General features: G+C 47.2%; 5 protein-coding genes across 13 annotated transcripts; 4 read left to right on the top strand and 1 right to left on the bottom strand.

Annotated features, from left to right (window-relative positions):
* Positions 1 to 18,856: 18,856 nt before the first annotated feature.
* Positions 18,857 to 128,956, top strand: TOP6BL (TOP6B like initiator of meiotic double strand breaks). The gene is made up of 16 exons (XM_080815379.1): positions 18,857 to 19,010; positions 21,082 to 21,223; positions 27,741 to 27,794; positions 81,431 to 81,540; positions 88,676 to 88,759; positions 90,171 to 90,226; positions 90,870 to 90,941; positions 92,308 to 92,497; positions 101,139 to 101,295; positions 103,206 to 103,352; positions 107,389 to 107,510; positions 108,498 to 108,612; positions 110,547 to 110,638; positions 124,523 to 124,595; positions 128,522 to 128,694; positions 128,790 to 128,956. Exons 1-16 carry the CDS (start codon positions 18,981 to 18,983, stop codon positions 128,853 to 128,855), a joined length of 1,683 nt encoding a protein of 560 aa, XP_080671505.1. The 5' UTR covers positions 18,857 to 18,980; the 3' UTR covers positions 128,856 to 128,956.
* A 103-nt stretch (positions 128,957 to 129,059) lies between these two features.
* RCE1 (Ras converting CAAX endopeptidase 1) lies at positions 129,060 to 132,895 on the top strand. Of its 5 annotated transcripts, none has more exons than XM_080815377.1 (8): positions 129,060 to 129,266; positions 129,404 to 129,506; positions 129,607 to 129,686; positions 129,943 to 130,021; positions 130,541 to 130,708; positions 130,834 to 130,905; positions 131,175 to 131,237; positions 131,535 to 132,895. In XM_080815377.1, exons 3-8 carry the CDS (start codon positions 129,627 to 129,629, stop codon positions 131,768 to 131,770), a joined length of 678 nt encoding a protein of 225 aa, XP_080671503.1. In that variant the 5' UTR covers positions 129,060 to 129,266; positions 129,404 to 129,506; positions 129,607 to 129,626; the 3' UTR covers positions 131,771 to 132,895. The 5 variants fall into 5 exon arrangements, with proteins under 5 accessions (XP_080671503.1, XP_080671504.1, XP_080671502.1 ...); XM_080815378.1 differs by having other exon boundaries at positions 129,404 to 129,517; XM_080815376.1 differs by having other exon boundaries at positions 129,404 to 129,517; positions 130,860 to 130,905; positions 131,535 to 132,889.
* A 984-nt stretch (positions 132,896 to 133,879) lies between these two features.
* On the bottom strand, positions 133,880 to 229,476 carry PC (pyruvate carboxylase). Of its 5 annotated transcripts, none has more exons than XM_080817150.1 (22): positions 229,390 to 229,476; positions 224,649 to 224,686; positions 156,602 to 156,737; positions 156,262 to 156,446; positions 155,892 to 156,057; positions 155,635 to 155,780; positions 155,375 to 155,492; positions 154,960 to 155,111; positions 153,345 to 153,463; positions 150,937 to 151,099; positions 148,477 to 148,659; positions 138,503 to 138,647; positions 138,083 to 138,172; positions 137,774 to 137,995; positions 137,142 to 137,298; positions 136,421 to 136,661; positions 136,070 to 136,319; positions 135,623 to 135,867; positions 135,359 to 135,538; positions 135,033 to 135,281; positions 134,599 to 134,739; positions 133,880 to 134,515 (listed from the first exon to the last, which is right to left on the bottom strand). In XM_080817150.1, the coding sequence occupies exons 3-22, from the start codon at positions 156,735 to 156,737 to the stop codon at positions 134,267 to 134,269; spliced, it is 3,537 nt and encodes a 1,178-aa protein (XP_080673276.1). In that variant the 5' UTR covers positions 224,649 to 224,686; positions 229,390 to 229,476; the 3' UTR covers positions 133,880 to 134,266. The 5 variants fall into 5 exon arrangements, with proteins under 5 accessions (XP_080673276.1, XP_080673277.1, XP_080673278.1 ...); XM_080817151.1 differs by lacking the exon at positions 229,390 to 229,476 and adding an exon at positions 228,707 to 228,825; XM_080817152.1 differs by lacking the exon at positions 229,390 to 229,476 and adding an exon at positions 227,257 to 227,273.
* LRFN4 (leucine rich repeat and fibronectin type III domain containing 4) lies at positions 142,962 to 145,700 on the top strand. The gene is made up of 2 exons (XM_080817594.1): positions 142,962 to 144,325; positions 144,860 to 145,700. The coding sequence occupies exons 1-2, from the start codon at positions 142,977 to 142,979 to the stop codon at positions 145,419 to 145,421; spliced, it is 1,911 nt and encodes a 636-aa protein (XP_080673720.1). The 5' UTR covers positions 142,962 to 142,976; the 3' UTR covers positions 145,422 to 145,700.
* Positions 229,477 to 240,955: 11,479 nt separating the features above from the next.
* On the top strand, positions 240,956 to 241,912 carry LOC308350650 (uncharacterized protein C11orf86 homolog; the record flags this gene model as incomplete). The annotated part of the gene is made up of 2 exons (XM_080816156.1): positions 240,956 to 241,225; positions 241,814 to 241,912. 2 exons carry the CDS (start codon positions 240,956 to 240,958, stop codon positions 241,910 to 241,912), a joined length of 369 nt encoding a protein of 122 aa, XP_080672282.1.
* Positions 241,913 to 248,266: the final 6,354 nt, after the last annotated feature.

Genomic DNA, 248,266 nt, shown 5'->3' with positions numbered 1-248,266 from the left:
CATTTCTCATTTTCCTAGTACCTTTCAAACACAAAGACATTTTAACCCTTAGCACTACTTCCTAGGGTGAAGACTATGATATTGGCAGTCTCTGGTTCTGGGAGGGTGGACAGGAGGACCTTGTGTGTAGTTTGGGGGAAAGGAGAAGGGATAGGTGGTGAGTTGTGGGTGGGTAGGGAGGTGTGTTCCCTTGGGCACGCAAAAGCAGAACTTGGCTTCTGTCATTAACTGGTTCCGTGAAGTTGAACCTGAAGCTGACCCACAGGAAGCCAGGATTGTCTGCCCCTCCCCTTTCTCTCAAAGAGAAATCAGGCACAAGGATTTCCCTGGGAGTAGCATTAATGAGGTGTGAGGGAGCTAAGGTCTAAGGCTCCTAGACTGGGTTTTGCATTCCCTGTAATAGGGAAAAGAGCTTAATTTCCACTAGCTGGGACACCTTTCTCCTTTAAAATTCATCACTTCTCTTAATCCCCAACAGAGTCTTTGAATTTGCTCCGTAAATATTTATATAAAAATAAATTCTAGGGCAGAATTGAGTCACCCTGAGCAAAGAGTGCTGTGGGCAAGGTGTGACCTGAACTAGAGTCACCTAATGCTGGCAGGCACTGAACAGGGAAGGAGCCTAAGCCCCCGAACCGGTACCAACTCCATTTTTCTCAGTCATTCAGGTCCAGGCTTCCTTGTCAGTAGCCATGCTCACACTTAGCTCTGGGGTTGACATTTCCAGCACTCACATGCTCTCTACATAGACCTCCCCACAAAAAGTCCTACATACATACCATGCCCTCCAGCCTTCTGTTTCCATGACCCTTTTTCTTTTTATCAGGAGTCACAGAACCTACTAAAGCCAGTCCCCAGGCCTATGGCGGAGAAACTGTTTAAAAATAACTAATTTTGGGGTGCGTGGGTGGCTCAGTGGGTTAAGCCTCTGCCTCCAGCTCGGGTCATGATCTCAGGGTCCTGGGATCGAGTCCCACATCGGGCTCTCTGCTGGGCAGGGAGCCTGCTTCCTCCTCTCTCTCTCTCTCTGCCTGCCTCTCTGCCTGCTTGTGATCTCTCTCGGTCAAATAAATAAAATCTTTAAAAAAAAATAACTAATTTTGGTGGTGCTTGGCTAGCTCATTCAGAAGAGCATGTGACTCTTGATCTCGGGGTCATGAGTTCGAGCCCCACGTTGGGTATAGAGATTACTTAAACAAATAAAACCAAAAGTAAACAAAAACAAACAAACAAAAAAACACAACTGATTTTGGATTCCTTTAGGTGGGCCTGGCACTTTCCAGTTCTCTACAGACCCCACCAATCTCTTTCTCCTTCCCAGCCATGTCACATATTTTTTTAAAAAAGATTTTATTTATTTATTTGACAGACAGAGATCACAAGTAGGCAGAGAGACAGGCAGAAAGAGAGGGGGAAGCAGACTCCCTGCCGAGCAGAGAGCCTTATGTGGGGCTCGATCCCAGGGCCCTGGGATCATGACCTGAGCTGAAGGCAGAGGCTTTAAGCCACTGAGCCACCCAGGCACCCCCATATCACATATTTTTGTCACCTCTGGGGCCCTGAAGACATCGAGATTCTTAAATCTTCCTTTGTATCTTAGTACTCCACAAAGAAAAGACACTTAAAGAAGCAGACTGACTGACTCTGTCTCCAAACCACTGTGTGTCCTTGGGGCCCCATAAACCGCACAAAACTTAAACATGTATTACTCTGGCTTCCCTTTGGTGATCCAACCTGGTCCTCCCGTAGTGGGACCCAGGCATGGGATCCAGACCTCCCAGTGAGGTCTGGCTGTTAGAGCCTCTCCATGGAATCCTATAATTTTGGAGAGAAAGTATGGATTTGGAATCTCCCCTCCTCCCAAAGAAAAATTCAGCCACTTTAAATGCTCCTTTGGCCAAGTCAGATTTTGACACACATGCTTTGTGTCCTGAGTTCCCAGGGATGCCGTCAGATAGATAAGGAACCAAAATGGTGCTGGTGTCCTTCGACTGTGGATCTCTCTAGGGCCACATGTTGGGATTCCAAGGAGTTGGTTCCCATGGACTTGCATGTGAATGGTGCTCTCTGGTGTTGTTCAGTGCTGTGGCCTCTGAGGTTTGGTTGACAAGCATTTGCACTCTGCAGTCCCTGGCCTTTGGGACAATACTCTGTGTCCTCTGTCCCCTGCTGCCATCTCCAGATTCCTACAGTTCTCTATGGAGTTTCTTTACATAGATCCTGCTCTGAGTTCTTTCACTGAGTACATCATTCCTCACCTATGATCTGGGTCTCCATACTCACATCTGCTTAGCCTGCCTGTCCACCAGACTCATGACCCCTGTGTCTCCATACGCTGGAGAATCCTCAGCCTCATTCTCCCCATGGATTCCCAAACTCTGGCAACAGGACGGCACAGCAGCTAATCCAGATTACAGTTCCACTGGCACCTTATTCTTAGCCACTGACCTCGAGGCCAGGCCCAAGTAGCTTACATTGTTCACGCTAGAATAAAGCCAACTCCCACCAGCTGCAAGCCTGGGGGTCCTGCTGGATTCCCCACCGGCTGCTGCAGGATTCAGCCGCGGGCGGATCCTCAAGGGCAGCTGTCCCACTTCCCCTTCCCTCCTGTTTCAGCTGGCATGCGGGCTAGAAATCCTATCCCCTGGCTATAGCCTGCCTTGTACCCTAATTCCTCCTCTGGCCGCATACTGCTCCTGATTAAGTCTTTGCCTCCCTCAGAGACAGTTGATGGTTCCCTCCTCTGCGCTCCCACAGCACTTGGGAGAGCAGCTATTATTGCCCCCATCACATTGTATTACACTTGGTTGTTTATGAGCCTCTCTGCGTGCTCCATTTTTAACCCATGGAGGACAAGGGCTGTGTCTTACTCATGTTTGTCTTTTCCAAGCCCGGCACAAGAGGCATTCAGTAAAGAAATAGTGAATGACTCAACCATAACTCTTTTTTTTTCTTTCTTTTTCTTTCTCTCTTCTCTTTTTTTTTTTTTTTTTTTTTTTTTTGCCAGCCAATTCATGTCTTTCTTAGAGCTGGAGAAAGACACAAGGAAAGAATAAAAATGGGATTGGAGGAGACCCTCAGTTGAAGTACTCTCAGGGTTAAATTCTATAGTTCAGGATGAGGGATTCTCCAACTTGCATGAATTACAAGGACCTGGAGGCTATTAAAACACAGACCACTGGGCCCTGACTCCCTTGTCCCCCTCTCTCCTCCCCCCCCAACAAGGTTTCCGATTCAATAGATCTGGGGTGGGGCCCAGAACCCTGCTTTTCCTACTCGTTCCCAGAGGACACTAAAGTCCTGATTTGAGGGCACCATTGTCCAAAGATGAGGAGCGATAGAATTGGCTAGGGGAGCTATGAGGACTGAAGAGACACCAGGTTTCGGGGGTGAGGGTGATCCGAGGTTAACTTCTGGGTGGGTTCAGGCTCTATCCAATGCTAAACTCAAAATGTAATTTCTCTGAGAAACTCCAAGACCCGCAAAGAACCAGAAGTGTCAGGCAATGAGAGAGGAAATGAAGACGGAGTGAACTCTAGATCTAATGAGACAAATAGAGCTGATGCCCTGACACAGGTGAATCACAGATGTGCGGAAGAAGGACGAGATGGCTGGAGATGCTATGGGCGGTGGGGGGAGTAGAGTTGACCAAATGACAGCAGGGTGAGTAACAGATGAGAAGGAATGGGGACCTTGGCCAAGTAAAAATCTTAGACTCAAAGTCTGAGTGGACCGGCAGAGACATGAAAGGAAAAAGGGGTTGCAAATAAACTCAGGGCTCCTAGGAGGGCAAAAGAAAGACGCACTCAGGGCAATCAGAGACCCTTGCGGAGAAAAACACCCTAACCCATTTCCCTCAAGGCTGTATTCCTGGTGAAACGCAGGGACTCTCCTCCATGGAACTTAAGGACCGAGAAGAGTGGCACTGAATTTTTGTTTGATCTTCTCTGGAGTCCTCCACTCGGCAGAATTATTCAGACTAATTTTCACTCCCTTGCTATGCCCCTCCCCCAAGCCTGCACCGGCTGGGTTACATCAGTTTCTCCAAGGGACAAATCCAAGATCCATAATAACTTTTCCCTCTCTAAACCTTTCCTCTTCCGAATTGACCAAGAGGTTGGTCCAGCACCCGACGCATATTTGGAACTCACTCTGCCCCTTTCACCTTCAAGGAAAACTGGTTCGTGGATACCCTGCCCCTGCCTGCCTGAACCGACCGGCTCGCCAGCGCTGGAGCCGTGGCGGCTGGAGGGAGAGGAGGAGGGCGGCGGAGACAGCATGCAGCAGGTTAGGAAAGAGACAAGCCCGCGGCGCAGCCAAGCATGCGACGCCACGGGGTCAGTGGGGTGAAGTCGTCCCGCGCCAGAGTGGATAGTAAATGCCCACCGTGGTGCTGGAGTTGGAACACCCCAGCGCGGAGGCCTTGCCGGGTAGTCGTGTGCGGGGCCGACGCTAAGCCGTCCGGATGTCCCGGCCACGGAAACACCTTACGCCGCTCCTTCCCCACCGCCCGAAGGGGCTGCATGCTCCCGCTCGCAGCGTTCTGGTCTCCACGGCCAGCCAGGTCCCCTCTCACACACAGTCAGGAAGCATAAAGGGGCGCATGGAGCTAGCTACCAAAGAGGCTAGGAGGAGCCCCCTGGCTCCCGAGGGGAGCCCCCAGCAAGCTCCGGAGAGGGAGCCGGGCGCCCGCACACGCCGGGCACAGACGGCAGAGCGTGTCCGCAGCACCTGGATCAGCGCCGGCGGTCGGCGGAGGAGCCGCGGCCACCGGAACAGCCGGCGCTGTCACACGCGCTCGGAGCACAGCCGGCCCGAGCCCTCAACGCGTTTGTCAGCCGCAACTCTTGCAAGACTCTTCGCTCCGCTCCGGAAAGGCCCGCGTTCCCCACGCCTCGACCCTCACCCCCCGTACCTGGGTGGCTGGCACATGACTCTCCATCCTGTCCCCCGGACCGGGCGGGAGCGAGGGCCAGGCGCCGCATCCTCCCTCCCCGGCTCCCGCGGCCGGCCCCGAGCCCCGACCCCGACCCCAACCCCGCCGCCCGCACGCGGCCGCACAAAGCGCGCCGCCCCGCCGCCGGGACAAAGCGGGCCCGGGCGCCGGCACCTACCTCGGTGCGGAGCGCCGGCCGGCCGGGCGGGAGTGCGGCGGGCGGGGGCGCACCGGTCGTCGCCGCGCCCGCAGCCCCGCCGCGAGGGGCGGTTGCGGGCGGCGGCGGGTGGCCGGGCGGCGGCGGCGGGGCTCACGGCGAGCGGCGGCGGGCGCTGTCACGGGGCGCGAGCGGCGCGGGGGGCGCGCGGGGCCGGCGGCGGCGGGGCGCGTGGCGGCGCGCGGGCGCGAGCGGCGGGACTGCGGCGCCGCGGAAGGAGGACAATAGCCTCCCCCCTGCCGCAGGCCGCCGGCTCCCGCGGGAGGCCCGGGACCATCTGGAGCCGGCGGCCCCGCGGGGCTCGGGGCGGGGCCCGAATCACCCCCTCCCCGCCCGGCGCCATGGTAACCGCGGCCCCTCTCGGTTCTCGGCACAGCTCCCCGGCCCCGGGGTCGCTGACCTTCCCCGGGGCGACCACGGCGGCCGCTCTGCGGCCGGCTCCCGACCCCCGCCACCTTCCGTGCGGGTGCTCCCCATAATGCCGCCTTCCGGCCAACCCTGGGCCATCTGGGTACCCCCCCCCCAGCTGGCGTGGCTCGGGCTCCGCAGTTTGAGGACCCCCACCTTTGTCCCTACTCCTCCTTTCCTCCAAAACCTGTATCCCCGAGACACGCAATCCTTCCTTTCCCGGTACTCACCGCCCGGAAGGTTTCCCAAAATTCAGCCTCCGTTTTCCTTTTCAAATTCTCCTCTTTGGGCACCTCCAGTTCATCTCCCTTCAAGCAATCCTCTCCTCCATCCCCTCTCCCGAGCATCCTCCTTCAGGCAGGTAGGCCGGCTCTCTTCCCCAAAGCGTCTCCATGGTCTCCGTGGTGGAGATTCGCCTGCTCGCAGATCAGATTCTCGGAACAGTCATCCCCGCAGCTTCTCTCTGCTCCTTCTCAGCTCCTCTCATTTATCAACCAGGAGAATTCCGGCCTACTCACTGTCTTAAAAGGGAGTGGGGGTGGGGATGGACATTTCTAGGCCTGGCACAGCTGGGTTTCTCCTTGGTTTAGTAGCATCTGAGTGGTCGAAGGTCTTAGGTCGTTAAGCAAGGTGAACTACTATCTCTCTGCTTGAGAGAGAAAAGAAAAATGCTCAAATAATAATAAAGTTATAAAGTGCCAGCTGGGTATTAAAAGTGCATTATCTCATGTGACCCCCACCCCCACCCCCCACCAACTCCACACTCCAGCTCTAAGAGGTAGGTACTGTTCTTCCAGACTAGGAGACTAAACTCGGAGATGAACTAGTAATAATAGATTGGGTTTAGTACAGAGCAAGCAGAATTTAACCATTAGATTATTTTGTTCCTGAGGATGTGGGCCTGTTTCCACAGGGGAAATGCTTGAAATGGCCAAGTAAGGGCAACGTGAAGAATGGGCTTGCCATAAATTATTGGGTTTAAGGTTTTATTTATTTACGGATAATGGAGTTGTAGGATTTTGCTCCTTTCTGAAAAGGCGCACCTAGTGAAACAGATCTGTAAGCGACTGAAGTACTTTACAGTTATGATTTTGGCAAGGTGAAATTATTTGTTTTAAACTTATTTGAAAACATTTTCAAGGAAAAAAAAAGGCTTGCTACCAATCCTCTCTGGTTGTATTATCTCTCACCTACCTGGCCTTGGTTTTCCTAGACTATAAAATGGGTCAGGAGGCGTATCAGGGAGTTGTACTAAAAGATGACCCTGAAGCTCTCTTCTAGCTCTGATAGTCTGATTCCACCACTCAACTGGAACAGTGATTCCACCATCGAACTGAAACTGGGATGTGCCTCACCAGTAGCCACAATTAGGGCTATTTATTACCTTTTTTTCTTTTTAAAGATTTTTATGTATTTATTTGACAGAGAGAGTTCACAAGTAGGCAGAGAGGCAGGCAGATCGAGGGGGGGGGGAAGAGAATCCCCACCGAGCAGAGAGCCTGACGTGGGGCTTGATCCCAGGACCCTGAGATCATGACCTGAGCTGAAGGCAGAGGCTCAACCCACTGAGCCACCCAGGCGCCCCTATTACTTGTTTTTTAACAGTCACTGTAATCAAAGAAGTGAGGGCATAAGCTGCAACCGTTCCAAGGATACGAGAGAGTTCAGGGGGAAGGGGGCGATGAGGTGTGTTTTTGGTCATCAAGGAGACTTGGTCAGGGATATTAAAGCTGTTGGGATGAGAATCAGTTGATCTGCCAACGGAGCCAGGACACCTGCTATGCTGGTATGGGAACCAAGGGTCTCAAAAACAGCTATTGGATTGTGACCCAGAAGAAGACAAAGTTATCAGGTCTTATGGGCAACATACTAATAAGATCTTTTCTATAGTATTTCCAATTTTTAGCATTTCATAGTCCTTTGAAAAGCCTTGTAGAGTAAACATTATCATTCAGCAAACTGATGTTCAGATGCCTAAGTGAATGCCCAAGTTCAGAGTTAGTTCATGGTGGAGACGTCAGGTCTTCTGATCCCTAATACGTTCTTTCCCTTCTGCTAGAGAGAGTATAACAGAGCAGTTAAAGGCATCAATTTTGGAGTCAGACTCTTTGGGTTTAAAAGTGGTTTTGGCACCTACTTGCTATTGATCTCAAGCAAATTACTTAACCCCTCTGGGATTCAGTTTCCTTACCTGCAAAATGGTATCATAAGGTGGGGATCAGATGAATTATTGCAGGTAAACAAGAACAGCGCCTGGCACACAGTAAGCCCTCAACCAGCGTCAGCCGTTACTATTTTACCACGTTATCCTTTTACCATACTATTTCCCAGTTTGGGGAGGAAGCAGGCTCAAAAAAGCTAGTTTCAGTTGCTTTGGAAACTTGTTATTTTGCTCTGTAGGGCATCAGCATAGTCAATGATGAAGGAAAAAAAAGTCAGCTTCCTTTTTAGGTGAGTTGCAAAAGTGAATGGAATGAAATCGACCAACTGTGCTGAGCTTCTCTGAGAATCCAGATTTGCTACTTAAGTTACCGAGATTCATGGAAAGGTCTGGTAACACTTCCTGCCACCAAACAGACAGACCCTGGCTGAATGTTCATCTCTCATTCCTGTGCCGTGGAAGAGGTGTCTCTCCTGTATGGGACTGATTGTTCTGGCTTCTGCACGAAGTGCCATTCCCTCTTTCAGTCTCATGGCATCTAGTCATTCTGGTGAGTTCCCTCTCTTTGGGCTCCTTCCCATCAGCATGTGAACACGCTCAAGTTTTAACAACTGAGAGATCCTGAGCCGCCTCCAAGTCTTTCCCTTACTCTTCATGACCACGATCTTCTTGAGTGATTTGAATGCATTGGCTCCACTACCTTGCCTCCCCTTTAACCGAACATTCATTTTAAAACAATTTGGCTTGGGGCATCTGGGTGGCTCAGTGGGTTAAAGCCTCTGCCTTTGGCTCACATCATGATCTCAGGGTCCTGGAATCGAGCCCCGCATCGGGCTCTCTGCTCAGCAGGGAGCCTGCTTCCCCCTCTCTCTCTGCCTCTCTGCCTACTTGTGGTCTCTGTCTGTCAAATAAATAAATAAAATCTTCAAAAAAAAAACCACAACAATTTGGCTTAAGGGTGCTTGGGTGGCACAGTCGGTTGAAGGTCCAACTCTTGGTTTCCACTCAGGTCATGATCTCTGGATCCCGGAATCGAGCCCCGTTTCAGTCTCCACACTCCACAGAGTCTGCTTGAGATCCTCTCTCTCCCTCTACCCTTCCCTCTCATGTGCTCTGTCTCAAATAAATAAATAGACCTTAAATAGACAAACGAACAAAAACTGCCTAGTTTATGTGTCAGGCACTGTGCTGGGTTCTGGGGGATCTAATGATGAGTAACATGGACAGTCTCTATCTTCTTGGAGCTTATATTCTGGGAGGGTTGACAGACATTAATAAAATAACCCCTGAGATATATAATCACAAAGTATAATGAATGAAAGTTTCAGGATGCTAGGTGAGAGTCTAACAGAGAGTAATAATCTGGTTGGGGGGAATGTGAAGGGAGACCTCCCTCAGATCATTTGAGCTGAGATCTGAAATAAGAGAAGTGTTAACTAGGCTGAGAATGGGGAAAATAGTAATGGTGACTAACTCTAATTGGGGACGACATTTTTAATGCTTTATGCACGTAATTTCATTTCATTCTTGTAAAAACTCTGACAGGTAAGTATTAACCTCATTTCACAGAAGAAAAAACGGAAGCATAGAGAGATGAAGTGTCTTGCCCAGGGTCAGTTAGCCAGGCTGGGCTAAAGCTAGGATTTTTAACCCAGACGTCTGACACTTGAACCATGTCCTTAGCTACAGAGACACAGAGCATATGAATGCCAAACCCGAAGCAGCAAGATGTGTGGTCCGTGTAGTAAATGGAGAGAAGGACAGTGGGAGGGAAAACAAGGGCCAGAGGGAATGTGTGGTAGATCCGGGCTGGGAAAATCTGCAAGGGCTAGAACATGCAGGACTTTCCAGGTCATTTAAAGAATTTCGGTTTTCACCTTTGGAGCCTGGGGGAACTGTTGGAGGATTTGAAGCAAAGAAGTGAAGTGATCAACCATGTATTTTAAAAAGATGACTCCAGCTGCTGTGTGGGGAATGGAGGGGTGCGCCCGTTGACGTGAAAAACCAGTGAGGAGGCTACCACTGGGGTTTAGAGGAGAGAGAAGATGGTAGCTTGAACGTGAATGCTGGCAATGGAGATAGAGGAACACATAGGTAGGAAGAATCGACAAGAGGTGATGATGGCTTAGATACATGGTGGAGAGAGAGTTGTCATGGATAGATCGTGCAGCTGGAAGACTGGAGGTACCATTTACTGAGATGAAGCACACTGGGGGATGACCAGGTTTGGGTGGGGAGAGTGTAGTAGGTCTTGGAACCTGCTGGGTTTGAGATACCTTTGAACTAATCAAGTGGACATTCTTTTTTTTTTTTTTTTTTTTTTTGACAGACAGGGACCACAAGTAGGCAGAGAGGCAGACAGAGAGAGGGGGAAGCAGGCTCCCTGCTGAGCAGAGAGCCCGATGCGGGGCTCCGATCCCAGGACCCTGAGACCATGTCCCGAGCTGAGGCTTTAACCCAGTGAGCCACCCAGGCGCCCCCCCCCCGCCAAGTGGACATTTTAAGTAGTCAGTGGTAGCTGGGTGTGCAGCTCAAAGTGGGGCCCTGGGCTTATGATAAACATCTGGAAGACATCAGTGCAGGGCCAGATGGTGAGGGAAGGAGATGGATGGACACTGATGCAATTGGTTTAGTCCAACGCAGTATAACTTGTGTTCCTCTGCAGCTGCTTTCAACAAAGTCATCATTAGTCCTCTTGCTAAATCCAGTGTTAATTTCCAGTTACTGTTCCTCTTGGCAGTGGTTGACTTCAATTATGCCTGCTTCTTGAAATTTTCTTCCTTTGGTTTAGGGTTGCCACACTCCTGGATTTCCTTCAATTCCTGTGGTCCCTCCTTTGTTCCTTTTGTGAGTTCCTTTCTGCTTGTCACTTAATTGTGTTGTTGCCATTGGTGGTTGTGGTTCACTCTAGGCCCTTTCTCCATTCTGTGCATTCTTCCTGGGCCCCCTTATCTACCACTCTGCAGCCAGAGCATCTTTTTAATACAAAATTCTGACAGATTACTCCTCTGCTGAAACTCCTTCAGTGGCTTCCCAGTGCCTTCGGGATAAAGTCCAAAGTTCTTCTTTTTTTTTTTTTTAAGATTTTATTTATTTATTTGACAGCCAGAGATCACAAGTAGGCAGAGAGACAGGCAGAGAGAGGGAGGAAGCAGACTCCCTGCTGATCAGAGAGCCCGACGTGGGGCTCGATCCCAGGACCCTGGGATCAGGACCCTGGGATCATGACCCGAGCCGAAGGCAGAGGCTCCAACCCACTGAGCGCCCCAGAAGTTTCTCTTTAAATATCAAGAGACAGAATGTGACAAACCTAAAGCTTAGAATTTATGCCATTATCTGGTGAAATGGGAAGGACATGTGAGTTTCCCCTCTACACAGAAATACAATCCTTTTTGAGTCTAGAGCAGAATTGGAAAAGACTAGAAAAAGAGGGAAAGAGTTTAGATGCACCTTTAGGCTCTGTTTTCTGTGCTCATCACAAACAACAGTAGACAGAAGAGGCTTATGCTCCATTCCATTCTTAGAACTCTGAGAAGACAAAGCATTTCAAAGTACCCTGTGCTAACAGGGACAGCTGCCACAGGGTAGAAGTGGCATTGTCACCTGCATAGGTAAAGTAGGTCTGAGATAAATTGCATTTCCTTACTACCTATAGCCTAAACCTGAGTCTCCTTGGCTCCTTGACAGTTGGGGGGAAATTTGGAAAGTTCCTTGGTGTCCAGCCCCTGAGAGGGGTGTGAGGGTGAGCTGAGAGCCAGGTGCCCATTGAGGATTGGTTTGGAGTTGGGGGGGGCGCGAACCTCCCAGTTGAGGCTGAGGGCTGCATGACTCAAGCCAGGGGCCAGATGGAGACTCAGTAGTACCAGGAAGAGCTGAGATGGGAGCCACTGAGCTCCTCATGAAGCAGTCACTGTACCTTTCTAATCCACTCACCAGGGAACGCCGTAGTAGGTGCAGTGGCAATGGAGTCCAATGGCCAAAATCAAGTGAGGCAAGAGAAACAGAAGATGGCACTTGACCTTGATGCCCCTCCCTGATGTCAGCATGATATGTGAACCACCAACTAGAACACTGTGGGGAGAAGAAAAGAGAATCCTAAGAGACTGAGTTTAAAACTTGGAAAGATTGAGTTGTCTGGAATTGGCAAAGTTCATTATTTTTCTGCCATTAGTAGAAATAGGGGTTGAAGAGGTAGGTTAAGAAATACAGAGAATTGGGTGCCTGGGTGGCTCAGTCAGTTAAGTGTCTGCCTTCAGCTGAGATCATGATCCCAGGGTCCTGGGATGGAGGCCCGCATTGGGCTCTCTGCTCAGAGGGGAGTCTGTTTCTCCTCTACCCTTCCCCCTTGCTGTGATCTCTCTTTCTCTCACTCTTTCTTTCTCTCAAATAAATAAAATCTTAAAAAAAAAGAAAAAGAAATACAGAAAATTGCATATGTCTTCACCTGGGTCTATGACTTGAGGTTATAAACAAGCCTGGTGTAGAAAGTAAAGGTCAGAAAGGTGGACTTGTAAAGGAGAGTCCTGGTGCCTTACAAGGACTGACCTGATTTCCTGCAGACGACTAACGTGGACCAGGAAGCTTGTGTAACACCAGCTGGGGGCAAGATTTGTGAAGAATGATCATGTATTTGAAAGCAAAAGTCTGCAGATGAGTCAAGATAAAGTGTCAAGTCAAACCGGGTATTCTGATGCTGGGGTGCGTGGAGGAGGGGCACAGAGGACAGACTACTACCCGGAGCTCCCTTATATAGTGGAGAAAAGGTTCTAGGAGCCGTGAGGGGCACCTTCTGAGCTGAGCAACGTTGTGTGTGCCTGCTGTTGGTGACTAAACTGGAGACACCGGGACAGATTTGAGGACGTGGAAGTATTACATCCATTTGTCTTCGTCCAGTTTGAATTCAAACCATCATTTTATTTATGGATCATCCCTCCCCAACTATTTTTAACTTGCAACCCTAAATACAATTAAAAACTGGAACTAAAAGCACGTTCGAATGATTTCAGCCCGTCTAGGAGCAGACTGGGATCAGCCACGATGCCAGTACCTTTGACTTTACCTGTCAATAACGAACCACTTCTTTCTCCTAAGAAGCTTCTGCCACAAAGCCTTGAGAATACACAAATCCTTTGAAAAAGTGTCTGATCACACCCATCTGCCTGAAATAAATTTTGGCAGCATCTGCTTCATACTAACAGCTGAAGGGAAGTCTTTGGAGTTCTTTGATCAAATTGCACTGAGAAATGTGAGTTGTGTGGGAAACCTACAAAGAGTACATTTTTGGGTGCCAGAACCCGAAATGAGTAGACTTAGTGTACATCTTTGAAGCTGGAAACGTCTTAGGTCAATTTTCTGTATTGCAGCCTAATTGTGCGGCAAACAGCTAGGTAGGTACACAGCTAAGTAGCCAGTCATTTCAATTATTATTGGCATCTGAAACTTCCTGGTGGTTAAGACTCTGGAGTCTTATGGACTTGTTGGAATCTGGGTCCATCATTTTCTAATTCTGTGATCTTGGATAAGTTATGTAACTTCGCTAAGCCTCGGTTTCCTCATCTGTAAATAGGGGATAAGTTTAAAGGAATTGTGGTGATAAATTAACTAGTGTGTTTCGGGTGCACATTAGGGCTCAATAAATGTTAGCTATTGTTATTATCATTATTTTACTTGTTTTGTATGCATGCAAATCTCGCCTTAAGTAAAATGTCATGTATGAAAATCTAGATTTGCATAAAAGTTTAGTGGGGAAGATCTTTGCACTACAACAAAATTCTTCAGTCTATGAAAGAAGCAATAACAGGGTTTCTTTGAGACAGTCAGCTTCTCAGTGTGTCTAAAACAATTTGATTCACACACAACTAGATTTACACAATGCATTAGGAACATAGCTAGTGTACAAAGCACAGGACATGTGTAATACAATCATTCAGGCCAGGTCTGAACCATTGTGACAAGTTAACAATAACAATCCGGGGTATTTCCCTTCTGTCCTTTATTAAAAGGATTAGGTGACTGCTCTGTGATTTCAAAGAGCAGAGCTGGGACCAACGGGTGGAAGATAGAGTGGGGGAGTTTCAGTTCAATATAATGGAAAACTCCCTACCAAACCACTGCTGTCCAAAACTGGAATGGGCTGCTTCTTGAGGTGGCAAATTTCCCAACACAAGGTATTCAAGTAAAAGCAAGATATCAACTTGTCAGGACTGTTGGAATGACTATTACATAAAACAGGGAGGTGAATTAGGGCAGTGTTTCACAACCCTAAGCACACAAAATATATTGTGCAAACTAGATCAGTTCTCTACCTTGGATACCAAGGGTTGAGGAAGGAGGTAGAGGGAGGCTGTTCAGAGGAGGGTTGGGGATAAAGGAAATGAACTGGAAAAAAAAATATTGCTCCTCTGGTTGGGAAATACTAGATTAAATGACTTCTAAGATTTCCTCTAATTAAAGAGTGTAGGGACTCCTGCCTGGCTCAGTTGGCAGAATGTGCAACTCTTTTGATTTTGGGGTTATAAGTTTAGAGCCCCATGTTGGGTGGAGAGATTACTTAAGGATTAGAAAAAAAAATCTTAAGGTGAGCCTGGGTGGCTCAGTCGGTTAAGTGTCTGCCTTCGGCTCAGGTCATGATCCCAGGGTTGAGCCCCACATTGGGCTCCCTGCTCAGTGGGAAGCCTGCTTCTCCCTCTCCCACTCACCCTGTTTGTGTCCCCTCTTTCACTGTGTGTGTGTCTCTCTCAAATAAATGGATAAAATCTTTTTAAAAACTCTTAAAAAAGTAAGGATTCCAAGACTCCCAAATTGTTTCACAGATGTTATTTTAACTATATTCCTGGGATAATTTTCCTATTTTAGTTGAGGAAAACTAGAACACAACACTGGAAATGAGTGGTTAAATAGGAAAAGAATTCAGACATCCTCGCCCTTTTAGTCTTTTGATCCCACAGCCTCTTTTCAGCTGGCGAGAAGTGAAGTTGAAGAAACAGAAGATGATAGTGGCCTTAAAGCTAGAACGGAGGACATCAAGTCAGCTTCGGAGATGAAGGGAAAATCAGCCTCACCAAGGCTCTATATTACTAGCTTTAAAGACTCCATACACCGGCATGGCTGGTAAAGTCCTTAGAGCACTGGAACCAGACAAAGATGGAACCAAGACTAAACTCGTGGAGCCAGTTCCTCTTGAATGTGGCTTCTAGAAGAATCTTTTTTCCAGTTACTCTACTTGTCTTTCGAATAAACGTGATCCTCTGGCCTTTGATCCTCTGGATCAATAGATTTACTCAGCCATATGTGACCAGATCCCACTGCTCTTTCCATTCCTAAGGTCTCTATGCCACAAAAAATATCTGCCATCCAGTGGACATCAGCTAGCGGGACAAACCCAACCCTGCCTAGAGAGAAACTTAAAAGCCAATTAGAAAGCAGAACGAGCTGTGTGATATAGATTTTATTGGTTATCTAGGAAGAGTAGAAATTAGGCATTAACAGGGAAGGAATGAAATCTCCCGGGCTGGCCCGGGAACCTATTACTGATGGGTGAGGAATCAGACTCTGTGTACACAGGGGGACTGTCACCAGGAAAACCAGGAAGCTATCTGGTATCACAGTCATTCTAAAAGTAGAGGAAGGAAACATCGGGAAACGGGATGAGGAAAATAACACTCTAGCTATACAAACTCTAGTACTGTCTTGGGACAGAGTCGTTCCTTTCCCCATAAGTCTCAGAATAAGGAAGGACAAACAGTGTAGTCCAAGAATTGGCACAAAAGTCAGCACCACTATGGCTACCAGTGCCCACAACCTAACATACCTCTGCGAGAACATCCCTGTCTGACCCCGGATAGCAGAGGGAGGTGAGTAGAGAAGCTGCCCCAGATTCTGTGCTCCAGGTGGAGAAGGCCTCAAGAAGGTGAAGGGATGAGCTAATCTGAGCTTCCTGGCCCCATTTCCAAGGATGTGATTAGTGGAGAGGCACCTGGGACCTGCTCCATTTCAGGAAACCCGGTTATGGGAACCGGTGGGGGACAGACTTGGCTCAGGACCCGAGAGAAGCAGTTAACCCTTTCCTATTGCGTGTATGGGAAACAGCCTCTTTTAATAGTTTCCCAGGGGGAAATAGACTTCTCAAATGGATTTACTTTTGCATCAGCCTCATAAGGGGGACCGCAGGGATATTTTCCACTTAAGTTCCTATCGTCAATCTCTCCAGGGCCTCCTTAGAATGCTCTCAGGGAGCCTAAGCACAAGGTAGACCTAAGAGGTGTCTAGGAAAGATATCCACAGAGAGGGCGCATTCGAAAGGGAAAGACAGCTTGGCAGTTCCTAAAATGTCACTGTTCGTGGCAGCATTTCTTAGGATGTTCTTGGTTCCACTTAAATCCTTGGGCTTGGTTCAGAATCTTCAGATGGGGTCTCTTGTATCCAGACAGGGGATTTCTTCTCAGAATAAACAGGATGTTCAAATAAACAGACATGCTACACTATTTCAAATACTGAGATGGGCAGAGGAATACGAGCAGAATTAATACGGCACTAGTGTAAGGACTGGGGATAACCGGCCCCCTGAAGACACTGATACTAAGACCCTGAACACCATGGCTGAAAATGTCCAGAGCGGCTTCCAGAAGTTCCTTGGCTGACCTGGTTGACTAAGGTGACCTTAACCCTGGGCAGGTCACTTAATGTCTTTGGACCTCAAATTTTTTCATCTATTTAAGATAGTTGATTACCTCTATAGCCCCTTCTGACTCTGACATACTATTGCTCTGAGGATGGGGTCTGAGTAAAAACAATTTTAACAATGTGGAGCCCAATAGTGTATTAGTTACTAGACCCCCAGCAGGATGGGGGCACCCAGTGATGGCTTAGGGAAGGTTTGGGAGCTGTGGCTCATTCATACCTTAGTTTGCGGTAGAGAAGGGCATCTGAGTTCATTGGCTCCTTAGTTTTTGAATGGAGGGGCTGGATTTTCATGGTAATGTTAATGTTCCCATACTATAGAACTCTGAGACAGGCAATCATATTCAAGTGGGAGATGTACTGGGTAGCTGTAGGGGAGTGGAAAGAGGTGTTAAGAGATCTTGTTTGTTTCAGATTCTGGCCCTGTCATTTACGACTCACTGTCATACAAGCTCTTCTTGGAACCTCATCTTCATGTTTTACAAAACAAGGACAACACCTTCCATACAATGTTGGGAGGATTACTTAAGATAAGTAAGAAAAAGTGAAGACCACTTAGCACAGAGTAAACGCCCACCAAATGTTAAGACTGCATCAAATCTTGCCTAAAGGGGGCACCTGACTAACCCCATCAGTTGACTGTGGGGCTCTTGATCTCAGGGTCATGAGTTCAAGCCCCAAGTTGGGCATGGAGACTATGTTTAAAAAAAAAAAAAGCTTGCCTAACTGCGAGAGTTTATACTACGGAAGTCCTGATGGCAGGCCCTCATATCAAAGGTTCCTTTCCTCACTTCTGCCTACATCCAGTCTGGAAGGTGACTGTGTCCTTGGCCTTCTGTCAGGCCTCCTCTGATTCTAAGATAGTGCTGGGTGTTCCACTGCAGGTTCATCCCTGAGTTTCACTCCAAGGCCAAGGGCTGGAAGCCAGGAAAACCAACTCATCTGAAGTACTTCTACATTGGAAACTGTTCTCCACCCTTCCTTCCCAATGCCACTCTCAAGGTGGGGCAATTCCTGCTGAGCCAGACTCTTTAGGGGAAATGCTTTGAAAAGCCATCCTCAGAGCCTCGGTTCCTCACTGATCGATAGCGAACATAGTGAAGATAGTAAGTATCTCACAAGATACTTGTGAGAGTGAAAAAACTTGTGTAATGAGCCAGTGGTGTCAGACAACATGCAGTCATTCAGCAAATGTGAGCTCCCTTCTCCCTGGCAACTCCTTTGCCTAAAGGAACACTGGAGAGAGGAGAGTGAAAGGGAGAGGCAGGTTCCAATGATTCCCCGAATGCCAGCTCTCTTATCAAGTCTGAGATGGTTTTATGATGAATTTTCCCGAAATAAAAGCCACCTTTCTCCAGTAGGTCTACTGTGAGCCACTGAGATGGAGAGGGTGGTCAGTGGTGCTGAGCATGGACTGGCCAAGATTCAGGTCTCAGCAGACATGTTCTTTGGAGTGGCAGGAAGGCTGTATACTGGACGGGCATTCTGATAGCTCCCCCATCTGTTCTGCCCAATCCTGGCTTCTTGGAGCTGGGGTGGAAGAATTTCCCCTGAAGGACAGCAGCCAACACCCTGTCCCACCCTTCTCCTTGGGCAACTCTTTGCCACACAGGAATCTCTCTCACCTGTTTCTTTCAGCTGCCTGGGAGCCAGCTGCCAGATTATCAGTTTGGGCTCAAGCCCCGCTCACCTCATCCCTCCCTGAACCTGCCCAGAGTCCAGCAGCTGGTCTGGAGTAATACCATCCTTCCAGCCGGGAACACTCCGACAACCCCAGAGCTTGTCTTGTCAGCTGGAGCCCGAGAAAGCCAGCTGCTGCGGTTGGCATAGTTAGTGCAGAGCCAAACGTGGGGCAGGGCCTATTCCCCCCGCGGGGGCCCTTCCAGGTCGGGATTAGGCTGGGGACATGCGTGGGGCAGGTTGCCAGATAAAATACAGGACGCCCAGTTTTGAATTTCAGATGAGCGAATAATTTTTTAGTATACGTATGTCCCATATATTTCATGGGATAGATGTATGCTTAAAAAAAATTTTTTTTTTAAATCTTAAATTCAATTTTAATTAGCCATCCTGTATTTTTATTTGCTAAATCTGGGAACCAGAGATTGGCCTAGAGCACTCGGGACAGCCCCCGTAGGAGGAGAAGCCGCTCAGGAGCCAAGAACCGGCTTGGGGATCCCGCACCGGGCCCCACCAGCTTCTCCCGGCTAAGGGCTGCTCCTCCGCGGGACCGTGGGAAAGTCTCTTTCCGGAGGAAGGAGAGCCTTGGCCTGGCCTCATTCCCGCTCGCCTCGAGCTTCAGTCGGCGCCCGCGGGTTCTCCCCAGCTCGGCGGCCGGCCCTCCCGCTCGCCCACGGGCCCTCGCGGCTCCCAGCTCCTCCTCACCGCTCCTGGCAAGCCCCGGAGGTTCGCGGCCGGGGGCGGCGCGGCGCGAAGTGCGCAAGCGCGGGGGGCCGGTGGGCGGGGCGCGCGCGCGCGGGCGGGAAGAACGCCGAGCGGCCGGGCGTGGGCGCCCGCGGAGGTCGACGTCCCGGCTGGCAGCCGGCGGTGGGCGTTGCTGCTGCTGCTGCCCCCACGCCATGGAGGGCTCGGCCGTGGCAGTCTGCGAGGTGATGCCGGGGAGGGACAGAAAACAGAGGACACTCTGGGAAGGGTTTTGTGAGGGGTCCGCGAAGTCTGGGCGATGGGGTCTGGCGGTGCCTGACGTGGGAATGAGGTGCTTCGGTGGAAGCCCGCCGGCCCCACACGGGGCTGTGAGGAGCGAATGAGGGGGCCCCTGCGCAGGGAGGAACAGTCCCTCAGTTGGGGGGACGCCCCACCTGACAGCCCAGAAAACCGAGGCTGAAGTGTTGGCCAGGCGTTAGCGGACCGGGGTAGGGCGTGGAGACCATCCGGGCCCGCCCCCTCCCCGCCCGCCCCGGGCCGAGGGGGCGCGCACGAAGGTCGCGTGGGCAGCTCCGGGCGGAAGGCGGGAGCAGTGCGGGCGCAGTGGGAGTGAGCGAGAGTCGAGTGCAGCCGGCCGGTGGGCCACGGCGTGGGGCGCCTTCCTGGGTGGGGCCCCGAGCCGTCGGAGGGTGGATGGCCCCGGGGCAGAAGCCTCCCCGAGCTCCGACCACCCCGCGGGCCCGAGAACCTTCCCGCCCTGGGGGGTGGGGCGGAAGGCCCGGCGCCGCCACGCCACGTGGGTTCTCCCGGGGCGGCACCTTGCAGCCGCCACCTGATGCGATTCTTAGCCACTGGTCTTGAAAGGGGAACGAGGCAGAACAGAACCACAGCCCAGACGGGGCTGACCTGAAGGCACGCGAGAGTTCGCCCGGTCCTCTTGCCTCCTCCGTTGTGCTCAAAGGAAGTTGGGGGATTCGATTTTACAGACGGCAGACGCTAGGCTAGAACCGAGGGCTTCTGACTCCCAGGCCAGTGTTCTTTTCCCAACCGCGCTCTCGCGGTTGAAGACAGTGCGGGAAAATCTTAACAGAGGGGAGCACCCTGCGTCCGACGGTGTGTGAAGGAAGGGGTTAGATTACAGGAACGCCTGGAAACCATTTTTATAAACTCTGGTACACATTAGGATCTTCATTCCCCAGGTCTCTTACTGAGATCTGTTTGCATTTAAGAAATGGGGTAGTTGGGGCGTCTGGTGTTTCAGTCGTTGAGCGTCTGCCTTTGGCTCGGGTCTGATCCCAAGGATCGGCCCCGCTTCGGGGCTCCCTGCTGGGCGGGGCGGGGTGGGGGTGGGGGCCTGGTTCTCCCTCTCCCACTTCTCTTGCTTGTGTTCCCTCTCTTGCTGGGTCTCTCTGTCAAATAAATAAATAAAATCTTAAAAAGAAAGAAAGAAAGAAAAGGGGTAGTAATTTTCCCTGTGGTACCTGAGTGTGGAAGTGAGAGTGTACTTTCATAAGTGATAGAGTTAAATACAGTGTATTTTAAATTTGTCTCATCAAGATTGAATGTTTTGTCTAGACATCTTGGAAACCTTAAAATTTACATTGTGTGCAGTCTTCACTGCAGATGAACTTATTCGAAATAAAAGCTAATGTCTATTAACCACTTACTATTATATACGCAGAGCACCGTGTTAAGCACTTTGCTCTTACTTTGTTTACATTTCACAGCAGCCATACCTGGTAGTTTTGTCTTCATTTTGGTAAATGAGGAAGCTGAGGTAGAGTGGAGTTAAATAACTTGCCCAAGGTCACATGGCACATCAGGGATTCAGACCCAGGCATCTGCCTCCGAAGCCAGTGCTCTTAACTTGTATTCTGATCTTCAGAAATGATGATTTAATGAAAGGTAAAGATGATTCATAGCTGGATGCCAGTCTTATTCATAATCTTCATATTGGTTTTTACTTGGGGAGAAAAAAAAGAAACAGGAAAAACAAACTCCTACTTAATTTTTCCAAATTATTATTTCCAGATGAACTTACACTTTGAATAAAGCAATTTATTGTCTCCATTTCCTGTCTTGTTGGGCATTGTGTTAATTTCCTGTTTCCTTTCTTATGTCACTTTTCTAGTTATTTCTTCTGTGTAGACACAATGCTTTGTTCTGAACAAAATCTAAACCTGACATTTTGCAAGCAAGAATATTTTTTGGAAATTAAGATTGTTAACTGTATCACAAATTTGATATAACCTGGATTTCTAAAGATTTGTTTTCTTTGAATTGTGCCCTTTTCAGATTTTGAAATATTTAATAATTCACTGGAAGTGTGAAACAGCAGGAACATCAAAGGGAGCATTGCTAGAAGGACAGCTAGTGATTTCCATGGAAGCATTAAATTCTAGACACCAAGCAAATACTCTTCATTGTGTAACAACTAGTAAGTAGATGAAGAAATATTGATTTTCTGTCTTTGTTTTGATTTGTTATATTTAAAAAAATTTTTTTAAATGATTTTATTTATTTATTTGACAGAGAGAGAGATCACAAGCAGGCAGAGAGAGAGGAAGAGAGGCAGGCTCCCCGCTGAGCAGAGAGCCCGATGTGGGGCTCGATCCCAGGACCCTGGGATCATGACCTGAGCTGAAGGCAGAGGCTTTAACCCCCTGATTTGTTATATTTAACTTAAAATTTTAAGTTAGTCATAATCTTTTGCCACGTTATCACTTCAGGGTTATTCCATAGTTAAAAAAAATAATTATGTAACAGGTATCTGGTGATAGATTTACAAGTGTATTATACAGGAAAGGTGAGTACAATGACTCTTATCAGAAGACCATTTATTTTACTGGCTTAAGAATTCTTAGAAACTGTCTCCTTCTTGCTCTTGGTTTTAACCTCCTCTTTCATAGCAAAATTACATTACATTGAATTTTATCCTCTTTTACATGTCCAGCCTTTGGTAGTTGGAAGAGAGACTTCCAAAATAAAGAAAAAGGAGAAGAAATAAAATGATGAATGGTGCATACCTTAAAAATCCCAACTTGTAGTTAGTTTGAAAATAAACCTTTTCTATTTGGCTCTTTTTAAAAAATACATATTTTATTTATTTATTTGACAGACAGAGATCACAAGTAGGCAGAGAGGCAGGCAGAGAGAGAGAGAGGGAAGCAAGCTCCTTGCTGAGCATAGAGCCTAATGCAGGGCTCAATCCCAGGACCCTGAGAACATGACCGGAGCCGAAGGCAGAGGCTTAACCCACTGAGCCACCCAGGCGCCCCTTCCATTTGGCTCTTATCCCCTCATTATTTCTGCATATACTCTTGAGGGAAAGGTGATGCATTGAGTGTCCCTGGAACAACTAATTTTCTTCAGCTTTTGAAGCAATAACTTGTTTGGTTTTGTGTGTGAGTGTATCTAGGTTTACTGAAGGATATTTGGGGATGAAATTATCCTGTCAGCCTTAGGGGAGTCATCCTGAGTACCAGCTGAGACTGAATAGTACTTTAGACTCTACAAGACATTGTGTCACTGAACTGGAATGCCCTGATTTCTCTTTGGGTACTAGCAGTAAACATCCTTGAGAGAAATATGATAGGTTGGTTTGCTCTTACGGTGCATGAACTCCATTCTGACTGGACAGAGTTCCCACCATGCATAAGAGAGTTTTGGTTAGCTAGATAGCTACGGTGATGCTGGTCTGCATATGGTTGTGTTAATTTATGTATTGACTCTAATCCAATAAACTGGCCAAGGTAGCAGGGTTGATTTCACTCAAAGTGGAGGACTTGAGCCATAGTAGTAGCTTTTGGCAAAAAACCCAATTCCATAGGCATTTTGAGGTTCATGGACTTGTTCAGACCATGTGAAATATAGGGACCTTTCTTTTTTTTTTTTTTTTAAGATTTTATTTATTTGACAGAGATCACAAGTAGGCAGAGAGGCAGGCAGAGAGAGAGGAGGAAGCAGGCTCCCTCCTGAGCAGAGAGCCCGATGCACGGCTCGATCCCAGGACCCTGAGATCATGACCTGAGCCGAAGGCAGAGGCTTTAACCCACTGAGCCACCCAGGCGCCCCTATAGGGACCTTTCTATTGTCTTTATTGTCTCTCATCTTTATGTAATAATTTTCATAATTTTTTGGTAGAAGGAAGGGTGGTACACGTTTATCATAAAACATTCCAACATTACAGACACATATATTACGGAAAGGGAGACTTTCTAGTCATTTCATCCCTTGAGATAATTACTAATTAACATTCAATATGCATTCTACTAGATTTTTCTATGTGTAAATTCATAGCCTCTCACTAGGTAGAGAAAAAGCCAGACTGTGAATCTTCTGGGATGGAGGGGTAAGAGAGGTATTTCAGCATTTAGTCTTTATGTTCATTCAGGCCAGTTATTTTTAATACAACTTTGGTCCTCAACTCAAAAACCCATGCTTTGTCTTTATCAAAGGATAACCCTTTCTCCACCGCCTGCCAGGGTTAGGAAGGGTCAGTCCCTAGAATGCTAGTGGAGGAAAGCATCTAAAGACCTGACTACTTCTTAAACTCATTTTTTCAACTAACTCTCTTATTTTAGCTCCCATCCCACCTCTAATTCCAAAGGTTCCTGATTCTACCATTCCTGAACCTTTGGGGGATTTTGTTGCATCATTTGGGTTGTTTCTTGGCCTTTCTCTTTTTTGGATTATAATTCAGTTTCTAAGGTCCCCTGAATCCTATCCCACTTGTCCTTCTGCTTTTCAGTTTCTAGAATTTAAATATCATCATCTTTGTTTCTTCTCTGTCCTAGTCGGTTTATTCCTCTAAAAAAATACCCCTTCTGTTGTTTTATTGCAGTTTTAGGAGGTGGTAGAAATAATGGGTATGTTCAATCTGTCATCTTTTTAAAGATTTATTTATTTTAGAGGCAGGAGTTAGAGAGCTAGCTGGGGAAGGGCAGAGAGAGAGACTCTGAAGCAGGCTCTATGCCCAGCGTGGAGCCCCAAACAGGGCTCTATCTCATGACCGTGATCAGAATCATGACCTGAGCTGAAACCAAGAGTATGATGCCTGACCAACTGTGCCATTCAGGCGCCCCTTAGTCTTAGTCATCTTTGCTTGAAAGTATGAAGTGGTATATTTGGTGTGAAATCTCTGATGAGGAAAAACCAAGTATTAGTTTTCTAGGGCTGCTATTAAAAAGTACCACAAACATAAAATAAGTTTATTCCCTCACAGGTATGGAGGCCAAAAGTCCAAAATCAAGGTCTAAGTAGGGTTGGTTCCTTCTGGAGACTCTGAGTGAGGAATCTATTCCATGCCTCTCTCTTTTCCTCTGGTGATTGCCAGCAAGATCTTGGTGTTGGCTTGTAGGCGTATCACTTCAGTCTCTGCCTCTGCCTTCATGGGATAGTCTCCCTCTGTGTTTATCTGCGTCTATGTCTTCATGTAGCCTTCTTAAAAGGACACCAATTGGATTTAGGTCCACCGTAACCAGTATGACCTCATCTTAATTTGATTACATTTGTGAAGACCCTGTTTCAAATAAAGACATATTCACAAGTACTGGGGCTTAGTTCTTCAAAATCTCTTTCAGAGGCACAAAATTCAACTCACAACATGAGCAAATTTTATTGCTTGAATGACCCATCTATGAGAAACTGAGGAGATCACTATATTGTTTTTCTATCAGTAATTGCTGAAGTCTTTAACATATTATTTATTGCAGTGTTTTTCATAGTGTGCTACAGTATGTTTATATGAGCTATGAGGAAGGAGTTATGTATTCATATAAATTTGGGGAATGCTGATGAAAATCAAATGAGGGGTGCTGGGGTGTCTCAGTTAGTTGAGCAACCGACTCTTGATTTTGGCTCTGGTTGTGATCTCAGGGTTGTGAGAGTGAGCCCTACATTGGTCTCTGCACTGGGTGTGGAACCTGCTTAAGATTCTCTCTCCCTCTACTCCCCATCCTCCCCACTTGGTCTTGAAAAAAAACCCCATTAAATGAGTTTCATTATATCTTCTTAAAACTTTTGATATGCCACTGTAGACTATGAATCTTCAAAAATGAGCAATAGTATACAGTATTTCCCAAACATTTGACCTCATAGCTCTTTTTTTTTTTTTAAATCATTTTCTGTTCCTTAGAGGAAATTTTGGGGAATGCTACTGCTTTAAAAATGATGTTTTACAAATAAGTCTGTATTGTTATCTTTGTATTTGAAGGATAGCTCTTCATTACTTTAGTACAGAGACATTAGAAGGATAGCTGAAAATTGGGGGCTGGAAGGGGTGTGGAGCAGGCAGGATAATTGCTCTCTGAGTACATTCACTGAAAATGACCCATTTTCTTTTTTTTTTTTTTTTAAGATTTTATTTATTTATTTGTCAGAGAGAGAGAGAGAGAGAGAACGAGCGAGCACAGGCAGACAGAGTGGCAGAGGAAGAAGCAGGCTCCCTGCGGAGCAAGGAGCCCGATGTGGGACTCGATCCCAGGACGCTGGGATCATGACCTGAGCCGAAGGCAGCTGCTTAACCAACTGAGCCACCCAGGCGTCCCTCTTTTTCTTTTTTTTTTTTTAAAGATTTTTGTTTATTTATTTGACAGAAAGAGCACGCACACAAGTAGAGGGAGCAGCAGGGAGAGGGAAAAGCAGGCCTCCCACTGAGCAGGGAGCCCAATTCGGGACTTGATCCCAGGACCCTGGAATCATGACCTGAACTGAAGGCAGCCGCTTAACTGACTGAGCCACCCAGGTGCCCTGAAAGTGACCCATTTTCAACAATAGTTGATATGGTACTTGTTAAAATTAAAAAAGAATGTTTGAGGAGACAGTTTGACATATGCAATTGAGAAATATCATGGATGCACTGTGAGGTATATAGGTTGTATTTTTTTTTCTTATTAATGTTCAATTCCTCAGTAATCACTAGTGTAGGCCTGCCACCACCTGCCATCCCTGTCCCAGTGATCCACTCTCGAGTTAGAACCAGTGTGTGCCTGTGAGGAATGTTAAGAAAAAAGAGAATATTTTTTTAAAAAGATTTTACTTATTTATTTGACAGAGAGAGCACAAGCAGGGGGAGTGGCAGATGGAGACGGAGAGGCAGGGAGCCTGATGTGGAGCTCCATCCCAGGACCTCAGGATCATGACCTGAATTGAAGGCAGATGCTTAACTGATTGAGCCACCCAGGCACCCTGAGAAGATTTTTTTTTTAAAGATTTTATTTATTTGACAGAGATCACAAGTAGGCAGAGAGGCAGACAGAGAGAGAGGAAGGGAAGCAGGCTCCCCGCTGAGCAGAGAGCCCTATGCAGGACTCGATCCCAGGACGCTGGGATCATGACCTGAGCCGAAAGCAGAGGCTTTAACCCACTGAGCCACCCAGGCGCCCTGATTTTTTTTTTAAGATTTTATTCATTTATTTGACAGAGAGACATCACAAGTAGGCAGAGAGGCAGGCAGAGAGAGAGGGGGAAGCAGGCTCCTTCCTGAGCAGAGAGCCCGATGCGGGGCTTGATCCCAGGACCTCGAGATCATGACCTGAGCTGAAGGCAGAAGCTTAACCCACTGAACCACCCACACACCCTGCTGGAATGATTATTTTTTATTGACTATTTTGTGCTACGTGGGCTCAGGCCTTTTGAAATACCATTTGTCTAGAATCATTCAAAATCTGGAAATGTAAAGCCCTGTTCTTTTTTTCTATTTTAAAGATTTTATTTATTTATTTGACAGAGAGAGAGAGGAGATCAGAAGTAGACAGAGAGGCAGGCAGAGAGAGAGGAGGAAGCAGGCTCCCCACCAAGCAGAGTCCCTGATGCCGGACTCAATCCCAGGACCCTGAGATCATGACCTGAGCTGAAGACAGAGGCTTAATGCACTGAGCCACCCATGTGCCCTAAAGCCCTGTTCTAATAGAATTTCAGTAGAACTTTTTGTGATGACAGAAATGTTCTATATCTGTGCTGTTCAGCGCAGTAGCCATTAGCCACAGTTGGCTATAATGACCACTCAAAATATGGCTAGTGTGACAGACGAATCTTATTTTGCATTTGTTTTAATTTAGCTAAATTTAAGTTTAAATAGCTACATGTATCTAGTGGCTACTGTATTTGGACTGCACACATTTAGAGAACGATTGCCTCTCACTGTAGTTCAGTTCTTCTCAGCCTCTTTCCCCTGCCTGAAGAATACACATTTCTAGAGAGAGAGACACACATTTTTATTGGTTCCTATAGCAGCGATTCTTAGATTCTTAACTCTCTGGGGGAGAGATGTTCAATTTAGAAAAAGTCTCTAGATGGTTCTGAGGGCTTAGGTACCTGCTTCATTTTTCATCCTCTTCCCCTGAGGAATCATTGCTCTAGGGGCACCTGGCTGGCTCAGTCAGTTGAGCATGTGACTCTTGATCTCAGGGTTGTGAGTTTGAGCCCCACACTGAGGGGTAGAGTTTACTTAAAAAAATTTTTTTAAAAGATTGTTGGTTTAAATGTTCTGATGTTCGGAGTTAGAACTCTAGATATGAAGAATTCTTACCTGATAGTCTAATATTTTCTACTAGAGAATAAATTATTTAAAAGAAGGGCCAAAGTTTTTAATTGAATCTTATACTGGAATGTGGGTTATTGGCATGATATATTCTGATTACTAGCTACAGTTTGCAGTCTTCCTATCATCCTTTTCTCTCAGGAATAGTAATACCTAAAGAAGCAGTCTTGGTATTGGGTATAGGTGAAAAGACTTGCCATTTAGTTCTCATATCCAAAAAGTTATTCTGCTGCCAGAGAGTTATTATAGCCTCATAATGCTTCTTTGGTGTCTCCATTTTTAGTAAACCCATTACAGAGTGGTCACCTTTTTTATGTTCTGTATCTATAAACTGTTTTTAGGCTCCCATTAGGTTCTTTAGATAAATCTGCTTAATTGTTTGTGATATTTCTTTGTATTCTGTTTCTTACAGTTTCTTCTGCAGGAAGCATTTATGGTGGTTTGGTTCTCAAGAAGTTCCTAAAAGGTAAAGAAAGAATCACTCTACTTTCATGAGATTAAGTCTCTTCCTGGCAGTGAATTTGGTATTTTCTAAAACAGACAAACTGAAAGATAGTGTTGCCAGATTTAGCAAATAAAAATACAGGATGCCCACTTAAATTTTAATTTCAGATAAACAATGAGTAATTTTGTAGTGTAAGTATGTTCCATGCAGTATTTTGTCCTGTATTTTATCTGGCAATCCTACTGAAAGATGATGTATAAAATTGTATAGATACAGGAATGAACAAGATAACTAGGTCTCTATAGCTTCTCTGAATACTCTCTATACAACTTCAGGCAAAATTATCCCAGATACAAAATAAAATTTTTGGTAAAGTATTTGTTTCCATCTACCTCAAAGAAATAATGTGTGGAGAAGGCTTTACTATAAATTGTTTTGGCCAGTTTTATTTTTTTTATTTTATTTTTTAAAAGATTTTATTTATTTATTGACAGATCACAAGTAGGCAGAGAGGCAGGCAGAGAGAGAGAGGAGGAAGCAGGCTCCCCACTGAGCAGAGGGCCCGATGCAGGGCTTGATCCGAGCTGAAGGCAGAGGCTTTAACCAAAACTCTGCGGCACCTAGATGCCCCTTGGCCAGTTTTAATACTGTACTCCACATGCCAAAGTTGGTGTGACTTAGGAAGTTTTGGTGACCCTTGTTTTAGTTCTTCTTTCCTTTGACTTGAGAATAATCTAAAGCAAAAGGATATACATTTATTTTAAGGAGATCAAAATGATCTGAGAAATGTTTTGCTTTCATGTTTATCTTCTATAGTTGTGTGGTTTGTAAATTATCCAATGGGCCTTTTCCTAATGTGTGGTTAATTTACAAATTTTACAAAATTTTTTGTCTTGCAAGCTTACACCTTTTATTTAAAAAATTTTTTTAAAAATTAACATAATATAGGGGCGCCTGGGTGGCTCAGTCATTGGGCGTCTGCCTTCGGCTTGGGTCATGGTCCCAGGGTCCTGGGATTGAGCCCCGCATTGGGCTCCCTGCTCAGCAGGAAGCCCGCTTCTTCCTCTGTCACTCCCCCTGCTTGTGTTCCCTCTCTGCCTGTGTCTCTGTCTGTCAAATAAATAAATAAAATATTTTAAAAAATATATAATGTATTGTTTGTTTTAGGGATACAGGTGTGTGATTCATCAGTCTTACACACTTCACAGCACTCACCATGGCACACACCCTCCGCTGTGTCCATCACCCAGCTGTCCCATCCCTCCACCCCCCTTCCCTCCAGCAACCCTCAGTTTGTTTCCTGAGATTAAGAGTCTTTTATGGTTTGTCTCCTTCTCTGGTTTCGTATTGTTTCATTTTTCCCTCCCTTCCCCTATGATCCTCTGTCTTGTTTGTCAAATTCCTCATATCAGTGAGATCATATGATACTTGTTTTTCTCTGTGAGATGAGTTTTTCCACCTTGTCATTTTGTCTGGAGGAGAACAGATGAATGAGAGAACAAAATGCTAAAAGGGTAACAATGACCCCAGAAGAATATACACTAAACAAATCAGAAGAGACCTTCTAGAAAGTGGTCACTTTTCTGTTCATAGGATTGCTGCTCTTCTTTTCTTCGATCTCCTGTTAAGTTTGTAGGTGTTCAGAATGGTTGGATAACTATCTAGCTGTATTCCTGGGACCAGACAAAATTTAGGTCTCCTGCTCCTCCGCCATCTTGCTCCTCCCTACAAAATAATTTTTAAATTATTAAATTTAAATTTAAATTATCTCCAATTAAATTTGGAATATAAGTAGATTGTGGTGGGTTTTTTTTTAACTGTATATTTGTCATTACTTTAAGAAAATGTGCTGTGTGTTAAATAGGGAAACAATAAAATACAATAGAACAGTGTAATGTTATAAATGTTTATGAACTATGTTACCATTGGACTATTTATTTATTTTACCTTTGAACTTTAAAAAATGGCAGTGTTTCTTAGTGCTTTTTATTTATTTATTTATTTATTTATTTATTTTTAAAGATTTTATTTATTTATTTGATAGAGATTACAAGTAGGCAGAGAGGCAGGCAGAGAGAGAGGAGGAAGCAGGCTTTCCGCTGAGCAGAGAGCCCAATGCGGGGCTTGATCCCAGGACCCTGGGATCATGACCTGAGCCGAAGGCAGAGGTCCAACCCACTGAGCCACCCAGGCGCCCTCTTAGTGCTTTTTAAAAGGCAATCAATTAAAAACTTTATTTAGATCCACATTTCCAGTAACCCAATTACTGCATAAACCAAAGTACCTTCCTTTATCTTGGTCATATCAAAGAAAAAGAAGAAACTATTTTTGCAACTCCCAAGATGAGTGACTCTAAGGACATAAGCATATAGGAAATAATTTTCCCTTTTGGAACTTCTTTTTTGAAGTTATTTTAATTTTTTTAATTATCATTTTTTAAAGTTTTTATTTAAATTCCAGTTAACATACAGTGTAATATTAGTTTCAGGTGTACAATTCAGTGATTCAGCTCTTATATGTAACACTTAGTGCTCATTGCACTAAGTGCACTCTTTTTTTTTTTTTTTTTAGGATTTTATTTATCTATTTGAGATAGAGAGGGAGAGAGAGAGCATGAGTGGAGGGCAGAGGGAGAGGGAGAAGCAGGCTTCTCGATCCCATGGTCCCAGGGACCATGACCTGAGCCAAAGGCAGATGCTTAACCTCCTGAGCCACACAGGTGCCCCCAACCAAGTGTACTCCTTAATCCCCATCACCTATTTTACCTATCCCCCCACCCACCTCCCCTCTGGTAACCATCAGTTTGTTCTCTTCCTGTTCTCTTCAGTCTGTTTCTTGATTTGCCTCTCTTTCATTTTTCCCCTATGCTCATTTTTTTCCTTAAATTCTATATGAGTGAAATCATACGGTATTTCTCTGATTGATTTTGCTTAGCATAATATTCTCTAGTTCCATCCACATTGTTGCAGATGGCAAAATTTCATTCTTTTTTATGATTGAGTGATACTACTATACACACACACACACCATCTTTAGCCATTCATCAGTCAGTGGAGATTTGGGCTGTTTCTGTAATTTGGCTATTGTAGATAATGCTGCTATAAATATTGGGGTGCATGTATCCCTTTGAATTAGTATTTTTGTATCCTTTGGTAAATACCTAGTAGCCTGGTGGTTGGATCATAGGGTAGTTCTTTTTTTTTTTTTTTTTTTTTTTTAGTATTTATTTATTTGACAAAAATCACAAGCAGGCAGAGAGAGAGGGGCGAGCAGTCTCCTCACTGAGCAGAGAGCCTGATGTGGGGCTCGATCCCAGGACCCTGAGATCATGACCTGAGCTGAAGGCAGAGGCTTAACCCACTGAGCCCCACCCAGGTGCCCTGGATCATAGGGTAGTTCTATTATTAACTTTTTTTTTTTAAAGCAAATCTTTTTTTTTTTTTTAAGATTTTATTTATTTATTTGACAGACAGAGATCACAAGTAAGCAGAGAGGCAGGCAGAGAGAGGGGAGATAGCAGGCTCCCTGCTGAGCAGAGAGTCTGATGCGGGGCTCGATCCAGGACCCCGAGATCATGACCTGAGCTGAAAGCAGAGGCTTTAACCCACTGAGGCACCCAGGCGCCCCTATTATTAACTTTTTGAGGAACCTCCATACTGTTTTCCAGAGTGGCTATACCAGTTTGCTGAAGTAATTTTTAGTTTAAGCATGGGGATTTAATAGTGTTTGCTTGCTAAATTAAAGCTCAACAGGTATATTTCCCTTTACCTTTGATGTTGTCTTGGCTCTCTGAATCTGCTTTCTGGTAGTCTGTAATCTGGATTTTTTAAAAGATTTTTATTTATTCATCTGAAAGAGGGAAAGGGAGGAGCAAAGGGAGAGGGACAAGTGGACTCTTCGCTGAATGCAGAGCCCAACACAGGGCTAGATCCCACAACCCTGAGGTCATGACCTGAGCTGAAACCATGAGTCAGACACTTAACCAACTGAGCTACCTAGGTGCCCCTGTATCCTAGATTCTTAATGGACCTCAGCTTTTTGCTCTGTGATTCTAATCTTATTCCTTTCTTTTAAAATTTTTTTATTATTTATTTTTTAAAAAGATTTTATTTGAGAGAGAGAGGGCTTGTGTGTGAATGAGTGAGCACGAGCTGGGGTGAGAGGAGGGCCAGAGGGAAAGGGCCAAGCAGACAACATCAAGAAGGGATCCTGATGCGGGGCTCAATCCCAGGACCTTGGACCATGACCTGAGCCAAAGGCAGACATTTAACTGACTGAGCCACCCCGGTGCTCCCCCATCTTATTTTCTTCTTGGTGTGCACACATTTGAAAGCAGTAATTGTGGTGGGCAATAGCTCCATAACAAAAATTCTGTGAAAGCTTGAGTAGAATGTTCTCCTTGTGGTAATCATCATAATGATGATTCATTGATCATTAACTATACGCTTAGCTTTGTGCTTGACATGGAGGGGTTATAGAGATGATCAAGACAGATTTGGTGTCTTCCTTATGCATAGACCTAGATCTTTTAATCACTTAATTCTACTGCCTCCCAAAGCCTATGTGTGGAAGAAAGGGAGAATCAGCTTATTGTCCTGGAGAGTTTGCTCTGATTCTAAGACTTTGGGAAACCTGAGTCCAGCTTTAAGAATCGTGAGTTAACTGCCTCAAACCATCTAGCCTATTTATCAGTCTTCAGTCCTCTTCTTTTTTGAATTCTGCCATTTGGGTGATCAAGGAATGGAAAGATCATTCTTAATGCCACTGCTTTAGTTAATATGTGTGAAAATGCTTTGAAAGAAGTGCAAATCCATGTAAGTAACAGGGAGTATGTTGTTATTAGCACTAAGGAAGAGATAGGAATATTTCCTGAAACATAAGCCTATACTTAACACGCCTGTACAGTGGTCAGATTGTACCTAATACAATTTCTTCAATTAATATTTGTGAAAGTGCTTTGAAAAAAGTGAAAAACCTCTGTAGGTACAAGGGAATGGATTTATTATCACTGTTAATACTTGGAGAGAAGATTTTGAGTTGAATTAGGGTATGGAATAACCACCTGTTACAAAATTTTAATAGTTTGTGTCATGGTAACTTAGTTTTAATTCTTTTAAAAGCTCACAGCAATTTTATGCATATTTATTTATTTATTTTTATATCCTTGGTGATAAGGTATAGGTGGCTAACTTTTTGTACTATGTATCAAGTAGACAATAAAAAGTGAGTCATTTAATCATAGTTAATCACATTTAATAGCCAACTTCAGCCTGTCTACTTTCCAGGCTCATAATACTAACCTCCAGTCAATAATGCTATTTATTTTTACTAATTAGTAATAAAAATGACTCAGTGAAACTCACAAAGGAAATTGTTTAAGATTTAAATGCCTTAGCTCCCTGGTTTATGCACCATTAACTATGCCTTTATTACTATGGTTATTTATTTAGCATTCCTATAACATTATTAATGAATTGCTTTATTTTTTTAAAGAATTTATTTATTTATATGGTAGAGGGAGATCACAAGTAGGCAGAGAGGGCAGTGGGGGGGTGTGGGGGGGAAGCAGGCTCCCTGACGAGCAGAGAGCCTGATGTGGGGCTTGATCCCAGGACCCTGAGATCATGACCTGAGCCCAGGGCCCTGAGATCATGACCTGAGCTGAAGGCAGAGGCTTAACCCACTGAGCCACCCAGGTGCCCCATAATGAACTGCTTTAAATTGGTCCATTCACAAGTCTTTACACTGTTTAATTAGCTTCGTTAGAAAGTCTCTGATGGCTGATTCATTAACCATCAGATTTCCAGATGTTAAAAAAGTTACTTATCTATATAAAATTAACAGAACGCCTCTGAATTCACTTAACTATTTTGTTCTCTTCATTGCTTGGTTGTTGTCTCTCAGTGCCTAAAATAAGGTCCGATCTCTCTTTGGGGAACTGTGCTGTTGTAGAGCCATCCACCTTCAATTTTCTTTACCTTCGGTCTGTTCTATCAGGATTGTATAGGTATTTTTCACTGGATCTGGAATACTTCTGTTTGTATACAAACAGGCTCTTATTTTGGGGTGTTTTATTTATGTTGGAATGAGAAATAAGTAATCAAGATAATCTCTCCGTTTTACTTCCTCTGTAATGGTTTATGTTCTCTTTCTTGCTCACTTTCTTCTCTGCTTCCTAACTGTTCTTTCTTTTATCCAGAAAACCTTTAATTGAACATCCACCTTGCCACAGGAAGTCATAGGGAGAGGTAGCTCTGAAAATAAAATACAATGTGACTATCACATACTATACTGGAGTATAGTACTGTAATGGAGGTATGTAAATTCAAGGTGCTTCTTTGGTAACTTAGAGGATAATCCTTAAAGTTCAGTCGCCAATATACCTTTCTTCCATTCATTATTCTGTATTATTATTCTGTATTTACTTCAGATAGCTTTTCTACTTTTAAAGTTTTAATATCAATTCTATGCTGATGAGATTTATTTTTTTTCCTATCACTAATATGTTTTCAGCTTTGACTGTCAATTAAACTATTCCATTTGAAGTTTCCTTTGAAATATCTGTGCAACATATCTGAAATGGGTTTCATTTTCTTGCTACTAACTTGCTCTGTAATGTCTCCATTTCTTTCAATGATACTAACATTCATAATTTTCCAAGTTTATAAATTTTGAGGGCTTTTTGGCATCTTCTTTTTTCTTTTCTCCATTATCTAATCTTACTGAATTTTTGTTAGTTTTCCTTTTATTGTATAGAATTATTATTTATTCAATTACATATGAATTTAAATATTTCTTTAAGTTCCTACCTTGATGACTACCAGTTGCTTATTAGGATAACACCTCAGACCAGATGTTAGGTCTCTGTCAATTAGAATAACTTCTGTACTTTGAAGGATGATGTCCATTAATATAGACAAATTCTTAAGTGTTTAAAAATTCTCATTACTTCATATTGATATATGCACTATTATTCTGCATGATATGCTTATCCATATATATATAGAAATCCATTTTATATCCATTATATATCTACTTACCCATTTATGTAGAACCACTTCTATCATAAATATCTATTTAGCAAAACACAATGATTTTAGTTTATCCTTCTTGTCCAGTTCTACTTCCTATCATGTCCTACGCTAGTGAAGAAAAGTAAAAAAAAGAAAGGGTAGAAAAGAGTGATAAGATGAGGGAATATGAAAAATCCTGTGCTTATAGGTCCCTGTTTTGCTGTTTCTTTCATTCATATTATTTTGATTTCTTTTTTATTTTTTAATTACCTCCTCCTCATTCCCATGTTTATTGACATAATTTAACTCTTTTGTAAAATACAGCTTAACCAGTCATGTTCAAGTGTTTTTCCCAAGTCAGAAAATTTACAGCTTTTTTTTTTCTTTCAGAAAGAAAACTAGATAAGAATACTAATCCTTGAAAGTAGGGAAGATAGCTGTGCTATTGATGTATGATTATATGATTATGAGAGTCTAGTTTTTGCCTCTTCTCTGTAGTCTTCCCTTTTGCTGTCAGGGAGACTTTACAAAAAAGTTTAATTTAATTTTGTCCTCTTTGTTAATATGTTGTGAAAGGAAGTGGGAAGTCATGCTTTTTGTACATTAGAGAGATTGATGGGTCCAGGCTTGCTTATCACTGAGTGAGAAATTCATGATGGTGAACTCTTGGATGTCTGACCTAATACATATTTTTAAATCTGAAATTCTCATATTCAAAGATTAAATTCTATTTTAATTTTATATCTTACAAGATCAGCAAGTCTAAGACTCAGTACTCATCTAACACTTTTTCCCCAGGAGTTCATTTTGTAGACATGATCTCATTCATTCTCCAGAGGTAGGTCAGACTTACGTGTTATCATTTCTTTTTCTGAGATGAGGAAACTGAGCTTTACTCAGCCTCATATATTAAATTTAGAAGTAAGGGAAGAATTTGTGGGGTCATAGGTCATTGGTTACCCTGTGAGTCCACATTTAATCCTAAAACTTTTGGTACATCCAAAACAGTCTCTTGCTGCTAAATTTGCATAACATGTAGCAAGATTTTGTAAAGAGAAAATTGATTGGAGATCAAGAGAATTATTAAATTCTCTTATATAAAATTATATAAATTCTCATATATTAAAATAAATGAATTTGTTAGGATGCCTGACTAACTCAGTCTGTGGAACATGCAGCTCTTGATTTCAGAGTTGTGAGTTTGAGCCCCATGGTGGGTATAGAGATTACTTAAAAAATAAGATAAAATCTTTTAAAAAATGAATTTGTCTTCTTTTGCTTCCTTAATATTTCTTTTCTCTTTTCCCTGTTAAACATATCTTATCATACTTCACTATTGAGAATATATTCAAGATTTGATGTGAAGGGAAAGGAGATGGAAAAAACATGAACATTGACATGTTTCTTTTCCTTTTGAGGTAGGGTAGGTAGAGGAAGAAGAAAAGGAGAGCTCTTAACATCAGAGATTCTGGGAGTTGGCTCATCCTCTAGGCGAGTGGCTTTTATTCAGTGGTTAGTGGGAGCCAGCCCGCATTGTACCTGCTTTGGCTTAAAATCCTTGAACTGTTGTTACCCCTCATTGTGTAATCAACTGGGCACTTACTGCTCCAACTCTGGCCTCTTGGGTTATCATATCGCTTTTATCTCCATAGCAGACCATGTTAGCAGCCTATGGCAGTGAATTTGGCTGGTATGGGAAGAAGGGACATTTTGAGTATTATTTCCTGAGTAGACTTTATGGTTACCCACTTAGCACATTTAAAAAAGTCATATGACACTATATATAACAGTTAACTCAAAATGGATCAAAGACCTAGATATAAGAGCTAAAACTATAAAACTCTTAAACAAGAAAATATAGGTGTAAATCTTCATAGGATATTTAAAGCACAAGCAACCAAAGAAAAAAGTAGATAAATTGGATGTCAACAATATTAAAAACTTTTGTATTTCAAAGAGCACTATCAAGGGGGCCTGGGTGGCTCAGCCATTGAGGGTCTGCCTTCAGCTCAGGTCATGATCCCAGGGTCCTGGGATTGAGCTCCCTGCTCCGTGGGAGGCCTTATTCTCCCTCTCCCACACCCCCTGCTGTGTTCACTCTCTCCCTGTGTCTCTGTCAAATAAATAAAATCTTAGAAAAAGAGCACCATCGGGAAAGTGAAGAGATAATAATTACGCGATGTGATGGAAGTGTTAGCTCAGGCTAAGGCAGTAATCATTTTGGAACATTTAAGTATCAGATTTACAGGTTGTACACCTTAATCTTACACACTGTTATATAGTAATTGTACCTCAATAAAACTGAGAAAAAAATTTAAAAAAAGAGAGAAAAGACAACCTACAGAATGGGAGAAAATATTTTCAAATCAAGTATCTGATAGTAGTCTAATATCCAGAGTGCAAAAACAACTTTTACAACTCAACAATAAAGACAACTAATTTTAAAATAGGGGAAAGATCTGAATAGATGTTGTTATGAATTGAATGTTTGTGTCCTCCCAAAAGTCATATGTTGAAGCCCTAATCCCCAACGCAAGGATATTTGGAGATGAGGCCTTTGGGAGGTAATTAGGGTTAGATTAGGTCATGAAGATGGGACCTTTATGACGGGATTAGTGCTTTACTTTTTTTTTTTAAAAGATTTTATTTATTTATTTGGGAGAGAGAGAGAGCATGAGAGGGGAGAAGATCAGAGGGAGAAGCAGACTCCCCATGGAGCTGGGAGGCCGGCGTGGACTTGATCCCGGGACTCCGGGATCATGACCTGAGCTGAAGGCAGTCCCCAACCAACTGAGCCGCCCAGGCGCCCCTGGGATTAGTGCTTTTGTAAGAAGAGGAAGAAAGAGAAATATCTCTCCCAAGTGCACCTACCCAGGAAAAGCTATGTGAGGACACAATGAGAAGGCAACTGTCTGCAAGCCATGAAGCGTGCTCTCACTGGGAACTGAATTGCTGGCACCCTGACACTGGACTTCTCAGCCTTCAAATCCGTGTGAAGTAAATTTTCACTGTTTAAGCCTCCTAGTCTGTGATATTTTGTTACGGCAGCCTGAGCAGGTAGAGACAACATTTATCTATATAAATGGCCAATAAACCCAATGTTCAACATCTATTTAGGGAAATGCAAACCAAAACCATAATGAGGGGCGCCGGGGTGGCTCAGTCAGTTGAGCATCTGCCTTTGACTTGGGTCATGATCTAGGGATCCTGGGATTGAGCCTCCGCATCGGGTTCCCTGCTCAAGCGGGGAGCCTGCTTCTCCCTCTCTCTCTGCTCTTTCTCCCCACTCGTGTGTCTCTCTCTCAAATAAATAAATAAAATCTTTTTAAAAAGCCCATAATGTGATACTACTTGAAACCCTACTAGTATGACTGTAATTTTAAAAAAAGTAACAAGTATTGATAAACATATTAAGAAACTGGGACCCTCCTACTTTGCTGGTAGGAATGTAAAGTGGTGCAGGCACTTTGAAAAAACAGTTTGGAGGTTCCTCGAAAAGCTAAACATAGAGTTTTCTTTACTCAGCAATGTCCACACAAAATCTCATGCACTAATATTTATGGCAGCATTATTCATAATAGCCCCAAACTGAAAACAACACAGATGTCCGTTAATTAATGAGTGAGATGTGCTCTATTCACACAATGGAGTAGCATTCAGCCATTAAAAATAATGAAGTCTTGGTATATGTTACAACATGGGTGAAAATTGGAAATATGTTAAGTGAAAGAAGCTGGATACAAAAGGCCACACATTATATGATTTCATTTATATGAAATGTCTAAAGGAGAGTAGAGAGAGGAGGGAGGAATGAGGGGTTAATATTAATGGGTATGAGTTTTCTTCTTGGAGTAATGAAAATGTTCTGGAATTAGGTAGTGGTGATGGTTGTATAACCTTGTGAATGTACTAAAAGGCACTTAGAAAAGTGAAATATATGGTGTGAATTATATACCAGGTTTAAAATAAATACCCCCACCAGTGTTTATAGCAGTACTATCCATGGTAGCCAAAATATGGAAGCTCAAATATCCATTGGCTGATGAGTGGTTAAAGATATGATGTGTACACACACACACACACACACACACACACACACACACAGAGGAATATTCCTGAACCATCAGAAAGAATGCAGTCTTGGGGCACCTGAGTGGCTCGTGGGTTAAAGCCTCTGCCTTTGGCTCGGATCATGATCCTGGGGTCCTGGGATCGAGCCCCACGTCGGGCTCTCTGCTCAGCGGGGAGCCTGCTTCCTCCTCTCTGCCTGCCTCTCTGCCTACTTGTGATCTCTATCAAATAAATAAATAAATAATCTTAAAAAAAAAAAAGAAATAATGCAGTCTTGCAATTTGCAACATCATGGATGGAAATAGACTGTATTATGCCAAGTGAAATAAGTTAGAGAAAGACAAATACCATATGATTTCACTGTGGAATTTAAGAAACAAAACAGATGAACATAGGGGAAGGGAAGGAAAAATAAGATATTAACAGAAATGGAGGCAAACCATAAACTTTTTTTTAATTTTTAATTTTTTTATTAACATATAATGTATTATTTGCCCCAGGGGTACAGGTCTGTGAATCGCCAGGTTTACACACTTCACAGCACTCACCATAGCACATACCCTCCCTAATGTCCATAACCCAACCACCCTCTCCCTACCCCCCATCCCCAGCAACTGTCGGTTTGTTTTGTGAGATTAAGAGTCTCTTATGGTTTGTCTCCCTCCCGATCCCATCTTGTTTCATTTTTTCCTTCCCTACTTCCTAAGGCCCCCATGTTACCTCTCAAATTCTTCATATCAGGGAGATCATATGATAGTCGTCTTTCTCTGATTGATTGATTTCGCTCAGCATAATACCCTCCAGTTCCATCCACATCATTGCAAATGGCAAGATTTCATTTTTTGATGGCTGTGTAGTATTCCATCATATATATATAACACATCTTCTTTATCCATTCATCTGTTGATGGACATCTAGGTTCTTTCCATAGTTTAGTTATTGTGGACATTGGTGCTATAAACATTCGGGTGCACGTGCCCCTTTGGATCACTACATTTGTATCTTTAGGGTAAATACCCAGTAGTGCCTTTGCTGGATCGTAGGGTAGCTCTATTTTCAACTTTTTGGGGAACCTCCATGCTGTTTTCCAGAGTGGTTGCTCCAGCTTGCATTCTCAACAGTGTAGGAGGGTTCCCCTTTCTTTGCATCCTCGCCAGCATCTGTCGTTTCCTGACTTGTTAATTTTAGCCATTCTGAATGGTGTGAGGTGGTATCTCATTAAACCATAAGAAACTCTTAACTATAGGGAACAAAGGGTTGCTGGAGGGGAGGTGATATGTGGATGGGGGGTAAACGGGCGTTGAGCATTAAGGAGGGCACTTGTAATGAACACTGGGTGTTATATGTAAGTGATGAATCACTAAATTCTACCCCTGAAACTAATACTACACTATATGTTAACTAGCTTGAATGTAAATAAAATTTTAAAAGAAAAAAAAGTATTTATATGAAATTGACGTTTTTTGAACTCTCATCTTTCCCTTTTCTTCTCTCTCTATATTGACACTGCTTCTGGCCTCCCTACCCATGGTTAATTAACCACTTGGGCCGGTATAATCCCCTACTGCCTTGATTTTCTATATTTCCTTATGGCCTTCAAGCTTGAATAAACCCCTTCTGTTTGCTTTTCCCATTCTTATTTCCAAGCTGCCAAATGTTGCTAGTATAAATCATAACACTGGGCACACTACAAATTTAAGCAGAATTTTTAACTTTATAAGGGTTGTTCAATAATTATTCTTTTATTTATTCTTTTATCTATTATCATTTAATTCTGATACTGTGTGTTAAAACCGACTTGAATTCATCTAAACAAATTTACCATTGTTTTTACTGGGAAGATTGAGATTGTTCAAGTGGTATTTCTTTAAATTCTCTTTGTAACTTAAATTTGAAATACTAAGTTGTAATGAAAAGATCTGACTATTAGCTTCATGGGCTTAGACAAATCAGTCTTATGGCAACTACTTCATCTGCAATATTATCTTTTCAGAAGTTTGACTATATGTAGAACCTAATTTGTAATTGTTTTATTATAAAATGCTTTTATATTATAAGGAAGTGCTTTTGATAGAGTAGGTATAAGGTATTTATTTTTAAAATTCCTACAAAAAGTTCACAAACTTATCTAAATGTCTGTAGTTAGCATTAAGATATAGAATAAATATTGAGGTACCTGGATGGTGCAGTTGATTAAGCACCTGCCTTCAGTGAGAGATCATGATCCCAGGGTCCTGGGATAGAGCTCGGTGTCAGGCTCCTTGCTCAGTGGGGAGTCTCCTCCTCCCCTTCTCATGTTTCTCTCTTTCTCTCTCTCTCAAATAAATAAATAAAATCTTAAAAAAAAGATGTCAAGTAAATTTTGACTCTGACATTAACTACTCGGTGTGATTTTGATTATCTTGATCTTTTTGTACTTGGGATTCTGAGAATGTAAAATGTAGAGATTCACTGTGTAAAAAAAAAAGTCAAGATCCAGTTTTTTTTTTTTTTTAAGATTTTATTTATTTATTTGACAGAGAGAAAGCACAAGTAGGCAAAGGGAGAGAGATAGAGAGAAGCAGGCTCCCCGCTGAACAGAGAGCCCGATGCGGGGCTCCATCCCAGGACCCTGAGACCATGACCTGAGCCGAAGGCAGAGGCCTAACCCACTGAGCCTTTCAGGTGCCCCTCAAGATCCAGTTTTTAAATTCTGCTTTTCATCTCTATACCTTAGTTTTCTGATATATAAAGTGAAAAACGTCTCTTTCACAAGTAGCTTTAATTTTATAATGAGAAACCAATTTAAAAAAGTATAAAGCATCATGTAAATAAACATGAACAATATTCTATATTTCCAGAAGTATTTCTCATCCTATAAAAAAGGATAAATGTGCTATTTCTCTGGACTTTGGTCCCTTCATGTTGAACATATGTCACATCATTTTTGCTATTTAAATCTTTGCCTTTGTTATACTGACTTCTTTGCCCTATGTGCATATGTTACCAAGTCTTTTCCAGTCTTACAAAAGAAGGAACAAAGACAGCCAGTCCTCAATCCCACTGTTTTTCTCCTTTCTTCCATAAATTTAAGGGAGCAATCTCTATTCACTGCTCTTACCTATTCTTGTTCACTCAATTCCCTAGTCCCTTATAAATTAACACTTCACTTTAACCAAATATGTTTATTGTAGAACTGCAGGAAAATGTAGTAAAATGTAAAGAAAAAATAAAAATTGTAAGTCCACCATTCAAAGACAATAATTTTTTATTTTTATTTTATTTTTTTTTAAAGATTTTATTTATTTATTTGATAGACAGAGATCACAAGTAGGCAGAGAGGCAGGCAGAGAGAGAGAGGAGGAAGCAGGCTCGCTGCTGAGCAGAGAGCCTAATGCGGGGCTCGATCCCAGGACCCTGGGATCATGACCTGAGCCGAAGGCAGAGGCTTTAACCCACTGAGCCACCCAGGCACCCCCAAAGACAATAATTTTTAACATTTTGATGGTTTTTCTTCCAATCTTTTTTCTTTCTTTCTTTTTTTTTTTTTTAAAGATTTTATTTATTTATTCGACAGAGAGAGAGAGAGATCACAACAAGACAGAGAGGCAGGCAGAGAGAGAGGGAGAAGCAGGCCCCCCACCGAGCAGAGAGCCTGATGCGGGGCCTGATCCCAGGACCCCGAGACCATGACCCGAAGTGAAGGCAGAGGCCCAACCCACCGAGCCACCCAGGCTCCTTTTCCTTTTTCTTTTTAAGAGAGTGTGCATGCACGTGAGGAGGGGGGAGGTGCAGAGGGAGAGGGAGAGGAAGAGAGAGACTCTTAAGCAGGTTCCACACCCAGCATAGAGTCTGATGTGAGGCTCAAACTCAACAACCTTGAGATCATGACCTGAGCCGAAATCAAGAGTCAGATGCTCAACCAACCTAGCCACCCAGGCTTCCCTGCATTCTTCTTATAGTAATAATTACACAAAAGCCCAGATAGTATATCAAACATAAATAATGTGTTTTTTAAACAAAATTATAGTCAAACTATATATAGAGCTTTGTAACATACATTTTTTTCTATTCTTGACATTGTATTGTGAACATTTTATATTACTTTTAAAAATTGCTCAATATAGTGTCCTATTCTGAATTTTCATCATGTTTTGTGTATAGTTCGGTAGTCAAAAACTATTTGTTGCATGAATAGATAGCTTAAAAAGTAGAGAAATTTAGAAGAAGAGCATATGACTGTACAATTTAGTCATTCTGGTTAGCCATTTATTAGCTTTGTGGTGATGGACAAGTTATATAACCTCCTCATGTCTCGTTTTTCTCATTTGTAAAGTGAGAATAACGACACTTAGGGTTGTTAGGAAGATTAAAATTGAAAAAAATATTTAAAATATTTTAAAAGCACCTGGAATGTGGAAGGTGCTCAAGGCTTCTGTTTATGCCTTTGACCACTTCATCTCCCTTCTCTATATTGCCAGCCTAGATCTATGCCCTAAACTTCAGATATGTTCTCTGTACAGCAAACTGGTTAATCATTAAAAAAATATAAATTTATTATGTTATTCTCCTGCTAATACCCATTAATACTTTCCATTGCAACTGGGAAAAATCTATAACTTTTCATTATAAGCTATAAGATTGAATGATCATACTCATTTCTGCCTCTCCAAACCTTATCTCAAGCAATTCCTTTTTTTTTTTTTTTAAGATTTTTTTTTAAAGATTTTATTTATTTATTTAACAGACAGAGATCACAAGTAGGCAGAGAGGCAGGCAGAGAGAGGAAGGGAAGCAGGCTCCCCGCTGAGCGGAGAGCCCGATGCGGGGCTCGATCCCAGGACCCTGAGATCATGACCTGAGCCGAAGGCAGAGGCTTTAACCCACTGAGCCACCCAGGCGCCCCTTTTTTTTTAAGATTTATTTATTTATTTATTTGACAGAGAGAGAGAGAGAGAGAGCGCGCGCGAGCACTGGCACTCAAGAGCACATGCAAAGCAGGGGGAGCAGCAGGAAGAGGGAGAAGCAGACCCCCCACAGAGCCTGAAGCAGGGCTCCATCCCAGGACTCTGAGCCAAAGGCACATGCTTAACTGACTGAGCCACCCAGGCACCTCTTAACAATTCTTTTCTCAGTTCACTTGTTCTCCAGCCACATTGACCTCATTTCTGTTCCTTAACACACACCAAGCTCTTTCTCATCTCTGAGCCTTCCTACTTGTTCTCTTTACCAGTAATGTTCTTCCCCTAGTTTTTCATGTGACTGGTTGGTTCACTTCCTTTTATTTTCTCAGCTCAAATGTCACCTCCTCCAAGAAGCCTTCCCTGACTACCCTATTTAAAGTAGTTTATCTTGGGGCGCCTGGGTGGCTCAGTGGGTTAAGCCTCTGCCTTCGGCTCAGGTCATGATCTCAGGATCCTGGGATCGAGCCCCGCATTGGGCTCTCTGCTCAGCAGGGAGCCTGCTTCCCTCTCTCTCTCTGCCTGCCTCTCTGTCTACTTGTGATCTCTCTCTCTCTCTGTCAAATAAATAAATAAAATCTTTCAAAAAAAATAGTTTATCTTCCTGCTCTGCTTATTTCTTTCACTGCACCTGTTATATTCTGTGGGATTCTTGCAGGGTATGTTGTTTTGGTATTTATTACTTATTTATTGTTTTTTCAGTTGGAATGTGAACTCCATGAGGAGATGGGTATAGTCTACCTTAATCATCCCTGTGCTTCTAGAACCCAGTACAATGTTTGGCATATAGCATGTGTTGAATAAATATTGGTTGAGTCACTTTAACCTCTTTCTCTCTCTGCTTCTTTCTAATCAGTCTATATAGAGTTTTTAACTTTAGGGCACTGATCTAACTAAAATTTTGTTCAGTTTTTTGTTTATGGTATATATCTGGTAGGAAGGTGTATAACTTAAACAGATTTTAACAGTCTGTGACCTAAGGAAGATTAAGATGTCTAGTTAACTTTACCCCTTTCCTTAATTAATCGTCCTACTTGGGTCCTCTCACACAAACACCTATTGTTCCTCTATACTAGCATCTATTCCTTTTTTTTTCTCATTATCTTCTCATATAAGCTTTTTAAGAGTAGTCATCTGAATTTCCAGTGGTAACTCAAATTCAGCATGCCTAAAATTTAATTTTCTCCGCAAAGCCTGACCTTCCTCCAACTTTATTTCCTATTTCATTATCTAAGCAGTTATGCATCCTGGGGATTTGAGTATTTCTTTGCTTTTCCTTTCCTTATGTTCATCTCCAGTCAATCTCAAAATCTTGTTGATTTTACCTCCTAAATTTCTTTATTTTTTATTTTTTAAAAGATTTTATTTATTTATTTGACAGACAGAGATCAGGAGTAGGCAGAGAGGCAGGCAGAGAGAGAGGGGGAAGCAGCCCCCCCGCAGAGCAGAGAGCCAGATGCGGGGCTCGATCCGAGGACCCTGAGATTATGACCTGAGCCAAAGGCAGAGGCTTATTAACCCACTGAGCCACCCACGCGCCCCAACCTCCTAAATTTCTTGAATCTGCTTCTTTTTCTCTATCCCTACAATGTTCCTGATTCAGAATCTCATTATTCTTGCCTATAATAATTTCCTAATTGGTCTTCTTATCTCTAGTCTGGCCCCTCAAACTCATTTTCTTTGAAGTTGTCAGACTCCCAAGTCTACACTTTTAGCCACTACTTTATAATTGATTCTCTTGTTAAAATAATCTGTTAATGTATCTCTCTCCCTTACTAGACCATGAATTTCTTGAAGGTAAGGTTTTTGTCTTAATTCTCCATATTAGTGTTTAGCCCAGTGCTGGCCATATAGTGGGTACTCAGTAAATGTTTAAAAACGTCTAAAAAATGTTTAAAATATGAACTATTTGCTTAAATACATGAAACAGCAAAGGATAATATAATAATTATACTCATTATACAAAATGAGCAGGTGCTGAGATTGTGATACATTTTCCTCAAACTTTTAAAAAATGGTAACACGTTAGACATAAAGTCGAACTCTCCTGTGCCCTACATGTTTAAGTATACAGTTTGAAAAGTTTTGATATAACGTGTTTATTTGCCATCCATGTGTTTTCTTTGGTGAAGTGTATATTCATGTCTTTTACCTGTATTTTAATTGGGTTCTTTGTTTTCTTCTTACTGAATTTTGAAAGTTTAAAAAATATATTCTGGAACAACCAGATACATGGTTTGAATATATTTTCTCTGAGTCTTTGGCTTGTCCTTTGGTGCATTCAAGTGTCTTTAGAAGAGAAGTTCTTAATTTTTATGAAGTCAAATTTACCATTTTGTTTTTTGTGGATCATGCTTTTGGTGCCATAACTAAGGAAATGTCACCTAACTTAAAGTCACACGGGTTTTCTTCTCTACATTCTTCATTAAGTTTTGTAATTTGGGGTTTTACATTTAGGTCTATGACCTATTTTTGAGTTTTTTTTAAATATACAATGTGAAAATTAGATTAAAGTTTATTTATTTATTTATTTATTTATTTATTTATTTATTTTTTGCAGTATTGGTATTTTGATTGTTCCAGCATCATTGTAAAAGCCTATCCTTTCCTCTATTAAATCGCTTTTGCACCTTTGGTGAAAACTGACCATACCTATGTGGGTCTGTTTTTGGACTTTGAATTCTGTTACTTTGGTCTGTTTGTCTGTCTTGATTATTGTAGCTTTAAAATAGGTTTTTAAAAAATTTTTATTTAATTTTTTCAGTGTTCCAAGATTCATTGTTTATGCACCATACCCAGTGCTCCATGCAATACATGCCCTCCTTAATACCCACCACCAGGCTCACCTATCCCCGCACTCCCCTCCCCTCCAAAACCCTCAGTTTGTTTCTCAGAATCCACAGTCTCTCATGGTTCATCTCCCTCTCCTTTTTCCCCCAGTTCACTTCTCCTTTCCTTCTTCTAATGTCCTCTGTGTTTTTCCTTATGCTCCACAAGTAAGTGAAACCATATAATAATTGACTCTCTGCTTGACTTATTTCACTCAGCATAATCTCTTCCAGTCCTGTCCATGCTGATACAAAAGTTGGGTATTCATCCTTTCTGATGGAGGCATAGTACTCCATAGATGTGGTCCGTATATACTATGGAGTACTATGCCTCCATCAGAAAGAACAGGTGCCCTTTTTAATACTCATCCCCATCTAGTCCAGCCCCTACCCACCTCCTTCCATCAACATTTAGTTTGTTCCTTATAGTTGAGTCTATCTGTATTTTAGAATCTCCTTGTCAATATCTACTAAAGCCTGCTGGGATTTTAACTGAGATTGTGTTGCATCAATAGCTCAGTTTGGAGGAGAATTAACATCTAAGCAACATTCAGTGTTCTGATGCATGAATACAGTATATCTATCCATCTCTTAGGTCTTCTTTAATATCTCTTAGTGTTTTGTAGTTTTTGGTGTATAGATGTTGTAACTTTTTGGTTAGATTTAACACTAAATGTTTAAGATTTTTGATTCTGTTGTAAGTGATATTTTTGAATTTTTATCTTTTAGTTTTTCATTGCTAATATTTGAAATACAGTAGGTTAAAAATTGTCTCAGTCTTGCTAAACTGTCAGTTCTAGTACCTTTTTTGTAGATTCCATAGGATTTTCTACATTAAGGATCATAGCATTTAGAAAAGAGACACTTACTTCTTACTTTCCATTCTGGATACCTTTTATTTCTTTTCTTCCTGAGTTGAACTGGCTAGATCCTCTAAGTACAAAGTTGAATATATAGGCTGAGTTCAGACTTCCTCATCTTGTTCCTGACCTTAAAGGGAAATCAGTTTTCACCATTAAATGTGTAAGTTATCTATTTTTTCTTGAGTAAGTATAGGTAGTTTGTGTCTTTTAAGGAAGTTGTCCATTTTGTCTAAGTTGTTGAATTTATTAGCATAATACTTTTCCTAATATACCCTTATTATCTTTTCAAATTTTGTAGAATCTCTAGCAATATCACCTCTCTAACTCCTGGTATCGGTAATTTATAGTTGTTAATTCTCTCCTTCCCTCCTTCCCTCCCTTCTTCTCTAACTTTAATCTGTCTGGCAGGAATCAGGTTCTTGGGGCGCCTGGGTGGCTCAGTGGGTTAAAGCCTCTGCCTTCGGCTCGGGTCATGATCCCAAGTCCTGGGATCAAGCCCCGCATCAGCCTCTCTGCTCAGCAGGGAGCCTGCTTCCTCCTCTCTCTCTCTGCCTGCCTCTCTGCCTACTTGTGATCTGTTTGTCAAATAAATAAATAAAATCTTTAAAAAAAAATAATCGGGTTCTTTCTGTTGTATTCTATTTAATTGATTTTCATACTGATCTTTTATTCTTTTCTTTTTTCTGTTTGCTTTCTATCTCATTTGCTCTTCTGTTTCTAGTTTTTTATTTTTTAATTAATTTTTTAAAGATTTATTTATTTATTTGACAGAGAGAGATCACAAGTGGGCAGAGAGGCAGGCAGAGAGAGAGATGGAGAAGCAGGCTCCCCGCTGAGCAGAGAGCCTGATCCCAGGACCCTGGGATCATGAGCTGAGCAGAAGGCAGAGGCCTCAACCCACTGAGCCACCCAGGCGCCCCTGTTTCTAGTTTTTTAAAGTGGAAGATGCAATTATTGATTGACACCATTCTTTTCTGTGCTGAACCATGATATTCTTTAATATTGTTCTTTTGCTAGTTCTAAAGTTTCAAATTTGTATTTAATCATTAAATTATTATAATTAGTCTGCAGTTCATTTTTATTTGTGATACAAGTTAGGAATATAATTTAAATCTTTTGTTTTCCCCAATAATTTGTATTCCTATCCTATCATATACTAAGTTTCTGTATATGTCCTGTTTCTGGGTGCCCTAGTCTTTATGTCTGTTCCAGGACAAGAATTGTAGAGTCTTATTTCCTAATGCTTTAGAACAAATCTTGCTATGTCATAAGGCAAATCCCCCCTTCTTCTTGCTGTTTTTCAGAATTGTCTTTGGTCTTTAAAACTGATACTCTTGCCAATGAATTTTATAATTTAAGTTTTATGAAAAATCTTGTGATCTTGATTGTTATTTTACTGAATTCATAGGTTAATTTGATAGCTGTTAGTATTTTTATACTATTAAATGTTTCTATCTATGAGTTGATCTAGTTTGTCATTTATTTAGATCTTTTTAAAAATGTTACTTAATTTTTTTTAAGTTTTGTATTTTTTTTTAATAATCTCTACACTCAACATGGGGCTCGAACTTGTGACCCTTAGATCAAAAGTCACATGTTCCTCCAACTGAGTCATGTGTCCCCAATATGTTACTTAATTTTAATTGTCACAAATAGGAGGCAGGCACTATAATTACCAATGTAAGGTTTCTATAGGAAAATATGGGGCTTTCCCAAGAGCGCATGGCTAGTAAAGCCAAAGTTGGCCTGACTCCAGAGACCATTTTGCTTGATATTATTATTTGTTCAAAATATTTTCTCCCTGTGGGAGGTTTATACTTCTTGCCCCATTGATATAAAGCTGGGCCATATATCTTGCTTAGGCCAGTGAAATATGAGTGGAAGTGATATGGGCCACCTCCCAGGAGAAGCTTTAAGGGCCAATGTGTTTTGGTCTCAGCTCCTTTTCTTTTGCTTTTCTTCTGCTGCTAGGATGTCTGAGATGAAGATACTCCTTCAGTCTGATTCCTACTCTGAAGTGGCTCTTTTTTGCACTTACCTGGAGTTCTGGTTTCTTAATTCTCACAAAGGCAATTTGATATTGTTGTTAAGGAAGTATCTCCAAAGGGGAACAAGGGCCTGGGACTTCCTCTATTGACATTTTGCTGATGACACTTCTATTTACATCCTAGTTTATGTTAACACTGTAATTCTTCTCAACACTCTTCGACATATTTTGTTATATTTAACCCTAGTGTCATAATTTTTGTTGCCATTGTGAGAGGCATTCATTGTTTTTTCAACACATTGCTGAATTGAACTGTTAACAATTCTGGTAGTTTATCTGTAGATTCCCTTGGATTCTCTATATGGCAATCAAAGCATCTTTATATTATGACAATTTTGTCTTTTCCTTGTCTCATATAGCTTATTTCTTTTCCTTGTCATATTGCATTGTATAGAACAGTACTAGTACTTGTTAGAAGAGTAGGTTGATATTAGATATCTGTGTCTTGCCTTCTTTTAATGAGATTACTTAAAATTCCACCATTAAGCACATTTACTGTAGTTTTTTGGCACTTGCTCCTTGTCAGGTTAAGGAATTTCTCTTCTTAATTTGCTGATAGTGTTTATGAATGGATGTTGTATTTTCCAAAGTGCTTTTTTTGTATCTTTTGGGATTATGATATGGTGTTAAAATCTGCTATTTTGATGACTTACAGTGGTAAACCTTCTTATGAAACATCCTTGCAGTTCCATCACAGTTTTGTTGTTTTTTTTTTTTTTAAAGATTTTATTTATTCATTTGACAGACAGAGATCGCAAGTAGGCAGAGAGGCAGGCAGAGAGAGGAGAAAGCAGGCTCTCCATGGAGCGGAGAGCCCGATGCGGGGCTCGATCCCAGGACCCTGGGATCATGACCTGAGCCGAAGGCAGAGGCTTTAACCCACTGAGCCACCCAGGCGCCCCATCCATCACAGTTTTATCATGAAGTTTTATATATCCTGGATTTAGTTTTTACATCTGTATTCTCAGTGAGATCGGTTTCTATTGTCCTTGTCCTGTTTTGGTAGCAAGATCATTATATTAGCTTTGTAAAATGAGTTGGATAGGTTTATCCATTTTTGTTACGGAACTTTTTATATCTGTTCTTTGAAAAGAATTTGGTAAAACTAACCTGTAAAAAAAAAAGTCATCTGAACCTGGTATTTTGGGTGGAGGAAGGGAAGTGGAAAATATTTTTTATAACAAACTTGTTTTCTTTGATGTTGTATGGTTTAAATTTTCTGTTTCTCCCAGAGTCAATTCTGTAGGTACACACACACATGCACACACACACACACACACACACACACACACATTTATTTATTTAGGGTAAGGGAGGGGCAGAGGGAGATGAAGAGAGAGGATCTTATGTGCGGAGCCCAATGTGGGTCTTGATATCACAACCCTGAAATCATGACCTGAGCCAAAATCAAGAGTCAGGCACTTAACACACCGAGCCACTCAGGTGCCCTGAGATATAAATATATATATATCTTTATATATATATATGTATATCTTTAAAAAAATACACGAACACACACAAATTATTTCTTACTCCTTTTCAGTCATTCGTCCATTATATATTTATTGAGCAAACTGCTATGTGTTAAGCATTTCATTTTATTTTTCAATTTCATTGATACATTTTTATGATTTAAAAATATTTAGGGGCGCCTGGGTGGCTCAGTGGGTTAAAGCCTCCGCCTTCGGCTCAGGTCATGATCCCAGGGTCCTGGGATCGAGTCCCGCATCGGGCTCTCTGCTCAGCAGGGAGCTTGCTTCCTGCCCCCCCCGCCCCCCCCCGCCTGCCTCTCTGCCTACTTGTGATCTCTGTCAAATAAATAAATAAAAATCTTAAAAATAAATAAAAATATTTGTATTCTTATCTCTTTGGGATCTCTTATGTTATTTTTGTACCTTTTTCTTAGCGGTGGTAATCATAATACTAATAGCAAACATTTCATTTTATACATGAAAAGGTTAAGTAACTTGTTCAAAGTCATAAAGCTAGTAAGTGGTTGAGTGGGATATATGAACCTAGACAGACTGGCTGCAGACACTCTTGACCACTATTCAATAGTAATATGGTTTACTCTATAGTGTACTGTTTTGCTCCAGGTTTACCTATGATATTAGCTTTTTAGATAACCAACTCTCATTTATGCTCAATAAATGAACAGATACTAATTTCTCTCTTCCTTTGACAATTTTTTATTTTACTCTTATACCACAAGTTGAAGAAATCTATAGCCTGTATCACTTTTGGTGGTTGAGTTGTTGAGGTTGTGTGAAGAAGCAGGTGTACGTTTGGAAAAATGATCAAGTTTTTTCTCCCTTCATTCTCAGTTTACATCTTTTTGGTTTGGGAACCAGAAGTAGTATGAGGCTCAAGTGTATATTCCCTTGTTGGAGACTTGAGTGATCACATCTTTCCTTCCTGAATATGCAGCAGTGGCTACTAGTCTCTCTACTTTTTTTGAGGGAGTAAATGAGGATTTGACATAATATTTTTAAAAGGTTCTGATTCTCCATTAAAATGTTCTGCTTTCTATTTCTTTCTCTAAAGCATGTCTGGGGAATACCTGGATGGCTCAATTGGTTAAGCGTCTGCCTTCAGCTCAGGTCATGATCCCAGAGTCCTGGAATTGAGTTCTACATTGGGCTCCTTGCTCAGCAGGGAGCCTGCTACTCCCTCTGCCTGTCACTCTCCCTGCTTGTACTCTCTTTCTCTCTCTCTCTCTCTGACAAATAGATAAAATCTTAAAAAAAAAATGTCCAGGGTTGTTTTATAATGTGGAAATAATTAGCCAATTTAACTAATAACATCAAGCCACAGAGCCAACCAAAGAACTTTTCATCTTTTGGCTTAATTGGCTTCCTTCTTTAAAATGCTTGATATGGCTGCTTTATTTACTGGTACATTATTTGCAAGCATTATGATAAAGCTATGTTAAAGGACAGGAGTCAGACCAAGTGAGACCAAATAGTTACTGGTTTGCTGAGTCTCTTGAAAAAATAAAACAACATGCAGCCAGATCTTAACTTTTGCCCCCAACACATAAATTATTTTTAAAAGGAACTTTCTGTTAATAGAAGCAATATTACCCATTTTAGAATATTAGAAAACAGAGAAAAAGAAAACACTTCTGCATTATCAGTGTTGGCGTTTTATTGTATTCTCTGCAAACTCCCCCCTGATGTATTTTTAATGTAGTTGTAATCACAATATATATAGTTTTGTCCTATTAGTTTTTTAACTTAACATGTAAGTATTTTTTCATGTTATGACATAGTCCTCTAGTCCTTATTTTTAATGGGTAAATTGTCCATAAGATGTATCATTTTCATTTTGTATCATTAATCATTGTAATATTTTAATATTAATCATTTTCATCATTTTTAATTTAATCATTTTAATCATTTCATTTAACCATAATCATTTTAATATTTTTAGGCATTTAAGTTTAGTTTTTCCTTCCGTTATTACGAATAATGGTGTATTGCAATGATTAGGAACCCATAGGTGTGTCTTTGAGCAAGTTTTTGATCTTTTGAAAGAACCTAACTCATAAAGCTGTTTTGAGGGTTAAATGAGGTAATACACATAATGCATGTAGCATAGTGGTTGTTCTGAGTACATAGTTCTCAATAAATGCTAATGTAAATGTCACTGGGATGAATAGCTTAATGTATATAGCTTTTTACTTAATTGAGAAATTTAGGGCTAATTTCCCTAAAATAGAATTAACTTAAAGTCTGTGAACATTTTTTATGATTCCTGAAATTGGTTTTAAAAACATTGTGTCATGTAATGTAGCATTTCTAAGTGAAGATACCAACTTCCTATACTTTGCTAGCCTTGGGAATTTCAATTACTTAAAATATTTTAGCCAATTTACTAGTTAACGAAATGGTATATAATTTTAATTTGTGTTTGTTTGAACCTTTTTTTTTTTAAAGACTTTATTTATTTATTTGACGGACAGAGATCACAAGTAGGCAGGCAGGCAGAGCAGAGAGCCCAATGCTGGACTCGATCCCAGTACCCTGGGATCACGACCCGAGCCGAAAGCAGAGGCTTTAACCCACTGAGCCACCCAGGTTCCCTGTTTGAACCTTTTTATAAATGTTTCCTATCTGTATTTTCTTTTTTCCTGAACTTTCTCCATGTCTTTAGGGCTAAATTTCTAAAGTGAAATTTAGAATAAATTTGGCCATTAGCTGTATGCTATGATGTCAATATTTATGTTTCCCCAGACATCCATATGTTGGAATCTTAATGCTCAGTGTGCTGGTATTAGGAGATGGGACCTTTGGGATGCTTAGGTCATGTGGATGGAACCCTCACAAATGGGATTAGTACCCTTTTAACAGAGACTTCACAGACCTTTCTAGGTCCTTATGCCATGTGAGAATGCAGTGAGAAGTCTGGAACCTGAAAGAGGGCCCAGAACCCGACAAAGCTAGGACACTCATCGTAGACTTAACAGCCTCCAGAACTATGAGAAGTAAACATCTGTTGTTTATAAGCCACCCAGTTCTGTGGTATTTTGTTAGAGCATCCCAAATGGACTAAGATAGTGTGCAATTCATATTTTTAGGCTTGATACCATGATTTACAAATCATTGACATTCATTTCACTATTGTAATGCCATTTTGTTTTAAGATGCACAGTTGGCTATGGAATGATAGGTCTAATGTAATGATTTCCCAGATTGTATTTTCTTCTAATATTTACTGATACAAGAGTCTCACTGTGGAAGTACTTGAAGAGCTAGAATATTATTTTAAAATGTTCTTTAAACAAAAGCTATTTGTGTGATGATGTTCTTTTCCAAAAAGATTAAAATGATATTTATACTGTGTTACTTATGTTATTAAAATCAATTTTACTCTAAATAGGTATGTATAGTGATTAAAAACACAGGCTTTAAAGTCAGGTCAATGCTAAACCCTAACTTTTACATGAGATGTAACATTTGAAAACCAGTTTTCTCAGTTGTGAAAATGGGGATAATAAGGGAATTCCTATCTCATAGAATTAAATTAATTTAGTTAGGTAATATTATAAAGTGTAAGTACAGTGCCCAGTACATAGGAAATGCTTAAGTAAATATAACCTATTAACAATAATAATAATAATAATAATAATAATGATATTTGGTTTTACTTTGAGTAGTCAGGCTAAATGTGGACTGTGTGGACTGTGCAGTTGCTCTTTGTTTTGCTCCAAACTTTCTGAGAGCATTTCTTGAATAAAATCACTTGTTTTGGGGAAGCTAAAAAAACTAAATGTCATCAGTTGTCTTTATTAATTGGAAAAAAAAACCCACTTTGATTTCTCCATACCTTTTATTCCCACTCAAAAAGGAATAATTTCTTTGCATATTAATTACCAGATATAAAGAGCATAAGCTGTATAGCTTAATCATTGGCAAGAATTTTCTTTTTAAGGCAATCTAGACTTTTCTGTGTTTGATATATCAAATCCAAGTTCTTTAGTATTTAATTACTCTATGGGCATTTAAAAATTAATTTTTTCTTACTTATGAACTATTTTATATGTATGATATAAAACAAAGAATAATAAAAGAAACATATATCACCCATACTTCTAGAGATAATTACTATTAACATTTAAATATTTTTCCTTAAGGTCTTTTTTTCTCTACCTATATATTTTCATAAATACCATTTTCCATAGTATATCTTATATTTCTCACTTATAGTAAGCATTTTCTTATTTCATAAGTCTTTGAAAATATCATTTATAAAATCACAGTGGGGGTCCTAGCCAATGTAATAAAGGAAGAAAAATAAAAGGCATAGAAGTTGGGAGGCATAAGTAAAATGGATAAGTAAAACTGTCTTTATTTACAGATGAAATGATTGTTTATGTACAAAATTATAGGGAATCTGCAAAACAGTATTAGAAAAATATGTGTACGTAACAGGGTCACAGGTATAAAGTCTATAAACAAAAAAATATTTTGATATACTAGTGGCAGACAACTGGAAAATAAAACTTAAAAAACAGTTCTGGGGTGCTTGGCTGGCTCAGTTGGTGGAACATATGACTCTTGAACTTGGAGTTATGAGTTCGAGCCCCACTTTGGGTGTAGAACTTACTTAAAAAAAAAATTGCATTTGGGATGCCTGGGTGGCTCAGTTGGTTAAGCATCGAGTCCGTTTCGGCTCATGTCATGATCTCAGGGTCCTGAGATTGAGCTTTGCGTTGGTCTCCTCACTCAGTGGGTAGTCTGCTTCTCTCCTTCGTGTCTCTGCCTCTGCTCACATGCTTGCTTTCTCTCTCTCTCTCAAATAAAATAAGGAAATCTTTTTTAAAAAATGCCTTTAAAATATTTCCATTTATAATAGCATCAAAACACATGAAACAGTTAGGAATAAATTTTATGTAAAAAATTGTTCTGGGGCACCTGTTGGTTAAGCTCAGTTGGTTAAGCATTTGGCTTTGGCTCAGCTCATGATCCCAGGGTCCTGGGATTGAGCCCCTCATTGGGCTCCCTGCTCAGTGGAGAATCTGTTTCTCCCTCTGCCTGTATTGCTCCCCCTGCTTGTGCTTTCACTCTGTCAAAATAAATAAATAGAATCTTTAAAAAATAGAAGTTCTCTATGCTGAAATTAATGGAGGTATATACTATTGGAAGATTGGAAGATTCAGTATTTCTTTTTTTTAAGATTTTATTTATTTATTGGGCAGACAGAGATCACAAGTAGGCAGAGAGGCAGGCAGAGAGAGAGGGGGAAGCAGGCTCCCCTCTGAGCAGAGAGCCCGATGCGGGGCTCAATCCCAGGACCCTGAGACCATGACCTGAGCCAAAGGCAGAGGCTTAACCCATTGAGCCACCCAGGTGCCCCAGATTCAGTATTTCTAAGATGTCTATTCTTCCCAAATTGATCTATGAATTCAATACAATCATAATATCAGTAGACTTTTTGTAGAAATTGACAAACTGGGTACAAATTTATTGGGACTATAGCAAGGCTGCAAGATAAAAGGTTAATGTACAAAAATTAGTTGGTTTTTTATATGCATCAATGAACAAGTGATGTTTTAAATTAAAAACAGATTACTGTTTACATTAGCACCCCCTAAAATGAAATACTTAGGTATAACATAAAAAAATGTACAAGATCTATATGAGGAAATCTATAAAGCTTTGAAGAAAGATATCAAAGAAGAATAAGTGGAAGAGATGTTCCATGTCATTTTTAAGAAGATTCAATATTGACATGACATCCGCTCTTCCCAACTTGATGTGTAGATCCAATGCAATCCCAGTCATAATCCCAGCAAGTTATTTTGTGAATATTGACAAATTGATTGTAAAGTTTATATGAAGAGGCAAAAGACCAAGAATAGCCAACTCAGTATTAGAGAAGAACAAAGTCATAGAACTGACACTACTTCAAGACTTACTATAAAGCTACAGTAATCAGAACACTGTGGTGTTGGTGAAAAAAAAATAGACAAACAGATCTGTAATGGAATAGGGAGCCTAGAAATAGAGCCTAAAGAAGAATAGAGAGCCCACATAAATATAGTCAACTGATCTGTGACAAAGGAATAAAGGAGCTACAAGGGAGCAAAGGTAGTCTTTTCAACAGATGGTATTGGAACAACTGCATTTCCATGTGCAAAAACATGAATCTAGACAAATACTACACCTTTATAAAAATTAACTCAAAATGGAGCATAAATGTAAACATACAACACAAAACTACAGAACTCCTAAAGAGAAAGTGGGGGAAAATGTAGATGTCCTTTGATATAGAGATGACTTTTTAGATAAAACAACAAATGAATGATCCATGAAAGAAATAATTGATAAGCTGGGCCTTATTAAAATTAAGAAGTTCTGTTCTGTGGAAGATAATGCCAAGAGAATGAGAAGGCAAACCACAAACTGGGAGGTAATATTTGCAAAATAAACATCTGAAAAAGGACTGCTATCCAAAATATACAAAGAAATCTTAAAACTCGACAGTAAGAAAACAACCCAGTTAAAAAGTGGTCAGAAGGGGGCACCTGGGTGGCTCAGTGGGTTAAAGCCTCTGCCTTCGGCTCAGGTCAGGTCCCAGGGTCCTGGGATCGAGCCCCGCATCAGGCTCTCTGCTCAGCAGGGAGCCTGCTTCTCCCTCTCTCTCTGCCTGCCTCTCTGCCTGCTTCTGATCTCGGTCTGTCAAATAAATAAAATCTTAAAAAAAAAAAAGTGGTCAGAAGACCTGGATAGGCATCTCACCAATGATGAACAGATTGCAAGTCAACACATGAAAAGACGCTCTTTATTATATGTTATTAGGGAATGGCAAATGAAAACAATAAGATAGCCCTACACAGCTGTTAGAATGGCCAAAATCCAGAACACTGTTACCAAATGCTAGCAAGGATGTGGAACAATGGAACTCTTATTCATTGTTGGAGCCACTTTGGAAGACAGTTGGGCAGTTTCTTAGAAAACTAAACATGCAATATGATCCAGTAATCATGCTCTTTGGTATTCGCCCAAATAAATTGAAAACTTATGTCCACATTAAAGTTTCTCCATGGATGGTTTAGCAGCTTTCTTTGCCAAAATTTGGAAGCAATCAAGATATCCTTCAGTAGATAAGTAGATAGATAAACTGTATACCTAGACAATAGAATATTATTCAGCACTAAAGAGATGAGCTATCAAGCCATAAAAATACATGGATGAAACTTAAGTGCATCTTACTAAGTAAAAGAAACCAATCCCAAAAGGTTAAAAACTGCATAATTCCAAGTATATGATGCTCTGAAAGAGGCAAAACTATGGAGACAATAAAAGGATTCATGGTTGCCAGGGGTTGGGGGAAAGGAGAGATGAATAAGGAAAGTACAGAAGATTTTCAGGGCAGTGAAACTATTCTTTATAATACTATAATGGTGGGTATATATCATTATACATTGGTTAAAACCCATAGAAAAGATAACACCAGGAGTGAATCCTAAGTGAATCCCATAGATTCTGGTAATTATGATGTGTCAGTTGGTTCATTACCTTCATTGATTATAACAAATGTATCATGGTGATACTGGAAGTTGACAGTGGGGGAGATTGTGTTTGTATGGGGATGGGTGTATATGAGAATTCTCTGTACCTTCCATCAGTTTTTCCCTCAGAACTCTAAAAAATAATGGTTATTAATTTTTAAATTTTAATTCTGATATAATTAACATACAGTGTTACCATTAGTTTCAGGTATACAATATAGTGATTTAACAGTTCTATTCAATGCTCAGTGCTTATCATGCTAAGAATACTCTTAATCCCCTCCACGCATTTCACCCATCCCTCCACCCACTTTCCTTCAGGTAATCATCAGTTTGTTTTCTAAGAATCTGTCTTTTAGTTTGTCTCTTTTTTTCTTTGTGCATTTGTTTTGTTTCTCAAATTCCACATATGAATGAAATCATATGGTATTTGTCTTTGTCACTCTTATTTCACTTAGCATTGTACTCTGTAGATTCATCCATGTTGTTGCAAATGGCAAGACTTTATTCTTTGTTATGGTTGAGTAATATTCCTGTGTGTGTGTGTGTGTGTGTGTGTACCACATTTTCTTTATTCATTCATTGATGGACACTTGGGTTGCTTCCATATCTTGGCTATCGTAAATAATGCTGCAGTAAACATAGAGGTACATACATTTTTTTTTGAATTAGTGTTTTAGGTTTCTTTAGGTAAATAGTGGCATTCCTGGATAATATGGTAATTCTCTTCTTAATTTTTTGAGGAAAATCATCTGTACTGTTCTCCATACTGGCTGCACTAATTGGCATCCCTATCAGCAGTGCATGAGAGTTCCTTTTTCTCCACATCCTCGCCAACACTTGTTTCTTGTGTTTTTGATTTTAGCCATTCTGACAGGTGTGAGGTGATGTCTCATACTTTAGATTTGCATTTTCCATGATGATGAGTGATATTGAACATTTTTTCATGTGTCTGTTGGCCACCTGAATGTCTTCTTTGGGGAAATATCTGTGCATGTTTTTGCCCATTATTTAATTGGATTGTTTGGGGTTTTTTTGTGTTTTTATATAGGTTTTTCATATATTTTGGATACTAACCCTTTATCAGTTGTGTTATTTGCAAATATCTTCTCCCATTCAGTAATTGTCTTTTAGTTTTGTTGCCTGACTCCTTTGCTGTATAGAAACTTTTTATTTTGATGTAGTCCCAATAGTTTTATTTTTTGCTTTTGTTTCCCTTGCTTCAGGAGACATAAATCTAGAAAGATGTTGTTATGGCTGTTGTCAGAGAAATTACTGCCTTTGTTCTTTTCTAGGATTTTTATGGTTTCAGGTTCTTAACCCATTCTGAGATTACTTTTGTGTATGGTGTAAGAAAGTGGTCCAGTTTCACTTTTTGCATGTAGCTGTCCAGTTTTCCCAACATCATTTTTTGAAGAGACCTTTTCCCATTGCATATTCTTGCCTCCTTTGTTGAAGATTAATTTGACTCCATTTAATCATGGGTTTATTTCTGGGCTCCCTATTCTGTTTAGTTGATCTGTGTGTGTCTGTTTTTGTGTCCATACCATACTATTTTGATTACTACAGCTTTGTAATATAACTTGAAGTCTGTAATTGTGATATCTCAAGTTTTGTTTTTCTTCTTCAAGATTGCTTTGGCTATTCAGGAGTCTTTCATGGGTCCATACCAATTTTAAGATTATTTGTTCTAGTTGTGTGCAAAATGCCTATGGTATTTTGATAGACATTGCATTAAATCTGTGGATTTTTTTTTCATAGAATGGATATTTTAACAATGTTCTTTCAATCCATGAGCATGGACTTTCTTTCCATTTATGTCATCTTCCATTTCTTTGATCAGTGTTTTATAGTTTCCAGAGTATATATAGGCCTTCTTGGTGAAGTTTCTTCCTATGTTTTATTATTTTTGGTGTAACTGTAAATGGGACTGTTTTGTTAATTTCTCCTTCTACTACTTCATTATTACTGTATAGAAATGCAATGGATTTTTCTATGTTGATTTTGTATCCTGTGACTTTATTGAATTCATTGATCAGTTCTAGTAGTTTTTTGGTAAAGTCTTTAGGGTTTTCTATATATAGTATCATATCATCTGCAAATAGTGAAAGTTTTACTTCTTCCTTACCAATTTGGATGTCTTTTATTTCTTCTTGTCTGATCGTTGTGGTTAGGACTTTAAGTATTATGTTGAATAAAAGTGGTGAGAACAGACATCCTTTTCTTGTTCCTAATCTTAGGGGAAAGCTTCAGTTTTTTCTTTTTCTTTTCTTTTCTTTTTTGCCATTGAGTATGATGTTAGCTGTAGGTTTTTCATATATGGCCTTTATTATGTTAAGGTACGTTCCATCTAAACCCACCTTGTTGAGGGTTTTTATCATGAATCGATGTTATACTTCATCATATGCTTTTTCTGCATCTATTGAAATGATTGTTTAGTTTTTGTTCTTTCTCTTGTTTAAGTGATGTATCACATTGATTGATTTGTGAATACTGAACTATTACATGCCAGGAATAAATTCCACTTGATCGTGGTGAATGATTTTTTTTAATGTATTGGGTTTGGTTTGCTAATATTTTGTTGAGAATTTTGCATCAAAGTTCATCAAAGATATGGCCTGTAGTTCTCTTTTTTTGTAGTGTCTTTATCTGGTTTTGGTATCAAGATAATGCTGGCTTCATAGAATGAATTTGAAAGCTTTCCTTCCTCTTCTATTTTTTTTTTTGAATAGTTGAAGAAGAATAGATATTAACTCTTCTTTAAATGTTTGGTAGAAGGGCATTTGGGTGGCTCAGTTAGTTAAGAGTCTGCCTTTGGCTCATGTTATGATCCCAGGGTCCTGGGATCAAGCCCCAAATCAGCCTCCTTGCTCAGTGGGGATTCTGCTTCTCTGTCTCCCTCTGCCTCTTCCCCCTACTCATGCTCTGTCTCTCAAATAAATAAATAAAATCTTTTAAAAAATAAATATTTGGTAGAATTCACCTGTGAAGCCATCTGGTCCTGGACATATTTTTTTGGGGAGTTTGTGGATTACTGATTCAATGTCATTGCTAGCAATCAGCCTGTCAAATTTTCTATTTCTTCCTGATTTGTTTTTGGGAGGTTATGTTTCTAGGAATTTATCCATTTCTTCTAAGTTGTCCAATTTGTTGGCATATAATTTTTCATCATATTCTCTTATCCTTTGTATTTCTGTGTGTTGGTTATTTCTCCTCTTTCATTTCTGATTTTGTGTGAGTCTTCTCTCTCCTTTTTTGGGGGGAGGGTCTGGCTAAAGTCTTTTTTTTTTAAAGATTTATTTGCTTATCTGACAGAGAGAGAGAAAGAGCGAACACAAGTAGAAGGAGTGGCAAGCAGAAGGAAAGGGAGAAACAGGCTCCCTGCTGAGCAGAGACCCTGACCTGGGGCTCAATCCCAGGACCCTGGGATCATGATCCGAGCTGAAGGCAGACACTTAACTGACTGAGCTACACATGCATGGCTTTTTTTTGTTTTTTAAAGATTTTACTTGTTTGAGAGCGAGAGAGCACATACGAGCAGAGGGAGAGGGAGAAGCAAGGAGCCCAATGTGGGGCTTGATCCCAAGACTCTGGGATTATGACCTGAGCTGAAAGCAGTTGCTTAACCGACTGAGTCACCCAAGTCTGGCTAAAGTCTTACCAACTTTCTTGATCTTTTCAAAAAGCCAACTCCTGGTTTCATAGATCTTCTCTCTCTCTCTCTCTCTCTTTTTTAGTTTCTCTTTCATTTATTTCTGCTCTAATCTTTATTACTTCCTTCCTTCTACTGGTTTTGGGTTTTGCTTGTGCTTTTCTATTTCCTTTAGGTATAAGGTTACGTTGTTCATTTGAGATTTTTCTTGCTTCTTGAATAGGCCTGTGTTGCTATAAACTTCCCTCTTAAAACAGCTTTTGCTGGATTCCAAAGACTTTGGATTGTTGTTTTCATTTTCATTTGTCTCCATGTATTTTTTAATTTCTTCTTTGATTTCTTGGTTGACTCATTGTTTAGTAGCATGTTATTCAACCTCCATGTATTTGTGTTCTTTCCAGATTTTTTCTTGTGGTTGATTTCTAGTTGTGTAGCATTGTGATCAGAGAAGGTGCATGGTATGACTTCAGTCTTCCTGAATTTGTTGCAATTCATTTTGTGGCCTCACATGTCATCTGTTCTGGAGAATGTTCCATGTGCATTTGAAAACAATATGTATTCTGTTCTTTTAGGGTAGAATGTTTTGAATATTTCTGTTAGATCCATCTAGTCCAATATGTCATTCAGAGCCACTGTTGATTTTCTGTTTGGATGATCTGTGCATAGATATAAATATAAGTGTGGTGTTAAAGTCCCTTACTATTACTGTAATACTATAGATTACTTCTTTTATGCTTGTTATGAGCTGTTTTGTGTAAACACCTCTCGTGTTGGGTGCATAAATATTGACAGTTCTTACATATTTTTGTTGGATTGTTCCCTTTATGGTTATGTGGTGTCCTCCTTTGTCTCTTGTTGCAGTCTTTTGTCTAAAGTCTATTTTGTCTGATACAAGTAGTAGTACCCTGGCTTTGTTTTCACTTCCATTTGCGTGATAACTATTTTTCCATCATTGCACTTTCAATCTGCCTATGTCTTTAGATCTGAAATGAGTCTCTTATAGGCAGCATAGAATGGGTCTTGCTTTTTTATCCATTCTGTCACCCTATGTCTTTTTTTTTTTTTTTTGGTATTTTATTTATTTATTATTTGGGGGGTGGTAGGGACAGAGGAGGAGAGAGAGAATCTCAAGCAGGCTCCATACTCAGCATAGAGACCGACATGGGGCTTGATCCCAGGACCCCAAGATTATGACCTGAGCCAAAATCAAGAGCCAGACACTTAACTGACTGAGCCACCCAGGCACACCACCCTATGTCTTTCTTTTGATTGGAGCATTTAGTCCATTTATATTCAAAATGGTTATTGATAGATATGTATTTATTGCCAATTTATTCCTTCTTTTATGGTTGTTTTTGTAGTTCTTCTCTGTTACCTTCTTCTCTTGCTTCTTTTCTCACAGTTTGCTCATTTTCTTTAGTGATATTCTTTGATTCCTTTCTTTTTTATTGTATATCTGTTACCAGTTTTTGATTTGTGGTTACCGTTAGATTTATATATAACATCTTACACATATAGCAGTCTATATTAGGTTGGTGGTTACTTAAGTTTGAACCCATTCTAAAAGCACTACATTTTTACTCCTTTCTTCCCCTGCTATGCATTTGGGTATATGGTGTCACATCCTTATATTTTGTGAATCTCTTGACTGGTTCTTATACATTGTTCATTTTACTTTGGTGCTTCCTACTTTTCTTATTCCTGCTTATGATCTTTCCATTCAGAGTTGCCTTTAACATTTTTTGTAGGGCTGGTTTAATGGTGACAAATTCCTTTAACCTTTGTTTGTCTGGGAAACTCTATCTCCTTCTATTCTGAATGATAGTCTTGCTAGATAGAGTATTAGTTGCAGGTGTTTTTTTTTTTTTTCTTTTAGCACTTTGAATGTATCATGCCACTGTCTTCTGGTCTAAAAAGTTTCTGCTGAAAAATCAGCTGATAGCCTTATGGGTTTTCCCTTGTGTGTAACTGTTTTGTTGCTTTTAAAGTTCTTAACCATTACTTTTTGCCATTTTATTTATTATATGTCTTAGTGTGAACTTCCTTGGGTTGATTTTGTTGGGGAGGGTCGCTATACCTTCTGGATCTGGATTTCTGTTTCCTTCCCCAGATTCGGGAAGTTTTCAGCCATCATTTCTTCAGACTAGTTTTCTGCCCCCTTTCTCTCTCTTCTCTTTCTGGGACCCCTGTAATGCAAATGTTATACTTGATAGTGTTGCAGAGTTCTCTTAAGTCCATTTTTATTTATTATTATTTTTCTCTCTCCTGTTCCTTTTGATCACTTTCCATTACTCTTCCTCCAGGTCACTGATGCATTCTTCTACTTTGTATAGTCTGCTATTTATTCCCTCTAGAATATTTTTAATCTCAGTTATTGAGTTCTTTGCCTCTGACTGGTTCTTTTTTTTGTTTTCTTTCTCTTTGCTGAGGGTCTCCCTGAAGTCCTCCACTCTTTTCTCAAATCCACTGATTATCTTTAAGACCATTATTTTAAATTCTCTATCAGGTGTATTACTTACCTCCATTTTATTTAGCTCTTTTGCTGTGATTTTGTCCTGTTCTTTAATTTGGGACATATTCTTATGTCTCCTCATTTTGTCTAACTCTCTGTGTCGGTTTCTATGTGTTGGGGAAGTCACCTATGCCTCCCGCTCTTGAAATTAGTGGCCTTATAAAGAAGAGGTCCTGTAGTGCCCTGTAGTGCAATGTCCTCTGTTCACCAGAACCTGGCATTTCAGGGGTGTCTCCCATATGTGTTGCATGTGCCCTGCTGAGCTGCCTTTGCCTTCATTCCAGTCTTCAATGGCTCTCTTTGCCAGTAGTGGGCAGTGTTTTGTCCCTGTGTTAGTGGGCCAGGCTGGGGCTACCTTGGGTTTGAGCTTAGTCTGACCAGTCATTTGTCAGAGCTGTGGTAGCCCCAAACTGTAAGGCACTTTCCCTGTATTGTCCTGAGAAGTTTTTGTTGGTGGGTGGGGCCTGCAGTCAGACCAGATGTCTACTCACTGCTAGGGCTGCAGTCAGACTGGTGTGTGTGGTTATCTTCCCCTCTCCTCAGGGGAGGAGTCACTTTGGAGTTGTGCAGGCCTCTCCACGGACTGCTTACACACTCCCAGGGTTGTGGCACCACTCTGGATGGGCTCCTGCCAAGGATGTGTTGTTGAAGGGAGTGTGTCCACAAGAGAATACAGGGGCAGGGCCCATGGTGCCAGCAAGGTCTGCCTGTCTGCTGTGAGGAGACCTGCAGCCACTGTGGAAAACTCCTGCCAAGGCCAGGATGGAGGGGGACACTACAGCAGGAGAAACCTAGGGGTGAGGCATGCTATTAGCAAGCTAGGTGGAAAGTGTTTGCTCTGTGCTGGTTCTTGCAGGAGTCTCTGTATTTAGGCTGGGAGCCAGGGAAATGGTGCCTGCCAGCTCTTTTATTCCTTTTTTTTTTTTTTAAGGTTTTGCTTATTTTAGAGAGAGTGAGAGTATGAGCAGAGGGAGGGACAGAGGGAGAGAGAGAGGGAGAAGCAGACTCCCGCTGAGCAGGGAGCTCGGTGGAGGGCTCAATCCCAGGATCCTGAGATTATGACCTGAGCCGAAATCAGACATTTAACCTACTGAGCCACTCACGGCCCCACCTCTCCCCACCACCCCTGCCACCCCAGCTCTTTTCTTCTTGGAGAAGTCTCAAGTGTTTTTCAAACTGTGGTTTCAATGCTGTATTGCAGCAGGGCTGTTTGTTGTGCTGTCTCTTTAAGGATGGGAATTCAGTTTCCTATCCCTTCCAGCTCTTCCAGAGCTCAGCTGCTGATTTTTAAAGTTCCAGGCATTAGGCTCTACAGATTGTAAGAACTTGTGAAGTTAGGCCCCTCTGGTTTTCAAAGCCAAATGTCATGGGGACTTGTTATCCTAGTGCAGGTCAGCTGTGCCTGGGGTGCCTGGTGTAGGGTCTTTTCTCCCCTCTCTATGCCTTGGTGTCCCTCCCTCCCATGGACAGTCCTCTAGGTTATTTTGGCTCTTGACCTTTTCTGCCCTTCCTACCCTCTTCTCTACATTTAGCTGTCTGTGCTACCAGTGTTTGGGTCATTTTCTGGGTTATTTACACTGATGTGGGTGTTATCTAGGTGTATCTGCAGGACAGGGTAAGCTTAGGATCCTCCTACTCTGTCCTCTTCCCCAGAAGTCTCCAAAGGTTATTAGTTTTTTAAAAACAAGGAAAATAAAGGGGCATCTGGGTGACTCAGTTGAGCATCCAACTCTTGATCTCACCTCAGGTCTTGATCTCAAGGTCATGAGTTTAAGCCCCATGTTGGGCTCCATGCTGGGTGTGGAGCCTACTTAAAAAAACAAATAAGGGGCATCTGGATGGCTCATTCAATTAAGCATCACACTCTTGATTTCTGCTCAGGTCATGATTGAGATTGAGCCCTGTGTCTGGCTCTGCACCCAGCAGGGAGTCTGCTTGAGATTTTCTCTCTCTCTCTGTCCATCCCCTCGCCCACACTCTCTCAAAAAATAAATAAGCAAAATCTTTAAAACAAACAAAACAACAACAAAAAACAGGGAAAATATATGTAAATGGAAATGAGCTAAGATAATTAAAACAAATTTGAAAAAGAAGAACATTACTGGAGGGCTTAGCCTACCCTGTGAAGTACTTTCTATGAAGCTACAGTAATTAAGACAGTGTTGAATTGGCATAAAGACAACAGTGGGGAAGAATAGAGTCCAGAAATAGGCCCATACTTCTACAGTTACTTGATTTTTTTTTATAAAAGCAGTAAAACAATCCAGTGAGAAAAGTTTTTTAATTGAGGTATAATTGATGTATAACATTATTTAGTTTCAGGTATACAACATAATGATTTGACATTTGTATACATTGTGAAATGATCACTACAGTGAGTCTAGTTAACATCCATCACCATATATAGATGCAAACTTTTTTCTCATGATGGTAACTTTTAAGATCTATTCTTTTAGCAACTTTCAAATGTGCAGTACAGTATTATTAACTGTAGTCACCATGGTGAACATCACATTCTCTTAACTTCTTTATTTTATGACTGGAAGTTTGTATCTTTTGACTCCTGTACCCCCACCCCCTACCCAGGAACTACCAGTCTGTTCTCTGTATCTATAAGCTAATGTTTTTCTTTTTTTCTTTAAGATTTTATTTATTTGTTTGAGAGAGACAGCACAAGCAGGGGGATGGGAGGGGAAGAGGGAGAGGGAGAAGCGGACTCCCCACTGAGCAGGGAGCCCGACATGATCCCTGAGATCATGTCCTGACCCAAAGGCAGATGATTAATCTACTGAGCCACGCAGGTGCCTCTCATTTTTTTCTTTAAGATTCCACATATAAGTGAGATCATATGATAGTTGTCTTTCTTTGTCTGACTTCACTTAGCATAATGCCCTTATTCATCTGTGTTGTCACTAAGAGCAAGATTTCATTTTTCTAAAGGTTCAGTAATATTCCTGTGTGTATGTGTATGCGTGCGTGTGTGCCGTATTTTCTTTATCCATTTGTCTACTAGTGGAGACTTAGGTTGTTTCCATGTCTTGGCTATTGTAAATAATGCTGCAATAACATGTGTTGCATATATCTTTTCAAATCAGTGTTTTTGTTGTCTTTATGTAAATACCCAAAAGTGGAGTTGCTGGATCATATGGTAGTTTTAATGTTAATTTTCTGAGGAATCTTCATACTGTTTTTCTTAGTGGTTGCACCAATTTAAATTCTCACCAGTAGTGCACAAGGGTTCACTTTTCTCCACATCCTCGCCAACACTTTATTAATTCTTATCTTTTTGGTAATAGCAGTTCTGACAGGTGTGAGGTGATACCTCATTGTGGTTTTGATTTGCATTTCCCTGATGACTGGTGATGTTGAGCGTATTTTCATGTATGTATTGGCCATGTGTCTATCTTCTTTAGAAAAACGTCTATTCATTTCCTTTGCCCATTTTTTAATCAGATCGTTTGGGTTTTTTGCTCATATATTTGTATGAGTTCTTTATATATTACAGATATCAACTCCTTATTTAGATATATAATTTGCAGGGTTTTTTCTCACTTTCAATAAGTTGCCTTTTCATTTTTTTTGTTTTGTTTTCCTTAGCTCTGCAGATTTTAGTTTGATGTAGTCACACTTGGTTATTTTTATTTTTGTTGCCTTTGTTTTTGGTGTGAAATCCCAAAAAAATAATTACCAAGACCAGTATCAAGAAGCTTCCTGTCTGTCTTCTTCTAAGAGTTTTATGATTTCAGGTCTTAACATTCAGGTCTTTAATCCATTTGAGTTAATTTTCATGTATGGTGTAAAATAATGTTACAGTTTCATTCTTTTGCAAAGCATTCACATTTTTAATTTGAAAATAATTTTAGACTTATAGAAGAGTTGCAAAAACAGTACAAAGAATTCTTATATACTCTTCATCCAGCTTCCCCTACAATTGACACTTTAAATACCTATAGTGCAGTTATCAAAACTGAGAAATTAACATTGGTAAAATAATACTAACTAAACTACAGACTTCATTAAGACTTTACCAGTTTTTCTATTAATGTTCTTTTTCAGTTCCTGGATCCATTACAGGATTTCACTTTTCATTTTATTGTTATGTTTTATTAATCTCTTTCAGTCTGTGACAGTTTCTCAGTCTTCCTATTTTTTCATGACCTTGATACTTTTGAAGAGTATTTGTCAGGTATTTTTTTAGAATGTCTTGCAGTAAAAAAAAAAAAAAAAAGAATGTCTTGCAGTTTGAGATTGTGTGGTATTTTCTTATATTAGATTGAGGTTATGCATTGTTGGGAACAATACCACAGAGATGATGTATTCATTTCATTGTATCATATGAAGGAACTAATGATGTTGAGGTCTTTTTGTTAGTAAAATTAACCTTGGTCATTTAGTTAAGGTGTTATCTGCCAGATTTTTTCCAAGTGGAGTTACTTTTTTAAATTTTAATAAATATTTGGGGAAAATACTATGAGACTTTGCAAATATCCTGTTTTTCCTTAAATGTTTGTCTACTAATTTAGTATTCATTGGTGGATCCTGCCTGCAGCAATTATTACTGTAGTGTTATTGTGATTTCATATGCCCTTATTTCTTGTACATTTATTTATTGGAATTTATCTATAAGAAAGAGCTGTTCCTTCTTCACCTTTTGTTTATTAATCCAGTTATTTATATCTAGATGAGCTTGTGGATATTTATTTTTATTTGGGGTGTTATAATTCAGTACTATTTTCTGCTCTATTTTGAGTGTTTTCAGATGTTATAATTACTGTCTTACAATGTTAATTATTTTTGCCTTAAACCGTTAGTTGTATGTTAGGAAAAATATGAGAAGAAAAACCACATTGAGATACCACCTTACACCAGTTAGGATGGCCAAAATTAACGAGACAGTAAAGAACAAGTGTTGGAGAGGATGTGGAGAAAGGGGAACCCTCTTACACTGTTGGTGGGAATGCAAGTTGGTGCAGCCACTTTGGAAAACAGTGTGGGGATTCCTTAAGAAATTAAAAATAGAGCTACCCTATGACCCTGCAATTGCACTACTGGGTATTTACCCCAAAGATACAGATGTAGTGAACAGAAGGGCCATCTGTACCCCAATGTTCATAGCAGCAATGGCCACAGTTGCCAAACTGTGGAAAGAACCAAGATGCCTTTCGACAGACAAATGGATAAAGAAGATATGGTCCATATATACAATGGAATATTATGCCTCCATTAGAAAAGATGAATACCCAACTTTTGTATCAACATGGACAGGACTGGAAGAGATTATGCCAAGTGAAATAAGTCAAGCAGAGAGAGTTAATTATGATATGGTTTCACTTATCTGTGGATCATAAGGAATAACACAGAGGACATTGGGAGATGGAGAGGAGAAGTGAGTTGGGGAAAATTGGAGGGGGAGACAAACCATGAGAGACTGTGGACTCTGAGAAAAAAACTGAGGATTTTGGAGGGGAGGGGGGAGGGGGTTGGATGAGCCTGGTGGTGGGTATTATAGAGGGCACATATTTCATGGAGCACTGGGTGTGGTGCATAAACAATAAATTTTGGAACACTGAAAAAAATTAAAAAAAAGAAAGAGGGGCACCTGGGTGGCTCAGTTGGTTGAGCCGCTGTCTTCGGTTCAGTTCATGGTCCCAGTTTCCTGGGATCGAGTCCCGCAGGCTCTCTGCTCAGCAGGGAGCCTGCTTCCCCCCTCTTACTCTGTCTGCCTCTCTGCCTACTTGTGATCTCTCTCTCTCTGTCAAAAAATAAAATCTTTTATTAAAAAAAAGAAGAAAGAAAAATATCTTTAGTATTTACCCACTTATTTATATATGGTGTTCTTCATTTCTTCCTTCCCTCTGGGTTTTCTTCTTCAGCCTAAAGAACATCCTTTAGCGTTTCTTATAGTCAAGTCTTCTGCCAACAAGTTATTTAATCTTCTGTTTATCTTAAAATGTCTTTATCTTGGGGGTGCCTGGGTGGCTCAGGCAGTTAAGCATCTGCCTTTGGCTGTTTATGACCTTAGGGTCCTGGGATTGAACTCTGCATCAGGCTCCCTGCTCAGTGGGGCGTCTGCTTCTCCCTCTCCATCTGCCTCTCTCTCAGCTCATGCTCTCTCCCTTTCAAAGAAATAAGTAAGGGGCGCCTGGGTGGCTCAGTCGTTAAGCCTCTGCCTTCAGCTCAGGTCATGATCCTGGGGTCCTGGGATCAAGCCCCACATCAGGTTCCCTGCTCAGCAGGAAACCTGCATCTCCTTCTTCTACTCCTCCCTGCTTGTGTTCCTGCTCTCGCTATCCTCTTTCTCTGTCAAATAAATAAATAAAATTAAAAAAAAAAACAACCCACAAAGAAATAAGTAAAATCTTAAAAAAAAAAACCCTAAAAATTAAAATGTCTTTATCTTACCATTGTTTTAAAAGGATATTTCAGTGGATTTGAAATTCTAGTTTGACAGTATTTTAAAAGATGTTCCTTTGGGGCGCCTGGGTGGCTCAGTGGGTTGGGGCCTCTGCCTTTGGCTCGGGTCATGATCCCAGGGTCCTGGGATCGAGCCCCACATCGGGCTCTCTGCTTGGCGGGAAGCCTGCTTCCCCCTCTTTCTCTGCCTGCCTCTCTGCCTACTTGTGATCTCTGTCTGTGGGATGGATAAATAAAATCTTAAAAAAAAAACAAACATGTTCCATTGTCTTAGGGATTCTATTGTTTCTCAGAAGAAGTCAGCTGTAATTCATATTATAGTTCCTCTGTATGTAATATGTGCTTTTTCTCCAGCTTGTTTCAAGATTCTTTATTTTTTTTTTCTTAATCACTTTGTTCATTATGTACTTAGATGTGATTTTCTTTGCATTTATCCTACTTGGGGTTTGCTTAGCTTTTCACATCTTAATAGTTTTCATCAAATTAAAAAAATTTATCCATGATTTTTTCCGATTTTTCCTGTCCCATTCCACTTTCTTTTCCTTCTAGAACTCACATTATACATGTTATGACTGGTTGGTATTGTTCTATAGGTCTCTAAGATTCTGTTCATTTTTCTTGAGTCCCTTTTCCTCTACTGTTTAGATTGGGTAATTTTTGTTCTTTGTCTTCAATAATTTCACTGATTCTTCTTCCATATCTAATCTATTAAAACTGTCCAGAAAATTCTTTATTTCAGTTATTGAACTTTTCAGTTGTAGAATTTCCATTTGGTTCTTCTTTTACATTGTACATTTTTCTGCTGATATTTCCTATCAGTTGACTAATTTAAACTACCTTTATGCCTTTGAACATATTTATAATAGTTTGTGCTTTAAAGTCTCTCCTAAATGTAATAATTATTATAGGCTTGGTTTTTTTATGGCTTTCTTTCTTATAAGTTACTTTTTTTTCTTTGCATGTCTAGTAAATCATTATTTTATATTGGGTAATGTGTTCATATTTTATATTCAGTTTTATGTCCGAAGAGTGTTGATTTTTGTTCTAGCAGGCTAATCACCTTAACCCTGTGTTGGCTTGTTTTTGTACATTTTGTAGAGTTGGTATGTAGAAACCCAAGTCATTTTCCAAACTCTTCTTTTTTTTTTTTTAAGATTTTATTTATTTATTTGATAGACAGAGACCACAAGTAGGCAGAGAGGCGGAGAGAGAGGGGGAAGCAGGCTCCCTGCTGAGCAGAGAGCCCGATGCGGGGCTCGATCACAGGACCCTGAGATCATGACAAGAGCCTAAGGCAGAGGCTTAACCCACTGAGCCACCCAGGTGCCCCTTTCCAAACTCTTCTAACTTGATACCACACAGCCTCCAAATTATCTTTTCTGTGAATCTTGTTGAGGCTTGTTTTTTGTTTTGTTTTGTTTTTTTTTAGGGTAGATCAAGAACAGATTTCCATCTACAAAGTGGGTTTTTTTTTTTTTCCTACTAAACCCTTACTTTTTTGGCCTCTTAGTTGGATACCATCAGTTTTATCAAGGTCTCTCCTTTCTGGTTAGACCTGAAAGCCAACATTTTCTAGCACTGTTTGACCATTCTTGTTCCATTCTCAACACCATTGCAACTGTTCTCTGGGAAATTTTATATAGTTTCACTAGTACATGAATAGCCCACCTTTTGGCCAAGGACTCATGGGGAGCTCCCACACAGACTTTGAATACCCACTTCTTCATAGGTCCTTCCCTTCCAGTGCCCTGCCTTATAGAATCCAGCTACTTTGGCAATTCTGAACTCTGTTCTGTGTCTCCTCATCTTCCTAGAACCACTGTATTCTGCTTGGGTCTAGGTCCCTGCTCAGTGGACAAGAAAATTTCCATAGGCAGACATCCAGGGCAATCATAAGTTTACCTCAGGAATTTCCCTTCTGTCAGGGATAACAGTCTTGTGCTCTCTCTTATCCAGAGCCTGAAAACAACTGACTCATATGTTTTATTCAGTTTTATAGTAGCTTTTGGTGGGAGTAGCTTTTTGGTACCTGTTATTTCATCATTGCTGGATAGAGAAGTTCCATTGTATTGTTTTGATGTATATTCCCATTGCCACACAATTGAACTTTTGCTACTTCATCTTTAATGGTTGAAGAGTTACATGAAGAGATAGTTTGGTATTGTTGATGATATAATTCTTTTGTTCTTATCCCCACAGTATCTCAGCAAAAAGGTGCAAAAATGTTTAAAGATTTTGTTTATTTGAGAGAAAGAGAGAACATGAGCAGGGGGGAGGGGCAGAGGGAGAGGAAGAAGCAGACTCCCTACTGAGCAGGAAGCCCGATGTGGGGCTCCATTCCAGGACCCTGGGATCATGACCTTGGTCGAAGGCAGATGCTTAACAGCCCGAGCCACCCAGGTGCCCCCAAAAGTGCAAATTTAAAATCATTTTTGAGTGGTCATGCTGGCTTATTTAGTTTATTTAGTTCTTTCATCAAGAGCTTGTAGAACATAATGTTTAAAGCTGTTCATTCTTTAATGATAATTTGATTCTCTTAAAGTCCAGATTCAAAGTTAGTTTTTTTCTGGTCTTTGACAATAATACTTAATTATTTTCTGGCATGTAATATTGCCGATAAGAAGTCTAACTCATGTATCTGGGTGATTTCCTTCTCTTTTGTAGTGTTTAGGGTTTTCTCTTTATCTTTGTTATTCTGGGCTTCAATGTGATATATTCAGTTGTGTGATTTTTTGTGCCTTTTTTTTTTTAAGAAATTTATCATGCTTGGCATTTGGTAAATTTATTCAAACAGAACTTACATCTGTCCTTGTTATAATTCTCAGTTATTTATTATGGACCTATATTTTAAATGAAATTTTTTAGTATTTCTTTTTAAAAATCTATCTTTAATGTCCTTAGGGATATGCCTATTTGGACATTTCATATAAATGATATAATACAATATGTAAACTTTTGTGTCTAGTCTCTCTCTCTCTCTTTCTTTCTTAAGATTTATTTATTTATTTGACAAAGAGATAGAGCCAGAGAGAACAAGCTGGGGAGATGGCAAAGGGAGAAGGAGAAGCAGGCTTCTCTCTGAGCATGGAGCCCGATGTGGGGTTCGATCCCAGGACCCTGGGATCATGACCTAAGCCAAAGGCAGACACTTAACCAATTGCGCCACTTAGGCACCCTTTGTCTGAGTTCTTTCATTAAGCATAATGTTTTCCAGATTTATCCGTGTTGTAGCATGTAATAATACTTAATTTATTTTTATGGTTGAAGATATTACATATTTTGTTAATCTGTTTATTTCTGATAGACACTTGGGTTGTTTTTACCTTTGCCTACTATGAATCATGCTGCTATAAAAGAGTCAAGTAGAATGGAACTAGAGGCTAGTATGCTAAGTTAAATAAGTCAATCAGAGAAAGATAATTATCATATGATCTCACTGATATGAAGAATTTGAGAAACAAGACAGGATCATAGGAGAGGGGAAGGAAAAAATGAAACAAGATAAAACCAGAGACGGAGATAAACCGTAAGAGACTCTCAGTCTCAGGAAACAAACTGAGGGTTGCTAGAGGGAAGTGGGGTAGGAGGGATGCGATGGCTGAGTGATGGACATTGGGGAGCATATGTGCTACGGTGAATGCTATGAATTGTGTAAGACTGATGCATCACAGACCTGTACCCCTGAAACAAATAATACATTATATGTTAATTTTAAAAAAAGAAAGATTCAAGTACTACCTTCTTTTAAATGTGTTCTTTTATAGTTACTAATCTGCTTTCCATAACATTTCATTTCAAATACTGTATCTTTAATTTCTAAGATTTCTAACAGGGTTTTCCTCCCTTAAACTTTCTGTTTAATCAATGGCAGTATATTCTCTTTTGAAAATTTTTTTTATTTGAATATAGTTGACACACAGTGATACATTAGTTTTAGGTATACAGCATAGTGATTCAGCATCTGTATATGTTATGCTATGCTCAACACAAGTGTAGCTACCATCTGTCACCATACAACACTATTACAACATCATTGACTGCATTCCCGCTGTACCTCTTATTCCCATAACCTATACATTGCATAATGAGAAGCCTATAACTGTTATTCCCCATTACCCATTTTACCCATCTCCTATCCCCCCCCACCAACAACCATCAGTTTGTTCTCTGTTATTTATAGGTCTGATTCTTTTTGTTTGCTTGTTTATTCATTTGTTTTATTTTTTAGATTCCAGTTATGAGTGAAATTTATATGGTATTTGTCTTTCTCAGTCTAACTTATTTCACTTAGAGTACCATCCATGTGGTCCCAAATGAACCCAGTTTTTACAGCTCTGTAATATTCCTGTGTGTGTGTGTGTGTGTGTGTGTGTGTGTGTGTGTGTAAACCACATCTTTATTCATTTGTCTTTCAGTGGACAGTTGGGTTGCTTCCATATCTTGACCATTGTAAATAAATAATACTGCAGTAAACATAGGGGTGCATATGTCTTTTTGAATTAGTTTTTTCCTTTTTGTTTGTGTAAATACCCAGTAGTGGAATTATTGGATCATATGGTAGTTCTATTTTTAATTTTTTGAGGAAACTCCATACTGTTTTCAACAGTGGATATACCAATTTACTTTCCCACAAACAGTGCATGACAGTTCCTTTTTGTCCATTTTCCTGCCATATTAATTCTTACTTTTCATTTGAACCATTCAGAAGTATAAGGTGATATCTTATTTTGGTTTTGATTTGCATTTCCATGATGATGAGTGATGCTGAACATCTTTTCATGTGTCTCTTGGCCATCTGTATGCCTTTTTTTGGAGAAATGTCTATTCAGATCATCCGCACATTTTTAATTGGATTATTTGTGGGTTTTTGGTGGTGTTCTTTATTTTGGATATCAGCCCCTTATCAGGCATATCATTTGTACATATCTCCTTTCATTCGGTAGGTTGCCTATTTCATTTTTATTTTTTTAATTTAAATTCTAGTTAAAATAGGTTGCCTTTTGGTTCGTTGATAGTTTCCTTTTCAGATTCTTTTTGTTAATTCTGTTTCCTCATGTATAAGTTTTACTAGTTGATATGTGCCACATTTTTCATGGTATTGATCTTTGTTCGTTGGTAATTTTTAGTTAAGAGTTAATTGTCCATCATCTATTTGTTTTAAACATGTCCTCCATTGATAGGCTTCCAGTAGGAGGTTCTTTTTTGCTGAGCCCTAATCTTGCAGGATGGTGAGTGTGTGTGTGTGTGTGTGTGTGTGTGTATGTGTATGTTTAAATTTTGCTTGAGTGGCAAGATCGAAAGCTCTGGCATCTTAATAGATTATATCATTCTGAGTCTTGTTTCCACTTCTATGACATAGCTGTTAAGGCCCTCAATCTGCATCATTGATGCTGCTGCTAGCATCACTTGACTTGAACCAACTCTCTAGTAGGCAGGTGACAGATCTCTGGCCTTTGTTCATATTTTGGTTCCTTGTTTAGATCTCCTATGTGTGGCCTGTGCGGATCTTGGCCTGTGTGGATCTTGTTCTTAAACTTGTGGCTGTTGCAGTATTAGCCCCATTTTTTCCCTCTAGTCCAAGCCCCACATATGGTGTGCATCTTTGGTCCTTTCCTGCCATTGTAGATTCTTTCTCTTTTTCCTTTCTGAAAATGAGGAAAATATACCTCTCCATTTCTGGTCTATAAAGATTTCTCTCTTTTTCCCACCATGACTATGTATTTATTAAGTTTTAGACATACTTGTTTTAATAGGTGATGGGGATTAAGGAGTGCACTTGTGACAGGCACTGAGTGATGTATGGAGGTGTTGAATCACTATTGAGATTACACCTGAGATTAATATTACACTATATATTAATTAAATATACTCTAAAAACTTAAAAATATTTGTTTTATCATTTTATGTGTTCGAATAGGAAGATGCAGTTTTAACATATGCTCAACTTATCTTGAAATAGAAGTTTTATTTCAATATTAATATTAGTTTTATTTCTAATAATAAATTTTATTTATAATAATTTATAATAGTATTAGTTTTATTGTTCTGGTTTTTACATTTAACTCTAGTCACTCCATCTGGATTTTGATTTATGTGTGTGTGTGAAGTGAGGCAATTGAAATTGATTTCCCTCAAATCACTACATATTTTATTTGAATTGTTGTGAAGATTTCTGGAGTACTTAGTTACTGACAAGACTTTTCCTCAGATATCTACCTCTTTTCCCCGTTCTTCACTGTATCAGTACTTCAAAGACAAGGTAGGGTTCAGGAACAAATTTTTTCTTATTTTACAGAAAAGTAATTTAATTACAGTAAAAAAAGGGGGTCACCTAAGGTCAGAAATTTGGTCAGTGGTAAAACTGAAGATTGATACAAGTCATCTTGGTTCAGTGCCAAGTTCACTAAAGCATAACCTTGCTGCTATATTATCCCATGCTTTATGACTGAATTATATTTGAAAAACAATGGCAAAAAAATACTACCCACTGAGATTGATAGCTAGGTCCTGGTAGTGTTCATACTTTTTGAGATGGTTAAAGCTTTTTTAGATATGTAGTATGAATGCTGTAGGAGAAAGTTGTACTATTAGGATGTATTTTGTTACTAGGTTTTTAAAGTTGAATTCTTATATAGTATCAGCATTGTCAATCTCATTTACAAGGTAGAGCTTGTATAGTTCTTTATTCATCTGTAGTTCTTTATTATAATAGTACTGTAGAAGGGAAATAAGGGATAGCATTTTATAAAATGGGAGATTTGGTTTTTTTTTTTTTCCTTTATAGTATGAGTGCCAGGGTACAGAAAAGAAGAACATTGATGCAAATTTTGATGATGCAGGACCCGCTGGTGCTTTGTGGAAAGATAGTTCTAAGTCTACATATGTAAATACACCAAGTGGTTAACTTATGAATTAAATTAGCAAGAATTTGCTTTACTTTGTTAGAGACTGCCTTTACTTTGTAAAAGACTGGCACAAATCCAGTATGTTGTTAACAAACATACTTTCATCCATTTTGAGTTCATCTTTATGTATGGTGTAAGAGAATGGTCGAGTTTCATTTCTTCTCTACACAGCTGTCCAATTTTCCCAGTACCATTTATTGAAGAGACTGTCTTTTTTCCTGCTTTGTTGAAGATTATTTGACCAGAGTTGAGGGTCCATATCTGGTCTCTCTACTCTGTTCCATTGGTCTATGTGCCTGTTTTTTTTTTTTTTTTAAGATTTTATTTATTTATCCAACAGAGAGAGATCACAGGTAGGCAGAGAAGCAGGCAGAGAGAGAGAGAGGGAAGCAGGCTCCCTGCTGAGCAGAAAGCCCGATGCGGGACTCGATCCCAGGACCCTGAGACCAGGACCTGAGCCGAAGGCAGCAGCCTAACCCATTGAGCCACCCAGGCGCCACCTATGTGTCTGTTTTTGCGCCAGTATCATGCCGTCTTGGTCATCACAGTTTTGTAATACAACTTGAAATCAGGCAATGTGATGCCCCTAGTTTGTTTTTCTTTTTCAACATTTCCTTGGTGATTTGGGGTCTTTTCTGGTCCCATACAAATTTTAGGATTTTGTTCAAGTGCTTTGAAAAATGCCGATGGTGTTTTGATCGGGATGGCATTGAAAGTATAGATTGCTCTGGGTAGCATAGACATTTTAACAATGTTTATTCTTCGATCCATGAGCATGGAATATTTTTACATCTTTTTGTGTCTTCTTCACTTTCTTTCATGAGTGTTCTGTAGTTCCTCGAGTATGGATCCTTTACGTCTTTGGTTAGGTTTATTCCAAGGTATCCTATGATTTTTGATGCTATTGTAAATGGAATCAATTCTCTAATTTCCCTTTCTACAGTTTCATTGTTAGTGTATAAGAAAGCAGCTGATTCCTAGAACTCATACAACTGATTCCTAGAACTCATACAGCAACTAGAACTCATACAGCATTGATTTTGTATCCTGCCACAATATGAATTGCTGTATGAGTTCTAGTAATTTGGGGGTGGAGTCTTTGGGTTTTCCACGTAAAGCATCATGTCATCTGCGAAAAGAAAGAATTTGACTTCTTTGCCAATTTGAATACGTTTTATTTCTTTTTGTTGTCTGATTGTTGTTGCTTAGGACTTCTAGTACTATGTTGAACAATAGTGGTGAGAACGGGCATCCTTGTTGTGTTCCTGATCTCAGTGGGAAGGCTCTCAACTTTTCCCCATTGAGCATAATATTCACTGTGGGTTTTTCACAGATGGATTTTATGAAGTTGATAAATGTTCCTCTATCCCTATACTCTGAAGAGTTTTAATCAGGAAAGGATGCTGTATTTTGTCAAATGCTTTTTCTGCATTAATTGAGAGGACCATGTGGTGGTTCTCTCTTCTCTTATTAATTTGTTCTATCACATTGATTGATTTGTGAATGTTGGACCATCCTTGCATCCCAGGGATAAATCCTACCTGGTCATGGTGGATAATCTTTTTAATGTACTGTTGGATCCTATTACCTAGGATCTTGTTGAGAATCTTGACATCCATATTCATCAGGGGTATTGGTCTGAAATTCTTCATTTATGAGGGGGTCTTTGCCTGGTTTGGGGATCAAGGTAATGCTGGCTTCGTAGAAAGAGGCTGGAAGTTTTTCTTCTGTTTCTGTTTTTTGAAACAGCTTCAGGAGAATACGTATTATTTCTACTTTGACTGTTTGGTAGAATTTCCCAGGGAATCCAGCAGGTCCTTAACTCTTGTGTTTTGGGAAGTTTTTGATCACTGCTTCAATCTTGTTACTAGTTATTGGTCTATTCAGGTTGTCAGTTTCTTCCTGTTTCAGTCTTGGAAGTTTATAGGTTTCCAGGAATGCATCCATTTCTTCTAGATTGCTTAACTTATTGGCATATAGCTGTTGATAATAATTTCTGATGATTGTTTCTATTTCGTTTGTGTTAGTTGTGGTCTCTCCCCTTTCATTCATAATTTTTGTTAATTTGGGTCCTCTCTTTTTTCTTTTGGATTAGTCTGGCCAGTGGTTTATCAATCTTATTAATTCTTTCAAAGAACCAGCTTCTAGTTTCATCAATGTGTTCTACTGTATCTCTAGTTTTTAACTCATTGATCTCTGCTTTAATCTTAATTATTTCCCTTCTTGTGCATGGAGTAGGCTTAAGAAGTTGTGGTCTATATATACAATGGAGTATTACTCAGCCATCAGAAGGGATGAATTCCCAACTTTTGCTTCAACATGGATGGGACTGGAGGAGATTATGCTGAGTGAAATAAGTCAGGCAGAGAAAGTCAATTATCATATGGTTTCACTTACTTATGGAGCATAGGAATAACATGGAAGGCATTAGGAGAAGGAAAGGAAAAGTGGGGGAGGTGGGATTGGAAGAAGAGATGAGCCATGAGAGACAGTGGACTCTGAGAAACAAACTGAGGGTTTTAGAGAGGAGGGGGATGGGAGGATGGGTGAGCCTGGTGGTGGGTATTAAGGAGGGCACGTATTGCATGGAGCACTGGGTATTATATGTAAACAATGAATCTTGAAACACTTCATCAAAAACTAATGAAGTGTTGTATGGTGACTAACATAACACAATAAAAAAAATACTGTATTAGGTAAATGCTTGAGACGTCATTCTTGAATTTTTCTGCTTTCAGTTCTTAATTAGCTTACTTACTGGGTTTGAGTTTATTAAATAATGAGTTAATTTATGGGCCCAGCACGCTTCCGCTGCGCAACTCTGCTAATAATGAGTTAATTTATTAAAAAATACAAGAATATAAGCTAGAGGGGTGCCTGGGTGATTCAGTTGTTAAGTGCCTGCCTTAAGCTCAGGTCATGATCCCAGGGCCCTGGGATCAAGCCCTGCATTGAGCTCCCTGCTCATTGGGAAGCCTGCTTCTCCTTCTCCTTCTCCTTCTCCCACTGCTTGTGTTCCCTCTCTTGCTGTATCTCTCTCTGTCAAATGAATAAATAAAATCTTAAAAAAAAAAAAAGAATATAAGCTAGAGCTATCAGCTTTGAAGATTTCTGGCTTTGCACATGACCTTGTGGAAATTAACTGAAAATACAAATTGATTTAGCAAATGTGAAAAATTGAAAACATGAGATTAAATGTCTTAACCCCATAAAGTAATTCTAAGTGTTCAAGCAATTTGCTGATGCATAGCCATTTCCAGTCATATTTTGAATTCTGCAGATAATCTTTTCATCAGGGAAATGCCTTCTTGGCTCATCAGTTTAATAAACAATTCCAGAAATTCTGGTGCTTTTCCAAACTGCTTTTTCTTTTTATCGCCATTTCTTCTCACACAGAAATACAATCTCTACTGCCTGGATTCTCTGCAAAACTGAATTGGACTTCAGAGGAAGCCAGCTATTCTCAGGACATACCAGCGGTAACACCCTTCCAGATGATTTTTGAGGCAAGTTTTGTTGTGGTTCCATAAATTACTGATGTCTTAATTCTTATTTTTCTACAAATTCAGTAAAGCCTAGGTCCATCACAGTTCCAAGTTGAAATAAGGCATTAGTTCCCAAACTTCTCTGTGCAGATATTGAAACACTCGGTAGCTTCCAAAACACTGGTATTTGTGTCCCACTCCAAGAGGCTGTGATTTAACTGTTCTAGGGTGCAGTATTAGTTTGCTCATTTGGCCATTAAAAAAAAAACAACAACTACGGATTGGGTGGTTAAAAAATAGAGACTTATTTCCTCATACTTTTGGAGACTAGAAGTTTAAGATTAAAGTGGCTTGTCATTGTTTCCTCACATGGCCTTTCCTCTGTACGTGAAGAGAGAATACTCTGGTGTCTTTCTCTTCTATAAGGACACCTGTCTGATCACATTAGGGCTCCATGTTTATGACCTCACTTAACCTTAATTACGTTTTTAAGGCTCGATCTCCAACTATAGTCACATGGGGGGCTGGGCTTCAATGTGTGAATTTTGGGAGATACAATTTAGTCCATACTGATGGGGCCTGGGCTTTGGAATATTTTTGAAATCCCAGATGGGAAAAAATCCCAGATGATTCCTAATGTGCAGATAAATTTGAGAGTCACTGAAACAAGCCATTATTTGAATTTGGATCTCCTGAAAAAGAAAATAAAAATGGATTCTCAGTGCAGATGCTATTTGGATACATTTTTATTAAGTTGGCTTAAAGATCTTTATTGATTTATTTGAAGCTCAGATTTATGAGGGTGACAGTTGAGTTCTCCATTCTCTTTAACAATTCTCTGATCCCCTATCTTTCTTTCCTTTGAGTTTGTGGAGTCATAAAGAATTAGAATTTTTTTTTTTAAGATTTTATTTAGGGGCACCTGGGTGGCTCAGCCAGTTAAGCATCTGCCTTTAGCTCAGTAGAGAGCCTGCTTCTCCCTCTCCCTCTGCTGCTCCTCCTGCTTGTGCCCTCTCTCTGTCAAATAAATAAAATCTTAAAAAAAGAGAAAGAGGTTTGACAAAGCACAAGACAGGGTGGGGGGATGCGGGGTTGGGCTGAGGGAGAGGGAGAAGGCTCCCCCCTGAACAGGGAGCCCAATGAAGGGCTTGATCCCAGGACCCTGAGATGAGGACTTGAGCCAAAGGCAGTTGCTTAACTGACTGAGCCACTCAGGAGCCCCAGAACTAGAGTACTTTAAACGTTCTCCCAAGAAACATTTGGGAAGCCTTTCTTTGTATTTGGACAATTATATGCTCCTTCTCAAAGGAAATGGGTGCAGTATTGCGACAATAGATATCTCTGGCTGTGCCTTATCTTCTTTAGGGGAATGATGGGTAAACAATCTGGAGCAATTAATGGTTAGTCGACTCTGAAACTATTAATTTCAAGTAGCAATAAAAAAAGCTGATTTCAGTGAACCAAGGAAAGCAGTTATAGAAAAGGAGATCATGTGTTTTAACCAGTTTAAACAAACAATAATTTTTATAACTAACATTTATATATATTATTTAAGCCTCCTGACAGTTTTGTGAAGTGGATAGAACAGGGATTATCCCCCCATTTTACAGATGCAAGAACCCTGAGATTCAGAGAGTTCAATTGATTTACCCAAGGTCATGCGAAAGTTAAATGACAGAATTAGAATTTGAACCAAAGCCTTACTCATTTTAATCAGGTCTGTTTAAATATTTATTCACTCATTCAGGAGCCTGTGTTTGCTCAAGTTGGCCTCACTGTGCTAGATGTTGAAGGTACAGAGTCCCAAGACACATTACTTGATAAAGGAAAAGATAAACAAGCAAACAAATAATTACAAATACAGTGTAATATGTATCATATGTATGTATCAACAGATTTTCTGGGTATAAGGGATTCAGAGACTTGAAAGAATAGGAAGTTGTCTTCAGACTTACGGAGTTTGTCTTATTTTTTTCCTTATTGCAAAAGCAGTGTTTCCCTCAGGAAAATGAACGAGAGCATTTAGAACACAGATAATTTGACTTAATTGTGGTAGCCACTGTTAACATCTTGGTGTGCATCTTTTCACACAAGAGTGAGGCATTTCAGTGTCAGGTTTTTAGAATAGTACAATTCCAAACTAGGCCATGGAAATAGGTAGCTGGAAATGCGTGGATGTCAAGGTCATTGGAGTTGAAGAGGTTAGGAAATTGTGAGACTAAGTTGTTCCTTAGACAGGCCATCAACTTGGATGTGGAAGTCAGCCCAGTTGATGGCAGGTCTTTTTTTTTTTTTAATATTCTTATTTATTTATTTGATAGAGAAATCACAAGTAGGGAGAGAGAGGCAGGCAGAGAGAGTGGGGGAAGCAGGCTCCCTACTGAGCAGAGAGCCTGATGCTGGGCTCCATCCCGGGACCCTGAGATCATGACCTGAGCGGAACGCATAGGCTCAACCCACTGAGCTACCCAGGCGCCCTTGATGGCAGGTCCTAAAATGCTGAGGAAACGTGAGCTCAGTGCCTACAGTCAGCTGGCAATAGATGAAAAGTGGCAAAAAGCAGTCTGACCTCAGAGGAGCAGGAACAAGAGTTCCCTGAAAGCATTTGTTCCGTTACATCTCATTGTCTCTGGTACTGTGCAGTTATTTAAAAGATATTTGAAGAGAGTGAGAAGAGAAGAAGGGGGAGATTGTGAACAAATTCATCATATATACTTCAAACGGGGAGAATAGTCAGGTAGCAAGGTTCACAGTGGAAGCTAGTGAATGGAGACATCCATGAAAAAGCAGTAATAAATGATCCACTGCTCTGTGCATGTGAGGAGAGCCAATCCCAGGGAATACTGAAGAGAACGTCATTTAGGAGAGATGCAAAGTCTTGTGTTTATGCTGAGTCAGTCCTGCATCTTGGGATCCATTCAGCTGGGTAACATGTCCCTCCAAAAACAATTTGATTTTACAAGATCTTCTTGAAAGCTTTATCCATTTTTATATTATTTCTGCTATAATACTAAGTGATAAAATTGGTAGAGGTACACATGTATACTAAGTGATAAAATTGGTAGAGGTACACATGTTTATCTATCTCTATTTCTCTATATACATATTTAACAGAGACAGGACGAGACAGAAGCACAGATTTACTTTCTTCTAGACAGTCATACAGGGCCTATGACAACCTAAGTTCAGTTTGAAACTATGAAACAGCTTTGATATTATCTGTGATATAATTAGATTTGTATCTAAAGGTGAAGGCTGGAACATTTGATTCAATAATCGTTTCTGCTGCCCAGGGCTGGCAGCATCTATGTTTTCCTAACAACACTTAAGTAAATTCACTGCTTCCATATGTATGTCAGGCGAGGGTACTGTGTTTCTGACACCCAACTCTAAAAGGCTTTAAAAGACTTTGTAGACATAGACACATGTATTTGCTTTTTTAAAAGATTTTATTTATTTATTTGACAGAGAGAGATGACAAGTAGGCAGAGAGGCAGGCAGAGGGGGAAACAGGCTCCCTGCTGAGCTGAGAGCCCAATGCGGGGCTCAATCCCAGGACCCTGAGACCATGACCTGAGCTGAAGGCAGAGGCCCAACCCTCTGAGCCACCCAGGCGCCCCCAACACATACATTTTCAGTCCCTCTCAATAAATTATGAGTAGACTATAAAAGGAGCTATTTGCTTTATGTTAACTGTCCTCTGCTGACGTGGTATTAGGTCACTTTATCTTCTCAGTCTGGATTAGATACCAGTCCTTCTTGTGTATTTCTTTAGCATTTCTTAATATATGTAAATCACAGAACATTTCACATTGTCATATACATTATTTATTTGTCTTTCTCTTCTACTTAACTGTGAACTCTTCAAATTCATATCGTTTTATTTATCTCTGTAGGCCCAGGTTACATAATAAACTCCATTCAGTGTTTTCAGTGGGTAATTCAATAGTTTGCATAAGCATTGCCTGTCATACTCCATAAAAGTGATGATAGATTACATAATATCTGATTCTGAAAGCTATATGCACAGATAATGAACTTTCTTGGAGAGACAGTATTACATAATGGAATGTGGGCTTTGAAGTTAGATCTAGGTTTGAATCCCAGTTTTGCCACTTAGCTAGCTACGTGTGACCTTGGAAAAATTAAACAGCTTATTTAGTCTCATTATTCTCATAAATAAAATGGGGGATATTTCTTACTTGCATATAAACTGTTTGGCATGTAGCAGGTGTTCAGTAAGTGGTAGCTCTCATCATTATTAATTGTAGCTCCTCTCTGGTAGTCGCTCAAGGAATTTTCACTTACTTGGTTGCCTTACTGCTAGATATAATTAGCCCTTTCTGTGATGTACCCTATAATAACCAAGGCTACAGAAGTTTGAAACTGTTCCAAGAAGTTGTTTTCTAAGTGCTAAGTACAGAAAATGCTTTGAAGAGCTCATTGCTTTTCTTCTATTTGAACATCTTATAATAAAGTTTTTTTTTTAAAGTAGGCTCCTCACCCAGTGTGGACCCCGACCCAGGGCTTGAACTCACAACTCTGAGATCAAGACCTGAGCTGAGATGAAGAGTCGGACATTTAACTGACTGAGCCACCCAGGCACCTCTATAGTAAAATTTTTTAAATGAAGGATGTGACTATGATGTGTATGCTGCAGTTTCTGTTTAATCACTACTGTTTATATGCAGGAATAATCCTAGATCTGTTTTCAGAACTTTCTAATAATTCCCATCCACTTTTCTGATAATTTTTTGTAATGATTTTATAATAATCTTTCTAATTTTCCCCACTCACTGCATACTTCTCGTTCTCATTTTCAATGTATTTACAAAAAGTATTATAGTAATTTGTTCTTTCTGTTTCTTCATCATTATGTTATATGTTGAGGTCTAGGACCATTTTTTTCTTTAATATGTACCTACTACATGGCTCTGTATTCTCTGATCCACCAATAAGAACTTACTGATTTTTTACTCTATTTCTTCTCATTTTCTTAGACTCTCCATTTTCTAAAGACTCCTTCTAACTTTGGGTTTAGGGACACTGTATTAAATAGAGTGAATCATTATAGGATAGTGGTTAATACTAAAGCTTTGGAGGCAGATTGGGTAACCTTGAGAAAATTGTTTGACCTCTTTGAGACTCATTGTTTTTTCATCCATAAAATGTGGGTTATATGTAACTATCAGGGCTTTTGTGAGGGGTAAGTGAGGTAATATAAGTAAGATACTTTAGCTCCATTCCTGGAGTGGAGAAAGCCCTCATTAAATTGTAAATTTTATTATATTTATAGGGAGGTATCTGGGTATATTGAAAAGAGTATGGACAATTGGCAAATAGACTTAGGGTCAAATTCTGGCTCTATCACTGAACAGCTGGGTAACCTTAGGCAAGTTGCTTAACTTCTCTAGGTCTCGTTTTAAAAAAAAAATCTAGGGGCACGTGGGTGGCTCAGTCATTAAGCATTTGCCTTCTGCTCAGGTCATGGTCTCAGGGTCCTGGGATCGAGTCCCACATCAGGCTCCGTGCTCAGCGGGGAGCCTGCTTCTCCCTCTCCCATTCCCCCTGCTTGTGTTCCCTCTCTTGCTGTCTTTCTCTGTGTCAAATAAATAAATAAAATCTTTTAAAAAATCTACTGGGGTGCCTGGGTGGCTCAGTGGGTTAAGCCTCTGCCTTCAGCTCAGGTCATGGTCTCAGGGTCCTGGGATTGAGTCCTGCATCGGGCTCCCTGCTCAGCAGGAGCCTGTTTCTCCCTCTCCCTCTGCCTGCCACTCTGCCTACTTGTGCTCTCTCTCTGTCAAATAAATAAATGAACTCTTAAAAAAAAACTCTAAAGAAAGGATAGTAGTACCTGCCTCGAGATTTTTGTGAGGTAATGTAGGTAGAACACCTGCACAATGCTTGCTACATAGTAGGCATTCCACAAGTGATATCTACTGTTGTTGCCATGTATAATATATAACTTAAAGATTATTGCTTGATCCTTACAACAGTTCTGTGAGGTGGAATTGGGTAATTTTTTAAAAAAAATTATTATTTATTTATTTTAGAGAGAGAAAGCACAAACGGTGGGCAGACACAGAGGGAAAGGGAGGAGCGGGCTCCCTACTGATCAGGGAGCCCAAAGTGGGGCTCCATCCCAGGACCCTGATCATGACCTGAGCTGAAGGCAGATGCTTAACCAACTACTTAACCAAGCCACCCAGATGCCTCTAGAATGGATGACTTTTATCCTTGTTTTACAGATTAGTAAATAAAATCCAGAGCAGTTAAGAGCCAGTACTAGAACTCAAGACTTCTGACTTGTGAGCTTTTTGCTATACAGCTTTTCCTAAAAAAAAAAAAAAGAGTAGATAAATGAATTGATGCTGGAAAATAGTTCCTTTTAGTGTCTGTTCCTTTCACTACATTCTTTTTTTTTTTTTTTTTTTTTAAGACAGAGATCACAAGTAGGCAGAGAGGCAGGCAGAAAGCAGGGGGAGAAGCAGGCTGCCCACTGAGAAGAGAGCCCGATGCGGGGCTCGATCCCAGGACCCTGAGATCATGACCTGAGCCGAAGGCAGAGGCTTTAACCCACTGAGCCACCTAGGCACCCTCTTTCACTACATTCTTAATACAGATCAATTCACATCAGGATGGTCGAGCTAAGGTAGAGTTACTTCTCTTATTTCCAGTCTGAATTACTTTTAAATTTATTCCAAAAGGTGGTTTTGAAATTGTGTCTCCAGAAGTTCCATGAAATAGTTTAGCCTAAGAAATGATAGCTATTAGATTGCCTTTTATGACCAGTTCTTAGATCCAAAGGTGTTTCCCCTTGGATATCTGAAAAGCTTTCTGAGGGGTAAGTTACCTTTATAGGAAGAAATACCTCTATTCATTTATTTAAAGATTTATTTATTCAAAGCTTTATTTATTCATTTTAGAGAGGCAGGGAGGGGCAGAGGGAGAGGGAAAGAGAATCTTAAGTGGACTCCATGCAAAGCCCGGTGTGGGGCTCGATCTAACCACCCCGAGATCATGACCTGAGCTGAAACCAAAAGTCAAATGCTCAACTGACTGTACCACCCAGATGCCCCAAGAAATACCATAATTTAATTTATTTGTGCTCCTGGGTTTGTGTATGTGTGGTGGATGTTTTGTTGTGTTGTTGCAGGTTGATGAAAAGCCCAGAACTCTGATGACAGATAGTCTCGTGATAAAGAATTTTTTACATAAAATTGTCATGGTACACCCTAAGGTAAGCTGTTCTTTGGCACAGTGATGCTTCTCTTGTCGTCTTCAGGAGACCTCTACTCTGTAGGAGATGAAATAATATGGTTGGTCCACTTTCTTTCCATGATAATGATTACAACTTTTAATATTGAATTGATTTGATTTCTTTGTCCCGAACACAGTATTGATGTTGGTCATGTGACATAGCTGAGAGCCCTTGATACAGAGCTTTCCTTGGGTTCTTGTTTTTACTTCCTTACTGTTTTATTGTATCAGTTTAGATTCATTTTTTTCCCTCCTCTGTGCTTCATTTTTCTATTAAATCTGGATAATGAACTTGGCTGACCATCTTCTTTTCCGAAGTGACCAGAAGAGCAAATCAGGAAATTCTGATAAAGTACTTCAAACTTTGGAGAGCTATAATTTTTATTATTAGCTATAATTAGGTATGTTTATAGGGATGCACACCATTAAGTATGCTTTTTAACTTCTCCTTTTCTTCTCTTGCTAGCTTTCTACTTTTTCTGTCTTCAGCAGGGTTCAGTGCTTATTATGCCAGTCACCATTCTGAGTGCTTTCCACACACTCACTCACTCACCCCATGCAGCAGCCCTTGTGAAGTAGGTTTTATCAGCATCATTCCCATTTTATAGCTGAGGAAACTATGGTAGAGAGGTTAAGTAACTTGCAGAGCCAGGATTTGAATTCAGGCAGTCTGGCTCTAGAGTTCTTGATTACCAATTATGTTATACAGAAAGAAAAATGTAGGTCAAAGGTAGGAAATAATTAGAACAGTGAAGTAAATTGGAGGGAGGACAAAAGTCAGAGAGGGGCAGGGGAAGAAAAAGCAAAGGAAAAAGCATGGAATGTTCTATGTACAAAAACAGTGGAAAGAATAGAGAGAAAAATTGATAGTTCCTTTAAAGGGGAGAAGAGATAACACTGGGAAAAGAGCAGAGAACAAAGGGTAGATTCCACAGGTTCAAAGTGGGTTCGTTCTTTTTTTTTTTAAGATTTTATTTATTTATTTGACAGATAGAGATCACAAGTATGCAGAGAGACAGGCAGAGAGAGAGAGGAGGAAGCAAGCTCCCCACTGAGCAGACAGCCCGATGCGGGGCTTGACCCCAGGACCCTGAGATCATGACCCAAGCCAAAGGCAGAGGCTTAACCCACTGAGCCACCTAGGTGCCCCAGTGGGTTCATTCTTGTGATGATCTGTGGCCACTTGGAATTGAAGTCTAGGACTCAATTTATTTAAGATGCAGAATTTGAGCACAGATAAATGGTAATTGTATTAATTATATTATGTTCAGGGAAAGGACAAGTAAAAAAAAGTGGATATAAAGAATACCTTTCCCTTTGGGAATTAAGTATGGAAGTTTTTAATCTCTGTCCTGGTTCGTGTTAAATCTCATACTCCATTTACTTTGCAGATTAAATTTAATTTCAGTGTAAAGGTGAATGGAATCCTTTCCGTGGAAGTCTTTGGGTAAGTCCTTAAATCCATGGCTTAAGTTTATGCTGTGGCTTTATAGTTTTTCTCAGTCATTATTGTCCTGTTTCTAGTAGCTTCACAGTTTGACTTTTTTTTAAAGATTTGTTTATTTTAGAGAGAAAGAGTGCGCCTATGCGCCTGTGTGTGGGAGGGAGGGGCACAGGGTAAGAGAAACCCAAGCAGACTCCAGACTGAGCGCAGAGCCTGACGCGGGGCTCCAGGAAAGCCTTGATCTCATGACCGTGAGATCATGACCTGAGCCGAAATCAAGAGTTGGTTGCTCAACCAACCCACATAGGTGCCCCACAATTTGACTTCTTGACCCAAACTCACCCTGAAACTAATTTTCTGAGAGCCCCACATTTTATTCTATGTTAGCTTTTTTTTTTTTTCAGATTGAATAAATTTCTTTTCCCATGTTAGCTTTTAACGAGCAAGTAGATTCATCTAAACATTTCATTTCTTTTCCTCTCACTTGAGTGGGTGATCTTAAAAATTGCCATTTTCCCCTTGGTTAATTGGTTATTAAATTTTAGTAATCTTTGGGGGTGATGGTAGTCATGGGCCAGAATTTGTATCAGGTAAAGATTGGTTTTAGAATCTCTGAAATATGGCTTAGTTTTTCTTTGCTTTGCAGGACAAAGAATGAACCCACTTTGAACCTGTCGAGTGGAATTGCTCTTGTTATAAGCTATCAGCATTATGTGAGGTGAAGGGTAAAAGCACTGTGGTCCCTCTCCGCGTTTTAATCTCCTGTTATGAGTATGAATGTGGGTAGAAGTTGAAAGTAGCCTCACTTGTCATTTCTTAGTGCCAGGTATCAGATTCTCTGTCAGAAAAGTGGAAGTAAAATTTTGAAGCTATTTGTATTGAAAATGTTTATTATTTCTGGCTTCTTGAATATATTCTAATTGACCCAAGGACATGTCCCTTCTCTTTCCCATCTGTAAAATGAAACAAAACAAACCCTGCTAATTTCATTCTTATTTACATATGAGAAGAGGGGAATGACTTTAGATAGTTACTTGAACTCTTGGATAGAAAGATACTATGAATAGAAAGGAATTTTTTGTATGTTATTATTTGTGCATCAGCATTTTGCGTATGTTTGGAAATCCTCTCTCTCTCTACCTCCACCTTCTTCAAACTACAAAAAAAAAAAAAGAAAGAAAGAAAAGAAAAAAATCCATGGAGAAGATGGTAAATAAATGGAATAGAACCCCCTGTCTTGCCTTCCTGTGCTGTCCATTTACCACAGAATCCAAAGTGAACGTGCATTATAGCAAGAAAAAGACTAATTTTTTAAAAGGTTTTATTTATTTATTTGACAGAGATCACAAGTAGGCACGGAGGCAGGCAGAGAGAGAGGAAGGGAAGCAGGCTCCCTGCCAAGCAGAGAGCCCGATGTGGGGGCTCATCCCAGGACCCTGGGATCATGACCTGAGCCGAAGGCAGAGGCTTTAACCCACTGAGCCACCCAGGCACCCCAAGACTAATTTATCATTAAGATCAACTCATTTATTCTTTATTCAGTAGTTTTCAACTCCATTTGTATGCCCTGAATCATCACTGGTAGTCATAGGATCTTAAGGCTTGAAGAGACTCCTCGTGGGTTTTTAGTTTCACTCTTAGTCAGAATTACAATTCAGATCAGATTTTTTTAATTCTTTAATATGTGCAGGAAACAAAAGCCCCAACCTTAACTTTCTTTAGTAGTCCTCCGCTATCATACAATCTTTACAGGTAAACAGCTCTTTAACACAGATTTACTGAAAAAGTTTAAGCCTCTGAGCCAGTGTTTGTGGACATATATTCCTGGATGACCTCATCAGTTTAAAGAGAGAGGAAAGTCTTTGTTGGGCATGGAGCCTACTTTATTTATTTATTTAAAGATTTTATTTGAGGTAATCTCTACACCCAGTGTGGGGCTCAAACTCACAACCCCAAGATCAAGAGTTGCACACTCTACCAACTGAGCCAGCCAGGCACACAATCGTGGAGCCTACTTAAAAATTAAAAAAAAAAAAATCTTAAGAACCAGAAAAGCTAAATTTGTCTTACCTGTTTTTTCACAGTAGGCCAAAATTTGCTACAGCTGAATTACTCTGCAGCAGAATCCATCCTGTCCTAGGACATCCAGTAGTGCTTTTCATTCCTGATGACATGGCTGGCGTGGGCTTGTTGGGAGAGCTGATACTGACTCCAGCTGCTGCTCTGTGTCCCTGCCCAAAGGTCTTTCCCAACCAGCTGAATAGGATTTCTTCGGTTTCCATATCCTTTTGAAGATAGAGTCCATCAAAATCTTCAAATTCATTGTCTTGAAAATGAATTTTTTTAAGATTTTATTTATTTATGAGAGAGAGAGAGAGAGACAGTGAGTGGGGGGTAGGAGCAGAGCAAGAAGGACAAGCAGACTCTGAGCTGAGCATAGAGCTCAGTGCGGGACTCAATCCCATGACCCTGAGCTCATGACCTGCACTAAAATCAAGAGTTGGGCACTTAATTGACTAGGCCATCCAAGCACCCTGAAAAAAATGAATTTTTATATCTCAATTCTAAAAAAAAACCTTGGCATATAAACTCTGTGCCTAGAAGCCAGTATGATTTGTATAAAAATAAAAATCCAGTATGAAAGCCAAGCTTGAGAATTTTTCCAAAAAACTGAAAACTATAAAATGTGACACCTGTGCCACATGCTTGTCACATAATTTAGTATGAGTGAAGCATGGAATGAATGGTGCAAGCAGGAGAGATGAGGCTGGGAAAGTAGTTGAACATGACTCTTGTGTGTCACACTAAGGAGTGTAAACTTCATTGTCTTTATAGTGGGAAACCATTGAATGTTTTAGGAGTCTCAGGCAGCATTATGCAGTGGGGTAGGAGAGAGAAGTCAGTAATCACTATGTAAATACGTAAGTGACCTCAGCAAGAGATAGTGTGAGGAGCGTGGAAAAGAGAAACTTATCCTTGGAAGTAATCAACATAATGAGGCAACCAATTCATTGTTAGAGTAGGGAGAGATTAGGGGCAGGGAATGGCCAAAGTTGATGTCCAGATTTCTACATCCAGAAGAGGCAAATCTATAGAGACAGAAAGTGGATGGAGAGGGATTTTTTAGGAGGTGATAAAATGGTCTAAAATTGATGGTGGTGATGGTTGCACAATTTTTTTTAATATACTACGACCTATTTGACTGTGCACTTTAAATGGGTAAATTGTATGTTATGTGTTATCTTTAAAACTCAGCTGTTTAAAAACATTTCCATAGATGGCTGATAGAATAATGATACTGTCAATTAGAAACAAATCATAAATGGCAGATTTGGAAGGTAAAGAAGATTAGCTGAGGTTTAAACATGTTTATGGTTCCTGCAGGATGTCCCTTGAAAATGGCAAGCAGATACATAGAAATTTTGGTCTGGAAATTGGAAGTGATCAGATTTAGAGATATATTTTTGAGTGTCAATATTTCCCCCATGGATTTAGTGTAGCATAGTACTGTGGTTAGAGCATGGCACAAGAGTGTAAATGCTGGATTCACCACTAATTGGCTGTGACTTTATGCAGCTTACTTAACAGCCTAAGCTTTTATTTCATCAGCTTTAAAACAGAGATAATACTACTTGGTAGATTTATTTATTTCCCCTTGCAAAGGTTTTGTTGTTGTTATAGTTACTCTTTTGTGATTTGTTTGTTTTAGGACTGACCATATAGTAACCTATGTGAGGCTCCTAGCATACTGCCTGACATTTAATAAGTGTTCAATAAATATTAGGTATTATTGTTATATGACTGAAGCTATAAGAGTAAATGTAGTTATATATAGTAGAGTATAAAGAATAAGAACAGAAGAAGGCAAAGGTCATGGAATAAATGTCAGCTGAAAATATCATTAGGGAGGAGGAAGGAGTGGGATGGTGATAAAGATTATGCATGGACTTTTGGATTTTAAAAACCTTAATATCTAGGTCATATAGAAGAGTATAAAGTAAAATATAAAAATTTCTCCTTCCTCCCCATCCCATTCCCCAGAGGGAATAAGGCACATTTTCTATCCTCTTGAACTTTACATTTAGTGGGACATTTTATTTTATTTTATTTTATTTGAAAGAGAGAGAATGAGAGAGAGCAAAAAAGGGGGGAGGGTCAGAGGGAGAAGCAGACTCCCCACTGAGCAGGGAGGCAAATGCGGGACTTGATCCTGAGATCCAGGATGATGACCTGAGCCAAAGGCAGTCGCTTAACTGACTGAGCCACCCTGGCGCCCCTTAGTGGGACATTTTAATAAATAGATGTCAGGTAGTGATAAGTACAGTAAAGGTAAGATAAAGCAGACAAAGAGATAATGATAGGAAAGTTACTTTAAATATTATAGCCAAAGGAGACTCTAGGGAGGTGATGTGTTAGTGAAGAGAAAGAGAGCTAACAGAAAACTCTGGTAGGATTTCAGTTTCTGAAAATGGCCAACTAGGTAATTTAGACCCACCCTCCCATTGAGGACAAATGCTGTATGAAATATTAAACATCATAAAAGAATCTAAGAGCTGGTGAGTAGGCAGAAATTTCTAGGCCACCATAGGAGAAACAGGAATCACAGAAAGCTTGAGCCCAACATTGGGGGCTGCTTTTGCCCGAAGGTCATTTGCAAATTAGAGCAAGCAGCCTAGAGGCTAAGATGCACTTCCAAATTGATGTAGGACAAGAAAGCCAAAGAGTTTAGGGCTTGCTGAGCTGGGGTGCTCTTCAAAGTTCCTCTTGTTTTGGGCAGGGATAACTAAAAGATTACACTTTAAGGAGTAAGGTGAACCTGAAATAAACCATCCTTTACCTGAACTCATATATTTTTGGGGTCATCTGGGAAGTCTAGAAAATCTTAAGCTTTCAGAATGGATTAAGATGATTCTAGATTTCTAATTCTCCAGATGCCCTGTAGAAGTAAACAAAAATTCTTTCTAGGTAGATAGATGACCACATCTGTGCTTCAAATTATTTAACAGATGCTTTCTCAAAATGTCCAGCTCATGTGCACATTTCTCTCTTTCTCTCTGTCATACACACACACCCCCTCACCTAGGTACAGGAGTGCATAAGGTAACATGAACAAAAGCTAGCAAAAACAGAAGCAACAGAAGCACGAACTGGGACTCCAGATATGGGTAGTATCAGACATTGATTTTAAAAATAAAAAATTATGTTTACTATGCTTATGAAATTGAAAGCCAAGCTTAAAAATCTCGCCAGGGAACTGTAAACTATAAAATGTGACATAATTTTTAAAAGAACCAAACAGAAATTGTAGAATCAAAAAAGACAGTGACCAGTATTGAAATTAAATAGGTTTAACAACAGATTAGATATAGCATAAGTGAATTTGTAAAGTAAAAGATGAAGATAGCAAAAACTTAGTAAAGAGAGACAAAAGTATGGAAAATACAGAAGAGAGGTTAACAGGTGAGAGGAAACAGTGAGACCATTTAATGTACATTTAATTCCAGTCCCAAAGGGCAGAAACAGTCTTTGAAGAATTAATGGCTGAAGCAACTAAAACAGATTTTAGAGCTCAGTAATCAAGCAGGATAAACAAAAAGATATATATGCCTGTAGAAAATCAAAAACAAGGAGAAAAATCAGCTAAGGAAGATGGATTTTCTTCAAAAGAGAAACAAATTGCAGCTGACTTCCCCATTCCAACAGGATGTAGTAGTATAATAGTGTTAATGTCCTGAAACTAAAAAAATCAAGCTGGAATCCCATAGCCTGTAAAAGTATTTCTCAAGATAAAAGATAATGAACATACTTGTATAGATTAATGTCATAATTCATACAGTAAAAAGATTAGTTCAACTGACTTTAGAACATACTGTTTTGATATACATTCTTGGTGGGATATACTCTAAAAATGAAGTGAACTGTAAAGCACTCTTGAAATTCATTTAGTGACCTTGATTCTTAGTAATAACATTGGTATTATACTGAAATTATTATATACTTACTTATTATAAAGCAAATAATTATATTAACATTGTTGGGAACCAAAATTTGTAGCATAAGATAACAGATACAGGAGTACAAATTCAAAAAATATTTTTATTTTGAAATAAAAAAAAATTTAAAGTAATTTTAAAGTGGAATTGAAGATACCAGTGTATACCCCCAGGTTTTCTGACTTTTGAAATTACGTATTTCTTTGTCTGCTAAATAAACAAAAAACAAACAAATATAGGAACAATGAGCACTCCTAGTACCCAGAATGTGTTCTCTAAATGTCATTGCTCACTAAAAAGGAGGAATGACTGATTCCAGGTCTAAAGTAGAAATGTACAAGATAAGGAGCACCTGGGTGGCTCAATCAGTTAAGCATCTGCCTTTGGCTCAGGTCATGATCCCAGGGTCCTGGGATCGAGCCCCACATGGGGCTCTCTGCCCAGTGGGGAGTCTGCTTCTCTCTCCCCCTCTTCCCTTCTCATTCCACTGTTTCCCTCCTCCCCCACCCCTATGCATGCTCTCTCTCAAATAAATAAATAAAATCTTAAAAAAAAATAAATCTACAAGATGAGCCTGGGTATCTTATGTTGATCTGGAAAGCAAAGAAGCTATCAAAGTCCGTGAGATTATGTCAATTTCCGAAATTCTACTTCCAGCCAAGAACAAATAACAGGGACTGGATCCAACCTCCTACCATGAACAATTTTAAAAAATGGACAAGTTATATAAACAATAGATGGTATAGGACAGTGGGTCGAGAGAGAGGAGATACAAACAAACCCTGTGTTGTACCACTGTACTACCTAGAGAGAAGTTCATAGGGAGATTATACCCAGCTAGAGTCTAGTGATCTCTCTGAGTTGAGAAGACAAAGTTCAGAGTTTAGGGAGGTTCAGGGAGCTAGAACTTACAGAGTACCAAAGAGGAGACGAACATACAGAGAGAGCTCCAGACAGAGGAGAATACCTGGAGTATACACAGACCTGGGAATGGTTTCTGTTCCTACAAGGCAGGATGGAAAACCTCATATTTCATAAAGTATCAGTTGGAGTCCTAAGAAGGTTTTGCCTAAATATAGTGGAGGAGTTAGCCCTAGCCCTAGCTTCCCTGGTCCCACCTAACAAAGCTTGAAAGTAAGATCCAAGAGGCTCAAACTGTTCCTAAGTAACTTTATAGTGTTTGAGAAAAAAGTTTAAGAATATTTACAGGAATACAAAAATGTCCTGCATTTGACCAGATAAACTTCATAATGCTGGTCATCCAATAAAAAATTAGTTGGCATGCAAACAGACAGGAAAATAGGACCCATAATGAAAGAAAAAAAATTGGTCAATGAGAACTGCCCAGAAATGACATAGGTAATAGGACTGTAAACAAGGACATTAAGACAGGTATAACTGTACCCGTATATTCAAGGTGTGAGAGGAAAATATTGAACATCTTAAGTAAATAGACAAAAGCTATAAAAAGCACCCAAATTGAACAAGTAGACATAGAAATTACAACTTTTAGGATGAAAATACACTGGATGAGATTAGTGACAGATGTACACATTGCAGAGGAAAATATTAGTGAGCTCGAAGACATGGCAATAGAAATGAAAATGAAACCCAAAAAAGACTAAAAAAGTGAACAAAGCTTCAGTGAACTGTGGGATAACTTCAAGTGGCCTAATTTAGAGACATGTAATTGGATTCCTTCAGGGAGGGAGGGCAGATAAAATATTTGAGGAAATAATGTTCCCCAAATTTCCAAATTTGATGAAAAGTATAAATCTACAAATGCAAGAAGATCAACAAACTTTAAACATAAGAAACTTGAATAAAATTATATCAAGGTACATCATAATCAAATTGGTTAAGGCCAATAATAAAGAAAAAAACTTTAAAAGAGACTAAGGTAAAAAGACATACATAACATACTGGGGAACCAAGATGAGAATTAAGATTTCTCATTGGAAACTGTAAGCTAGGAGAAAGTGAAGCAACGTTTTTATTTTATTTTTTATTTTAATTCTTTTTAAGAGACAGCACATGAGCTGGGGGTAGAGGGGCAGAGGGAGAGGGAGAATCTTTTTGGTTTTTTTTAAAGATTTTATTTATTTATTTGAGAGAGAATGAGAAAGAGCATGAGAGGGGAGAGGGTCAGAGGGAGAAGCAGACTCCCCACTGAACAGGCACCCCCCCCCCATGCGGGACTCGATCCCAGGACTCCAGGATCAGACATGAGCTGAAGGTAGTTGCTTAACCAACTGAACCACCCAGGCGCCCCACCCCACCTTTTAAAGATTTATTTATTTTAGAGAACATGGGAGGGGCAGGGAAAGAGAGAGAATCTCCAGCAGACTCTCCACTGAGTACAGAACCCAACACAGGGCTCAGTCTCAGGACCCTGAGATCATGACCCGAGCTGAAACCAAGAGTCAGACGCTCAACCCACTTCACCACCCAGCCTCCTGGAGAGGGAGAGAGAGAATCTTTTTTTTTTTTTTTTATAACATTTCTTCTTCTTCTTCTTTTTTTTTTTTAAGTATTTTTATTTATTTATTTATTTGACAGAGAGAGAGAGAGAGATAACAAGTAGGTGGAGAGGCAGACAGAGAGAGAGGAGGAAGCAGGCTCCCCGCCGAGCAGAGAGCCCGATGCGGGGCTCGATCCCAGGACCCCCAGGATCGTGACCTGAGCCGAAAGGAGAGGCTTAAACCCACTGAGCCACCCAGGCACCCCGGGAGAGAGAGAATCTTAAGCAGGCTGAACACTTAGCATGGAGCCCAAGGTGGGGCTTGATCTCACGACCCTGAGAACATGACTTGAACCAAAATCAAGAGCCAGACACTTAATCAGTTGAGCCACACAGGTGCCACTGAAGCAACATTTTTAAAATAGTAAAACAAAAAACCAAAAAACCCCAAAAACTTAACCTGGATTCTATATCAAAAGCAAATATTTTCAAAAACAAAGGCAAATAAAGAATTTTTCAGATGTACAAAAGACTTCAATCACCAGTAGATCTATATTGTAAGAAATGTTAAAGGAAATGCTTCAGACAGAAGATGGAATTCTGGATCTACACAAATAAAGAAGAGCATTGGAAACCATAACTATGTGAATAGATATAAAAGATTCTTGCCGTATTTTTAAAAATCTCTTTAAAAGACAGTGACTTTAAAATTTTGTTTTTAAGATTTTATTTATTTGTTTGACAGGGAGATCACAAGTAGGCAGAGAGGCAGGCAGAGAGAGAGGGGGAAGCAGGCTCCCCGGCCAGCAGAGAGCCTGATAGAGGGCTCTATCCCAAGACCCTGAGATTGTGACCTGGACCCAAGGCAGAGGCTTAACCTACTGAGCCACCCAGGTGCTCTGATAGTTGACTTTTTAAAGCAAAAAAAAAAAAAAAAAAAAAGCCATCGGTATATAAGATTTATATGCTGTGTCACAGTAAAATGAATGACAATAGTACAAAGACCAAGAGGGGAAAATGGGAAGTATTTTTGCAGGATTCTTATACTTTATGTGTGTTATCTGTTATAATATCACTTAAAAGTAGGTGGTGATAAAGTTGTATACTCTAAAGCCTAAAGCAATCCCTAAGTTATTACAACAAAGAATTAAAACGAATAAGTCAAAAAGGAGGTTAAAAATGGAATTACAAAAAACACCGAGTCCAAAATAGAATCCAAAAATAGAAAAGAGGGAAAAACAAGAAGCGAATGCAAAACACATAATAAGATGGTAGATTTAAACCCAACCATAACAGTACTTACATTAAATGTAAATGGTTTCAACAACCCAATGAAAAGATAGTCCCACATTTTGACTCTTCAGACACTCCACTCTTACTGAGTTCGAAGTACCTCAAAGCTCCCCTGGCTCTAAAAAGTGAATGTGTTGGCTTTAGCTCCTGTGTAAATGTCTTGGATTTGTGATCGCGACTTCATTTAGGGGTACTGTCTCGCCTTGTTCTGCTGTGACTTTTCATAGTGCTTACGGGTGAGATTTTCATCTTCACACTTAATTCTTCATGTGTACCCTGTTAAAAAGAGGATGAAAACAAAAAAAGATAAAGGAAAATATATTTGTGGTTTATTTAGCTTTGGTTCAGGGGACAAAATGGGTTAAGTATTAGTTCTTAACTGAAGAATTTTACCCTCATGGGACATTTGGGAATGTCTGGGGAATTTTTGACTATCATGACTCAGGAGCAGCTTGCTACTGGCATCTAGTAGGTGGAGGCCAGGGGTACTGCTAAACGTCCTACAGTTCACAAGACAGCCCCTACAACAAAGAATTATCTGGCTTAAAGTGCCAGTAGTGCTAAGGTGGAGAAACCCTGGGTAAAAGGGAGGGCAAGGGTGGGAGCGAAATCAAGAGAAGGAAACCATTTCAGAGGTCCTGGCCCCCTTGGTCTTGGTTAGAGAATAGGGTTAGAGAAGGTAAGGAATTTCCTTAATCTGAATATACTCAGATACTTACTGAAAGATATTTCTTTGTATATACTTCTATTCTAGTATGTATCACACCATATTTTACTGATTTTTACCTGTATCTCCAGTACTATAAATACGATAACTCAAAGGTAGGTATTAAATCTGGATATTCATCTTTGTATCCTCTGAATTTAATATGGTGTTTAGCTTGTAGTGCCATTCAAACCTACGATGGAATAAGTAGGATGAATATATAAACTAATTGTCCCAATACTATACCTGTAGCACAGACTTATTAAACCCAGAATAAATTTCTAGGGATTCTAGTGGACCTTCTCTGGTGCCTCACACCTCTATTCAATGTGGAAAGGAATATGTAATCATCTAGCACCCTAGTTTATTTCTGGGAGTGTGAACCAGGTCAGTGTTATATTTGTTTTATGCAAATGAATACATAGTCATAAAAAACTAAAATCTAGTACTTTTCTTTAGCAACTATACATATTTCTATATGGACCATCAGGTCTGCCTCTGATACTGCCAGGTCAGGAGCAGCCAGCTACTACTGTCTTCAAAGATACCTCTTATTTCATTGACTGGAAGAAATACCACTTGTGTATGGTGCCCAGTTTGGATCTCAATTTGGATAGAGGTATATCTCCCTCTCTTTGCACAGGAATAAAGAAACCTGGAGGATATTAGAAAAATGCAAGGAAATGTAAATAGCAGGTGTACATAAAAAATAGACAGTGATCTGATGGTTTATGTTGGGGGTCATTGGTGAGGGTCTAAGTTTGGGAATCTACATGAAGTGTGGCAAAGAGGTCAATAGTCAAAGACTCATTAAAGCCTAACTGTTTTGGTATTACATGTTAATGCTGGTTTTCCTCTCATTTCCTCTATTGCCTCCTCTCTTCCCGGTCCTTTTGAGATAGTCAGTAGGCCTCCATCTTGTAATGACTTGTTCAGAGGGTTTCTGTTGTACCTTAATCTGTCAACTCTGGGGTTTTAGAAAGATTAGTAACATCACTGAACTATTGTGGAAGAGAAATATTTTCTAGTGAAATGAGAAAATGCACATAAAATTACTTATAAAAAATTAGAACACCATATAAATTCAAAGCAGGAGTATAAACCACATAGTAATCAGCTTAGGAAGCTGGCTGTAGTATTCACGTAGATCCTAACCACATTAACTTGGGGTGAATCACACTGAAAGTTGGATTAATAACTTAATAATAATAACTTAATAACTGGACCAAAAAATAAAACTGGAAAGTAGGGATATGCAACCAGGAGGTGATATCTACGATGTTTACAGACTTGAGCTTGACTATGGTTTGCTAGAATCCTCTGAAATTTAGAAGGTAGTCTGGTAAACTGGATGCTGAGAAAGGTGACCAGCGGGGAAGAGGAATTCTAGAACTGTGCTTGGAATGAGAAGACTGAAGCCTCCTGGGGTGAAGTATCTCAGGGGAAATGATAGAATCTTCTCTAGGAAGTAAGCCGCAGAGTAAGGATTTTTTTTCTTGAGTAGGTAGTTGTTCCAGAGGGTGCAATGAAAGGAGGGTGTCTTTGAAGAGGGTCTGTGTAGGTGAGTGGTTTTGTGAAGAAAGAATGCCTGTTCTTAACAGGTGGGATGTCATGCGATCAAAATTTTTGAAGCTCTAGGGCTCTCCATATCTCCTTTTCTCTTTCAATTTTTATTTTCATACTTTGTTGGTTTCCTTCATTTTTTGCCAATTTACAGTGCCTGAACTTGTTCAGTTTACTTTGGAAATGAGTAATGTAGAAATTGTCCCCTCATCTCCTTCCCTCACTCATTACTGTAAAGGACAGAACCAGAATCCACGTGGAGGTACTTCTCCATATGGACCTGGGTGGAACTTAAGACTATTATGATTGTATTCTAAAGGATCAAGATGCTAGAAAGTGACTGTAGGGCATCAGATTACCTGGGGATACAAATATAATATAGTAATTTGGTTAAGAACACAGATTTTTGAGTCTGTCTAAAACAGCTCCACCACTTACTGCCTCATGTTGGGCAATGTATTTAATCTATTGGTGCCTTTTTTTAATCTGTAAAATGATATAAGGATAGGTCCTATGCCATGCTGTTGTTGAGAAGACTAAATATTTAGATAGTCCATGTGAAGAATTTAACATAATAAGTGGCACGTCGTAAGCATTTAATACAAATTAGCTGTTGTCATTATCATTACTCAGGTTTGACTCTAACCTCTGCCCCTTACTAGTGATATCTATCTGGGAAAGTCGTGTGGGGAATCAGCTAATGTATTATACTAATGTTTCCCAGTAAGTTCTAAGGAGTGCTGTTTGGTTTCCATTTTGCACACCCAGTTGTAATTTTGATGTTCCTTCTGTGAGTCCCTATTCTTTGCTTCCATCACGTGGATAGAAAAACAGGTTCAGGAGGAGAAGGGAGTGTTTGAATTTAGATCTGTCTCAGATCCTTCTTTGAGGTATAGGTTCTTTATTTGCTCAGCATTCTGAAGGCTTTACTTATGTTAGAATACTGTGTAATATCTTGTCCTCTAGATTTGGTGCTTCCAGATGTGAGTTATCAGGTGGAATCCAGTGAGGGAGATCAGTCTCAGAATATGGACTCCCAGGGACAAACGCTGCTGCTTTTTCTCTTTGTGGATTTTCACAGCGGATTTCCAGTCCAGCAAACAGAACTGTGGAGTAGGTATAGGGGCTGCCAGTTTGGGTGTGCTTAAATGGTAAGAAAGTAAAGAAAGGGAGACTTTATATGATGCACATGTCTGAATTACATATATTTCTGTAGAAAAATGAATTTTAACGAAAAACCTTGCCTTAAAAAGTTAAACTATATGCTCTGTGGAAAAGATACATATCTTGAAACACCTCTCAAATGATGACATTCCCAGATTTAGTCGGCCAGATATCCGTGGATACTTCTGTAATGATCTCTACAGAGTCTGTTACCTTAGATGAGTGGTTCTCAACCTTGGCTGCTTGATATATTACCTGGGGAGCTTCTAAAAAATGCCCAGACTTCACCCCCAGGGATTATGATTTCCTTGGACTGAGACAGGATTCAGATAGCAGTATATTTTTAAAAGTCAGGCCTGAGAGCACCAGGCCTGGTGCTCTCCACCACATTACCACTTTTCCAGGTAGAATCAAGAAACATTACTCTCATTGCTTGGCCTTGAGGCAACATCTCTCTCAACTACAACATAGGGAGGTGTGGGCGTGTAATGGTATGAATGACTTTATGTGACTGCCACATGGACCTTTGGAAAGGGAGAAACTGTCCTTGTTCCGGCATACAAAGGGGGACTTTAGAGTTCATCTAACAAATTGGTGATAACCTGTTACCAGAAAGGTTCTGTTTGGTGGTCCATGAAATGCATGCATCAGAATCACCTACAGTATTTGAAAATATGCTGCTTCCTGAGCCAAGGATTAACTCACTGTTTTGTTATAATGTAAAAATATGGTATGGCTCAAGAGTCTGCATTTTTAACAAGATTCTCAGGTAATTTTTAAATATAGTGAGGTTGGAAAACCACTGAGTGTGAGTTGGCTTATGCATTTTAATCCAATAAACACTGAGATATAAATTTAAGTCTTTCCTTTTTCTTTAAAATTTTATTTATTTGAGAGAGTGTGAGCAGGGAAGGGGGAGGGGCAGAGGAAGAGGAAGGAGACACCCTGCTGAGCAGGGGGCTTGCCACAGGGCTCAATCAGGGATCATTATCTGGGCTGAAGGCAGACGCTTAACCAACTGAGCCACCCAGGTGCCCCAAGGAGAGTTTCCCAATGCCCTCCTAAACTTGGAAATAGCGAGACATGGAGCTTATAAATGTCTGAGGAAAGGTTCAGAAGCCTCCCTTTCGGGGCTCCCGATATGCTTCTGTGCGCTCTGTGAGCCAGTGTTTTTTCTTGGGGCTCTGCTCCAGCCGTTGCAGTGCTCGTTTGTTGCGGCCCTGCTCCCACTGAGTCATGAGAGAAAGGAGACAACTTACGTCCCCAGAGCAGAAGAGCTCGTGCTGACTGGTGCCAACTATTTACTGAACAAACTGCTGTCAGCTGTGGGATTTTTCCTGCTTCCCGCTTTCTCTGCTTCTCTGGTCTTGTCCCAGTATGTGTGTATTGTTTAGGAGAGAAGCACACCGCTTCTGTGGGTTCTGGCTTGCCGCTCTTCATTTGAAGAGCTGTTGTCTGGTGCCCCACTCTTCCGTTCATCAAGGCCCTGGAATGGGAGCCCGAAGTGACCCAGACTAATGAGGCTTCCAGCAGGAAGGACGAAGTGAGGAGGCCTAGGGTTGTTACCCAGCCTGCACTTGTATGGACAGAGGCTGATAAGAGAAAAATCTTAGTATAGTGGAAAGGACTTCAGGGTCGAATCAAGAAAGCTGGGTATAATCTTAGTTCTGCTATCAAATTCCTTGGTGATTTTTGGGAAACAAGTCACATAAATCATCTGATCTTCCCTTTTCATATATTTAATGTGAGATTGTTAGACTAGGTGCTATCAAAGCCCTTCCAAGTCTAAGCCCCTCTTACGACTTAAGATCCACTGTCTTTTGGCAGGCTTTTTTGGTCGGTTGTTTGGTTTCGATTTTTGTCTTGTTTTGTTTTGAGGTCTGCTAGAGGCATTATCACATTCAGTCTTCCCTGGGATGAGAGAGAGTCTCATACCATTTTCTGAATCCTATCGAACACACCTGAGGAACTCAGATTCTTCAAAAACCAGTGCTTCCTGTCATTCTTGCAGTAATGTGATAGCTTATACATCTCTGCTTAGCTTGACTCTGAAGGCCTGTAGCATCTCAGGTAGTGACACTCGATATTGGATTAAACAGAAATTCATCACTGCATTAGTAAACATACTAAGTATCTTTTTTAAAAAAAGATTTATTTATTTGAGAGAGTGGGGAGGGCAGAGAGAGAGAGAAAAAATCCTGAAGCAGACTCTCTGCTGAGCATGGAGCCCAATGATGCTGTCATTGGGCTTGATCCCAGGAGCCCGAGATGATGACCTGAGCCGAAATCAATAGCAAGCTGCTCAACTGACTGAACCCCCCAGAAGCCCCCATACTATGTATCTTTATAAATTTCCTTACACATCTGGTAGTGTAGGACTAGTCTTTGAAAAAGGGTATATGGTAAAGGTAGGTAGATACAGATATATGAATAGAGACACAGTAATTTTATCTTCTTTTTCCCTTATTCTTTCTCATATCCTTGAAAGCTTTCTCTAGAGCTACTTTTAGGAAACAGATTGTGCAGAACTACAGTCTGTTTCCATGTGTCTTAAAAAATCACTTAACTGGCCTCCTGCCCACCTTGTCATGGTAACTTTTCTATGATTAACTCATTATTTTGCTACAACGTTAAAGGCATCTGGTAGTATCATCAGTTTTAGAGGAACAAACTTGTACCTTTTTAATTAAATGTCTGCTTTCAAAAAGGGCCTAACTGGTTTCTTGAGGCTATTCTTAGCACCAAACAATAGAAAACAGTAATCCATACAATATCATCATAGCAATAGCAATATTGCCCGTTGCATATTGCAATGTACATTTAAAACCACTTCATATATATTATCCCAGTTTATCTGCGCAACATGCCTTTGAGAGCAGGTGGTATAAAGCCGGTTTTAGTTTTGAAGTGAGAAAAGTGAAGGGACTTGGTCACCACAAGCTAGTGGTTGAATTCACTCTAGAATCTATGTTCTCCAGACTCCAATTTTGGATTCCTTTTGAGCAGACCACACTTCGCATTCCTTTCTGGGATAGCATCATGGTGCCTTGTGGTAGAAAATGTACCTTCTGTTTTGCATTTTTAATGCAGCCCTGAGAAAAGCCAGCCAGCTGTAGCTGCTTCACCATAGTGCCTTTGCACGGAGTATTCAGGGGAGAACAGAAAAATACCGAAAAAGGAAAGGTTAATTAAAAGGATTTTCTCAGGTGTAAAGTGAATTTGTCTTCCCATGTCTGTTGTCTCTGGGTCGTCAAGCTAGCCTATTGTTGTTTGACATATTTTACCTATTTCTTTTAACTGTTAGCTTTTCTTCTGAGCAGTGGTGCCTATGGTTAATTAGAAATAGCCCCATTTAAAAATACCTTGAAGAAAAAAATAAAATAATAAAAAAAAAATAAAAATGCCTTGTACCAACAGTCTCAGAGTCATCTTTGTGAGTGTTAACTTTTTTTGTATCACAGGATAGGTGAAAGGATTGAGACCCTGACAGTAACAGTGGCTCACCCCAACAGTGATGCTCACACAGGAAGGGAGTAGGGCAGACACACTCTCCAACAGGCCTTTCCTTTGTCTCTTCCTCCTCCTCCTCCTTCTATTCACCAGTGTCATTGTTTATAGTATGTGGTATATAGTTCTATTTCTGATACGAATTAAACAGGATCCCTCACGTGTCTCTTCAAAAATAATGTCAACCTTCACACTTAGTTTTTGAAGTCTTTTTCATTTGCAAGTGGAATTGGATGGGTTTGTAAGTTGCTAACTTTTTGTTGTTGTTTGTTTTGGGGGGTTTTGTTTTGTTTTTTGGGTTTTTGAGGGGGTCGGTTTTGTTTGTTTGGTCTAAAAAAGTAATTATTTGTGGATAGGCAAAAGTGGCCTCTTCTTCCAAGAGGCCTCTTTCTCATTCCATCCCTGACTCACAGCACATAACAGCAGTCTTGAAGTGGCCATTCTCATCCAAAGTTACCAGTATTTTCCCTCCCCTTAGGAGTCCACACTTTGCTAACCACTCATCTCAGTGCCATCCTCATGGAGAGCCACAGTGTAGTGCAAGATTCCATCCAGGTTGCCATGGACCAGGCCTTGGAACAGCATCACCAGGCTACCAAGGTAATAAGAAATTCATAAGAACTAGAGGATATGACCAAGCTTGAGAGCCCTTCCTCCCTTAACGCCTACTCCTCTTTTGTCACCTTGGGTGATCCTTACATTGCCTCTGGCCTAGGAACTCAAGATTTAACTTAGGATATGTCACTGTTACCAGCTTGCATAGTCTTACCTCGTAATGGGTGAATTTGAGTAAATAGGGACAAAATAATTGAGAAAAATGACTAATAATGAGCCTTTCCTTATCTTTCTTCCCTTTCCACACATGCGTCCGGAGCTACTGCTTCTCTAAATCTTACATTCTTCCCTCATTTCCTAATGGTTTATAACCTCACTTTCCCTCTTTTTCTTTTTTTTAAGATTTTGTTTATTTATTTGAGAGAGAGAGTGAGCAAGAGAGAGCGAGTGAGCATAAGCTGGGGGTGTGGGGGAAGAGGGAGGAGCCCAGGGAGAGAGAGAAGCAGTCTCCTCGTTGAGCAGGGATCCTGATCCTGGGACTCCAGGATCATGACCTGAGCCCAAGACAGAGGCTTAACCAACTAATCAACCCAGGTGCCCCAACACTTTCTCTTTTTATCTGACTTTCTGACTTCCTATATCCTATATACTTTTTGTAACATATTTCTTAACTTCATATGGCCCCCCCTTTGAGGGAAAAAACAACCACACTAAGAGGGCAAAGTTTAAAGTTTTTGGTTTTTTTTTTTTTTTTTTAAATAGCAGGCACATCTGTTTTATTGCCTAGTGTCTCATGGCTTATCTTTTCTGAATATTTCTGTGTCAGTAAGTCATCTCTGCAAAATGGGAGAACATTATTTCAATCCATAAATGTCTTTTCTATGGCATGATCTCAGTAAGTATTGTTGGTGGGGGCGGGGGAAGAGTTGTTAAAATCCTGCTGTTACTGAAATCTTTGATTCCTTTGGGATTCTCTGAACCAGTAGCTTGGGATTATTATAAACTACCATCTCTTCTTATTATGTTCCTTAGGATCATCAGAAATTTCAGGCCTCACTCTCAGTGGCTGTGAATTCCATCATGAGTATTGTGACTGGAAGTACCAGCAATAGCTTCCGAAAGATCTGTCTCCAGGCCCTTCAAGTTAGTGGGAGACTGGGGCTGCTTAAAAGTGCCAGGGTTTTAATGACATTCTACTGCCTAACACAGCATTATGTACGGAGTTTTCAGAAACATTATTTCATTTTATCCTACTGTGATCAAAAATTCTGATTTTACATACATAGTGTCAGGCTTGTTTTTAAGAAATATTTATTGAATGGATAGTATGTATGAAATATTTATTGAATGGATAGTATGTATGTACTACTTTATAAATGAGAAAATAAGTTATCTAAAATTTCTACTTGCTTTAGGTCACATAGCTGGTTATAGTTAGAACCAAGATTAGACAGTGATTCCCAGTTCCTTATTGAAGAATATTTTGGTACCTCATGGTGACAGAAAACATTGGAAATAATTGAGTAGCCTTAAGTATTACACGTAATAAGTTCCTTATTGAAGAATGTTTTGGTACCTCATGGTGACAGAAAACATTGGAAATAATTGAGTAGCCTTAAGTATTACACATTTGGCAGTATAGAATAGTATAACAATTGAAGTCAGAGGCCTGAGTTCAATTCTTGGCTCATTTACTTACTGGCTATGTGGACTTAGGCTGGTGCTTACTTTGTCTGAGCTTCATCTATAAAGTGGAAAAAATAATAGTGCCTCAGAGGGTTATTGCGATGGTGAGGGCAAAGTGTGAACATGCATGTAGCACATGGTAGGTTCTGAATAAATGTTAGTTTCTTTCCTTCCTTTTAGGAATGTGTGCTGACCAGTTGGTATTAGCAGTGCGTGATCCACTCATTCCGTGTCTGTTGCTTCATTTTTTTGTACTTTTTTTCTTGAAAAAATAGTATAATACATTCAAAATTTAAAATAATAGCTAATAATATTTATCACTGTAATTAAAAATTTTTGGATATTATCTCATACAAGTTATATTGTATAGTTGTAACTGAAGAATTCTATATTCATATATAAGTAGACACTTCCCCGTTTCAAGTGTGCTAAAATTTGTATCAGTTAGCCAATTTCACTACATTGGTTTAATCTAATTTAATAACCCATTCCCTTAATAATAGGCATTTAGGTTGCTTATATTCTTTTTGCCAGTATAAATAGTAATTCAGTTAATACCTCTGTGTGATATCTTTCTTCTTCTGAATTATTTCCTAGAATAAATTTCTATAAGTGGAGTTACTAGGTCTAAGAGTATAACAACTTTATAATCTAGTGCCTCCTACAGCTTCAGCTTTTTGGATCATGTGGATAGCACAGGGTAATGAGAAGAATGCCACATTGGAAATCCTTAGGTCAGGCCTAACTTTTGTATAACAAGCCATGAGATCTTAGGTGGGTTACTTCACCTTTTCGGATTTTAGTTTTCTCATCTATAAAATTAATTTGTTGTATTAGGGGATTACTTTTGTCCGCTTTAACTCTGATATCCTGCAATTCTATACTAAAACTTAGAAGTTATTACCCATTCCTTATGGATGCTATTATCTTCTTCCTTTATTTGCTAAAAGATTTATCTGAGGAAAAGTTCTTATATCAGTCTTAGTTGAATATAGTGAAGCCTCTGCTCTCCTGGCACTTGTTTTAGAGGAAAGCAGTTTATATAACCCCTTTATGAACACAGAAATCTCTGGGATATGTATTTCCTATAGAGATAGGAGAACAAAGGCCTTGTTTGAAAGATCTCGATTAGGTAACAGACACTGGAAGCCAGAGGAGCCACAACTACTTGTCTCATGGCATGTATCCCAGGCCTTCTCTCTACTTCTGTGTATCCATAGGATACATAATTCCTATGTGTCCATAGGGATTAAGGAAACTCCAAACATAACATGAGGGATGTCAGTGGTTTGCCTTCCTATTTGTCTCATCCTCTTCCCATATCCCGTGGGTACTTTCCTTTTGGTTGCCACTACTGGAATTCAGCACATTTCATCTCTGGCCTGTTTTAGGCAGTTGACACTCAAGAGTTTGGGACCAAACTGCACAAATCATTTCATGACATCACCCGGCACCGATCTCTTCCCTACTGCTCATGTGAGACGAAGCAGGTAAGTATAAAGTACTAATCAGTACTTTGGTGGAGATCTTCCATACTGATGTGTGGGAACCCTGAATATGGGTGGTTAGGGGTAGGTACTTTAGATTGCACAATCTGAGGTTAGTCTTTCAGCAGGGAAGCCTGTGGTTTAGGAAAACTTTATAAAATACAGTATTACACAAAGGTCAAGAGCATGGCTAGATGTTGCTCAAATTCCATTTCGGCCACTAGCTAGTTGTGTAGTATTGTGGAAGCTGTTTAACCTTTCTAAGCCTTAGTTTCTTTATCAATAAAATAGGAATGATGCATAACCTGAAATAATTGTTGTGAGGTTTGAATAAAATAATGTATGTTAAGTGCTGAGCACATAGCTACCATTACAATGGTGATGACAGAGTGGAGTATTTTTGTTTACTTTTGTCTAATCAAAGCCATACTTTATATACCTTTCTGGATGCTGTAGATATAGAATTGCATTAGTCGGGATCTCCACCCTCAAGGAGCTCAAACAGCTTCATCTGGTTTTATGACAGACTCCTCTGATGAGTGAAAAGATTCATAGCTGGGAAATTCTATATATCTGCAGGTTGCAGGTATAACTGAAACAGTGTTCCAACCAAAGCCCACTCTTCTGGCTCTCTTGGCTCCAATCAGTAGGACTGGCCTTTGTGAAACTAAAGTATAATATGAGTAAATAAAAGAGAGTAAGGGTGATACTATTATACAGTGGCTTCTGGCCAAGATAGCGTGACAGGCACTAGATTTACTCTCTTGACTGAAATAAAAAAAATCCAGACACAACATATGAAACAATGGTTCTCAAGACAGCAGCAATGAATAGGATAGTCTTTCCTGAGATACGGAAAACAAATGAAGTGAGCCCTATGATTACCCTAACATACTGCCTAGAGAAAGTACAGAGGCCATTGAACAGGGAGAAGATATCCAGGCAAAGCCTAGTGGTTTCCCTGAGCTGAACAGATAAAGCTGAGAATTCCAGGATGCCAAAGCAGATAAAGTTTTCAGGGTGAACTATCAGAAAAGAGAGAACTCCATACAGAGAGAATTCTGAGAATCTGCAGGGTTCCTTCTCTATTATTCAGATGAGTATGAATCAGCTCATTCTTGTGAAGAAACTATTCGGGTAAAGAACCACCCAGAGGATTAGAGGGAATAATATGCAGAGCTTAAAAGGGCCAGGAATAGTGCCTATTTCCATCAACCAGAGAGGAAAGCTTTATAATTTATGGAGCATGATATAGAATACTAAGAAGATACTTGTCTTCGAAATGGAGGAAAATTAAACCTCTGCCTAATAAACACTCCTCTGGTCCTGCCTAACAAAGCTTAAAAGCAGAAGCAAGACATAGAGGAATCAACTTGTTTCCAAGTAATTCAACGGCATCACAGAACAAAGGTCAAGAATATTTATAGGATTATTAGAAATATCCAGCACTCAGTATGGTAATATTCACAGTGTCCTGCATCTAATCAGAATTAACAGGTATGGTGAGAAGCAGGAATATGCAGCTCACAATGAAGAGAAAACTCTTAATTGGTCAATCAATCATTGAATCAAAACTGATCCAGAACTGACACAGAAGTTAGAATTAGTAGACAAAGACATTAAGAGAGTTATTATTATAACTGTATTCTGTATGTTCAGGAAGAAGCTAGAGGAAAGACTGCACATATGAAGTAGAGACGTGGAAAGTATTAAAAAGGCCCAAAATGAACTGTAAAGATGAAAACTATGTCTCCAAGGTAGAAATTGTACTGAATAGTATGAAGGGCACATTGGACACTTAAGGAGAAACACACAGCAATAGAAACTATCTGAAATGAAACACAACGATTTAAAATAATAATAATCATAGGGGCGGTTGGGTGGCTCAGTCAATTAAGCATCTGATTCTTGATCTTGACTCAGGTTGTGATGTCAAGATCATGAGATTGAGCCCTGCATTGGGGTCCATGCTCAGCGTGGAGTCTGGTTAAGACTCTCTCCCTCTCAAACTAATGATGTACTATATGTTGGCTAACTGAACATAATATAAATAAATAAATAAATAAAATAACTTAATCTGTTAAAAAAAAAAAGATTCCCTCTCCCCTCCCACTCTTCCCCACTCCACTAACCCCCCCGCTCACACATGTGCATGCTCTCCCTAAAAAAAATTAATTAATTAAAAGGGTAAGATTTCTTTACAAATAATAATAATAAAACATAGAATATCTGTGAGTTATGGGACAGCTTCACGTAGCCTAAATATATGTGTAATTGGGGAATCTGAAGAAGAAATGGAGGCAGAAAATATATTTGAGGGAATAATGACTGAAAATTTTCCAAATTGATAGAATCTATAAATCTAGTAGATCTAAGAATCTTAAGAAACACCAAGCCCACAAAACAAAACTACACCAAGACACAACATAATTAAATAGGTTAAAACCAGTGGTGAAGAGAAAATCTTAAAAACAAATGGGTGAGGAAAGCTTATTTACAAGGAAACAAAGATAAGGATTATAGAAAATTTCTCATCAGAAACAGTGTAAGCTAGAAGAAAATGGAGCAACATCTTTACAGTACTGGAGAAAAAACCTTCAACCTAGGATTATTTACCTAACAAAAATTAAATCTTTAAGAAAAAAAGGTGAAATAAGGACCTTTTCTGACATACAGGAGTTGAAAGAATTCATTATCAGCAGATGAGAAATGTAAAGGAAGTCCTTCAAGTAGGAGAAAGGTAATACCAGCCAGAAACCTGCATCTACGTGAAGGAATGAAGAGCACTGAAAATGGTGACTACGAGGATAAATATAAAGACTTTTTTTCTCATTACCTTAATCTCTTTAAAACATAATTAACTTTTTAATGCAAAAATAGCAATAATGGGAGCGCCCAGGTGGCTCAGTGGGTTAAGCCTCTGCCTATGGCTCAGGTCATGATCCCAGGGTCCTGAGATCGAGCCCCGCATCAGGCTCTCTGGTCAGCGGGGAGCCTGCTTCCCCTCTCTCTCTGCCTGCCTCTCTGCCTACTTGTGATCTCTCTCTGTCAAATAAGTTTTAAAAATCTTTTTTAAAAAATAGCAATAATGTATTGTAAGGTTTATAACCTACGGTGAAGTAAAGTGTATGACAACAGCACAAAAACCAGGAGGAGAAAAATGGAAATATACTGTTGTAAAGACTTATACTGTATGCGGAGTGGCATAATATTACTTGAAGGTAGACTGGTAAGTTAAGATGAATATATTCTGAATATCAGAATAATACAACAAGGAGTTGCAGCTATTGAACCAAGAAAGGAGATAAAACGGAGTCATAAGACATATTCAGCCCTCCGGAGAATGAAAAGATAAGCCACAGACTGGGAGAAAATAATTGGAAAAGACACATACGATTAAGAGACTATTACCTAAAATATACAAAGAACTTTTAAAACTCACAAAAAAAAATAAAAATAAAAAAAACCAGTCCAAAGACCTTAACAGACACTTCACCAAAGAAGACTTAAGATGGCAAATAAGCACTAGAAAAGATGCCCACATCATATGTCATCAGGGAACTGCAAATTAAAACAATGAGATATCCCTGCATACCTGTTATGATAGCCAAAATCCAGAACACGACACCAAATGCCGGCAAGGATGTGGAACAATAGGGACCCTCACTCATTGCTGGTGAGAATGCAAGATGAGACAACTACTTTGGAAGGCAATTTGGTAATTTCTTAAAAAACTAAATACACTCTTTACCATGTGATCCAATAATCATGCTCCTTGGTATTTATCCAAATGAGTTAAAACTTAGGTTCACACAGAAACCTGCACATGGATGTTTACAGCAGCTTTCTTAATAATTGCTAAAACTTGGCAGCAACCAAGATGTCCTTCAGCAGGTGAATGGTTAAATAAACATATATATATAGATAGATAGATATAGATATAGATATAGATATCTATATATATATCTGGCATATCCAGACAATGGAATATTATTTTACACTAAGAAGAAATGAGCCATAAAGCCATGAAAATACATGGAGGAAGCCTAAAGGTATATATTTTTTAAAAGATTTTATTCATTTATTTGAGAGAGAAATAGAAGATGAGTAGGGGGAGGATCAGAGGGAGAAGCAGACTCCCTACCAAGCAGGGAGCCTGATGCAGGACTCCGTTCCAGAACTCCAGGATCATGACCTGAGCGGAAGGCAGTGGCTTAACCAGCTGAGCCACCCAGGCACCCCCTTAAAGGTATATTATTAAATAAAAGAAGTCAGTATGAAAAAGCAGAACATTCTGGAAAAGGCAAAACTATGGAGACAGTAAAAAGATCAGTGATTTCCAAGGGTTAAAGGGAAAGGAGGAATTAATATACAAAACACAGAGGACTTTTAGGGCAGTGAAACTACTCTGTATGATTCTGTAATGGTGGGTACAAGTCATACATTTTTCCAGAGCCATGGAATGTACAACACTAGGGGTAAACCCTCATGTAAACTATGGACTTTGAATGACAGTGATGTGTCAGTGTAGGTTTATCATTTGTAACAAATGTACAAGTCTGATGGGGGATGTTTATAATGGAAGAGGCTATACATATATGGGGCAGAATGCATATGAGAAATCTCTGTACCTTTTCCTCAGTTTTGCTATAAACTTAAAACTGCTCTAAAAAATAAAGTCCCTTTTTAAAAAATAATCAAAAAGAGGGCAGAGAAAGAGGAAGAAGAAGAAAAGAGAACAAAGTACAGATGAGACAAATAGAAAGCAGTTAGCAAGAAGATATATTAAAACTCAGCCATATCAATTATTATATTAAATGTGAATGGCCTTTATAACTATTTACATTTAAAGATTGAGATAGGGACGCCTGGGTGGCTCAGTTGGTTGAGCAGCTGCCTTCGGCTCGGGTCATGGTCCCGGGGTCCTGATCGAGTCCCGCATCGGGCTCCTTGCTCAGTGGGGAGCCTGCTTCTCCCTCTGCCTCTGCCTGCGTCTCTGTCTGCCTGTGCTCACTCTCTCTGACAAATAAATAAATAAAATCTTAAAAAAAAAAAAGATTGAGATTGTTAGATTAAATAAAGAGAACAATATGCTGCCTATAAGAATCCCATTTTAAAATACAGAAGTAGATTCAACATGTAAAAGGATAGGAAAGATACGCCATGCTTAAGATATATACCATAGTCTATCACTGATAAAAAGAGCACTGAAGAGGGGCACCTGGCTGGCTCAGCTGGTAGAGCACGCAACTCTTGATCTCAGGATTGTAAATCTGAGTTTCATGTTGGGTGTAGAGATTACTTAAAAATAAAATCTTTTTTAAAAAGCATTGAGGGGCATCTGGGTGGCTCAGTGGGTTAAAGCCTCTGCCTTCGGCTCACGTCATGATCTCAGGGTCCTGGGATCGAGCCACGCATCGGGCTCTCTGCTCAGCAGGGAGCCTGCTTCCTCCTCTCTCTCTGCCTGCCTCTCTGCCTGCTTGTGATCTCTGTCTGTCAAATAAATAAATAAAATCTTAAAAAAAAAACTATCAAAAAGGCTATAAAGTAGATTTCAGAGCAAACAATATTACTAAGGATAAAGAGGGTCATTTCATAATGATGAATACAATACAGTGTGTACAGTGTAATGAAGATAATAGCCCCAAACGTTCATGAAACTTTTTCTTAAAGATATTTATTTGATAGAGAGAGAGATCACAAGTAGAGAGGCAGGCGGAGAAAGAGGGAGAAGCAGGCTCCCCGCTCAGCAGAGAGCCGGATTTGGGGCTTGATCCCAAGACCCTGAGATCATGACCTGGGCCCAAGGCAGAGGCTTAACCCACTGAGCCACCCAGGCACTACTCATGAAACTTTTGAGAGAACTTTAAAATAAATGAAGAAAACGGATAGAATTGTAAGAAGAAATAGACAAATTCACAATTTTTTTTAAAAATTCACAATTATATTTGGAAATTTCAACATACTTCTATTAATAATTGATAAAGTAGACAGAAAATTAGTAAGTCTGTGGAAGTCCTAAGTAATTAACTTCACCTAACTTATATTCCTAAAACGTCCTGCCCAACCACAGCAGATTATTTTTCTCAAGTACAAAAGGGACATTTAACAAGGTAAACCATATTCTGAGCTATCAAATACCTCTCAATAAACTTAAAAGAATTCAAGTCATATAAAGTATGTTTTTGACCACAGTTGGATTTAAGTAAAATCAGTGACAGAATGATATCTAGAAAATTTCAAGTATTTGGAAATTAAATGACACACTTATAAATAACCCATGCGTCAAACACAAAAATCAAAAGAGAAAGTAGAAAAATATTTTAATTTAAGCGGAAATGCAAATTATCAAAATCTGTGAGCTCTCTCTAAAGCAATACTTAGAGAGAAAAATGCCTATGTTAGAGAAGGAAAAGTTCCCAAATCAATGGTCTTAGCTTCCAACTTAAACTAGAACAAGAAGAGCAAATTACACACAAACAGAAGAAATTAAATAATAAAGTCAGAGTGGAAGTCAGTAAAATAGAAAACAGAAAAACAGTAGGGAAAAATCAATGAGGATTTAAAGGTGGTTTATTGAGAATATTAATAAAATTGACAAACATTTAACCAGACTAATCAGGATAAAAGAAGATACAAATTTCTTTTTTTTTCATATCTTTTAAAAAATTAACATACAATGTATTATTTGCCCCAGGGGTACAGGTCTGTGAATCATCAGGCTTACACATTTCACAGCACTCACCATAGCACATACCCTCCCCAATGTCCATAACCCAATCCTCCTCTCCCTACCCCCACCCCCCAGCAACTCCCAGTTTATTTCGCAAGATTAAGAGTCTCTTATGGTTTGTCTCCCTCCCGATCCCATTTTGTTTCATTTTTTCCTTTCCTACCCCCCACAACCCCTGCCCTGTCTCTCAAATTCCTCATATCAGAGAGATCATATGATAACTGTCTTTCTCTGATTGACTTATTTTGCTCAGCTTAATACCATCTAGTTCCATCCACATCATTGCAAATGGCAAGATTTCATTTCTTTTGATGGCTGCATAGTATTCCATTATATTTTTATACCACAGAAGACACAAATTTCTACTATTAGAAATTAGAGAAGTGACATCTCAGATATTAAAAGGATTATCAGGGGTTATTATGAGCTATGTTAAATGTTATGTTAAATTTTAAATATTGTATCAGTAAATTTGACAACTTAGATCAAATGGACAAATTCCTTGAAGGACAGAAATTACTAAAGTTCACTCAAGAAGAAACAGCTCTAGGGGCAACTAGGTGGCTCAGTCGGTTAGGCAAGTGCCTTCAGCTGAGGTCATGATCCCAGGGACCTGGAGTGGAGCCCCTTATTGGGCTCCCTGCTCAGTAGAGATTTGGCTTCTCCCTCCCCCTCTGCCTCTCCTCCTCCCCCCCCCACTCTGTCCTTCTCCCTGCTCATGCACGTGGTCTCTCTCTCTCTCAAATACATAAAATCTTAAAAAAAAAAAAAAAAGCAATAGCTCTATATACCTGGTCTGTTACACCTATGTCTATTAAAGAGATTGAATTTTTAGTTAAAAACCTTACCTTAATATTGGGAATATTTTAAAACTCTCAAAACTTAAGCATAAGAAAACAACCCAGTTTTTAAAATGGGCACAAGATTTGAACACATATTTCAGAAAAGATACAAAAGAAGAAAGATGCTTAACATTAGTCATTAGGGAAAATGCAAGTCAAGAAGCGTAATTTCATACCTACTTGGTATAAAGAGAGTGACCATACCAGGTTATTGGCAAGGATATGGAGGAACTGGAACTCTTACACCCTGTCTGTAGGAATAAAAATTTGTACAATCACTCTGGAGAACAGTTTGGCAGCTTCTTAAAAAGTTAAGTATATACATATGATCTAGCCATTCTACTCTTAAGTATTAACCCAAGAGAAATGAAAACATATGTCCACACAAAAATTTATATGCTAATGTTCATGGCACCTCTGTCATATAACCCCAAACTGGAAGCAACCCAGTGCCAGTAGGTAAATGGAAATAAATGGTTCATTCAACAGAATACTACTTGGCAATGAAAGGAATGAACTGTTGATATACACAGTAGCATGAGTGAATCTCTAGATAGCCATGCTAAATGAAAACCCTTGAAATACTGGATCAGGTGTAATAGCAGCCGGGGGGCGGGGAGGGGTAGATCCCTGAAATACAAGAGTACATACTATTTGATTGCATTTATATAAAATTCTTCAGTGCGCCTGGGTGGCTCAGTCATTAAGTGTCTGCCTTCAGCTCAGGTCATGATCCCAGCGTCCTGGGATCGAGCCCCATATCAGGCTCCCTGCTCAGCGGGGAGCCTGCTTCTCCCTCTCCAGCTCCCCTGTGTTTGTGTTCCCTCTCTTGCTATCCCTCTCTGTCATAAACAAATCTAAAAAAAAAATTTTTTTCAGAATGGCAACTAATCTTTACCTACAGGTTAGTGGTTGCTTAATGATAGGAGGTATAAGAGTTGAAGGGAATGATTATGAAGGTCAGAGGATACTTTTGAGGGTAATGGATGTATTCATTACCTTGATTGGGGTGATCAGAAAGTATGTATATATGCCCAAACTTACCTAATTGCACATTTTATATAAATGCAGCTTATTATAAGTGTGTAAGTTATATTCCAATAAAGTTGCTACACAAAATTAGATACTGTTTCTGACAAAATAATAGACCCGTTTGCACTTCTACTTCTTCTCTCCCTCTTCCACTTTAGTTTGCCTGATTGGATGGGGTGTTTACTTGCCTAGGATCACACCCAAGGATCACGGCATCTCATCAACTGGCTTATCCTCCTCTGCTTTGTAGTTAGAAAGGCTAGAGGATGGGAGTGAAATCCCTATGAGTGCTCCTTTCACCACAACTTTTTCTGTACCTTCTAGGAAGCCTGCTCCTCGGAACGCATCTGCCATTCCCTGCAGCTAGTTCACTGCAAATACTCTTGCTGGTTTCCCTCCAACTTGGAAAGCTGATGCCCACAAAATTGAACAAACTGATTTCCACAAACTTAATGGTTTAAAAACACCAAAATTTATTATCTCATGGTTCTGGAGTCCAGAAGTCTGAAATCAGGGGCACATGGGTGGCTAAGTTGGTTAGGCTCTGGAGCTTTGATCTCACCTCAGGTCTTGATCTCAAGTCCAGCATGGAGCCTATTTAAAAAAAAAAAAAAAAAAAAAAAAGAAGTAGTAGTCTCAAATCAAGGTTTTAGGAAACCATGCTCCGTCTAAAGGCTCTAAGAATCCTTCCATTCCCCTACCAGCTTCTGTTGGCTCTCAGTGCTCCTTGCCTTGTATCTGCAACACAGGGCCTTTTTCCTATGTCTCTCAAATTTTCCTCTGCCTCTTTTATAAGACCTGTCATTGGATTTTTGGCCTACTCTAAATGCATCATGATCTTGAGATCGTTAATTACTTTTTAAAAGACCTTTTTTCCAGGGGCACCTGGGTGGCTCAGTGGGTTAAAGCCTCTGCCTATGGCTCGGGTCATGATCCCAGGGTCATGGGATCAAGCCCTGCATCGGGCTCTCTGCTCAGCGGGGAGCCTGCTTCTGCCCCTCTCTCTCTCTCTCTCTCTCTGCCTGCCTCTCTGCCTATTTGTGATCTCTGCCTGTCAAATAAATAAATAAAATCTTAAAAAAAAAACAACACACCTTTTTCCCAAATAAGGTGACATTTACAGGTTCTGGGGGTCAAGACTTGGACATACTTTTTTGGGAGCCACTGTTCCATTCACTACAGCCATCCACTCCTTCAGATTTCTAGGGATAAGTATGTGCCATTATCATAGGACCAAAGATATATGGGTAGGATCTAGAAGTGTTTTGTCCTGTGAAGACCTTTTGCTTGGGCCTCTCTGATATCCCAGTGAGATCTCAAAAGGAAATTATCTGACCTCTTTTGCCCCATTCTGTTACCATAGTAATGGTTCAGAGCCTCAGGGCCATTCATAGCCCAATTAATTTGGCAGATGGCTAGTGAACTCAAGGTCTTACCCAGTAGTTCTAGGTCTTGGAAGGAAGGAATATTCATTGAATCCTTAATCTGTATCAAGATTTCTACTTTAATACCAAAAGATCCTACAAAGTAGGTTGTAGTTTTCCCATTTTATAGATGAAACTGGTTAGAGAACTTTTCCTAATTTGCTCAGGATGACATAGTCCACAAATGTCAAGGCTAGGCTAGGCTTTGCACTGAGGTCTCCTGGTTTCAAAGCCTAGTAACGTTGTTACCATATAGGACTGGTACTGGAATGTCCCACACCCAGGGAAGATGAGTGATCAGAGGCACGCACGAGCAGATCCTCTGCTTCTGCACTCAAGATCATTACTGTTTTCCTTCTGATGATGTCTTTTTAGTGATAAACAACTTGTTAGTGGCACAAGAGTGGCACCCAGTGGCTTCAGCTAAAAACTACAAGATCAATGATGATAGTCAAATTCTTTTACCTCTGGACCAGTCCCTCAGTTTCCACCTTAAAACAGATAAAGTAGAAAAACTGAACTCTTCAATAATGTAGAATAAGAATATGACTATTATATAGTTTATGGAGAAGTAGAAGAAATGAGAGAATATGTGTTTAGAGGTTTTTTTTTTTTTTAAGATTTTATTTATTTATTTGACAGATCACAAGTAGGCAGAGAGAGAAGGGAGGAAGCAGGCTCCCTGCTGAGCAGAGAGCCCGATTCGGGGCTCGATCCCAGGACCCTGAGATCATGACCTGAGCCAAAGGCAGCGGCTTTAACCCACTGAGCCACCCAGGCACCCTGTGTTTAGAGTTTTATAGAATATATTTAAGAGAAGCCCATGCCAGAGTGGAGATTTATAAGCTGGGTGTTGGAACATACGACAGTGGGCCATGAAGGAACAAGGTAGTTCTCCAGGGCTAGTGTCACAAATGTGTGTAGCAGCTGAGAACATAAATCCCTAATAAATAAGAACAGTAACAGAGAAGTAGTTGTTAGGAAAGGTATTGTTTTCCTGGAAGGGGGTGGGGTAAGACCAGAATCAAACGTCTCAGTGTTAAATCCAAGGAGGTATATCCCAGAGACTGGGCTGTCTCATTTGGGGGAACTGACAATGAAGAGTGCAGGGTTCCTCTAAGGCTGAGGGCTATATATCGAGTGTGGGTGTTTCCTTGGTGATACTAGTTTTAGGATAGGAGAAAGGTTTATCTATTACATGAGATTTCCCAGACAACAATGAAATTAAAAAATAAGCTTTCTCTCAAAGAATTTTAAAAAAGAGGAAATTGTTTTAGTGCTGTTTCTTTTTTCACACCATCAGAGCCATCTTTACCCTTCTGCATTCCTTGGAAAGTACTTAGAAGTTTTAGTAAATAATACATGATGAGTATTTTTTTTATTGAGTTACAATTCACATACCATAAAATTTACCATTTAAAAAAAATATATATTCACTGTGGGGCACCTGGGTGGCTCAGTGGGTTAAAGCCTCTGCCTTCGGCTCAGGTCATTGGGATCGAGCCCCGCATCGGGCTCTCTGCTCAGCAGGGAGCCTGCTTCCTCCTCTCTCTCTGCCTGCCTCTCTGCCTACTTGCGATCTCTATCTGTCAAATAAATAAATAAAATCTTTAAAATATATATATATATTCACTGTGTTGTGCAACAGTCACCACTAAATTCTACAATATCTCCCTCATGCCAAAAAGAAACCCTGTACCTATTTGTAGTCAGTCCCAATTCCCCCTCCTCCCAACCTCTGGCAACCGCCAGTCTGCTGTCTGTCTCCACTGATGCGCCTATACTGGATATTTCATGTAAATGGATCACATAATAAGTAGCCTTTTGTGTCTGGCTTCTTTCACTAAGGATAATGTTTTTAAGATTCATCCATGTTTTAACATGTGACAGTGTTTCCCTTTTATGGTTGAATAATATCCTTTTGTATGGATATACCACATTTTTTCTGTCCATCAGTTGATGAATATTTGTGTTATTTGCACTTTTGGTGATTATGTATAACACTGGGAACATTTATGGGTGGACTTATGTTGGCAGTACTCTTGGTTATGTATCTCGTAGTAGAATTGCTGGGTTGTAGATAACCCTATGTTTAACTTTTTTTCTTTTTTTAAAGATTTTACTTTTAAGTAATCTCTGTACCCAACGTGGGGCTCAAACTCACAACCCTGAGATTAAGAGTCACACGCTTTTCTGACTGAGCCAGCCAGGCACCCCACTATGTTTAACTTTTTGATGAACTTTCAAACTATTTTCCAAACTGGCCATTTTACTTTCCCACCAGCAGTGTGTAACGGGTCCAGTTTTTCCACATCCTCCTGGTGTTGCCTGTTATTACTGTGGTTACTACTACCATCCTGCTGGGTGTAAAGTATCTCATAGTGGTTTTGATTTGCATTTCTCTAATGAATAATGATGTCGAGCATTTTTTCATGGGTTTGTTGGCCATTTGTATCTCTTTGGAGAAGGGTCTCCAAATCTATCAAACTCATTTTTTTTTATTTATTTTAAAGATTTTATTTATTTATTTGTCAGAGAGATAGAGAGCAAGCAAAGGCAGGCAGAGTGGCAGGCAGAGGGAGAAGCAGGCTCCCCACAGAGCAAGGAGCCTGATGTGGGACTCAATCCCAGGACGCTGGGATTGTGACCTGAGCCAAAGGCAGCCGCTCAACTGACTGAGCCACCCAGGCATCCCTATCAAACTCATTTAAAAAAAAATATTTTACTTATTTGAAACCAAGAGAGAGAGAAAGCACACAAGTAGACAGAGTGGCAGGCAGAGGGAGAAGCTCTCCCTCCGTTGAGCACAGAGCCTCATGCAATGTAGGGTTTGCTCCCAGGACCCTGGGATCATGAACTGAGCAGAAGGCATACACTTAACCAACTGAGCCACCCAAGTGCCCCAAACCCATTTTTAATTGGGCTGTTATTTTATTGTTGAATTATAAGAGTTTTTTTTTTATTCTGGATACAACACCCTTATCAGATACAAATTGTGAATATTTTCTCCCATTTTTCTGAGTTGAGTTTTCACTTTATAGCACAAAGTTTTTAATTTTGATGAACAGGAGGTCTGTTTTTATGTACTTGTATTCTGGAAAGACAAGAAGCTAGGAGAATTGGGCTGATCTTAGTAAGAACTTTTCTCTGTTCAAATCGAACCAAGCGTGGCAAGGCTCTGAAAGGCTACAGAGGACCACAGAATGTGCCCTGTGGCTTTCCAGGTTTGACCCCAGTCAGTTGCATGTTGAGCACTTAACCTGTGCAAGGTACACTGTACTGGCTGTAAAGGGACGCGGGCACAATGAGCCTTACCTTTCAAGGAATTTAAAGCGCAGAAATGGGGCACCTGGGTGGCTCAGTCAGTTAAGCATTTGACTCTTGATTCTGGCTCAGGTCATGATATCAGGGTCGTGAGACTGAACCCTGTTTCAAGCTCGCTCGCTCTCTCACTCTACACCTCCCCCACTTGCGTGCACTCTCTACATACCTAAATAAATAAATAAAATCTTTTAAAAAATAGTGTGGAAAACACACACGAAAAAATGATAAAACAAGGGCAGGCAGTGCATCTTCAGAGCCCAAGGAGTGGGACAGACGGTGAGCGAGTGTCCAGAGTTCGGAGGAGGAAGGAAATGCCCGGGGTGCCTGGAATGAGCTGCAAAGGCTCTGACAGAAGGAAGCCTTGATTGGAGCTGGGTAGGAGGACTCACAGGAGCCACGAAGAAGTAAGAGGGAGTTCCAGGTGAGGGAAGACAGCCCTGTGAGGTCAGCAAAGCCACCAGGCAGACTTACCTCATTGGGGCTTTTTCAAGTTTCTGCAAAACTCACTCAGTACTTCTGATTTTTAAAGCAACTGCTCCCAGAGGAAAACACGGAGGAGAACACAGAGGACGCGGATGAGAACAGCCTGGAGCTCCTCGCAGGTATGGTTTCAGCTTTTCAGGTGAGCCCAGGACCAAAGCTCAGAAGTAAAAAATGTTCACTTCAAGCTTTCAAACTGCATCTTCCACCACAGCAAAACCCTGGGATTTGGTTGACTCCCACCGCCACTGTGTTCTAGGGCAGCAGGGGGCATTCCCTCCCCGAAGCTAGAATGACAGAACTAGAAACTCCTCATGAAGTTTGTGCAGTTAAAGATAGTTGCACATGGAGGGCCAGGGCCCTGAATCCAGTTCATTCCTTGTGTCTTTTCTCCATCATTAGTGCTGATAAGCTCTCCCTGGTTTGGGTTACTACTCTGTTTGGGGCTCTGGAGATCACTCCTGGGTGCGGAATACCACCTCAACCCTGACGTATCCTATGGGGGGAGTTGTGTGTGATATGACTGTACTGGTGTCCTCCCCCTCCCTCCAGCACTCACACAGCCTTCAGATCCAGCAGTGATAGAGGGGTGTGTGTATGGCTGGAAATACCGTAGCCACTGGCATCTGAGCCTGATAGTGCAGGTGCCAGGCACTATTCTGAGGTTTTAATGATTTTTAAAAAGATTTATTTATTTTGAGGGGGAGAAGGGGCAGCAGGCATGGGGGGTGAGGGAGAGGGGCAGAGGAAGAGAGAGAATCTCAAGCAGACTCCACGCTGAGTGCAGAGCTCAATGTGGCTCAATCTCACAACACTGAGATCATGACCTGAGCTGAAATCAAGAGTCAGATGCTCTACTGGCTGAGCCACCCAGGCACTGTGACTCTGAGCTTTTAAAATGCATAAATGCTCTTCATTCTCAAAACAATCCTATGAGATAGTGTTACTATTCTCATTTTACAGATATGTCAGTAAAATTACTGAAGGTCACACAGGTAGTAAATGGGAGAGCCAGAATTCAAACCCAGGTAGCCTGGGTCCAGTCTGTCTCCGAGAGCCAAGACCAGCAGGGATGTACTGTCTTAACAGCCCCTGGGCTTGAGGGAATTTGGGGACTGACTTTAGTACCTATACTCTGTTGGTAAAATTCCTCTTTCCAGGGTCACAACTACAACATGCTGCATGTTGTCCAGACTTAGGCCTAAGAGGTGCTCCTGAAGTCTATCAGTTGAACCTTGTTTTAAATGCGGTGGGAGCTGTTGCTACTGAAAAGAACGCTGCAGTGAAGGCTTGTGTAAAGCAAAGTATCTATTTATATAAATTTAGATTTGGAGACTTAAAAGAATGGATACAACTCAGTATCTATGCAGTGAAGAGTAGTAAAAAAAGGAACTCTTTTTTAGAAGGAAAAATTAACATTTTATCCTGCACTTTCTGTGGATCCAGGGGGATACTAGACTTTCCCACAATGACCACTCAGAGTGTGGTCTCCTTCGGCATGGGCAGCATCGGTCCCATTTCACAAGAGACAGCCCAGACTCAGAGGTTGCTCTGCCGGCGGATAATCTGAATATCAGGCTATGCTTTCTCCACTGTGCAATATAAGCCTTAAAATCTAGGTATTTATAAATCTGGTGGAGCCTGGAAGACTGGGTGAGCTGCTCTGCTTTACACAGCTGCAGCTCTAGTCACCATCAATCCTATGTCCCACACGGGCAGTTCTGCTCAAGAAGATCACTGAAAGATGGTTGACGCCACCATATATCCACGATCTATTCACTGGGTAGCCTTCAGCTATCGGTCCTTTACGTTGTCTTCCTGGCCTTCTCGTCGGTGGCTATTTGATTCTTTAAAATACCTACCCAGCCTCTGCCTCCTGACTTAGCCTCCCACTTCACACTTAGTGCCCAAACTGTATCAGAAAGGGGACCCATCTCTGCCAGGCTCAGGGGTGGCATCTACTGCTTTCTCAGGACCGTCTTGCATCAGCTACCACTTCTGCACCTTTAGTCTTTCTACTGAGTTCTCTCCCCTCAGCAGGGCAATCTCTCACTACTTAAAAAGGAAATCTCCCGTGATCTTGAACTTCTTTCCATCACATCACAGCCAGGGTTCTCAAAAAAGCATGCTGTACCCTCTCCCTTTCTTCCTCCCGTTCTCTAATTCTAACCCAGGGCACTTGCTTTCTCTGTGGCCTCTGCACGGCCAGGTCTTGTTTGGGAAGACTTCATAAGTACCAAATTGTACATTTCTCTTTACCGTGCCTGAACTATTTACAGAATTCCGTGCTATGAGACTGTGACTCACCTCATTCTCCCCTCTGATCTTTCTCTTCAACCAGCCTCCTTTGGCCACTCCCTTAAAAGTGCCTGTATAGCACTCCTTCCCTAGCTGCTTTCTTCCATCTCAGGCATCGAACCTTGCTTCTGGGCTCAAGACTTTCCAGTTGGCATGACCAGCCCAGGCCTTTCTTGAGTGCCAGATGGAAGATTTATCTGCTAACTAGGCAGCTCCATGTGGAGGTCCCATGGTCCTACCTCTGTCAGGATCTTCTGTGTTTTTAAGATTTTATTTATTTATTTGAGAGACAGTAAGAGCGAGCACAAGCAGAGGGTGGGGGCAGAGGGAGAAGCAGACTCCCCACCAAGCAGGAAGCCCGATGTGGGACTAGATCCCAGGACCCTGGGATCACGACGTGAGGCAAAGGCAGACACTCAACCCACTGAGCCACCAGGCACCCCTCTCTGTCAAGATTAATAGCACCACAACCCATCCAGTTCACATCTGAAATGAGATTCATTCACTATGCCGCTCATTCTCATGTATCACACCTAGTCTCACAACAAAGCCTGTTGATTTGATTTGGCCTCATAAATATACTTCTTAACCTGGTGGTGCCTCCATCCATTCCTACTCCCTTCACTCCCTTGGGCTCTTGAGGTCTTCATGTGGTGGTTTGTTGTTGTTGTTGTTTTGAGAGAGAAAGCGAGAGAGCGTGTGCCTGCATGCGCAGGGGTAGGGAAGAGGGAGTCTTAAGCAGACTCCACACTGAGCACAGAACCCCATGTGAGGCTCGATCTCATGACCCTGAGATCATAACTCGAGCTGAACCCGAGAGTGGGATGCTGAACCTGTTGCACCACCGAAGTGTCCCAAGGTCTTCCTATTTCTAATTTGACTCTAAGCCACACTTTTGAAAGAATTTTGTATTTTAAATTTTTAACAATACATCTCCAGTGCTTATTACAATTCTTCACTGCCTACTTCTACAGGTAAAAACCCATTTTTTAGTTTTCTGATTTCTCCTAACCCTTTCAGATCCATCTCCTAGGGACCCCCCCCTCACTTCGCATTTTATGTGGGATACTAATTAATGTCTTTGGGTATTTGCATCTTTCCACCTGGAATTCCTTTCCTTTCCCTTGTTGGGGAAATACTGGTTCCCCATATTTCTCTTCATCCTTTAAAACCCAGCTCAGACAGCTCAGGGAAACCTTTCTTCACCTCTAGGGATGGTTAGCAACTTCTTTTTCTGTTCTATCCATGGGCTTTGGACACACTTCTGCCTCCTTTCTAGCATTTGTGAGCGTCACCCAGCATCAGCTCACTGAGCTACATTCCTTCCTGCTCAGAAGGAACTATGGGTAAAAACTCACTTTAAATTTGCACAAGTCCATCAGTTAATATAAGGAGAATGCCAATGGGCACTGCTCAACGTACTGTGAGCTACGAAGGGAGAGGTGAGGCTGGGCTTCAGGCAGGGGATCACAGCTTGGCGGGGAGGGAGGAGCTGGACAGTGCAGACTCCACCAGAAATCTGTGTGCAGTGAATGAGTGCGCGTGAGCCCCAAGCGAGGACTTAAACAATTCTGCTGCCTCAGCCTTAAGGCCCGGAGCTGCCGAGTTTTGATTGGCACAGACCTGATTGAAAAGAATTTGAGGTGGGAGGGCTAAGAGAGATGGGACCACTTCCTTCCCTTCTCCTGCCCCAAGGGTCTTTCTAGCACAGGGCCGTGGGCAAAAGGTAAGTGGGCCTGTTTTCGCCTAGGAACCAGCGGGCAAGTGGAAAACAAGAGGCTCCGGCAGGGCATGGAGGAGACAGGGGCCTTCCACTCTGCCAGGGGCCCGAGCCAGTCAGAGGCCGCCGCGTGCCGCACGAAGCCCACAGCGGCCTCCCTGACGCATAGCGGGAGCAGGGCGAGCCCCGGGGGCGACCTGGAGGTAACCGGCGAGGGCCGCGCAGGGGAAGGCTCAGCGGGAGGCGGAGACGGCCGCTGTCGGTGGGTCCTCACCCTGGGCTCCCTTTCCTCCCGCAGGACTCGCTTTGGCAGCAGGAGGTCTCCAATCTGTCCGAGTGGCTGAATCCCGGCCCTGAGCTCTAAACTGGGTGCCGCCCCCCCACCCCCTGCGCTTCCACGCCTACCCGCCAAGCTGTTACCGCCGCGTGTTGTCTGTTGTTCAATAAACCTGCTCTGCGCGCGCCGCCTCTGCTTCTGATTTGGGGGCGGGGCACCCGCGCCGCCGGATGACGTCACCCGCGCTTCCGGCAGGCGCGGGTCGAGCGCCGGCTGGATCGCGTCACTGGTGCGCGCCGCGGGTCCGGGCGCGATGGCGGCGCTGGGCGGGGATGGGCTGCGCCTGCTGTCGGTGTCACGGCCCGAGCGGCAGCCCGAGTCGGCGGCTCTGGGCGGTCCGGGCCCTGGGCTTTGCTGCTGGGTGTCAGTGTTCTCCTGCCTCAGCCTTGCCTGCTCCTACGTGGGCAGCCTCTACGTCTGGAAGAGCGAGCTACCCAGGTGCGGGGGCTGCGCGCGCGGGTGGAACCCGCGCCTCCGCGAGGCGGGGCTGCGGGCGGAGCTTGGGAGAACCGGGGGCGGGGCCGCGCCGTCCAGAGGAGGCTGGGGGCCCCCAGAACTTACTGCTCCCTCCGTAGGGACCACCCTGCCGTCATCAAGCGGCGCTTCACTAGCGTCTTGGTAGTGTCCAGTCTCTCGCCCCTCTGCGTGCTACTCTGGAGAGAACTCACAGGCATCCAGGTGCGAAGGAGGTGGGGCAGAGGGCAAGAGGGGGAGGATCTCTGGGGTCTCTAGGGGAGAGCGAGCTAGACTGATGCCTCCTTTCCTGTGGCTCAGCCAGGCACATCCCTGCTCACCCTGATGGGCTTCAGGTTGGAGGGTATTTTCCCAGCAGCGCTGCTGCCCCTGCTGCTGACCATGGTGAGTGCTCTTGTTTTATTCTTCTCTTGGTATTAACATGATTCTTCTTTCTATGCCCCCCCCTTTTTTATCGTCATTGTGTCCATCTTTGGGCTGAAGGGTAACAGAAATTGTGAGATGGCCCTTGGTCCTCGGGTACGGATGGGTGGGAAATCCTGAGACCAGGAGACTTGAAGTTTCGTGAGGCCTTTTCTGAGCAAGGGCAGTGGATTATGGCTTAAGCCTTTCCTTTGATCGCCCGTTTTTCTGTCTCCAGATCCTTTTCCTGGGCCCACTGATGCAGCTGTCTATGGATTGCCCATGTGATCTGACAGATGGGTTGAAGGTTGTCTTAGGTGAGTCCTTAGGGCTGAAGGAAAAAGTAGGCACAGGCAGCCCAGCTCAGTGGAAGAAGGGAGTAAGTGGGCTCCTGGTGGGACTTGGACATGAGATGGAGATGTTCTCTCTTTATCCTATCTTAACATGTAGCAGATGGCCTGTAAGAGTTGGTTTCTGACATTCACCGAGGCCCCTAGGAAGCCGTAGCAGTACTTTGTGTGGACTAAAGACCATTCTTCCTCTAACATTTGACTACTTCAAATCAGAGCTGGTCTTGAGTTCTGATTTTGACGTTTCAAGAATTTACTACCAGGATATCCTGCCTCAGTTACTAATACCTTTCCTTTCAATCCTCTTGAAACATTGTTTTATACTTGGTGTGGCAACAAAGCTTGACTCTTCTCTGTTCTCAGGAGTATTGATGCCTAACCTGAGTTTGGCCAGGGAGAGGTTGTGGGAGAGGGGCCCTGGGGGCCTCTAGGATCTCTCTGCTCAGTAGCTAATCACTAATTCTTCATCTTGGATCCCCTCCCTAGCCCCTCGCTCCTGGGCCCGCTGCCTCACAGACATGCGTTGGCTGCGGAACCAAGTGATTGCACCCCTGACAGAAGAACTGGTATTCCGGGCCTGCATGCTGCCCATGTTAGCACCATGCACGGGCCTGGGCCCTGCCGTGTTCACCTGCCCACTCTTCTTTGGAGTTGGTGAGTTTGTCTAACCGAGTCCTATTGAGATGTTCCCAGCATGAGCGCCAGAAATGGGGTTTGGAGCAGGGATACGGCCTATAAGGCAGTTGTAGAGGAATGTGACATAGTTGCCTTCCTCCCAGCCCATTTTCACCACATTTTTGAGCAGCTTCGTTTCCGACAGAGCAGCGTGGGGAGCATCATCTTGTCTGCAGGTGAGTCCTAGAAACCTTGCCTGGGGCAGTCCTGGGTTGGGTGTGTAAGGGTGTCCCTGAAAGCCGTTCTGGAGGAAGACTTGGGAACGGAGGGATGTAGTATTGGAAGGGCCCCTGGCCATGGGAGTTGGGGTGTAGAGGACAGCCATAGGTCCTGGGGCAAGCAGCCACTGCCCTCAGGGGGAAGGGGGTGTCTCTGGCTGATGGGTGTGCAGTGCTGGGGCAGAAGAGCATGCAGGTGTGGTCACTCGAGGCCTCCCCGTCTCCAGCGTTCCAGTTCTCCTACACAGCTGTCTTCGGTGCCTACACTGCTTTCCTCTTCATCCGCACAGGTTGGTCTTCAGTCTCTCACGGGTCCCCCCCGGGGGCTCGGGCCCACAGGAGTGGGTGGGAGAATGGGAATGCTGTGTTTGTGGTAGGAGGGACAAGTGTCTTCCACTGTTGTCTTTTGAGACAGGCAGAGGCAGGGCTTTCAGTCTGGTGAGGTCTGACAGGTGGAAGGGAGCAGGGGCCATGTGGTGTGTGGGCGGTCATTCATCTCCTCTTTCAGGAATGTGGGTGATTAGCCCGGAAAGGGCCCCGGGAGGGGGTGGGGATGCTCCAAGAGCTGCTCTGTCTCCCCTCCCTAGGACACCTGATTGGGCCGGTTCTTTGCCACTCCTTCTGCAATTACATGGGCTTTCCTGCTGTGTGCGCCGCCCTGGAGCATCCGCAGAGGCGGCCCCTGCTGGCAGGCTATGCTCTGGGTGTGGGACTCTTCCTGCTTCTGCTCCAGCCCCTCACGGACCCCAAGCTGTACGGCAGCCTTCCCCTTTGTGTGCTTTTGGAGCGGGCAGGGGACTCAGAGGCTCCCCTGTGCTCCTGACCCATGCTCCTGACCCACGCTCCTATGAACTCTCACGGGCTCCCCAGCCCCTCCCCACCAAGGGGTACTACAGGGGAGGAGCTGGCCGGGGTCCCCGAGATCTCAGGAATTTTTGTAGGGGATTGAAGCCAGAGCTAGTTGAATCCCAGGGACCAAGAGAAAGGAGCAGATATCCAAAGGGTGCAGCCCCTCCAAAGGAGGTTGAGGAGCAGCTGGGAGTGAGGGGACAAGGGGCAGGTCCCAGGAGCCGTGCACTCCCTTCCTCACTTTGGACTGCTGCTTTTCTGAGCTCCTCTGCCCCCCTCTGCCTCTGAAAAGCTGCTCGGGGGTGGAATTTACAAAATCCCTCCCCCCAACTTCCCAGGGTTTTCTCACTGTCTTTTTGCATCAGGAGTTTGTATTGAGATATTAAAGAGATTTAACTTGGGTAACATGGCCTTGGATCTTTGGGAATCAGTCTTTTTGGGTTCTTGTGTCCCCCCCCCCCCCACCTTTCTTGGCTACTTTAAACCCTAAGCTCTGGGTAGTTCAGCTGGATAGGCACAGTTCCTGAAGTAAAGGGCAGGATGGGGTCGTCTGGCCGCCTTGGGTCTGTAGCTTCCTCCTTTTCCAGCCGTGCCCCAAGTCCTGGCACAGACGCATCTGGGACTAGAGGTGCCAGGTGCGAATTCAGCTCGACCTAGGGCCTGATGGCTCCCAGGATCAGGGAATGGAACCTAGGGCACTGACCCATGGTGGAGCCTCCAACCTGGGACCTGAGAGGATAGAGGGCTGACTGGGCTCTCCACCGGGACCTCCCCAAAGTCGGCCAGCCTCACATTACATAAGGAAGAACAAACAGGTTCAGAATGGGAAAGGAACCAGCTCAGTGTCACCTGGGAGTAGAGGCTTTTCTGGCCTGGACCTCTGCCACTGTGCTGCTAGTCTGGTCCCTGGAGGAACTCAGAACAAAGATTGCAGCCCTAAGAGCATCAAGGACCCTGCTGAGCAACACTGGAACTCAAGGTTCATTCTTAAGAGCTTTCTAGTGTTCTACCTGCCCTTCTGCTTGTGTTTCGAATGGTCTTCATTCCCCGCCTCTGGAACTTTAACTTTTAAGGAATATTATACCTTGAGGTCTCACTCTAGACTGAAGATGGTTGCCCGTCCCGTCCCCCGAGCCTGGTGGTTGGAAGGAAAAGGGTGTGCAGTCACTCCCCAGGGTCCTGTTGGTTTAGCTGTGGCTACACGACATTCACCTGAATCTAAAAGGTCGTCATGACGGTCACACCTACCTTGCTGTGCAGAGCTTTCCTGTCTTCTGGCCTGTGTAGCAGCTGTTGGGGAGGCAGAAGAGGTGAGCATGGCCCTACTTTAGAGGGTACCTTTGGAATCTGGGGGTCCAAAAAGGAAACCCCAAACTGTCCCCCAAATTAGGTTGTGGTACCCCAAAAGCACGGGGCTGTGCTCTACCCCTTCCTCATTTTCCTGCTCAGGAACTGCCCAGTGCCCTCCATGTCACCTCCCCTGTGGGTGCTCGGGATGGGCAGCCACATGGTCACGCACATAGGGCTGCTGTCCCCCAGCGGGTGAGGGGTTCTCCTGAGGGCTTGGTTATGGGAATGGGCAGAATTAGATCCTGAGACTCAACCCACTACTACTAACCTCCCACTGACATCCTCTTGCCCACCTCCAGAATTTGGTGCCTGTTTGCATCTAGTCCTCAACTAATGGGGTGTGAGGTTGGCCCTGAGTTTAGGAAGTAAAGCATTGTGGTTAGGAAGCAAGTCCACGGACAGCTTGGGTCTGAACCCTCTGCCTCTTACTAGCTCTCGGGTCCTAGATGAGTTATTTAACCTTCGTAAGACTCCACTCCTCTTTCCATAAAACATGACTGACTCACTGTGTTAATGGGTGTTCAGTGCTTAGAACAGCGTCCCTTCCCACAGGTTCTTAGTACAACTACTCCTGTTTGGGGTGTATACTGTAGGCACTCCATGGTGGCTGAAACCAAGGCTGCAGTTCTCTCTACCCTCCAAGGAGGAAGACACAACTGACCTGCCCCTGCCAGGGGGAGTCCCAACAGGCAGCTCTGTCCCTCTGCTGAGCGGCGCTGCACAGGACCCGGTATGGAGGGCAGGGGAAGCCAGTTTTATTGAGCAAAGTTCTCAAGACCTGGAGCCTAGGTCTCCTCCCAGGAGACAGGACCCCGAAACCTGCTCCCCCGGGTCTCAGGCCCACCTACACCACCACCCGTCATCTCCAACAAGGAGAGGACCCGTATTTGGCAAGAGATGACTATGTGAGCAGCCGTCCAGCAGGGAGAAGACAGAAGGCTGGAGGAAGGGAATGTGCCACAGCAGGCAGTGCGTCTGCCGCCACGAGCAGCTGAGGACAGGAGCGCCAGGGCTAGGCCTTTCTGCCCCCGGGCACTGGCTGGCCTGGGCCTGCCCTGGCAGCACAGTGTCTGTGGAAGGCTTGGGGTGGGGATGGCCAGGCTGCCAACCTGGGGTTAGATCACTCAATCTCCAGGATGAGGTCATCGCCCTCCAGTGTCATATCTGTGGTTACGTGGACCTTGCGGACAGTGCCCTCCATGGGTGAAGTCACCACAGTCTCCATCTTCATGGCACTGAGCACACAGAGGGGCTGGCCCTTGGCCACCTTGGCCCCAGCTGCCACCTTGATGTCTATTACCTTCCCAGGCATAGGTGCCCCGATCTGGCCCTTCACATCCTTCAGGGCCTTGGGATGGAAGTGCATCTCCTGCAGACAGGGCAGAGGGGAGGAGCCGTGAGGCACAGGCCCTACCCGTCCCCACCACCTGCCTGGCCCCGGGGGGACCGTACCTTCATGGCCTGAGTGTCCTTGACCAGAATGGAGCGCAGTTGTCCGTTGAGCTCAAAGAAGACCTGCCTCTGGCCGGCCCGGTTCAGGTCACTCACGGCGAGGGCTTTGATGTGCAGCGTCTTGCCCCGCTCCAGCTCCACCTGCAGGGAGGGCGCGGAGGCTCAGAGCCGCGGCTGCGGACAGCAGAACACACAGGCCTGGGCAGAGCAGGCCCCCGGGCCAGTCCCAGGCCAGTCCCCCGACGCTGGGCCTCGGCTCCTCACTTGCAAAGGCCTAGCCTCCTGGTCTCTCCAGGGTGCTCTGGGGACCTACGGCTTGTGAGGCGGGGTGACGGCCAAGCCAAAGCCTGGAGCTCTAGATGTGCTGGTGTCCTTAGGGATTCAGGGGCAGGGGTGCTGGGGGGGCGGTGTAGACAGGTGCCAGAGCCACTGACCTCAAACTCCTCTGCAATTCTGGGTCCCTGCAGGAAGAGGCGGGTATTGAGGCTGTCCAGGGGGCCAAAAGTAGCCGTGAAGTCCTTGAAGTGGGCAAAGACATCTGGATATATGGCCGCTGAGAGCACATCCTCAGGGGTCACCTCCTCCCCATGCCGCTCTATCAGCTCCTTCTCCAGCATCTGCAGATCCAGGGGTGGGAGGGAGGCTCCAGGCCGCCCCTCCACCCTTGGCAGGTCCTTGAGCACCTGGGGAGCAAAGCAGGGGCTCAGGTCTGATGCTCACACCCAGCCTCCCCCTCCCACACTGTGCTGGGCCTTCCTACCTTCGAGCGAAGGGGCTCAGGGAACCCCCCGTGGGGAATGCCAATGTAGCCCTGCAGGAACTCGACCACGGAGCGGGGGAAGGACAGTTCCTCTGCCTGGGCTTCAGCCTCCGCCCGGCTCAGCCCATTCTGCACCATGAACTGGGCCAGGTCCCCCACGATCTTGGAGGACGGCGTCACCTGACAAGAAAATCCCCTGGGTTAGGACACTTGGTGCCTTATGGATGCCCAGAGGCAGGGATAAGAGCACTGGGGAAGGCTCACCTTGATGAGGTCGCCCAGCATCTGGTTGGCCTCTACATAGGCTTTCTTGACCTCCTTGAACTTGGAGCCAAGGCCCATGCTGTGGGCCTGGAAGTGCAGGTTGGTGTACTGGCCCCCTGGGATCTCGTTCTCGTACACGTCCGAATTGCCAGACTTCATGGTGGCCGTGCAGTCAAAGGCCGCGTACAGCCCCCGGGCCCCCTCCCAGTACTCACTGTAGTCAAACACACGCTCCAGAGGCACCCCTGCAGGGAGGCCAGGAAAACGGGCTAAGCCCCCAGCTTCTCCTCCCAGCACTCCGGGGCCAGCTCAGGTCCCATCTCAGGTGGGGGTGATGGAAGGCAAGGTCAGGAACTAACATCTGGATTCTACACAGGCCAGACTCCAGCAGGACTGCTGAGGGCCACAGCTGGCAGGGGAGGGGTCATGCACTCTCGCCGTTCCTACCTGTGTCCAGGGGAGTCCTTCGGGTGCAGGCCACCAGGGCCCCCATGCTGGGCTGTGAAGTCATCCCGGACATGGAATCAGCTGCCACATCCACCACATCGGCCCCGGCCTGGGCACAGGCCAGCATCGCTGCCACACCTGCCCCCGATGTGTCGTGGGTGTGGATGTGCAGCGGGAGGTCGGGGAATCGGTCCCTGAGGGAGCTGACCAGCATGGTGCAGGCCGCTGGCTTCAGCAGCCCTGCCATGTCCTGGGGCAAGAAGGAAAGAAAAGGCGGTAAGCAGGGGGCGTGAGGGGGGTGGGGGGGGACAGGTAAGGGCCTGGGGAGTCCTGGGGTGGGGGTCCAGGCACCTTGATGCACAGGATGTGGGTGCCGGCTCGCACGAGCTCTTCAGCCAAGCCCATATAGTACTGTAGCGAGTATTTGGTGCGGCTGGGGTCGGCCACGTCCCCGGTGTAGGAGATGGCGGCCTCCACCACGCCACCAGCATTGCCCGCGGCCTCCATGCCCAGGAGCAGATTGGGCATGTAGTTGAGGGAGTCAAAGACCCGGAAGACGTCCATGCCGTTCTCCTTGGCCACCTCACAGAACCTGAGTGGGTAGGAGAGCCCGAGGGTCAATCCCATCTCACCGCCCGCCGCACACCCCGCGCTGGCTCTGGCCTGACAGGGGGAGGGGCACCCACTGAGCCAGTGTGGGGGGAGGCGCCCCGGTGTGGACAAGGCCTTTTCTGGGGTAGCCTGGGCCGGGCAGGGTCACCCCGGAGGCATGCGGCCCCGCAGAGCTGTCCTGCCCTAGTCGATCACCAGTCAGGGACTCAGAGAGTCCCTGCGGGAGTGACGGTCTGAGCGAGAGAGCACCGAGCGAGCACTCGCTCCCGTGAGTTTTTAGTCCTTCCAGTTCTCCAAGCGTAATTCTACACTCCACGAGATGCCAGACGGCAGCCTTGCTGGGGACCGCTAGGAGGCTCAGTGTCAAGCCCCCTGCGGGGAGCACAGGCCATCGCACTGTGGCGCGGTACCTGCGGGGTCATACGCCGGTGTCTGCCCGCACCCCCGACCCCAGGCTCACTTGAAGACCACGTTGTCGGGGTAGTTGGTGTAGCCCACGGCGTTGGCCCCCCGCAGCAGCATCTGGAATGGGATGTTGGGGATGAGCTCCCGGAGCTCCTGAAGCCGCCGCCAGGGACACTCGTACAGGAAGCGCATGGCAACATCAAACGTGGCTCCTGCACGGGGACCAAGAGGCCCAGGTCAGCCCCTCACTCCCCTGGGACTCCACCACGCCCTGCAGCTCTGCGGCCTGAGCCCCCGTCCGGCACACCTTCCAGATCCCTCACGTTCCTGCCCCAGCCCCTGCCCCAGCCCTTGCAGACTTTTCCCTTTGCGGCTCCCAGGGTAGCTCAGGATCAGTGTCCTCTGTGCCCCCTTTCACAGCCCTGCGGCCAGTTCTCTGTGCTGTGACGAGCAAGCTGGTGGCTCCTCCCTGTCCTTGAGCTACTGGGGTCTCAACTCTGTGAGGCGTGTCCGGAGTGGGCACCAGTCAGTGCTGAACAAATGAACACCACGCCTCGTTCACCCCTCACTGGTCTCCTCAGTGTGAACCTCTCTAGCTTCCGGAGTGGTCGGTGGCCTGACCGGGCCACACTGGGTACCCAAATCCTTCCAGGTGCTGTCCCGCATTCCAGCCCTCCTCCGGCCTACCTCCCCAGTTCTCTATGCTGAAGAGGTTGCTGAAGTTGTGGGCAACATAGGGGGAAATCTTTTTGAGATCGTGGGTTCGCACACGAGTGGCCAGCAGTGACTGGTGGGCATCCCTGAAGGTCGTGTCCATCAGCAGCAGCCCCTGGTGGTTCCGCACAGCTCGAGCGAAGCCCTCCGGCCCCTCCCGCAGCAGGATGTCTCTGAAACCGGCCGGGGGTGGGCCTAGGGCAGACCTGGGTGTCAGCAGCCGTCCTTCAAGCAGCAACCTCCTCTCTGTCTCCCCGAGTTGGCAGAATGAATCTCACCTACCTATGGGCACTGCAGGGACAAGAGGGTCCGTGGGGCTGGGGCTGGCCTTGACGGGGATTGGGGTGGTTGGGCCATTCACCATGACATGACCTAGGGAGGGAGAGAGTAGTGGGATTAGGACAGGCGGGGGAGAGTCCGAGTTGAGGGCAGAAGTGACAGTGGATGGGCCTGGGGATGATGGGCTCCTCCGGGATCCCCAGTCCTCCCCAAAGCCAAGGCCTCCAGGATCCACGCAGTGGGGACCTACTGAGGGCCGCATGGACGGAAAAGGGGGCATCTCCGAGATCAGGAGCAAGGAAGGCGGGCAAGGTGGGAGGGTGAAGCCAATGAGGGCGGGGACAGTGGGAGCTGGAACTCTCTAGGCAGGGGGTCGGGAGCAAGGCCTCTGGGAGGGGAGAGCAGGGCAGTCCGGGGTCAGACCGAGGTAGTGCAGCAGCTTCTGAGCCCGGTTCTGCGCAGGCCGCAGCTGGAACAGGTCCGGGTTCTCATCGATGAACTGGGTGTCCACGGTGCCTGCCAGGAACTGCTGGTTGTTGAGCACGTTCTGCAGGAAGGGGATGTTGGTCTGCAGGACAGAGGCGGGGGGGGGGTCACCATGTAGCACGGTTGGGGAAGAGGCGGCTGAAGGGGCCAGCCCCCCGGGCCAGCATAGCCCCCCTGCCACCTTGTCCCCCAGGACACTAGGCTGAGGTCTGAGGCCTCCCTGTGGGATGACGTTTCCCCATCTCACCAACCCCCCATCCTGGCAAAGTGCCCTGGGTGTTAGAGGGCTGAGCCCACTCCCCCCGCCCAGCCTTGCTCCCCCCGGAACATGTGCTGAATCACTTCCTCCTTCCTCAGTGATCTGGAAGTTCGTTCCTCCCCTCCGCACAGCCCAGGCAACGGGTCAGGCCCTTCCCACAACACTGCGACACTCGGCAGCCAGGCTCCCCTTCCCAGCCATGCTTCTTGACGGGTGTCCCTACGCCCCCACCCCCAACAGCTGTACTCGGGCGGCCTCACTAAGCTCCATCGTGGCGGCTGACGCCTGCGGCCCTCTCCCACCTGGGCACCGGTGCCCTGGGCTTCCAAGACCTCCTGCTCTCGCCTCCCCAGTCCCCACTGGGGGCTCCTCTCACCCCTGCAGGATGGAGTTCTCAGAGCTGTCACTGGGCCTCTTCTCCTCACACAGCACCTTCTCCCCGGGTGCCTCATCCTGGGCTTCCAGCTCCTGAGCCAAGACCCTAAAGTGGAAATGCCTCCTGGGCACCTCTCCTCGTGTGGCCCTCACACAGGCTCACCGTGTCCGAAGTCAGCGTCCCTCACCCCGTCGTCCTCTGCCTTCTGCTGGGTGCTCACTGTCCACCCGGTTACCCCAACCTACGCTCCATCACCCCCAGTGGCCACTGCTGTGTCACTGGTCAAGCCAGATGGTTCTACCATGGTCACCTCTAGACTCTACGAGCCCTTGTCTCCAGACATGTCTTCTGCCAGGCTTCAAAGTCACGGCCCCCTCCAGCCACACGGGAGTCGCCTCGTGAGCTCTCTTGCCGCCACACCTCGGCACCTGCCTGGTAGGCTCTTCCAGGAAGTCTGAACTTGAAGTCTGAACTTGAAGGCCTCTGGCCGTACCTCCCCCTTTCTAGTCGGCTTCCGTGCGATCAGCTGTTGCAAAGTGCCTCCTAGGCGTCAGCTTCGCTTGTCTGCGTTCTTCCTACACCTGCGAGCCCCGGGAGCGTTCTGGGGCCAGGGCTGCCGTAGGACGTATCTGTGTCCACCTGCTTTGTGCCCAAGGGCCCTCTTTTTCTTTTTCTTTTTTAAAAATTGTGTTTATTTGACAGAGAGAGAGAGAAGGAAAGGGAACACAAGCAGGGGGAGTGGGGAAGGGAGAAGCGGGCTCCCCACTGAGCGGGGAGCCTGATGCGGGGCTCGATCCCAGGACCCTGAGATCATGACCTGAGAGGAAGGCAGAGGCTTAACCGACTGAGCCACCCTGGCGCTCCCCCTCACAAGGGCCCTCATTTCTGCTCATTAAACTATTAGGTGGCAGCTTGAAGCTGAAGTCGGGCAAGTCCAACCTGGAGGCCACAAGGGGGCCTGGGAGCCAGCACGGAGAGGTGTCCCATGACTGCCCGGCCTCGTGGGTGGAATTCGAGCATGCACTGCCTGTGACCGCTCGGCTGTCACTTCAGATAAGGTACCTCTGTGTCATCCACTCATCATCTCTATTGGCAACTTCAATGGGGACTCATGCTGCCGGGTCCTGCTGCTACTCCGAGAACTTCTACCTGCGCCCCCCCACCCCACCCTGGGCTCCTATCGCCTGGAAGTCCAGATGGAAAGGGTGCCTCCCCCACAGTCATTGCGGAGTGGGACTCAGCCAACGCTGCCTCATGCCCCTCTGGTGCGACAGATCGGCCTATCTGTCCCCGAGACTAGTTCCTGCCCCTCCTACAGAGATGGGGCATTTCAACCGGACCGAGGCACAGCATGTGGGATGATGACACCAGCCACGCCATCTAACGAACCTAGAACCACACACGGGCAAGAGGGATTCTCAGAGGCCTCCCCTGGTCCACCCTCCATACCCCCATGTGTAGACCCCTCCCCCTTGGTGATTTTGTGGGGGATCAGCCATCCCTATGTACTGGGAGCTCAACGCGGGCACAGCCAGGACCATCGGGTTCCTGCCGTACCCCCACGCTCAGCACAGAGCGGCTTGTGATGGATGCCAGCAGACTTTGCTCCGAGCGAATGACAACTCTCCGGAAGGTGAAGGGAGGAGCTACCCCCACTGCTGAGCGCCAGAGTGGACCTGGGCTAGACTCCAGTGCCTTCGTTCTGCAAACGCAACAGCTGAGGCCCTGGGAGCAGCAACGGTCAGGGAAAGCTTCCAGCTGCCAGGCAGCTGCGCCCCTCAAAGGCGACATCTCTCCCCTAGGCCCCACGAGGCACGCAGGGACGTGTCATTAATACTCCTTGGCCAAGACGAGTGAAGTGTTTTCAGCGGTTAAATAACTTGCCTAAGGTTACCTGCTGCACGGGGCAGCATCGGAATTCCGTTTCCCAGGGGTCCTGCCCCCCCCCGTCCCTAGGAATCACGTCTGGAGGGAAGGGGAAGGGGCGCGGGGCGGGGGGTGTCCGGGGAGCCTGAGGACTAGGAGATACCTGGAGAAGTGGCGACTTGCTTCCCGGAGGACCAGAGCGCGCTGGCTGGTTCCGAGCACTCGGCGCGCCCACCGGAGCCGCGGCCCTCGCAGGGAGGAAGCCGGGAACCCTCCTCCCACCGCACCCCCGGCCGGGAGCCCCTTCTCAGCCCAGACGAGCTCACCCCGGGCCGCCCTCCCAGGAGCACCGCCCGACGGGAGGCAGAGGGAGGGGCCGCCGGCTCGGCGAGGACCACTGACGCGCGGCTGCGAGCGGCGTGCGGCCGCCGGCCTGCTGGGAAGCTGCGCGGCGCGGACCAATCGGGCCGGAGGCGGAGACCGGTTGGCTCCCGAGCGTGCCGGGCGGGGCGGCGAGCCCGGGCGGGGGAGCGAGGGGCGGGGCGCGGCGCCAGCAGGGAGGCCGAGCCCTCTCCGCCCCACCCCGCAGCCGGCCTGCCGGGGGCGTCGCCCCAGCCCCTCACCACCCCCCCCCACCCCAGGCCCCGTGCCTGTTGGGGACCCTCCACGTGACTCGGTGATGCAGAACGGTTATGACCTTCAGCGTGTGTCTGTGAGGGTCCCAACAACAGTGCGGGTTTGCGCCCGGCCCTGCCTGTGGGTGCGGGGACGTGTGGGTGTGTGGGCATGTGTGGGTGTGTTGGGGAGGGTGCCCGGCGACATGTGACAAAGGCTCCCGTCTCTGGGAGATGGTGAAGGGGCCCGCGAGCCGGCGCTTTGTCTGGCTGTCTGCGGAGTGACGGTTCGCGCGGCGGCGGCGGGCGCCCGTGCGGTGCAGGATGCCGGGGCGCCAGGGTGGCCGGGGGCGCGCGCGCCTGTGCCAGGGTGAGTGCGCTGCGGCAGCGCCGGGGGACTGCGCGGCGGGCCCGCGCCAGCCCGGGCCTCGGGCGTGACCGGGAGCCACCCGTGGGCGCTGCAGTGGCCGCGTGTCCCCGTGACCTCGGGAGCCAGCCGGCCCGGGTGGATCCCCGTGCGCCCCTCCCTGTCCGCCCTCCACGTGCGTGTCCGCGGAGCGCGTGCTCGCCGGCGCGCACCCGCCTGCCTGTCGCCGCCGTCGCCGCCGCCGCCGCCGCCGCCGCGAGCCGCCGGGAAAAGGTGCCGGGAACCGAGAGAGCCGGGGCCGCGGGCCCGAGCGCCATGGGCAGGAGGGCGCGCGGCGGGCGGCCGGTCAGCCCCGGGCCTCGCCCCCGCGGGAAAGCCGCCTGGAGTCGGCGGGGGCTGGCCAGGCCCACGGGGAGGCCGGCCCGCGCCCCCTGAGCTACAGACACCAGGTGAGGGGGCCGCGGGGCACGGCAGCGGTGCTGGCCAGGGAGGGGCGACGGGCCACGGGAGGGGCTTGATGAGGGGGGGGACGCCTTCCCTGGCGGGGGAGGGGATGGCGCGGAGGGAGGGGGCTGGCGGTTCCCGGAGACGCCAGAGAAAGGAAGTTCCGGGACCCTCCCTGCTCTAGTGCCCACCTCCGCTTCCTGCCTCATGCTGCACCTTGTCCCCAGAGCCAGGACCCCCCCACCCGCTTGGGAAATGTGACCTTTACTCCGGGGGGGCCTGGCCCTGCAGGCCCCAGCCTTCTTTCAGCCCCTGGGGGAGGGGGAGAGTCCCGGAGCCTCTGACCCTGACGCCCCCCCCCCCACAACACACCCGCAGGCCAGGCTCTGGAAGCCGGCCCTTGAGACTGGGCCGGGGGCACAGGGGGCACCTGCACCTGCCCCACCTGTGCCTGGGCTCCGGCCCTTCCCTGCAGGGCGCTCACCATGGCCCCGCCACTCCTGCTGCTGCTGCTGGCCAGCGGAGCGGCCGCCTGCCCACTGCCCTGTGTCTGCCAGAACCTGTCCGAGTCGCTCAGCACCCTCTGTGCCCACCGAGGCCTGCTGTTTGTGCCGCCCAACGTGGACCGGCGCACAGTGGAGTTGCGGCTGGCTGACAACTTCATCCAGGCCTTGGGGCCGCCAGACTTCCGAAACATGACGGGGCTGGTGGACCTGACGCTGTCCCGGAACGCCATCACCCGCATCGGGGCCCGCGCTTTCGGGGACCTGGAGAGCCTGCGCTCCCTGCACCTGGACGGCAACAGGCTGGTGGAGCTGGGCTCCGGCAGCCTCCGCGGCCCCGTCAACCTGCAGCACCTCATCCTCAGCGGCAACCAGCTGGGCCGCATCTCGCCCGGGGCCTTCGACGACTTCCTGGACAGCCTGGAGGACCTGGACCTGTCCTACAACAACCTGCGGCAGGTGCCCTGGGCGGGCATCGGCGCCATGCCCGCGCTCCACACCCTCAACCTGGACCACAACCTCATTGACGCGCTGCCCCCGGGCGCCTTCGCCCAGCTCAGCCAGCTCTCCCGCCTCGACCTCACGTCCAACCGCCTGGCCACGCTGGCCCCCGACCCGCTCTTCTCCCGGGGCCGTGACGCCGAGGCCTCGCCCGCCCCCCTGGTGCTGAGCTTCAGCGGGAATCCCCTGCACTGCAACTGCGAGCTGCTGTGGCTGCGGCGGCTGGCGCGGCCCGACGACCTGGAGACGTGCGCCTCCCCGCCGGGCCTGGCCGGCCGCTACTTCTGGGCCGTGCCCGAGGGCGAGTTCTCCTGTGAGCCCCCGCTCATCGCGCGCCACACGCAGCGCCTCTGGGTGCTGGAGGGCCAGCGGGCCACGCTGCGGTGCCGGGCCCTTGGCGACCCTGCGCCCACTATGCACTGGGTCGGCCCTGACGACCGGCTGGTTGGCAACTCCTCCCGAGCCCGGGCTTTCCCCAATGGGACCCTGGAGATCGGGGTGACGGGCTCCGGGGATGCAGGGGGCTACACCTGCATTGCTACCAACCCTGCCGGCGAGGCCACAGCCCGGGTCGAGCTCCGCGTGCTGGCCTTGCCCCACGGAGGGAACGGCAGTGCGGAGGGGGGCCGCCCGGGGCCCTCGGACATTGCTGCCTCGGCCCGCACCGCCGCCGAGGGCGAGGGGACACTAGAGTCTGAGCCAGCTGTGCAGGTGACGGAGGTGACTGCGACCTCAGGGCTGGTGAGCTGGGGGCCGGGGCGGCCTGCAGACCCCGTGTGGATGTTCCAGATCCAGTACAACAGCAGTGAGGACGAGACCCTCATCTACCGGTGAGGGTGCGGCCCGCAGCCCCCGCGTGGCTCCCTGTGGCCCTCAGAGCCCCCCTCCAGCCCTCCCAGACTCGGCCACTTCCACACACCCCTTCTCAGCTTCTGAGCTCCCTACAGGGGGAAGGCGGCGGGCGGGGGGGGGGGGCAGGCACCAGGGAGAGGCGGGAAGTGCCCCATGGGGTCCTCAGTCCAGGCCTCTTGGCGTTTGGTCTCTGTGCAGAGGCGCACAACCCTGGGCCGCAAGCACCGCCTTCTTCCTGGCCCTGGCCACGTGCCACGTGCCTCCACACCGCCTCCCCCGCGCTTGCCCTGGGCTTGTGCATCCACCAGCCCCGCGCTCTGTTCGCAGCTGCACACACTCACGCCTGTCTTGGCTTCGAGGCCTTCTGGAGTAAACCGAGGCCCAGGTGGTCCTAGGGGAAGGGAGTGTTCCCAGGTGGGACCTGGGAGCCAGGGGTGGGGGTGGGTGGCGAGGGGGCTGGGGCTGGGGTCAGAGCCCGGACCCAGGCTCTGACCACCCACCCCTGCCCACAGGATTGTCCCGGCCTCCAGCCACCACTTCCTGCTGAAGCACCTCGTCCCCGGTGCCGACTATGACCTCTGCCTGCTGGCCCTGTCACCTGCCGCTGGGCCTTCCGACCTCACAGCCACTAGGCTGCTGGGCTGTGCCCACTTCTCCACGCTACCGGCTGCACCCCTGTGCCACGCCCTGCAGGCCCACGTGCTGGGCGGGACCCTGACCGTGGCCGTGGGGGGTGTGCTGGTGGCTGCCTTACTGGTCTTCACTGTGGCCTTGCTGGTTCGGGGCCGGGGGGCCGGGAACGGCCGCCTGCCCCTCAAGCTCAGCCACGTCCAATCCCAGACCAATGGAGGCCCCAGCCCCACGCCCAAGGCCCACCCACCGCGGAGCCCCCCACCGCGGCCGCAACGCAGCTGCTCCCTGGACCTGGGAGACGCCGGCGGGTGCTACGGTTACGCCAGGCGCCTTGGAGGGGCCTGGGCCCGGAGGAGCCACTCTGTGCATGGGGGGCTGCTCGGGGCAGGGTGCCGGGGGGTGGGGGGCAGCACGGAGCAGCTGGAGGAGAGTGTGGTGTGAGGGGAAGGGAGTGAGCCCAGGGTGGGCCGGGGAAGGGGCACTGGGCCTGGGGCAGGCAGCTGCTGGGCCCGGTGGGTCAGCACTGCCTGGGAGTTCCTCCTGATTTTACCCTTGGTACCTCAGGCCTCCTTTATACTTGGCAGGACAAGGGGCACTTGCCCCAGTTCTGGCCTCCAGACCCGCATTCCTCTGACGGGTGCTCACAGCCACCGAGGCAGGGCTGCAGCCACCAAGCGGGAGTCTCGTTTTTCTTTATAATAAAATTGTTGCGTACACCTCCTTGCTAGCCTTGTCTTGTCCTGATAGGCTCCCTGACAGGGGAGGGGAACATGTGGGCCAGTAGACGTCCACAAACAAGACAGGGTCAGGTTCAGGGCCGCTAGCCCCACGGAGGTGGCCCAAACAGCCCAGGGTGCCCTCGGCCTTGCCTAACGGCAGGTGCTTGGGGCTGGCGCCTCCTGTCCCAGGTGAGCCAGACCGGCCCCTTGAGAAGGGGAAGGGCTGTGCTGGAGCCCTCTGGGCCCTGTGCCTGCACCTCTAAGTGCAGAGAGCACCCCTCCCTGGCACATGGACAAGATGGGACGTCCTCGTGGAAGCATGGACGCCAGGCTGCAGAGAGGGGCAACAGGGGCACGAGAGCCACGGCACAGCCCTTTAGGGCGAAGGAACCTTCGGCTGGCAACACTCTAACTCCGTAGAAAAGTCCCCATGGCTTCCGCTGTAGACCACCTCACCACTTCCCAGGGCAGCTTCCGGATTGGTGCAGTGTTATCCCAGAAGGACTGGAAAAGGCTTAGAATTCCACTGCTTTGGTGTCAGCCCAAGACCTTCTGGAAGGTTCATCAGTGCTAGAGGTCCTGAGCTCCCAGCTGCTCCACTGATTCCCCCGCCCCCACCCCGCTTCTCCCCGTGGCTTCGCTCTGGGCTCGTCTGGAAAGACTGAGTCAAACGGTTGCTGGACATGGGAGAGGCAGACGCTGGGACGAGGGGGCACTGCCCTGCTTTTGGTCCCCCACCCCGACAAGCTGCAGTCCGGGGGGCGCAGCCGGGCCCTGCTCTAACTCCCCTTGACCAAGACCCCTGCCAGCCTCTGGCCCCGGGCGCAGTCCCGGCTCCCGAGCGTCAGCCGGGAGAAATCGATGCTCCAGACACGAATGACAGCGGACGTGGGGCTCTCCACGGCGCTCGGCCCCCCGGACGCTTTAAGAACACGAGCGCCACCGCAGATGGCGGACACCGGCACCCCACAGCCCGTGATGAGGCCAGACCATAGCGGCCACCATACCTGTGCCAAGGGGCGCACGGGGCCCGTGTGTGAGGCCTGCCGTGTTCCAGCGGGCAGCCCGCGGACAGCTGGACGACGGGCGTGTGTGCGCACACGTGTGCGGCCAAGCCCCCACCCTGGCGTGTCTGCAGTTCACACACACGTGAGCCCGCCCTGCAGCCCTGGAACACACGCCCGGACGTGGCCCAGGGGAGATCCTGGTTTAAATAAATGAAACCAAGTCCTCCGCGGAACAGCACAAGAACGGGAACCCTCCAAGGGGCCACGGGGAGAAGGCAGAGGCGGCCCGGGGCTGAGGGGAGGGGGCCTGGGGCGTACCAGGCAAGGAGGCGAGGCGCTGCCGGGCGTGGGCGGCTCTCGATGTGGCAGAAGCCCGTGGCCCCGTCGGGGTGCCCAGCTGGGGAGGACTCTGGTGCCCCAAGGAACCAGAAACATGTCCCGCAGCTGGCCTTCCCACCTTCCTCCTGGTGAGCCCCGTGACCCCCGCCTCCCTTCTCCGCCCTCAGGGCCCTAGGGCAGGAGGTCCCGCCAGCCTGGGGGACGGGGAGGGTCCGGTGACCTGGGGACACAAGCGTAGGGGCCAGCGGTAAGGACAACAGAGCAACAAGGGCAGGCGGGTGAAGGGTGGGGCGGTCAGGCCCCGCACGAGGGCGCGGCACAGACTGGCCACCGCCCCCAAAGCTTCCCTAGGACACCAGGCTGGAAACATGAAGGCCCCTCAGGGAGGATGTCACAACACATCTGTGTGTGCGCAGGAACCCCCAGACCAGGAGCCCTGAGGCTTCCCACGGGAGAGCACAGAGACCCCAACACCCGGGCAACGGCCACTGCCTCTCAGGTGGGCCACGGGCCTGGGGGAGACGGCTGAGCCCCCACTGGCCCTGCAGGTCCCCTGCCTCCCTCTTCCCCTCTCGAGTGCTTTTTCAAAAGGCTTCTGCACCCACTGGAGCCCCTGCCAGGACACATCACAGAGCCGTGCCAGTGGGTGAAAGGACGGGCCCAGGGCACCGTGAGAGGACAGAGGGGCTGGCGGCACAGTCCACTGCGGGCAGAACCCTCCTCCCCGCCCTCGTGCCGCAGGGCCTCTGCAGGCAGCCCCTGGCCCAGGGATGCCCACAGATACGCAGGCAGAGCCGGCCTCCGGGACAGGACAGCATGCGGCTGTGGTTCGTCTCCCGCTACAGACACAGGAAACCAAGAGGCCATCGAGGATTTCAGGTCCCTGCCTGACAGCTGGGCCCCGTGCCCGCCCCGGCCTTGTTCAGACCTCCAGCTGCAGCCTCCTCCCCTGGCTGTCCCGAAGGCACCCGACGTGACGCCCACATGCCAGGCCAGGGGACGAGGGCAAGGAGGGCAGACGGGGGTCTCATTTTATGCCAAGTGACCTCTTCCACAAAGGCTTGTGCTCTCTCACCCAGGGTCTTCCTGGGACTCAGGACTACCTGGCGAGCGTGTTCAGAATGCGGGCTCTGGGCCCCCCACCCCAACCGATGAGATCAGAATTTCCAGAAGGGAGACCTGTGATACGCAGACCGAACAGACTCCAGGTGATCTCCCCTAAGAAGGGCAAGCAGGAGCGTGGGGCTCCCCGGAGCAAGGCTCCCGGCTCTGGCCGAGGGCCCCGAGCACCCGAGGAGCCCAGGCCCACTCCCAGGGTGGCGGAGGGGCCCGGCCCCAGCAGAGCGGGTAGGAGAGTTGAGGTGCAGCCAAGGGGCAGGCCTAGGGCGGGACTGAGCACCCAGAAGGCAGGCAGAGCCTACGGCCTCTCACCTTTACACCTCGCACTCGGAACTCGGCAAGGGCTCTGCTCATCTTGGTGGCAGCCGTAGGGTGGTCTTTGCCGTGGGCGATGACTTTGACGAGCAGGGAGTCATAGTGCGGGGAGATGACAGCCCCTTGGAAGGCTGATGCATTATCCAGGCGGATGCCCATGCCCTCTCCGCTCCGGAACACCTGTGGACGAGGGTGAGCAGAGTCAGGAACTGGGTCGGGAGCGGGAGTCCAGATGCGGCCCCCAGTCCAGGCTGGACGTGTGCGGACGGGGCCGGGCGCTGGGCCTAGCACAAGGGCGCCAGCTCTGGCCGGTGAAGTTCTGCCTCATTTCCACCAGTGAAGCTGGGGCACCCCGCCTTCTCTGGCTGCCACACAGTCACTGTATCCTTCCCCTGAGAGGAGCTGGCAGGGGAGGAGGCAAGAAAAGGCGCAGGGGAGGACCCGCCCGGCCAGCCCCAGGCCCGTAGGCCCCGAGCCCAGAGTGGATGCAGAGCTCCGCAGAGCACAGAGAGGGGCCCTGGGCAGGCAGCAGCCGGATGCCCCCGACCTTCCTCCTGCCCGCCTGACCCACCCTCCTGCCTCTTAGAGTCACTGGTCCCACAGACATCTGTGCCCACCACATGCCAGGCACCGACGTGAGCAGCTGAAAGAGGGCCCCGATCCCAGGGGGCTCCCAGCCTGCTGGGCAAGGGGGTGGACAAACAAGGAAACCGGACTGGTGACAGGGACATCGCAGGACACGAGCAGGGCAGGGAGGGGAGGCACGCCAAGGGGTTTTTACATATACTGAGAAGTGATGGGGAAGCCCTCAGTGTCCCCCCACTTTCCCTTCCTTCCAAGAGGGGCGAATGGGAGGGAGAGGCAGGAGAGGCAGGGGTGATGCGGAGAGCGGAGAGCGGGGAGAAGCGCCGGGCCGGGGCTCTCAGGAGAGCAGGTCCCGGCCGCACGCTTGGAGGGAAGCAGGGCAGAGCGGTGCGGGTCCTGCCGCAGCCTCGCGGGGGCGGGCGGGGGCTCCAAGTCCACGGCTGGACGGGGACAGGGCCCTGGGGGACAGAGGTTCAGGGTGTCTGGGGTAACAGGTACAGACACGAACACCCGTGACGGGGCCCGGGGTGAGTCCCGGCAGGGAGAGCCCGCACCTGGGCCAAGGGACCCCCGTGAGCCACGGGGGAGGAGGACGGGGGGCGGGAGGGACGGCCCAGGGGCCTGGGACACCCACTGCACCAGGTTTCTGCTTCTAAGGGACACAGGCCTGTGTTCGATAAAAAGGAACTTAATAAAATATTTAAGGGCGAACACTCAGCTGTGAGCAGGAACTGTCAGCTAAAAATACTCTGTGGTAAACCAGGCTCAGAGGAGCCAGAACGTGGAAATGGAGGTGGAGGAAGGCCGCGGGGCGTCGCAGGGCCGCCCCTTCCCCGCCGAGGGCGGACAAGTCAGGGGCCCCGCTGGCGAGCACTCCGGCCTTCAGGCTGGCCCCCACCTATGGGCTTCGATTGTTCCAGAAATGGAATTCCAGTGGCAGCTCTGCCTCAAGCCTCCCAGCTCTGCAACTTTCCGAATCCAGCTCTCCCTTTCCCTCCCCACATCACTTGTTTCTCAGAAGCCTCGTATCCGCCTCCAAATCAGCCTGGCCCTCTCCCCGGGCCAGAACCTGAGCTCTCGCACAGTCCTGCTCCCTCAGAGGCTCCAACCAGATGGGGAGGTGGTAAAGCAGCAGAGCTGGCAGCAGTGCTGCTGAAGGTTCTGGAACGTTCTCAGCCAACGTGAGCGAGAGGACCAGGGACGTGCACCCCGCAGCTCAGAGGGTGCCTGCCCCGGGCAGGCCTAGGGACGTGAGTGCAGAGGGGAAGAGTGGGGAGGGAGGGATGTCTGTGCTGAGGAAAGGCGGGGGCACAGCAGACACTCCCGGGGACAGAGGCACAGCAGGGCCCACCCCCACGTCTGCCCACTCAGCCCCTGGCGCCCTGAGCCTGCCTCCTCCCTGCCCTCTACCATCTCCCTGGCTCCCCCCTTGATCCTTACTGGGCCCTTTACTCAGCCAGGCCCTATCCACTGGCACATCCGGGCCCCGGTCCTTTGCCCCAACCCCCTGGGCCTGCCTTGCCAACCACACTCCCTCGGACCGAAGGCAGGATGGAGGCTGCTGCTCTGTCCATGGGATTTTGCAAGAAGCTGAAGTCAAGGGCCTGGGCTTCGTTTCTGGGGACCCTGCATTTGGTTCCACCCAACTGGTCTGCTCCCCGTTCCACGTGATTCCCTTGCCGGGGTCTTCGCACTCCCGGCCGTCTCCCCCCGGAATGCTCTCTCCCTCACCCTCCGACCGAGCCCGGCTCTGGTCTACCCTCCACTGGCCTCAGCCAGCCCCGGCAAGGGTGCTCGCGCCCCGCCAGGCCCACAGGAGGGTCCCTCTGCCCGGACAGAGACCAGGGTGCGCCCCGTGGGAAGCTGGCGTACCTCGATGCGGCCAGTGTCCGGCTGGAAGCTGCGCGCGGGGTCCTCCGTGGTGACCCGGCACTGGATGGCGCAGCCATTGATCCGGATGTTCTCCTGCCGCAGGCCCAGGTCGGGCAGGCTCCGGCCCTCAGCCACGTGGATCTGGGCGTGGACCAGGTCCACACTGCAGGGAGGCACAGAGCGTGAGGCAGGGGATGGACGGGGAGAGAGGTCCCCACCCGTTTGCGGACTCTTCACCAGCCTGGGTGGCGGACTCCCTCCAGCCAGACCAGCATCCCCTGCCCCAGGCCCAGGGGACAGGAAGTCCAGGCAGTTGGAACAAGGAGGGGGCAGCCGGAGAGGGCTCAGCTGAAATGTCTGTGTCTACCTGCTCCGGAGCCCGCCACCAAACGCCCCCTCCCCACGCTCCGCCCTACTTCCTGCCCAGGGCCTCTCTGTCCTCGGGCCTCCCCTAAGCCCTCCCTTGATCAAGCCGGACTTGAAGCCTCAGACACTCCACGCGGAGAGCCGTGTGCACTACACCCTGACAGAGGCGGGGGCTGTGAGTACGGGGCTGGCTGACATGGGAACGACAAGCTGTTGGGAGGGTCCGTGAGGGGACGCGCGGCAGTGAGGGTGCCGCCGTCCTGGGATCCAGGCCCTGGCTGCACCTGAGCCCCGGACCGCACCCCACGGAAGACCTCAACCTCAGTGCACAAAACTCTCCAAATGCGCATGATTTATAAGCTCGGCCTCACGGACTGCAAGGCTCCTAGGGACAGTGACAGATCCAAGTGGAACAGCTGTTTCAAACAAAACAAAACAAAATAACAAAAAACAACTCAAAGTTTAAAATGTGTTGCCGCTGAGGCCTGTTGACAGGGGCCGCCTGTAAACGGCGCCGGCAGCTCTCCCCTGGTGCCCTGTACTTCCTGCTGGGGCCCGTCACAGCAGCGCCGGCGACTGCGTGCAGCCTGGACTGAGGCTGGGCCTCCACTGTGACGCTCTGGGAGTCTGTCATTCCCAGCAGAGGAGGAGCCTGAGGGTCAGAGAGGCTGCAGCTTGCCCCAGCTCTGTGTGGGTAGTGGCCGGGGAGGAACCTGCACCTGGTCTGTCTGACACAAAACCCCCACTCCCAAGCTGGCACAGATGTCCGTCCTGAACAGAGCAGGCCTGCGGCAGGCCCGAGACGCACAGCATGTTCACCGTGGGGCAAACAGGCCAAGTGTCGTGGAGCCAGGATCAGATGCCCGAGCGCCCACCTCAGCTCGGGCTTTACCTTGAGAGGACAGAGTCTGGATGCCTCTGTGCATCTGCTGGGCACAGGCAGGCCCCCACAGCATCCTCAACCTCAGGGGAGGGTCGGGGGAGGAACAAACTGTCAGGAAAGTTCGGGCGAGATGGACCGGCCCCGAGCCAGGGCTTCACACTTCAATGGCTCAAAATAGGATCTTGAAACTACTGGGTGGTTTACAAAACGGGCAGATTTTTAAGTGTCTCTACTCAGTGCTTGCGGGAGCACAAATGGACACAATCTGGAAACCTGATGAGGCTTTGCTCCAGGAACCACACAGGAACCGTCTATCCCCAGGACTCTTCAGAGGGGAAGGGAGAGACCTACGCACCAAGACGGAAACAGACCACCCTTATGGGCCTCAAAAACCAGCAACAACCCAACTGCCTAGCACGGGAGGGGGCTGGCCACTTCCCTAAGCTACGAGACACGCACACCTGCAGTTTCAGAGAGAACACGGGCTTGGAGGATGCCTTCCACGAATATTAATTATAAAAGTACAACAGAAATTCTACACGTAACATCTCAATTGTGTCCAGCTGTTTTCTAGAGTAAAGTAAGGAGATGAAACAAAACCAGGACAGTTAAAGCAGGAACAGGCGATGCTGGGCCGGCCGGACCTGGGCCTCCGGCTCACCTGCAACCCGGGAGACCAGACCTTCCCCGGCACACCTGCGCCCGAGCCGCCTCAGCACCCCGGTTCCGAGGAGGGGGTTCCCGGTCTTTTTTTTATTTGCTCCTTTATTCTTACAATAGGCATATAATGCTTTTCTTTTTTTTTTCTCTCTCTCTCTTTTCTGAGAAAGAGAATCGTCTTAAGCTGGCTCCATCCCAGGACCCCCAGAACCATGACCTGTGCCGAAATCAGGAGTCGGACGCTTGACCCACTGAACCACCAGGCAGGCACGCCCCGTGTAATGCTCTTCTAATAGTAATTTTTGTAAAAAGCAAACACCTAGACCCCTGACTACTCTCCAGTACAGTGGAGATGCGCTGAGCTCCCCAGCAGCCGCTGGTGTGGCTTTTACTGGCGACCCGGAAGCTGCCCCGTCCCAGCGGCTGCCACCCCCCGACACCCCCGGCACCCCCGGCACCCCCACCCCGGCCCCCACCGCCGCGCCTGCGCCCCACTCACTCGGTGATCTCCTCGGTGACAGTGTGCTCCACCTGCAGGCGGGAGTTGACCTCGATGAAGTAGTGCTTGCCGTGTCTGTCCACCAGGAACTCCACCGTGCCCGCGTTCTCGTAGCCCACCTGCGGGACGGCCATGTCAGCGGGGCCGACCGCCACTTGGGCTCAGCCACAGCCACCAGGCCGCTTCCGTAAGGCACAGACCGCCACACGCCCTGCCCCAACGGAGGGCACAACCAGTCCTGCCCCCAGAGCGAGCGCCTGCAGCCCCCGCAGCCCACGGCCGGGCCCCTGCCTGGACGGCTCCCCGGGACCCTGCCCGGGCCTCTGACGGCTGCACCTGGCTTGTCTGGGGCACGATATCATGAGCTGCCATCGGCCCCGGACTCGGCACCCTGTCCCTGGAGGGCAGGCCCCGCTATGCCTACCCCAGCCTCTGCTGGACCTTCTCGTTCTCAGAGGGTTTCTAGAAAGTTCCCCCCTGCTCTACTCACCACCACCTCTGGCCAGAACCCAAAGAGGTGTCCTCTGAGAGGAACCAATTGCCTGATTCTAAGGCAAAACTCAACCCTCATTCCAGTCTCACACTGGTCCTACCAGGACCACAAAATAGACGACAGTCAGCTCCCTCGAATCAGTTACGGAGTGACACACGTGGCCTAAGCCAATAAATTAGACCCAACTCCAGGTAAGCTTACTCCTCATACGAAATAACCCAAATGTCAACTCCAAATCAGATCCTGACCAAGCCTATTAACTGCGGCTGAGACCTCTGCCCAGCGCTGACCCTGTCTCTCAGCTGGGGAAAGTCACGGAATCATCTGCCGCCCAGGAGGTCTGAGAGGGCACAGCTCTGGAAAGACAGCAGGCCCTGGGCCCACCCTGTCCCCTGGGGAAGGCCGATCTGAGCAGAGGCTCTCACACGGGGCGCCGGGAAGGGGAGGCAAGGGTGTGCACTAGATGCCCGGACTCGGAGAGGGGGTGGGCTCAAGAGGGCCCAGAAGAACCGAGAGCGGGACCCCTGCCACAGGCCTGGCCACGACAGGTGCTCTCTGGGCAGGCAGGGGACAGGTCACTGCTGGGGGAGCCAGCTGCCATCTCCGGCCTCCGTGGCCAACAGAGCAGAGACCGGCGCAGGAGGACCCGAGGACTCAGTGGGGGGCAATAAATGTGATGTGGGGAACAGTCGAGAACAAAGGAGAAGAAATGCCTTAATAATGTTTCCTAATCTGGACAGAACACACTGGATCTCACTCCTTTCGTTCCAGGTTAGTCGGCGCCACGCAGAAGCTCTGTCTGTGCGGAGGGAGTGGCCAGTGGCCTCTTTCCCTCCCTCTTCTCAGCCTCCCTGGATCCCAGGCTTGGTTTCTGGGCCTGGCGCCTCTGCTCTCACACAGCGAGGGTCCCAAAGACCCCGAGTCAGCCCTTTCTCCTCCCAAACAGTCCCCACCCCGCCCTCCCAGAGCCAGTCACGCAGCCTCCCCGCTCCCTGGCAGGCCATCCACCTCCAGACAGGGCCCCTGGCATGAGGCCTAAGCTGGCGGAGCCCAGAGGGAGCCTCTAGAACAGGCTCCTCACGTCCACGTGAGAGGCCATCCCCGGAGGCCCCTGGCCTTCACCTGCTTAGCAAGTTTGACGGAGTCACTGGTGAGCTTCGTCCGCAGCTGGGGGTCCAGGTGGGCAGCGGGGGCAATCTCGACCACCTTCTGATGCCGCCGCTGGATGGAGCAGTCTCGCTCGTACAGGTGCAGAATGTTCCCGTACTGGTCTCCTACAGTGAAAGGGGGACTCAGCTTCTCCGGGGATCTAAACACTTCCTGAATACCCACCAACCGCCACACGACTACGGGGGCCAGTCGACGCCCGCTCCCAGCAGCCAGGGCAGCCAGGACAGAAACGTCCACCGCCAAGGCCCGGGCCCTGACCGGTGCACACTCCACGGCCTGCCTTCCTGAGGGAGGGGCTTCCCGAGGGGCGGCTCCGGGAGACCAGCTGCCCTGAGCCCGCAAAGCGCCCAGGGACGCCCCCACTCACCCAGGATCTGCACCTCGATGTGGCGTGGCTTCTCGATGAACTTCTCCACAAACAGCGCCCCGTTCCCAAAGGCGGCCAGAGCCTCTGAGTAGGCCCGGTTGTAGTTCTCCTCCAGCTCCTGAGAGGACAGGCAAGCGGAGCTCGGTCTCTCCCTCTGCGGGACCCCCACCCGCTCCTGGAACCCCAGGGTCTGCTCTGTGGGTGGCTTCACAGGCCAGCTGGGCTTCCTGCTGTGCGCCCAGCCCTGGGCTTCCGCTCACCTCATAACTGTGCACGACCCTCATGCCACGCCCCCCGCCCCCATAGGCGGCCTTGAAGATAATGGGGAAGCCGTAGGTGTTGGAGAACTCATGGGCCTCGTGCAGGGAGGTGATGGGGGCATCTGTGCCAGGGACCACGGGGACACCTGTTGGGAGACAGGCACGTGGGTCCTCTGTAACAGGCTGGAATCCTGCCCAAACCCGCCAGCCCCCTCCTCGAGCCATGCGGCCTCCAGAGGCCTGTCCACCACACGCACCTGCGGCAATGGCAATGGCCCGGGCCTCCACCTTATCTCCCATCTTGCGGACCACCTCGGGGCTTGGCCCAATGAAGCGGACCCCGGCATCCTGGCAGGCTTGAGCAAAGTCTGCGCGCTCCGACAGGAACCCGTAGCCAGGGTGCACGGCATCGACATTGTTTTCCTGGGGGCACGAGCAGTCAGAGGAGGGCAGCGTCTCTCCAGTTCCTTCCCACAGGCCCAGAGCTACCCCCGTGGCTCGCGCACCTCCCCCCGCCGCCCTTGGTCCGTCCATTGATCCCTTCATTCATCCATTCCCCTATGCACAGACGCTTACTGGGGGCCAGCCTGGGGGCCAGGCCCAGCACGCAGGTCCAGCCCCGCTCACCTTGGCCACCTTGATGATGTCTGGGATGTGGAGATAGGCCTGCACCGGGGCGAGGCCGCGGCCGATGAGGTAGGCTTCGTCTGCTTTCTGTCGGTGCATCTGGCCTGTGTCCTGCTCTGAGTACACAGCCACAGTGCGGATACCCAGCTCCGTGCAGGCCCGGAACACACGGATGGCGATCTCACCTTGGAGGGAAGGGGTAACAGACAAGCCACTGGATTCCGGGTCCTTACAGAAGCAGAAGCAGGGCGGGGAGCTGGTGTGCAGGGCAGGGGCAGGACAGGAACACTAAGGCTGGGCTGGACACGCAGCTCCTCTCACTGGCCCCAAGGGCACTCACCTCTGTTGGCCACCATAACTTTCTTGATGGGCTTGTACTCCAAGCGCCGGACATTTGGGGAGGCAGCAGGGGCGGTGGAGGTTCGGCGGATACCCAGGAGCCTCAGGCCCCCACGGATGGTTTGGAACTTCAGCATCTGGGAAGTCAGAGCAGGATCAGAGCGGCTTTGGCAAGGAGGGTCCCCCAGGAAGAGTGAGGGTCCCGCCCTGGCCCCGCAGCGGCCCCACACAAAATCCAGCAACCTCCCCCCTCCCCCTCCCTCAATTCCTGGCCAAACCCAGTATTTCCTGGAGGGCTGACGGGCTGTAGGGAATCGAGCAGTCAAACCAGAACTCAAGCTCACCGGAGCACTCTGGTAACTTAGACAATTTCACGCTCTTAAAGCAATCCTGCGTGCGCGTGGTGTGTGCTGGGCAGAGGGCCCAGCAGCCTGGGTTTTAGAACCTCCCCACGCCACACCAGCCCGTGTTCCTCCACCAGGGTTCCGCCTGGCCAGGTCACGAGGGTAACGACAGATTGACCTGCACGGATGCACCATCCCAGGAAGCAAAGCCTCCGCTCAAACTTCAGGAGTGTGACGTGGTCACACGGTGACAGAGCCTCCTTTTCTACGTGGCTCCTCGAAGAGCACCGAACCTCAGGTTTCCCCCCTGCCCCACCATCTCCCATCGTGGACCCACTAGCAGCCTGACCCTCTGAGCCCTGCTTCAGATAACCGGCCCCCTGGGAGAGGCACTCTTTGGGGGGGGGGACGCCGGAGCCCACCGCCCTGCCAGAGAGCACTGCCCTCACCTCGTCCTGGGCACCAAATGCCTCTCCGCTCGGGGCCGCCCGCAGATCTGGGCGGGGACAAGGGCCGCACAGAAAGAGTCCAAACCACCACACAGGGTTAAGTCAAAAAGAGGCAAAAAACGCTCGCTCCTTTAGGATAAGCACAGCGACAGAGCAGTGAACAGGAATGGTAAAGAGACCAGGAGCAGTTTCACCACAGACAAAAGAGAACAGCGAGGGGCCACTCCGCCTATTAAATCAGCGACAGTGTTGAAAACACCGGGACTTAGTGCTGGCGAGGCCTGTGGGAGACAGACCCGTGAGGTGAGGTCTGGGTGTCCGGGCAGCTCTCTGGAAAGCTCCCTAGAAATCCCATCACGAGCCTTTGAAATATTTATGCCCCTTGGCCTGGTGGTTGCCATTCTAAGACTCCAACCCAAGGAAATGTTCTAAAATGGGAACCAAGATGGATGCAGAAAGATGTTCAAAACAGCGTTATTTACAACAGCAAATAATTAGAGGCCACTTAGAGATCCAACGCTAGGGCACCTACACGGACGCTCTGTAACCATTAAAGATGACTGTCCGCACCGCTCCGAAAACAAGGGGCATGCTTGTGACACAATGTGATGCCCTGGAAATTAGAACGGTAAATAGTATGATTTCATGACGCTTTGTTTAGGCGAGGAAATAACCGGAAGGAGCTGTCAGAAGCACGTCAGTCACCCCCATGTTCTAGAACTGGTGCCGTGTTATTCTTCTCCTTCCTTATGCTTCTCCAGACTGTCTGTGTCTTCTCCACTGGGGGGATGTCATTTACAATTAGCACAACGCAGACATATATGGAAGGGACTGGAAGATCTCTGCGCAAAAAGGCTAAGTGGGCCGTCTCCGTCGTCCCCCCGGGGGTGGTGAAGGACTCCGGTCTATCCTGCGCAACAGCAGCCCGTGTGTGAGGCTGGGCGCCCTCCCCCCACACACAGTGGGGCCACCTCACCTGCCTCACCCCGTGCCCCAGGGGAGCCGCTGGGTCTTCCTCACCTGTACACAGGTACGCAGCCTCATAGCTGGTGCCAGGGCACCAGGATTCTCAAACTTGCCGAAGTTTCAGCTATTTCCGGGGAGGCCCATGTTTTTCTCCCACCTGGGTGGGTTTGCTCCTGCTGTCACTTAGGCACCTACCCCATCTGGGCTACGAACAGCCCCTCATACTCCCACTCCCTTTCCCTGCTACAGAAAGGGATCCCGGAGGCTGTGCAGACGGTGGGCACAAGTGCCTCCCAGCCCACAGCGAGGCAAAGAGGGAGCCTGAAACACCCACGCAGGCCTCAGAGCACCCCCGCCCCCCCCATGTCTATCCTCACAGATGCTGCGGCCCGGCTTCCCTGGCAATACGACCTTCCCCACCGAGAGCTGGGCTCGGGGCCGGGGCACGAGCCTCCAAATACCCCGAACCTGTGTCCAAGCAGATCAGGCCCTGGGGTGCAGGAGAGAGCCCAGCAGTTCACAGAGAGGAACGATCAGGGTCCTCTCCCCGAAGCCAGAGCAGTGGGGAAAGGGGCGGAGAGAGCAGCCTCGTCTCGCCACTGGGGGCCCAGCGTGGGCGCCTTGAGTCACAGGCCTGGGTCTGCCCCCAGCCGGGCCTGCCTGAGCTGTGAGATCTGGGGACCCGAGGCCCCATTTCCTTGTGTGTGAACTAGCACCAACCCTCTAACCTCGGCGGGTCATCCTGGGGACCCGCAGCACAGAGCGATTGCTGGGCCACTGGCACTTTCCTCCCAGAAGAGCAGAGGAGCACGGAGGAGCCGAGCTGCCTCTCCACAGGGCCCCACCCCCTGGCTCAGCGAGCTCCCGCAGCACTCACCCTGCACCAGCCAGGCGCCCAAGCCACTTCTGCCCAGGGAGGCCGTGGGCGGCTGGCTGCTCCGCCTGAGGCCACCGCACTGGGATACGAAGGTCCCAGGCACCAGAGTTCTGAAAGCCCATGTGGTAGCCAAGACTGAAATCAGGGGAAGGGGCGCCCCCAGCGGCTCCGGGGCCTGGAGCCAGGAGAGGCGGGGAGGTTGGGTCATGAACGCAGCAGGTGATTCGCAGCCTGCAGCCCACTCCCTTGACCCTCTGGGACTAGGGGAGACTCCAAGGGACGTGATGGGAGGCAGGACACCAGCCGGCAGAAGGAGAGCAGAGAGCCGGCCGGGACTGACTTGGGACCTGCTGCCACTTGAGGTTAAAGGCACAGAAACATCAGGGAGTGGGCCGAGCGGGCTCCGGGGAGGCTTCCAGGGAGCGGCTCATGTGCCTGACAGAGGACAGAGGTCACGCTGCTCCTCAAAGCCCAGACAGAGCCCGGAAGTTCCACGAATAGCAGAGACACACACGACCCTGACCCTGCTCCCCATCCCCTCCCGCCCCCGCCAATGCCAGGCTCCCAGGAGGACACAGGGACCAAGAAAAATGTCCTCTCATTCCCAGAACATGTCCACCCTTCCTAGAACATGGCTCACCAGCACCCCGCCTCGTCCCTTGTCAAATCTATGCTGCTCCTAGACCCGGAACCCAGAGGTTGGGGGTCAGCTGCCCGGTGTCTCCTGAGACCTTTCCAGAATCGACTACAGCTGGGGAAAACTGGCAGGACAGGAGTGGGCTGCCTCACAGAGCCCTCTCCTCCGGGAGGCAGGACATCCATGGGTCGTGTGTGACGAGTCCACTCCGGGTATGTTGAGCTTGTGGGCTCTGGGACGGGCCAAAGGGAGCCCCTGAGTGGGCGGACTCCACTGCTGCCTGCATCTCGCCCCCTCTCCCAACCCGGGAGGGAGGAGAGCCCCTGTGCAGTGCTTTTTTTGTGGGGGGGGGAGGTGGGCGTGGAGGCAGGAAGCCACACTGTCGGGGAGGCACCCGGCCAGACACAGGGGTAGAAGCAGAGCCCCCGAGGTGGGAGTGGAGGGCAGTGGGGAGGCCTCCGGACACCACGCTCCCCTCCCACAGCCCTCCTAGAGGGGCTGCCTCTGGCATTAAGTGGGGCCCCTCACTCAGGGTGCAGTGGAGTGACCCAAGCACCAGCCTCTCCTCACAGGGGCACTTTCCCAGAAACAGCCTCCGGAGTGCGGGCCTCCCCTCAGACCCTGTTCCAGGCGACATCCTTCTCATCCTCACACCGGGGCAGAGAACAGCCGAACGTGCTGGTCACAGGTGAGGGGTGTGGGGCTAGTCCCAGGCTCCCACCATGGGTTTTTGGTGGGTGGATGGTAACCAAGAAATCCTCAAACTCACTGGCAGTTTGGCTAAGAATCTCGCTTAAAGGCTCCAAGGGCCTCGTTAACCAAACCTGGCATCTTGGAAAGCCCTGGAACCCTTGGGCCAGGGAGGCCGCTGAGGACAGCCTCGCCCGCTGGATCTCCTTAGGAGAGGCCGCTCGATGCTGCCGGAGCACAGCGAGCCTCTGATTACCCGCCCCAGGCATGCCATGTCACCCTGCTCCACGCTGGGGACGCACATGCGCCAACAGCCCCTTCCCTGACCTCAGCGACGGTCAGGGAAGAAACAGTTACAGAAAAGCCACCATGGTCACCCGCAGATCCCTTACCCCGGTTTCCTCTCCAGAGAGCTGACAGCCCCAGAGAGGCCTGCTTGCTATTTTTTGCAAATGCCAGCTGACAGATCTCTTTCCTTGGCCTCGGGTTGTGCATTAGAGACTGGGAATAAGACGGCTTTGACTCTCACTCGGGACGTGTAAACAACGCCCTGCCGGCGAGCGTGAGGCACAGGCAAGCAGGGAGTGTCTCCAGCAGCTGCTCTCTCCCCACGGCCTCCCTGCATGACTCCACACTTCCTACTTCCCTCTGAGCAGGATTTCTCCGACAGGGGACCAAGAGGCTCAGCGTTCTCCTTCCAGAAGGCAGGGATAACAATCAAGTCAGGGAGGGGCCTACAACCACCTGTGGAAGGAGGAAGGGGACAGGTCCCGACACCTTCTGCCCAGCCTCGATGATCTGCCCACTCGGCTTCGAGGACACGCGGCACTCCCCAGGCTCTGCCCGCACGCCAGGCCGGGGCTGGCAGGCAGGATCCCCGCTGACTGCCCGCCAGCAGGGCCTGTCCTCTCTACCAGGTACCAAGCTACGCACGGGATGAGACCTGACTCGGGCAACTCTCTACATTGCCCATCACGCCCTTGGACAGATAAGGAACCGCATCCCAGGTGACCCAGCAGGGCCGGGTTTGAGCCCAATGTGGCTGCTGCCCTCCAGAGCGGGAGCTCTCATCCATCAGGGCACACGGAGTCGTCCCCAACTAAAGGAGTAAGTTGTGGCTTTCATCGAAAGCGGATCGCGATGGGCACTTGGAAACCAAAGCTGCCCAAACCCCGGCCTGAACTTCCAGCAGGGCCGCTAGAGGCCTCTGCAGGCCCCACCTGGGAGCAGGCCAGCAGTGCCAGAAACCCCGTGTCCCCTGTAAGCCAGGGCAGCTTCAGTTTCTCCAATAAGCCATCAAAATGTCACTAGAAGTCCCACCGCTTCAGACCTAAACTGCATCTCCCAGGCTACCTCTCGCAAGCAGGAGCAGCACCAAATTCTGCTGTCAGGCCATCGTCATCCACATTTTGGTCCACCCGGTAGGCCACTGCGCTCAGGGTGGGTGTGCCCTCGGTCAGAGGAGCCCTGCTGGGACACAGTAGGGCAGTCACCTTCGTGGTGTAGCCAGGCGTCAGGCCCCAGAACGCTCCTTCAAGGATCTGTCCTGCTCCCATCCTCAACAGCCCTCCCGCAGCATCTCCTGCGGCCTCGGAGGGCAGCTGTGGGCAGGCGCACACCCGAAAGGGAAGCCACGGCCCTGCTTCGGGGCCGCCTGGCTGATGGTGGTTTTGGAGGCCCCCAGTCTGGGCTCCCCGTCGCCTGTTCCCGAGCCCCTCGGCACGTCCGTGTCAGAGGTGTGTAGGAGGGCAGCCAGAGGGGGTGAGACGGGCTCAGAAACCGGTCCCAGGAATCTCCAAATGAACGAACAAGACTCCCATACACCCGCTCCCCGACCCTCCCAGCACCAGCAGCCCTACCAGGCTCCAGCCCTGGCCCCCAGCTGGCCTCAGCTGGGCCAGCAAAAGCAGGTCAAAAGCAGAAGGAAGGAGTTCTTGGCAGAGGACTGCAGCCGTGGCAAAAGCCAGCCTCTGATGGATGGGGCCGCTCCCGGGGAGTTTTCTCTCCAGGCAGCTCCGCGCCGTCCTAAACGTGTCCCAACGGGGGCCCCAGGGCTGGCGGCCGATGGGGACAGATGAAAGGAAAGGACTGAGCCAGTATCAAAGCGCCCAAGAGAGGCTTAACTAAGGCTGAGATGTCTGGGTAGGGGGAGCTGAAGGGAGGACACGAAACAGTGAAGGTGACAGACGAAGAAGAAAGGGGAGCAAGACTACAAAGTCAGTGACAGGCGTGGAAGCAGCACGTGGCCTGGAACAGCGCAGCCGGCTCCTACCCTGAGTGGCCGTGGTTCAGAGCGACACCAGCATGGCTCCACGAGCCCTTGATTAAAGGCAGCAGGGAGAGGGAAGAGGGTGGGACAGCCACCCTGGGACCAACGGCGCCGCGGGGGCTGCCAGGATACGTAGGCGGGGACGGAGCAGGCTCGGAGAGAGGAGGCGAGCCCGGGGTCTGGGTGTGCAGGGCGGTGGCAGGGAAGGCCAGGGATGAGGACGGGGCGACTGGCACAGCAGTGGCTGCCCTGAGCCAGCCTCTTTGGAGGGCAGGGAGACCTGCAGGTCAAACACTGCCCCCTGGTGCAAAAGGAGAGCTACTGCCGACCTGCGCACGCCTGCCAGGACAGTGTCACAAGGCCGGTCACCCCCCATGGCTCCAAAGCCTTCAGGACCCACTCAGAAGACCTTCCTGGACATCCCACCTCGAGCTCTACACGCTCCCTGGAAAAACTCTGTCACTGTCCTTGCCACACCCCACTGTCTTCCTGTCCATGGAGGATGTCCGTGAGGTCACATCTGTCCTCGAGAAGGAGCACTTAATGTAACGATTCATTGACTCATCTCAGGAGACACTGAGGACCCCGGGGACAGGAGCCTCTGTTTATTTTGTTCTTCACTGTCTCCTAAGCGCTCTGTACCGTGCCTGACACCGTGATTAAATGTCTGGGGAACGAATGGATGAACGAACAAATGAATGAATGCTCCAGATCACACAAGTTTCCAGAAATATACAACACTGAGACCAAGAGTCATAGTCCCTCTTTGGAGCAGTACATAGAAGTTACACACAGATTAGAGCCCAAAGTGTTGACAAGGAAGTTAACTAAATGGGCAAAGTCAGCAAAAAGCACCGTCCCGAATGGAAGCCAGGAGCCAGGAGAGCTGAGTAAGGAGACCAGCATTAAAGCCTTCGTTCTGGACAATGGCTGGACAGTGGCTATGCAGGGGGACAGACCCCAGAGCGCAGCAGGCGTGTGAGTGGGCCAGGAAGCTCCCCGACCCCTTCGCAGCACAACTCCCCGGCAGGAGGGTCATGGAAGATGCCCTCCCCAGTCGCTCACCCAGTTCACCCCAGTCCCAAGGTGGCAGGGAAGTGGATGCCAGTATATGGGCTGAACCGTGTTCCCCAAGCTCGTCTATGGAAGTCCCAACCCCCAGGACCTCAGAACGTGAACTTAGTTGAAACTGTAAGGAATTCAGTGAAAATGAGGCCCTTAGGGGGCCCTATTACAATATGCTTGATATCCTTACAAAAAGGCGAAATTTGGAACCAGAGAAAGACAAACACAGAGGGCGGATCATGTGAAGACACACAGGAAGAAGAGGGCCACGTGTCCAGGGAGATTCATCTAGAAGGACTGCTGGAAAGTACCAGAAGCCAGGAGAGAAGGAGGGACCCTCCCCTACAGCTTTTGGAGGAAACAAAGTCCTGCCAACACCTTGATTGTAGACTTCTGGCCTCTAGAAGTGTGACAATAAATCTCTGTTATGAGTTTCGGGGACTTCGCTACGGCAGCCCTAGGAAATTAACAGACTAGGTTCCCCACTAATGACCAGAACCTTCAGAGACCCTAAAACCAAGGACCAGGACCAGGGGGGACACAGGCTGGGAAAATGTCCCCTTCTTTCACCTGCTCATGCTGGCACAGGCCACACAGCAGGGCCTTCAGAGCACAGAACTATTTAGGATTGTGATCAGTGTCCCCTCCTGGGAAGGCTGAGTGGGAGGCCATGACCATGGGCCACGCCAGCCCAGCACACAGCCGCATGGAGAGCGGGCAGCAGCAGGACGACCTCCTGAAGGACACCAGGGCCGAATCTTCAAGGCCGAACCCTCAAGGCCGAGGAAGAGGGGCCGGCGGTTCGGGGTGGGGCAGCTGGAGCAAAGGCCCAAGATGAGCAGCCCAGGGTCATGCATTGAGGCCGGAGGCAGGAGTGAAGGTGCTGCGGAGGCCAGGGCCCCGCACCTGAACTCTGACACCCGGTCGCGAGCTCGCCGGCACAGCACGGGCTGGGGCCGCAGCTCCCAGGGCAGGAGGTACCCGCCCAGAAACCCCGCAGGGGAGAAGAGACCGGCAGGACCCCTCTGGCCATTCTGAGGAAGCCGGATTTGAGAAAGGAAAGACTAGAAGGCGGAATGCATGTTCCAATGTAGGGAAGAGACGTGAACCCGGAAACATGGGGCAGCTCTGCCAGCACCTCTCAGAGGAGGGGCAGTGACCCGTGGCTCCTGCCTGAAAAGCAGGGACGAAGGGCAGCGGCTCCAGTTAAAGAACGTAGAAGGGGCTGCAGGTATAGAGCAGCGAGGAAGAGCAACGCCTGCGGGCCCCCAGGAGGGCCAGGTGGTCCTGAGTCCCCTGCGGCCCCACGCCACGTCCTCCCAACCCTCCCCACGACAGTTCCCTGCACCCTGAGAGCTCAGGTCTAGAGCCACAGGAGGTGAAACCCAGGCAGGCCAGATGGTGCTGCCCCTGCCCCCAGGCCCTAGAGAGGCTCCACCCAGGGGGACAAGTGACAGAGCCCAGTTCAAGCCCGGGAACCAGGGAAGGGTGGCCAGGCAGGACGGGGACCCCAAACACCCCTCAGCTTCCGCCAAGCAGCCCCGGGCTTATGGACAGGCAGCACGACAAGGACTCCTCTCTAGGAAGCCGCCAGCCCAAGGCAGAGCAACAGTGACCAGCAGGTGCCGGGGAAGTGGTTGCCACAGTCTCCCCTCTGAGGCCAGAGATGAGCAGCCCTAGGGGCCCTGCCCCACCCACGCTCCGACCCACGTCCACGTCAGTCTTCAGTATGAACGGACAGCCAAGATCACCAGCTATTTGAGGCAGTCACCCCAAATTCACCAAAACAAATGGGGAATAAAAAACAGAGAACTCTGAGGAGAAGAGTAATATGGAGAGCAGATAGTTAGAAAAAAAAAACAAAACTGTAATTAATCTCAGAGAAGTAAGAGAAGCTATCGCATTGAAAGGCGGCAGCTATTTTAAAGGCAACGAGAAAGAGCTCTAGGAAATTAAAAATAGAGTTGCAGACACTTTTAACCATAATAAATAGAAGAATGAGAAGACAGTTGAGGACATCGCCCAGAGAGCAGAACAGGAAGACTGGCACACGGCAGTCCCGGGGCTGGGGACGGGCCCTCCGGCGGCAGTGGCGAGGGCGCTTGGAGATGCCAGCGTGATGCTGTGAGTCCCACCTGGCAAGGGGGCCGGGCGGGATCCACCAGCTTCCTGCACGAGCTTGCTGGCACGACCATCACAAGCCACCCCAGACGTGGCAGCTTGAAGCAACAAGGATCTGTGCCCTCCCCTTGGTGGAGGCCAGAAGTTCCGCATCGGCTGCATGAGCGCAAAGCGAGGTGCCCGGCAGAGCCATGCTCCCCCCAGAGTCTCAGGAGGGGGTGTCCTCCTACCCCACGGCCCCCTGCCTGCGGCGCCTGCTGGACACCTCGGATTGTGGCCACATCCCTCTGGTCCTGGCCTCTGTGGGCACTCAGCTTTCCCTGGCATGTGTCATCTCCCACCTCTCTCTCTCTCGAGGACACATGTGACAGCATTAACGGGTCCCCAGATAATCTGGGGTCATCTCCCCATGTCAAGGTCCTTCCCTTCATCACCTGCATGAAAACCCTTTTTGCCACTGACAGGTTCCACGGATGCGGACGCAGAGACCTTTGGGGGCCGTCATCCAGGCTGCTACGCTTCCAAATGGAGAACGAGAAGAAGGTCACGTAACAGGGACACGGAGCCAGAAGCTACTTCGGAGAGAAGATGTCCTCCAACCTAGAACTCTCCACCCAGTTAGACTACCAATCACGTGCGGGGGCAAAATAGAGACCTTGTCGGGTACACCCAGCAAAGGCGAGCTCACTGCCCAGGAGCCCGTTTGCCTGGGAAGCTCCTGGGGGAGGGGCACCGACAAGACCAGAGAGTAAATAACCCGAGATGAGCACGGGCGATGGCACAGGAGATGCGAGGGGGCGCTCAGAAAGATGGTGACGGAGACCCCCTGCCCGGCCAACAGCGGAAACCAGAAGGGCCAGGGCGGGGGAGTCCAGGAGAGAGAGGGAAAGGGGGCGATGAGTAAACAACAGAAAAGGCTACAAGGCCTGAAAAAATGGAGAGGACGGGGGCAGTGTGCAATGTAGGGATGAAGAGTGAGGCAAACAGGAGCTCCGGGAAGCTACTGAACGAGAAAACTGTACGAGAAGTTGTACGAGAAAATTGTACAAGAAAATTGTACGAGAAAACTGTACAAGAAAATGTTTCCACATATGCACGGGGAGTTCTCAAATGTGAATATTTTCTTGATTTTAATAATGCACAAGCCAAAAACGTACTTAAACCAAAACGGTTCCCTAAGCGGGGAAGTGGGTGCTGGAGGGGGTCTGCGGCAAAGGTAAAAGCAAGCGAATTCTTGCACAGCAGAGCCGGGCACACAGAGTGAACCAGCCAGGGCAGCAGCTCGGAGTAAAGGGTTTGTCTCTGAGGAGACAGTCGGGGAGGGCAGGCTGGGCAGGGGACTGAAGGAGTTTTGGGGCCTCATGACACAGTCTGACTTCCCAAGTGTCCGCATGAATCATTTCGATAAAATTACAGTTAAAGTTAACAAAAGGAAAAGCACATCCTACGACCAGCGGCAGTTTCTCCTGCTTTCCTTCCAGTCCCATCCCCCACCCCTCTCCTCCTCCCCTGATCCCCAGGGGCCAGCACAGGCCAGTCTCTGGGGGTGCTGCTCCCCCTTTGTGGATTTTACACTGACTAGATAGATGTGTACCCAGGCCATGCACCTGTGTTTTAATTTTTCCATAAATGATACACTATCATTGTTTAACTCACTCTTTTCACCCAACATATTTGGAATCTATCCATTGTTACAAGTCGATCTAGCTCATTAATTTTAATGAGCTGTATAATAGTATACAGACTACAGCTCAACCATGCTCAAATGAGAGACACAGACCAGAGGTGGCCTCCAATTTTAGCTATTAAAAACTGTGATGTAGGGCGCCTGGGGGGCTCAGTGGGTTAAGCCTCTGCCTTCAGCTCAGGTCATGATCTCAGGGTCCTGAGTCCCACATCAGGCCCCCTCTGCTCGGTGGGGAGCCTGCTTCCCCCCACCCCACCCCTCCTGCCTCTCTGCCTACTTGTGATTTCTCTCTCTGTGTGTCAAATAAATAAGTAAAATCTGAAACAAAAACAAAAACAAAACAAAACAAAAAACTGTGATGTACAGATTGACAAATGGATCCTTGTTGAAACTGGGGGACAGGTACATAAAATTCATTGTACTATTTGCTCCATTTTTATGGATGTTTGGAAACAACCACAATAACTTCAATTAAAATATTAAAAAATCGGGGCGCCTGGGTGGCTCAGTGGGTTAAAGCCTCTGCCTTCAGCTCGGGTCATGATCTCAGGGTCCTGGGATCGAGCCCTGCATCAGGCTCTCTGCTCGGCGGGGAGCCTGCTTCCTCCTTTCTCTCTGCCTGCCTCTCTGCCTACTTGTGATCTCTCTGTCAAATAAATAAAATCTTTAAAAAAATATTAAAAATGAATAACCTTGAACTCATATACAAAATGTGTGGGAATTTCTCCAGGGCCTACATGTAGAATTGGAACTGCTGTCTCAGATGGCAGGCACATTTTACTTTTTTTTTTTTTTTTTTAAAGAGAGAGAGAGAGAGAGAGAGTGTGTGTGTGTGTGTGTGTGCGTGTGTGTGTATACAAGTCGTGGTGGAAGGGCAGAGGGAGAGAGACACTCCCAAGCAGGCCCCATACTCAGTGCAGAGCTCGATGTTGAGCTTGATCTCATGACCTGAGCCAAAGTCAAGACTCAGAAACTCAACTGACTGGGCCACCCAGGTGCCCCCGGCAGGCACATTTTCAACATCGGTACTGCCGAACAGTTCTCGAATGCAGCTGTCCTGATAACTCACGCAGCCACCAGAGGCACCACAGAATTTCTATTTCCCCACATCCCTGCTCACTCTTGTCAGACTTTGATTTTTGTCAGTCTCACAGGCAGAAAGTCATTTCTCTGATTATGGGTAAAGTGGGATATTTTCTTTAGATTCTTGAGATTATTTTTAGGTTTTCTCTTTGATGAATTGCCTGTTCATATCATTTGCCCCTTTTTCTACTAGACCGGTTGTCTTTTTCTTACTGAGTGTAATAAGTCTTTATATATTCTAGATATTAACCATTCTCCATTATATACCTGGGAGGCATCTTCCTGCATGACAAAGTAGGTGGTAGGTCCGAGGAAGAGCAGAGGAAGAGGAAGTGGGGAGGGCAGCAGGAGACGGAAGCAAGCACCGGCGGGTCTCCCTGGGACAAGTGAAAGACTGACCAGGAAGTCCATAGAGAAGGCCTTCCTCCTCCGAGACAGAAGTACCTACATTTGCTGGGACAGTCCCAGCAGAAACACGCCAGCGCCTGGCCACAGGCAGCTACAATGTAGCTGGCTGGGACCCAGTGTCACCTAATGCACTGACCGGGCCAAGGTGTGAAATGACCGGTAGATCTTACGCTCTGGCTCTCCGGGCTGAGAAGCCCCCACATCACATGCCAGGAGGCACAACCAGAAGACAGCAGCCCACGGAAGAAGAATCTGCAGATGGCAGGGCACCCCGTGCACATCCAAACTCCTTGTTAGCAGCAGCTGTTGCAATGAGCCCAGGCTGCATCAGAGATGACTGATATTTAACTTTAAGAATAACGTCTGGCCAGTCAGATCAGCAAAAGATGCAGATTAGACAGAGCAGTGGCATTTCCCTCTGAGGGGGTCTTAAAAGAATTTAGACAGTTTTCTGAAAGAGTCGGTTTAGATCAAGTGACTCTTTTGGAATAGCAAAATATGAAACTGATAGTATGAGACTTCTTGAGTTTCTGTTGTGCTTGGAGAATGGGGAAGCAAAAGCAGTTTTCTACCCGTGTTTTGGCATGTTGCTACAAAACAGTGTTTTAATATTCTTTCTTTAGAGGAACAAAAGTTTACACCTTTGGAGTTTCGGTGTTAAGAATGTTGTACTCTACAGCGTACAGAGGGTCAGAGACCTGTAGCCCTCAGCACAGCTGGGCCAGAGAGCCTCAAACAGCAAGACCGGGCCCTTCAATCTCCCCCCGACCGTGTTCTCAACCACCACAAAACTAGCTGAGGGCGGCCATTTGGTTAAGACCTGATTTTCAGATAAATAACATTTTTTTCAAAGTGTGAGTATATCCCATGCACTATGTGGGGCACATTACAAAATTATTTGCTGTTTATCCAAAAGTTAAATTTAACGAGGCATCCTGTATTTTTATCTGTATTTTACCCCAACAAGTCCGTGGTGCTAGGAGCCAACTGGGTGTGAGGAGGAAAGAAACATGCGAGGAAAATTCTCAGATGCTAGCACAGAGGACAGGGACGACACTGCTTACAATCCCGGGGTCCCACTGCCTGGGTTCACATCAGGGCTCCACCAAGCCCACGGACTCTGGGCAAGTTGCTTAACCTCTGTCAACTTCATCATAGTGACAGCAACGGCACATAGGGTTGTTGCAAAGACAACCACGAGTTAGTTAATGCTCGTGAAGGCCTCGGCTCAGCGCCTGGCACAGAAGCAGCCTTCGCTGTAACTGTCAGCTTCTCGTGTTAGAAGCTGGACTTCGGGGCTGGCCCTGCTTCTGATGGAGAGAGGTGGCGAGGGAAGGGCTGTAAGGGAGAGCCAGAGGACAGCTGAGGTCCAGTCGAGGCTGGGGCTGTGCCATGAAGCACTGCTTATTGTGAGGACACTCTGAAGCACACCTCGACCCCAACAAGACAACCTAAGAAACAGGGTCCCCCTGCCCAGCCGCATCACGTCATCGGGGACCCACCTGAGCCACACGCAGCGGATGCGGCTGCTCCCACCCGCTCCCACCGGCTCCCTGACTCTGCTCCTGCCCCACTCCGGGCTCTGGGGCATCTCACTGGGAGCCTGCGCTCGGCCACACTGGGCAGATGTATACCACAGAAACTGGCAAGCTCAGCAATCAGGGCCCTTTCCCCACTTCTGGGACGGGCACGGACAGGGCACCAGAGAGCCTAGCAGACCGCCGCTGTGTCGCAGAGACTGGGGGCGGGGGGTGGGGGTGAATGGCGCCCCTTTTCCATTTTCTCCTTTGGCTACAGAACCCAAATAAAGAGGCCTCTGTCTCCGATGTACAAGCCTGACATACAAGTGCTTAATTCAGTTAAAACATAAGGGTGAGCCGAGGAAGAAATGAATCTGGCGCGTTCTCCCTGTCTTACCGCAGCTCAGAACCCGTCCCGCGACACCAATTAACCTGTGAGAATATCAACCTAAAGATTCTTTTGATAATCTCATTTAACAACATGATGGTTACTGTTTTGTTTTCTAAGGGACTGATTTCTTTGTTCATATCCTTGACACCGTGTCCCCCCCCCACCCCGCCCCGCCTGCCACGCACCCCTTAACCAACATAGGCATTTGCAGGTTGAAGTGTGAGGGTTTAAAATAACAGCTGTTGGATGGACAAGTCCATTGTCTGTTCTAAAACAGAACTTACCCCTCCCTTCTCACCCTCTTCCTGCTCCCCCAAATAACACACCCCAAAAACCCAAGCCCCACACTTCTTCCTGTCTTCCGTCTCCCCAGGAACTAGGGCTTAAATGCGGGATCACCTTCAGCTCCTCCCTCCCCCTCCCCCACCACCCGGGCCTTCATGTCCTCCTTCCTTCTTCGAACACACCCTAGATTATGCCCTTCGTGTTACTCCGACTAGTGCAAAACCCTCCTCACCATGACCAGCCATGACCCTCGGCTGGATTCAGCTACCAATCCGTGCTACATACGCCTGGTAGTTAGCAACCCCCGACAGAGGCCTTATTTCACTCTCCTCTAACCCCCACCCCACTACCCACAGGTAAGCTCTCCCCACCCCCGCAGGCCCTCTCCTATCACCAGCGCAACCTGCCTTTCCATCCTCACTGCCCATCAGTCCTCAGCCTCCCGAATCTTCTAACTCCAGCCAAACCGCCTCCTTGTCGTTCCCAAAGAACCCGAGCACTCCCCCATCTCCCGGGGAGCACGTCTTCCCCGTCCGCCCCCACTGCCCACCCTTCTCCTTGTGCCCATCCGTGCAAAGCCTGCTGGCGGCATCTCATTTCCCTTTCTCTTGAAATTCCACCAAAATCCGAGTGAGGAATTTTTTGTTTTTATAAAGCTCTATACCCCAGTGACAGGGAGACCAGGAGAGCAGACCACAGCCGTGCAACTGTGGAAGCCGGAAGACAGTTCTCGAAAACGGACCTCGAGGCCTCTCTCGGGTGGTGGGGAAGGCTGCCCACATGCAGCGGCCTCTTCCACAGAATCCACGAAAGCCCAGGGAACCGCAGGCCCGGGGCCCCTGGGACTGGGATGAACTGTTCCTCGTGTGGCTGGAGACCATCCCTCTCCTGTCCTCTCCCGAAGAACAGACATTTACTCTCTGGAGATGGCAAAGCCCTGGGTCTATACTGGGGGACAGGAGGCCAAGCTGAAGGCCTGGTTACCTTGTCAAAAATGCTGGAGGAATGTTAAGCCTACGCGTCCTGTCCCCTTACTCCACTCGGCTCCCACAACGCAGCAGCCTGCCCTTCCCCTCCTCGGAGACCTGACCCAACTCAAGAGGGAAGACCTCAGGATACGACACTGAGGTTCCCAACAAAGGACACGCACATCACCTTCTGTGCAGCTCAGAAACCAGGCAGCTTGCAGCCCCTGACGAGGACAGATGCCCTCAAGGGTAGAGACCAAAAGAAAGCAGCAGAAAAAAGCAACTGGGAGGAAACAGCCTGGGCGAGGGAAAAAAGACAAACACGCATTAGCATCCTCTGAGAAGTAAGGAAAGCCTACAATACCCGCGAAATCAACAGGCCGTGCACATACTGTCCAAGGCCCATTCAGAGAGCAGACAGAGCTCTTGGAAATTAAAAATATGATGGGGGAAACGAATGAATCCACAGAAGGACTGGAAGACAAGGTAGGGGAGACCTCCTAGAAACGGAAACAGGCCCGAGAGCGAAGAGAACCGGGGGGCTGTCCAAGGGCCCCGAGAGCTGAGTGATAGGAGTCTCAGAAAGAGAGAGCACAGAAAAACAAAGGGGTTACAGTAAATTCTAGAAACTCCCTCCACAGAAGCACATTTCCACACGGAAGGGCGTACTGGGAGCCAACAAGACGGATGAACCCACACCCACACCAGGCATGTTGCGAAATTTCAGGTCTTATGAGTTTTCTGAAAAGGGGCAAAAGGACACAAAGAATCAGACATCAATGAGGCTTGCATTTCTCAACAGCAACTCGGGGGCCAAAAAGTAAAAAGCAATCCTTTCAAAACTGCAAAGGAAAAAGTTCAAACCTGAAACCCCTCATCCAGTTGGACCATCAATGCCATATGCAGGTAAAACAGAAACAGGCCGCCATGCCTGAGCTCCCCCGCACTTGGCACTCCTTCTCAGGAAGCTACCTGGACAAGCTCCACCAAAAGGAGACAGTGGATAGGCCAGAAAGGGGGCAGGAGCTGTAGAGAGAGGTGGCGTGCCGGGTAAGGCAAGGACCCGGCAGGATCCCCTCCACGGGCACCCCTCTCTCCGGGGGACCTGAAGGAAAGCAGAGCCAGCGTTCCCACTGATGGGACCCACGGTGAGCCTGGCTGAACACGACGGGGAGGAAGGGCGGCAGCATAAATGACACCTTAGCCGGAGCCTTCTGTCCCCATGCACCAGCAGGGGAAGATGTCCAACCTGTCCCACCAGCAGGACTCCGCTACAGAGACGTATGGTTGCTTGTACACGTGTAGAATATTCGTAGACGGACACTTGAGGGGCGGGTTAACAGCAGGTGCCTTTGCGGAAGAGACGTGAGGAAAAGGTCTATCTTTAACCGTTTACCCTTTTGACTATACATCATAGGACTGACTATTCAAAATATAAAGTAAATACAGGGTGCCTGGGTGGTTCAGTTGGTTAATTAAGCGTCTGCACCTGCCTTCGGCTCAGGTCGTGATCCCAGGGTCCTGGGACTGGGACTGAGTCCCGCACCGGCTCCCCGCTCAGCAGGAATTTGCTTCTCCCTCTGCCCCCCACCACCCCGCTCGCGCTCTCTCAACTCCCCCCACTCTCAAAAATAAATACAAAGAAAAAAGTAAATACAATATATGACAAGGGGATCCTCCCATTCTCGAGGCCCCTCCCACAAGGAGCCCCCCTTGGTTTCCCAGCCATGGCCCAGAGCCAGCCAGGTGTCTGGTGTCCTCTTCCTGCCCGCCTCTCCCTGCGTGCCAGGTAGCTAGTGCTGGCTGAGGGCGGACCTCAAGCTCTCTGTGGTCACATCTCACTTATCTTTGAACTTGCCCCAGGAGCTCTGCAGGGGAACTTTCATTTTCTGCCTACTGGATGCCAGGCTCCTTCTAGTTTGCTTAATTCATACCACAACCCCAGGAGTTCAACCCTGACTTTACTGATAAGACAAAATCAGCCTCAGGAGGGCCCACAGAGAGAAGCCAACTCAAGGATCACCGAGCCCGTCCAAATCCAGACCCCCCGTTTTTCACGACACTACCTAGTTCGGTGCCTGGTTCACAGAAGGGTTCCAGAACCCTTTCACTAAACCAAAATGCAAACTGGGTTGGAATTTAAATTTTCCACGGGATCTTCCCATGCTCTGAGACCCAGAAAAGGAGGCGGAGGGTGCTCGGTGGCAGGCAGCACCTCTGCCCCGCCAGCAGGAGTTTCCTCATGAAGTCACAGACTTGGCCCATGGGATCACTGCCAGGGACCAGGTCTGTGTGGGTTTTTCCAAACAGCGTTATTGAGGTCAAATTCACAAACCAGACAGTTCGCACACTGAAGTACAATTCAGTGGTGTTTCGTCTATGGAGACGTGTATCGGTCACCATAATCGTTCCAGAGCACGTCCATACCGCTGAGCTGTCCTCCCTGCCAAGTCCTAGCTCACTAAGCTAACGTTCTCTGTCTCTGTCTCTCTCTCTCGATTTGCCCATTCGGGATGTTTCATATAAAGGAATAAGAAGGTTCTTCGTGTCTGGGGGGTGCCTGGGTGGCTCAGTGGGTTGAAGCCTCTGCCTTCAGCTCAGGTCATGATTCCAGGGTCCTGGGGTCGAGCCCCGCGTCGGGCTCTCTGCTTAGCGGGGGGCCTGCTTCCCTTCCTCTCTCTCTGCCTGTCTCTCTGCCTACTCTTGATCTCTCTGTCAAATAAATAAATAAATCTTTAAAAAAAAAAAAAAAAGAAGGTTCTTCGTGTCTGGCTTCTTTCACTCAGCGTTAAGGCGCTCGAGGTTCCTCCCCATCGCAGCAGGGGCCAGACCTTCAGTCCCTTTCACTGCCAAGTACTACCCCCTGCAGAGACAGACCGCGTCTCCCTGGGTCACGGGCAGGTGGACGTCCGGTTGGTGTTCCTACGCGCCGGCTGTTAGGAACAGCGCTGCTGTGAGCACGCGTGGGCAGGATTCTGGGTGCGCACGCGTTTCAGCTCTCAGCTCGGGACAGGCAGCTGGAATCTATGGTGACTCTATGTTTGACTGCTCAAGGGACTGCCGGACTGTTTCCCAGAGCAGCGGCTCCTTCTCACACCCCACCAGCTACTCCACATCCTCAGCAGCCCTTGTTACTGTCTTTCTGAGCAGCCGCCCTAGAGGGGACGAAGTGGCATCTCGTCGTCGTTTTGGTTTACCGTTCCCTGATGCTAATGATGTTGAGCGTATTTTCACGTGCTTACTGGCCATCTGTCTATCTTTGGGAAAATGTCTATTCAGATCCCTTGTCCATTTTTATTTTTTTTAAAGATTTTATTTATTTGAGAGAGAGAGAGAGAGTGCACATGCGTGAGCGCAAGTGTGTGTCTGGGGGTGAGGGGGAGGCACAGGGGCAGACAAGCAGAATTCCTGCTGAGCACAGGGCTGGATCCCAGGATCCTGAGATCATGACCTGAGCCAAATTCAAGTGCTTAACCGCCTGAGCCACCCAGGCGCCCCTCCCTTGTCCATTTTTAAGGTGGATTATTTGTCTTTTTACTGCTGCGTTATAAGAGTTCTTTAGATATTCTAGATACAAGTTCTAGAAAGAAATTCCCTATAAGATTTGCAAAAATTTTCTCCCATTCTTTGCGTTGCCTTTTTGCTTTCTTGACAGTGTCCTTTGCTGCACAGTTTTCAATACTGATGAAGTCTGACTGATCTATTTTATTTTACTGCTTGCGTTTTTGCTATTGTAGCTAAGAAACCGCTGCCTACCCCAGCATCACAGAGATTTACGATTGTGTTTCCTCCGGCAAGTTTTATAGTTTTAGCGCTTGCATTCAGGTCTTTGATCCATTTTGATCTCTGACTGCGGTCAAAGGCAGGTGTCCGATTTCATCCTTTGGGATGTGGACATGCAGTTGTTCCAGCGCCGTTAAACTGTCCTGGGACCCTTGTCACAAACCAATGGACCGTAAGCGTGAGGATTTATTTCCGGGCTCTCAATTTTATTCCACTCATCAATATGTCTGTCTTTACGCCAACACCACACTGTCTTGATTACTGTAGCTTTGTACCAAGTTCTGGAGTCAGAAAGTGTGAGTCCTCCAACTGCGTTCTTTCCCAAGATTCTTCTGCTTGTCTGCTTCCCTTGCACTCCCATGTGGAGTCTAGGATCATCTTGCCAGTTTCTGCAACTAAAGGCAGCTGGGATTGTGAAAGACCCTGCACTGAATCTGTGGGTCATGGGGGCGGCGGGGGGGGGGGGGGGACTGCCACTGTAACAGAATTAATTCTGATCCACGAAGATGGGGAGTCCCTTTATTTAGGTGTTCTTAAAATTGTTTTTCAGCAATGTTTTAAGCTGTTGTAAGTTTTACATTTCTCTCATTAAATTGATTCGTAAGAATTTTATTCTTCTTGACGCTGTTCTACATGAAACTTTTCATTTTCCATTTGTTCACTGCTACTGTATAGAAATAGTTGATTTCTGTATATTGATTTTAGGTCCTGCGACCCTGCTGAATGCTTTTATTCCTTCATTTTAATAGGTTTTTAGTGGACTCCTTAGCTTTTCCTATATAAGATCACGTCCGCTGCAAATATACATCCGCTTCTTTTTTTCCAATCTGTATGCCCCTCATTTCATTATCTCTCCTAATTGCCCTTGATGACCCAATTTGAAGCTGGTGACTAATTTTGAATGGGAGGTGGCCCGTCCCAGAAAGCAGCAGCTGCTCTGATGCACAGGAAGCCAGAGCCCTCATTCCTCTGCTTGTCACGCTTGTTAAGTGGATGTTTCCACAGAGATTTGGCCTTTCGGAGAAGCTTCCTGGTTGGTCACTCTCTGCTCTGCGCCCAGGGAATCTGAGACCTGTGAAAGGGCTCCCCCCCTTTCTCAGCCTGGCTTCCGGTACATTCAGCCACCGGGAGGCACAAGCAGGAGAGAGAGCACGGGTCTCTCTTCCCCACTCTCTATGGGCTTAGGTGCCATAGGCCTGGCTGGGGGTGCTTCCTGCCACTATGACAGTCCCTTGCTGGGCGTTCCCGCCTCCACACTGCCAACCCTCCCTGGAGTCTAGAGGAAGGTCTGTTTCCTCTCCCAACAGGAAGTAATGGCTTCCCACTGCTGCCCATCCCGGGTGCCTCAACGTCCCTAGTCTGGCGCCTGATTTGCTCGGCCTGATTAATTCAGTTTCTCACAATCAGTGTGTGACCTCAGCCATTCCTAGCAACCTTTACCACTACTCTGCTAGACACCAACCCCCAGGCATCCCCTTGGGAGGAAGGGATAGAACCTGGCTCACCAGAAAACCTGGTTCTCTGGGTAAACAAATCACTGAAGTGTCTAGTCCATGAGCCAAGGAAACAGTGAGGAAGTTCAAAGGCAAAGTGCTTCGGTTCCTAGAAGGAAGAAAGTAAACAACGACCTTGACAGGATAAGACCTTGACTGTGGCTGCTGCTACTTGCTCCCCCCATTCTTGACTCCAGGAAAACACATCTCAGAAGCCCCCTGATCTGACCTTTCACCCTCTGCTTTGGAATCTGAGCACAAAACCTGCACTAGAGGCTTTTCCCAAATGGAGTCGTAGGCCCCACTATTGCTGGCTTCGTCCACACGACCAAAGCCACGTGGCAAAGTGTCAGTGCCACTGATGACGTCTGCCTGGGCGTGCTCGTGGGTGCCAGCCACTGCAGTAAGTGCTTCACACCGTCCCATTCAATCATCCAAAACCTTGTCTGGCGGGCGGGGCGTTACAGCCCCAGCTTTGTAAGGAAGGACACGGAGACTCGGGATAAATAGCGAGGCCCTGGCTTCGAAGCCAAAAGGTGCCCATACTCTGGTGTGCCCGTCACTCCACACTGTGCCTCACTCCGGGCGCTAAGTCCCAGGAGCAGCCCTCGGACCCCAGCCTTACCAGCCACCTTACCAGTTACCGCTCTCTCCCTTCCCTGCCTGTCAACCTCCACTAGCCTCAAGCACCACACCTGCCCTGGCCACAGCTGGGTACCACTCCATCGCTGTGTGAAGAGTGGGAGGAGCCCAACTGAGCGTCCTGACTCACTTTCCCGCCCTCGGAGAGCAGGGGGCGTGTTCTGATGGCAGGGGGCGTGTTCTGATGGCAGGGGGCGTGTTCTGGTGGCAGGGGGCGTGTTCTTTTGAACGGAAGAGTTTCTTCCCCACCAGGAGAAGTTCGATTGACAGTTCCTGGAAGAAAGACACATCCAAGCTGAGAACTTCAGGCTTCCCGGGAGACCCACTAGAGACCTGAGTAGGAACTGAATTATGAAAGTCCCAGGCGACAGACTGCCCCCCCTCATCTCCTCCGTCCCAACCACTCCAGGAGGTCTCCTTGGTGCACCCACCCTCCATCTGGGGAAGACGTCATGTGTTTTAATAGTTTAAAAACACACACACACACACACACAATTAAGGACAGCTCTAAGTGTCTGTACGGTGCCAGACCGCCGGATGAGGTTATTTCCCAACGCTTAGGAGGTGGGTGGTGTTCCATGTGACAGCTTTGCGGAGTGGTACCCTGCGGTACCCTGCCTGCTGATATCACAATCAATAGCAGCACACTCACTTCCGGCTCTCCGCAGTCTGTAAAGTACTCTGAGAGACACTCTCATTTGCTACCAACAGCAACTCTGCCTCGTAAGGAGGGCAAGCATTACCTCCATTTTACAGATAAGGAAAATGGGGCTTTCCAGGCCCGTCTGCTGACCCGCATCACTTCCCGAACTCCTTGCTGCTGCCAGACAACACAACGCTCTTTTCAAGCAACTCCGTGCGGCCACAGTCCCAGGAGCGGGGACTTTGGAAGGATAAAGGGAAAAGCAGCCAGGGTCCTGCCCCACCCCCCACCCTTAGGTCGGGCTGGAAGCTCCCTCCCTGGAGGGCAGGGCCGAAGCCTTGATAAAGCGAGGTGGAGCCAGACGCTGCCGAGATTCCCTGGAAAGGGCAAAGTCTTTTGAGTCAGAAAAGTCAGGTCCAAATTCCAGCTTTGTCACTGTCTGCTCGAATGACCTTGGGGATCACTCCGCCTCACTGCCCTTGAGTGACATAGCGATGTAAAAACTATAGAATTTGGTTTTCCTCCCTGGTTCCTGGCAAAGAGCTCCTAAAACCCTTGGAGAGTTTCTTGAGTGCTAGGGGAGATGGGAGCAGCTTTTCTCATTCACAGTAAGCCCCTTTTAACTGCACCTGACTTTATGCACCTGACTTCATACTAAGGAAGAGACCCCAGTGGGCCCCTAGATAGCTTCAGGCAGGGGCTGCTCGCTAGAGAAACCAACCCCATGCGTAGAAGGTTGGAACTTCCACAAAGAGGAAGGGAGGGACCAGAGATTGAGTTAATCACCAATGGCCAATGATGTAATCAGCCATGCCTCTGTAACGATGAGGTGGAGAGAGCTCCCAGGAGGGTGAGTGCATCCACACACCACGGGGATGGTGGCCCCCAGTCATGAGGACAGAAGCCCCTACACTCAGGACTCTTCCGGACGCCACATATATACCTCCGAATCTGGCGATCTATCTGTATCCTTTACGAGAAGCTGGTAATAGTAAGGAAGGCAGCATTCTGAGTTCTGTGAACAGTTCTAAAAATTGCCAAACCTGAGGACGGGATCATGGTCATCTCTGATTTATAGCGGGCGGGTCAGAGCTCGAGAAGGCCAGGTCTTGTGATTGGCCGTCTTGTGGGCCTGAGCCCTTCACCCGGGGCGTCTGCTGCAAGTTGGGGCGCCTGGGTGGCTCAGTTGGTTGGGTGACTGCCTTTGGCTCAGGTCATGATCCTGGAGTCCTGGGATCGAGTCCCACACCGGGCTCCCTGCTCAGCGGGGAGTCTGCTTCTCCCTCTGACCCTTCCCCTTCTCATGCTCTCTCTCTCTCTCTTTCCCTCTCATTCTCTCTCTCTCATAAATAAATACATACATACATATATTTTTTTTAAAAAGAAGCAGCAGCAGCTGCAAGTCGCCCTCCCGGAGACTAGGATTAGTTTCACACAACTGGAGCCCCCGCGTGTTTCTGGAGCCCCTACTGCCTGCAACACACTCTAGATGGACAGAGGATAATGTAACAAACCAGGGCCTCTGCCCTCATGAAACTTTCTGCCTGGTGAGGAAACAAGACTAGCAAACTTGAAATATAAGGGATAGTAAGTAGCCAGCATATTAAAGGATCCACCTGGGGGAAAAGGGAGATTGGAGAAGGGTAAAGGGTAAAGCGGTTGAGGAGAGTTAAGTAAGTGACGTGGAGGAGGGGCTTGGCCTGGGCTCGGATCCACTCCAGAGGCCCCAGGGTGGGTGGCACCTGGCCCACAGGGCATCAGCGTGGAGCAGCAGTGAGAGGGAACCCCGGGGCCCACCAGCCTCTCCCAGTGTGCATGGTCTTGCCTGATCAGTTTAGAGTCACGGTCCAGTGACACCAAGTAGATGCCGATCAGGTGAGAAGTCTGGTATGGACCCAACAAAAGATGAAATTGGAGAGGTTTAGTGAAATGACAGGCAGAGAAAGTGTTCATTCATTCACTCAACAGTGACGGAGCCTTCGCAACAGGTACCATTAGGCACCAGAGGTGAGCCGAACAAGAGAGAAGAGGTCCTTGCCTTCATGAAACTGAGGGTTTCGTTCTAGCCGGGAGCAAATCAAGGGCACAAGTGAGATCATTCCAGACCCAGACCTTCCGATTTGTAAGCACAGACTGTCATCTTGCCCTAGAATTTCTCCTGATGACAGGTCTCCCTCTGAGTAACCGAAAAGGGGATGAAGTCCAGAAGCCACATCCCTTCCTACCATCCCTGGTCCAGAACACTAGGAGAAAAGGCACATTTCTCCACAAATTCTGCTCTGGGAAGTTTGGGACAAAGTAAAGGGAAATGTAAGTCCTCCTTCTCACCTGTTCCTCAACACACACATACACATACAGAGTTACTCCCTTCTTAAATCCTTATCCCATGTATCCCATGACCTGGGAAATCTGGCCATCTGGCCTGTGGGCAGTGGGAGATAACCCGCTCTGTCACCAGAACTGAGGGAAAGGTTGTCTTCTAAGCAAAAGTCGTTTCGCTTTATACCAGAGCAGTGCGTCCTGCTGAAAGCCAGAAATTTGTTCTCCCAAAAAGATGGGTAGTTACACGCCTTCCCTTCCCTGCTCTCTACGACGCCATCACAAACTTGCCTCTTGAAGAGAAGTGATCTTGGCCCTTCCATGTCCCAGGTTCCTAAAGAGAGCCCGGCCTCCCCACTCCATAGCTCCAGAGCATCCGCCAAGCCCGGGCTGCCCAAGGAGCTGAAGCACGGCGCGTGTGGGACCCCGAGCCCCTGGCGGACCACTTACTGCTTCACCATTTCCACAAGGGACCCTAAATCAAGGGGCCCACACGCCCTTTCCCCTAGCTGTCACCACCACACAAAGGCATCCTGGCCCAGAGCTCTGGGACCTACGCCACATCTTCCTCTGTCCCCAGGGTCTCAGGAAGAATCCATGTTCATGGTCAAGTAGGATTTGCCCCACCTTGGGCTCCTTGGTTCTGACCATCCCTGACCAGAGTTGTCCCCGCAGGCCTGTGAGCAATGATCCAGCCCACCCGTCCCCTGGGTTCCTGTCTCCAAGGACTATCCCCAGAACCCTTCTGCCCTCTTTCTTCTAGTAGCAATAGACTGCCAAGTTCCAGTGGGAAGAGAAACAATGACCACGGTGTACAGTCCCCCACCAGTGACCACCGGTGCGCACCCCCACCCGGACAGTGTGCCCAGGACTGCTGAGAGGTGGTCCTTACCGCGGCAGCTGGTCTGCAGAGCCCCAGGGAGGCCATAGTGTTCCTGGTACCGGAATACCCAAATCGAGGCCCTCTGCCCACAGCCTGTTTATGATTGACGTTCTAGGTTAAGCCTCTGTCAATGACTTTCTAGAATTATCCCCTCCCTACAGCTCAGAGGAGAGAGCTGCTTATGAGCCAATCTCTGGCTCAGCAGTAGACCTTGAACAGCTTGTTTGAGAGAAGGAGAAAACAAAACCAGGCCAGGGGTGAGGTGGGAGAGGGCGGTCAAAACCACTGCCTATGGGTTCTCGGGAAGGATTAAAGGGCAGCGGTGTTTGGCCTCTACCAGGAAAAGAGGGCCAAGGACAGGAGAGCCAGCCAGGTGAGAGAGCTTCTGGCCTACGGACAGGAACAGAGAATCTGACAGCTGAAGAAAAAATGAGGACTCTGAGGTCTACCTCCTCCTGCTGAGACCTTACCAAGTCTCAGGTTGTCCCTGTGGGATCTGCAGACATCCTGGTCCTTTCTCCCCTGGGGCCAGGAGACAGGATTCCTCCCAAGGGCACATGTTACCAAGTGGCTCTTGTGAGCCCTTGGCCTGGTCTGACTTCATTAGCAAGGTTTTTAAATGCCTTAACATATTATTAAACCCACTCAGATCAATCCATTTAACACAGCGTCATCCCGAAGACCACCCCAGTGCCTACGCCATGGATGCCACCCCACTATCATCAAAATAAAAACCAGCCCAGGCTGAGCTCAGACGAGAGTTCTTCGAGGAGGTGCAGTCAGTAAGTCACTGTTCGATCTTTGCTAAGCTTCTAGAACCCGAGGTTTATTGGCCAGAGGGGCCCTGCCCACTTCTGAGTGCTCACTCCCGGACAAGGCAGGTGGCATCCGGGGGAGCAGCTCCTGCTGATGAAACGCGGGCACACCTGACCGGGGCAGAGGGTCTAAGTCAGGTGGGAGCCGGAACACCAGGAGTCCCCGGGAGGCGCAGCGCAAACTCAGCCTGGGTGGGAGCCTGTTTCCTCCTCTCAGATCCCAGACCTCACTGTGGACAGGTACTCTGCTACCCCGTTGCCTCCAGCTTTCTCCAGAGCTGACAACAAGCAGCCTTCTGCCTCCCCTCTCGCCCACTAAGGGAGGGAGCGAGGCACTCACATGCCCTGACAAAGGCAGGCAGCTGCAGGTCCGGGAAGAGGCCAGTGACCCTGCAGGGGGCCTGCCCAGGAAGAGTGAGAGGAAAGGGCCGGCTGTGATGCCCGGTGGGAACCCAGCCGGGGTTCTCTGCATCTGGTGTCCTGGCTTCTCCCTGTGGTAGGCCTCGTCCTCCCGCACCATCGGGACGGGTGCCCAGCGAGGCTTCCCCGGCTGAAGGCAGAGCAGCACTTTGAGACTGGCCAGTCTGGCTGGTGGAGCGCTGAGTGGGGGAGCTGGAGGGAGCCGCTGGCACCAGGCCGGCACCAGGCTGGCACACAGGCCTCGGCCTCATCCAGGGGCAGGGACGGGAGCAAGGATGCTCTGAGGGACGTTTCTGCAGCACGAGGCCTTAGCCAGCACTTGCACGCACCTCACCTCAATCTCCCCATGCCACGGGGATGAAGACAGGACAGGGCCGCGGATCCCCAGTGATGGAGGGGAACGGAGACCCTCCCGACACCTGTGCAGAAACAGGTCCGAGAAGGCCTGGACAGTCAGAGGCTACTCGGGGAAAGGCATAAGCTGTGGGTGAGGGCCCCTGGATAGGAAGCGGCTGAAATCCGGGAAGATGGGGGTCCCTTCACCAACTCTCTGGACATGCAGGCAGCAAGGGGCACAGAGGGGGGTGATGCTTGCCACGCACAAGGATGAGCAGGCATGAGAGAAGGATGGGGCGTCACAGAGAGACACACCTGGGCTTGGATCTTAGCTCTGCTCCACGTCAGCGTGTGACCCTGGGCAGGTCCCTTCACCTGCAAGCCTCACTTCAGTCATTTGTGAAATGGGAATCAGCAACACACAGCTTGCAGGGCCGCTGCTGAGGGCTCGATGGACCTGATTACCATGAATGGCCAGCTGCGAGGTCCAACTGTTCCCAATTTTTCTCATAAAAGAACGAGAAGAAGGCAGTCCGGAAGGAGAAACATTCTACTGTTTCTTCAACTTCTGTTAATCTCCCAGCACTAAGGAACTCAGAGGAGGACAGGGGTAAGGAGAAAGACTGGTGGTCGAACAGGCTCAGTTAGGTAGCTGGGTACACGGCCTTTTCCTCTGTAACCTCCTGGACACCCACAGGCATCGCATCTGGTGCCTTTCTCCCCATAGCACCCGGATCAGGACAAATCAAGGAAACAAGTCACCTAGCTTTGAGCAGGGATGGTCCCAGGAGCAGAGTCCCGGGTTCTGAGAGCTGAGAGGCCCAGGGTCTCTCTAGGGTCAGTCGGAGGGGGCTGGGGACAACTTCCAATGGCACTGATGCCACTTCCCATGGGACCCTTCTCACGAGCCCCAGCTGCCTCTGCGCAGGCTTCATGTCTAACACTCGGAGATAAGGCAGAAGAAGAGGAACCTTCAGAACAGGTGTCTCTGCTCGTCCAGATTCGAAGCTGCCCAGGACTTGGCCTGTGGCAGTCACTTCACAGGCGGTCACCGGACCGCGCCGAGCATACCATGGCCGGGGCCGCGGTTCTCTGTTTTCTGGTCAACACAGTGCAGCCTGCCCAGCTGTCTCTACCAGCAGTGGGGACACAGAGCGACGGAGGAACAGGGGTGGGCCCCGCCCTCATGGTGCTGGCATCAGCAAAGACACTAGACATGGAAAGAAGTGAAATGAACTACTCGGCACGGCGGCTCCAGTAAACACTGTACTGCGTATCTGAAAGTTGCTAAGAGGGATCTTAAAAGTTTCATCACAAGAAAAACGAATGTAACTACATGTGGTGACGGATATTAACCAGACTTACTGTGACTATCTCACAATACACACTGTACATACATACATGCATACTGAACCATTACCCCGTACACTTGAAAGTAATATTGTCAATTACACCTCAATAAAAAAAGGAAAGGAGCTCCTGGGTGGCTCAGTCCATTAAGTGTCTGCCTTCGGCTCAGGTCATGATCTCTGGGTCCTGGGATCGAGTCCTGGGTTGGCGGGGGGGGGGGGTCCCTGCTCAGCGGGGAGTCTGCTTGTCCCTCTCCCTCCACCCCTCCACCCTGCTTGGGCTCGCTCTTTCCCTCCCTCTCTCTCTCAAATAGATGAATAAAACCTTTAAAAAGAGAAAAAAGAAAAATAAACCAAGGGGGAGAAAGTCAAAGGAAGTGTGATGGGTACTATTGTACAGAAGTAAGCAGCAAGTGTCAGCTCTAAGCTACTGGTAGGTGAAGAGGGAATTGAGGATCCAGAAGGGCATCATAGGAGGGAGCCTGAAAGAGGAGGAGAGGGACAGGTGGACTGTAGGGAAGGAGGAAGGGCAAGCATCCAGGAAGAGGGAGCAGTGTGACAGGGACACCACCTGGCTTTGCGTGTCCGCAGCCATGCATAGCTTGGCGCGGCTGGGGCAGCAGGTGCCAGAACGAGGCTGGGGAAGAAGGCGAGCTCACTGCATCGCAGAAACATCATCATCTGTGCCGCTGCTTTCCATCCAAGCAGAACATCCAGCATCAAAAACTGTACCAGTTAGGGGCGCCTGGGTGGCTCAGTCAGTAACCTCTACCTCTGGCTCAGATCATGGTCTCCGGGACCTAGGATGGAGCCCAATACCAGGCTCCCTGCTCTGCGGGCAGTTTGCTTCTCCCTCTGCTCCTCCCCCTGCTCGTGCTCACTTGCTCCCCTCTCACTCTCTCTTTCTCTCTCTCTCAAATAAGTATTTTTTAAAAAAACTGCACCGGTTAACTTTCTATATAGTTGTAAAATACTGTCAAGGCCACCAAGGTCTACTACTTCATAGGTGTTTTCCTACTTTAGAAAAACAGAAGTGGGAGCGGGGAGGAAGGGTCTGGCTCAGTGAAACCAACGGCAAAGATACTCAGCGCTGTTCTGGTTCACGGGTGACTCGGGTGTGGAAACAACGCCGCAGCCCTGGATGTGACAGACCAGATGTCAGCGACTCCAAGAAGGAAGCTGGCTGGCTGTGCTCTGCTCTGGGGGTGGAGACGCGGCCGGCGACAGCAGGTCTTGCGTCTCTCCCATGCCTGTCTCACACCAGCCCGGCAGCGGGGACCCCTTTCTTCAACATCACCCCAAATTTGGCCATAGAGGCTGGGAGGGTCCACTTCCATGGAGCAAAGCAGGCAGACAGAGTGTCTTTGATTTACTGAAAAAGCTTGTAAAGAATGTCCACTGGGTAATGAAAATGATGCCAGGTGCTCCAGAGAAACAGAGAGGGAGAGAGAGTCACCCCCGGAAGGGAGCAGCAAACCAATCATTCTGAGATCCCAGCTGCGGGCCGATGACCAAATGCTTCTGGATTGATCCCAGTCAACCTGGTGTTGATGAGCGTCAGCTTCCGAGAAAGCCCCCCATTCCTTCCCGCCTCCCCACGCCTCCCCCTCTTGCAGCACCATAACTGGAGTTTTTGGAACAGTGCTGAACACGTAACTCACTCTCTGACCTGGGAGTTTCCAAGGCCCTCTGAACTTTCACCTGCTGGTCTGTAGCACGCTGTGATCTGAGTCATCTGGTGGAGTGGCTCCGAGAACTTAATTAGGTCGCCTATTTTGGAAATACCTAGGAGAGTCTGGCACACTGGAAATGCCCAGAAAAGTGACCCCCGTGGTCAGCCCTCGTGGTATCAACCTTAATCCTTCTCTTCCCTTCATGCGCTGGGGCTCTATGTAGAGACAGACACACAAATGGGGGCAGGGGGAAGGACAGAATAGACATGAGGGTACCTGGTGGCTCAGGAAAAAAGAATAGAGTGCCAGTCCCACTCAGGATGATGCCTGGAAAGAGGAGTGGGCTGTGATTCTGAAAAATCCTGGTCCTACCTCTGCTACCACTAATGAGTGCTGTGCCAAGAAGCAAGTCACCTTGCTCTCTGGGCATCAGTGTCTTCAACTACTAGGCCAGGGACAGTAAGACCATGCCTTCTTCACAAGGGCAGCGTGAACAACAAAAAAACACAAGAAAATCTCTACGGCAGTGCACTGTGCTACCTAAGTACCAGGCCCTGTGGGGACTCAGTCTAGTTGAGGAGACAGTCGGGGCTGGGGTGGGGGGGAGTGGAGTAAATCAATACAGTTTATTATTTTTTTTAAAGATTTTATTTATTTATTTGACAGACAGAGATCACAAGTAGGCAGAGAGAGAGAGAGGAGGAAGCAGGCTCCCCACTGAGCAGAGAGCCCGATGCGGGGCTCCATCCCAGGACCCTGGGATCATGACCTGAGCCGAAGGCAGAGGCTTTAACCCACTGAGCTACCCGGGCGCCCCGTACAGTTTAACCGATATAGAGTAAGATAAGAGTCAAAAAGAAGGGGCACTGGGACGCCTGGGTGGCTCAGTTGGTTAAGCGGCTGCCTTCGGCTCAGGTCATAATCCCAGCGTCCTCGGATGGAGTCCTGCATCGGGCTCCTTGCTCAGCAGGGAGCCTGCTTCTCCCTCTGCCTCTGCCTGCCTCTCTGTCTGCCTGTGCTCACTCTCTCGGACAAATAAATAAAATCTTTAAAAAAAAAAAGAAGGGGCACCTGGGGGGCTCAGTCGTTAAGCATCTGCCTTCAGCTCAGGTCGTGACCCCAGCAGCCCAACATCCTGGGATTGAGCCCCACACCAGGCTCCCTGCTCAGTGGGGAGCCTGCTTCTCTCTCTCCAGCTTGTGTTCCCTCTCTCGTTCGCTCTCTCTGTCATAAATAAATAAAATCTTAAAAAAAAAAAAGAATCAAATACCAAAGAACAAATTTAATAAAAGAAGTGCAAGACTGGTACACTGAAAACTACAAAATATCACTGAAAAAATCTGAAGACCTGAACGAAAAGCAAAACACCTCAAGTTCATGGATCAGAGACTGAAACATTGTTAAGATGGCAATACTCCCCAAAATGACTCAATACAAACCCTAACAAGAACTGCAGCTCCCGGGGCACCTGGGTGGCTCAGTGGGTTAAAGCCTCTGCCTTTGGCTCAGGTCATAATCTCAGGGTCCTGGGATCGAGCCCTGCATCGGGCTCTCTGCTCAGCGGGGAGCCTGCTTCCTCCTCTCTCTCTCTCTGCCTGCCTCTCTGCCTACCTGTGATCTCTGTCAAATAAATAAATAAAATCTTAAAAAAAAAAAGAAAAGAAAAGAACTGCACCTTCCTCTAGTTGCAGAAATTGGCAAGGTGATCCTAAAATTCATAAGGGAATGCAACGAAACCAGAACAACCCAAAGAATCTTGAAAAAGAAGAACACAGTTGGAAGAGTCACACTTGCCAATTCCAAAACTCGCTGGAAAGCTACAGTAATCAAGACAGGGTGGGGCGGGGCCAACAACGGTGTGGTACTGGGAGAGGGATAGAGATACAGATCCAGGGGATAGACTTGAGAGCCCATAAGACCCTCATAGTTAGTCAATTATCCTCAGGGTGTCAAAAACAATTCAACAAACGGTGCTATAATGACTGGAGAGCCACAAGCAAAAGAATGAGTTTGGACCCCTACCTCCCACCATTTATAGAAATTCACACAAAATGGATTAGACATAAATGCAAGGGCTAAAACTATAAAACTCTTAGGATAAAATATAAATCTCTGTGGCCTTGGTTTCTTAGCTCCGACAGAAGACTTGTGAGAAACCAAAGCAAACAGATAAATTGGCTTCATCAAAATGAGAAAACTTTTGTTCTCCCAAGGACACCAAGAAAGAGAAAAGACGGGATGGGAGAAAGTTTTTACAAATCATGTAATCTTCTAAGGGTCTATTATCCAGGATATATACTTTTTTTTTTTTTTAAGATTTTATTCCTTTGGCAGAGAAAAGTCACAAGTAGGCAGAGAGGCAGGCAGAGAGGGGGAAGCAGGCTCCCTGCCCAGCAGAGAGCCCGATGAGGGACTCGATCCCAGGACCCTGAGATCATGACCTGAGCTGAAGGCAGAGGCTTAACCCACTGAGCCACCCAGGCACCCCTAATATCCAGAATATATACTTTAAACACACACACACACACACACACACAAACCCTCTTATACCTCAACCACAAAAATACAACTTCATTAAAAATGAGCAGATCTGAACAGGTATTTCTGCAAAAGAAAACATACAAATGGCCAATAAGCACACGAAGAGATGCTTGAGGTCATTAGAGAAATGCACATCAAAACCACAGTGAGACAGACTTCACACCCACCAGGATGGCTGTAGTCCACAAGCCAGTCACAAGTACTGATGATGACACAGAGAAATCAGAGCCCTCATACACTGCCAGTGGGAATACAAAACAGTGCAGCCACTTCGGAAAACTGTCTGGAGTTCCTCAAACGATTAAACACTGAATTACCATACGACCCGGCTGCTAGACAGAAACACAAGAGACACGGAAATACGTGTCTACACCAGCTGTGTACACAAAGGGTCACAGCAGCGCGGGCCAGAATAACCAAAAAGTGGAAAGAACCCAAAGGTCCAACTGGTGAAAGGATAAACATGTGGTCTATCCATACAATGGGATATTATTCAGCCAAGAAAAAGACAACTGAATTATTACTTGTGACAGAGTGGGTGAAGCTTGAAAACATCCTAACTGAAAAAAGCCAGACACAAAAGGCCATATACTGTATGACTCCATTTATATGAAATGTCTGGAATAGGCAAAACCAGAGACAGAAAGCAAATTATTGGTTGCCAGGGGTTGGGGGTGGGGGGTGGGTAACAGAGTGATTGCTGATGGGCACAGGGTTTCCTTCTGGGGTTAGGAGTACGTTCAGGAATAGCAGTGTTGGTTACACAACACTGAATATGCTAAAGCCACTGAATTAAACCCTTTAAAAGGGGGTGTATTTTATAGTATATGAATTATATCTCAAGGAAAGGTATTATAAAAATGAATTTTTTTTAAGATTTTATTTATTTATTTGACCGACAGAGATCACAAGTAGGCAGAGAGGCAGGCAGAGACAGAGGAGGAAGCAGGCTTCCTGCTGAGCAGAGAGCCCGATGAGGGGCTCAATCCCTGGACCCTGGGATCATGACCTGAGCCGAAGGCAGAGGCCTTAACCCACTGAGCCACCCAGGTGCCCCTAAAAAATGAATTTTTAAAAGTAACACATATTAAAGCTTCTTGAAAAGTTAAAATCCTTGCATGAATAAAAATTTTAACCACCAATCAGAAATCTATATGCTCTCTGACCTCGGAGAACCTTGTAGTAAGGGGAACTGAGCTTTGTGTAGGCAAAGCAAACGCAGTGCAGAGTTATTCTGGTATGTGGTACCCTCATTTATGTTTCTTCCTTTCTTTCTTTTTTTTTTTTTTTTTTACTTATTTGACAGACAGAGATCACAAGTAGGCAGAGAGGCAGGCAGAGAAAGAGAGGAGGAAGCAGGCTCCCCAATGAGCAGAGAGCCCGACACAGGGCTTGATCCCAGGACCGTGAGATCATGACCTAGGGCGAAGGCAGAGGCTCAACCCACTGAGCCACCCAGGCGCCCCCTACTTCTTATTTTTTATTAACATATAATGTATTATTAGCCCCAAGGGTACAGGTCTGTGAATTGCCAGGTTTACACACTTCACAGCGCTCACCATAGCACATACCCTCCCCCAAAAACATAACTATACTTTCAAAAACACTTAGAAGAGTGGTATAGTCTTACATTTTTGAAATCTATTTCATGTCCAGCTTAACAGAAGATACTGGATTCTCATATCTGTGCTTCTGCATTCAGTCTGTTGTGATAAGTGATGCTCACGAGGAAAATCTGGACGACTCACCCAGGCATGTATTAACAAAAGGGAGGAATATTTTAGTAGCCATTTCAGACAATGCTGGAGTCTCCTGTTTGATACTATACCAAAACCTGACCAACAGTAATTAATGATAACGTGAGATAGGAAACCCTATGAACCTTAATGTACTGTGCTATTTTTAAAATCCACTGGGGGCACCTGGGTGGCTCAGTGGGTTAAAGCCTCTGCCTTCAGCTCAGGTCATGATCCCAGGGTCCTGGGATCGAGCCCTGCATCGGGCTCTCTGCTCAGCAGGGAGCCTGCTTTCCCCTGTCTCTCTCTGCCTCTGCCTACTTGTGATCTCTGTCTGTCAAATAAATAAATAAAATCTTAAAAAAAGAAATCCACTGGCCTATCTTGAAATATAAATGGGACCTTTACCCAACAGGATTTTGTAACCTTACACACCACACTGGTCATTTGGAAAAATACTGGTTCACGGACTTATGCTGATCTTCCAGATGGGGACACATTTTCTAATAAAACACCAAGATGTCACATGTGTAATATGACCACCAATAGAATCATCAGGAAGTCTAAGGACTGAAAAGCAGCCGAGCTCATGATGGTGGGTAAAAGCTTTCCAAAATTCTCACTGTGGCTTGACAGCTTGAATTTGGCCACTGGCAATAAATGTTATTAGTGGTTTTCTCTGAAGCAACGGGTTTGCTATGTCCATTTTTCGAGAAAAGTCCGTCGAGTACCCAAGTCTGAATAAGCACAACTGCCCGCTCTTTCGAGTACAAACAGCGTTCCCTGCAAAAAGCGGCCAGTTCAGCTCGCAACCCACACAACCCCAGGAGCGCCTGTCCTCGGCCAGCAACACGGTTCAGCCCGGGCAGCGACCGCGCCATCTCGCCACACAGGGGAGGAAGGACGTGCACACACGCCTGGGGAGTCAATGAAATGGGCATCTTCCTGCTTCGTCCAGGCCACTGCTGTGCGAAGCCGGCTCCTGGCATGGCGAGAGCGTGGAGGCCAAGGGCTCCGTGCCCGCCGCAGCCAGACTCCCGCGGACTCCAGCAGCCACGCCCAGCTCCGCTTCTGCAACAGCCGAGCACATGTGAGCGCGCGGGGAGAGACGAGTCATCTCTCGGTAGCATTACGACCACCATTTGGACTCAGGGACCCCTTGAAATGGGCCTGCGGACCCCACTTGAAGAGACACTCATCTAGGAGGCCCCTCCCTGCAGACTGGGAGGAGGGCAAAGCACCTTTAAAAGAAAACAAAACGCCTCCTTCGCAGGGTGACGTAAGGAGAGGCGCCGGAGGTGAGAGGAGGTGAGCCGGGGGTCCTGTTCCGAGTCAGGGCAGGGGGGCCTGACTCAACTCCCTGTAACTGACGCCTGAGAGGGCCCCGGAGCCGGCGCGCAAAGACCGCTCGCTGCGCTCTCAAAGTCCGACAAGCGAGCTCCCTGCCCGCTCGCTCTCCCGCCCCTGCTCTGCCATCTCGTGCCTTTGAACTTGGCATAAACGAGGCACCTTCCGTTCTTGGGCTTGTGCTCGTTTCCACACCAGAGAGGAGGCCACGCGGTAAACATGTACCACTGGAGGACAGCGAGAAGGCACAGAGAAAGGAGGGCGGCAAACGGCATCCTCTGCCTTGGTCCAGCTGCCCCCAGCCCGGCCCCAGCCTCGGCTCACCCCGAATTCCCACCACATTCCCTTCCTGCCCAGTCAGGGCGGGCCTACATTCCTGCCAGCTAGCGCCTCGGCTCAGTGTGAACAAAGGGGTCTCCCCACTTTGCCTTCGGCCATAGCTAAACCCTCCTGGCAGGGCAGGGCCCTGCTCTCAGCACCTCCATTCTTAGCTCCCACCCCACAGCGACTGACACAAGACCCCAGGTTGGCTCGCAGCCCTGCCCTCCCAGGATATTCACTAGAACAACGTGAAGTCAGAGTGGGAACGGATTTCTCATCCGAGACGTGACTGCGGCCAAGAGCAGCAGCAGAAAAGCCACAGCCTGGGAGTTCAAACCAAGAAAACAAAGTGCCATTCAGGCCCCCGGGAACAAACAATGGGCCCTTATCCTCTTCTCTGGGGCAGGCCAACAGCAGCAATGCAGAGCCGGAGGACCCAATGGGTAGCCCTCGGGCAGGTCTGCCCCTAGGATGCTCAGGGCCCCAGGCAAATATTTTTGGGGGGAATGCCTCATCTATATAAAAACTTGAGTCACAGGGTGCCTGCATGACTCAGTGGGTTAAGCCTCTGCCTTTGGCTCAGGTCATGATCTCAGGGTCCTGGGATCGAGCCCCGCATCGGGCTCTCTGCTCAGCAGGGAGCCTGCTTCCCCCTCTCTCTCTGCCTGCCTCTCTGCCTACTTGGGATCGCTCTCTCTGACAAATAAATAAATAAAATATTTTTTTTAATAAAAAATAAAAACTTGAGTCATGCACACATCGCATTATCAGCACCATCTTGGCTGTCCAATCTCACACAAGCCTACAAAAGAAATAATACTGCGGCCTCCAGTGGGAGGCGTCCTGGAACTGGGCCCAGACATGAGACCCTGGGACAAGCTTTTAGGACATCTGGTTGTCCTTGAATAGGGCAGAGGGTTGAGAGCACCCCAAAGGTGCAATATGGGTCCCACTCAGGGCTGAGAATGCCCAGCCAGAATGGCACCGGAGGGGGACCCAGAAGAGTCACAGGGGGGTACTCCCACACGTGGGGCTCTCTGAGATATGAGTTTCAGGCAGGGAGCACACATGCCTGGCCCAAAGGTAGCACTGGCCCTTGGACACAGCCACAGTCGTAGGCCTGAAAGGGTGAAGGACAGCCTTCAAAAAAAGAAACCTAGATGGGGTGCCTGGGTGGCTCAGTGGGTTAAGCCTCTGCCTTTGGCTCAGGTCATGATCTCAAGGTCCTGGGATAGAGACCCGCATCGAGCTCTCTGCTCAGCAGGGAGCCTGCTTCTCTCTCTCTCTCTCTCTCTGCCTGCCTCTCTGCCTACTTGTGATCTCTGTCAAATAAATAAATAAAATCTTTAAAAAAAGAAAAGAAATCTTAGGAACTCACAGCTGGGGTGCTTCCTGTGTCCTGGGTCACCCAGCACCCGGGCAACCTGAAAACAACTCAGTCCCCTTCACCGGCACTCACCCCTGCCTGTCTCTCCCAGCGAGGGCCACAGCTAAGAGGCCAGAAGAAAACCCTGAGAAGACTTTGCTGGGAGCTCTTTGAGCCTGGCCCAAAGTAAATGCTCCGCAAGTGTGCGGAGAGAATAAGCCCGGACAACCTGCAACCTGACCACCCGCTGCCTGGCAAGAAAGCATGTAATTAACTAGAAACAGACCCCGTCCCCTGGGGGCATTTCTGCCATCACCGCAGTGACACCACTGGGGCTGGTTAAGAGCAATGCCACCAGAGGTCCCAGGGTGTGCCCCTGGAAAGGGGCTCACCAGGTCTGCAAACAGCTCCAGGAACCCCAATCCAGCCAGGGACTTGGGGAAGGGGAAGAAGGGTGGGGAGCGGTGGAAGACAGTGGTGCCTGCCGTAGCTCCTCCCGCCCTCCGTTCTAGTTCGGGGAGTGCTGAGCTGGAGTCCCTAAACCCTGACTAAGGTTCCCTGTGTTCTGCCAAGATCCACACCCAGCCGCTGCCTGCTGTGGGGGCAGATAACCGGTCGGCCCGCCCTCCCGGTGAAGGTGCTCTCCCTCCCACGTCGCTTTTCTTCCCAGCACTTATCACAGCCGTAACTGAACAGTAACTGGCCTTCTGCCTGTCTGCTCTGATGCCAAGGGACCAGGCCTCCATCATTCCGGCTCCCTGTTGTGTCTCCAACAGGTAGCATGGGGCCTGGAACACATGAGTACTCAATAATTAGTTGGGGGACACATGCAAGTGTCTGTCAACTACACAGTGGTCCCTGAAGGCGAGGGCCAGCTGCAGACCGTTCCATGCCGAGTGATCATGGAGACCAAGGACCCCAGGGGTGATTCACCATTCAGCCCAGCCCACTACCTTCTCTTAGCAATGGGAGGCCAGGTTCACGGTTATGGACAGAAGGCCTGCTCTGCTTGCTGCCAAGCAGTTTTACATGTGTGACCTGTGCTCCTCACAAAGTAAAACAGAGCTTTACTTCCCGAGTGACATGGCTGGCTGGAGGCAGCAAGGAGCTCACCCCGTTGCCAGGCCGGAGAACACAGCTCATTCATCTCCGCATCCCAAACCCAGCAGAACAGGAAACCGAGCAGGCACGAGGTAAATGTCTGTGGACATAAGAAGCCCTTAAGGGAGAGACAAAGCACTGCCGACTGTCCAGGGGACTTGGTGGCAGACTTCCCAGGCCCGGTTCGATGCGACCATCTGCCAGAATGACAGCCCTAATTCCTCTCGGGAATGGAGGTTAGAGCGCTGTGTTTGCCGGAAGAGTCCACGCAAACTGGGATCGGTTTCCAGAGCCGGCCCTCCCCTGCCTGTCATCTGCATAAGAGGGGGATGGAGAAGGGGTAAGCTAAGAAGAGAGGTCAAGCCTGAAATTCCAGAACTGCGCTCCAGGGAAAACCGGAACCAGGCCTGGAAGGCTGGCGGTCTGCTGCTCGGACGTCGTTCTCGGGCTGCGTCTGGCGTGTGGACTTCGCCTTAGCTGGGCCTCGGCTTCGGAGGAACCAACACCTAACACAGGCGAGTCAGCTGCTTACATGGATGTAAGTCACCAAAAAGGGGAAAGGTCCGGAAACCTGTTGTCATTCTTGTGTAACAAGGCAGAGATGATTTTTTTTGGCCTGGACTTGGGTGACCTGGGGCCCCAGCCGTCTGGAAGAGCAGCACTCAGAGCCAAGGGCGGGCTGCGGGGAAGGTCTCCGGGAGGTCCAGGAGGACCTCCAGCTACGAGCAGGGGAGAAACTGGAATCCTGTCCCCTAAGTTACACGTTGTTATCTCTGTGGAACACCCACCATCCACTGCAAAATCTTGACTCCAAATGCCCAAGTCCCTTTCCTGGCAGAAGCCTGAGAGCTCTCTAGGTGGTGAGGAAAACAACAAATGAAACCCTCTTTCCTCCTCCTAAATCACTTCGCATTAAAGGAGAAGTCACAGGAAGCCAATGAGAATTCTTGTCGCACCAGCAGCTCCTGCAAAGGGCGGCGAACAAACCTGCAAGCCTCACGTCTACTTCCATCGGTCTCTTTTCGGGGGTGTGGGTGGGAAGATGAGACGCAAAGGAATAAGTAAACAGAATGACTAAAAGTTTCCTCCAGCCCCTAAGCCTCCAAGTGTTCTGTTTTTCACCCTGGCCTCAAAGCAGAGCCCCGGACGAGTGGAGGCCTACAACACTCCCGTCTTCTCCCTGAAGACTCCTCTATCCAGAAGCGGCCCCAACACAGCAGCTCAGAGAGGAGACAGACTGAGCCCCACAGGCCAGCAGGCCCACGGGAGCCTTCAGCACTCACAGAAGCCAGAGGGTTTCAGGAGAGACCCTGGAAAAGACTCAGATAATCCTGGCACCATGGGCCCAAGCAGACTGTCTCAAGCCACCAGGTTGGTCTCAAAAGGTAAAACAAATGAAGAAAAACTTTCTAATTTCAAGTTCCCCCTTCACTGGTACCCTTAAAGAGCATCTTTTTGGAAGTTGGGGAAGGGGCTTCCCGGGTGCTATCAGAGGCTCCCCTGAGACCTCCAGGAGCTGGTAAGAGCGAAGGAACAGAAGCCACTGCTTCGGGGAAAGGGTCATTGCTTCAGGGAAGGGGCGGGAGGGACAGGGTAGTGACAACAGTGGAACAGGCTCTAGGCCAGAGGCAGTGAATGGGCCAATGCAAGGATCTGTGCTAGGAATAGCAAACAAATAGCAAGGAGCGGGGGAAGGGGGAGCCTCTAACTCCCAATGCTGAGGAAAAAATGAGGCCTGGCAGTGAGGGGCCTGGCCCAGGCTCCCCCTCTGAATGAGGTCAGAATCAAAATCTAGGCCTCAACTCCTTGGGAAGAGACACCATATTACTCAGGAGGAGCGTAAGTTTATTAAACAGGCATCAGGTCAAAGGCACATACATCAGTGACCCACACTTCTGCAAGTGATCCTGGTTTGATGAGGTTGGATGCGGCCTTGAGAATGCACGTTACCACAATGCCTGGCACAAAACGCTCGTGGGATGAAAACACGGATGAATGGATTCAGAATGAGGCTGGTTTGATCTGGAGTCATCAGAGTAGCAGAGACAGAGCTGGTGCGTATGTAATTTGGAACAAGGAGGCTCACTTTACCAGGGACCCAGAAGAGACCACGCCTCCGGCTGGGGTACAGAGGGAAGGGGGTGGGAGGGGGGAGCAAGGAGATGTGTTCTCAGACCCCACATGCCAACAAGACGAACCTCAGCTGGCACAGTAGACAGCCTGGAGAACGGTGCCCGGCTACTCATGGACGGGACCGTCAGCCCCAGATCTCGGCATGTGGGGCTGGGAGAAATGGGGGCGTGGGGGCAAGAGAAATGGCATGGACTTAAGACCAGGTGTGGTGTGCGGCCTGTCTTCTAGAAACCTGTTAACAGCTTCAGAAAGAGCAAGGGGCCAACTCTTGGCAATGGTTTCCTGTCAACGCCAGGCTCTCAAGGGTACCCTCTGTCTTCACCACCTCCAAGCAACTTCTCCCGTGGCTCTCTCCCTCTCCCAGGGGGGGATCTCCGACCTCTTTAGGAAACAGCACTGCGCCTGGACTCACGCTGGTTCAGTGCAGACCAGTGTGACGCAATGTGGCCAAGGACAAGACGGCTTCCCAGGCCGGTGGCCTCACTGCCCCCTGACCACATCCACTCGCACCCGTGCCGCGCTGTGTCGCGAGGAAGAGCGCCCGCCCTCACTAGGGCATCGAGAAGCGTGGCAACAAGCCTCGCAAACACCCAACTGTTTGCTAAAAAAAACTCCTCCTTTACGTGTCTTCAAACCCTCAGGCACGCTCATCTTTCTCCTCACGACGGCCTGAAGCAGCAGCACTGTCCGGGGGAAATGAAAGAGAAAATGAAAGAGGCCGAGGAAAATTCTGTGAAATAGACAAGAACCAAGATGTTCTGAGCAAAGAATCCTGCTTCTACACCGCGAGCATCACGTCCGAGGCCAGCAGGGAAGGAAAAAGAAAAGGAAGGAGAGGCTTTTCGAGAGACACCAGCACAGAAACAGACAAAGAGAGAAGCCGGGCCAGTCAGAGAAAGCAGCAACCACGCGGCCTCCTGGCAGAGGGCGGCATCGGCTTCTGTCGGCGGCGGCACCGTAGCGGGGCCCAGGTGTCCGGACAGAGAGCCGAGTCTGTCCCCGGGCTCTGCCGCTCCGTCCCTAGACAACTTGGGGCAGGGAGATCACCCCCAGGAGCCTCAGTTTCCTCAGGGTAACACCTTCAGCCTCCAGAAGAGACCCCAGCAGAGCAGAACAAATGTAGCTGCCGTTCTACTCTACGACTGATTTCTATGACACACATTTAGTTTTAAATTGGGGGAAAAAAGAACAACCAGCAGGTACCAACCCACCCAGGAATTCTGCTCTCACTGTCCTCCCACTTTGGAGCGCTCCCTGAGAATTTCGGACTGACAAGACCCTACAAAGAGAAAGCTGCCTCCCCCCACATCATTCACAATGGGGTTCCTTCCCTAACCCCCACCTCAGTTAAACCTCAGAAAAAAGGAGAGCCCGCATCTTCCTCATTACAATCCCCCCATGCTTGTGACTGAGGCCGTGGGCCCCTCCTTGGTCTGCACGGAGCCCATCGGGCATCCACAATCCCAGAACAGACGTTCTGAAAGTAAGGGGCTTTCCGACAGCCTCAATTTAAATCTGAGTGGTGAGGCGCTTCAAATCGAAATAAACAGAATAATGACAAGAAGGATGGAGAAGCAGCTACAGACAGAGGCACTTTCATTCCACAAGCACCGGCCTCAAACGAAGATTAAAACATCCTTTCAGGGGCGCCTGGGTGGCTCAGTGGGTTAAGCCTCTGCCTTCAGCTTGGGTCATGATCTCAGGGTCCTGGGATTGAGCCCCACATCAGGCTCTCTGCTCGGTGGGGAGTGTGCTTCCCCCTCTCTCTCTGCTGCCTCTCTGCCTACTTGTGATCCCTCTCTCTGTGTCAAATAAATAAAGTCTTAAAAAAATAAAAAATAAAAAATAAAACATTCTTAAAAAAAAAAATTCTTTCAGTCTGCCCAGCGTCAACTAGGAAAACCAGCTCTGCCAGGTGTGCACCTGAAACTCCAGGGAGAAGTGCCTGCTTATCCCGTGCTCTACCCCTTCTTTCCCATCTCGGGTCCGCATCCCCTCACGGCTGCAGGTGACGTGGGCACGAGTCGTCCTCCAGCCACAGGAAGTCGAGGGCTGCCGGCCTCGCCAGCACTGAGCGGGCCCGTCAGTTCCCCCCTGGGCGCTACGCTCGTCCTGCCCAAGTGTGCTGTTAGCTAAGGAGGGGGTTTTGGAGAAGGACACAAGGAATACGGGAGCATCCTCACTGCTGAAAACGAACTTCAAGAGAAAAGCAAGGTCAGTGGCATCAACCTCCTAAGTAGACAATGGCCCATCCCTGCTGCCACGTCTCACCTGGCTTGAGGCTGCTGAGCTGTGAGTGCGATGGGGAAAGGGGACCAGATGCCGCAGAGCAGCAAGAAGGCAGCCTAGTGACGTCTCTGCCACACACAAAGGGGAAGGAAGAGGTTTTCGGAGTCCACCGCTTCCTTTCCACAAAAGAGCCACGTCATAGATGAAGGTTTTCAACGGGTCACAGGAAAGCACACAGCTCTGGGATCAGAAAAATCATGAAGAAAAAAAAGAGAGAAAGAGAGAGAAAAGTTGGGAATTAAGGGGGCGTTGATGTGGCAGAACAAACAGCAAACACTATGCATTCTTTCTTCTTATTTGCAAAGAAGACAGACATGATCTTTGGACAACAGGAAAACGGCATCCTAGGGTCCTGTCTCAGAGAAGGTATCTAAGAAACTATTTGGAAAGAAGTGATGAAGGCCAGACTAATTCAAGATGCAGAGAAGATAATAAAAAGAATGACAGGACAGAAAGAGAGGGGGGAGGGGGGAAAAAAAAGCTCCTTTGCTGACTTGGCATTGTCTGGAGGCTTCTAAAAGCTAAAGGTCACAGTCCAAGCAAGACCATTATCTAAATCTTGCTTAAAATTAGCAAATATTATCTTTGTGATCAGAAAAGCCAAGCACGCTATTTTCTGTCTGGAAAAAATATATACACAGCTTACAAACGTACAACGTAGAGCTCTTACTGAAAGACACATAATTTAAGAGATATTACCTCTTTCTGAAACAATCCTGAACAACGTAATTCCAGCTAACCTGCAATTGTCCACACTAACGAAACGCAAAGAGCAAGCGGAAATAATTCAGTAAATGTTTATAGAGAATCTATTAAGTGCCTGGCATCATGTAGGATGTAGGAAGTAGAATTTTTTTTAAATTATCCATTGTGGTAAATTGACAGGACCGGTGACAGGTACATGAACAGCTAGAACTGTCTGGCACAAGGACCTATAAACATGTACATACAGTGGTTACAAGTACATACAAAGTGCACAGGCCTGCTGACAAAGAGGAGAAGGAAGTTTCACATGGCATGATGAAGCTTTCAGTTTGCAGCTCAAATTTTTTAAAGTGTGTTTCCCACCATTTTAAAGCGTGCAAGTTAGCACTTCACAATGCTGTGCAGCCGTCACCACTACCTAATTCCAGAATGTTTGTATCACCCCAAAAAGATACTCAATACTTTTTAAAAAAGATTTATTTATTTACTTGGAGAGACAGAAAAAGAGAGAGGGAAAGAGGCACAGGGGAAGAGGGAAGAGAGCAGGAAGGGGCAGAGGGAGAGAGAATCTGAAGCAAGCTCTGCACCCAGCACAGAGCCTGATGCGTGGGGCTCGATCCCATGACCCATGAGATCATGACCTGAGCCAAAACCAAGAGTCAGACGCTCAACTGACTGGGCCACCTAGGCATCCCAGAAACCCAGTACTATTAACCATCACCCCCCACTGCCTGGTCCCTAGCAACTACCAATCTACCTTCTGTCTCTATGAATTTACCTACTATGGCCATTTCATATAAAGTCCATACACTATATGGCCTTTTGCACTAGATTCTTTCACACAGCATAATGATTTCAAGGTTCATCCGTGCTGTGGCATGTGTGTCATTCCTTTTTATGGCTGAATAACATGCCATTTTGTGGATATACCATATTTTGTTTATCCACTCATCAGCGGATAAACATTTGGGTCGTTTCTACTCTTGGGCTGTTATGAATCAAGCTGCTATGAACATTCATGCCTATGTAACATGTGAAATACATAATTTTTAACCATCCAGGCTGGCCTCCCTAGTTATGCTTTAATTAGTCAAGGACTTGAACCCAGTAGTAGGACTCCAGAGCTCGACTCCCAGGCACACCGCTGGACTCCTCTTCATTCCTATCTGGGAAGATGGCAAAGTAAGTAGTTCCAGGAATCTGACTTCCCTCCTATACAACTACTGGCAGAATTTTCTGATATAACTATTTTGGAACTCTGGAGCCTGTTGAAGTCTACAGTCTGCAATTTCCAGGGGAAGTCTTGGGGGGTAAGTTGCAGTTAATTTCTGTCAATTTCAGCTCTTAGCATAGGAGATTCTATACATCCCCAACCCCCGGCCACAAGGCAGGCAGAGGTGTGTATGTTCCTGGAGCAGGGGGAATGCAACATGTGGGAGCCAGAGGGAGCCAGAGAGGACCCTGACCTTCAAATATTGAAGATATGTGCTCTGATCATTGATTGCTGCTCCTGATCACAGAGGTACAGAAAAAGAGGTGGGTGGCCATGGTTACTGCACTTCCCTCCACTGTTGCAAGGCCCCCACCTCTCCAGTTGAAGGGACTGCCAGGGGACTTGAAGGGCATGTAACCTCTTTCCTCCCCTTCATTTTTTGCTTTTTCCCCTTTGGGGAGCTCGACATTAAAGACTAGAATATCCAAAACAACTACACATGCAAAACTGCAAAGTGACCATATGCATGTTGGGAAGATGCACAGAAAACACCTCAAAAGACCTTACATACACACCCCAGGCTGATCCTCAGCAAAGAGTCAGCCTACAACAATAATTTTTAAAAAACGATAAACAAAGACAACAAACCCTGGGAAACAGGGGGTATGACTTCCAGATACCACACTATTAGAATCAAATGCCCAGTGCTCAACAACAACAACAAAAATCACGAGGCATACAAAGAAACAGAAAAGTATGGCCCATTCAAAGGAAAAAACAGATACTGTCTCTGAGAAAGACCTGATAGCAAATTTACTAGACAAAGACTTTTAAATAACTGTCGTAAAGATTCTCAAAGAGCTGAAGAAAGATGTGGAAAAAGTCAAGGAAATTATGTGGAAATTATCAATAAAGATATTTAAAAAAACTGAAACCGAAACCAAAAAGAAATTCTAAAGCTGAAAACTACAATATCTGAAATGAAAAATCCACTACAGCAATTCAAAGGCACAGTTGAGCAGGCAGAAGAAAGAATCCGTGAACCTGAAGACAGGACAATGGAAATTATCAAACGTGAGGAACAGAAAGAAAAGACTGAAGAAAAGTGAACAAAGCATAAGGCATCTGTGGGACACCATCAAGCGTACCAATATATGCACTGTAGGAGCCCAGAAGGAAGAGAGAAGAGAGACTATCTGAAGAAATAATGGCTGAAAACATCCCAATTTGATGAAAAACATGAATATGAACATCCAAGAAGCTCAATGAACCCAATTAATATGAGAATATGAGACCCACAAAGAGACCCACACCCAGGGCAGCTGGGTGGCTCAATGGGTTAAGCCTCTGCCTTTGGCTCAGGTCATGATCTCAGGGTCCTGGGATGGAGCCCTACATCAGGCTCTCTGCTCAGCAGGGAGCCTGCTTCCTCCTCTCTCTCTGCCTACCTGTGATCTCTGTCAAATAAATAAATAAAATCTTTTAAAAAAAAAGAGAGAGACCCACACCAAGACACATTATAATCAAATTTTCAAAGGACAAAAACAAAGAGAATCTTGAAAACAGCAGAGAGAAGCAAAGTGTCACATACAGGGATCTCCAACAAGGTATTTAGCACTCTGTCATCAGAAACGCTGGAGGCCAAAATGCAGTGGAGCAATATATTTGTAAGTGCTAAAAGGAAAAAAACCTATCAACCATAAATCCTGTATCTGGCAAAAATGTCCTTCAAAAGTGAGGGAGAAATTAAGACAGTCCCAGGTAAACAAAAACGGAAGGGGAGTCTGACCGCTAGACCTGCCCTGCAAGATACGCTCAAAGGAATCATGCAAGATGATATGAACAGATACTAGATAGTAATTCAAAGCCATCAGCAGAAATAAAGATCTCAATAAAGGTAATTACATGGGCAATTATAAAAGCTAGTATTATTGCAACAAACTGTACTTTTCTACATCATTTAAGAGACTTAAACATTTGAAGAAAAGAAAACAATTACTTGTGTAAACACTAGTATTACTGCAACTTTAGTTTGTAACTTCAAATCTTTTCTATACAATTTAGGAGACTAATGCCTCTATAAGAATTATTAGTTTATGTTTTGGAGCACACAACATATAAAGATAAAATCTTGTGACATCAGCAACTGAAAGGGGTGGGGATATTATTTAAGTTGAAATGGTATAGATTAGATTAGAGTGATATAACTTTAGGATGTTAAATGTAATCCCCAAACAGCTACAGAATACATACAAAAGGAAATGAGAAAGGATTTAAACATTTCACTACAAAAACATTTCACAACACAAAAGATTATAATGCAGTAAATAAAGGTCAAAAACTACAGGGCATATAGAAAACAAATAATACAGTGACAGAAGTCAGTTCCTCTTTATAAGTAATTTCTTTAAATGTAAATGGATTAAACTTTCCAATCGAAAGACAGAGATTGCCATAGTGGATAAAAACACAAAATAATCCAACAGTATCTGTCTGCAAGAGACTCACCTGAAATCCAAAGGCACAAACTGGTTGAAAGTGACAGGATGGAGAAAGATACTCTGTGCAAAGTGTAACCAAGAGAAAGCAGGGTGGCCATACTAATTATCAGACAAAATAACTTTAAATTTAAAAAAGATATAGGGGCGCCTGGGTGGCTCAGTCAGTTAAGCATCTGCCTTCAGCTCTGGTCATGATGCCAGGGTCCTGGGATTGAGCCCTGCATCAGGCTCGCTGCTCGCCCGGAAGCCTGCTTCTCCCTCTCCCACTGCTTGTGTTCCTTCTCTCTCTGACAAATAAATAAAATCTTTAAAAATAAATAAATAAATAAATAAATAAATACTAAATAATAAAAATTAAAAAGTTATAAAAGAGGGGGTGCCTGGGTGGCTCACTTCATTGAGCGACTGCCTTCGGCTCAGGTCATGATCCCACGGTTCTGGGACTGAGCCCCAAGTTGGGCTCCCTGCTCAGTGGGGCGCCTGCTTCTCCTTTTGCTGCTATGCCTGCTTGTGCTCTCTCTCGCTCTGTCAAATAAATAAATAAGATCTTCAAAAAATAAAAATAAAAAATAAAAAAGTTATGAGACAAAGATATTATATATTAATAAAGGACTCAGCAGAGCAAGAAAATATAACAGTCATAAACATTTACACACCTAATGACTGATCATCAACTGACAAAGTTGAAGGGAGAAATAAACAGTTCTACAATAATAGCTGGAGACTTCAATATCCCACTCACAATAATGGATAGAACAACGAGACAGAGGACGACTTATATAACACAATAAACCAAATAGATCTAACAGATTTGTACAGAACACTCTACCCAACAACAGAATATACATTCTTCTCAGTGCACATGGGACATTTTCCAGGACAGATCATACATTAGCCCACAAATCAAATCTCGATTAAAAAGAGAGCAGTTATCCATACAAGTATCTTTTCTGACCACAATGGGATGAAGTCGGAAATCAGTAACAAAAGGAAAACTGAAAAATTCACAGATACGTGGAAATTAAACAACACATTTTTAAATAACCAGTGGCTCAAAGAAGAAATCATAAGGGAAATAATACTTACACAAATGAAAATGAAAACACAACATACCAAAACTCAGGAAAGGCAGGGAAGGGAGTGCTAAGGGTAAAATTTATAGCCATAAATGCTTACATTAAAAAACAAGAGGGGCAGGACGCCTGGGTGGCTCAGTTGGTTAAGCCGCTGCCTTCGGCTCAGGTCATGATCCCAGGGTCCTGGGATCGAGTCCCGCATCGGGCTCCTTGCTCGGCAGGGAGCCTGCTTCTCTTGCTGCCTCTGCCTGCTTGTGTGTACTCTCCCTCTCTCTCTCTCTGGCAAATAAATAAAATCTTAAAAAAAAATTAAAAAAAAAAACAAAAAACAAAAAAACAAGAGGGTCACCTGGCTGGCTCAGCTGGAGGAGCATGGAGCTCTTGATCTCAGGGCTGAGTTTTGGAGCCCCATGCTGAGTGTAGAGATTACTTAAATAAACTTAAAAAAAAAAAAAAAAACAAACAAAAAAACAAAAAAAAACCCAAAAACCAAGATCTCAAATCAACAACCTAATTTTACAACTTAAGGAACCAGAAAAAGAACAAACTAACTCAAAGTTAGAAGGAAGAAAATAATAAAGATTAAGAACAAAGATAAATGGAATAGAGAATAAAGAAACAATAGAGAAAATCAGTAAATCCAAAAGTTAATTCTTACAAAGATCCACAAAACTAACAAAAAAGTGGCTAGACAGACTAAGACAAAAAGAGAAAAGCCTCAAATTACTAAAATGAGAAATAAAAGTGGGAATATTATTACCGATTCTACAGAAATTAAAAGGACTATGGGAAAACGCTAAACAATTACACATGACAAATTGGATAACCTAAATAAAATGGACTAGAAATACAAAACCTACCAAGACTAAATCATGAAGAAATAGAAAATCTGAATATAAGTAAAGAAACTGAAACATTAATAAAAATTTCCCAACAAAGGAAAGCCCTGGACCTGATGACTTCACTGGTAAATTCTCTCAAACATTTAAAAATGAACTAATACCAATCCTTCTCAAACTTTTGCAAAAAACTAAAGAGGAGGGAGCACTTCCTAATTCATTTTATGAGGCCAGCAGAACCTTGATACTAAAGCCAAGGACACTGTTAAGAAAACTACAGATCAGTATCCCTTATGAACACTGCAAAAATCCTCAAAAAAATACTAACAAACAGAGTTTAGCAGCATATTATAAGGATTATACACCCTGGCCTAGTGAAATTTATTCCTGGAATGCACAGGTTCAATATACGAAAACAGACTAATGTAATAGACCACATCAACAAACCATGGGGGGGGACACGTGATCATCTCAATTGATGCAGAAAAAGCATTGAACAAAATCCAACATCCTTTTAGGATAAAAACACTCAATGAAACAGGAATAGAAAGAAACTACCTCCACATAAAAAAAAGCTATATATGAAAAACCCACAGCAAACATAATACTCAATGGTGAAAGGCTGAAAGTTTTTCCTCTAAGATCAGGAACATTGCAAGGATGCCCACTTTCACTGCCACTGTTCAACACAGTACTGGAAGTTCTAACCACAGCAATTATGCAATAAAAAGAAATCGAAAGGCATCCAATTTGGAAAGAAGAAAGTAAAATTATCTCTGTTGGGATATGATCTTATAAGTAGAAGACAAAAGATACCTCAAAAAAAGCTAATAGAATAAATAAATTCAGCTAGGTAGCAGGATACAAAACAAACACAAAAGTCAGCTGCATTTCTATAAGAAAATTGCAGAAACAATTCCACTTACAATGGCCTCAAAAAGAACCAAATACTTAGGAATTAACTTAATCAAGGAGGTAAAAAAGTTGTATAATAAAAACTATAAAACACTGCTGAAAGAAATTTAAGAAAACATAAATAAATGGAAACATCCCATGTTCATGGTTGGGAAGACTTATTATTAAAATGTCAATATTACCCTAAGTGTTCTACAGATTCAAGGTAATCTCTAACAAAATCCTAATGATTTTTTTTTTTTTTTTGGCAGAAATAGAAAAAGCCATCCTAAAATTCATATGGAATCTCAATGGACCCCAATTAGCCGAAATGACCTTGAAAAAAAAAAGAACAGAACTGGAGGACTCACACTTCCTGATCTCAAAACCTACTATGAAGCTACAGTAATCAAAATAGCATGGTACTGGGATAAAGACAGACATACAGACCAATGGAACAGAAGTGAGAGCCCAGAATTAAACTCACATACATGATCAAAGGATTTTCGATAAAGATGCCAAGCCCACTCAATGGCGAAAGGATACCCTTTTCAACAAATGTTGCCAGGAAAACCGGACATCCTCATGCAAATGAATGAAGCTGGATCTTTACCTAAGACCATATGCAAAAATTAACTCAAAATGGATCAGGAACCTAAATGTGAGTCCTAAAATAATAAAACGCAGAAGGAAACATAGGACAAAAACTTCATGATTGGTCTTGGCAGTGATTTCTTGGATATAACACCAAAAGCACAGGTAACTAAAGAAAAAATAAACAAAGCATACTTCATGAAAATTTTTAAATTTTGTGCATCAAAACATTATTCCCAGAGTAAAAAGGCAACCCATAGGATGGAAGAAACACTGACGAGTAATATATCCAATAAAGGACTGATATCCAGAATATACAGAACTCAAAACTCACAACAAAACAAACCACCCAATTCAAAAACGGGCAAAGGACCTGAACAGACATTTCTCCAAAGAAGATATATGAGTGGCATATGAAAAGACAAAGTATAATGGTGGTTTCCAGGGCACAGATGGGAGGGAAGAATGGAAGTTATTGGTTAACAGAATCATGGAAAGAGTTTCACTTTTACAGGATAAAAAAAGTTAGGGGGTTGGATGGTTGTGACAGTCGCAAGCAACATGAATATACTTTTAATGCCAGTGAACTTTACATTTAAAAATATTTAAGACGGCAAATTTTATGTCATGTGTATTTTACAATTAAAAAAAAAAGAAAAAAGGAAAAATAAGCAGCTTCTTCAGCATCCAGACAGCAGAAGGACATTATAAAAAAGGTTATAAAAAAGTTTTGTTTTGTTTTGTTGAGAGAAAGAGCATGAGCCAGGGCCAGGGCAGTTGGCAGAGCCCAGCATAGAGCCTGATGCAGGACTCAATTTCACGACACTGAGATCATGACCTGAGCTAAAATCAACAGTCAAATGCTTAACTGACTGAGCCACCCAAGCACCACAAAAAAGGGGGGGGTATTTATTTTTCTTTTTAAAATTATTTATTTGACGGAGAGGGACAACAGTGAGAGAGGGAACACAAGCAGGGGAGTGGGAGAGGGAGACGCAGGTCACTTGCTAAGCAGGGAGCCTGATGTGGGGCTCGATCCCAGAATCCTGGGATTATGACCTGAGCTGAAGATAGACGCTTAACGACTAAACCACCCAGGTGCCCCCCAAAAAAGGCTTTTAAAAAGAATCAGGCCACCCTGAAATTAACACCTACCAAGATCAACTTGGCAGTAGCAGAATGACAATGGGATATGGGATATTCAGAATGACAATGGGATATTTACACAGTCTCCCCAGGAATCCAAAAAATGTGAAAATTATGGAGAATTTCAGAAATCAAAACAACAAAGTATCTGGAAAAGCAACTATGCTCAAGCAGGAATCTGCAACCAGAGACAAGGGCTACCAGGGTCTAAAATAGGATCATTTTAAAACTCTGTTAAGACAGGTACGGATAGGGGCACCTGGGTGGCTCAGTGGGTTAAAGCCTCTGCCTTCGGCTTGGGTCATGATCCCAGGGTCCTGGGATCAAGCCCCACATTGGGCTCTCTGCTGGGCGGATAGCTTGCTTCCCCGTCTCTCTCTGCCTGCTTCTCTGCCTACTTTTGATCTCTGTCTGTCAAATAAATAAATAAAATCTTAAAAAAAAAAAAAAAAGACAGGTACGGATAACTGCCTCTGTCGCTCCTGCTGTCTAAGCAACCCCGTCTATGGAGTGAATGCTAGTGTGGACCTAGCCCCCAGCACACCTACTTGGTACAGATGGCCCAACCACAGGGCTTTAAAATGAGAAGGGGAGACCTCAGGGATTCTATCCTCCATTACAAATTCAAAGTGGCCTCCCAGGATAAATCAATGGCACATGTGTTTAAGATGCGTGAGACAGATTTCCAGACCCAACCCAAGCATCGAAGTACTACGGTTCCGGGCAAGTGGCCCAAACCACGTCCATAAGATCACTGTGATGCTAGCGGTTTTATTCTCAAGGGTTAAAGCCGAAGAACCATGACAATGGGAGCCACATCCTAGGGATGAAAGGGCCCTGCCTCAAAAGCACTACTTCACAATTAAACAAGAATTTTCTTAGCAGGGTTAGATAAACATTGATGACCAAAAAAAAAAAAAAAAAAAGAGAGAAAGAAAGAAACAACAGACCCCAAATGGAGTCACTTGTGCCAAGCCCTACATCAGCAAGCCAATATTTAATACCTAATTGCATGTTCAATCTCTCCCTGGAATGTAATCTTAAACCGGTCAATCTGGACTCTTCTCTGTCAGCAGTAGTGAAGCATCTGCCTGATAGACCCCTTCCGTCCCCCAAAGAAGGTTATAGGTTACTCCTTCCTTGTTCCTGTACCTTCTGCCTACAAAAGTCTCCCGTTATGTAGAGCTCTTTGGAGCTCCTTTCTACTTGCTAGATGAGATGCTGCCTCACCCATGCATCACTGAATAAAGACAAATCCTCAAATTTACTCAGTTGAATTTTTTAGGTTTGTTTTTTTAACACCATCCATGCCTCCTGCAGATAACTAAAAACGCTGAATAAAATACCTGCATATATATGTATATGTTTCTTTTTTTTTTTAAGATTTTTATTTATTTAACAGTGAGATAGAGAAAGAGCACAAGTAGGCGGAAAGACAGGCAGAGGGAGAGGAGAAGCAGGTGCTCCGTTGAGCAGGGAGCCTGATGTGGCGCTCAATCCCAGGACCTTGGAATCACAACCAGAGCCAAAGGCAGACACTTAACCCACTGAGCCACGAAGGCGACCCGTATGTATTTATTTCGTAAAAGTCTTTTTAATTAGCCTTCAGCTCATCCATACCGTGGAGAGCTACAGTACAGGGAAAATGAAGGGAGTTAAGTGCATCCACGTGGACGCAACCCAACCGTGCTGAGCGCGTCAGAGGTCTACAGTATGACTCCATGTCTGCGATGTTCAAACACAGGCAAAAACTAAACGGTAACTTACTCAGAGGCTGGTCACAGGTGGTAAAACTACTGAGAAAAATCAAGATGCCCCCGGGATGGCTCAATCTGTTAAGAGGCTGACTCCTGATTTGGGCTCAGGTCATGATTTCAGTGTCATGAGATCCACTGCTGAGTAGGGAGTCTGCTTGGGATTCTCTCTGTCTGAGTAAATAAATCTGGAAGGAAGGAAGGAAGGAAGGAAGGAAAAGCAGCAAGGGAGGGAGAGCGGAAGGAAGGGAAGGAAGAGAAATTCAAGAGAATGGTTATTACAGAAGGACAGCTGTGGGGTACCGCCCTTCAGCAGGTTGGGGGGCGGCGCTTCTAAGATCTGGTCTTTTTTATTCCTTAACTTGGGGGATAGAAACATAAACATCTATTATTTTGTTTTAATGGATCCGGATGTTTAATGTATGCATATGTTTTAAATACCTCTTCCGTGTGATATATTTTGTAGTAAACATATGGCCAAAAAAAAAAAAGAAAAGCTATGGAATGTTACACGGCTTTTAAAGAGCGAAGCCCACGTCTGTACTGATATGGGAAGATCTGTAGGACACACTGGTAAGTGAAAATGGCAAGGAGCAGAGAGAGAGGACAGGAGGAAAAAAGGAATAGAAATAGATTTGTATTTTAAACGGACCCGTCATCTCTAAAAGGACAGACAAGACACTTGAACCAGAGGTGGCCTCTCGGGAGCGGAACTAGGTTTCAAGGGAAAGGAACAAAACAAGGCCTCTGTATACGTCTGCTGTGTCAGATGCAAGCATTACTTAGCTAAAATACATGCTTTTTTTTTTCTTTCTTTTTTTCTTAAGTTAAACCCTAACCCCGGTTTACCACGTGGTAAACCTGTAAGACGACTAGGCTAGGCCCGTGTGCGGTGCCTCCAGGGAGGAGGAAGCAGAAGGCTGGCTGAAGACAGCAGCAGCTGACCCCCTGCACACGCACACCCACTCCGGGGTGGGACGGGTTGACATTCTTCCAGAAATCTCCCACCTGTCTTCATGTTAACACCTTGCTAAAGGGGAAAATCAGTATTAACTTGACAATGGCAAGGCCTCCAATATCTTGTAGGTCTTCTTCAGCATATGAAAGTTCTTTTGAAACCTCCCTTTTTCTTACTCCCCCACCCCCCCCAAGTGTACAACCAGCCACCCTTCACAACGTCAGTGCAGCAGCTCTTTCTGCCCACGGGTCCTGTCCTCCTGCTTTAACAGACCACCATTTTGCACCAAAGACGTCTCAAGAATCCTTTCTTTGTCAGTCGGTTCTGGACCTCACCTCACTGAACTTCACCTATATTCCAAAACCACACCCCTCGGGCCACTGCCTGGGTCACACCTGGGCATCCTGACTCCTCTGTAGGTGTCCCACCAGACCTCAGTTCTCAGGGCGGAAGGCACTCCACCATCCCAAAGATTTCACCACAAGGGTACCCCGGCCCATCCGAGTCCAGAATCCTCCAGGGACCCTGTGATACTGTAATACGATAAATAGGAATTTGGTCTTTATTCCCGGTTTCCCTGGCACAAGAGATTCTAAAACCCTTGGAATTTCCAGAGACCAGGGAGAGGGGTGTCTTTTGTTATTCACAACAAGCCCTTTTCAATTACATCAGAGTCTACGTTAATGAGATCACTCTAGGTGCGCCCCTAGATAGAGCTCGGGCGGGGGCTGGTAGCCAGAGGAACCAAAGGTGAGATTAGAGGGCTGGACCGCTCAGCCCCACCCTGGGCCTCAGGAAGGGGAGACGGGCTAGAGATGGAGTGAATCACCAATGGCCAATCATGCCTACGTAATGAACCCTCCATCAACACCCTCAACAACAGAGTTCAGAGAGCTGCTTGCTGGCGAATGCCTCTGCGTGCTGGAAGGGAAGAGTCCCCCCAACTCCACCAGGGACAGAAGCTCCTGTGCTCAGGATCCTTCTGGACTTTACCCAAAGTACCCTTCATCTGGCTGTTTGTTTGCAGCCTTTATGATAATCAGTAAACCTAAGTAAAGGGAAGTGCCTCCCTGAGTTCTAGCCGTCCTAGCAAATGATCAGACCCAGCGAGGTGCTCGTGGGAATGCCATTTTACAGCCCGTCGGTCAGACGTAAGGCAACGTGGCGTTTGTGACTGGCCTGTGAATTGGAGGCCGTCTTGTACGACTGAGCCCTTCACCCATGGGGTCTGCACGAACTCCAGGCGGTTAGTGTCAGAACTGAATTAAACTTAGGACACCCAGTTGGTATCGGTCAGACATTGGTTGGTGTTAGGAAAAATACACAGTTAGTGTCTGAAGTGTTGTGGGTGAAAACACACCATGAGAGATCCTCGGATGGGAACCCATCACTGACTGGACCCTTGGGCTTACTCTGCTTGGCTTACTGATCTGGGACAAAAACCTCGGAGAGGCAGTGGCTGCAATGTCCTCCTGGGGCCGTGAATCTGCCAGGAACGGCGGTATTTGGCCTCTGCCCTGCACAGGCCCTTCATCTGCCTCCTGGGGAAGAAATCCCGTTTCAAGCTGTGTTCTCTCCAGCTGCAGAAGTGATCTAGGACGAGGAAGAAAACAGACTCAGAGCTGTAAAAACAACCAAGAGTGAGGCCAGCTACAGGACGGGATGCAGACCTGTGTTTGGAAGGGAAAGCTGCCATCCCCTCACTCAGGACCGGACTCAGCGCCCCTCAGCAGGAGCCCCACCCACCTGTCCTGCTCAGCAAGCGCCGTTGCAAAGCCCCAGCACGGGAAACCCAGAACGAAGTAAGTGGAAGAAGAACAGAGGGCAGAGTTATAAATGCACGAGCGGAGTGTGCTGGGAGGACCCCCTCTCCAGCATGCCTCCCTCCCCATGCTCCCAAAAGACGTGAAGAATAAAACCTCTCAAATTCAACCTCTACAAATACACCGTTTTGCTTAGAGTAAGAAGCAGTTCCAGCTTCCACCTCCCCAGCCTCGGAAGGAAAGCGGAAGCTCCAGGTACTGGAAGCCCTTTGTCTCCCGAGGAGCCCCGCCAGCCCACCTAACCAAGGGGCCGGGGCTCCGCCAGGCCCACCATCCAGACCACACGCTGGGCTCTCACCCGGGCGCTGTCAGCAGCTCCTGCCCTAAAATCGGCAGAAAAGGGAAGGCCCCACGAGGCAACAGCTGGGGAGATTCAGGAACTAGGAGGACTTTGCTTTCTCTCTCTCCATGTGTTTTCTCCAAGTGCGCTCTCAGGACTAGCTGCTCTGGTCTCAAGCAAACTCAGTTTTCTCAGGCAACTGAGCGTTGGGCCTAACAGCCCAGTCCCAACACAGCATTCCATTCCAACTCCCTGTGTTAGGCCTGTCCGGTCTGTCTCTTCAGCTCCACGAATGCGGTTGTTTTTCCAGATCTGCATCTCAAGATGGAGGCAGAGTTGAAAACTTGAGCTGAGTCCTTTCTGCACTCCACCCAAGGCAACCTTTCTTCTGTAGCTGCTCCTTCCTGCCCATGGCCACCTTGTCGGAGTCACAACAGCCTCTCAGAGCTGGTCTCCCGCCCCGACCACCTGCCTCTCCCCATTCCAGGCTCAAGCACACTCCCCAAGAGTTTCTCAAAACCCCACTCGCCCGTGGGTGGTGGCCCGCTCAAGCGTCTCAGGCTTCTTCTCATCGTCTCCGATCCCAGCAGGCAGCCGGCCATTCACGGAATGAATCCCCCAAGAGCAGCCATTCTTTCAACAGGGTTTCCTAAGTGCAGGGCCTGTGGGTTTAGCAGCGAACACAGCAGGTGCAAACCTCCACCCTCGAAGGGCTTCCATCGTCTTCCTCCCACCAGCGAGGCTGGGGCATCACCCTTCCCAATGCCCAGCTTTTCCCAGCATCATGACTTGTCTCCATGCGCCGCCACTTGGATGCTGTCCTCTCCTCTCTGTAGAGGGGGCTTTTAGGCCAACAGGCTTAAGCGATGGCATGGAGAAAGGGTCCCCAGCGCCCCCCCTGGGCTGAATGCAGACTGGGCAACTCACCTCAAAGTACCCACAGGCCCTAACTTACCAATGGGCTACTTACAGCCACAGTTTGGCACAGTTACCCAAATAGGGAGAATTCTGCGCGTCCGCGCACCTCCTCACCTCCCCCCTTTAAAATCAGCCCCCACCACTGCCTCGGGGCAGTCTCTGCTTTGCTGTCCTGTCCTCTGCTCCCTCACTGGAGTCAATACACCTCCATTTCCTTTGTTCTGCCTCTGCTGATGCCTTCACCGCCCGTGCCCTGGCATCCACCCCACATCTGGGGCCCTCACCGGATGGGGGGAGACACCCCATCTTGAACCACACTCTCTGCCAGCCCAAATAGGACCCCCTGTCTCAGAGCCAGCTCTCCCAAGAAGTCCATCCTGAGTAGCCACCCACCCGACCCCGTGCCCTCAACTCGCAGGCCCTCGGGCTCCTGTGCTCTACCCCACACGGCTCCCCTGCGGCTGTCCTCCCCCAGTACCACCGACACAGCCACCGCGATGACGTGTCTGCCGGGGGCCGCTTCACGGAAGTGATTTCGTTTAATTCCCCCAACGGCCCTGCGAGGCAGGTTTTATTGTCCATATTTTACAGAGGAGGAAACCAAGGCTCAAAGGGGCTCAGGAACTTGCCAGAAGGGACAGGGCTGGGAAAGGGCCAAACTCCACTCCTGACCACCTGACTCCAGAGCCCTGCGCTTAGCCACGTCTCTGGGAAGCGCCGGCCTCCAGCCCGGCACTGAGCATCTCCTGGGCACAGACAGAGCCCATGGTGAGGGCCAGTGACGGCGGCCCCTTGTTCCCAAGCGAGCACGTCCTGTGCCCCGGCACGTGCCTGCCTCCTCTCCCCAACCGTGGGATACGTGACCAAGGGCAAGGGCCATGTCGGATCCCCACTCTGGTGACCCCACGGATTCCAGCAAAGGGCAATGCCTGCCACAGGGTCACAGCAATTGCCTGAAGAGAAGCTTCTTGGAATTCCGCACAGTAGCTACCTCTGCCCTTCTTAAAGCGTTCAGCTGTGACACACAGGATTAGGTCATGGGGGATTTATCCTGCCAAATATTCGAACTGCCATTTAAGACGATCGGAGGGAAAAGGGAGGGAAAGATGGCTCGGGTCGATAAAAACACCCACCGTGGCCGTGCCACCGGCTGGAACCGAACAGACAAAAGCCCGGAAGGCGAAGCCAAACTTCGGGTCTCACGGAAGTGGCCCGGGCTTCAGCCTCGGCAGGGAGGAGTCCCTGCTCCGACTGGGGGCTCCCAGATGGCCCGAAGTCCAAGTGACCACAAACAGCTCTAACGGGAGAAGGTACAAACCGCTGTCAGGAGAGGAACGATGAAGCCGGTAAGACTGAGTTTCAGGGTGATCTCTTCAGCCCCACGCACCTGCCACCGTGCCACAGCCACATCACTTCTGATCCCCTGTGTGACAGCAGGGAGGACTCCAGGCCAGGAATCAAGGTGCTGCTTTCAACGCTTCCTGGCAGAGCTGGTTGACTCACTGAAGCCCTCTAGCCTCTGCTGTCATCCACAAACAGCAAAACCATGACCTTGACCAGTGCCAGTAAGAACTGCGTGACGAAATGATAAATCTGGAAAGGACTCTACAGCTATGAGGAGCGTTTCCAACGACAGAAGCAACGGAACGTAGGCAGGCTGTGCAGCGGTGCCCTGGGAAGTGCTGCCTGGGATTAAACTCCAGTATCTGCTGAAACCTTGACCGCTCAGGGGCAGGGGGAAGCTGCCTCTGTTAGGTGTTAGCAGCTGATCCATTTTTCTTGAGGCAAAACTTTCTTTCTTCTGCCTTGTCACTCCATTTTGCTATTCCCTAAACAGTCAGTAAAATTTTGTGAAATGTCCAGTAATATTTTTAAAAGCTGTACTTTGAGAAGTTATTAAACTGGTTGGTCTGCATCTTTTTTTTTTTTTTTGAAGATTTTATTTTTTTGACAGAGAGATGACAAGAAGGCAGAGAGGCAGGCAGAGAGAGAGGGGGAAGCAGGCTCCCCACAGAGCAGAGAGCCCAATGCGGGGCTCGATGCAGGGCTCGATCCCAGGACCCTGAGATCATGACCTGAGCCAAAGGCAGAGGCTTAACTCACTGAGCCACGCAGGCACCCCATGGTCTGCATCTTTCAGCAAAATGAGGAGGTATGAGGAGAGAGGCAATAACCCTGAGACAGGGAGAATGAGGTTCCATACACAAGAGTAGACAGACAGCTAGCCAAAGAAGGAAGGAACCCAGGCAGATTTCATTCATTGAACAAATATTCTGGGGGGTCTATTATGTTCTTGGCTTGGCAGAACACAGAATAAGCATCTCTTAGGCATTTCTAGAAATACTTGGGGAGGGGAACTTGGTAAAAGACTTCCTGCAGATCAAGTGTGAAAGGACCTCAACTGTTATTTAGGGACTATTTAGGGACTAAACTGACATGTCATCCCTGAGGATAGAAGAGATCCAAGCTGTCTCAGACTCAAAGGTCAAATACATTGAAAGTTTGCCTCATTAGACATCAGTGTTCATCCTACTGCCTCCGGCCTCTGTGGTTTGCAGGGAGAAATCAGCTCTTAATCTTATCAAAGATCCCTTGTTGGGGCGCCTGGGTGGCTCAGTGGGTTAAAGCCTCTGCTTTCGGCTCAGGTCATGATCCCAGGGTCCTGGGATCAAGCCCCACATCGAGCCCCGCATTGGGCTCTCTGCTCTTCGGGGAGCCTGCTTCCTCCTCTCTGCCTGCTTCTCTGCCTACTTGTGATCTCTGTCAAATAAATAAATAAAATCTTTAAAAAAAAAAAAAAAAGATCCCTTTTTAGTGATGAGTTGGTTAAGCACTGCTTTCAAGATTCTTTTTTTTTTTTTTTTAAAGATTTTATTTATTTATTTGACAGAGAGAGAGATCACAGTAGGGAGGGTAGGGAGCAGGCTCCCTGCTGAGCAGAGAGCATGACTGGGGGGGGGGGTCGATCCCAGGACCCTGAGATCATGACCTGAGCCAAAGGCAGAGGCTCAACCCACTGAGCCACCCAGGAACCCCTGCTTTCAGGATTCCTTTGTGATGCCTAGGTGTGGCTCTCTTTGCGTTTTCCTACTTGGAGTTCGTGAAGCTTCCTGGGCACATAAATTATTGTTTCTCATCAAATTTAGCAACTTTTTAGCCACTATTTCTTCAAATATTCATTCTGCTCCTTTCTCTACATCCTCTCCTGCTAGGACTCCCACATGGGCACACTGTTTATAAGAAAGCCACAGGGGGGCCCGGCTGCCTTAGTCAGTACAACATGCAACTCTTGATGTTGAGGTTTTGAGTTTAAGCCCCACATTAGGCCTAGAGCTACATTAAAAAAAGAAAGAAAGAAAGAAAGAGCCACAGGCTCAAAGTGGTGGTGTGTGCCCGCAGGAGGGACAAACCGAGACTTAACTGCAGGTTCAACCTCCCTAGAAGTAGAATCTTAAACCAATCAATCTGGAATTTTCTGATCAGTACTAAAGAGATAATCTGTCACATGGGCCTTTCCAACCCCCAGAGAAAGATAAGGCAATCCACCTAATAAGATCGCCTGCCTCACCCTCCCGCCTGTGAATACCTTCCTTTAAATACCAGGTACGACTCCCCAGAGTTCCCCAATTCACGAATGACTTAATAAAAGCCAATTAGATCTTCAAATTTACTGAATTTCTGTTGTGTAGTAACACTGATAGGTCTGATGGTGTTCAGCAATCACCTGAGTCTCTGTTCATTATCTTTCATTCTTGCTCCCTCTGTTCCTCCAATAGGATAATCTCAACGGAGCTATCCTCAAGTTCATGGATTCCTTCTTCCACCCCTATTCCGGTATTCAGCCCCTCTAGTGACTTTTTCATTTCAGCTATTTGATTTTTCAACTCCTGAATTTCTTTTTGGTTCCTTTTTTCATAATTTCTATCATCTATTTGGCAAGGCACTGTTCTCATAGTTTAGTTCGTTAGACACGTTTTAACACAGCTGATTTAAAATCTTTATAAAAGTCCAACAAATGAGCTTCCTTAGGGATAGTTTCCGTCAGGAGCTGTACCCCGTGTATATGCCATTCTTGTTTCTTTGCAGGACTCATAATTTCTGTTGAAAGAAAGATTTGACCATTTCTCCTTGGACTGCTGCAAGCCATTAATTCCCTTAGTTCTGAAAAAGATGATTTTGACAATTTTTGCCAGTTTTTTTCATTTCTTTAGGAAGGAACATCTTTTAAGAAGTCTTTATTCCACTATTTCCCAGGAATCTCTATCTCATACAGCATTTAGAAAAAGGTTTTCATCCCACCCCTCCCCCAACAATTTGTTGGAGAACAGGAGTAAAGAGAGGACTTTTTTTTTTTTTTAATATCTTATGGAGCCCAATGCAAGACTTGATCCCAGGACCCTAGGATCATGACCTGAGCTGAAGGAAGATACTTTAATCGACTGAGCCACCCAGGTGTCCAAAAGAGAGGAATTCTGATAGTTAAAACCCAGTCCCTGCTCTTAAGGCCACCTAGTATAAGTTGTACCCTTCTCTCTATTTTTTTAAAGCTGATTATTCAAAATTAAAAGACACAGCAAAACAAATAAACAAAAAACTTAAACACATAATTTTGTAATTCCAGCATCCAGGAAAAAAATTTGGGTATAGCATTCCAAAATAACCAAAAAGGAGATTTTACACCATCTGCTTCATAATATACCTTTCTCAAGTAAAAGCATTTTGTTCTAAGGTAACAAATTAGAGAGCAAGTTTGATTAGGGTAACATGGGCTATTTTCAAAGCTGCGCTGTATGACACTGAACAGACTACACGTGTGGCGACATTTTTCTGATGTCTATTTTGGTGGTTTCCCATTTTCTTTCGTTTTTTCCATTTTTAAGATTTACTTTTAAGTCATCTTTACACCCAATGTGGGGTTTGAACTTACAACCCTGAGATCAAGAGTCACATGCTCCGCCGACTGAGCAAGCCAGGTGCCAGGGCTTCCCATTTTCTGGTATAAACATGCGGATCTGAACAGCCCAGTTTGTCATGTCTAGAACTGACATCGCTGTGCTGAATGCTCTATTTATTTATTTACTCTAAGTTTTACGTGTGATCTCTCTGTCCCCTGTCATTTAATGCCCTGCCCTGTGGTGGAGTGCCCCTTCCTCTCTCTCTGAACGGAGATTCTGTTAACGCAGGGAGGTCACCGCCATCAAAAAAAAACTCCCATACGCTCTGTATTGTCACACGCAACTGCTTCACCACCTGAAGGGGAAACTCAGAGCCATAGCTGAACACACACTGTATTTCAAACAGCAGAGCAGCAAAGTAAGCAGTCCCCCAAATGTCCTTTTCTTGGACCTCGACAGACTGGCACTCTTACACACGTGCGGTGACATTAGCATCAGCCATCATGGGAGAGGTCAGGCTGCATTAACCATTTTCAACCAGGTCCCACTCACTACCCACAAAGTTTCCTGAGGCCACACTCAGTGACCAGGATGGGAATGCAAGTCCACATTCATTTATCATCTAACATCAAATCTATAAAAAGAATCTGATAGTCATGGGCCCTCCAAAGAGATGGGTAGCCCTGTACTGCACGGTCAGGGCGGAGCCAGGGTTCTCACCATTTCTAGGAAGGTGAACCTGAAGAAAGGGAAAAGGCAGGCGTGGGTTGTTGGTGCCAGGATTTCTTGGTAACCAGAAACCACCAGTACTCTGAAGTCCCAGCCTCCCTTTCTCTTCATTTGAGATGTAAGCAATGGGGGTGGGGGGGGGGGTTGGAATGCCAGATCTAGATCCAGAAGACTGGGACTCAAAAGTTCTAGAACTACTGGGTCACTGGCCTGATTTTACAGATAGTCCTTGGTCAGAGAAAGTGCTGGAAGATACACAGAACCTCAATTCCACCTAATGTGTACTTTTAATTCCACCTATTTTTGAGGCCATAGTGCATGAGAAATGAAGGCTTAAATAGGTTAATTGAATCCAGTGATCCAGTCACACGGTATGGCAGCCTGGGTGGAAAAGGGCAGAGCTCCGTGGGAAGATTAGGCAATGTGATGCTTCGATCTGGGGCATATGGGCTGTGAGCCTCTCCCCATCTGGGGGCAAAACGGCAATGAATCAGGACTCTGCTTAGCAGGTGGACTCAAAGGAAAAGACCTAGTTTCATCCTGGCCAGCAATCTCTTGAATTATAAAGAAATGTCATCTAGTGGAAAAAGAAACTACTGAGGTTGCTTAGGAAAATAATTTACTACAGTCTGAAATCATAGCAATTAAAGATTCTTTAATTCCAGGAAGTTAAAGCATTAAGAATAAATATGCCCAAGAAAATAGAAACTATAGTATTTATAATTTTGAGTTAAGAAATTCTGCATGTATCTGTTATTTTATGTACTTCAACTCAAGGGAATTCGGTCTGTTCAGAATTAACAAGTCAGTCTCAAGATTCCGATTAAAATATGTAACTGAATAATTGGTTCAGATATGATTTTTTTAAAAGATTTTATTTATTTATTCGACAGACAGAGATCACAAGTAGGCAGAGAGGCATGCAGAGAGAGAGGAAGGGAAGCAAGCTCCCTGCTGAGCAGAGAGCCCGATGCGATGCGGGGCTCGATCCCAGGACCCAGGGATCATGACCTGAGCCGAAGGCAGAGGCTTCAACCCACTGAGCCACGCTGGCCGCCCCTCAGACATGATTTTAAGGAATAAATTTATTAAGTTTAAAATCAGTACGGCAGATGATGAATAAGCTCAAAGATGCTCAATTCATTAGTCACCAAGGAAATTCACATTGAAACCACAAGACACCAACATGAGTCTTTTAGAATGGCTAAAATTTAGAGGACTGACCATATCCAGTGTCAGCGAGGATGTGGAGAGACTGGGGCTCGTACGCCGCGGGTGGGCGTGTAAGATGGCACAGCCACTTTGGAAGAAGACTGGGCAAGTTCAGTTACATACACACCTACCATATGCTCTAGCCACTCCACCACCACACGTCTGCTCAAGAGAAAAGGAAATAGTGCCCGATAAAGACTTGGACACACTCAGAGCAGCTTTATTTGGCACCACTTAAAACTGGAAACAACTGAAATGACCAACGGCAGGTGAATTAGCAAACAGACTGTGGGGCACCCACATACTGGACAACTACCCTGAAGCCAAAGGGAAAGGACTACTGATGGGTGCGGCAACACGGACAAATCTCAAAATAAGCATGCTGAGCGAGAGAAGCCGAACAGAAAAGGATACATACTCTACGATTCCACTTATGTAAAATTCCCCGAAATGCAAACTAATCTACAGTAACAGAAAGCAGCTCAGTAGGTACTTGGGGATGAGAGAAGCGGAGAGGAGTGGGAGGGAGGGCTTACCAAGGGACATGAAGACACTTTCAGAGGTGATGGATGTGTTCACTGTCTTAACTGTGGTTAAGGTCTCACAAGAGGATACATATGGAGAAACATACAATGTACACGGAACATGAGCGATTTATTATGTTAACGATACCTCAATGAAGTGAGCAGAATAACTTCAAAATGTTAAAACATAAAACAGTATTAAGAATGTTTAAGGGGTGGCTCAGTTGGTTAAAGCCTCTGTCTTCGGCTCAGGTCATGATCCCAGGGTCCTGGGATCAAGCCCCACATCGCATCGGGCTCCCTGCTCAGCAGGGAGCCTGCTTCCCTTCCTCTCTCTCTGCATGCCTCTCTGCCTACTTGTGATCTCTGTTTGTCAAATAAATAAATTAAAAAAAAAAAAAGAATGTTTAAGAAAATTTAACAGTCAGGTTAATTTATTAGACTTACAGGAATTATTTAAGCATTAGGGATGTTTGTTAAGCGGACAACTGGAAGTGTTAAAACAATTAAAGAAAGTTGAATGCAATTTACAAATTCAATTTAAAATTTTCAAATGAGTTAAGTTTGCAAATGGAATCAAGTACTCATCAAAAGGTCCCTTCAAACTGGTTAGAATTTTCTAGAATCATAAATAGAAAAGAAAAATCTATAGGCTTTACTTAAAAGCAAAATTTAAAAGACTAGAGGCACCGGCTGGCTCGGTTGGTTAAGCATCTGACTATTCATTTCTGTTCAGGTCATGATCTCAGAGTTGTGAGATCGAGCCCTATGTCAGCTCATGCTGGGCATGGAGCCTGTTTAAAATTGTCTCTCCCTCTCCCTCTTGCCCCTCTCCACCCTCTCCAGAATAAACAATACATTTATTATGAACGATTTCACATTAATAAATTTCACACTGATGAACAAACAGCACAGCAGTAAAAGCACTCGAAGCAGACAGTGATGTGCAAACACAACAGATGAGAGCACGCGCGCTCTGGAGTAACCGCAGTCCTTCCCAGACCCCGGGCTGGCCAGTGACAGACATGCGAAAGGTGCCACACAGATCCTGGGAGACTGAGCATGACTCAGCACAGACAGAGCACGGAATTTTCCCTAAGGCCTCGGCCCAGGATGGATGTCTGTGGGGAGGGGAGCTGCCACATGTGGAGTCCGTTGCCATTCCACACAGCTGGTGGAAACGCGCTCGGAGCAGCCCTGGCTACCCGCCCGCCCGCCCGCCCGCCCTTCTCCGGCTTACAGGCCAATCAGGATAAGGAGCTATGGGACAGCGGCGAGGAGCGGGTGCTGGGATGACCTCCGTTACACCTTCTGACATGCTACCTAAGACAACAACAACACACTCCCATCCCCCTCCCTCCAGGATCACCAAGGAGACCTGCAGAGGAGGGCAGGGCGGCCACCTTCCGCGGCAGTCTTAGTTCAGTAACTAAGGAAAACTCCAAGGACTCAGCGGGGACTTGGGGATGAAGCGCTAGACAAGCCTTAACAGATCAGATGACGTGGTCAAAGGCAGCCCTTCTTGGCAACTCACGTTCCCTTGCTACTGATGGATCTGGGGGAAGACATACAAGAAAGGAGGGCACTCTTTAAGAAGCGGGGGGACGGCCAGAATCTTGGATTCTGCTCATCAGCCTTCCCCGGGCCCCCATTTCTCAGCTGCGTGAGATAGGTGGGTAGGGTCCTCACCCAACTCTCCCCGCTCTGCTCGCAGGGATGCAAGTAAGGGCAGTAAACGTTCAACTCCATCAACCAAGAACAGGAAGGCGAGAGCAAGCAGAGAGAACAGGGCAGTGGAACCCTTGTGAGGGGTACAGTCCATCAAAAATCCACATCCTTCTGGCCTTTACTCTACCTGCTTTCCATGTGATGAGAATTTTTTTTTTTTTTTAAGGCAGGCTCCACACCCAATGTGGGGCTAGAACTCACAACCCTGAGATCAAGGGTCGCACGTCCTACCGACTAAGCTAGCCAGGCGCCCCACTCCACCTGCTTTTCAAAGCAAATGCAAACCTAGAGTGGAAACCGGCCGCTGCCGGTCCAGGACCTAGAACTCGAGAGGCCTGTGGGAACATCTCAGAAAGCAGAACAACTCCTGGGTCACGACAGGTCCCCTGAGAAAAATCCCCACACCATGGGCGGAAACCCAAGAAGAATCCCAACGCAAAGGAAGCTTCACTCTGAGCACAGAGTCAAGCTCTGGGGAAAGTTGCGAGCCACGAAGCCGCCAGGGCACCTGACTATGAAACGACCTGCTTCTGGGTGTGGGGAAGAGCAGCGTGATCAGTGTCCGAAACACAGGTGGGCGCGCCAGACAGAGAGCGAGGCTCGGGCCGGGCCAGGACATCCGTGCTGGACGAGTAGCGGAGACAGGACTGGGTCACTAGGTAGATTCCTGCCCAGGGGCCTCGGCACTAGGCTGAGACAGATGCACCCAGACCGGGCATCGGGGAAACCCTGTGCGAGAGCAGCAGCTGGTTTCACGGGACGGGGCTGCCTGAGCACTCCGTGGGCAAAGAAGGTCCAACTTCGCCCCTTCACCCCCTTATCGCTGGGACTCCCAAAGGCTGGGTGTCCTTGTCTGGAAACACAGGTCAAGTGTTTTTACAGCCAGCCCCTCCCATGCCCAGCTTCACACCTCCCCGAGTCCCCCACTGCCCAGCTGCCTGCTCTACCCACTGACTCAAGGGGTCTTCCCTGAGACTGCCCAGCCCTAGACCTGCTTCTGGTGGTCCTGAGAAGCTCTGCCGCACCCCTCTTAACTAGCTTCCCAAGCCGCACCCTTCTAGACGTCAGGCCTCCTGCACAGGCTGCCAGCTACCAACTGAGGCCAGCGGAGAGCCAAATGTCCCTTGCCTGGGTAAACCAAGAGAGATCAGGAACAGACAAGGACTGCTTCTATTTTCCGAAACTCAGAGCTCAGCCTCTTTTATTTGTCGAACTTGATGACTGACGTGCCAGGACTGCGAACCCCTACACCTGCTCCTGGAGAAGACCCACGCGCATCCCAGCGGCCTGGAATCAGGCACGGACTTACCCTCAGTTTTCTGTCGGCTCTCAGAGGGCAGCTGCTATCTAAAGTAAAAGAAAAAAGAAGTGTTATCTTCATTTCTTCAGGCATTCCCCCAGAGAACCCAGGAGTGGCAAGAACATAGATCTAGAACCCAGCGAACTGTTCCTTTGCTTCCATCTTAGGGACCTGGGGCGGGGGTGGGGGGCCAGGACAACACAGGGGTGAGAGCATCCTGGCTCTTGTCCAACAGTCTGGGCCCCACCCTTGCCGCTCAGCCACTCATTCCCATAAACAGTCAAAGCTGGTTTCCTCATCTGTGAAATGGGGATAACCGCAGCACCCAGCCTGCAGAGTTCCCAGTGACGCAACACACACAGGCCACTGGCATGAAGCCTGGTACAAAGGACGCTCTCAGACATTAGCCAACGTGCTTAGTAAGGAGCGTTAAAGTAAAACCCTTTTCTGGCACCCACCACACAAGAACGAGAAGTTCTAAAAACTTTTTATTTTTATTTATTCACCTGACGGAGATCACAAGCAGGCAGAGAGAGGGGAAAGCAGGCTCCCCGCTGAGCAGAGAGCCCGAGGCGACACTCGACCCCAGGACCCCCAGATGGAGATCACTGAGATCACCAACGGAGCCGAAGGCAGAGGTCCAACCCACTGAGCCACCCAGGGGCCCCTATTGTTTTATGTGAAGTGTTTTCTCTTCCTGCCCACCTCCATTCAGCCCACGCCCACCTTCTCAGCAGAGCTGTCTCTAAGCCTCAGGAGCTACCTCCCCTTTGGATTCCCTGAGCCTGGTTCCTGTCTCACCAAGCAACTTGACACTAATTAAGAACTGTCTTACGTGACCTGAGAGCTGATACGTCTCCTACTTCCCTATTTCCTCAGATCTTTTCCCTTAGTGCTAACACATACACACAGGAGAGCACATCCCTTGTTTTAGACCCAAGGAAGCCCCTCATTTTTTGGAGTTTTACAGACCACTTGGGGTTTTTTTGTTTTTAAGATTTTATTTATTTGAGAGCAAGTGACCATGGGGGGGCGGGGGGCGGGGGGAGCAGACCCGCTGAGCATGGCGCCCGACAGGGGGCCGATCCCATGATCCCAGGACCCCAAGCTGGACTGGAGCTGAAGCCAAGATGCTTAATGGGCTGAGCCACCCCGGTGCCCCTGGACCACTTGTTTCTGAGAGGCCACACCTGTCAGTCAGCTCTAGCCATTGGTCAGTAAAAAGCAAAATGGAGACCCAAGCCAGCAAGCCGCTGAATGGATCGAATCCATGTTCTAAGAAGATCGGTTGCCTTAAGAAATTATGTCAAGGCTCGAAATGAATCTTTGGGGCATTCAATTCAATAAAATATTGATCAAGCACATACCTTGCATGAGGCAGCCATGCCAGAAGGCACAGGCTCTGTTCCCAAAAAGCCCAAGAGCAAGCTGTCGAGGACTAACTGAGGATGAAAACAGGTAATATGGGAGAGGGAACTGGGCAGGGACCCCCGAGCCTGGCAGCCTGGGGCGGACGTGTAAATGAGGGCTTAACAGTCCCTTGGTCGTAGGGTTGTTGTCATGACCAAGTAATACATGCGGTGGGATTAGCAAGAGCCCACACCCAACTGAACAGACTTGGCAAGACTTAATAATGCAGAAAAGCCTGAGTCTGGAAGAGTAATAGAAAACAAGGTCGCCAAAGAACGAGGCAGGGGGGAAGGACACTAAAAGGCAAGTCTGGGATGCCGGCGAGCAGTCTCAGACGAGGGCTGAGGCCGAAGAAGGTACCTGTGGGGTCAAGTGGAAGAAAAAGCCCAAGAAATGGCCTCACAGCTTTTCGTTCGGTGGCAAGAGGAATGTTCTTCCATCATTTCCCACTGTCTACTACGGCGCCCTACAACATGTCTACGACTAAGACTAGAAGCAACTAGGACAGAGACCAAGGGAGAGTCAGTCAGGCCCAGGTGAGGTTTCAGAGTCAACAGGCAAATGGCCCACTTCTGCAAAGGAGGCCTCCGGTGAGAAACCAGCCCCGCAGACAGGCACTCTCTCTGGATGGGAGGAGTCAGGGCCCAATCAGAAGAAGGTCAGATGCTGTGCTGGGAGAGAGCCAACAAGAAGACCCACCCTAATCCTCAAGGAAAATTGTCTACTCCAGTGAGGTGTCCAGCTCGTACAGCAGCGTGCCGGTGACAGATCTGCATGGTCTGGGGCCTGCCCGGGCCTTCCTCCCAGATTCGCTGCCCTAGAACAGTCATCAATGCAGTTTCTAAATGGGACCCTTTCCTGGTTCCCCAACTTCCTCACTGGTTTCCAGTTGGAGCCGTTTCCAGTAATTCACCTGGAACATTTGTCCACTTGTCAGTCCACAGCACTGACAAGTCACAGGGCAGAGGGACACAGAGAACTGCAAGTTGGAATGTCCTGGGTCTGAAGTCTACCCTGCCATGGTCCCAGGGCCTCTGTGAGCAGTGTTGGGAGGACTGGCACCTGGCACAGCACCTGGGGTACTGGGTGCCATAAGGGGAACAAGGAAAAAGCAAAGAAGAGGGCAAAAAAGAAAAAAAGGGGGGGGAAAAGGCAGGTGGCCTGTATTGGTACATCAGAGGCAGCAAGGGTCCAGGAGGCTACCCACCAGGGCGAACTTCCCAGAAGGATGATCCTGGAAGTGAGAACTGGCACAGAGAGGGTCCATCAGGCTGGAGCAGGCTTTGGGAGAGAGAATAGGGAAATAAGGCACAGAGGGGACTTTGGGACAAATTGTGGAAACTTTGGCTGGCAACCGAATTCAATTCAACAAACTGATATTGAGCAACTATGGTGAACAAAGCCCATTCCGGCAGGGCAGGGGAGCCACTAAGAAACAGGAGGCCTCTTGCTCACATAGGACACAAACAGCCACAACCTGTAGCTGCTGGGCCCTCGGAGCCCAACCAAACCCCATGGCACCTGCAGAACCCAATCTCACTTCTGCCTTTTCTGCACCATAGCAAGTGCCCTCACCTTGTTACATCTCCTGGAGACACCTCTTCAAAGTGCCCGGCCGAACTTCTGCTCAAGTGGGAAGGGCTACTTCTCCCATCTTCTCCCCCCACCTTCCTCAGCCTTTCTCTTACAGGTTTTAGTTGCTTAAACTCAACTCTCCTCCATAATAAAACCTGGACTGCTCAAATCCAATCACTGCTTGCTCACTGAAGGATCCAGCGGAATTGAAGAAGACTCATGACTCACCTCCTCCAAGAAGACTGCCCCAGTCTCGCCTATTTCTCCTCTCCCTGGTCTTGGTGTGTGTGATCTGATTTGTGGGCCTTTACTGAACTTCCTAGGGGCCTCCTACAGACCATACCGCATCCACACTGGGCTCTCTACAAACATCTGCGGCACGCTGACTCACTGGTTAGGTTTTCTTTTTCTCTCCCTGGTTTGCCAGCAGGCCTAGGGCAAGGATTAACCTCACCTCCAAAGTCTTCTTCCAATGCCCAGTATAGGGCTCCCAACATGGTAGGGGTGCAAAAGAATGCCATGGAGAGTTCCAGACTTAGGATGAGCACTGGGCAAACAGAAAAGCTGTCACTGACGGTAACCACAATCGCCAAGCACATCCAACCCCAGCAGAAGTGTCTACATCACAGGCAGGGAAGGGGGGCAAGGGAAACCAGAGCTTCTGGCCCCAAGGAAGGCAAAGACACTGGAGGCTCTCACTGGGATCTGGCAAACACCCTCACTTCCTGGAGCCTCAGCTTTCTCAGCTGCAGAATGGGGACAATAGCCCTGGCCTCCTCTCGCTCACAAAAGGAGTATTTCGATTTTTAAGAGTTTCAAAGCTGCCAGGAGCCTAGGGACTTGGCCTCACCCCAGCATGTGTGCGATGAGGAAAGAGCTCAAGAGGAAAGAGCTCGAGAGAGGTGAAACAACTCACTCAAAAGTACACAAAACAAGTCCTGCTGCAAAGAACCTGTCAGGGCAGATCCTCAAAGCCAGGGCTCCCGATTCCGTGCCCAGGAGGAAACTTCCTCACCGCCCCCGGCCAGTGCACTTTGTAAACTGCTACAAGCCCGAGAATAACGGGCTGAGTCCAGCCCCACCTCCTCCTCCTCACGGAGCAGCCTAGGACGAATCGCCGCTTCCCCTCCGAAATCCAGTGGAACCGAGGATCCCGACAGGGTTACTACGAGAATCCCTACAGCAGTCGGAGTGCAGGCACCTGGAACACAGAAAACCCTCGCCTTGCACCCCACGGCTTTCTTCAGGGCTAAGCAACTTCTAGTACGTTGGGGAACGCTTGGGCTCCCGATTCTGACAGACTTGGGTTCCAACCCTCAGGGACCTCGCCCGAGGCATGTGGCGGTTCCGTGCGTCAGTTTCTCCATCTGCAAAATGGGCCCGAGGGCAGGAATAAGGCCGCCGGCCGCCGACGGGGACGCGGGGCGGACGAAGCCAGGCGGGGAGGCGGGCCGGGGTCCGGGCGACAGGACCCCAGAGCAGGGTCCCTGGAGCGCGTGCGCGCGCAGGGAGGAGGGCGGGAGTGGACCCGAGCCGGTCGGCCATCCCCGTGGGAGGGGGAGGGGGAGGGAAGGGGAGGGAGGGGCGGCGCACGTCGCGTCTCGCACCGCCCGTCGCCGTCTCCTCCAGCCGTCACTCGTGGAGCCCGCACCGCCTTGGCGCGCACGACCCTTACATAAGCGTCCCCCGCGGCGGCGCTGGTGCACGCCCACCCGCTCCGACCCGCCGCGAGTACAGGAAGGTGCGCAGCGCCGCCGGCACTCACCTCCGCGCCTCCGCCGCAAGTCGTCGCCACCGTCTCTACCGCCGCTACCTCCACTGACAGGGAACAGCTGCGGTTTCCGCGCAACCGAACTTGCTGCAGTCCTGGCCCCGCCTTACAGACTTCTTATTGGCTCAGGCAGCCCATCCCCTCCTGTTATTGGACAGTGACTCCCGTCACTCACCGCTCCCGGCTCGGGACTCCTCCCTACCCCCCGCCTACCCGTCACGTTTAAGCCTTGGCGCCCCACGTCAGCCCCGCCCCTCGCGTCTCCGGCGGGTCCCGGGATTGGGGAGGAGGCTGGGAGAGCCCGCCCCTGCCGCACCACCGCCTACTCCCTTGTCTATGGAGCCCCACGTGGGCAGCACCGCCGGGGCCTCCGCCCGCAATAGGCGGAAGTAACTGGGCTCCGGCGCGCTGTGATTGGCTGTCGGCGGGGGTGGGGAGGTGCGATTCATTCACCCGAGTAGCACGTGTCTCCCAAAGCCGCAAGCATAACAGATCGCGCGGGGACTCAAGATATCTGGCCTGGACTTAAATGCACTGAGCTGACCGGGAAGAGGGCAGAGGAAAAGCGTTTGCGAAGGGCAGGGCGAAGGAGATGGCAGTCGTACCACACGGGTGTGCGTGATTTTGTCCCTTAGCTGTGGGAGTGGTGGTGATGGGCAAGAGTCCGTCTCTCTTTGACCTTGGACAAACAAACTCATCACTCTGAGCCTCAGTTTCTTAATCTGCGAATCGAGGCCCCTGGGGACCTAGAAGGTTTAGAAGGCTTGATTAAACAGAAAGCTTCATAAGCTATGCTCTCTGCCAATTAGGAGATATGAGAGTGACCAAAACCAAACAAAATCTCTGCTTTACATTGAGAGAAAAGACATAATAAAATATAGGGTACACCAGATATTAATCAGGGCGTGGAGGAAAAATAACCCTCTTCCAGACCGTGGTAAGGATCAAGGACTATGAGAACATCTTGTTAACTAGAAATTGTTTATTGAGGTGGAGAAATATTACAACTCCATTCCCTGTCATGTCTGTCACATTCTCTGTCTCTGTTTTGTCTCTCCAACTTTCTTGTCCTTCCTTCCACCTATCTGGCTGAACTTCAACATAGGTCAGTCCAACACAGTTATTTTAGTAGCAGAGCAAGGATTAGAATCCCAATTCTCCAGATCCACATAGTGATTCGATTAACAATTCATTTGATTGTCCACCTATTAGGAGCCTAGTGCTATGCCAGTGCACAGTGGTGAAAAGACAGGCCCTGTGGCATCACATCATAGAGCTCACATTCTATTAGATGCCGGTTCTTGGACACTTCCTGCATCAGAACTTCATTAATGCCGGAAAGAATTAAAGCTCTGTGACCTTGGCCAGGGCCCCTCCCTCTCTGGATTGAATTTCCTCTTAAAAGCAACTGGACTCTGGGTGCCTGGGTGGCTCCGTTGGTTAAGTGTCTGCCGTTGGCTCAGGTCATGATCTCACAGTCCTGGGATCTAGCCCCGCATCAGGCTCCCTGCGGGAGCCTGCTTCTCCCTCTCCCTTTACCTGGAGCTTCTCCAGCTTGTGCGCCCTCTCTCTCTCTCTCTCTCTCTCTCTCTCTCAAATAAAGAAATAAATAAGCAGATGGACTTGATAGACACTGAGTCCCTATTACACTATTGTCCCTATTATTCATCTAGCATGCCTACCTCGTGATTTCAACCTTTTCTGCCTGTATATTATATCCCTCACTGTGCACATGTAAAATGTGGACCCTCGTGTCCCTCAGGAAAGGCAAGGCCCTGCTCTAGGGCTGGCCGTGCTGTAGGCGCTATGAAGGTCAGGTCAGCCCTGGCTGGTCCCTGTGAACCTGTGGGTCTGGAGCAAAGAGTGGGTGGCTCCAGCCTGGTTCAGGTGATTCCCATGTCAACAACCACCGGGCAGAGGTCTGAACAAAGAAACTAATTGAGAACTAGAAAATGGACTGCTGTGAGCTGAAAAAGTGTGGGTTTTGAACAGTTAACACAGGCATGTAAATTATCTAGTTCAAGTTAGATTAGGAAACAAGACACCTCTCCATTGGGGCTTTTTCCTACCCCCAGGCTTAGTTCCCCGAGAGGACAGTTAGAAGGGGTATTCCACCCCAGATGGAGAAAACTGCCCAGACAAAAACCTGGGTGGAGAGCCTGACGTGACTTAGAGCATCCCTCTGTGTGGGCTCCTGTACCACGAGTGATGGAATCTCTTTGGGACAGGGTGCTTGCTAGTGGGAAACACAGATTCCTGAGTGCCACTCCATGGTTCTCACCAACTCAGAGGTCTTCGAATGACCAGCAGAATACTACTTGGATCCCTTTCTGGGGAATGAGATCCCTGCATTGCGTTGCTAGTTTAAGAAGCTCTCCAAATGGGGGGCGCCTGAGTGGCTCAGTGGGTTAAGCCTCTGCCTTGACTCAGGTCATGATCTCAGGGTCCTGGGATCGAGTCCCGCATCGGGCTCTCTGCTTGGCGGGGAGCCTGCTTCCTCCTCTCTCTCTCCCTGCCTGCCTTTCCGCCTACTTGTGATCTCTGTCTGTCAAATAAATAAATAAAGTCTTTAATAAAATAAAATAAAAGAAGCTCTCCAAATGGTTCTAATGTGGGTCAGTGTTGAGACCCACTAAGAGACCAAGAGAAGTTACTCTCTTGGCTTCCTGATAATAATACTCCCCCTGGGGCTCCTTAAAAACAAAACAGGGGACGCCTAGGTGGCTCAGTTGGTTAAGCGTCTGATTCTTGATTTGGGTCAGGTCACCATCTCAGGGTGGTGCTAGTCCCTCTCCCTCTGCACCCCCCACCCTGCACATGCGCACTCTCATAAATAAATAAAATCGTTTAAAAACAAATAAAAATAAAACAGATCCTGCCCTACCCCATCCCTAATTCAGTAAGGATTCAGTAAATCTGGTGGCTGGGCCCAAGAATCTTTTTATCTTCTATTTATATATCAAAAGCCCCAACTAATTCTTTTTTTTTTTTTTTTAAGATTTTATTTATCCCTTTGAGAGAGAGAGAGAGCACAAGCGGGGAAGGGCAGAGGGAGAGGGACAGACACACCCAGCTGAGTGTGGAGCTCAACACGGGGCTCGATCCCAGTACCCTGAGATCAGGACCTGAGCCAAAGTCAGATGCTTAACCCACTGAGCCACCCGGGTGCCTCTCAACCCCCAACTGATTTTAAGGCCACCAAAACCTTGGGAAACTTCGCTGAGTTCCTAAGAGGCTACAGGGGAAGATGCTGCAGGGGGGACAGGCTGAGAGCAGTGTGGAGGAGCTAGTGGGGAGTCTCTCTCTGGCGTATAGGGCCCAGGCAGCACAGTTCAGTTGGAAGAGAGGGGTCCAGTATCAGTCACTTTCTGGAAAGTTCTTGGTTTGTGTTCGTCTTCTGTACTCCCATCCCCTTCTCACATTTGAACGTTACCACTACAAGAGTTGAGTCTGGCATATAGCAGATGCTTAATAAATAGTCAGTAAATGAAGGAATAGGAGTCATCAGCCAACCCCTGAGGCTGAGTGGAATCCACCAATAGAGAGGCGAGTTCAGAAGGCATCACATCTAAGGGGAAGGGGAGAGCTAAAGGGGGGGGGGGGCCACGGGCTGGCAGGAGGAGCAGAATCTGAGGAGGGAGGCGTCTACAATGCCCCAGACCAGGAAGGAGGAAGGGGTGGTAGGAGACAACGAGATACAGTCACTCCACCACCATTTTGGCAACACCCAACGGAAAAAGGAGCTACTTGCCCCCCACCAAGCTGCTCTGAGACCAGAGTGGGGAGATACACCTCAAAGCATATGATTCCAAAACAGTGTAGTGCTGTGCTAGAGATAATGGCCAAAGAGGGGAATCCTTACCCCATGAGAGGGGTGTGGAGGGCTTCCTGGAGGGGGCAATGCCTATGCTAAGTCAATAGATGATAGATAGATAGGTAGATAGATAGATAGACAGGCAGAGATAAGTTGAGAGCTTGTCAGGTAAATTTATCGGTAAAAGGAATCCCATACAGAGCCTAAACAGAGGCAGCGAGACATGATAGGATGAAGGCATGGAGGTGGGGAGGGGGACACAGCCCACCAGTGAGTTCAGGAATTACTGTCTGAGGAGGGAGCTGTGGGGACGGCCCAGAGCAGTTAGGATAAGCAGAAGCACCCAGGTAGATCCCTCAAACTGTAACAGCCACCATGAAGCCATCTCTCACTGGTGTCAGTTGAGAAGGCTGCCCTGAGGACCTTGCAAGCACAACCCAGATGTCCCAGAACCCCTGTCCTGGGAGACAAAAGAAAGTCACTTTTTAAAAAAAAAATCTTTAATTTTTTAAAAAGATTTTATTTATTGATTTGACAGAGAGAGACACAGCGAGAGAGGGAACATAAGCAGGGGGAGTGGGAGAGGGAGAAGCAGGCTTTCTGCTGAGCAGGGATCCCAATGCGGGGCTCGATCCCAAAACCCTAGGATCACAACCTGAGCTGAAGGCAGAGGCTTTAACCCACTGAGCCACCCAGGCACCCAGAAAGTTACCTTTTAAAAAGATTAACCAAATTCTGGCAGCTGGAACCTCAGATAGTTTGACTGCTGGTGAGACCTCAGGGTTAAATCCTTCACGATGGAAAGAGGAGGCGAGAAGAATGGACAAAGCCTGTCCTTTTTCACAGGCTGGAGTTGTGGCTTCTATTCTTCGAAGCAGCCCAGAACCCCTGAGGTGTGTGATGGGGTTCAAGATCTGTCCTCCTCCGGGCAGGTCTTCAAGTGTCCAGGCTGCCCCGCCTACCCACCAACGCCGTTGACCCATGCTGTACCTTGCGACAATGAGGAAAAAATGCTCCTCTGGCGGCGTCCTGGGGATGAGGCCCTTCTTAGGACAGCAGCAGTCATGCCAGCACATGACCGAGCTGGCAGAGCATGGGCTGGATTGCCATCCCAGCTTGCCAAGAGTATTTGTGCAGTGTGGAAACTGAACAACGGTAAGAGGCTGCCCTGGACCCTTGCCATGGCCACCCAAATACAGTTTGGGGGTTGGAGGAAACTAAATCCCAATGCCTCCCCACTGCAGTCTCCAGGCTTAGTTAAGCCCACAGAACACCTACTCCCAGGGACCTGGGACTCCTACACGGGGACCTGGACCAGACTCCCATACCCTGTCTTTTTGGTCTCCTCCTACTCTGGTTACCAGTGGGCCTGTAGAGCCCATGCCGTCACGGGATCTCTACAAGAAGGTCAGACCTTCTACCTATGAAGGTGGGCCTTGGTCTAGTAAATCCCAGCCCCACAGCACTTCAGGCCCAGACCAAGGCTGCTGCTCATAGGCTAAGGCAGAGGAGGGTAAGATCCTCCCCTTGCCCCCACTCCGAGCCCCAGCTCCTCTGGTTCTCCCCCTGAGGCTCAGAGAAAGGAAACGACTTCCCTCTGGATCACAGAGCTAGTCAGGGGCAGAGCCAGGACTCGCCCTCCAGCCCCCTGATTCCCAGGCTGTGGTCTTCTGGCTGCACTGGTTGCCTTGGGGAAAAAGAGAGAGCAAGAATGTGCAGAATTCAGAATTTCAAAGGAATGGCTTTGATTTGAAATCTGAGTCCTAAAATCACAGTCCTCAGCGGCAGAAGGGCCTTGAGCAATTATGTTTCCAAGATTTCCCACAAGATACAGATCACCTAGGTCGTGGTTGTGTAGACAGCTTCTCAGGCCCCTGTCCATGCAGGGGGCATGTGATGGGGACCAGCAACTGGTGTTTTTTAACAAGGGAGGTTTGGGACACTCCAGCGGGACCCACCTATTTCACAGATGAGGAAGAAAGCTCACACAGGAGAGGGGACAGGCTCACCATCAACAGCCATCAGGTCCCGCATATTAGAAAAACTGCAAAAGCGCCTATACTGTGAGCTCCGGGACCCTACACCAATTGATCCCGATTGTTTTGTATGTAACGTAGAAATAATCCTCCCCTGATTCTTTGGGACTACATGTAGGAAGTCCTACAACCCCTGGCAGAGAATGAGGGCTCAGAACATGGGAGCTTTCATAATCAATAGCATTATTATAATTTATCATTCCCTTTGCTTGATTTCTCCAAGTGCAAATGACGCCAAAGTCTGACATTGAACCTGATAGCCTGGCATTCTAGCCTCCTGTGGGGCAATGGAAACCACAACCATGAACACATCTGGTGCCATTATTCTGAAGCAGAAGAACTAACTAGTTCCCCCAACACAGACTGTATTATAAGAGTTGCTCAGGCAGAGAGATGAATTATCAGTTGAAACATACACAATTTTAAATTAAATCTGTGTATCTCCACAGTCCTTCGCCATACTTCTGGCAGGCATCATATTTTTAAGGAAGATTCTAGGGGCATTAATCATTTGGGTCAGAGTTCTGTCTGATCATCCCATAGGGTGTGTGAAGACCATCCACAAAGGGTGGTCACACACTTGCTAAGGCCTCTGTTTGTGGGATGAATGTAAGATCCACTACTGACTGTGTGTCCTTGGGCAAGTTGCTTCACCTCTCTGGGCTTCCGTTATTTCATCTGAAAAATGGGGCTAAGCTCCGGAGTAGTGTGAAGATGAAATGTAAACGCAGGCATAAGGCTCCTGCAACAGAAGACACACTCCATCTCCATCTCCAGGCCTCCTTGGAGACTGGGCTCCATCTGCTTTTCCAGATTCTTCTCCCACCCTGGGGGTAACCCTGTGCGTTCCCAGGCTCTGGTCACCCATAGGATCTCAGCCCCCATCTCTACTGTACCAATCCTTCCTGCTTTCGAGGCTGAGCTCCAATACCACCTCCTGCAGGCAGCCTGCCCAGATTCTCCCTACCCCCAAACCAAATGTGGTCTCCATCCTCTTTACTGCACTATCAGCACTTGGTGTCTGTTTTTATGTGTATGAGAATCCCTCGTTTTGGGGGGCCTTACTCCTAGGTATCATTAAAAAAAAGTTTCACTTGAAGTGTGTAGATCTGGATTAATTTCATTGGCTCACTAATAATAAGGAATAGCTGGTGGGCGGCCCCCATCTGTAACCTTCCCGTATATCAAGTCCCAGAACCCACTTTAGGAAAGAGATTCAATGTGTTTCATTAATTTCAAGGCACACCCCCCCCCCATTTTAACCTCTCTGAAATGAACTGCATCTTCCAATGAATGGGCAATGAGTACTCTTTTTTTTTTTTTAAAGATTTTATTTATTTATTTGTGAGAGAGAGAGAGAGTACAAGCTGGAGAGTGAGGGGGTCGGGACCTGAGCCTAAGGCAGATGCTTAACCGACTGAGCCACCCAGGCGCCCTGAGTATTCTTTCTTAATGATGTATGAATTAATGCTACCTTTCATACCACCTTAGGTTGCGTGAAATAAGGTATTTTCCCCACTTTGTAGCTGATAAATTACAGGCACACGAGGTTAAGCCACTCATTCAAACACAGAACAATCACACAGAAGTGCCAGGCTCTAAACTCAGGCAGCGTGATGGTTTAAAAGACAGACCTGGGGCACCTGGGTGGCTTGGTTGTTTAAGCATCTGACTCTTGATTTCGGCTTGGATCATGATCTCACGGTCTTGGGATGGAGTCCCTTTTGGCTCAGTGCTCAGCAGGGAGTCGGCTTGGGGCTTTCTCTCCCTCTGCCCTTCCCTCCTGCTTGTGCTTGCTTGGGTGTGCACGCGCAAACACACATGCACACTCCCTCTCAAGTAAATAAATAAATCTTTTAAAAAATAATAAATAGGGCGCCTGGGTGGCTCAGTTGGTTAAGCAACTGCCTTCAGCTCCGGTCATGATCCTGGAGTCCCGGGATCGAGTCCTGCATGGGGCTCCCAGCTTCGTGGGGAGTCTGCTTCTTCCTCTGATCTTCTCCCCTCTCATGCTCTCTCTCTCTCTCAAATAAATAAATAAAATCTTAAAAAAATAATAATAAATAATAAATTTTTAAGATATAATAAAATTCCAGTCTGTGGGTAAGCAGCTCCATGATGTCCCCGAGCGATCCCGCCTTCTGGTGTTCAAGCTCTGTGGGGATCCCCCCCTGGAGTGGGGACGGGACCTGGTGACTCTCCCCCAGGAAGGAACAGAACAGGGCAGAAACGATGGCAGGTCCCTTCTGAGACTGAGTTCCCCAAAGACTCTAGCTTTGGCCTGCCCCCATCTCTTGCCCTCCCGCGGGCTGGTTCCAACTGAAGTCAGCAGCCACGATGCTGTGAGATGCGCTTGGGAGAGGCCCACATGGCAACAGCCAGCAACGAGCGACAAACTCGGGCCCTCAGGCCCTCAAGCCGTCCACCTGCAAGGAGCAGAGTCCTGCCAACAACCATCCGTGTGACCGGGGAAGCGGATTCCCCGCAGCTGAAACTTGAGATGGCTGCAGGCCCCTGACTGGAGCCTGTGAAGGACCTTGAGCCAGAGCCGCCCCCCCCCCCCCCGCCGGCTCGGCCAGGCCTGGACTCCTGTCCCACAGAAACCGTGAGGTGCTCCATGAATGTTGCCTTAAGCCACTAAGTTTTGGGGTAATTTTTTTAAACAGCAACAATGAAGAGTCTCCAATTTTTTTTTTTAAAGATTTTATTTATTTGAGAGAGAGAGGGAGCACGAGCATGAGAGGGAGAAGGTCAGAGGGAGAAGCAGACTCTCCGCAGAGCTGGGAGCCCGATGTGGGACTCGATCCCGGGACTCCAGGATCATGACCTGAGCTGAAGGCAGTTGCTTAACCAACTGAGCCACCCAGGCGCCCCGAAGAGTCTCCAATATTTAAGACAAAATATGTCCTACGTCGGGTCCTGGGAACACAGAGATGGAAAGCCTTCAAGGGACACCCAGTGGAGGGAGGGGAAGGCCTGCGTGTGTGACTGGGACGGAGGGTAACTGGGAGGCAGGCAGGCAGGCAGGGACCAGCGCCTCCTGCCCTCAAGAGGAAACCACCCTTAAAAGGATTTTACACGCCCTGGAAGGAGCCCACCATCCTTTCCATATGATAGATAGGGGACAAAAATCTGATTGGCTGACCGGCCCAGGGGCTTAATCAGATTAAAACAGCCCACCCACAAGCCTGTAAAAACCCCTAGACTCAGAAATTCCCGTGGCAAACCCTCCGGGTCTCCTCCCTCTTAGGAAGCTTCGTGCTATCACTTTCGAGATCGCTCAGTAAATCACTCTGCTAACCTCGCATCTCTGCCCGCCCCTCTGTCTGGTCTACCGCTTCGTTCTTCCAAGTGGCATGACCAAGAACCGTGGGCACCAGCGGAGAAAGAAAAATCCTGCAACAACTGCTGTGTTTAAACGGTGTTTGGGGGGTGGGGAGCAGGAGGGGGGCTGCCTCCCTCAGCCATGCAGAGGGGACAGTGGGCTCCCAGGGTGGTTATCCCTGAGCACAGCAGCGTCTGGAAAAGGCAAGGGCTTCCCAGCTGACGAAGGCTGGGAAGGGAGGCAGCAGGGAGGGAAGGGAACACACGTCTCCTTGTCCATGGGTTTGGGAAGTTGTAAGATGACACACTTGGCGGGAGGATATCGAGCAGCTGTCTGCTTGACACAAGAGTGAGTGTGATTCACCCCAGCTCGTCCCAGAAGTCTGAGTCGGCGAACTCTGCCCGGACCAGGCTTCTGTTGCGGGGGGGGGGGGGGGGGCGGTTCTGAGCCCACCATGTGGGGGGTGAGGGTCCTGATCGTTGAACAATGGCTTTGCTGCCTTTCATCCAGGACCAGGGCTGGCCTCTGGGTTGGACATTAGAGGGTTGGTCAGGGTTGGAGTAAAGAGGGCCCTTCTTGGGGCGTCTGGGTGGCTCAGTGGGTTAAAGCCTCTGCCTTCGGCTCAGGTCATGATCTCGGGATCCTGGGATCGAGCCCCACATCGGGCTCTCTCCTCGGTGGGGAGCCTGCTTCCCCCCTTCTCTCTGCCTGCCTCTCTGCTCTGCCTACTTGTGATCTCTGTCTGTCAAATAAATTAATAAACTCTTAAAAAAAATTAAAAACAGGGGCACCTGGGTGGCTCAGTGGGTTAAGCCTCTGCCTTTGGCTCAGGTCATGATCTCAGGGTCCTGGGATCAAGCCCCGCATCAGGCTCTCTGTTCAGCAGGGAGCCTGCTTCCCTTCCTCTCTCTCTGCCTGCCTCTCTGCCTACTTGTGATCTCTGTCTGTCTAATAAATAAAAATTTAAAAAAAATTAAAAACAAAAAAAAAGAGGGCCCTTCTTCTCCACGCTCCTCTTCCCCGTGGCCCTGCCTGAGCTCCTCTGGCTGAGAGATGAGCCTGGAGGACATGACAAGACCCTTCGCCCCGGGAAGGCCTAGCAACCCCGAGAGACAGAGGAAAGAGAGCCAGGCCAGCCCTGGGGAGAGGTCAGGGATGAGCCCAGAGCTGCAGCCAGCGCTTCCCTGACCCCAGACAGGGGGCCCTGGGCAGCAGCCCAGACACAGAGGAGGACGCCCGGCTCTGGGTCCTACCTCGGCCACCAACACCAGAGCGGGGGGACCAGAATGGGCGCAGCATGGGCTCTGACCAAGGAGCGAGCCCCAGCTCAGCCTCTCACTGGGCGTGCTTCCCGCAGGTGCGTCATCTCCGAGCCTCTGTTTCCCGATCTACAAAATGGGGATGACAGCGCCCACCTCACAGGGCTATCATGAGGCTGAAAGAGCCGCTGCTGGTGGTCTAGCTCTTCCACATCCACAATTTCATCGGATTTTCACAGCGACCCATTTTGCAGCTGACAAGACCAAGTGAGAAGGGGAAGGGATTCCTCTCGGCTAATGAGTAACGTTCAGCCGCAGTAAAATATCCGGAAACGTAAAGTTTACCAGGTAGCCATTTTTCTGCATAATTCAGTAGTGTCACCTGTGTTCACGGTGTCGTTCCCCCAACCTCTGGAGCGTTTTCTTCTTGCGGGTCTGGAGCGCTACAACCGTGAAACAACCAGCCCCTTGCGGCCCCAGAGCCACCTTCTGTCTCTGTGAGTTTGACTCTTCTAGACCAGAGCTGTCCCGTTTCCTACTTCCTTTTTTAATTAAATAACGTTTTCTTTTTCAGGGTACCCCCTTGGTGGGATCTGTTCACGTGTGCCCGCCGGCAGGAGGGGCATCTCTGCCCGCAGTGCTACTGGCATCGATGACTCGAGCTCTGTGCTTTGAAACCAGGTTAATAAGTCCTTTTACTGAAGGGCTGCCCCGGGCCAGGCGACCTCGAATCTTCTCTCAGACACAATAGCTGGGGCTCTAAGCTTAGAGTTGAGAACTTAGAGAATTTGTCTTATGTCCCTTTGTCGCACAAGACCAGGTCATTGAGCGTGCCCGGAACCATACCTTTGGACCATTTCTGTTTGGCCTTGTCCCCAGGTCTGCTCACCGGGTCTTTGTCTTTCTTGGATGACTTTCCCGCGGGTAGAGAGAGGCAGTGGGGGTGCTGACTCAGGGATGCTTGTACCCTGTGGCCTGCCCTTTGGTTTATGATGGCCACCTCAGCAGTACCAACCTTTGCCCCCATATAAGTTCCCATCACATGGGTAGAGACTCCAGGCCATCTCAGAAGCCACTGGCTAGCCAAGGGGTCTGCAGCCGTCCGGTGCTCGCAGCCTCTAGAACCATGGGGTCGGGCCCACGCAGCCAGTCCTTGCGAGGACCACGGCCCACCTACGGCAAACTCCAGGAGCCCTGGGGGAAGCCTCGAGAGAGCCGACTGCGCCGGGCACTGAGCCTCACGCAGGGGCATGAGAAGTCCAGGCCCTCCATCGAAGGCCCAGAAAGGCTGGACACGCCCGGCCAGGAGTGGCTGCCAGGGGGCCCGGAGGACACCGAGCGGCTGATCCAGGCCCAGCAAGGAAAAAGGCAGCAGTGGCGGAAGCAGTATCAGCAGGTTTGGCCAAGAGTTGACGGACGGAGGAGCACTGCAGGGGAACGGTGGGGACTCCACAGAGAGGGACCCAGGGCAGCAAAGGCTCAGAAGTAGAAACATAGGGGACCGAGGACCGAGAAGACAGCAGAACTGTCTAGAGATGAGGCTGGAAAGAGAGGTATCCAGTCACCACATTTCAGAGGGCCCTAAAGGCATTTGGGATTTATCCCCTAGGCACTGGGGAGTTACGGAAGGCTTTAGAGCCGGCTGGTGATAGGGTCAGAGCTGTTCTAAAATGATGGATCTGGCAGTGCTTACGTGGGTGGATTTCGCTGGAGGCAAGGAGATCAGCCGATACAACTTCCCCAGGGTTACATCCTGTGGTCTTCTGCCCCAGGAAAGAGGGCATCCTGACCCCCTTGGTGGGAGCTGCGGGATCCTGGCCCTCCCTCCTTATTCTGGAAGAGGTGCCCCCCCCCACCCTCCCCCAGCAGGGCTCCTTGTCTCTGCGGTCTACCACCACCTCGTGGCCGTAGGTGGAACAACACTGAAGCCCACCGCACAGCCGTGAGCCGGGGGCCCTGATCCCCCCCCCTTCCTGTCTTCCAGCAGGTGAGGAGAAGATGGAAGAGCTTCGTCTCCAGCTTCCCCGGTGTGACCCTGAGCCGGCAAGCCTCCCCGCAGCCCCCTCAGGGAGCCACCAGCTAAGGGTGTCGGAAGCGATGCGGGCTCCTGGGGCACCCAGACCGCATGGCCATGTCTGCTGACCCACCACTTCGCGGCCCTCTGGACCCCTCTGCGTGGGCCGCTCCTGCCTTCCTTCCACGGCGCGCCGAGGCCTCCGCCATCAGCTCACCCGAGGGTCCTGTGATTGCCCCTCGGCCCTGGCCACTCCACTCCGAGGCCAGCCTGCAAGGAGACCCCAAAAGGGCTGTGAAGAAGGGGGCTCGGCTCTGTTTCCTGGCGGACTCTGCCCTCTGGGCAAGGGGGCATCCCTGGACAGAGACAGGTATGAGGGCCGTACCTGCCTAGAAGTAGGGGTGTTGACACCCCTCGCCCCACACAAGCCCAGACATGAACTTCCAAGACAGAGCTCAGTGAAGCCAGACCCATGGCTGAGAGGCTCTTGGGCATTGCTTGTCCCCCCACACTCCCCACGCCCCACCTGCCAGCAGCTAGTGGTGGGCAAGACGGGTCTCCCTCCCTGACAGCGAGCCCTCCAGGGGCAAGGACTGAGTCAGGGCACTTGTCAGTACTGGAGCTGTGTGGCTGAAAGGCCCAGGCCTGTATGTGGTCACTTGTACCCTCACAGTGTCCCAATGGAGGAAGCAGGGGATGCCTTCCCTCCTTGTGCAACAGAAATGGAAACTGAGGCCCAGAGCGAGGAAGGAATTATTGTCTTTGGCACCCCTGGCCCCACCCACACCCTGTTCCCAACCTTGGGGCTGAACCCAGGAATAAAGATTACCAAGCTGAAGTAAACTATGTGCCTAGTGATTAATTTGCCTGATGGGGGAAAGGCTTGGCTCAGAATTTGCCAGAATGGTGGACCAGGGGTGGGTCCCCCATGGGTCCCCAGGAGGCTGGGTCTTTCTTGCCACTTCTCTTGACCTCACTCCCCAGAGGACTTGCCACCCCTCCCGCCAGCTTCGGGGAGCGTGCTTTGCCTTTGTGCCCACGTCATGAAGCTGAACTCCCTCCGAGGCCCAGAAAGAGCGAGGGGCTCATCCCAGGCTACACCGCGAAGGGAGGGTCTTACCCCAAAGAGTCTGAGCTCTTTGAGAGACATTGGCACTTCTTGTGGGGTCCCTTGGCCGAAGCAGACCCAAGGTCAAAGGTGAGGGGTGTCCCAGGGCGAGGTCTGTCCTGGGATGGTGGGAAGAGGGTCCAACCAGACAGAAAGGGAGGCTCCCTGTTTCCACAGAGTCCAGAACCCGAGCAGGGCCACTGAGGAACAAGAGGGCTCCTGGGGAAATCTTGTTCTAGACAGACACTGGGATCAGAGACTGGGGTGCTTGGCTTGGAAGCTGGACTCTGGGAGCTGATCAGAAGCTTCCAGACCAACGAGTCACAAACTTTAGGAGCCCGCGGCTCTGCCACCCTCTGTGGTAGCCTGTTAGGCGCCTCTGGGCAGCCCCAGGACTCCAGGAAGAATAGTTTGAGTCCACGGCTGTGGCAAACCCTCCTCCAGAGGAGGAAACTGAGGCCCAGAAATGGGGAGGTGTCCTTGTCACTCTCCAGATCTCTGCCCCCTAGGCTCATCCTGGCCTCTGTGTCCCCAGGGATTTTCTAGCCCGAATCCTTGCTGCTCTATTTGTCACGCTCTGTGACCAGTTTGTCCAGTTATGAACTTCCAACATCCACAAAGTAGAAGGTTCTGTGGGGGCTTGGCCTGCTCACCACTAGGACCCAATACCTGGCTCAGAGCCTGGCCCATACTAGGCCCTCAGTAAGTTGTAGAGTGAGTGAGGCACGCCTCCCATCCGGGGAGGAATTCTATTTTCCTTCCCCTTGAATCTGGTGGGCCTTGTCCTGCTCAGACTAACTGAATGGGGCAGAAATAATGATCTGGGACTTCCCAGCTCGGGCCTTAAGAGGCCTCGTTGCTTCTGTTTCTGGCCTCCTGGAGGCCAGCTGCCATAGGAAGGAGTCCACATGATCCTGCCCCAAAAGTGGCCCCGAAATAGATCCATCCGTATTCTAATCCCCAGAACCTGTGACTTTTGCTTGCTATGGAAAAAAGATCTTTACAGATACAATTCAATGAAGGAATGGGGCGCCGGGGTGGTTCAGTCGGTTAAGCATCTGCCTTGGGTTCAGGTCATGATCCTGGGATCCTGGGAGCGAGTCCCACATCGGGCTCCCTGCTCAGCGAGAAGCCTGCTTCTCCCTCTCCCCCTCCCTCTCATGACCCCGGCTCATGCTCTCTCTGTCTCAAATAAATAATAAAATGTTTTAAAAATTAAGGATCTTGGGATGAGGAGTTCATCTTGGATTCTTGGGGTGCGAGGGACCCAACTCCAACAAGAAGCTTCCTTAGAGAGACGCACAAAGGAAAAGACACAGAGGACGAGGCCATGTGAAGGCGGGGGGTGGCGTGGAGTGCAGTGAAGTGACCACAAGCCCAGGAAGGCTAGCGTTGCCCACAGCGACCAGTGGCCGCCGGCAGAGTCAGGAAAGATCGTCCCCTGGAGCCTCCAGCCCCACGAGATAATACATTCTTATTGTTTAAGCCGCAGAATTTGGGGCATAGTTAGAGGAGCTCCAAGAAACTAAGACACTGTTTGTGTGATTCTGCCTGGCAGAGACTGGCCGGGAGTTCAAACCCGACGTGCGGGCTGGGTGACATTTCCCAGACCAGCTTGCACTCTGGTGTGGCTTTGTGGCCAAGCTCTGGTCAGTGGAGCAGAACACACAAGGCACACACGCCCCCTCAGAACCAGTAGCAAAGCCTCCCCGCCCAGCCCTTGCTGCTTCCCTCTTCGCTCACAGGCCTGCCCAGTGCAGAGGACCCAAGGGCGCTCTGAAGTTAGGGGATGACAGTAGCACAGAAGCAGAGCCCCCCGTCACCCATCTCAACCGTGCTAGGACCTCAAAATAGGCCTTCGTTGTGTGAAACCTCTGATTTGGGGGCTGCTTGTGACAGCCGCAAGTCTGTCCCAACTATTTTTTTTTTTTTTAAGATTTTATTTATTCATTTGACAGTCAGAGATCACACGTAGGCAGAGAGGCAGGCAGGGAGAGAGAGAGGAAGGGAAGCAGGCTCCCCGCTGAGCAGAGAGCCCAACGCAGGGCCTTGATCCCAGGACTCTGCGATCATGACCTGAGCCGAAGGCAGAGGCTTTAACCTGCTAAGCCGCCCAGGCGCCCCTGTCCCAACTATTTCATGTCAGCTCTGTGTGGTTCCTTGGGGACGGGAAACTTCCAGAAGGCGGGACGATTCTCTTTGCTCACCGTGAACCGCTCACCTTGGACGGTGTCTGTCTCCTTGAAGGTGCTCAGCAAACAGTTGTTGAAGTCCTGAGTCCTCTGCTGCTAAGGGGTAGGGTTAGCCAGGCCGAGGGAGGGAGGGAGGAAGTGTTCCAGGTGGAGGGAGCGGCTTGGGAGGCCCAGAGAGAACACAGCGCACCTGGGAGGTGCAAACCATGTGAATGGTCTATGACAGGACAGATGTCCCTGGCTCAGGCTCTGGACATACATGTGGCCGACGGTCCCCCTCCCCACCTCCCTGTCGCCCCAGCCGTGCCCTCCTCGGGCCTTGCCCATCTTGGTTTTGTCTGCATGTGAAGACTTCACTCTCCTGGGGTGGGCGGGCCACTGGGCTCAGGCCCGGCTCTGCGACTGCCCCTCACACGCTCATGCCCCTGGGGGCCTCAGTTTCTGTCAAGGAGAGAGGACACCCTTGCCTTGTCAGCTTTCGGGGGTGGGTCAGTTGACAGGAGGGGGCATGGGCACCGCACCAAGCTGGGCCACACCCAGCTCAACCAAGGTGAGAGGGAGGGAGTGTAAGGCTGCTTCCGGGCGGGCCAGCTCCTGAACCAACCAGCAAGCTGACCTCAGCGGACTTTGCCTACATCACAGGTCTGAGTGGGAGGAGGTGACACCGTTGGAGGCCTCCCTGACGTGCGTGGCAGGGGTGACCTGTGTGGAGAGATGACGCGGCCAGCACCCGGCTCTCGAAGGGCTCCACCCTCGGCCCGCCTGTGCCCAAATTTCACACAGAGCAGAGCCGGCTTCGTGCCCCCGGGTCCCGGTCCTGCTGCCCACAGGGCAGAGGCTCCCAGGCCTCTCCCATGCCGTGGGGGCTCAGATCCAGGAGCTGGAGGGGCCCGGGACCCTTCAACCCTCCCCCTGCCCCTCTGTGCGTTTCCAGAACCAGAGAGCTCACTGTTTCTCAAGGTCTTTCCACAGGACCTTGGTGCTCAGGCTCACAGTTCTGCTTGGGAGGGAGACAGACAGGCAGACAGACCGATGACCAGCAGCTCTGTTTCGATGCAGAATGGGGTAGGAGCTCAGAGGGCAGATCAAGCAGGATTCCTGAGCCAGCGGGACGCTCTGGGCGTGGTTGGACCTCTTCCCCCCACTTCCTGCGGCTTCCAGCCGTGCCGGATGGGAGGAGGCCAGCAGGTGGGGGGAAATATCCTGCAGGGGAAATGGGGCCCCTCGGTTGCCGTCACGGGGAAGGCAACAAGGCAAGCGGGGAACACCGCGTCCCCAAGCACCTCGCAGAGCAAGGACAGCGAATTCAGCTGGAAGGACACACGGAGCCCAACAGATCCAGGGCGTTCATTATATAGACAAGGACACTGAGGTCCCACAGCAGGCCAGAACTCTCTGCCCACCCTGTGCACACAAAGCCCCTTCCCTCGGGGATGGGGGGTGGGGACTGCAAACTCAGAGCGCCCAGATAGTCAGAAGGGCTGGCGGCCGAGCCTGAGCGCCAAACCTGGGGCCCCAGCCCCTACCCTGCAACTAACTTGGGGAGTGATTTGGGGCCAGTGATGACCCCCCTCTGTAAAATGGAAATCTTGATCTCTGCGTCTCCCTGAGCCAAAGGGCACGCCAAGCGCCAAGTGCACAAAAGCTTTGCAAATCGGGCGTGCTGTGTTCTGAAAAGGAACAGCATCGCCGCCCCCTCCTCCCCACCTGCGTCATCAGGCAGGAGAGCAAAGTCTATAAAAGCTCTGTAGCCAAATGCCTGAGCTAAAGCCCTGGCTCCGCCACTTACTAGCTGGGTGAACTTGGGCGAGACGCTAACCCCTCTTTCCGCCTCGGTCTCCTCATCTGTTCAATAAATACAAAACCGACCCCTCCTCACTGGTTGTTGTATTCCCCAAGTGAATGCACGCAAAGCCTTTAGAGCATTTGGTCCTCAGTTCCTAGCAGTTCCAGAAGGTTCACCTGATGTGACCCGGGATGGGTCCCTTCTCTGAGCCTCAGCGGCCACCTCTGGCAAATGGGGGCGCTAATAATAGCATCAGACTAGAGGCATCCTGGGGATGAGATAGGCCAAGGCGCACATGCACTGAGCACGGGGCCAGCACGCAGAAGTGCCCATTCAATGAGAACCTGGTGCTCAGAGCCCAGTGTGTCCTCACCTCACCTTGGCCTGGCTGGGCCTTGGCAGGGCCACGGGCATTAGGATCCAGGAAAGTGGGCCCAGCCGCAGACCAGACAGCTGCCCCGGGGCCTCCCAGGACGTGGTCTCTCCTCTAGTGCCCAGGCAGGAACGGGCGTGGGAGGAAGGCCTCTCGTCACCCTGCACTGTGGTTGTCACCAAACCTTCCTGCCCCACCCCCACGAGGCCCCATCTCCCTTCTCGGAGCTCCAGACACATGCTGTCAGCTCAGCCAATACTCAGCCCAGCTCTGGTGAAGACTTCAGGCGGGATGACGGGCACAGCCCCTGGAATCCACCACAGCCACAGCCACGGAAATGAACCCGTATTCCCGAGCTGGCTGGGGGAGCAGGTGTGCCCAGAGACGGGCTCTTGGAGAGTGGGCAGTAGAGAAGGCTTCCCAAAGAGCGGAGAATAGGCAAGGGTGCCTCCCCACCGTTCCAGGGGGAAGGGCACAGGGATATGGCTCAGCTGGAGTGTTGGGAGATCCAGGCACATCTCCGTTTTTCTGGGGGACTAGTGGGAGTGGGGGAGGCGAGGACAGGTCCACGAGGGACAAGGCACAAAGGACCAGGACACCACTTCGTCTGGGAAGCCGTCACAGGTTTTCAGTAGCCGAGGAAAAGGGATAGCTTAAAGATTCCCTATGACCCCTCCAGCCCAGAGGATGGTGGAGACTCTCTGGGCGGAGGGCAAGTGGACTGTTCCCATTTTACAGATGGGAGTTCTGAGGCAGGTGGGGAGGCGGGCTTGGATGGGTCACACCCAGTGAGATGACCCAGGCCGGGCGCTCTGTACTCCACACCCAGGTCCCCATCACATGCCTTGGCACAGATCCACCTTCTGTCTTCTTTCCGCTGCAGGGTCGCACCACCCCAGCTAGGAGCTCCCGGAGGGCGGGGTGCTTGGCCCTCCCCTTCCCAGGGCTGGCTGCGATCCTGACA

Source organism: Martes martes (assembly GCF_963455335.1).
Source record: "Martes martes genome assembly, chromosome: 10".
Lineage (NCBI taxonomy): Eukaryota > Metazoa > Chordata > Mammalia > Carnivora > Mustelidae > Martes > Martes martes.
The sequence above is the reverse complement of the archived record's forward strand: the minus strand, read 5'-3'. Positions and strand labels throughout refer to the sequence as shown.

Bases quoted from the DNA above. Each gene is read 5' to 3' on its own strand.
- TOP6BL (XM_080815379.1), top strand. From the start codon at position 18,981: ATGGAGGGCTCGGCCGTGGCAGTCTGCGAG. The intron at 107,511-108,497 runs GTAATAAGAAAT...TATGTTCCTTAG, and splicing joins AGCATCACCAGGCTACCAAG to GATCATCAGAAATTTCAGGC. The intron at 108,613-110,546 runs GTGGGAGACTGG...TGTTTTAGGCAG, and splicing joins TCTCCAGGCCCTTCAAGTTA to TTGACACTCAAGAGTTTGGG.
- RCE1 (XM_080815374.1), top strand. From the start codon at position 129,082: ATGGCGGCGCTGGGCGGGGATGGGCTGCGCCTGCTGTCGGTGTCACGG. The intron at 129,267-129,403 runs GTGCGGGGGCTG...CTCCCTCCGTAG, and splicing joins TGGAAGAGCGAGCTACCCAG to GGACCACCCTGCCGTCATCA. The intron at 129,687-129,942 runs GTGAGTGCTCTT...TTCTGTCTCCAG, and splicing joins TGCCCCTGCTGCTGACCATG to ATCCTTTTCCTGGGCCCACT.
- LRFN4 (XM_080817594.1), top strand. From the start codon at position 142,977: ATGGCCCCGCCACTCCTGCTGCTGCTGCTGGCCAGCGGAGCGGCCGCC. The intron at 144,326-144,859 runs GTGAGGGTGCGG...CCCTGCCCACAG, and splicing joins GACGAGACCCTCATCTACCG to GATTGTCCCGGCCTCCAGCC.
- PC (XM_080817149.1), bottom strand. From the start codon at position 182,168: ATGGCCTCCCTGGGGCTCTGCAGACCAGCTGCCGCG. The intron at 156,058-156,261 runs GTGAGCGGGGCT...TCGTGCCCCCAG, and splicing joins ACATCATCAAGGTGGCCAAG to GAAAACAATGTCGATGCCGT. The intron at 153,464-154,959 runs GTGAAGGCCAGG...GCCGTCCCGCAG, and splicing joins CCGTCAAACTTGCTAAGCAG to GTGGGCTACGAGAACGCGGG.